This window comes from Gopherus flavomarginatus, chromosome 8, assembly GCF_025201925.1.
Source record: "Gopherus flavomarginatus isolate rGopFla2 chromosome 8, rGopFla2.mat.asm, whole genome shotgun sequence".
Classification (NCBI taxonomy): Eukaryota; Metazoa; Chordata; order Testudines; family Testudinidae; genus Gopherus; species Gopherus flavomarginatus.
Genome location: NC_066624.1, coordinates 111027535 through 111256946, shown reverse-complemented (window position 1 = coordinate 111256946; position 229412 = coordinate 111027535). Strand labels below are relative to the sequence as shown.

Below are 229412 nucleotides of genomic sequence, written 5' to 3'. Positions count from 1 at the left end.
ATTTTTTTGTGTGTGGTGTCTCCCCTTCCAAAGCCATTCGCCATTTGAGGAGTTAGATCTGAATCCTGCTCTGGGAAACGTACAGGCTCCTGGTACGTGGCCTGGATCTGCCCGTGCATTGCTGAGCACAGCCAGGTGGTTGGAATTGTCCTTTAAGAAATCATGTCCGCTGAGCACAAGATGGAATTGCTCTGCCGGGGGGTCCCAGCAAAGTGGTGTGATGAAGAAAAGGACTAAGCCAAGCAGCTTGATTTCCAGCTGTTCCACACTGAGATTGGCATTCTCAGTGATTGCATTTTCCCCATTAACAGCTTGGGGCACAAGAAAGAAACTCTGCCTCTTGCTGTGAAGTTTGGGGTTCCGGGGCAGGAGCTGGTGCCGCTACTGGTGAAATTTCAGGTTAGAATTCCCCAGGCCCATGCAGAACAGTGTCTGACAGTGTCACAGATGTGATGGTGACATGCTACGGGGTGTGCATTTTGCATCTGTTCATGGGCAAGATACTGTAACTACATCATTTCCTGGAGAGTGAGTGCATACCCTGCCCCAGCAAAAACTGTTTATGCTCCTGTCGGTGTTATGTGCTTACTGCATTCTTCACTCAAAGTGTAATGCCCTGAAGGATCTGGCTTCTTCTGCGGGCAGCGGGGGCTGTTTTATTAAGCTCATGAGCTCTGGTAGGCTACTAAGTCCGTATCTTGCTGTGTCGTTGTCTTCTCCACTTGTAGGGTGACTATAACCCTGGGGCCAGGATGGGAGGGTTATAGGATCAGATCCTCAGCTGCTCTAAGTCACTGAAGCCAGTGAGCATCCTGACCCTCAGTGCTGACCCCATGCACAGGGGTGATTCTCACCCCAATCAATCAGCTGCAAAGCAAAGAGCGCCTTGGCAGGCTGGGGACTGTGGGGTGGGGTTCCTAATGATACCGTCCCTTTGCCAAACAGTGCTGCTGGGAGCTTACCCGGTGCTTGGCCCTTGCCCCCCCCCCCCCCCCCCGCCGGCATTTCGAGGGCATTGGGAATCTGACCCCATTCACTTGTTCTCTCTCCTCTATAATGAAGCTAATGCTGAACCTGCCCCAAGTTTTCCTGCTCTGCAGCAGTGCCTTCCTCCTCCCTGCTGCAAGCCCTTCCTCAGGGCTTGTCTGCTTCCAAAGCTGCCACCTCATCAGGAAAGGGAACTGGTGCTCATACACAGAACACGTCTGTCAAAATGCCCAGCAGCTTCATCCCTTAGCACAGGAGCAGAGCCATCTCACTGCGGGCTGCTCCTGGCTGCAGGTCGATTACGTGACCAGCCCCCGCATGGGTCGCAGATACATACTTGCAAGGTGTTGACCACGTGCCCCTCAGCCAGAATTTGCTGCCACCTTCCTGCTGAGGCTGGGAGGGGGCAACTTCCCTCAGCTCACTTGCTGCGTAACCATGCAAACGGCCAGCCTTCACTCTGGCCCTCCTTCCCAGGGGTTCTTGCCCCAGCTCCCAGTCTGGGGGATCAACGTTTTTGGTTCAGCAGTAAGACGGAGTCAGCGTGCAGGTGTGGTAGGTTCCCTCCAACATGCTGCGAGGCTGTTGCAAACCTTCAGCCTGTTTCTTTTCTAATATCCCAGCCTCCCTGTAAAGTCTCTTCCAGACCCAGAGTGCCCTGTTCAAACCGCAGGAGCAGCAGTGCAGGAGGAATGGCATTTACGTCCATACAGGCGAGCTCTGTTAGCTGCTGCCCCACTCTGACCCGTGGTGTCTACTTTATTAAATCAGCAAACGCTGCATCTATGTTGGTCAAGTGGGTTTATGCAGCTTTCCCTCTTCATTAACGCATACCTGACATTAACACTAGCTCCCACCCTGTCTGTGCTGGGATTGGGGGACAATGGCTTACCCTGCCACTGCAAATCCCAGGAGCCCTAAACCACCCCCAGCTCCCCTGGTCTGTACCCACCTGCTGCGCACTCCATTTCTCATTGCCGCCGAGGCCAGCAGGGCCCAGTCCTATCTACACGCATCTCCCTGTGGCGGCCGGCCGGCCGGCTGGCGAGGAAAGGAACAGCACGTCAGCTGCGCTATCGCACTCCCATTGCAGGTTGTGATTTGGCTGATGCTATATTGCTGCTAGCTAGAGAGCTGTGTCTAAACCCAGGGGAATAAACTAAACAGAGGTCACAGCCTTGGCCTCCGGTAATTTATCCAGACAGCGCCATTAACTGCTGGGAGGAGGCCTCCCTGGAGGAAGCAGTGGTTTTTGCACTTGCAGTGGTCACTTGTTCGCACAGCTGTAAGTTAACTGTTGGGTAACACCTCCTTTGCCTCGGGGGCGCAGGACAGTCGTAAGCACAACAACCACTTTCTCAGGTTATTCGAGCTGACCCAGTTTTCTCAGTGACACTGGGTGTGGCCCGTGGGGTTTGGAAAAGGCGTTGAGCACTGTAGCTTGTTAGTTCCTTATTAACTAAGCCAGACCCCGCTTAGTACTGAAAACAGCAGCTGGGACAGGTTTAGCAGAGTCTGAGTTATGTCTGCAAAAGAGCCTAAAGGAATCGTATTATCAGCCAAATGGCCGCAAGAAGGTACAGAGCTGGCTGCCAGGCAGGGTGTTTGTGTCTGGGTGGGGATGCGACAGCTGAAAGACATCGCTGAGCTATATTACTCAGAAGAGTTTGAGTCAAGTGGGATGGTCCTTTTCTTCCCATCGTTTAGCCAGCCCAGGCGTCCCTGCAGCAATCTGCCCGCTCCTGCAGCTGGGGCATGGTGCAGTTCCCCTCTGGGTTTTTGTGTCGCCCAGAGGGATTTATGATGCCTTATCGTATTGCTGGACCTCGGCCATAAGAACCCTTTGCACTGAGTGAGGCTCCTCTGTGAGGGTCTCAGAGCACTTTAGAGACAAGACATTAACCCCCGAGGACACTGGTAAGTAAATGTCTCTCACCTGAGTTGCAGCACAGTGAAGGCCCCCATCATAAGAGCTATGTCGGTACCTAACTCCCTTTGGTTGCCCATTGCACGGACGCAAAGGCAGGACCATCAGGGAAGTGCCACTTGAACTTGTACACTGTAGGGAGTGGGGGGCCTCTCCTTGGCAGGCTTGGAAAAGCCGCCTCTGCTGCTTGGCAACCAGAGATCTATTTACAGCACTGGTTCCCCACATGTCCCCCTGGGCAGAGAAGATGGAAAGGGCCACCAGCAGCAGGGCAGTTGGATGAGAGACGTGAGGGGAGGCTGCAGAAGCCAAGTTGCCCAGCCCCATGGTCACCCCCAGAACAGAGGAGCCGGCCCATCCAGAGGGGCTGATCAGCTTTGCCTTACAGATCCTGGGTGGCTACAACCCACAGCATTGCAAAGCTGGGCTGTGCCTAGGGAAAAAAGTGAGTTTATAGCAGGCGTTGCTAGCACCCCCGTGCTAAACCCCACTTTTGCCCCAGCGCGGATGCGGTGCCAGCCATCAGCCTGATCCCAGCTGCTCATGTTCTGGCAGGAACCTCAACTGCCAGCTGAGGGAGAAACATTTTCTGTCAGTTTTCAATTAAAAAATAAACCTCAAATGGTCATTTTTCAGTGGCAATGTGCTCCAGTACCAATGGCATCAGCCGGGGACAGGCTCCCTTGGCCTGAGACTCGGGGATTGGGAGCAATCCTAGTCACGGCCCTCATCAGCCACCCCTCTACGTCCCAGCATCCTGCCAGCTCCCCAGGCAGAATGGGGAATGGGGACCAACTCAGGTTCTGGGAGCAAGGTGGAGGAAATGGCCTTGCCCCCACATGCCAGCTCTCACCCCTTGCTAGAACCTGGCTCCAGCTCATACATGCCACAGCCCTGGGGCATGTAACCACCGCCCACAGCTACCCCGAGTCCAGTCCCAGCCCAGTGCTGACACCAATCGAGCTGGTGCACAGGGTTTAATCTGGGAAAAGTTGAAACGCAGAAGATCAGTTAGCCGGCCACTCCTCCCGAATAGCCACAATTTAGAGTAAAGGAGTGTGTACGGGGCAGGTGGGGGGGAGCATGTCGCCCTGAAGGATCCCAACCCTACTGATGAGTTAGGGCAGCACTTGTATGGGGCTTGTGTGGTTGCAGTGCAGCGCTGTGAGAGAGCTCTGCCAGGGCTTGAAACCCCCACCCCCCCATGAGGTGCATAGCGCCCAGCGCTGGGAGCAGGACTCGACCCTGCCCGCGCTGGGGCACTGTCTACACTGGCGCTGTTCAGCGCTGAAACGTGCTGCGCTCGGGGGGTGTTTTTTCACACCCCGAGCGAGAAAGTAGCAGTGCTGTAAAGCGCCAGTGTAGACAAGCCCTTAGCCCCAGGGTTGCTCCAGCGGATGCCAGTAGAAAAAGGTCCCCCCACCACAGAGTTCAACAGGAGCCAGACCAGGCGCTTGCTTATGTTTTGGTCCCAGGTGAGGAGAAGAGAAGCAGCATTGCAGCTAGACTGAGGCCTGGTCTACACTTAAACCAAATTTAGCAGCGTTAAACCGATTTAACCCTGCATCTGTCCACACAACGAGGCCTTTAATAGCGATATAAAGGGATCTTTAAACTGGTTTCTGTACTCCTCCCCGACGAGAGGAGTAGCGCTGAAATCAGTATTGCCCTGTCGGATTAGGGTTAGTGTGGCCGCAAAGCGATGGTATTGGCCTCCGGGCGGCAGGGCCGGCTTTAGGAAGTGCAGGGCTCCAGTCGAATAGTTTCGAGGGGGCCCCTGCAGGGATGACTTAAAAAAAAACCAAAACACGTGGGGCTTGTACTCACAGGGCGGTGCTCTGAGTCTTCGGCGGCACTTCGGCAGTGGGTCCTTCACTCGCTCCAGGTCTTCGGCAGCACTGAAGGACCCGCTGCCAAAGTGCCGCTGAAGACCCAACGTGCCTCCAGGTGAGTAAAAATTAAAAAGGCGCCTCTAGCCAGGGAAGGGATTCTCTCTGGGCGCGGGGTCCTCTTAGGAGTGGGGCCCGATTTGGGGGAACTGGTGAAATAGGCCTAAAGCCGGCCCTGCCGGGCAGTATCCCACAGTGCACCACTGTGACCGCTCTGGAAAGCCATCTGAACTCGGATGCAGTGGCCAGGTAGACAGGAAAAGCCCCGCGAACTTCTGAATTTCATTTCCTGCTTGCCCAGCATGGCGCTCTGATCAGCACGGGTGGCCATGCAGTCCCAAATCCAAAAAGAGCTCCAGCATGGACCTCCCGCTCATTTTATCTCACTAACAAGTCAGTGTTTCTTATTCCTGCATGCTTTATTACATCATCACACAAACGGGGGGACCCTGGAACGGTAGCCCAGGAGGGTTGGGGAAGGAGGGAAGCAAAGGATGGGGTTGTTGCAGGGGCACCCCCTAGAATGGCATGCAGCTCATCATTTCTGCGGGATCTGACACGGAGCGGCTGTGCTCTCTGATTCACTGGTTCTCTAGTACAGTTGCCCCATATTCTAGACAGGACTGACTATTTTTAGATAAAACATAAAGGAGGGAATGACCTGAGTCATCATTCCCATTTTTGTCTTTATGCCCCTGGCCAACCTCAGCAAAGGCCAACCAGGAGCATCCATGACAGCAGCAGATGGTACAGAATGACTGATAACCGTCCTCTCATCACCAATTTACAGTGTCATGGCAGACGGTACAAGAGAGATAGTAACCATCTCTGCTACCATGCAAAGGCAAATGAATGCTGCTGTGTAGTGCTGCAGTACCTCCTCTGTCAGCGGCATCCAGTAAACATATGGTGACAGTGACAAAAGGCGAAACGGGCTCCATGGTTGCCATGCTATGGCATCTGCCAGGGCAATCGAGGGGAAAAGGGCACGAAATGATTGTCTGCCGTTGCTTTCAGGGAGGAAGGAATGAGTGACGACATTTACCCAGAATCACCCACAACACTGTTTTTGCACCATCATGCATTGGGATCAAAACCCAGAATTCCAATGGGCAAGGGAGACTGCAGGAACTATGGGATAATTTCCCACAGTGCAACGCTCCAGAAATCGACGCTAGCCTTGGTACATGGATGCACACCACCGAATAATTGTGCTTTGTGTGGCCACGTGCACGTGACTTTATACAATCTGTTTTACAAAACCAGTTTATGTAAAATCGGAATAATCCTGTAGCGTAGACATACCCTGAGTGAATCATGCACATGCTGTCAGCCGGAGGGATGGAAACAAAGTCTGCAGCGCCGCTGTGGATGGGAAGCGCGAGAATCTGCTAATGAGATTTCTGGGGTGGATTCAGAGAATGAGCTCAGCACTCATGGTTATTGCTTGGCTTCAGAAGGTTAGCGCATGGGGTGCTAACGGTGGGCTCACTGTCACCCCATCAGTCTGTTACAGTGTGTGGAAGAAGTGCCAAGCAGCTTCTGTAGCCCATGGGCGTTCACGAGGGCCCTGAGTGCCCCCACACTGTCAGCTTGACATACCTGCTGCTTATTGCTGTCGGCACATCACAGTCTGCGCAGAGGAGATACACGCAACAGGCAGCCACCCACCAGCGCTAGCATGTCTACCATGCTAGTGCAGCACTACGCTCCTCTCCAGGGCCCGGCGTTCCCAGCCTGCCTTCGACTGTGCTCCAGCCACACGCTGAAGCCCGGGGGAGCAATGCAATTACTCACATGCTTAGAGGTCAGGCCATGGTTAAGTGCTTTGCTGGCTTGCAGCCTCCACTCACAGGCTAGAAAATGCGGTCATTCTACTCCACTTTCTGCGGCCATCACAGGACACACACGGGAAAAAGGCCAACCTGTCGCTGATTAATGCCACCCGCAGCCTGGGCAGGGCAGGGGGCAGTGCTGTGAAGGCTGAGGGCCCAGAGTCTCAAAGGGAGTCAGGTGAGTTCATTGGGAGTTGTGTGCCCGTGTGTTGCTGGACCCAGGTTCAGAACTGCAGGTTGAGTGGCCAGGCCAGAGGAGATGTGCGGGCTGAAGCCATAGCCATAAATGGTTTAGCACAAAGCTTATTACTGTTTGTGATTCAGTTGCAGCCCCTCTGGGGCTCAGAGCTCCTTTGTGCTGCATGCTACACATCCATGCACGGCGAGCCAGCCCCGTCCCAAAGAACGGTCACTGTAATGCGCCCAGACAAAGAGTGGGCAGAGACAGAGCAGCACAAAGCGTGGACATGACTCACTAGGTCAGTGCCAGAGCTTGAAAATAAAACTCACGGCTCCTGCCTCCCAGTCCAGTGCTCCAGCCACTAGCTCCCAGGCCTGTAGCCCTGGGCTTCCTGGGCACTTTACACTGGATTGACCCCGCCCATGGGCTGAAGGGTGACTGCTGTTGGGAAGCTGAGGGCCTGGCCCGGCTGCAGTGAGACTGCTGAAGATGGACACAGAGGCGGTGTAACCTCCCCATTTGCACGTGCCAGTTTTGTCCTCCACAGCAAGAGGAGCCAGTCCTAAAGGCTGTTGTAATGAAGGCAGGGTTGTGCCACACTTTGAAGCTACCAGCCAGCCTATCAATGAGTTTGTGCTCAGGAAAGGTTCTGCATTGACACCCCTTGAGACATGCAGCATAACCGACATGGACACTCACAGGTCAAATGTCTCCCACCAATATGCCCCAATCCAGTCCCTCCGTGGTCCTTTCAGTCCTAGGGCAAGTCTATTGAGACCAGCATTAATGAGCCTAGCTATGGTGGTGACTGTTGCTGGATCATGGCCCCCTGATGCGAGCCTCACCAACAACCAGCCTCCAGAGAGTAAGGCGTTGTGTGTGCACAGCTCTGCAGCCCAGTCCCTCAGGGAGGAATCACAGAGCCGATCACATGCACAGCAGAGCTGGTAATAAGAAAACAACCCACCAGTGCCTGAAAACCAGTTCGCCTGAGGCCTCTTTGGGTTGTTTGTTCCTCTTCATTCATTTCGACATCCCCTCCACGGTGCTGTGAGAGGCTGGGAATTGGCATCTCACCGCACCCACTATGCCAGTTGTTTTATTTGATTTACCAGCCAACTTGGGTGGATGGGTGGGGACTGACTTTTCCCTTTGTTTTGGTTTTCAAATCCCTCCTGGCTCTGGGTGCGGCGGGTGGGGCTGGGTGTTTTCACATCTACCTCCTGTGTGACAGTTACGTGCCTTCAGCAGCTGGGTCCCCACTTGGCGTGTGTGTGTGTGTGTAGGCTACAGGGAACATTTCCCAGTCCTCCATATTGACAGCCATGGAAATAAGGCTGGGAAAACGGGGCCCCAGGATTCCAGCCACCAAGAGCTTCCGTCTCAGGCATCATTGGCCTGGATGTTGCTGGAGCAGGGGTCGGGAACCTACTGCACAGGTGCCAAAGGTGACATGCGAGCCGATTTTTGATGGCACGTGGTGCGGGCTGAGCCACTCAGCCTGCCACCGCTCTGGGGTTCCCGCTGCTGGCCCCTTGCCAGCCAGGGTCCCACCACTAGTCCCACTCAGCACCCGCTGTTGACCTGGGAAAAGGAACCCCAGGCAGGCAGCGGGCTGAGACCCCGGCTGGCAGGAGCCGGCAGCTTAAACCCCAGAGTGGCAGCGGGCTGAGACTCTGGCTGGCAGGAGCTGGTGGTCGAAAGCCCAGAGCGGGGCAGTCGCTGCTCTGGGGTTCCGGCTGCTGGCCCCTTGCCAGCCGGGGTCCCCCGCTGTGGCCCCATTCACCTTGCTTCCAGCTGGAGTTCCAGCGCAAGCCCCCTGCCAGACAGGGTCCAGGCCTCCGGCCCTGCTCAGCCCTACCCGCCCCCAGCTCCACTCACCTCAGCTGCTGATCTGGGGTTCCAGCCGGTTAACAACTGATCACTCAGAAGCCGGCGTGCAGCTTAAAGTATCCAAATACGCGCCAGACATTTTAAAGCTCAGCAAGGAAAAGCAAGGGCAAGGATCACACTAAACTGCTAAGATCTGCATTTGAATTTAATTTTAAACAAAGCTTCTGAAACATTTTGAAAACCTTCTTTACTTTACATATAACAGAAGTTTGGTTATATATTATAGACTTATAGAGACTGTCTAAAAACGTTAACATATTACTGGCACACAACGCCTTTAATTAGTGCGTACACATGAAGGCTTGGTACACCACTGCTGGAAGGTTGCCAACCCCTGTGCTAGAGAACATCCCCTTTGCTATTATTTCAGTCACCTCTGCGGGTGAAAGCAAAGTGTGGCCCTTCGTATAGGACCAACACTGTGCCATGCAACAGCCACATGGCACTGGGGCGTACTGACCACCCAGGAGGGAGGGCACAGAACCACAGCTGTTACAGGTGGAAAAGGCCTGCTAGGTCATGCCAGCCAGTCCCACAGCCCCTGCTGGTGAAGTCCCTGGAGAATATCAACCAGTGTTTTGCTTGGCCTAATGTCAAATGACTCCCACCACTTCCCTTAGGAGACAACTCCACAGGTGACAGATTTCACCCTTAGCAAGTGTTTTCCTGCTAGGCTAAGAGCACACTAGCAAATGCACCCCAGGGACCACTCCTGTGCAGCCAGGGAGCTGGCTACAGGACACACAAGAGTGTCTCCATGGCTAGCGTCCAGGGACAAGTTGAGGGGTGTTCGCTCAGTTAGTGTCCACATGCGAGTTTGGTTCTCAAAGGGTGGGATTCAAAGTCACGGGGCTCCGGAGCTCCTAAATCCCCTCATGCCCTGGTGTCGAGATGTGGATTTGAGGAGCTTGGATGCTGGGTTTGAGAGGTGGTGCTGTGCTTTTCATGCTCATTCCCCTTCCCATGTTCCCAGTGGCTCAAATGGGAACAAATGTAACTTTCCCAGCATTCCCGGGGGCGAGGATGGCCACATTGAGGAAGAAAGTTTCCGTGTGTTACCTGAGCCCACAGGGCAGTTCGGTACCGGGCCCCAAGCCCAAGTCTATCAGCAATGCAGTCCCCTATCAAATCCCGCCAACCCAGCAAGAGCTACGCTAACGCGGTTGTCACAGAAAGCGTTAATTTGAAGAAAGTTGGCAAACTCTTGGCAATCTCTTTTAATTAGACACCCTCCCCCCGAGACTGAGTGCCGTTGCAATACCGCTCAGCGATGGGCTGTCCCCCCCTCTGTCTCCAGCTGGGCTAAACTTGACCGGTGCTGTGACCCTGTGCAACAGGCAAGGGAGCCAGGGCCAACTCTCTGGGCCAGGAGCTGCTGGTGAAGGGTGGGCCCGCTCTCCCATGATGCCTCTTTATGTCGGTGCATCTGACGGGCCGTTCACTGAACGTTTTTTGCACTGAACTCACAGCCTTAGCTATAGTTCACACTTGGGCGCTATTGCCATTTGAATGATGCAATTTCCCTTGCCTGGTACTTCCTGCTGGGCTAGGCTGTGGTGGAAGTGACGGCAGAGTTTGTACCCTACACAGTAGCCTGGGAGGAAAACAAAAGTGGCGCTAGGGTGGAACACGCTTTGCATTGGCGACGGGCTGAATGCACACACTGACTCTTTCTTCCTGTCACTGGTCAGGGGCAGTCACAGGCCAGAAAGGCTGTGAGCCCCACTTCATCCATCCCCTGCTGCCAGTGCAAACTTCATGTGCATGTAGCAGAATCGTGATTCACCATTCCAGCACCTGGGCGAGGTACAGAGCAACTTTAACTGGAAGACTCCACCCAGAGTTCTGCACGTTCCCGCCCTTATAGCACAGAGTGCTCAAGCAGCTGGCCTGCCTTTGGCTGGCTGACTTGCGACCATTGTAAGGGACGTGATGGACTTGCAGGACTGGGAGACGGGTGATTTATGATGCCTGTTGAAACTGACACAGTGAACTGATCTGACTCCATAAATCTCATTTAACTTGGGAGTCTGACTAAGCTTAAACTACTTCCCGGGAGGTGAAGGAATCAAGCGTTAGACAAATCAATACGCTGCTCAGGTAGAATTCATACCAAATTACTGCACATGAAACCAACGCAGGGCAAGTCAGCTACCCCTCAGAGACCCCTTTCCACGACTCTGATCCCAATGACTCCCAGGTGAGCTCGGTCAGGGGAAGTGCCTGAAAGTCGGGAAGCTTGTGGGCCGCTGATCAGAGCTCTTCCAGCATCTGGGCTATGCAAATCGGAGCAGGAAGTCTCATCAGCACAGCCTGTCCCACGCAATTTCTGAGCTTTCCTGCTTCCCATTTGAACTGAAAGGCTCCTCCCATGGCTTGTGGGCACCTCTACTTCTGCTGCCACTGCAGAATTTGGCCCTGGAAGTGGGGGAGCCTGGCTCTGTGTGCTTTGGCTCTCAGGGGCTGGAGGTGTGGGATGTCCTTCCGAGCTGAGTTCTGTCTGTGAGAGGTGCTGCAAAAGGCATTTACTTGCACTTTCGGTCCTTCCATCTCTCCCTCCAGAAAGAAGTGGGCTAATTAAAGTGAAATGTGCAATACCAGGAACTTTACCTTATTGCCAGCCATCCACCCAGCAGGATTAACTGGGAGGTCAGGTTTGCATTATTACAGCAGCAGAAGCTGTGCAAGTCCTCCAGTTACTCAACCATCTGTGCCATGGGCCGGGCCGGTGACTGTCCCATGGGACCCAGAGACTGAGGGCTTCAGGCGACCGAAGGTAATGCAGCTCACGGAGCTCGCTGGAAAGTCCATGCTGAAGGCTACAGAAAAGCTGTTCACCCCCCACCCCACTTCCGCATCACCCCCTCAGACCCCGGTCAGAGGCTGCCCATCCTGGCGGCTATGGAATGGGCCAAGCAGGGTGGAGGCAGCGCCCCCTGGTGTTCACTGACACTGCTGTGCGTGCTGAGCTCAGAGGGCCACGCAGTGCAGCCAGCTGTTCCCCAGGGGTTGGTGCCTTCCATCTGAGCACTCCTAGACTCTGGGATGCAAACTAAAGGAAGCGTCCATCTCTTCCTGAGGCAAAGGCTGCAGCCTCCACCCCAGTGCCCTGGGGACTAAGGCACAGCACGCCCACCACACAAAGGACTTGGAGCAATACCCCTAGCACCTGCTGGCCTGTGGGAAAGCAGAACAGGGCCCTTCTCATTCACCCAGGCATTCAGGGCAGTCTCCACTGCTCTCCCTGGCCCAGGGTAGGAGCTCAGAGTCCCTCCCCACTAGCCCTCACGCATAGGAGGCAGCCATACTTTGGGTGACTCTGAGGAGCCCATGCTGGAGGCCCAGAGATGGGGATGTACTGGCAGGGCAGGTCCAGGCCTCCCAACACACACACAGCAGCAGAATGTGAAAGGAGCCTCCATGTTGTCAAATGTGCCAACAGATCCATTGCCGGCTGGACTCCTCCAGTTAGCTCCGGCGGCGCCCCGGCCCTGCTCTCTCACTCCTGTGGGTGCCAATCAGGAGCAGCTCCACTGAAGCCAGTTCAGCTTCCATTGTGTATGGCTGGTACGAGTGAGAGGAGAAACACCACCATTACACAGGCAGGGCTTTCAGCCCTCCCATCTCCTGCACAATGCAGCCACGTGGGGCCTGATTCTAACCTCAGTTCCTCCACCTGGTTACAAATCCAGAGCATAGAAATGTTGGGCTGGAAGGGTCCTCAAGAGGTCACCAAATCCAGCTCCCTGCACTGAGGTAGGACCATGTAAACCTAGACCATCCCTGACAGGAATCTGTCCATCCTGTCCTTAAAAACCTCCAATGAGGGGATTCCACAACCTCCCTTGGAAGCCTGTTCCAGAGCTCAGCTACCCTAGAGTTAGAAAGTTCTGTTTAACAGCTATCCTACATCTCCCTTGCTGCACGTGAAACCCATTTCTTCTTGCCCCACCTCCAACAGAGATCACCATCCTTTTTAGAACAGCCCTTAACATATTTGGAGACGTCTCAGGTCACCCCTCGGCCTTCTCTCCTCTAGACTAAATATGTCAAGTTCTTTCAATGTTTACTCATAGGTCATATTCAGCTCAGTGGAGGTGGGAATCATTTACTGAGCTTGAAACAGCTGCTGCTCCAGGGCTGAACGTAACACACCTGCCTTTAAGGTACCTTCCCCCTGGATCCATGGAAAGGCTCAACAGCTCGGTGGAACACGCCAATCATTCCCTTACTTTGGGGGATGAGTCAACCCCGCACTAGTTATGCAACCCCAGTATGTGGGTGGTTTTGTTGTGCAACTTGCCGCCTCAATTCTTTTCCTTGAGTGTAGAGCTCAGAATGAGTCTGTACGGATCGTTCCTATGCACAGGCTCCAGTTGTTACTGCCAAAGGGACAATATCTAGCTAAACATCATTTAACAAACCGATTAAGCTGTGAGCGGTTGGCAGCAAAACCCATGTGTTTATCTAGCAACTCGTGCAATGGGGCCCTGATGGAGTTCTGCTGCAATAAGAGTAAATGCTTGTGCTACCACGTCACTTCAGATTGTCAAACGGGGGGGTGGGAGGACATTTGAATAGCATTTCCTTTTCGCTCTGTTTGCTTGATTATTTTTCTGCCCTTCGTTTAGCTTAGACGATGAGACCAGGTCATTCAGTTTCACTCTGGCTTTCGAGTTCATTTAATCATTCATTTTTTTCATGCACAGTGGTTGCAAAATGACAGGAGAAGAGGTACACATACCCTCCCAACTCTTGTTTTCATTAACTATACAGACCTGTAGAAATATTTCTATTCCTATTAAGAATATTCCCATCCACAAATTTTGGCATGAACTACTTGACAATGCCCTTGTAATAGTCATGATGTATTTCTCTCACATTTCACCATGCGGCACAGATGATCTCATGCACTCATATACACCTTTAATTCTGACAGAAGGTCATTAATCAAAGATGTTTTCCAATTACTGTAATATTTTTGTTGCACAGCAACTTGGTTATGCGATATTAGGATCTGTTGCAATATTTCTTACCCAATTACAGATGTGTTGGATATGTAGCATTCTGTAGATTTGTGAGGCGGTTGGACCATAGCTGAAGGGACCTTCAGCAATAGCATTATCTCTGGCAGGCGACGCCTTTCCAGTGTAGCAAGACCTGAATCAACCAAATAGCCGCATACATGAATATGGACAAAATCCAGCCACAAAGAAAACATGGGAATGGAAGAAGTCAGTGCATTTGCTGGAAGTGTACCAGAGGCTAAAGAAGATTCAGACAACCTCCTGAAATAGCATCAGTAAAGCTGCTCTAGGACAGTGACAGAAACCTCTTAAGATGTTGTCACCTGCATTCTACCATCCCTTACTGTCTAACAGCCTTGCAGACCTTCTCTGTCAGAGCTTGCCTGGCTTCACGATGCAGCGGCAAGCTGGATACAGAAGGTGGAGACAATAGCACAACTAAAGGGTTGTGATGCCTAATAAATAATAACCATGTTCTGCAATGCCAGAGGAAATGCACTGTGAGAGTGCAAAGCACTTTTCAAATAATATTTGCTCAGCCTCTGACCAGCCTGCAGTCTTGACTGGTCTCATTTTAACCCCTACTAGTCCCCATATTCATAAAGTATGGCCCAGAGCCTCAAAGGCATTTGGGTTCCTAACGCCTGTTATTGCATTAGGAAGTAGGAGCCTAAATACCTTTGGCAAGAGAGCTCAGGCAAGTTGTCTGGCAGTAATGAGAAAATTTCCTGCTCTAACCATACTGCTTCCATCAGAGATGGTTTTTACAAGCAATATAAGCACCATCTTTGTTCTCAGCTGGCCCCAGCGATGTCCATCCCCTTCCGATCCAAACGACAGCTAACAGCAGCCTCTGTACTTGCACCTCCGTAGAGGCGAGTTTTACCAGGTCAGGTCTCAACATGGAATGCTCCCAACTCACTTGCCTGAGAAGCACTTGGAAGTGTCATTTGAGGATGCTGAACCAACCATCAGCGTCACACTCCGTTTCCCAGCACAGGAAAACTGGCAGAGAAATCTGAAGGCTTCAGTGGTAAGATGTGGATTAATGAGCTGCTCCCTCAGCTTGATTGTGACACTAGTGCATGAAATGTACAAAGCCCTCGGCTGGCGGCAGTAACGTGAGAGTGAATGCTGGGGACTAACCAAAACTCAGGGACCCGCAATCCAGACCACAAATCACCTCCAGCTGACCTGCAGTACCCTGGGCATCGCCCCACACGCAGCTCTGCCATTGCACCTCAGGCCTGCTCAGTGCTCCTGGCTGCTAGTCGAGCCCCCCCCGGCTTCAATTGTTTGCAATGCAACGTGTCTTGTGACCTGCGCAGGTGGTGGCATGGCCCATGACCCGCAGCCTCCCTGTGTGACTTAATCCAGCATTTGAACCCTGATGACCCAAAGTAAGCGTTTGGGTCACCACCTCCTTCCCAACCAGAAGCAAGCCTCCGTGGGCTGCTCCTTTCTAGCGAGCATTGTGCAAATGTTTGTGGGTTACTGACAAAATGTCCCTATTTGCCTCCTTCCCATGCCTCCTAATGCTCATTTAATGACATTTTATTTACTCTTCTGAACCCTAAATATTTTGCAGATTTACTGAGGGAGAAAAATGGAAGAGGTTTTAGAGGATCCATTCAGCTTTTATCATTCCGCCAGCCCTGGCTTCTTAGAATGGGATTTGTTGGTTCACAAAGCATCTGAGGTGGGATTAACGCTCTTTTGAGGTGCTAAGCATTATTGGGGAGAGGGTTTAAACTGTTGCAGCTTGACAGTTGTGGTGGATGGTTTTGTCTGAAAATCAAGACTGGTTTGGAGTTCAAAGGTGGGGTTTAAAATAAGGTCTGCTTTGATTTTTTTTTTTTTTTTTTTGGCTTCCTTACTGGCGTTAAAAACTTGAAAGTTTTAACTGGAAAAAAAAAAGTAAATTGCTGGTTTTTTAACATTTAAAAAAAAAAAACAGGTCTCACATCCTGTTTTTCCTGAATGACTCTCCAGAGGACTGGGGAACTCATAACTTGATGACATCACAGAAGCCAATTAAGTGAAAGCGGAGAGGGGAAGGGATTTTCTTTTAGATTAGGCTCTCTGGTTTATTTAGCACCCATTTAAGTCTAATGCCTAACAAACTGTTGGAAGAAAAACTCTTTTTGTGAAAGGTTCCTAGACTGCAGCCTCTCTAGGTCATTGTCTGTGCAGTATGTTGTGTCCAATGTAATGAGGCCTTGATGTAGTTGGCCTCTAGCCTAGTGCTCCTTTAACATAAGATCATAGATTATTAGGGTTGGAAGGGACCTCAGGAGGTCATCTAGTCCAACCCCCTGCTCAAAGCAGGACCAATCCCTAACTAAATCCCCAAATGGCCCCCCTCAAGGATTGAACTCACAACCCTGGGTTTAGCAGGCCAATGCTCAAACCACTGACCTATCCCTCCCTCAATATTCCAAATTCTTCCTGTACTGGAAAATTTTGCGTAGGGTCTGACCAAGGCTCTGCCATCCCATCTAGCTGGAATGGCAACCTTGTTGTGTTTCTAGAACTCTTACGAGGACAGGCTGGTGGCTTCCTGTTCAATTCCACCCTGGAGGGCCAGAGGCAGCTTTTCTTCTGGGTCCTGCCCTCCAACCTTTCCGGCTTGGGTGCCCCTAGCAGCAGTTAGAATTGCCACCCGCGTGCTTTGGAACCCACAAGCCGTCCCACCGCCAAGAGGATGTTGCAGGCACAGGCTTCAGGTGCAGGGGGGATTTGTAGAGCACCTGCCTCAGGACACAGCTATTAGAAAACTCTAGTGGTCTGAACAAAGAACTCGGTGCCAGGGACACCTAACCCTGGCTCTGACATGGGTTCCCTCTGTGCCTCAGTTTCCCTATTTGTAAAATGGGGATATTAATGCTCCCACTGACCTCCCTCTTCACGGGGCTGTTGTGACACACCAGTAAGGTCTGTAAAATGCCTTGATAAGGAATGCTTGCGGCTGTTCTCTATTTACAAGATCATTAAATCCGCTCCTAGCCTAAAGCATAACAAGTAGGCATGCTGCAAAAGCAGCAGCTCTCATAACAGGTAACCCCAGGAGAAGATGGTCTTAAGCTAGAATAAGTAGCTGGTTCATCTCACTGCTCCAGCTTGAGCACTTGTGCCCCTGCGGCAGTTCTTCGGGTTGGAATTTTTATTAGCTGCAGATTTGAGGTGCAAAATTCATAATAGCCAACTCTTGCCCACGCTTCCATTTGAGAGGTGGCTAGCGCTAGCTCTGTAGAGTGCTGCAGCTTGGGGCAGAAACATTGGTACGCGCCTGGCTTTAGTTTGGGTTGGGGAGATCAGACACATAGTAGCATTTCCTGGCTTTATCTGTTCATGCCACAGGCTTACAGGATGCAATGGGTTCTTGCCTGTCCCCTGCACCAGTACGAATTCCACGCGGACGTTGGTGCAGTCCCCTGCTCTGGCAACGCCTCTGTAATGGTACCAGTTACATTAAGATCCCACTTTGACTAGCATAGCCAACAAGTGTCTTTGCTCCAGTTCGCCACCCCCTGCGAAGCAGTTTGCTAAGACCTTTGCACGTGGCATTTGCAGGAGCAAAGTACCCGCACTAGCCGTCTCAAGGCTGCTGTCGCTCCAGCAGAGGGCACTCGCTCCATAGCCTGCAGAAAGGGGTTTGCTAACCAGACATGTACACCTGAGTCACCAGCTCCTGAGGGGGCGGGGGGTACTTCTGTCTTTCTTTGGTCTCAACTGAATAAAACCAGGTGGGGGATAATGTACTGGGAGGTGCCTGGTGTGAGTGGATTCCATTCTCTGGCTGTCTCAATTTCAGGAAGAGATTTTGTTTACACATTGCTGCTAACCCCAAATTGGAGGTGGATTGCAGGTCACTAGCAGGGTGAGCAGCCATCTCTGCTCCCTCCTCCCTAGGAGCACTGGCACTTTGGCCTCTGCACCAGCTTCCAAGACACTCCACTGCAGAACCTCGCCCGTCGTACTGCTACATGCAGTGAGAACATCTGCAGCAGCATGGGCAATAGAAACCATGGGAAATGGGTCCTGTGCCTGGTGTAACGCTTTGCACACAACCCAGCCACTCTCCATGGAGGACTTTGCTTTACGAACCCAGGGGGTCTCAGCCTAAGCTCGAGATTGTGACCCAAACATTTTGGGATGGAAGAAAGCCAAGGGCTCCATCTACTGCAGAGCCAGGGCTAGGTCTCTACAACAGAAGCCAATGCATCAAACTGCTATAGTGCACAGAGCCCAGCACCTCCCATATGCTGAAGGGGATGGCTTAGTCTTATAATCTCTAGAGCTGTGGGTTCAAATCCCAGCAGCACAGGTCCAGTGTTCCTCATTTCACCTGGAGAAGTGGAAAAACGCAAAGTTGAGCGTGCAGGGACTGAAACTTTAAGAGCCATGGGACCTGTGGGCTAGATTCAGAAAGGAACTCATGAAGCTGGGGATTGGTCTTGCTCTGAGCAGGGGGTGGGACTAGATGACCTCCTGAGGTCCCTTTCAACCCTGAGATTCTATGATTCTAAGCAACATGGTGTCCTGCCTAACCCGACAGCTGAAGACTGACATTTCTCAAGAGCTAAACATACATAATCCCACAGCCGAGTGTACAAGGAAATCAAGGCATTTGGCCAAGGGACAGAACAAGATGCTCTCCTCTTGGGGAGTGAGGGCAGGAATGCTTGTGGGAGATGGGCGTGCTGGAACTTCACCTGGATGGGCCAGGCAAGCGAGGCATCACCATACCGACAAAGACAGGCAGAGCATTCAGATGAACAAGAAGCAGTGCACCAGGGAGACGCCAGCTAGACAGGGCGATCTCTTTCCTTGCACCCCCCATCTGTCCATAGCCACCTGTTGTCTCTTGGCTGATACTAGGATTGTAAGATCTTTGGGGCAGGACAGTCTGTTTGTACAGCACCTAGCACAATGGGACTTTGCTCCATGACCGGGGCTCCTACGCACTGTGAGAATACAAATAATTCTGCATAATTAGCCTATGGAGAAGCAACCCACTCTGTAGCGTTCTCGCCTGCTGCAGTTCAGTTTGGATGCAGAGGGCTGAATGGCTCAAGCCTGACGGCGTTTTCCTGAGCACCATGCAAAAGGCCTGTAGACTCACAGGAGAATCTTGGCTCACCTTCCCTGGCAAAGCACCCCCAGGGAAAGTTGCAGAGCCAGTGCTTGCAGTATGCTGGCCCATGGACAGACTGAGGATTAGTTTCCTTACTTACCAATCTCACAGTGTTTCATGGCAGACACACCCAGACATTTAAAGTCCAGGCTCTGCCAACACCCCAGTGCTAATGAATGCTGATGTGCTCAGGAAAACCCTGGAGACCCCACTGCCTGGCAGACAAGCAGAGTCACTATTTGCAGTGCCAAAGTGGATTCCCGACTGAAACAGGGGTAAAGCTGCACCCCAGTAAAATGCAGCCAATAGCAGTCAACCCTGGGGCTTGCACCAGTGGCTGACACAGAGGCAAAACGCCAGCACAGACTCAATCTACATCCAGAGAGGATATGTCCGGCTGGCTTCTCTCCACTTCTGGAGACCACAGATGCACTGGGAGTTCTGGGGACTGGATGGCTCCAGGGATGTGTTCTATACCAGTCACTTGCTCCAAGCCCGGCAGAGTCGCCCCAGACAGCTAACCCTTCAGTGGCCTCTGGAACGAGCTGCTGGATTCCTCTAGCGCCTTGGGCATCAGCCTCAGCAGAAAGGCAAACCTTGAACAAGGCTGCGCTACCCTCAGTCCATCATCAGATTCCCCTGTCCCAGGTCAACGAACCCCTGGGATGGTAGCATGAGAGAACCAGCACCGCTTATAGTGGCTGTGCTGGTTTAGTGATTAACAGGACTTCCTGCATCGTGGCATATTGAACCTGCCCTAAATTCATTCCAGGCAAGTCTCAGTAGGGCCATGGAAGAGCAAGACAAAGACATTTCATTGCATGTTGTGGTGAGTGGCAAGTTTTGTTTTTCAAAGACTTGCACCACCTCACGCCAAACGGCAGAAATAACACGATCCCAGGAGATCAGTGTTCATAGTGTAATAAAAAAACCCACCGCCCACACACAAACAACCAGACAAGAGTTCGTCTCATGTGCAGAAAGAAAATATATACAAGGCACATAAAACACGGCTATCATTCCTTTGAAATGTATGCTCAGTGCTGTGATCATTACAGAAAGCCTGCTGGGTTAGTACCTTTTCTAACATCACAGCACAGACTGTGCAGGCACATGTCACTTCTTTCAAGCAGATATGAGCTGGACTTAAAAAAAATATATGTAAGTGCAGACTGAACAAAAAAGAGTGGAACCGTGCATTGAAAGACCTCATTTGTCCCATAAAACAGACTCATTTTGTGTCTGCCAAGTCATTTGGTGAATTCTTGGCCAAAACATACCAATCTTCTGTTCAATATTGTGGCTGGATTGCAAACGCCAAAGCTTCCTGCTGGGAGACAAATGGATGAGAGAGGTGGGAGGCTGGGAGAGTGGTCATAACAATCTGCTTGCAAGCCCATCGGCAGTCATTGTTCAATTACTCAGCTCCTGTTGCCACCACACTGGATGGGAGGAGGGGGACCCTGGCATGGGAGAGAAGGTGCGAATGGAGGACACAGGGCCCCTGGCATGAGGGAGGGGGTGAGTGTCCTGGAAATAGAGGGGGATGGGGGAATGATACACAGGCAGTTCGGGGTGGGTGGGATGGAGCTCCTAGGTATGCAGTGCTCTCGGCCGACAGAAGCAGCCAACTGTGTAATCCTCCTAGTAAAGATACAGGCCGTCATTCGTGTTCCTGCTTGTTTTGCCAGTGCGGAGAAGTTTGATGTGCAGCATAGATCTGGTGCCCACTCTTGAAAAAGGGCGTTAAAAGATTGGAGAGGGTGCAGCAAAGAGCCACAAAAATGATCTAAGGGCCGCAGAAAACGCCCGACAATGGGAGACTTAAAGAGCTCCTGGAGTTTAGCTTATCCCAAAGTCGAGTGAGTGTAAAGAGAGTTCTTCAGTGCAGCTCTGCAAGAAACCCGCAGGCTGGAAGCTGCAGCCAGACAGGAAATAAGGCCCCTCCAGTTACCAGCGAGAGTACAAACTGTCAAAGGAAGTGGGGGATTCTCCATCCTGGGATATTTTCAAATCCAGCCTTGGTGAGTTATGATTTAGTCACATGAATTATTTGGTTCAATACAGTGGTCACTGGGTGAAATTTTAAGGGCTATGACACACAGGAGGTCAAACTGGTTGGTCCCTTTGGGCATTAAACTCTATGATTCTATGAATATAGAAAGGGTCCCCAGGACTGGGCCGGGCAGCAGTGGTTTCGAAAAGTCATGGAGGTGATCGCCTGGCGTGCCAGGTGAAGGAGGTGCATCGCCACCCAGCATCTCTGGAAAGGCGCAAGGGAAAGACGAAAACGGTCTGGAAATTCAGTCTCATTTTCAATTCAGCTTTTATTTTCCATAGGCTTCAACAGGGTGTTCCAACACACACACAAGCCTCTGGTGTATGCAACACCAGCTTTGCTACAAGCACTGGCAGATCATCAGCTCAATTAACCCATCGGCTTGATCTTGCAAAACAAACAAAACAAAAAAATCACAGCTATTTGGGGGAGGATAAAAGCGACAGCAGTTCAAACTCTCTTGAAGATGCAGGATTATACTGAAGCGGGCTCCACAGTGGTACAGAAAGGAGAGATGCACAGAAGATTTTTTTCACAGCATATATTTACATCTTTAATGATGCTGCAGATGAAGAGCTCAGTCTCTCTGCTGAATTGAAAGACCAGAGCTGCAGGCCCCTCTTTGCACAGAGGCTGAGAAATCTAATTCAGTGTATACTACATTCACTTTATGGTAAGTAGCTTTACAATCAGTAGCTTTTATTGTAATATCCTGAATCAGCTCAGAATATTGCCATGTAAATCACAAAACCACCGAGGTGAAGAGGGACAAATCTACTTCACCCCCATGACTTTGCAAACTAAGCGTGCTTTCCTCCCGTTAACCGTGCACCACCAAATCGATTCTTGCATTGAATGAGGAGCAGAATCATTCCCCTTTTTTGTAGCAAGCTACACAAATGAAGTTTGCATGCTGTGCGCTTTAAGTACTTTGAAATCTAGGACTCTCCTCTTTGAAGTGTTACAAAATAAAATGATCACAGGCTTGAGGCTCCCCCATCTTTCAACTGCATCAAGGTAACAGGAATCTCAGTATGAAAATACAAACAATATCTCTGTCCCATAGCCATCATGTTAGAAAGGTACATTATTATTTTACTGAGAAATGCTTACAATATATAAAAACCAAAAACAAACGAACACCTTACTGTGGTTCTGGAAGACCCGGTAACCCAAGAGGAAGTAAAAATCAGGGAACAAAAATTACACATACAAAAAAAAAAAATCTATACACAGACCTTACTGGGTAACCATCTTGCTTTAGGGTTCCAGAGCTATTCAGAATACATGTGGAGAGCGTGGCAGTGCTTGGGAGTTACTGAGGGGCAGTCACTGAAAGCAGCTTAGACCCGAGCAGATATGCAAGTTACAAAGGTCTGAGCTCTGCTTGGCTTAACCAACGTCTGCAGAACTGGTGCACTGCGTTGAGTTGTGGTATGGCAGGAAAGCGAGCGACTCATTCAGAAGTTGCCTTTGTGGTATTGTGACCTGTCAAAATGGAGGCTTGCCCTAAAAGAAAGCCTGCTTCAATGGAGCTGCGCTGCTCATTTCAAACGTGTGCCTCCGTGTTAGAAACGGACTCTATTCAACTGGCCAATCTGCACGTGAAAACAGCCACTGGATTCAGCTTCTGTTATTTGTAATTAGTTTCCTCGCCTCAAACAACACAACCGCTGCAGGACCAACAGGTCAACAGCTGGGTTTTAACCCTGTAAATGTAAACACAACTTTGTACAGTAGTAACACTCATGGCATCTCACACAGCCTTGCAAATACTTCTTCCAAGGCAATTATTGGCAGTGAAGCCAAGTTTAATCTAGTCTGGGCGTCTCTAGGATGGCTGTGTTTCCAGGGAAGGAAACCATTCTACCCTAACGAAGCTTTAACGAGGCATTGTCTGGGCCTACAGTAGCTTGGCCTGTAGCCTCTAACTTACTCCTTTGCTAATTGGAGGTTTAACATTGTGTCCTCCTCACACCAGCCTGCCAAGCTACAAACCCGTCTAAGCCTTGTTTGTAAGCCTCTTAACAATCAAATGCAAACCGCTAAAGGAAAGACCCCACCAGGAGGGCAGGCTGTCTGTGAGAGTGAAAGGAGCATTCTGGGGAGCACAGAGCTCATATACATTCAGAAGGCAGGAAATGGAGGCAGAGACGTAGCAGGCGTTTTCTCCCACAGGAACAGGGAAGTGGCTGGCAGATGGGATGCTCACCTAAGCACTGAGCCTGCTCAGCAGGGTGCAGGTGCTGCCTCTCTGGAGGACAGAGGAAGCGCTCAGCTCCACAGAAAAGTGCCGTTTAAGTGCAGCATTCTGAGGCTCCCCCTTGATTTTTCTGTTGTATCAATGCACATTTCTCGCATTAAAAAAATAACAATTAGAATGAGTGGATGAGAAATACGAGGTGTGGGTCAGGACGCCCGTGCACGTAGGTTTCAAAAGCCAAAAGACAAACCCCGCTCCCCTCTCCCCAAAGGAAAGCCAACAGCAATGGAGAAAAACACTATCTGCATCCCACCCGTCCTCCTGCCTCGCTCCTCTCTCTCCCTGGCTAAGTGATGGAGGCTGCAAGCCCAGAAATGCGGCTGAGACAGGATTAGGGGCAAGCTAGCTAGAGTAAGGTTCCTCTGCCCTTCTCCTCACGTACAGTTCGAGTGGAGGAAGACATGGGAAGGGTGGAGTAGTTCGTGGGTGGGGTGGGGTGGGGGGGCAGAGCCCTGGCAGCTTCACTCCCCTTCCTCCTTGATGCGCTGCTGCTTGTTGCGCCGAGCGTCCATGTCAAAATTGAAATCGTTCCACTCGTCGCGGGGCGGGAAGGAGATGGTCTGGCGGAGTGTGAAGCGGACCGCGTCGATGACCCGCTCCCCCCGGGTCTCACTGGAGCCCACGCTGACGGTGGAGGCGCCGCTGGGGGTGCGCAGGAGGTGAGGAGGGGAGGAGAAGTCATGGAGCTGCCGGTGGTCCAGGATACCTTTCCAGATGGCATGGCGGAACTGCTCCGGGATCTTGAGGCTCACCAAATCCTGGAAGGCAAGGAGGGCATCTCCTTTAGCAACGGCTCATTGGACCCAGCCATCCCTGAGGTGCAACACACAGACCCTGGCTTCCCAGGACACACAGGGAAATGGCCACCACTCCGGCTGAAATCACTGTGCTAAGGGGTTAGAATACTACCAGATGCAGAGAGCGGGCGGTTCTCTGGGTCGCTCTTTCTGAACGGACATTTGTGAAGGCCACACAAACAACGCTAGGAGACGAGACCAGCTGAGCAGAAACACGTGCTCGGGCACAAGCCACCAAGGCATAAAGGTGCTAAACCCTCTTCAGTCTTGTCTCCCAGAACAACCTCCAGGAGCTCATGGGAGAGGCAGGGAGGTCTCAGCACGTCTGAGAATTTAACCATTTCTCTGTAAGCCGAAGAATGGATTTAGAACCTTCACTTTGGGTTCCAATATTTGAAAAACTCTTGGCCTTGAAAACTGCCTCTGTTAAAGGAGATCAAAGCAGCCTGTCACACTGTCCTGGAGATGGAGAAATCCACCTCCCAGAGAGAAGGCGCTGGTTGTGTACTGGTTTTCAAACAGGAACCAAGCGCTATTCAATGGCTGTCACCATGCAGGACAGCATCCTGGCCATCACCAGAATACACAGCCCTAAATAGAACGGGGGGATTTGAAGGCTCCAGGGCTGTACAGAAACACTGCTCCTCACCCAGGAACAGACAGACCCCACTTCTCCTGTCACCATCCTCCAAACCCAACTCCGGGAATGCTCTGATCTGAGCTCTGCAGCACTTAAGAGTTCAGTTTGGGCTCCACCTGGCCTCTGGGCTAAGATCAGCTCCATTCAGCTGTTCAATTTGCTCTGGGTCCAACCCACCACACAGTTCAGTATAGGCATGTGAATGAGAGGGCCTGGTGTCTGCGGCCATCTCTACCCATCCCGACACTTCTCTTGCTAGCCAACAGCGGGGTGGACTCAGCCCCCCTTTGGTAAGCCGGGCACCAGTTGCTCAATGAGGTAACAATTGTTTTGGTAAGTCAGTGTTGAGTTGGGATCAGCTCTTCTCGCTGCAGCAGTGGGGAGGAAAGAGCAGCCCAGCCTACAAAAGCAACAGCAGCCCAGCCTGGCTGAGCTCTGGGGAGCGACAGAGGGGTGGGCAGCCTGCCAGCAGAGAGCAACAGCATCAGAGAAGAGGAAGCAGCCTGGCAGAAGAAGCCACAGTGGAGGGGCAAGGAGAGATCAGGTGGCACCAGAGGAGAGTTTAGCAGTAAGCGACCTGGCAAGATGATTAGTGTCAGGCTGGGAAACAGAGGCAGGGAAAGGAAAACTGCAGACAACGTATGGGCAGCCACTTATTTTTTTATTTTGTTTTTGAGATCATCAGTTTGCAGGTAAGTCAAGGTATTTCCAGCCCTTATAAATGGAAACCAAGACCTGGAGAATTAATGGGTGTGGGGTTCGGGACTAACCATGAGGCCAAAATAGAGTCAAATACTCTGCGCCAGGCAAAGCAAATACCCGACTGCACTGGGGATGGGTTCGGTCTCTCAGCCTCCTAAAAAGCCTTCTCTGGTTCACAGCAGACTGGATTAAAATTAGCTCCCCTTAAAAAACTCTCTCTCTCTCTAACAAATATGGAGTCTGGATTCCTAACCCGCCCGGCCCCCAGCATGGGGTGGAGAGAGCGAAAAAACAAAAGGGTGACTGTTACTTACATCCATGGAGTAATGCTCAATCTGATAGATGGTGGTCAGCCCCTGGGTCGTGAAATAATCCACGCAGGATGAGCAGCCCAACCTCGCTAAGAAGCTGCAGGGGAGGAGGGAAGGGAAGGAGAGAGAAAAAGGATCACCCTGGCTGCAACAGCCCAACCGTAGCATAACCAAAGACTCGACCACCTTGCAGCAGCTAGACATTGGGAAGCTGAGCTGTTCCCCGGGGGATCACCTCCTCCAGCATGGCTGAGGTCAGTAGACACCAGACATCACTGCCATAGGTTGGCTCTCAGTCCAGTGCCTAGCAGACAGGGGTCCACCTCCCAGGGTGCCATGGTGGCAGGCGGTGACCGGAGCAGAGAGGTAAGGGAGCAGCATAAGCAGTGGAGAGCAAACCCCCACAGGGGGAGTCCTTCCGGGTCCGAGCAGAGGTACTTCACTAAGGGGAGAGCTTGCCCTGCAGACACGCAGTGCGTGGCCAGAGGGCTTCGCTCAGTAGATTCATAGATTCACTGACTTCACGTCAGAAGGGACCATTATGATCGTCTAGTCTGACCTCCTGCACAATGCAGGCCACAGAATCTCACCCACCCACTCCTGTAACAAACCCCTAACCTAGGTCTGAGCTACTGAAGTCCTCAAATCGTGGTTTAAAGACCTCAAGGTGCAGAGACTCCTCCAGCAAGTGACCCATGCTCCACGCTGCAGAGGAAGGCGAAAAACCTCCAGGGCCTCTGCCAATCTGTCCCAGAGAAAAATTCCTTCTCAATGCCAAATATGGCGATCAGTTAAACCCGAGCATGTGGGCAAGACTCACCAGCCAGCACCCAGGAAAGAATTCTCTGTAGTAACTCAGATCCCACCCCATCTAACATCCCATCAGAGACCATTGGGCCTATTTACCTGCTAATAATCAAAGATTAATTAATTGTCAAAATTAGGCTATCCCATCATACCATGCCCTCCATAAACTTATTAAACTTAGTCTTGAAGCCAGATATGTCTTTTGGCCCCACTACTCCCCTTGGGAGGCTGTTCCAGAACTTCACTCCTCTAATAGTCAGAAACCTTCATCTAATTTCAAGTCAAAACTTCTTAGTGTCCAGTTTATATCCATTTGTTCTTGTGTCCACATTGGTACTAAGCTTAAAGGCTAAAATGCATTACACAAACACAGCCGCGCCTCTAAACAACATATCCATGCCTAACTGTCAGTGTTAGGCTAAAGGAAGCATTAGCCAACGTGTTTGGACTCCCAGGAGGAAGCAGGACTTTGTCAGAAGCCCCTGGGTTCTATCCCCAGCCCTGACAGCGACTTATTTTGGGACAATGAGAAAAATCCCCTCAGTCTGATTGATCCCACCAAGCACCTCAACTATTGATGACTCCAAGGGGGGCTGAGGCCACTCATCAGCCTTGTAGGCCCCAGGCTGTATCCTCCGTTTCCCTTGCCGTCTGATGGGGACAATGCTGCTTGCTGAGCCTACCTCCGAGTGGGAGGGGTGTCAGTGTTATTCGACTACTGTTTGAGAAGCACAGAAACGCTGGCGTGAACGGTGCTACTGGTCAGTGTGCCAAGGACCACCCCTTGGATGTGTTCTATTGAAACTGCTCCTCTCATATCCTCCCCAGGGAGGATCAATCTGATAGCCCCAAAGATGGGAAGGAGAGAGTGCCCAGGTGACCGTGTGGCCCATACACTTTACCCCCGATGCGCGAGGCCTTGTTTTCTAAAGTCCTTCTAGCCCCTTGGGTTTGGGTCTCGCCAGGCTGCTCCTGCTCACCTGACAATGCTGCAGTCTGTTGGGTAGGGAGGTGGCGGGGTGCAATGAGACGTCGACGGCATCGAGAGGGAAGGCGGCAGCGCCTGCGTAGGGCTGAGACCGTTCATGTCTCCGGCCATTGCCATGTGGGCGCCCATCATGGGAACTAGATGAAACAAGCAAAGGGAGAGAATTGTTACATAGAAATTCCAGCCCAATGGGCCTTCCCGGGCAGCTCCTTGACTCGGAAATGCTGCGTATTTCAGAGAGAGTCTTAAAGCCACCATAAAGCACCCCAGTGTGCTGTATCATGGGGGTTATCTTGGGTCAGGAGAGCTCTCAAGTCTTCTCTCCTAACTGGGGTAACTGTAGATGATAATCCAGGCAAAGGAGCAGAGGGAACAACTCCACTGACAAATATGCTGGATGGAAACCTAAGCAAACCACAGGCTTCTCAGTTTTCTTTGCAGCAGAACAGTGGACAGGATAAAGCCAGCAGGGCAACCCAATATAAACACTGAACCACCTGGTTTTCAGAGACACAAAGCCCCCTAAGAAAGTCACAGGGTGCCTTGTGTCTCTGAAACCCCAGCCCTAAATTGCATCTGGATTGGCAGAGCTGCCAAGCACCACTCTGTGGTTGGGATTTTGCCCCATACACTGCAATCGGAGGTGCACGCTGCACAGATCTTCTTTGAACTTAGGAAGCGTTTTCATGGACCCAGAGAAAGCTATGCCAAGGAGACAAGTTTGCAACTTCTCTTTAAAAAGGGAACGGGGAGGCAACTGAATGGTAAAAGCAGAAGAGGTTATTGCAGCAGTACGTCAGGCCTGCAACACCTAGCACTTTTTACCGTGATTTCAGACGCGGGACACATATGTCACATATGGGGAAACGGAGACATGGACACGTCATTGAGAGACCGCCAGTCAGCGACAAAGCAGACAGAGGAACCCAGATTTCCGGAAGCCCAGCCCTGTGCACCAGTACTGCCTCGAGGGCAGCAGGATTGGCTCCATGACTCGCAGTGGGTCTACACAGCTGGATCAACAGCCCTAGAGCCTGAAACTTGCTCTCTGCAGAACAGGGTCAGTATAGGCAAGCAGCCGTGCATGCTTTCTCCACCCCACCCCCACAAACATGCCACAAGGAGGTGTGATTTCCAGCTCGCATAGACAGACATGTATTAGCAATGTTCCAGTTAGCGTCACAAAAATAGTGTGATTGCAGCAAGTCAGGTGGTGGGGCAGGATTGGACTCTGTCGATGAGCCCGAGCCGTTGCCTGTGCTGCCAGGACCGTGCTGTTATTTTTACCATGCTACGACGTCAAGAGCTAACACGTCTGTCTGAGCGAGCTGGGAATTACACCTCCCAGAGACAGTATAGATGTACCCCCGCCTGGAAGGAGGACTGAGTGCCCTTCTGAGCGGGAAGATGGTTTCACCTAGGCCTGAAATCCTGGGCCACTGTGCTGTGATTGCCGAACAGGGGCTAACGGAGATGGGTGCTGGGACATGGAGAGAGATCACCTGACCAATTCATCCCACTCCTATCCCCTCGTCAAATACACCAGGAGGGCAATGGGGAGCAAGAACAGAGAAGCATTAGAAACAGCCAGCCCCTTACTGTTGGTTCCCATGCCGTCAGGGATGGCGGTAGGCGTCAGAGCATTGCGCTGCTGGGGGTTGATCAGCTGGCTGACGGAAGGCAGCTTGTTCACGCTGTTCATCTTGCTGAGCGGCGGCGAGTTGGAGCCGTAAGACGACTGCGACTGCATAGAAGTCCTGCAAAGTAATGGAGAGGTTAAGAAAAACAAACTGTTGAGCAATAGTCAACATGGCTTCTGTAAAGGGAAATCGTGTCTTACTAATTGATTAGAGTTCTTTGAAGGGGTCAACAAACATGTGGACAAGGGGGATCCAGTGGACAGAGTGTACTTAGATTTCCAGAAAGCCTTTGACAAGGTCCCTCACCAAAGGCTCTTATGTAAATTAAGCTGTCATGGGATAAAAGGGAAGGTCCTTTCATGGATTGAGAACTGGTTAAAAGACAGGGAACAAAGGGTAGGAATTAATGGTAAATTCTCAGAATGGAGAGGGGTAACTAGTGGTGTTCCCCAAGGGTCAGTCCTAGGACCAATCCTATTCAATTTATTCATAAATGATCTGGAGAAAGGGGTAAACAGTGAGGTGGCAAAGTTTGCAGATAATACTAAACTACTCAAGACAGTTAACACTGAAGCAGATTGTGAAGAATTTCAAAAAGATCTCACAAAACTAAGTGATTGGGCAACAAAATGGCAAATGAAATTTAATGTGGATAAATATAAAGTAATGCACATTGGAAAAAATAACCCCAACTATACATACAATATGATGGGGGCTAATTTAGCTACAACGAGTCAGGAAAAAGATCTTGGTGTCATCGTCGATAGTTCTCTGAAGATGTCCACGCAGTGCGCAGAGGCAGTCAAAAAAGCAAACAGGATGCTAGGAAACATTGAAAAGGAGATAGAGAATAAGACTGAGAATAAGATTGAGAATATATTATTGCCCTTATATAAATCCATGGTACGCCAACATCTCGAATACTGTGTACAGATGTGGTCTCCTCACCTCAAAAAAGATATTCTAGCACTAGAAAAGATTCAGAAAAGGGCAACTAAAATGATTAGGGGTTTGGAGAGGGTCCCATATGAGGAAAGATTAAAGAGGCTAGGACTCTTCAGCTTGGAAAAGAGGAGACTAAGGGGGGATATGATAGAGGTATATAAAATCATGAGTGATGTGGAGAAAGTGGATAAGGAAAAGTTATTTACTTATTCCCATAATACAAGAACTAGGGGTCACCAAATGAAGTTAACAGGTAGCAGGTTTAAAACAAATAAAAGGAAGTTCTTCTTCACACAGCGCACAGTCAACTTGTGGAACTCCTTACCTGAGGAGGTTGTGAAGGTTGGGACTATAACAATGTTTAAAAGGGAACTGGATAAATTCATGGTGGTGAAGTCCATAAATGGCTATTAGCCAGGAAGGGTAAAGAATGGTGTCACTAGCCTATGTTCATCAGAGGATGGAGATGGATGGCAGGAGAGAGATCACTTGATCTTTGCCTGTTAGCTTCACTCCCTCTGGGGCACCTGGCATTGGCCACTGTCGGCAGACAGATACTGGGATAGATGGGCCTTTGGTCTGACCCGGCACGGCCGTTCTTATGTTCTTATGATGTTGAAGCTTAAGGAGTAGATAGGAGCTTGAGCCAAATCTTGTGTGTATCCTGGGAGGAGGGTTATCGGGTCTAGTTTTATATAAATTACAGGTATCACAGGGGTGTCAGTAGGACAGCTTGTTGAAAAATATCTATTTTTCATAGGAAATGTTGAAAAATAATTAAAAAACACAAATTTCCCAAGAAAAAATGTGGGTTTTTTGGGGGGAGGGGGGTGTTGGAAGAACAAACTGAAATGTTTTGAGGGGGGAGTTTGTTTTGTTTTGGTACAAATTCAGTTTTTGGTTTTAAATAAACCCAGAAAATTTCTACCAAAAATGTTCAGAGTTTTTTGTTTTCTTTATTTGTGTTTTATTTATTTTATATACAAATATTCTACTGAGCCAACATTTTTTCAAAAATCCATTTTCATAAAAAAAAGCAGAGATGAAGCGATTTCGACCAGCACTAGTCAATATTGACAGCTGGCTGCAGACATTGGGATAGTTTTCAAGTTAGGGAACAATTATTACATTGGCCTTTTTAAAAACTCTTTGCTGAGGATTCACATAATCAGGCCAACTCTCTATTTCCAGGTGTGAATTACAACCAGAAGTTCCCTGCTGAGGCAGCAGGTGCTTCTGATCTCTATGGAAGCAGAGATTTTAAAAGCAGTTTAGGGGATCTGGATATGCAGCTTCTGTTAGTTTTAATGGGAATTGGATGTCCAAATCCCTTAGGCAGGGCCGGCACTTCCATTTAGGCAACCTAGGCGGTGGCCTAGGGCGCTAGGATTTGAGAGGGCAGCATTTTGCTGCCCTCGGCGGCAATTCAGCGGCGGGGGGTCCGGCCGCGCTCCGGGTCTTCGGCTGCAATTCTGCGGCGGGTCCTTCACTTGCTCCAGGACCCGCTGCCGAAGTGCCCCGAAGACCGGGAGCATGGAAGTACCCCTGCCTAGGGTGCCACAAACCCTGACGCTGCTCCTGCCCTTAGGCTGTTCTGAAAAAATATCACCCTCCAATTACACGTCTCCAAGCCAGACTAAAATCAGCAGCCTCTTCGTGCACCAAAACTAGAAGGTAACCAACCAAACCCTCTCCAAATCCTCCCATGCAAACAGCCTCACTCCAGCCAGTATTAACAGATGCTTCTGTAATAGGCCTGCCCAGGGGGAGCTGCTTGTGAGATCTCTCCCCTCCCCACCCCGGACGGTTTGCAGGGCAGGATTTCATCAGGGAAGGTTCAGAGAGTGCCAGAGCAGAGTGCTCATGAATGGCAGCTCAGTCCCCAGCTTGAGTTACAGCCATGGCATTCCATCAGGAGTTGGGTATTATTTGGAATATGCAGAAAATGATCATTAAGGCCAGTCTAATAGTGCAACTGGCAGTGACAGCATGTCACGCTGTCATAGGAGACTAGCCTCTCCCCCCTGTATGCTGGGCAGAGATCTACCATGCTGAGGGCAAAGGTGCTTGGGAACCGGGCAAGCTTCCCAAATAAAATAATTTCTAACATGGCTTCTTGCCTAGCGGAGCTACAGGGCTTGAGTGATTGCTCTGCTACATTCCAATCAGGAAGTACCTGTGGGGAGGGGGAATTTTCTCCCTGTTATTTCCCATCAGTAAACCCACTCATCTGTTCTCTACCTGATTACACTGGATTCCTGGGAACGGACATTTCTTCTAAGTGAATGATGTCGTGAATGCATGCGTGATCTCATGGACCACTTGAAATTGCAGACTTCACCATAAATTTCCTGCCGATAAAGAATTTTTTTTCTTTTAAACTAAAAGACCCTGATTTCTGGATGACCTACTGAAATCTTTAGCATCCAAGCCCTACCTCCATACAGACAGTCTCCACCAGCCCTATACTTTTTAGGCTTACTACATTGGGTGGTAACAGGATGCAGTATCTGGAGCCTGAGGAAGTGCAGACTAATTACACAGTTATAGGAGTTACAGAAGGGCGTGAAGGGACCGCCTTGTATTCTGGGGGCACAAACGAAGGACAAGATCCAAAATAAACTTTACAGACCCAAGGAAAAGAGACAGCACAAGATGCGTACAATTAACATTAGCGATGGATGCAGCTCCTAAGGGGAAATGATTCCAAATCTTGAAATTCAGAGCCAACTTTTCAGGGCAGGGATGGCAATTTATATCAGAGGTTTCAGTTCAACCATTGTAAAAGTCCAGGCCAGCCACCAAGTTCAGGTCCAGCTTGATGCCTCGTTAAGGTTCAGAAGGGGTTTGGATTTGGAGGTTTAGTGAAGGGACATGTTTGGGTGCTTACGCTAGCCAGACTTGGGATAACATGAGCAACACAAGGCTGAGCAGATGCCTGCTGCAGCCGTTCTCTTGCTTGCAATGCTTATGCAGCCAGAGGCAGGCAAATCACCACGTGACAAGCTCTCACCAGCCTAACTCTTGTCAGGTCAATGGAGTGTCATCAGAAGAGAATTTGGTAAAGCTTGAGAGTGGTTTTACTTTTAAAAAATACAGTGCTCGTAAGATGATTTGGGGGGGGGGTGTGTGCCTGGATCTACTGGGCAGGTGTCTCAAAAGCACTCAGCACTGGATCTAAGGCTTCTCCTGCTCACATTTCAGAGAGCACAGTTCGGCTAATGCTGAATGCTTTTGAAAATACCACCCAGCAGTGTCTCACTCAGAGCTGATCTTTCTCTCGCTTTCTCCAGATTTACCCTGGTCTGATTCCCTGAAGCCAGTGGAGTCACAGGTACAAACCAGGTGTGAGATTACAATCAAGCTCCATATGTTAATGTCCATAAGCACTTCAGCTCAACTATTTTATCATGTAAGAAGATAGCCAGAAAATTAAGAGGCAGACAGAAAAAGAAAGATCCCAAGATAAACCAAGATGCAAAAGTTTATTGAAAATTAACATCACACATCCATGTAGCAACAGCCTCAATAACACAAGAAAGTAGTTCCTGGTATGAAACACACAGTAGACTACCTGGCGTTTGGCGATCTGTTTATAACCAACTGCTTTGTTTCCTCAAATTCCTTTTTTTTCCTTTACACGTATTAAAAATCCTTGTGGATGAAGCTCTTATTTTAAAATGATGTTTAATGAGTCCAAGGAAGATTATAAGTAGGAGCATTAAAATCCATTTGATACCAATGCCGATGAAATGCATTTTAATATCAAGGCATAAGGACTTCAATCATCAGACTATTACGCTTCTTGGAACAGTCTGATGCAAAAGGCACAAAGTCAAATATTGCAACTGATTTTTCTTTTTTTGAAAAGAGACTAGCTAAGCATATGGCCAACAACTTTTGTAGTTATGCAAACTACTGTAAGGGTAATCAACTCTCATATTTCAGGGCATCAACTGATCATCTGGAAGGGCCAGGAAAGAAATGTTTCCACTTGCAATGCCTGGCATGGTTGGCAGGGCTACTTTCAGGCAGGGAAGTATTAGCCCCTATCAAAGGCAGGATATTGGAATTGATGGATCACTGGGCAAATCCTAGAACTTCTAGGGCCTAGATCACAAGACCCTTCTTCACACTGGTGAACATTTCCCCACATGCATAGTTCAACTGAAGTCAATAAGAAACATTCACCAACATGAAAGAATGGCTACTTACCTGACAGTAACCGTGGTTCTTGGACATGTACTTATCAGTGCGGATCCCACTCAAGGCAAGTGCGCAAGATAGAAATTTTTTTGAATAGCTGAGACATGCCTGCACCATGGCATCCTCATGAGGCCCACCCACCAGGCTAAAGGTCTAAGGAGCAGAGAGGCCGCAACCCTCTGTTTCCTCACTAATTCAGAATCCTGAATAGCTAGGACGCCAAGTGGTGGGATCTGGGAACCTCACCGATTTCTGATATGGGGACATACTCGAAGAAGGCAGAGGATGCAGCTTAAGCTCTAGTGGAATGAGCCGTAATATTTGGAGGGAGAGGTACGTCAACCATTTGGCAGCAGATTGATAGGCACAGCACGATCCACTTGGATGGTCTCTGGGAGGAGACTGCTTGACCTTTGAGTGCACCACAGATGGCAATGAAGTAATAAGACAATAGCCAGAAGAGTTTCGTTCTGTCAAGGTAATAGAATAAAGCTCTGGAAACATCCAGAGGTGCTCTCAGAAAGAAAACCGGTACGTGGATGGATTGGTTTAAAATGAAAGCCTGAGACAACCTTCGAAATAAATTTAGGATGAGGTCTCAGCACTGCTGTGTCTCGGATGAATGCTGGGTAAGGAAGATCAACCATGAGAGCTTGGAGATCGCTGACCCTCCTGTCCTATGTGAGGGCAACTAAAGAGTTCATCTCAAGAATGGTGCTGATGCCACTGGTGTCGATGCCAGGCAGCGTTTGTTCAGTGCCGGGCTGGCGGCCAAGCCAGCATCACTCACCTCTGCCTGGGAAGCAGGTTTAGTGGGTCATTCCCAGGAGGGCTGATGTTTCTGCAACTCCCCACAGGAGACCAAGGACCAGTGCTAGAAGCCAGGTCTGTCCTGCCTTGTCTTGTACCATCTTCCAGTGCCAGAACAGACCTCGGTGCCGAGTGCTTGCCTGATACAGATGTTTTCTTGTTCCTGTCACATTCTGGCTGGTGGGTGCAGGAGGATTTAACAGGGGTCAGATCCGTCTTTGAGGTGGCACTTCTCTCCTGTGGTCCAGCAGTTACCCTCACAGATTGCTCTGAGAGGCAGTTTGAGATGGACAACCCTGAATTTCAGAGTCCTCGCCAAGAAGGAATTGCACATGGCTCTTGCCAAGACAGAATAAGGAACAGAGGTGGTCACTGACAAGAAGAATTAAGCCATCACAAGATGGACCTGGCTTAAAGCCTGAAGGCCTTGAGTCGGCCATTAGCGGAGAAAGGTGCTAAGTACCAAAACGGGTCGGCTTTTTGTTTTTGTTTTTTGCTAAAATAACCAGACTGGAAAACAAAGTGCAGAAGAATATTTAGGACTGAAATCTATCGAACAAGTTAAATCTAAGAAGCATTGGGGGGCAGCAAGCGAAGAGCATTAGCTCGGTCTCACCATCATGGCAGTGCGGAGGTAGAGGTTGTGGACACACTTTATGCTCCTGGCTGGCGGGAACAGGAGGAGCTCACTGTGCAGACGCAGCCCAGCGGATACTGCTGCTCAGAAGATTCCTGTCTTGATCATATGAGGCCCTTGCGTACCTAGAGTGGGATCCGCACTGATGTGAGCACCTCAAAGAAGAATCTGGGCTTCACAAGCCAGCGTAGGCTCAGTCCAACCCCCAGTGAAGTCTGTTAACTTCAGAAACCCTTCTGAGTTCAGTGGGAGTTGGATTGGTCCCAGTACGGTTGATACAAAATCAATGAGTCTTTCAAATGACTTCAGCGGTCTGTGGAACAGACCCTTTATGACCATGGAGAGACAATTAATGATTCACGTTGGAGGTCATATTTCTAAGAAAAAAAATCTTGCCTATGCTAATTAATGTGCTTATCACCTCCCTCTGTCCAGCAGTACAAAATATTTTAACTACTTGCATTACTACTGCATGACCAGCATTAAAACAAAGGACTACCTGACCAACGGTCACAATCCCCAGCTGTTTATTCTTAAACATACCCCCGTCCCACCACCCCGATTGAAAACATCTTTAATTTAACAAGACAAGAGGCATTTTACGATTGAGACCTGCTCAGAGAAACTCTCGCGAGTTTCACAAATACAGCAATAGTAACAGAAGAGAGTTTTAACAAACATATTACAAAAAAAAATACATTGAGGAAGGCGCCATTGCAGTTTCAGACCTCCCAATGCTAATGCTATAGCTAAGAGATCTGCAGAACTGTTTATTCTTGCAAAGTTTGAGTCCCTTCAAGAGATTGTTTTCACTATTTTCTCTGTTTCTAACAAGCTGGTTTTTTTGTTTTTATTTGCCAGAGTTCCTAGTCCCAAAAACCCCCAGCTTGGCTCATGGATAGACTGATGGGTTTGGGGGGATGGAATGTTTTAAGATGGCATCGCTCTGTTTGGGAAGCTCTCTCCTGGAGTCCGAGAGTTCACTCCTGAAGCAGGCCGAAAGGAGACTGTAGAGGACGAACCAGAGAAAAGAGAAGATGAAGGCTTAGGACCTTTATAAACAACCCAGAAGAGAAACACCTCCTTTCTACCTTCATGATCACAGTACAGACTAGAAGGAAGAGAAACCCCACGTGACTCGGGGCCTGCATGCAAGGGTCTTGGACAGGAAGGTTCAGCATGCCAGACAGCCCTAGTACGAGTACCCAAGAACGAAGGAAAGTAACAGAAAAAGAGCACCGTGACTAATGGACGCAGAAATTCTATTTCCAAATCACAGGGCACAAATACGTCTTTGATGTTGATTCCAGCGACTGATCAGCAACACACTGATCAAGCATGAGCCATGAGTGGGAAAAAGCTCTCATAACTGGGGGTGGAAAAGCCAGGTCTAACTGTAGACTACCCCCCACTTTGTTTACTTTAAAACAATGGCTGGTACCAGACAGGAGAATAATCCAATTTATTGCAAGAAGATTTCATTGGGTTAATCTGCCAACCACACCAACGCCACCCTTCCAAGGCTGGTTATTCCATGCCACGGGAGTGGAACATAATGCATAGGGTAGCACTGAGATCCACACTATATAAATGTGGTGTATGTGTGTGGGGGGAGGGCTCTACATCATCTGCACAATAAAATATACTACTACTTCCTCCCACTCGGCCCTACCTTTTTGCTCCCTTTCCCTGTGATATTCCTCCAGTCAGACCACCACCCAAATGCCTGGAGCTTACAATGCACACAAGCAATACGAAGCATGCAAGGCAGACCATTAGCGTTCAGACTGTTAACGGTGAGCAACTAGACCAAGGTGTGAACGGAAACTTCACTGATAACATGTTATTTTTCTACTGACTGCAGTGCAATTTCGCAAATTCATGCCTCAGTCTGATCACCACAAGCATTTGGATTGTCCTGCCTCACTGACGCAGACTTGAAAAATGAACTCCCTGGAGCACAGGTAACAAGGAGCTCGCTCACGTAGACTCAAAGCCAGTCAATGATCTGCAAGCTACGGCCATGTTGATACGACAGAGGTACTTTGCTGGGAAACAGTGATAAGATGGCTCCTAATTACAGGAACACTTTGTAAAATTGCTTTAACCAATTTATGGCCAATCCAAATTAAGTGCAGTTTGCACTACCTGAACACTGGGTACCGGAGCGAAACTGAACACCAAAAAACGTTGGCTGAATTGGAGGAAGTGTTCCGGTCACATCCATTACAGACTGAGCAATAACTCATGAGGGAAACAGGAAATCTCATTGCATTTACAGCTAGAATATTGGAAGGTTCTATATGGCAACTGGCAGAAGGGTCTTTCCCATCTCTAAGTTCTAGGATTCCCTGGTAATGCAGCAAGTCTGTGTTTTAAACTGGTGTGGCTGACAGACTGAATGCAAAGTGTCTTCCAAATTAAAGTATGTATTGGTCTTATAAAAATGCACTCAAGGCTTTGTCTGTGGCATATGCAGGATGAAAACTGTTGCCAAACCCCCACCTATGATCATGAAGGTATCTGGCATGCCAGTAAACTAGGGAAAACCATGCATCAAAGAACGAGTAGACAGAATGCAATACGAGACACAGAGAGAGACGGAAGAAGGGAAGGGAAGGGTATCTGTCAGAATGTAATTATAGTGAAATATTTTCTGATTACCTTGTCAAATGCAGCACTTTTTGACCACCATTAGGCTGGTCGTCTCTCTCTCCCAAAATATTAAGACAATTATATTTCCTACCTGCCAACTGCAGTCCGACATTTTTGCATGAAAACCGCAGGCTCTTACAGTATTTTTCCAAGCAGACCCATTTTATTGATTTTTAAACAATTACTATATTGCTGTTGTGGTTTCCCCTTTTGCTTTTTCCAATCCTCAACCACACCCCTTTAAAGATTAAGATGAAACTTTTAATGTGAAGGGGGGGAGGGGAGGGGTTCAGCTCTTAACTATGGTTCTAAAAGGTCATTTGAAATAAACCAGTTTCTCTTTGCTTAGAACTTGATTACAGAGCACAGCCACGCGCACACAGCTACATCTGGGGAATACACAGCCACAGGCAGCACACCAAGGCAATGAGATGCAGGCAAGCCCCAGTGGGATCAGTCAGACACAATCCACATGGCTGACTGCAGGTGTAATTGGTACCTTTGAATCTCCTAACCGTGCATGCAACTCCAGCACACATTTTTGAACGCGTAGCCCTATACACAGAAGTATTTTCCTTTTCTTTAAAAACAGCCTGACAAATGAGTCACCGTTTATCTCGTCCTGATAAACAAGCAGTGACTAAACCTCTCCTACCAGATTAGCAGCATTCACTCATTTTGACCTTACTTCTTAGAAGAGACCATGTCATTGAGTCAGCGTCTCCGGAATTTCCTCTCTTCATTACCCCTTTGCTGAGACCTTGGAAACTCCTTTACCCCCAAGCCGCAGGCGGGTGGTAGCAGACACCAACCCATAGGTTGGTTCTTTATCCCTAAAGGTCTCTGATTCTTGCTTGTTTGTGCTGGGATGAATCCAGCTGACCCGCTGTACGGCTGGTTTGCCGAAGTACTCCAGCCAGAAAGCCAACCAAGCCTAAGCAGCTGATATTTTTAATGCACTTTTCAGTACGGACTAAGGGCACTTTGCAGGAGAGCTCAGCTATTACTGTGCTTGTATTGTGCAAATGCTGAAGGGTAACTTTCCTCCTCCATTCTTTAAAGCTCTTAATCTTTCTCCACAGTATCTGGGCACACTTGGCAGCGGAGAAATGAACACACGACTGGAGCAGCGCCAGGAGACGTGCGGAAAAAAGCTTCATTAAATTAAGTGGATGGACTCACACACAGAGACAGTTTCTAAAGGTAAAAATACCAACTTTGCCTGCCAGGAACCCATCCCATTGATACGGAAAGAGCAAAAACAGTAATTATGGCAAAGCTACACCGTCGGCATTGAGAGGAAGGGTGTCATTTACGTCAATCCTCTTCTGCTTACAAAACCATTTTTATATAGAAATGGGTGTATCAGGGGTATCTTTAAAGCCCCAAAGGTATCTCTGGGTGCAAGCAAGCTGTGTCTACAGCTAGCCTTTATGACACAGACAAACTCACAGTGCAGACTCCTGAAACGTAATGGGAATCTCACCAAGTAGATAGGAAAGCCCCACAAGTGACCAATGTGCTCCATCCATTTCAGCCCAAGCCTTGGCTAACGTCCCTCTAACACTATGGCTGGCACTCATACTGCATCCTCTACACACGGGGTGAAATGTTCCACTGTGCAGAGAGTGCGCACAAGGTCGAGGCACCACGTAAGCCCCAGGACAAGGCTAAGGTACCTATGGGCTCAAGTGAGACTTACGAGGTACTTCGGTTTCATGCTGCCCCTAGTCACAGCGTTACGTGACACCCACAGCCTCCGTGTGAACATACACCAGCAGGAATGAATGCTACTGCATGGGTGGATGCGTACAATACACACTGCTGCTTTCTGCTGACTATTCTCAAGAAAGCAGTGCAAGTCCCAAGACCCGGGCTCTATCCTCAGCTGTGTCACAGACTCAGTACGACTGTGGGCAAGCCAGAGTCTTCGCGATGGCTCAGTTTTCCCCAGCTGCAAACTGAGGAGCATGACAGCTTCTCTCTCTGAAGTTAGAGAAGTAGTGGCAAAATTAATGCTCGTGATTGCGCTGATATCCTTAAACGAGGGGCCTTATGCGTGTGCTAAATATAGCCTTAAACACCCCACGGACACAGCGCTTCTGCCCCTCCCTCTTTTACTTCTGCAATTTTTAACCTACCCTTTTAATTTCCCACTAAGGAATAGCATCTGTCCGTCAAGGATATCAAAGTCATTTATTGAAGGCACAACTGCCCGGTCTAAATGTTCTTTACAATCCCACCTCATTATGCTTTTGGAAGAGTGCTCATAGATAGATTCCAAGGGTGGGTGAGTTGCTGCTGTGGAGTATTTTCTCTTCGCCACATCCCGTATTGCTTAGCTCAGTTGTCAGTGCTCAGTACGTTTCTGTCTGCAGGCAGGTTAATGCAAGTGGCTGGACAAAAAGTACTTCGAGACTCCCGATCCACAGCCTGGGCATTCCAGTTAAGAAGCAAGCATTCCGTTCTTCGCCATGCGTTTCGTACGGTCAAAGGCAAACCGTATGTGATAACCAGGGACTGGACCGAGTGGGAGGGAGGGAGAGAGGGTTCGGTTGCCCTATTACTGAGCTAGGAGAAAGCTGCGGAGTTGGGATCTAGCTCTCAGCTCCTCTAAACTTTTGGATCCAGGGATCTGTTTTGAGTCCATCTCTAGCAATGACTGATTACTCCTGCCACATCTGGCCAACAAGTCACTCTGCTCTGGGCCTTACTATCAGGCAGGATTTTGCCAGAGGGTGGTAACCAGAGTATATTCGGGCATTCCTTAACCACCACATCAATGGCTGAGTGTGTGGGGACAACCGGGAAACCCTCTCTCCTCCTCTCCCACCAACAAACAGTTGGTAAGCATACTCACTGCTTCTGGAGCAGGTGCTGCTGCTGCTGCTGTTGCTGCTGTCTGTATGTCTCAATCGTGTGCTGCGGGAGGTACTGCATGAGCTCCAAGGATTCTTTGATCTTTAGCAGCATTTCATATGTCTCCCGTCCCCGTACCTGAATAGTGGGGATAAGGCAACACTTACAGGGCTTGGATCTAAAGTTACAAAGCCACAGGGTAGGACTTCCAGCCACCTCCATGAGCTTCTGCTAAAACCAAACAAACCACAGCAGAGCAGGATGCAAATACACTGGCTACACATGCTGTAGATGCTGAGTATAAACCTGCCGTTCCATGTTATATACTGTGGGTATAACTGCCGTGCCAGCCTTTCAGAGGAGATAGACTGAAGCTTCACAATCCAGATCTGGATTACGAACACTCGACATCTGGGGGCTGTTTAGATTGAAGCCTTTCATTTGGCTCCATATGAATATACCGGGAAAATTCAGACCCAGCTGTTTAGCACTCTGCGATAATGCAGCGGTAGGTGCTAGAGAAAATCCTACGTTACATTCTCTTGAGATAAGATTTCGATAGGCCTGGATTTAAATATCACATGCCCCAAGAATAGGGGTGCTTGGATCTGAGGGACCAGTTTGGGTCCATCTCTTCCTTTAAGTGAACTGTGCTTTGAGTGCCGGGGCAACATCACTCGCTGAGAAAACCAGTCAATTGGCAATTACAGACATTTTTTGCTCTTCTATTCCTGCCATGTGTTTATTACAGCATATTTCATTTTGATCATTTTCTCTGCAGTGCTGATAATGCTCATAAAAGCCAAAACCCATCCATCTTGGAGAGAAAGAAAAGGGTCCAGTCCATTATTGCTGGAGGAAACTTGAATTTCATAAACTCAGAAATGAGAGGGGAGAAAGATCTATTGGGCCATCCAGTCCACCCACCTGCCACTGCAGACCATTCCCTTTGTACATTCTTGGGTGCTTCGTCCAAGCCATTCTTAAACAATTCAAGGTAAAGCTCACCCCTAAAGCCAATAATCTGTTGATAATTGTGCATCATGGATGTAGTTATTTTACTTAGAACCAAATAAGCAGCTGATTTACCTCAATTCATTTAGCTGATGCCCAAGGAATTAGAGGAACATGGGCAAAAACTAAAACCAGTACAAAGCTTACCGGTAAGTACAGGAGCTCATCATCTGGAGAGCGACGTTTTTTGATAGATGTCATCTGTATCCCATGCGTACTCTGCCGAAAAGCTGCAAGGAAAACCCCACAGTTCCTGAATAGAATTTGGCATGTCTACTGCCACTGGGTTTTCAATGAGGTCTCTGTGCTCAGAACCCATAGGTTTGAAAAGGGTTGCTGGCTAAACAGCATCTGCCAGGGCGTGAATGTGACTTGAGGCATCTGTTTGTGGCTATGAAAGTGCGGTGCTGATTCTCATATCTTTGATAGTGTAGAAATGGTCTTCACAAATGGGAAATGAGTCAACAAGAGAGTGCTGGGCAAACAGAAAATCCACAACGAACTGCACTCAGGACAACAAGCAGGTCTTTCCAGACAATGTAACGAATCTAAGCATCTCAGGGCTGCCTAGCTCTCAATGAATCATCACCATATTTCCCATAACTCTTTAAGAGAATGGGTTGAGTGGCAAAGAAGTAGAATCTATTGATGAGGTAAATCCCTACAGCTTGTTGTTCCAAGCTAAATTCTGGAGCCTGGCTAAGTGGAAACACTGAGTATGCAGGAAACCTGGGCTGTTTGACTGGGTCAATGTCTGGGCTTAATCAGAGTCTTGAGTTCAGTGCCCCTTCAGTGGAAGGGTAGCAGACCAACCCTCAGACCATGTTCCATATTTAGGATATCTGTAACACTATTCACAACAGACAGGATTTCAGCGCTGCGAGGGAATCTACATGCTATCGGTGACAGAAATGCTGGTAGGATAGCAGGCCCAAACCAAAGAGGCAATTTGTTTGAGAGCAATTAATGTTTAGTGGTTTTAATTCACTGCTCAAGCAGAAACCCTCCAAAGAGCCTTTTCTAAGAGAGTGGTGATTGCTCTTCCACCCCACATCCTCCAGCTCAGTCTTCTCCAATCTTGGCTGCTCTGGTACTGAAGCTGGGGTGCTTCCCATGCCCCGACAGCTTAGGCTGCGAGCCCGCCCAGCTGTGCCAGCTACTTACGGCGTTTCGTACCGTCGCCATTCTTTGTATTGTCGGAGACTTGCTGCTTTCTAATGCTGTCCTCGTCCGCTTTGCGGTCCCTCCCCGGACAAGCGCAAATGCGGGCTTCAAAACACCGGCGGCCTAGGACTTGTCCACTAGAGCGAGGAGAAAGAGGAGAGGCATTAATTCAAGCCCAGCGGTGACCAGCAATGCGTTCGCACATTGAAACTTAACACAAGGGGCAAACTTTCCCACTCCCTTCCTGGATCACAACCAGAATGCCCCACATCTGAACGAGAGACTGGCTAGCAGCTACCTGCTTTGTGCTAACCACACAAGTGGATCCACCCGCTGGTCACTGCATCTCAGCTTGTTCTGTGAAGCCCTGAAGTAGTACTGCAGTTGCCAAACGGCTGCTTGCGTTCACGATGCAGCCACCGGGAATTTACACCTTTGAGCATCTCAGAACTAGACACACGTGGAATTATTTCAACTGCTGTCACCAAGCTGCATGGCACAGACAGGGCTTTCCCTCTGTAGATCTCAAAGCAGCTCGCAAAGGCGGGCAAGGGCCACCAAACTCATTTAAGAGATGGGGAAATGGGCCCAGAGAAGCTACATGACACACCAAGATCTCAAAGTGAGTAATGCAAAGTCCATGCTGGAAATAAACACCAGGTCTCCTGAGGCTCAACCTGATGCCCTGATCACTGGATCACCCTGACTTGTAAAAATAGGAGTGAAAATAATTCCCCCCCCCCCCGCCTATTTTTAGGAAATCTACAAAACCTCCTGAAAGTATGGGAGTAGGGAAGTAATGTCATCTGGCAAACATAGGGCAATGCTCTCCCACTCCACCCTCCAGAGCTCCCGATCTGCTGCGTGCTACTCACTCTCTTGTTTCCAGGGTTACGATGATGAGGATCGGGCGGCGGTTCATCCCACCAACACAGCTGCTGTTGCACATGAAGTTGTACAACACCGTCGTGAACTCTGTGCCGACCTGGACACAGAAAAGCCGTGATACAAGGGTGACTGCAGATGGAAGGAGCTGTGTATTCCTTTCCCCCGCTAGCTACACTTTTATCACATCATATCAAAGACGGGCCGCAAACTGCAAGAGTTGGGTCTGGATTTCGGCTTTCTCAGAGCGTGGGGAAGTTCAGACCCTGGCGGGGGTCCTGCTTCAAACCCCTCTGTGAGGAGGAGGAAGATATGAGCGGGCTGAAGAAAGAGTTAAAGTCTCCTTTAACTAAAGCAAAGAGCTTTTCAGAAATCCCCTCCCTTCCGCGAGGGGCAGGCTTTGTCAGAGAGAGCAAGGGAGAGCACCGATCTCACGCTTACCTGCGGTGGTTCATAGGGTACCAGTACACTCTGCCTTCCGGTGATGGGGTCTTCCACGTACTGAGCATGGCTGTTTCCTTCCACCCGGATCAAGTGGCTGGGAGGGGCGATCTGCCCTGCAGACGGAGGGAGGAGGCAGAAGGAAAGTTTCCTGTGAAGGAAGCTCAAGCCCAGGGGAGCGTGATCTTCCTTACTGAGCTGGCTCCCATGGCCACCGATGTGATTATTCTTCTCATTGCACCGCACAGAAGCAGGTCATGCAGGGAGTATGTAGCGGAGCAACGACTTGAACCTGTGTATCCTGAGCCCCAGGCTCACGTACTAACCACTGGATCATCCTTCTCTGGTGCTTGAGATAGGGTGACCAGACAGCAAATGTGAAAAATCGGGACAGGGGTGGGTGGTAATAGGAGCCTATATAAGAAAAAGACCCAAAAATCAGGACATCTGATCACCCTAGCTCGAGAGAAAGCATTGCCATGCCCTTGAGGGCTCCACATCTGGGGCCCTGTTCCAGAAAGCCACTCCATGAAGGTTTTCATCCCATGCCTGGCCTTGAAAAGCCTGTGCACAAAACAACTGGAATCCTTCAAATCTCCACTCCTTTTACTCACTTTCCAATCAATACCCTACATAACACGGCTGCCTCCTGCCACTCTTGCCCTGACAGCGAGACAAGGTACAAGTGAAAAGAAAAGAAAGGGATACAAATTATATCCATAGCAATCTTTGAAAGGCATGCTCCCCCATTGGGCGGTACTCTTAGCTCCCTTCTTCCTGTCCCTAGCCCCCTGGCCAAACTAGAGTCCTGGCTCACTGCATTGCCTTGTCTTGTAGTTTAGGAGATTGTAACCTCCCCAAGAAAGGATCTGTCCACTGCCGTGCACAGCTAGGGTGCTAGATAAACACCACATCTGGGCCCATAACCAGATGCTTTTCGAACCCAGGTGAACTTGGGTAAGAGACAATGCAGCTGTTAAGTTTGGAAAAGTTAAAAACCTGGGACATCTTTAAAATGACTGCTAGCAAATTAGTAATAGCGGGAATAAGTAATAAATTAAGAAACAACGGATTGTTAATTAATTAATCCTGATCAGATAATGCTAAATGAATAGGACGACGGTATGCAGCTCGAAGCTGGCACACGGTGTTACCCTCCTGGAGACAAACATCCCTGCATCTCTGAGACATGGATTAAAGACTCAAGATGATATTGCATCCTGTTACCAGATCCCTTTCCCAGTAGCACGGGAGATCATTCCTGCGTAGAACAGCTGCCTCTTGGAACCAGAGCAAGTCTGGAGAGGTTGTCTGCACCAGCCTGGTGCAGGGTCAGAGGCTGACCCAGCATGGGCAGCCTTGTAGTTTATTTTAACCCTGCCTCCCCAGGGCTGCAGCGCTACATTACTGGGAGGCCTCCAACTACACCAGCGGTGGCCAACCTGAGCCTGAAAAGGAGCCAGACTTTACCAATGTACATTGCCAAAGAGCCACAGTAACACATCAGCAGCCCCCTCCAGCCTCCTGCCCTCCAGAGCCTCCCACCCGCTGGTCAGCGCCTCCGGCCTGCCGCAATCAGGAGGCTCTGTGGGGAAGGAGGAGGAGCGAGGGCACAGCAAGCTCAGGGGAAGGGGCGGAGTGCGGGCAGGGCCTGTGGCAGAGCAGGGGGTTGAGCAGTGAGCGCACACACACCCCTCTGGCACACTGAAAAGTTGGCGTCTGTAGCTTCAGCCCCAGAGTCGGTGCCTATGGAAGGAGCCACATATTAACCTCTGAAGAGATGCATGAGGCTCCAGAGCCACAGCTTGGCCACCTCTGAACTACACAGAAAGGAGGGAGGGTCGTCAGGCCCTCCTGGGTTTGTTACTCAGCAAACCTTTCCTCTAACATTGGACCTAGAATCCCTTCAGGCCACACCATAGCCACACGACCCCAGCGATGCCCACGCACGGGGGATGTGGCTGAGGGCAGGTGCTGGCCCGGCACGTGGCGCTCGCCTTACCCTCGTTGAACTCCCGGCTCAGCTCGTGGTTCGGGCAGCGTTTGACCACCTCGGTGACGTGCTCGGCCTTCTTGTAGACGGGCATGGCGCGGATAATGGCGCCCTGTGGCGGCGGGGTCATCACTTTGACCTGGATGGGACATGTCTTGGCGATCTGGCAATACAGCTTCTTCAGCTCGGTCGAGTACTAGACGGGAAGGGGGACAAGAGAAACATCAGTCCGTATTTGCAGCTAGGGGAGGAGGGCAGAGAGCCAAGGATGCAGAATGATGTGAGCTGTAAAGCCCCGAGCACAGGGGGCTATTCAGTTTGTTACTGTGCACAGGCTGTGGATCCACTCTATTCATTTACTCTCCACGCATTTTACACAAAAGAAGTGTCAAGTCAAAGCTCCCCAGAGACAATGGCTCATTGGGCTGACATGGTTAAGGTACATCAGTTTCACAGTCAACAGTACATGTGACCAGCATCCTGTCCAAACGCCTCTGACCGCCCTCACCCAATGGGTCAGGTACCCATTATACTGCTATGTGAACCAGACCTGGCCTTCGAGTGACAGCTCAAACAAGCCTCGAACCCACAACCTTCAGGACTAATCAAGCATCCCAACCTCTCAGCCACCGCAGCTGACAAAAGAAATGGAGATGGCCCAATTCTAACTATCCTGCATCAGAACAGCTCTGAGCCACAGCAGCATTTGAAAACCAGACCAGCATGCAGATCTGAACTCTCATCACATTTAACAAGTGGGCTTCCTATCTCCCTAGTGGTCTGACATGAAATCATGGACCTAAACACACCTACAACTCGGTGGATATTTGAAAAGGAGATCCCAGTCTGAACTGTGAGAGTGGGGCCCATCCCAAAGTATTTATTTTATGTTATTTATACAATATGCCCTTCTCTCAGGGGCGTGCTAATGGTGACCCTCCGTAGCCCCTCTATGGCAACCTCGCTCTCAGGATCTCAAAGTGCTAACTACCCCTCGCCGCAGAGATGTATGGTGTCTTTTTCCACGTGGGGAGGTCAGGCATAGATAATTGAAGCGACTAGCGCAAAGAGAGAGACAGTCACCAGCACAGCCTGGAACAGAACCCAGAACACAACTTGGGCAGAGACTCTAAGGCAGGGGCCCTCATCAGTAGAGCACAACTCCCTCTCCTGAAAGTAAGATACGTGTGTAAGAAGAACGCATCCAACTCCAGCTGCGTTAGCTACAAATAAAACCATCACAGTTTCCCTTCTGTCGGCGTACCTGCCGCAGTAAGGCCCCAGTTCAGCTCAGCTTCAGTCAGCAAAGCACGCGTGCACCCATGTATTAGCAATGGATTTAAGCAAGTTCTTAAATGTTTCATCAGATCAGAGCCTAAACCCTTTTTCACTGGATTCTCTCCCTGAACCTAGTGTCCAGTCTTCTCTGCTACCTGAAATACTTTCACAGACACCCCCAATCCCCTCCTCCTTGCCATCCCCCTTCCCCGGCAATTTGAATCCACGTGTAAAGAAAATCAGCGGCTCACACACTTGGCTCTGGAGGCCTTTTCTCCTCATGATGCACAGGGATGTTTAGAGCTTGTTTTATTATTATTATTTATGTAAAGAAATGCTCTAGTTCCGACAGGAGTTATTCCAGGGCAGTTCTCCAGCCCGTATTATGCAGGTCAGACTACATGACCACAATAGTTGCTTCCGGCCTTGGAATCTACGAAGCACAGAACTGCCTCCCTAACCACTTGACCCACAGAAATTGCTGGCATTCTCCCACTGACTTCTATTAATTTCTTATAGTGGAATGCAAGCAAAAGCCCCAAAGTGGTTGTTTTCTTTAAAATGTCTTTAACAGCAACAGCTCATCTACCTGCTCCCAATTGTTCAAACAAGGAGGCAACAGGTATGTACAGGTTACCAACGCCAGCTGGCCACCACATCCTGCCGGCACAGGAGAGCCTGGCACACATACGGGTAGGGGGCTGGTCATGTGGCAGCAAAGAGATTAGCGACTGCTATTCGGGGGATTATGTGTGTTTCAAAGGTTACTCACGGCAACATGCAAGAAAACCAGAGTCAGAAGAACTGGGGAGTTAGGGGAAGTGACTCAAGGCCATCTCACTGCCCGGGAGTCTGACACCACTGCAGTCGAAGTGCTGCAAATGTTTTAAGTTTTCAGATTTTCTAAAATGTGAAGACAAAGTTATGCAATCTGTTTTATGTGCCTGCAGGCTACAGATTAAACACACACAGGATTTACTCAGCCTGCGGAAATGGAGAACGTGCCAAACAATTTAAAAAAAAAAAAAAAAAAAGGTTGCGAAACACGAATCTAGACAGTGGGCTTATCAAAGGCTTCTTTTTAACCTGTAATTTTGTATTTATTCTTTTTTTTTTATTAAAAAATAATTCCTTGCCCAGTTAATTCACTGTTATTTCAGTCTGAATGCTACATATCACCAAGAAAGGAAAATTTAAAAAAAAGAGCCAGCCACATTTTCAAATGTCAGGAAGTTAAGCAACAGAATTTTATTCAATGCATTACTGTGGTACCTGTGCGCTGCAGCTCAGAACTTATGGAGCCAAAGGAAGTCACTAAGGTTTGCAAAGCTAACTAACGGGCCAATTAACACTAATGGAAACTAAGTGTCCAAATCCCTTAGGCAGCTTTGAAACCATGCCCAGCCCAGCGTGGTTCAATAAAAAGGACAAAGCATGTGCTCTACGGGACAACAGCGAGACGTCTATAAGTCAGCGGCTCTCTAACATTTTTACTGGGGACCCCTTTCACATAGCAAGCCTCTGGGTGTGACCCCCGCCCTTATAAATTAAACACACTTTTTATATATATATATTTAACACCATAATAAATGCTGGAGGCAAAGCGGGGTTTGGGGTGGAGGTTGTCAGCTCGCGACCTCCCTGAGGGGTCCCAGCCTCCAGTTTGAGAACTCCTGCTATAAGTGTTTGGAGACATAAACAATAAGGAGGAGGAAGAACTTCAGTTGATCCAGAGTAGGTACAAACTAGGTGCAATGGGTAACATTACATTACCAGCAGGATCTTTCAAGTAGGTTCTTTGAGTGACTGCTGTTCTTTTCAAAAGTGAAATCTTAGCTATTTTCACCTAGGAGAGTTCCAGTGTATATACGCACATGGGGATTACTTTGGTCTAACAAATGCAGCCAATTCTGAGGAGAAATGCAGCAGGTTTTTAACACAACGATTTAGGACAAAAACAAAGAATATTGTATCCATATAAAACTGCAGGGGAAATTATTAAGCAGAGAGAATCTACCTTCCCCTAATGAAACTTGGCCAGGTCGCTGGAGATAACATCTTAGCTTGTGCGACAATGCACATTATCTTCCATGATGTCAACTGGAGCATTAGAGCTCATTTAATGGAACGAGTGAGGGAAACTTGGAAACAATTCATTCCTCCCAGGAGAGGAGAGGTCCCCTGTTTAAGCAGCGATACTGAAGATTCTGGGGCCTGGTTTCACAAGGACCCGAGTACTCATCTCTGACAGACACAGGCTGGAGTTCAGCGCATCGCTGGAGCGGGTTGGGCATGACACTTCACACGCCATGTGCAGCTCCCGGCGTATAGTCTAGTACTCTGTTCTTTGTTCAAGGCATCATCAGTGCACCGCAAAAAGGGACTAGGAGCAATATCCACAGCAGAAAGGCAAGCGGGCACTGAAGGGGAGAGGACAGGAAGATTAAACAGCCTTACTGGGCCAGTGATTCATGTCTCATCAGGGCGCACAAGGGATAGGACTCTGGGAATCCCAGCCAAACCACAGCATTCAAAGTCATCTCGGGCAAAATGGCCCTTCAGCCTACAGTCACCCAGAGACCACAGTCATGTAAGCTCAGTGTAAATCTGTCCATAAAGTACCTGCTGTCAGATATTAAATAAAGCCCCTTGGGGCTTTTGTTCCTGCCAAACCCTTCGTGGTCATTTGTAATTTGAGTCCTAACTCTCTATTGGCACAATAGACGGGAACAGCTCGTTCACGGTGACTTCTAATCAGGTCAGTGATATTATCTGTATCTATGTTATAGAGAGATATAAAATACATTTTCAAAGGAGGTTTGTGTCGGTGAAAACCTTGGAGACAGAAGCCCTCTGTGCATACACAGAAGAGGTGTATATTTGGATGAAATGGAAGACCTCTCCAGCAGATTCTTCTTCAAATGTGCATGAACTCCAGTCGAACTGCTTGACTGCCCAGTAACATCCCTGGTACACGAGGCATAAGGCATGGCCGGAACTGACTGAAGCAATGGCCAAGCTGTTTTGAAGCACCTATGCACCAATGCAAGAGCACCACTGCGTGCTCCAATACGGAGGAGAAGAAGTATCACTGAGGCTGCAACATAAACAGTGTACTCAACTCCAGACAGAGATGGGCAATTTGGGGAGAGGTCACAGGCTGTCCTCAAAAGTTAGCAGATAGGTCCTGGGACTACATTATGAGGAAAGAACTAAATATGCCATTCTTGCCTAAGTGACAATGAAAGGGATAGAAGTCTACCAAAGATCATAAACAATTGAGAGAGACGTTATTTTTAAGGGCTACAAAGAGGTGTAACTGAGTAGTGGGCTCTGAAATCAAGAACGGAAATATCTGGACTTTGTTCCAATAGCTGTGTTTGCTAGGGAATAAATATCCCAACGGTAGTGGACCAGTACGTGCCCAGTTATGAACAATTCAGCATGGGCTGAGAGATGGACTAGAAAACCCGATAAGACTTTTCATACTGTAATCTTTTCTTCTAGAACTTGCAGAAGCCAGAAAATTAAGCCAGAGTCAGCACTTCATCCTAAATTGCACTGTTGTTTTTTGGAAGAAATTAATATCATGGTATAAATAAGGGGAAACTGGCGCGTTTGGACCAATTGGGTCGGATACTTTACAAGGTCAATATCCTGGCTCCCGCGGATTATGCAATCAAAATGGCATGATATGCAGTTAGAGTATAAGAATGAAACTGACTGGGAGGAGAATACCCTAAGTTAGTTTTGCTCAATACATCAGCCTGTCATTCTGAAACACAACAACTGTTATTATCCATTAATGGGAACAAGAGCTGAACCAACACCACAGTCCAGGGAGCTAATCCTGAACACGCCAGAGAGAATTTCTATTAGACGTATGGAGCAGACAGTTACTTAAAACAAATGCATTCGGAATACAGCCCAACTATACATTCTCAGCTGAGAGAGAAAGATAAGCTTTGCTTAGCCTTTTCTTTGGGGTTCAAGCAGTGTGTGTCATGTCCAAATAAGCAGACTCAGATTGCTAAAAACAACAGTAAATTCTGCTCTTTGACTAATAATACGTTTTAAAGGAAAAGAAAAAACATTCCAATGACTCCAGCCCTGCCCTCACCACCTGCCTGAGCAGACATACTATATTACACACTCTTGGCATCTCCACTGGTAATTCAGTATCACAATGCGTACACATGCCAGCTCACATCAGCCGACACCTGTCTGATTTCTCAACAAGCCCCCTTCTCCTTAAGGTGGGTAAACAAAAGGTTTAAAGAAAAACCTTTCAGCTCTCAAATGAAGCATTTTCAGCTAGGTAAAGGAAGTGTCTCTTGGAAGGAACTGCTCTATTTGTGCAATACAAGTCGCGTGGGCTTTCCATTGAGTAATGAACTCCCAGGCAGAACTCTGATGCAGCAAAATCCCTGACATGTTGCTTTAATTCACAGATTCCAAGGCCAGAAGGGACTACTAAGATCATCTAGTCTGACCTGCTGCAGAGCACAGGCCAGAGAACCTCACCAAAACATTTCCTCACCCAGATCTTTGAGAAATCATCCCACCTTGATTTAAAAATGGCCAGAGATGGAGACTCCAGGGTGGGTGAGATTCTGTGGCCTGCATTGTGCAGGAGGTCAGACTAGATGACCATAATGGTTCCTTCTGACCTTAAGTCTATGAATCTGTGCATCTTGATAAGTTGTTCCAGTGATTAATTATCCTCATTATTAACCATTTACACCTTATTTCCAGTCTGAACTCATCTAGCTTCAACTTTGCAGCCATTGGATTGTGCTATACCTTTCTCTGATACATTGAAGAACTCATTAGGAAATATTTGTCTCCCATGTAGGTACTTACAGACTGTGATCAAGTCACCCCTTAACCTTCTCTTTGTTAAACTAAGGAGATAGACTCCAGGATCTCAGTAAGTCACGTTTTCTAATCCTTTAATCATTCTCATGGCTCTTCTCTGAACCCTTTGCAATTTATCAACATCCTTCCTGAGCTGTGGGCACCAGAACTGGACACAAGATTCCGGCACAGATCACACCAGTGCCAAATGGGGAGGTGAAATAACCTCTCGACTCCTACTCAAGAGCTCATTTATGCATCCATGGATCCCATTAGCCCTTTTGACCACAGCGTTACATTGGGAGCTCAAGTGTAGCTGATTTTCCACCCCCCAAATCCTTTTCAGTCACTGCTTCCCAGGATAGAGTCCCCAATTCTGTAAGCATGGCCCACATGTGCATATTTACATTTAGCTGCATTAAAACATGTTGTTTGCTTGTGCCCAGCTTACCAAGCGATCCAGATCGCTGTGTGTCAGTGACCTGTCCCCTTCATTATTTACCATTCCCACAATTTTTCAGTCATCTGCAAATTATTGGTGACGATTTTAGGTTTTCTTCCAGGTCACTGATAAAACTGCTAAATAATGTATGGGCAAGAACCCATACCTGCAGGACCCCATTAGAAACACCCCCACTCAGTCATGATTCCACATTTATGTTTACATTTTGAAGACTATCAGTTAGCCAGTTTTTCATCCAGTCAATGTGTGCCAGGTTAATTTTATATCATTCTAGATTTTTAATCAAAACTGTGTGCCAGTCAAATGCCCTACAGAAGTCTAAGTATATTACATCAAACACTATTCCCTTTGTCAATTAAACTTGTGATCTTAAGCACCTCTTTAATGTGCGTCTCAATTTCCAAGCTAGTCAAGTCTCTGTGGCCCAGCGGGCTTCTAAGTAAGAAAGTGGCTTACCCAACACCAGGGGTGCCCATTGTTAATGCCAAATACTTACGAATATGAACAGAATCTAGGATGCCGGCTAGTGAATATAAGATCCTCTATCTTCAAGTCCATTTCACTCAGAACAAGAATCATAGAATCATAGACTATTAGGGTTGGAAGGGACCTCAGGAGGTCATCTAGTCCAACCCCCTGCTCCAAGCAGGACCAATCCCCAGATTTTTACCCCAGTTCCCTTAATGGCCCCCTCAAGGATTGAACTCACAACCCTGGGTTTAGTAGGCCAATGCTCAAACCCCTGAGCTATCCCTCCCTCCCATGGTTAAAAACAACTTACAATCTTCCCCCAGCAACTCACTTTTTAGTAAAGCTCATTTAGTTTGGGATTAATTTTAAATTGCAATTTCACGACCCCGCTTGGTTGCAAATTTTCCACTGCTAAAGTGCAGCTGAGATACTGTCCAAGAAATAGAAAGTCCTCTGTCACCAGAGGGGAAACTGGTCCCTCTGTTCTGCTAGCTGTCAAAACACAGTGCAAAGAGAATTCGGACACATGCGTTTTTGTATTCATTACTGGGTTTCAGTTTGTTTGAGATGAAATTGTTTTTTCTTATTGTTTGTTCATTAGCAACACACTCTGCTAGAAGCTTAATTTCCTATGCGCAAAAGCGTTCCAAGAGCAACGCCAAAGGTTACACAAACAGATTCCTAGGAAACAAACACAAATGGCTTAAGAAAAGCCAATTTAAGTAATTCTGACATCAGAATGGAGTGGAAGGGGAAATCCCTCTCGACCCAAAATAAAATCTACAGATTATCTTAGACCAAAGCCATGTCTGTGCTGATGGTACATGCTTATAACACCTGCCATTCACTGAAGATGTATGAACAAGATGCTTGTGAGCTAGTCTGAATTCAGAGCCTGATCCAATAGAGGCTCGTTCAGGGGGTGGGGGGGAGGGAGGGGTCACATTGGCTTTCCCAGAAGAATTCACACTCAGCATTGCTGCAAGATCAATCCTATAAACGCAGGAAATCCTTGATTTGACTGCCAATGTTGTGGCTGCTTTGGGTACAGAAAGTGCTGTATAAAGCCAGTTCCATTCTCCGGAGAGAGAAAGGAGACCGGGGCTTTCTACTAAATCTGCCCTTCCTACCAACAAAGACGCCGACTGCATTCAAAACACTGAAGCCAAAGTTGCTGCTCAGTGGCCATCTGTCCTGCACACGACACACTTGAGAGCATCCCAGGCTTGGGCTCATCCTGAGTGGACACGGAAACCAGGAAAGCTAATGGGAGCTGAGGGTGCTCATGAGCAGACCCTATGTGAGGAAAAATAAGAGAGTGCTTTTCGAGGTGTGGCTCCACACACGAAGAGAGAGCCAACACTGCCCATCTCTTGCACTCTCCATACCACACTGAAAGAAATCTAACAACATACTTGCAAAGGAGGAACACATCACCCTCGTTTTTGCATATGGGCAAACTGAGGCACAGAGAAGAGACCCTCTTGTGCAATGTCCAGCCAGAAGATCACCCTTTGCCCCTCAAAATGTGCAGGAATAAGACACTGTGCAGTGACTACACACAGCTGCACAGGCAGCTGTGGAGTCTGTGTGAACGTGGAGAAAACCCCACATCCTCGCATTGACACACAGGATGTGAGGGGTGTCTCTGAACCCTGGGGATCTTTTGCAGTTCAGCTTGATTGTAACTCCCTTTATCCAGCACTCTTCCCCTCGCCCCCCACTTCTGTCTCTCCCGCTGCAGACTGCTGGTTGCCAGACATGTACGCATTGCGCTGATGAGCTATTAAAATCCTTCCTCCAAGCGCTTTTCCCCAAGAGCCGGAGCCAAAGGCCGCCTGTTGCCACCTGTCAGTTGTGGGGATTAATTACCTGAACGGGGCTGGGAGCGGCGCATTCTTCCCCCGGCCGCGCCCACCAAGATGTTGACATCAGGCAGGTGGGCCTCATATCTGTGCTGTCTGCAACCGTGAAGGGGGGCTTGGCGTGGGGGCGGGGGAAGAACGCAGCTCCACAGGAGAGAGATGGGGAGCGTTTACACTGCAAACCACAAGAAGAAGGGAGGAATGTGTCACAGTAATTCTTTGTTCCCTCGAGGCACGACAGCACGAAATGCTCTTAACGCTGGACTGGACTCTAATGGCAGCTGCTCCACCTTGGAAGCTTTAATAAAATAAAAAAAAAAAAAAAAGCCGGCCTGCCTAGGTAAACCGGGATGGGAGGGGTGGCTGGGAGGAGTAGGAGAATGGAGAACTGTAGCCTCCAGGCAAGAATTCAGAACTGAGTCGGGTGTGTTGGGTTCCCCCCACTGCATCTGAGGGATCAGCCAACCCTTTCCCCAGTTTTCTGTCTGACACTTTGGAGCTGTTGGGATTTCTTACTAATTATATTTCACCTCGCAGTCACTTGCAGGAGGCAACCAGGGGGAAAGAAAAAAAAAAGCAGGGTGCATCCAGAACAAACAGTGAGATCAAAGTCTCTCAATACTGGAAGACTGCACGTCTGAGTGATACCCAGAATCGCTGGAAAACGTACCAGCAGGCTAGCTGCCATGGGAGAGGGCCACTCTGATCACTGGATGGGGATCCTGACTCCTCTGATTATGTTCGTTTCCAGTCCACAGGTGGTCTCAACCGGGAGACAGCAAACAGCCACCCCCTCTGAAATTCAGTCTCTGAATCCACACAACTAAAGTATCATTATTATTATTATTATTATTAAATACTTTCATCAGGATTCTCTGCTTTCTTCAACTCCAAGAGCGAGAACACTGGAAGATCAATCTGCCACTATACGTCAGAGAGTGGAAGACTTGGCAATACTCAATCCCCCCGAGCTCCCTAAACTGTACGCTACGGTCCTCGGCTTTTGCTCATATAAATTCATTCAAGTAGGACTTGTGCTTGGAGTGAGTGGAAATGGAATACTGGAGCGGCTAGAACAGGGGTCGGCAACCTCTCAGAAGTGCTGTGCCGAGTCTTCATTTACTCTAATTTAAGGTTTCGCGTGCCAGTGATACATTGTAATGTTTTTAGAAGGTCTCTTTCAATAAGTCTATAATATGTAACTAAACTATTGTTGTATGTAAAGTAAATAAGGTTTTTAAAATGTTTAAGAAGCTTCATTTAAAATTAAATTAAAATGCAGAGCCCCCTAGAGCAGTGGCCAGGACCCAGGCAGTGTGAGTGCCACTGAAAATCAGCTTGCGAAGGTGGCACGCGAGCCATAGGTTGCCTACCCGTGGGCTAGACGAAAGCTCTGATTCTGTTCTGCACATCCACTGTTCCAAATAGGGCAAAGAGCAAGGAGATTAACTTCTAGCACTGTGCAAGGCACTCCCTCCCCTCCTGGGCATAGAGAACTGACCCTATTGAACACGCTTATCTGCCACTCCTCCCCACACTGAATACGCGTCCATTCCTAGTCTTCCCATGTACATAATACCTGCTTCCTTAACACAATCCTATTCCTAAACCAACATGGGGTGGTGCTGGAAGCAGAGAGAACACAAGGACTGACTGGGGGACACTGACCCATACACCAGGAGAAAAGCAGAAATGTTTCCAAGCAAACTGAAGTTGATGGGAGCTGCACGGAGCTCCCCATTTTGGGAAAAATCAGGTCACTTCTTTAGGTGTCTATATATGGATTTAGACTCCTAACTTTAAGCTCTTTAAAGTTTTTGAACATTCTGGACACAATATATTGGCTTTAACAGTACTGTACTTGTGTGCTTAGTTGTGATGGTGATAGAAACTGAATTATGTCATTTTACTGTTTAATAAATATTTGCAATCAAATTCAAAAGACTGACATTTGAGATTTTTACATTTCATTTCAATTTTGTGAACAAGGCCGGAATTCACCAAAAGCCTGAGGGAGCTGGCTTGAGAACAGGGTTCATTTTTTAATGAAAGACAGACAAACACTCAAAGGGTTCTATTCTCAAGCAAAAATGCCCAACTTTTGAACATTTTTATTGCAAAATATCATGTTGGTAAAGATCTATTTTCACAGGGAAATGCGTGAACATGTGACCTTTCACAAACTTCAATGCAAAAATCCTGAAACATACGTTACGAATAACTGTGTGAACATTTGCACAACTATGTACAGCCCTACCGTCTTCAATACAGGTCACACTGCCCAAACACACTAATGCAAAGTTATGATTGCTGGGGAAAGCCATAACTTTTCCTTTTTATGATTTACATATTTGAATTCTTTACCTTTTCATTAATGCATTTCTCTCCTCTTTTGGAATTATTTTTTAAAAGTTTTAAAATTAGAATTAAAAAAAACTTCATGCAACCACTCAACTTCCCACAAACAATCTATCTACCCTCATCCCTGTCATTCTACTTGTATGTTGCATCCATTTTCCCTAGCTGGCTCTGTCTTTTTAATTGCAGACTCTTTGGGGTAAGTACTGCATTCTCCTTTGAGTTTGGAAAGAATTTAGTACATTTTGGGCACAATCACTGTCTAACAAACAACATATACGGGATACATCATTTCACATGGGAAAAATTGTGCAGAGGAGGGGGTCCTCAGTGACTTGAAGCTGAAGACAATGGGCCAGTCCTGCAGTCCTCCCTATACAGACAAAATGCCCATTGGCTGCAGTATCTGACCCTGTGTTACTAAATACAGTACAGGAATCTCATTGCACTAAGTAATTTCTATAGTGAGATTTTTTTTTCTTACCCCAAAAGTAAGAAGTACCCCCAATATATTCTTGCATCTATAGTTGCACACAGTATGAACTAAAACACTAACTCCTGGCCCACTCGGGGTAGTGGTATCAAGAGGGCTCAACCACTGGATTCACCTCCAACATACACGGCTTTCTGAAGATTAAACGCTAGCTCAACCACAAGTTATGGGCTGGATTCAGGAATCACAGAGTAAATTTTCCTGGCCCGTATTATTCAGGAAGTCAGATTAGATCATATGGATATACAAGGGTTTTGTTTGTTTGTTTTTTACAGGGTGTATATTAGATCATCCACCTCTCAACTGAAAACGTCCAAAGTCCTTGAATCTGAACAAGGGTCTGCCCAGACAGGACAGAGTGTTAAGTCCCACCAACTTCAGGATACCTCTGCACTGGTCAGCAAGGGTTAGCTTGCATGGATCTGAGTGTGGGACGGCAGCCCTCAGCTGATTTTTCATGTTATCTTACAGACAAGGTCAGGTCAACAGGGAGCCACAAGTCAGGGTCTGTAAGAACAAGTCTTCACAAAGCCTGAGACAACTTTCCAAGCCCCCAGGAATCTCCGGAGCAGCATGACCACGTAAACCTGAAAGGGAAACGGACCGCAGGCCTAAGTGAAACTCTGTCCTCTCAGCTTGCACCACAAAAGCAAGATGCTGCAGCTAAGCAGTGAACACACTGCACCAATAGTGGAAAGTAAAACCTGATCTGACAGCACCCCCTTAGCTGCAAGGCTGCTTTGCACTGAGCCAACTGCAGCCAATAACCACTTCCCTTATTTAGAAATATATTTTACACACACCGGCCCCTCCCACTTAGCGCCTGTGATCGTCCTGTTCAATCGGTGCCACTGCTGCGTAACTGGACAAGTGAAATTAATATTGAACATGCCACAATGTTTCATTCATCATTCCTAATCCAACAGAATTAAAGATGGGCAAATCTCTATACAAAACAGCACGCTGAGCCTATAATTTTCAAAGGAGCAACTCCTATAGGAGTTGGGCCCCAAATCCTACTGAAATAGGAACTAGTGACCTAACATTAATTCCCTTGCAACACCCATCCTTAGGGTTCAACTGAAATGTATAGCAGTTTACACATTCTAAGTTCCAGGCAGCAGTGGCTTCATTAACTCCTCCTGCCAGGTACTATGCTGAGCACCCCTGGATGGCAATACATCATTAATGGCCTTTTGAATTCCCTTCAGGCTACCACATGCACCAGCCTGACTGCACATAATAGGGTAGGCAAAGCACATGGAGCACCAGTGCCTTATCGGAATGATTATCTGGGTTCTTACCCTGCTCCCAGCTCTGTATCAGAGCCCTCCCAGAAACACACTGCTTTGCACGTGAGAGATACCTTCTTTTACATATTCATAGATTCCAAGGCCAGCAGGGACCATTGTGATCATTGGGTCTGACCTCCACAGAATGTGCCCCAAATAGTTTGAAGGCCATATTTAAAAAAACCCAAAACATATCCAATCTTGATTTAAAAACTGCCGGTGACGGAGAATGCACCATGCCCCTGGTAACTTGCTCCAGTGGTTAATTATTCTGACTATTACAAGTGTACATCTTATTTCCAGTGTGAATGCGTCCAGCTTCCACTTCCAGCCACTGGACCGTGTTAGACCCTTCCCTGCTAGAGTGAAGAGCTCATTATTAAATATTTGCTCCCTCATGTAGATACCTACAGATTATAATCAAGTCACCCCTTAACCTTCTCTGTTAAAATGAATAGATTGAGCTCCTGTAGTCTATCAGTAAAAGGCATGTTCTAACAGTTTAATTATTCTCATGGTTCTTCTCTGAACTCTCTCCAATTTACCAATATCCTTTTTGATGTTACTTTAATATACCTGCTCCTTTATTTTAATTTTAGTTTAAAAACAACTCTCACATTAAGGTGACGGACGCAGTGATTTACTGAGCATCCTAAATGTGCAGCATATCCCTACTGAAGGATTATATACTTAAACTGTCAGCTCTTCAGGGCAGAGACCACCATTTTGTGCTGGATTTCTACAGCACTCCAGACGTTGCGGTCCTGATCCAGGATGAGGGCTTTTGGGTGCTACATCAAGACAAATAATAAATAATGACAATGTCACCAACCCTGCCTGCTACTCGATCAAAAGTGAGGTTTTATAATAGTTCGATTTTAGCACAATGCTCTCTGGTTCATTTTAATTATTTTCATCATTTCATTTCCCCCACTACCTCCAAAAACAAAATCAGAAAGATGAATTCCCTGTGAAATAAGTAAATAAAAACTGCGTTCTCTAATGTTTTGGCAGAATGGGCCTGGCACCGTGAGAATTTAATTAAAACATTTAAGAACTGAACCAGCCATTTTCATTATTGAGAGTAAATGAATAGTTCAATTTCATCTGACGATCTGTACATCAAGCTTCAGAACACGTAGCACCTTTTGGAGGGGAACCAGAGGAGCAGGATGGGAGAGTTTTCTTTAAAAGTCTCATCTTATTCGTCTCCCCTTTATACTTCCATCTCCCCCAAAAGATCAATCACTGGTTCAAATCCATCCAATAGAGAGGCAAGGTTGCTGCAGGTAAAACTATATGTATTTCTTTACATTAAAATAGAAACTGTTTTAGTTGCATTGAGAGATCTATCTGCTAATGAGGATACAGACAAGTCACTCAGGTCCTGATTCTGCAGACACTAAGCACATGCTTAACTTGATGCATATGTGAGTTCCTTTGAAGTCAGTGGAGCTACCAATGTGATTACAGTTAAGCATGAGAGTATTTGCAGGATTGGGGCTTTGGTTTAAAAAGGTCTGGATTTGACTCCCATTCAGGGCAACAGGAGTCCTTCAGTGAGAGTGTAATTGGGGCCAAATTCAGAAAAGAGATGCCCAAAACAGCTCACCTGCTCCTTGTAACACACACACACACACACACACACACACACACACACACACACACACACACACACACACGAGCCATTGCTTTCAAAGCTATGCTGCACAGCACAAACGCAGAATGCCAGTTTCTCAAAATACTGAGATCCAAGATTGTTTTGTTCAGGCTCTGCTTTAGCCAGGCACAAGATCACTATTTCAAATTCCCTTCTCACTGAGTGCAGCTGAGAAAGCATAAACATTCCATGATCATCTAAAGCTCAGCTGGAGAGGACAGTGTTTGCTTCCTATTTTTTTCCAGATTTTGGTTGTTTCAGGTTGAGTTGTCCAGACATGCTGAATCATACCAGTCAAGCTCCATAGTCCAACCAGCCTGAAGAAACACTGTCTGAATAACCTGACATCATACTTTGGAACAAGTATTTTTCCCCTCCTTAAAAGTACAAAAGTGGTTGTTAAACCAGGCTGACAAATTGAGAAAGTGAAAAGCAAAGCAACCCAGAATCACTGGGTAAAAGAGGCAGCAAGAAATAAGCAGAAGGAAAACAGCAGCACATACAGTCTTTCCACCGACTGACTATTTCTGTGCACAATTATTCAGGAGAGTGTTCAGAGTAGTGAAGTTAAGGCAAAGTTGAGTGGTCCTGTTGGCCATTGGGTGTTGGGATCATGGAGGTGTGCAAGAATCTGGGGTTAATTTGTGCAGTTCTACTATTCATCTGAGTCTTGACCTTTCAGATCTGAATGTGGGATCAAAGCCAACTCAACACTGCAATGCACAACTTTCCCAGCTCCATCGTGGTTTGTTGGTTTGGGACCAAAACTGGGTAAAAATAGGTTCCATCCTCAAACCACAAATCCACCCTTGTCGACTACTATACGCATATGCAACAGAAAGATTAACTGCTATTTACTGGCACTACTGTAGCGCCTCTGATCCTGGACCAGGACCACACTGTGCTAGGCTCTGTACGACCACATCAATCCACGTGCCTATTTGAAACACTCTGCAGAGAAGACAGCAGTACAGACTGAGTCTTGCAGACCCCGGCAAAACTGGCTTGAGCAATGGGTTTGTACCTGGAGTTGAATCAAGCTCTCTCTGATGTCTCGACACTAAGCCAATGATCTAGTGGGCTTTAAGCAGAAAACAAGACACTAGGAAGCCCACCTTGCTAAGCCGGGCTCTGACACTCACTACAGCTTCCCTATCTGTTGAATGTGTTTACCTACCTCCAAGGGACTTGTGAGGATTAGAGTTCGTAAAGCAACAGGCTGGCCTGGTCTACGCTGGAGGGAAAGGGGGGGGGGCGGATATCGATCTAAGATAGGCAACTTCAGCTATGAGAATAGAGAGAATAGTGTAGCTGAAGTTGACATTCTTAGATCGACTTAGGCCTGGTCCACACTACGGTGTTAAATCGATTTAAACAGCGTTAAATAGATTTAACGCTGTACCCGTCCACACTACAAGGCACTTTAAATCGATTTTAAGGGCTCTTAAAATCGATTTCTGTACTCCTCCCCAACGAGAGGAGTAACCCTAAAATCGATATTACTATATCGATTTAGGGTTAGTGTGGACGGAAATCGAAGTTATTGGTCTCATTCTTTTACTGAGCTACCCAGAGTGCACCGCTCCGGAAATCGATGGTAGCCTAGGACCATGGACGCACACCACTGAATTAATGTGCCCTAGTGTGGACGCGTAAAATCGATTTTATAAAACCAGTTTTATAAAACCGGTTTTAATAATTTCGATTTTATGCTGTAGTGTAGACGTGGCCTTAGAATTACTTACTTCACATCCTTGTGGCGCGGGATTGACAGCCGCCGCTCCCGTGTCAACTCCGCTTCCGCCTCTTGCCCTGGTGGAGTTCCGGAATCGATGGGGAGCGCGTTCGGGGAATCGATGTATCCCGTCTAGAAGAGACGCGATACATCGATCCCCGATAGACGTATCTTAACGTGTTTCCTATTACAGTACTGCTATTATAAAGGGAGACCAGGTTATTAAAAATGGTGAGGCTGCCCCAGTGAGCACTAGATGCCATCTTGTATTGACAAGGATCCCAGGGTATAACAGCCCTGCAAGGGTTCCCCAACGTGGTTCACAGCAATACACTGGAAGGCAGGGCACTCAGATGGGTCGAATGTTACAGCCAAGCTCCCATGTTCTACTGCACATAGTCCCACAGCCGGGTGTCCGTCTTGCAAGGATAAGAACAGCTAAATGCAAAGTCAGGCTACATCCAACAACGGGTGGCAGAAAAGTGCAACACCTGCCCCCACAACCAAAGTGGAGTGAGCAGCGTGGTACCCTGGCACACAGAACAGTGCCAGGCCAAACCCGAGTGGTGCTGTGACCCAGGCCGTAATGCTTGGAGCAGGGAGCCAGGCCCTGCCCCACAGGATGGGAGCTGCTGCTGCAGAGTAAGTGCAGGGCAGGCTCGCTCTGCAACCCGCATCCCCACCTGGGCCTCCGCTCCTGGCTGGGATTGGATTAGCAGTGCCAGGGGTAGAGGATGCTGTTGTGGGTGGTCGCTGCCCCCTTGGCGGGGGGAGGAAAACTTTGGTCTATGATTTTGGAGCTGAGGCAGATCATGAAGAAAAGACAAACTGCAGCTGGTGGGTCACCTCACTAAAAAGTCTGGGAGCCACAGAGCTAAGGGGCGGCAATGAGGGAGCCTGGACCGACAATGCCGGAGGTTAGAAGCAGGCTGGGGGGCTACCTGCATGAACGCTCCCTGGTAGCTGCTTTCCTTGCTGCCCCAGCCCTCTCCCTATGCTCCCTGCCCCTGGGTAGGGGAATTAGATGGACTTAGACTCTCCCTAGATTCGTGGGCCTGATTCCAAGCTGCTGGGGAAGGAACAGGCTGGTTTGACTCACATGTTGGTTATGTGGGTCTAGAGGGAGTCAATGTGGGTGTATTTAACATGCTCTTTGGGTCCCTTTAACAGGCAAGTCAGACTCATTTACACATCCTTGGCCCACAATTTGAATTCTGGGCACATCAGCGCCTCTGTTGTGTTTCGTTTCTTCCCTTCTCCAGTAACTGGTTCAGAGGAGCAGCTTTCAAGCAAGCCTGTTGCAAACCCTCAGCCTAGCCGAATACTACAGGTAGCACAATGCCTTGGCATCACCAGCAATCTGCTAACATGGATTAATCTTATTCAAAAGGTTTCAGAGTAGCAGCCGTGTTAGTCTGTATCAGCACAAAGAACAGGAGTACTTGTGGCACCTTAGAGACTAACAAATTTACTTCAGCATGAGCTTTCGTGAGCTACAGCTCACTTCTTCAGATGCACGGAATGGAACACGCAGACAGGAGATATTTATACATACAGAGAACATGAAAAGGTGGAAGTATGCATACCAACAGGAAGAGTCTAATCAACTGAGATGAGCTATCATCAGCAGGAGAAAAAAAACTTTTGAAGTGATAATTAAGATGACTCATAGAAGGTGTGAGGAGAACTTAACATAGGGAAATAGATTCAATTAGTGTAATGACCCAACCATTCCCAGTCTCTGTTTAGGCCTGAGTTAATTGTATCTAATTTGTATATTAATTCGAGTTCAGCAGTCTCTCTTTGGAGTCTGTTTTTGAAGTTTTTTTGTTCCAAAATTGCTACCTTCAAGTCTGTCACTGAGTGGTTAGAGAGGTTGAAGTGCTCTCCTACTGGTTTTTGAATGTTATGATTCCTGATGTCAGATTTGTGTCCATTTATTCTTTTGCGTAGAGACTGTCCAGTTTGTCCAATGTACACTGCAGAGGGGCATTGCTGGCACATGATAACATATAGCACATTGGTAGATGTGCAGGTGAGCGAGCCCCTGATGGCGTGGCTGATGTGATTAGGTCCTATGGTGGTGTCACTTGAATAGACATGTGGACAGAGATGGCATCGGGCTTTGTTGCAAGGATAGGTTCCTGGGTTAGTGTTTATGTTGTATGGTGTGCGGTATGCGGTGTTGTCATAAACAGATAGCTAAGGGTTAATGTTCTTTTACCTGTAAAGGGTTAACACAGGGAACCAAACACCTGACCAGAGGACCAATCAGGAAACAAGACTTTTTCAAATCTGGGTGGAGGGAAGTTTTGGGTGTGAGTTCTTTGTTCTTTGTCTTGGTTCGGTGACCCTCTCGGCTCTGAGAGTGATCTTTCTATCTCCAGGCTTTCTAATCTTCTGTTTCCAAGTTGTAAGTACAAGGATAGTAAGACAATAGGTTTACATTGTTTTTTTGTATTTACATGTATGTAGTTGCTGGAATGTGTTAAATTGCATTCTTTTTGGATAAGGCTGTTTATTCATTTTTTCCTTTAAGCAATTGACCCTGTATATTGTCACCTTGATACAAAGACCATTTTATGTCCTTTTTCTTTCTTTTTATATAAAGCTTTCTTTTTAAGACCTGTTTGAGTGTTTTTCACTGGTTACGGCTAAGAAACGAAGGGAGGGGGAAAATCTCTGTGTGTTAGATTTACTAAGCCTGACTTTGCATACCCTCTGGGTGAGGGGGGAGAGAGATTAGATCTCTCGGTACTTGTGTTTCAAGGACTTGAAACAGGGAATCTCCCAGAGTACCCAGGGCGGGGAAATCTGGGGGGGAGGTAAAGAGGGTGGAATCCCTTTGTTTAGATTCACGGAGCTTGAATCTGTATCTCTCTCCAGGAACCCAGGGAGGGAACACCTGGAGGGGAAGAGGGAGAAGGGAAGTGGGTTATTTCCCTTTGTGGTGAGACTCAGGGCATCTGAGTCTTGGGGGTTCCCCAGGGAAGGTTTTGGGGAGACCAGAGTGAGCCAGACACTGGAATTTTTCTGGCTGGTGGCAGCGATATCAGATCCAAGCTGGTAATTAAGTTTGGAGGTTTCATGCTAGCTTCTCATGTTCTGAACTCTAAGATTCAGATCTGAGTAGGACAGTTATGACATGGTGGTAGCGGTGGGATCGATTAGAAGAGCTGAGAGGCGGTGGGGTGCTCCGTGCTGCCGCCTAAGCTTTCTGAAGGCTGTCATCTGCTTCCTGCTCAGTCTGGAACTGTTCCCTTGAGGCTGGGGACACCAGTTCTTCCTCAGACTGTGGACTTGGGCTTGGTCCCTCTGGAAGCGATGTAGGTGATGGGGTTGTTTCCGTTGCTGGTGAACCGCTCTCCAGTGGTGCACCTGGGGGTATTTCAGGCTCTGGCTGAGCCTCGTCGGTATGGTTGTCTGTTGCTTCTGCCAGTTCTGGGTCGCTGGTGCCTTCTGGCGGTGAGGTTGAAGATGTGGTTGCGATTGCTGGCGCTGGTGCTGGTTTTGGGGGCTGTTCCAGTTCCGGGCCTGGGACTGTTAAGTTTGGAAGTTTCATGCTAGCTTCTCATGTTCTGAACTCTAAGGTTCAGATCTGAGTAGGACAGTTATGACAGGTGTATGGACACAAATCTGACATCAGGAATCATAACATTCAAAAACCAGGTTTTTGAGTGGGAGAACACTTCAACCTCTCTAACCACTCAGTGACAGACTTGCAGGTGGCAATTATGCAACAAAAAAACTTCAAAAACAGACTCCAAAGAGAGACTGCTGAACTCGAATTAATATGCAAATTAGATACAATTAACTCAGGCCTAAACAGAGACTGGGAATGGTTGGGTCATTACACTAATTGAATCTATTTCCCTATGTTAAGTTCTCCTCACACCTTCTATGAGTCATCTTAATTATCACTTCAAACGTTTTTTTTTCCTCTTGCTGATGATAGCTCATTTCAATTGATTAGACTCTTCCCGTTGGTATGCATGCTTCCACCTTTTCATGTTCTCTGTATGTATAAATATCTCCTGTCTGTGTGTTCCATTCCATGCATCCGAAGAAGTGAGCTGTAGCTCACGAAAGCTTATGCTGAAATAAATTTGTTAGTCTCTAAGGTGCCACAAATACTCCTGTTCTTCTCATTCAAAAGGGGATTCTCAGGCTGCTTGCTGTCCCCAGGGAGCATCAGAGGCTGGTGGAGATTGGTGAGGTAGGATATTCCTTCTTAGGGTGACCAGACAGCAAATGTGAAAAATTGGGATGGGAGTGGGGGATAATAGGAGCCAATATTAGAAAAAGACCCCAGAATTGGTCCTGTCCCTATAAAATCGGGACATCTGGTCACCCTCTTCCCTCTCAAAAACTGACATGAACTCATCTGATCTTGAATTTGTGTGTTTGACAAAACAGAGTAGCTCAGGCCTATCGTCTTTCCCCTAGTTTATCAATCAGGTGGCATCACACCTATGGGTTTCTGTAGAGTCAGAAACCAAGGGATTCTGGCACACACAAACCCAAGCCAGACAAAGACAGAGATGCACCAACCTGCACCACACTGTCTACAGTGTGGTTCTGTTACTTACGCACAGTCACACCCACAACGTACTAGGGGCTTTCTCGACAGAAGAAGGCACAGTCTCTGCCCCTACAAGCTTGCAATCTAAAAAACGTTCAGCAGAATAGGCTGCAGCGAGGACAGAGTTAAGCACCAGGTATTATACTCATAACTCAACGTTACACAGTGAACATGAGTTTCATATTGCCCTCTAGTGGCTGGTCCACTACAGGATTACAGCCTACTATTAACATGACCAGCTAATGGAGTTACACCTTTAGCTCATCGGCAGGGGTCTGTGCTGGGCCGGGGGCTGAAGGCCCCGGGTGCAAACCTTGCTGATGAACCACCAGGGAGCTGTTATGTCCACACAGATAATCACACCAGCCAACGAAACGATTTCATGTTTCATTAGCACCGAAGGATCAAAGTCCCAGAAGGAAAGGTTCTGGGATCCTCCCCGCATCCCCGAGTCACATCCTTGATCCATTTACTTTTCTTTTTTCCCCATTTATTCCACCTGTGGGGAATGTGCAGCCTCCTCTCCAGTTCTGCGCTCTAATAAACTAGAGTATTAATCAAGCACAAAAGAAGAAAAAAAAAATTAAATCCGTCAGGCTTTCAAGGCTGTGGCAGGGCCAGGAAAAGGCATAATTAAGGTGAGTAATTTTCCTGTTCACTTCAAACGCTCCTCCTTACCCCCACCCTCCCGCAAAAACTAAGATGAGGGTAGCTCCCACCAGGCAAAGCTTTGGAGCAACTAGCAGCGTCCTCAATTTCTCCCTAAATGCTGCAGGCCACAGGGCAGAGGCAAGTCCGAACTGAGCTCTCGCCAGTAGTGAAGCTGTACGGCGCCTCTGGTCTTGTCTTGTGCATACCTTACAAGTAGCATCACGTCTTCTATTTCGCTGGCAGCGCACACACGAGCACCTTGTTCCTTTGCTCTGACTGCAGAAACAGCACACCCACCTGCTCTGAGAGCAGCGATTTCCTCCTGTATATCTGAAGCATTCCATAGGGTAGTATTTCAGCACAGATTTATGGGCCTCCTTTGTAGAAAGGGTTAGTCCTTAGCATCTTCTTGCTCGTGACAGAAAAGGTGAGCATGACCCCTCTGCCAGAGGGACGCTGGGTTTTCACTGAATTTCTGAGTTGCACCTTGTTCTCCATTTGAAACCAAGAACAGGTGACAAGTTTTCTCCACATGAACCGCCAGGGACAGTCCCATTTCCTGATACATTATGCACAATTTCCAGGATTATGTCTATGCAAATCCTCTCCTCTTCCTGCTACTTATCGAGTGCTTCATCAATCATTCAACAGGACAGCCAATAACGCTACCCTGGCTAGGATGTATTGAATCCAAGGAGGAAGAGGACTGGCAGCCAGCACTACCAAATCAGTTAAGGAAACTGGGACATGGTTATTTGCTTATCTGTACACCTCGTCTCTGACATGGCATTTGTGAGGCTTAATGCTCCTAACCTGCTCTGAGATCCCCTGAAAAGGGTCCTCTACGGAGGGAGGTCGTTATAATGGAGCAAGAATTTTACTACTCTGGAGGGGGTCCAATTGGATATACGCTCACAGCATCAAAACTGAATATACTCCTTTCTGCCAGGACACCTACATTCCTGGGCCCATTGACCTGACCGATACTGGGCGTTTGTTTAGAATGTGGGGTGGGGGAATCTAACGGGGAGATATCCACAGCTCTCAAAGAGTTCTAGGAAAGCAGCAATTGATTTGGATGCTTTCTCAGCCAAGACCTGATTCAGCCTGGTACGCAAGCAGCTACAGAGCTTCAAGCAAGGGAGCAGCTCCATTGACTTCAAAGGGATTATGCACATGCTTAAAGTTACACACTTGCTTAAGTACCCTGCTGAACTAGGGCCTCAGCTCCCTGGGCACTGTGGGAAACATGACACCTGCCACATCCCTGCAGCTGCTGGGCAGACCACCAAGTCATTCCTTCAAAACCAACTTCCTTCAAATTCCAGTCAGTCAGTGGCACATTCCCCATTTCCTTGTCTCCCTGAGATAATGCATGAAGCCTATCCAGTCCCGGGCCCACTCCACACTGTATAGCCAGGAGAAGCAGGGGAGAACATTGTGACTAGGACACAGAAAGCTACACAGAAGGATGACAAGTGAGATTTAAGGCCCCATATTGTACCAGCTCCCTGGGCAGATTCCTCCATCACCTTACTGAGTGCAATAGGATTCCATAGGGATGAAGGGGGCTGAATGCACGGGTCTATTTGCAGGGAAATCAACTCGGCACATATATCGATTCAGCCAGGGCCTTTGCCTCTGAGCACTGAGAGAGAGATCCCCAAATTCGATCACTCCTTGAAATAATTTACTGAATGATCTGAGAAAACCCATCGATCTGGGCATTGGTTGGAATCAGAACGTTGATTTTTAGCCATTCATGTAGTTTCAGTGGGTCCCATAGATCACATGATGTCTTTCAGTCATTCCCATTGGACAAGGGTTAAACTCTTTGAAGCAGGTTTCTGGTGTAAATCTCCAGGGCTGCAAATCTGAAATTTGCTTTCCAAGAAAAACCACAAGAGGGATGATGGAAACAGCTGCGTAGCTTCTGAGTCCCGGCGGCGCTCCCTGGGCAGATTGCAAGCTCTGGATGGACCAGGGTGTGTATAATTAGGCAGTCAGGGGGCAGGATCGCCCCATTTAAAGCAGCATCACTTTCCCAAATGAGCAGCCCTTGCCACTGAACAACAACAATGGGAGGGGGGAAACTCCCTGGGAAACGACCCATTTAATCACATTTCTCAATTAACCACATCCCAATTAAGGGAGATGTGCTGTAATTGTGGATGGTTATCACATCCCTCCAGCATTTTAATTTCATTTTGTGCTCTCCTCTGGATTCCCAGTAATTTATCCACATCTTTTTGGCACCGAGAGGTCCCACGCTGAGCACAGATAAACAAAGATGACATGAAGTTGCAATACCACCACAAATAATTGGCTCATATCCTTCAGTATCCTACCTTTGGCACGGCTCACACCCGGTGCTTCAAAGGAAGGGGCACAGCCTCCGTGAAACACAGAATGCACAATCATAAGCAATGCTGTACATAAGGGAAAACTGACTCCTGTCTGCCTAAGCAATCAGTCATATCCGAATGCATGAGATCTGAGCATCCCTCTATCTGTCTCTTAAACTTGCATAATTATGAATATCATTGAATGGCAATCCACCTATCAAGCCTTAAAACTCCAGCTAGTTCAGGCCATTGGATCCCCATCATTGGAGGTTTTTAAGAACAGGGTAGACAATCACCTGTCAGGCATGATCTAGGTTTCCTTGGTTTTACCTGAGAGCAGGAGGAATACACTAGGTGACTTCCTGAGGTTCCTTCCAACCTTACATCTCTAAGACTCTATGACTCACAGCTGGGCATTTAATATGCCACAATCCAGAGAACAGACTTTCTGTGGGACAGCCTGTCACAAGGTCTGCCATGATGGTCCATAAACCAATTGGGGACCTGTTAAGTGGGATCCCCCAGCTCCGTCTATCCTCAATCCTGCCCCTGCACTCCACTAGTTTTAAACCTGAGCAGCACCAAGGAGTCAGATGAGATTTGGAGATCTGGAGCTCAGTTTTTCTGAAGAGCTAAACGCAAGGATTGACAAACGGCTGACGTAGGATGAGATGTACACCCGAACCTTGCCGAAACGCACCAGAGGCGCATAAATGCAGCTCTGCTATGCGGTGGAATGGGTTTGGGGTCTCACTCGAACTCAAAGCAGTCCCTGCTCCGAAGGGCTTACAATTTAAAGTACAGACAAGAGACATCCGGTAGGTACAAACGAATGGGAGAAGCACAAGGAAAAAATGAGATGATTACGAAGAGTCTGGTTAGGGGCCACAGTATACCAGCTGCCCAGCATTAGAGGGCTGGAGTTATTCTTGGGGGCCCAGCTAAACTAACACAGTTACCGCATTTTTTATTTAAAACGCAATAAATTTAATCTCCAGTCAGATGCAACCATCAAAGGCTCTCTTCTGTGGCATGCTGACAGTTGGCTCCAAACCCCTGCCTCTTTAATCCTCTAATTAGCATAGAAAAATGTGGTCTTGACTCCCTAAGCTAATTTTCTGCATGGAACATCCACTCCTACAGGTACACTTTGCAGCTGCGCAACATTAGCTGCTCGTGGAGCCAAGATTCCCACATGCGCAGGCACACTCTAGACTAGGGGCTTTGCAGGCAGCCCTGAATGGAATCCTCTTGCAAGGAAAAAAGGGGACTTTTCAAATCGCTAGCATGGATTTGGAGGGGGAATCAAATTATGGCATCTGGAAAAGAAATTAAAGGCCGGAGCTCAAGTAAAACGTGAGGCTTTGGCATGCACTGTAGGTGTGTGGAGGAGGCCTGCGATGGGCAGGGCTTACCCGGGGGGGAAAAAATGAGAACAAAGCCCATAATTTCAGCAAGCGGCAGACGCCTCCCAGGGCTCCACGCTCAAGCCGCCTGTGCTCATTTTTGCAAGGGAGGCTCCAAAAAGCCAACGAACAGGAAGGCCCACACTTTTGGAACCCCCTTTGCGAAAACGTTTTCCCCAGATCTAGGCAGTGCTGTTGCTCAAGGTGCTGGTCCAGCAACATGGCTGTGAAGACCCAAGGCATGAAGGGAGGAAAAGCATTGTAAGGGAGCACAGGAGATGCACAATGGGGAATAGCCTGAGCATCTCTACAGGTAAAGGTGACCCACAGGGACCAAGACCCAGTAACTGATGCTCTCCTCAAGCCATAGCAAGGGCCTCTCTTAAGCCTTTTGGTGGCTTGCAAGAAAATATAAAGCTTCCTGGGGTCTGAGGAAGACCCTTTGCAAGAGGATGCACGGCAGAGGCCAACAAATGCATGGGACTGTGGGTACGCGCTCAAAAGTGCATTAATTCCACCAAAGCACGTGCACTACCGATGAGTCCTGGCCACACTGCCGTAGGAGGGGAGAGGCTCTTACACGCTGCACTTCTTTAACTCACCTGCACATCATGGACTTTGCAGAGCAACCAAGCTTGGCTGAAGAAGCCTTTTTCAGGAGCTACAGGATCCAATGGTAGGAAACCCAAACTCGGGAGGTCAGATTCTCCATTCCAGTATACCCACTCTAGGAGCGGTTGCGAGAGAGGGGAGGAAAGAAACTTTACACCGACAGGGGCACTGTATGTTGGATCTGTTCCTATAGCTGGCTGGTGCAGAACTCAGTATCTGGCCCTTGAGAGGTATGCCCTCTCCTAGGACCAGCGGTAGCATTTCAGAAGCCCCATTTCCACGTCTCTCTCTTGTTCGCAGAAGCTCTCTTGATTTATTCCCCTCAGCTCCGAACACACAAATGTAGCCCCAGTAATGAGGAGGAAGAGGAAGGCCTTAGGGAACATATTTTCCATCCCAACAATGAGCCAGCAGACAGCACGCTGGTCTTTGCGCTGATAGCATTGTTTATGACAAGGCAGAGTTCAGAGGATCAGTTGTCGCAGTCTGCCAGTGACAGGAGATCTTGGAGATCTGGATTCAATTCTGAACTGTACCTTAAGTCAAATAACGGAATATTCGAATAACCGTGGAATATACAACTCCCTGATTTATGTGCACAGTCATGGTAACTACATGTGAGAGTCATGCATTCAACTCCATGTGTATTTTCTGGGCCTGTTTTGTCAATATTCTAAATTGCATGTGAGGGAATCTGCTATAGGCTTTGCTACTGTCTCAGCTGACTGCTCCATGCTACACGGGCAAGAGACGTTTCAAGGACAAAATTATAGGTGGATTAATAAGCTTTCTAAATTGTGGCTGCTGAGCATTCGTTCTGCATTTGGTTCTTGCTGTCCAAACTGGACCATGGTCAGTACCATGTGAGAAAGTGTATTTCACTAGGAGTCCATGTCCTAGAGTTTTGGAGACTTGTCCAATGTTATTCACAAGAATGGCCATACTGGGTTGGACCAATGGTCCATTTAGCCCAGTATCCTGTCCTCCAACAGTGGCGGTGCCCAGACATTTCAGTGGGAGTGAAAAAACACAGCAATTATCGAGTAATCTATCCTCTGTCATCCACTTCCAACCTCTGGCAGTCGGCGGTTTAAGGACACCCAGAACATAGGGCTGCGTCCCTCATCATCTTGGCCAATAGCCATTGATGGACCTATCCTCCAAGAACTTACCTAATGCTTTATTCAGCACAGTTATAGTTTTGACTTTCGTGACATTCCCTGGCAAGGAGTTCCACAGGTTGACTGTGCATTGTGTGAAGAAATACTTCCTTTTGTTTGATTTAAGCCTGCTGCCTATTAGTTTCATCGGGTTGTCCCTGGTTCTAGTGTTATGTGAAGGAGCAAATATTTCCCTACTCACTTTCTCCACACCAGTCATGATTTTACAGATCTCTGTCATATCCTCCCTAGTTGTCTCTTTTCCAAGCTGTGCAATCCCAGTCTTCTTAAGCTCTCCTCTTATGAAAGCTGTTCCATACCCCTAATCATTTTTGTTGTCCTTCTCTGTAATTTTTCCAATTCCAATATTTTTTTTTTTAGATGGGGCAACCAGAACTGCAAACAGGATTCAAGATGTGATTGCACCATTATGATATTTAATGGCATTATGATATTTGTAGGAAAAAAAAAGAGAGCCTGGAGCACTGGGCCTGGTGCAAGATCTGAGGCTTGAATCACAGGCTGTGAACCAAAGTTAGGCTATGTATTAAAGCAGATGTTTACAAGTTCACTATATGACCTTGGCAAAAGTGTTGGTAGTGTGGCTAAAACACAGGCACTCCTAGGAAGCAACAGATATTGGGTATGTGTGAGAACACACTCCAGAAGCTTAGCCTAGGGACATCCTGGCCTACCACCACCCAAGAGGATCTGCTAGAAATAATGAATAGAGATGTTGTACCTTAGACACCTGGAGCATGATACAAGGGATGGTAACTAGTAGCTGTCATGAAACACGTAAGATGGTAAGAGAGTTATTTGTCTGAGTCTATAAATATTGGGGTGCCTTTCTGTAACCCGTTGTGCGGCCTTGGGGACAACAGAAAGTCCTGCTGCTGACTGAGCCATTCCTTGTCACTGGGCACTCATGTGTTAGTGTTCCTATAACCACGGAGCCAGGCGCTTGTACTGTGTCATGAAGGCAATAAACCTGGTCGACTGCCTTTGTTGCCGAACTGTGCCAGTGGTTCCTTCTGGGTAATAGTAGTATCAAGGTCTGCTGAACCAACTATCTGCACAGGGCTGGGACAGCATCCAGGGAGAGCACATGCAGCTAACTGACAACGATATTTACCACTGTACCTATCCTTTTCCTAATGGTTCCTAAGATTGTTAGCATTTTTGACTGCCACACTGAGCAGTTGCTTTTAGGGAATGATCCATGGCTACTCTGAGATCATTTCTTGAGTGCTAACAGCTAATTTAGACCCCATCATTTTGTATGTATAATTGGGATGATGTTTTCAAATGTGCATTACTTTGCATTTATCAACACTGAATTTCATCTGCCATTTTCTTGCCCAGTCTGCCAGGTTTGTGAGGTCCCTTTTAACTCTTCGCAGTCTGTTCCAGACTTAAGTATCTTGAATAATTTTGTATCATCTGCCACCTCTTTTCCAGATCATTTCATGAATGTGTTGAACAGCACTAGTCCCAGTGCAGATCCTTGTGGGACCTCATTACTTACCTCTCTCCACTGTGTAAAGATCATTTATTCCTATCCTTTGTATTTATCTTTTAACCAGTTACTGAACAATGAGAGGATGTTTCCTCTTATCCCATGACTGCTTACTTCGCTTAAAAGCCTTTGGTGTGGGACCTTGTCAAAGGCTTTTGTCAACGTCCAAATACAATGCAGCAACTAGATCACCCTTAACAACATGCTTGTTGACACGCTCAAAGAATTCTAAGAGATTGGTGAGGCATGATTTCCCTTTACAAAAGCAGACTTGACTCTTCCCCAACATATCGTGTTCATCTGTGTCTCTAATATTTTTGTTCTTGACTATAGAGTCAACCATTTTGCCTGGTACTGAAGTTAGGTTAACTGGCCTGTAATTGCCCAGATTGCTTCGTAAGTTCCTTTTAAAAGTCGGCTTTACATTAGCTATCTTCCAGTCATCTTGTTTAGAAGCTGATTTAAGCCATAGGTTACATATCACAAATGAGTTTCATATTGCAATTTCATTTTTGAGTATCTTCAGAACTCTTGGGCGAATACCATCTTGTCTTAGTGACTTATTAATGTTTAATTTCTCAATTTGTTCCAAAACTTCCCCTATTGACACCTCAGTCTGAGACACTTCCTCAGATTTATCACCTAAAAAGAATGGCTCAAGGTGTGGAAATCTCCCTCACATCCTCTGCAGTGAAGACTGATGCAAATATTTAATTTAGCTTCTCTGCAACAGCCTTGTCTTCCTTGAGTGCTCCCTTAGCATCTCTATTGTCCAGTTGTCCCACTGACTGTCTGGTAGACATCCTGTTCCTGATGTACTTTAAGAAAACTTTGCTGTTAGTTTGTGTCTCTTTTGATAGTCGCTCTTCAAATTCTTTTTTGGCCTAATTATACTTCTACACTTGATTTGCCAGAGTTTATGCTCCTTCCTATTTTTCTCAGTAGGATTTGACATCCAGTTTTTAAAGGATGTCTTTTTGCATCTAATGGCCTCTTTTACTCTGTTATTTAGCCATAGTGGCTTTACTGTTTTGGAATTTTTTTTTAAAAAAGACAAGGTATACATTTATTTTGAGCTTCTATTATGGTGTTTTGAATTAGTGTACATGCAGCTTGCAGGCATTTCACTCATGACTGTTCCTTTTAATTCGGTTTTTAACTAGCTTCCTCGTTTTTGTGTAGTTCCCCTTTTTGAAATTAAATGCTACTGTGATGGGTTTCAGCATGTCATGAGAGAGTCAGTAACAAAACCCAAGTATCCTCACTCCCAGTCTCTTTCATCGAGGCACTAGAGAGAGTGTCTCTAATAAAGTCCTCAGAGATAGGTCTTCGTAGATATTAAACTGATAAGAACAGACTTAAAATTTTAGCCAGGCCAGATACTTTCTGGCCACCAATGTGAGCACTTAAAAAAAGAATCAAGCTCTCTTCTATTATGCACTGAAAGTTGCTAATTGAATTAACAACATGTCTAAAAGTTTTACAAAGAAATCACAGCTATTTAGTCAACTTTCAGCTTGATTTCTCTGTCTCTCTGCCGGCCCACCCTCCACAGTGAGTTTAGAAATTTTTGCTGTGCTACATGTTTGAACAGGTACTGAGAAACAAACAAGTCTTGGCCCCATCTCATACAGAATGGATTGGTTGCAGATGTTCTTCTGCAAGCTACATCTTGCCTCCTGCAAGAACATTCATCTCCAAAACACATCGTTTCACCTACTTTGCCTGCGGCCAAAACTCAAAGGTTGTTTAATTTTTTTTTTATTGTTATTAACTCTAACTTACCTGCAGCCGTGCAAGCAAAAACACACCTGGTTATTCAAGATGTGCTAGGATCAGAGCTACTACTGTAGATAAATGTAAGCGAGCGGAGGGTCAGCAGTCAACGTTTTCCCCACTGCAACCCCAACAATGCCAGGGGTCCATACAAATGCTACTGTTATATTTCAGGGCTGCCTAATGACACATTTCACTGGGACAAGTGTGACGTTAGTTCATATAGTGGTAAGTGAGTCAGTGACAAGTCAGGCAAGAGCCTCTCCCTAATGAGGCTGGAGGGATGGACGATCCCTGGAAGGTGTAACTGGGTTGGAATGACCAGTGGATAAAACTGACTGAGCTAACGGTTACGCCCTTGTTTTCCCAGGATGGCCAAGTCCCCGAACATGGCCGCCTACATAGAAGACTGGAGAGGCGCCTTGCCTGAGCAGGGAAGTGAGCAATAAGCAGATTGCCAAATGACAGCCCAGGACAGTCACCGTTCATATACAAGCTAAGCCGTGCGTCTCTAGGAAGCCCACGAGCGCTAGCTCCTCGGAGAGCAGATCACACTAACACCGCTTCACGCAGGAGACAAAAATATAAGCCTAGATTTTCAAGGTGATTTCGAATTGCCAGCTTAAGACACCTCAAAGGATGCTGATTTTTGAGGAGCAGTGACACTTGGTAATCTCTAGTTAGGCACCCCACATCACTACCCAATACGGAAAACCACAATGCACACTAAGTTTAAAAGGGCACAGGAAAACCCTACACAAGAGAGATTCTTTATTAGCCCTATTTTAATACGCTGCCCCCAAATGTAGAACCCCATCCTGCTCCACTTTTAGTAGAAGATGCCTTCATTAGAGAGTACCGTCCTATTGGTAAGTGACTAACAATGGGATCACGGTGTGCCAAGTTTGTGGTCTCTCAACGACTCCACATCAAAGGCACTTACATGGACATGTTTTACTAATGGCCAGGCTTGCAAATGCAACCTGGAATCCACTATCAAGATGGGTTCTTTACTCCTCAGACATCACCAACAGGAAAGGCTCCCAGGGATGGGGGTGGTCTGATTTTGCCTGCAAATGACACCAATGCAATGCCATTTCCTTTACTGGATTTGGCTTATGTAACTGATTGGAATTTAGTGAACAAATTTGCTGATGCTGCACCAGAAGATGGAGAATCCAGGCCTTTCTCCTCTTGGCCCTGATGGGCTAGCAGGAGAGAAGACCAGTAAAAACTTGTTTCTCTCACAGAAGTTGGCATATTTTCACTGTGCTGAGGGGCAATGGTGGGGTAAGAAACTGCCATTTTACACTGTCACTGTCCAGAGGAGAATGTCAGCTTTAAAAGTAATTGGTTTTCGTCAAGTTCCTTGAAGAAAGGTTTCACGATCTTCTACTGTATCGGTTTAATATTCATGAAAATGACACGTGACATATGCCATCTAATTACTATGGACCAGATTTGTAAAGGTCCGTAGGTGCTTAATTCCCATTAATTTCAAAAGTTTAAATGCCTTTAAAAATCTGGCCAGTGCTCCTTCCCCATATGGCCATTCTAGGGACCCAAGGCTCTGTTCTAGGTAGGAGTCTGCAGCAATGATCTTTAGTGAGAGGCCTTTAAACAAGGCAAAATCTGCCTAAGAAGAAATCTATCAATGCCCTGGACTGATGTGCTTCAAGACACTGGGGATAGGACAGCAAGTGGATGACTCAGAATTAATAACCTGAGCAGTCGGCAGCAGGAAGAATGGGAAACAAACTCACCATCACACAACTGATTAATGAACACGTCATTTCATGTTCAGTGTCCGGTGAGCATCTCTTGGGAACTTGTCTCCTCTCTTTCCTATTGGCATGCAGACAGCAAACTCCCAGAAGCCAGCGCCCCAAGGTTCCTTGCTCCTTAATGACTGACCTCCAGACTGGACCCTAGGGCCATCACCACTGGGTATCTTCTGTTCACTCTTGTGCACTTCAACCCACCGCTGGGCTTGGGCTGTTCTTCTGATTCCAACTCTGGAGAGTTGGAGTCCTAGCTCCATGATAGACTAGATCACGCTCCGGGGAAGGACCTGGGCGATGATCAGTTCGAGATTGATGAAATGGTACTGATGGCCATCCAGGTTCAGGGATGCTAGTGCAAGAGTGCTACCAACTCTACATCAGACTGCTCCGCTGGCCCTCGGACTCCCTCTCACTCCAGCCACACAAACGGGAAGAGCGGCTTTCATTCAAGCAGACACTCAAACCATTTCTGCATAAGAATTTTCCTCTGGTGTGCCTTACAGTGTTGACACGCTAGACATAAAGCTGCAGAAGCATTAAATTACCAACTAAGCCAGGGCCAAAACCCAAGCACACTTTGATTTAGAGGTTGGAAACTTCAAAACCAATGTTTCAATTGGCTTGTTTATAAACTTTAAAAATATTTTTAATGAATGTTTATTGCCAGGTAAATGTGATGAGTTAGGGGCCCTGAGAACTGAAGTTCAACCACAAATAAATAATAAAAATACATAATGTCTAGTTCTTCTATAGCACTTTTTGTCATTAGATCTCAAAAGTCCTTTATAAAAAGGTCAGTATCATTGTCCCATTTTACAAATGGGGAAACTGAGTCATTGTGAAGCAAAGTGACTTGCCCAAGGTCACCCAGCAGGCCAGTTGCAGAGCCAAGAATAGAATCCAGGTCTCCTGGGCCCCAGCCCAGAGCTCTATCCACTAGACAACACTGCCAGAAAGCAGAGCCAGCCTGCAGAGCAGCAGAGAACAGAGCTGAAGAGGTAGTTTGGCTCCCATGCCGGATCTGAGGACTCTGGTCAGTCGGTATGGCTAGCAATATGGACAACTGTACCCTGGGCATCACACATTTCATATGGCTCAGGAGAGCAAGGACATTTTGGTCTTCATCAATCCAGACCAAAAGTCATGATTTTTTTATATATATTTTAAAGATATTTTTGATCTTCCTCTTGAAAAAAAAAATTACCGAAATGTGCTTTAAATATTTGAAAGGAACTAAGTCAACAACTTCAGTATTTCCCTCAGAAAGAGAGAGCACATTCAATTTTTAAAAATGCATATTCAGTAGCAGAAAACCTGTAACACAAAACTAGGATGTTCAAACTGAAGCCATATTTAAAAAAAAAAAATCATACTTTGCAAAAGAAAGGTCAGCCATACAACTGCATTTCCTCATTTTTATCTGTGATGCAACTTTGCATCCACCTAAATGTGACATTCTGTATTGCATTAGAAAGTTATAAACTGGTCCTGTGTATCAGACACGTATGGAGCTTCCTAGCTTAGAAAACAAACAGAACTTGGTAATCACAGTATGTATCAGAGAGCAGAACTACTCCTTCCATGTCAATTTCGTTAATTTGGTATATAAAATGTGTTGAATTTTATTTTTAAACGTTTTCCTGTTTGTAATAGGACAGAAAATGCATCCTCATATCAATATGAAGTTTAAAATAAATCAAAAGACACATTGTACAGGTCTAGTTATAGATATGGAAGCTATTTTTGGTAGCTAATATGCTATGTGAAAATATGGACATTGCACATCTTCTTTACGTAGTAAAAACCTTAAGAAAAGCAGTTATTGTGCAATGGAAGTTCATGCTCCCTCTATTTACAAACCATCTCTATCTGGGACAGTCTTTTAAGCAGAATATTTTCCCATATCACAGCCTGCTCTACTAGAACACTCCCTATACCCCAGTGCAGCACAAGGAGCTTAACATGAAGCACACGTAGTCCAACTGACTTCACACACACTTAGGCAGGTGCTTACGTGCATTCTGGACCTGCAGCCCAGTCTGCAGCGTATTAGAAGGAAAACTGGCACTTTATAAATAACCCAAATAGGCAGATACATAATCCAACATGTTCCATCTGAGCTAAAAGAGGGAAATATTCTGCCCAAGCATCCCCCTTTCTACTTTGCAGATATTGGCAGGTGCAACAAGAGTCTATTTTAAGTCCTGTCTTCCCACCCCTAAATATTAAGGTATTAAATTATACAATAATGACATGACCAATATCTTTGTACCTCAAAGCTTTTTAGTTCTGTTTAACGTTATCGATTTATTTATTTTAAAAGCACTCTAAAAATGGAAATAAGGGAGAGGGAAGGAAATGGCAGCTGTACAACGACCCACCACCACCAGGAAAGAGAGACGTTGCTAATATTTACATTTTAAAAAATGTTTCCCGATCCACATGACACAGATGAGTCTGACTGGGAAACAGTCGCTGCGCTGCGCCACCGATTTACCATGGGACCCCAGGCAAGTCTGTATGGCCAACATTTGTGACTGTCCAGTTTGAGATGGCAAGGGGTTCATTTTCAGAAGCGCTGATGGTCCACTGCTGCAGTCAGTGAGCGCTGAGGGCACTAGGCCAACTGAAAATCAGCCCGAAGGCAGACCCCGTGCTGAGCCCCCGAAAAAAAAAAAAAAAAAAAAAAAAAGAAAAAATCAAGGCATCAAAATTCAGTGGCTACATTGGGAAAATCTGGCTCATCAGCTTCTCACTTGCACTCTCTCTAAAAGAGGGATTATAAGCCTGATTTGCCCACTAGGCAGGGGTGTTGCGAGGATTAGTGCTGTGATGTTTGCACAGCACTTTGAAGATTTCAAGCACTACATAAGTGCTAAGTATTGCTATTCGTATGCCAAGTTTTAACCAAGAGTGAACAACAGAAGGAAAAAAAGGGGAGGGAGGGGCTACTATTTTTCCCTGCTCTCACTACTGTTCAGATGCCCACCCAACCACTATCCAGCCAATGTTCTTCTCTGTCAATGTTTTTAACCCTTACTTCACCTAGCTCCCAGACACCACAAGCCCCACATAGATTTGATCTGAAAGATGGCCCCTTTCCAGGTTGTGCCTGGTCCTTGTAAAGTTAATTCCTCTGGCAATAACGCTAGAGGCGCAATGGTAGGTTTGAATCATGTGTTTCTCTTCACACGGTGATTTTTTTTTTAACTCTATGTATATTATAAATATAGCACAAGAACCTAATCCAGGCTTATGATTCTTTTTATTCTTTTCTCATGAAAGGTGGGGCTTTTTAGGTTGCATTGGTGACAATTATTTTTAACTGACACTTTTTCTTTCAGCCCCAGACACAGAGAATTCTTATTAAAAACCAAAAAGCTTTAGTTCTTTTTATTAAAGCTGGCAGAGAATGAGACTTTTGCTGAGTCAGTTTGATAAACTAAAGACAGAAGAAAGCAAAGAATTTCACTTCCACCAAATGGTGGCTCAGCTTTTTCATTCTGTGGATTGCCGTGCAAGAGATACCCCTCCTGCCAATATAGCCCCCTCTGGAACTTGCTTTTTAGCAACATTGGAATGGGAAGGGCTGCGTAGAGCGCTGGTGGTCCACAGTTAAGTCAATGGTGCTCCACCCACACGCACTGCACAACCTGAGACTGTGAACCTTCTGGGGAAGGACCTGTCTAAGCTCTGTATTTTGTTTGGCAACCAAAGTGTTCTTGGTGCTGAGCACTTTATTTGTTATCTGGTGGGCAGTGACTCAACAGACCCAAGTTCTATACCCAGCTCTAACAGCACCCAGCATGTGTGACCGTAGCCAAGTCACTATCTTGTCTATCAGACTGGAAGATCCTTGGGGGAGGGAGTGTCCCTTGGGCAGCTGCTTAATGCAATGGGGCCCTGTTCTCAGGGGAGGCACTACCATAATACAAATACTAAAGGTAATTGTTCAAATTGTGTGATCACACTATCCTTGCAGTATTTGAAAGAGGAAGACAAAACAAATATATAAAGAGAAAGAGAAAGTAAAAAACCCCAAAACCTAAATTAGGCAAAGTTTCTGAAAACCATAGACAGCCACATGGAAAGATACAACTAATCAATACAGAATGTCTCTGGGAACGAGGCCCTGGTTATGATTTTTTTTTATTATTATTATGAATAAGAAACTGGATGTGTTCAGACCTCATTATGGTGCAAAATCCAAAAATAGGTTCTCAGGCCCCTCCTGAACGGTTTTCTACGGGTGAACTAGTTCTTTCCAGATTAGCTAGTACAAAAATGTTTCCTTACTGCGAGGAGGCACCTCCTTCAGAAAATTACATGGAAGGTTTTCCTGTCTTTCTTGTCAAAAATCAGCCCTTCAAAAAGAGACAGGACAAACTGCCTACAGCCTTACTGCCAGGCTCGAACATGCCCTCAAGGAAAACAAATGTAAACACGGCTCCTCAAGTGCTCCCATCTAGAAAGCAGATTCATGGGACCTCCATATACAGGAGTAATCACTACCATTGACACCCATTCCCTATCAGTGCCTGTTTGTTTTTTGCTCATGTTAGAAAATCTTGCCAACGAAGGCCTGTTTCAATGTTCTCCCATGGCCTGAAAGCTCATGCATCATGGGGCATGGCTCCCCTGGTTTGTTGCTCTATTTGAATGTTGAAGAGCAGTTCTCTCCCTGCTGTAGCTGTTACAGCAAGAGCTAAAGGAAGGCTGTCCAAGTGCATGTTGACCATTTAGCTGGCTAGCATACTGGGCTGAGGCAGGTGCCCCGATGCAAGAATGGGGAAGAATTAGCCAGGGTGCCCCCTTAAAGGCGAGCAGATGGAGGACGTGCTGCGATGCACTCTGGGAGTTGTGCAAACCTTCAGACTGAGGGGAGAGAGAAGGAGTTTTTCAATGTGGACCTTCTAACTTGCCTGGGATGAGGCAGATCAGTTCTATGTGCGTAGTTCCGCAGTATGGAACCTACCCAAACAGGTGCCAATGAGTGGTTTGAAGTTTTTCCACCTTGCAAAGTCCCAGAACAAGACCCCCTTCCTCTATTTCCTATCTCTAAAAAAATAAAGGCGATTCCAAGGAAACACTGGAAAACCAGAAACCAAGGAAAAACTCTGTTACTAAAAGGGTGAGTTAGCACATTTGAGCCCGCAAAGAACAAGAAACACCAAAAGTTAAGACTGCATGTGAACTCTTAACGCTGACCTTTTATATACTGTGATATTAGCAAACGTGGAGGTGGATTTTTTCAACCGTAGGTACACGTTTAGCATCATACAACATACGGCATATCTTCAAGAGGGATGACTCCAGGATGTTACGTAATTATGTGTATCTGAGGCGAACGCAGACAAAATGGTACAATGTTTTTGAGATAACTGTGTGATTAAGCAATTAAAGACTATCGCAATGTACACACACTCAAAAGGGCGGGCAGAGTTAAGGCCTTGCATGCATCGTCCACACTGGAGTTTCCGGCCTCTAGCTACTTTACCATAATGTTGACATATAGGTGAATTGGGGGTGGGGGCTGCATAAAATTGGATTTACTATTTTTAATGTGCTGTGCAGAACCCTGATTAGCAAGGGATGGGCAGTGATTTATTTAAAATAAAGAAACCATCGGTCTAGTTAAAGAAGCCACCTTAATATTGCAGGCCTATTTTTTCCATGAGGATTGGAATAGCTATTGCATTGTGTGCTTCAAACAGATCCTTCAAAGGCTGCTTTTTAAAACTGGATGCAGTTCCTGTGACTGTGCACAAACAAGATGAGTAACGGCACTAGCAAACGGTTATTTATATGCATAGATGATCACCTGCATGTGCAGCGCGCAGATTTGTAGGCACAGTTAATGAGCACACAACAGCAGCTTGCAATCCTGCCCCGAACTTGAGAGTCAAAGTTCACAGAGTTCTGGATTCTGCAACAAAATGTTGCAAGGACAAATCTCTGCTAAACCCAATGTACTGGAGGGAAATGTAATTAACTCTGTGTTGCCACACTTGTGGTTTTCCCATGAGTCTTGCAATAGTAGGTGCTTCCCTTGAAGCCCCAGCTTCAGGAATCAAGAGGCTTCATGAAAATCTCAGCTTTCTTTAAAAAAGGGCAGGAAGAAAATGTCTAGCCCTCGTGGTTACAGAAAAAAGCATGAAAACGTGAAGCACGTTTACCTGCAAGACTTGAAATCCAAGGGGAAATAAAACGAACAACCCAAAACATCTCAGGATTTATTAAACCAATCTCATAATTTAAAATGGCCTGGCTCGTGATTTTTGATCGTTTGAGTTTGGCCATACTGTTAACTTTAGTTCACCCTGCTCTCTTGCTTAGATTTTTATTTTCCTACTGCAATCAATCTTTTCCACATGCAACTGGTTCTGCTAGTGACAGCTGATTGCCACATCTTTCACGGGAAAAGTCTGTGTGTTTTTTATCCGAGTGGGTGGGGTCAAATGCATGAGACTCTTCCTTGTGCAGAAAACAATCCCAGGTGTAACTTTTGAAATGTCTTGTTTTCTTCTGCTTCAAAAAATGGGAGGAGACATTCTGAGCCCTGGTATATGGGAATTCACTGAGTGCAAGTATCCCACAATGACTGACACGTCATAAGGCATAGACTTCACTTTAATTGTAAGGGCCCTCTCTCAAGCTTAATGATACACCCTTGACTTCTCATTACAAAATAAAAATAAGATTGTTCCTTTTTTATAGCTTGACTTTCAGTTGATTTTTATTTAACTTAAGCTCTGGGTTCGATATCACTGTTCAAAAAACACCCAACTTCACAGGATTTTAATTTTTGTCCTTTAAAAAGAGAGATTTGCTTGACCTTATTCTTGTATTCTCAAGGAATTCAAAACTCAGAGACTCTTCTGAAGTCCTCCACAATTCAGTCTTAATTTGTAGTTAATTTAATTAATTTAACGCTGCGTACAAATGGAAAAACTAACTTGGTTAGACAATGTGTTTTACTGGAATATCTACTATACGGTCATTAGATAACGCAGAGAGAAAATTCGAAAGCCTCATTGCTTGTCATACATATGAAATAAAACAAAGTTTCACCCAACAGCGACTCCTGCCTCTCTTTGGGATTTGTGGTCAACTTTTGATCAAAAACCCACCACAGAACCTGAAGTGCAAGTCAACCCTCCTGTTACCGTATCCACCGTCCTTTGCATCTTTCATTTCTAGGTCACTGCTTCCAGTCCAGCTGGATCAACAGTGACAAAATGTTAGTTACCATCTGATAGGTGTTCACTGGCCCAGGAAAAATAAATTGGTGGTCTCAGGCCAATGCCTAGTGGCAAAATGTCCATATCTCACAAAGCCACTCCTATGTGGGAAATTAACTGGCAGCCTTCAAGAGCTATGAGCTAAGCCTAGCGTGACTCAGCCATGAACAACCTCAGAGGAGGCTGTTCCTTGATGCACTCTGTCAGCCAGGACAAGATCATCCACTGGCAACAGACACTGGTTTCCAATAGGGCAAGGTGGGTCAGCCCTGCTAAGCCTCTCCCAAGCAGGAGAAAGAGCGTGATACAGTAACCTGGCTTCCTTTCTTAATGTTGTTGCCCTTGGGAACAGCAAGAGAAAGCAAGAAACAGGGCTTTAAACTCTGGGGCTCTTAAGAAGGGTGGGGCCTTCTCATAATTAAGCTTTTAATAGGTCATTGTACTGCAAAAAACTCTTCCAGTCAGGCAAATTCCTAAGCTGTCATTAGAGAGAAAGGAGAGGACAGACATTAATCAAAAGCGCATGAAGTCACATGGGGGGGAGGGGGACAGGAGAAATTAGTTACTCAACAAAGAGTCCAACAAGACTTTAATACCTGTTGAATTTGTCAAGAGGATCGGGCAATCCTCCACCCTCTCTCCTCAGTGTTTGAGTGTGTTTTTATTTCTAAAAGCAGTAGCAACGAAGACAGCTTTCAATCCTCTCCCGCCCACCCCAGCAGTAAAGCAGCCAGATGCATATTACCACCCATTCCAAGGCCCATGTGAAACGAGTTGGTGGATTAATTAGCAACAGGGCAGAGCTGTAAAGATGGAAATAACTGCTCAAGTGCTTAATAGCTGTATTGGTTTTAGGCCATTCCCCAGTGGACATTACAAAGAAAAAGGAAAAAACCTCACCACTAACTAGCACTAATTTCATCGGCATTACCTGGCAGAAAGGCCAAAGCTGAGTGGGCCAGGAAAACTGGGTAGGTCTACACGACAGCCAGCCCGCACAGCTATGGTGCTGCGGCTGTGGTTCTCGTACGTACAAAGAGTATACACTATGGGCTGCAGCTGTGTCGCTGGAGTACAGATACTGTCTACGCTGACAGAAGGTTCTTCCCACTGATTGAATTAATCCACCCCTTCCAGAGGTGGAGGCTGGGTCGATTAAAGGATTCTTACATCAGCCTAGTCATGTCTACACTGGAGCTCAGGTCGACCTAGCTAAGTTGCACAGTGGGCAGTTTTTCACAGTCCTGACTGATGTCACTAGGGAGATCTAATGTTTAGATCTGAGTTACCTTTTCATCTCTCACACAGCCCCTCCCCAGGGAAGCACTGAAGTGTACTGGTGGGGCAAGCCAGCGCGACATCTCCCCATGCTGCTGTGTGGAGAAAGGAATTTGGTCTACAGGCCTGTTCACTTTTCACCAGCATGTACTTCAAATTTCCCCTGCATGGCCCCCTGCACCAGAACTGAACCCAGCATTTATCAGCTACTACCACATTTAGATACACAGATACAGGGCATATGATCTAGAAAGGACTGAAAACATGTGTTTGACTTTGAGCTCACAAGCAGCTCCCTTGATATCCATGGGACAACTCATGTGCTTTGCTGCATTCAGGGCACTAAATGCATTGCAGATCCATCGCATGAAAGCACTTTCCAGAGACAACTAAGGAGAGAGGGTCAAACGTTTTGGTGCTGAATTTTGGTCTTACAAAACCCTGTACCATATGTAATGAAAAATGTCTTTAAAAAATACATAACATATATCCATCCCCACCCCAAATGGTAAACATAACCCAAAATGCAACAGGTGCATTGTGCTGGAGAAATGCAAAGTAAAACTGACCAACACCATTTCCTTAAGATGAAAAAATAAAATTACACAGTATAAAGCGAGAAATCCAGATTTTCATATGTATTTGAACTACGACAGTCTAAGGCATGATTACTCACAGGTAAGGAGGAGATCTTTGGTTTTCTGTATGGCCTCCCTTTCATTGAAAGCACACAACAACAATTTGGTTTTTGAAAGAACACGATTACATTTGTCTTTCAAAATCAATTCAATTTCCTTAAGAAGACTAGACACTCTCTGAAGTGATATTGGCAAACAGAAACCGTTCAAGATATGCAATAATTTCCTGTCCATTATATGTCGATTTCCACAATCTCCCCGTCCCCACAAAACCTTAATTTCTTTTTATTTAGACAATGAGAATAAACTGGTCAGCGTAATTTTTTTTAACTCTCATGCAACAACAGAATGCTGGCCACTATGTTTTAGTTGCAAGCAATGTGGGAGAACCCGTTACAATTCAAAAAAAACCAACGTACGTTTTTACTGCTCTTAGATTTAAAGGTTATTTTATATGACCAAAAAAAATGAATCTTAAAATTTACCCAGTTAGTTTGAGTTTTAAAGATGGGGAGTGTACTTATAAGGTGATTTTGACAAGAGTTAAAAACCAACCACAAAAAAGGTTTAAAGTGAAAGAGATAAAACAGTGAATCTTTTAAACTTGGATGCCTAGGTTTAAAATCATTAGCCTGAAAGAATACATCTAAATATGTGAATATATGAAAGATTCATTTTCTTCCAGAAGGGTAATATAGGATTCAAAGCTTAAATTACAAATTAAAAATATAATTGGACACAAAGAAAGCAAAAGTCTCCTCTCCAAATGGTCCAATGGCCTCTCTTGCACAAAAACATTTAAATACAAATATACGATTCTTTGCAGGCACAGAACTTCCCTAGTGATCCAGTACCGCCAATCCCAAGAATTCAAAAATCATAAGTTAGACCCTCAATATTCACGAGATTAGCTAACCCTCTTTGCGGGGGGGAGGAAATCTCGCATGATCACATGATTCCAAGAGCTGGGGCTTTAAAAAAACCCCACCACCAAATCCATCAGAAAGAATGAAAATTGGCAACACTGGCAGTCAATCCCTGCCTGGAAGATGAGTGTAGGATAAGAAAGAAAGATCCATACCGAGAGTCAGAAAGGAGAGTATTGTTTGCAAATCAGCACTCATGGCATCACTGTTCATTCAACACCACGCTTAGCGCACTAAATCGGATTGTAACATCTTGACTGAGGAAGCCGAGTGGAGATTTAAACCCCTTTTTCTTCCTGTGCTAAAATTCTTATTTTCAATCTGCGGAACTGGATTGCTGTTCTGAATGTCAACCAGCGTTCAGTGCCCAGGCTCCTTATTCTCTGAACTGGAGACTTAGAGAACACATTTTGTGCACCTTGGGTGCACTTCATACCCCCTGGGTTTTCATGGAAACTCTGGGATTTTTATCCCTAATGGACATGGCCCAGATTAAGATCTTGGGAGGACGGGAGCAAAAAATTATACACTGGACATGAGTCACTCCTATCTCCTTATTGCAGTCCCATAGCTTTTTACTAGCCCATCCAGTGGCTTCTAGGCCCATGTCAAGGAGGGCATCCCTCTCTGCAGCCTTACCGTCCATGTTGCTGACTTGGCAGTGCTGGACTGTTGAAATGACACGTCGAAGCTGTGAGGTCCCGGGTAATCTGTGTTCGAGGGGATGGCAGGGGAGGGCGAGAGGGCGTCAAAAGTGGAGCTGGGCTGGGCGTAGGGCGAGGGTGCTGTGACGCTGTTCTGAGCGTGCTCCGTGTTGTAGGGGCTGGTGGAGGAGGAGCCATTTTGAATCTGCTGTTCCATGCTATTTAGGAGCCCCAGGTTTGTGTACTGCGGCTGCAGAGAGAGAATAATAACAGCGTTAGCATACACTTACAAACAGGCGACGCAGGTCAGGCTGCCTTTGCAGGCCAGAAATTGCATTAACATATGTAGCATTTCATTAGCACTTTTCATCGAAGGAGCTGAGGGCGCTTTGCAAACATCTGCTAGTTATGTCCAACACCACCCTGCAAAGCGCTAGCCCATTTTACAGAGGGGGACACTGGGGCAGCAAGAAGAGACTTGCTCCTGGTCACATGGTATATCAACAGCCAGCCTGGGAAGAGAACCTACAGCTAATAGGTTTAACAATGAGAGGGATTAACCATTGGAAAAAACAACCACAGGAAGTGGTGGAGTCTCCCTCTTTTAATGCTTCAAATCAAGACTGGATGGCTTTGTGGAGGAGATGCTTTAGTCCAACCCAAGTTACTGGGCTCAACACGGGGCAACTAGGTGAAATTTAAGGGCCTGTGTTATATAGGCAGTCAGGCTACAGGATCTAACGGTCCCTTCTGACCTCAAAAAAAAAAAATCTATGGATCTCTTAACCCCCAATAATCCTGTACTCTGATCCCTAGACCTTCCCACTCCCTAATTTAGTGGTCACCCTTATTCATTCACTCAGTGAGTAATCCCATTGAAATCAATGGAGTGTCACCAATAAAGGAGCTACTCAGTGTGAACGGGCTACAGTGTGTGGCCCTTGAGACTTTTGCATTGTGTCTCTCATTCCCACCACGGCTAGTCACAGACATCACCCACTGACCAGACAGGGAAGGGCACAAAGGAATTACTGCAGGTGTCTCGCTGAGCACTAGCCCTTGGCTTGCTGGATACAAGTTTCCTTTCAACCCAAGGAACAGCAGTGCACAGGAAGGGGCGAGCAGCTGTATTTGTATAGTGCCTGATATTTAAACAGGCAGACAACACCGGCAAGTTCCTGCCCTGAAGAGCTTCCAGTTGGAAACTAAACATGGCCTGACCAGGAAGGACAAGGACAAGTGCAGGGTCCTGCACGTAGGATGGAAGAATCCCATGCACTGCTACAGACTAGGGACCGAATGGCTAAGCAGCAGTTCTGCAGAAAAGGACCTAGGGGTTACAGTGGATGAGAAGCTGGATATCAGTCAACAGTGTGCCCTTGCTCCCAAGAAGGCTAACGGCATTTTGGGCTGTATAAGTAGGGGCACTGCCAGCAGATCAAGGGATGTGATCATTCCACTCTATTCAGCATTGGTGAGGCCTCATCTGGAGTACTGTGTCCAACTTTGGGCCCCACACTACAAGAAGGATGTGGAAAAATTGGAAAGAGTCCAGCGGAGGGCAACAAAAATGATTAGGGGGCTGGAGCACAAGACTTATGAGGAGAGGCTGAAGGAACTGGGATTGTTTAGTCTGCAGAAGAGAAGAATGAGGGGGGATTTGACAGCTGCTTTCAACTATCTGAAAGTGGGTTCCAAAGAGGATGGATCTAGACTCTTCTCAGTGGTACCTGATGACAGAACAAGGAGCAATGGTCTCAAGTTGCAGTGGGGGAGGTCTAGGTTGGATATTAGGAAAAACTTTTTCACTAGGAGAGTGGTGAAGCACTGGAATGGGTTCCCTAGGGAGGTGGTAGAATCTCCTTCCTTAGAGGTTTTTAAGGTCAGGCTTGACAAAGCCCTGGCTGGGGTGATTTAGTTGGGGTTGGTCCTGCTTTGAGCAGGGGGTGGGACTAGATGACCTCCTGAGGTCCCTTCCAACCTTGATATTCTATGATTCTCCGAAGGACAAGCAGGGAGGCTGGAGATCGGTGGTACGGGAAGAGAACAGCTACAGCAGTGAGAGGTGACAAGAAGATGCTTATCTTTAGGTTGGTGTCTAACAAAAGGTGGGAAGCCCCCCCAAGGGTCTGTATGTGGCACAATCAGAGGGACTTTTCCTGCCTCTCCAAAGCTCCCTGGGGATCACAACACTGGATGGGGAGACAACAGGGAAAGTCCAGGCGGTTCTACAATCAGTCAGTAGGTGGCAGTGGAGGAGACGGGGGCAGAAGCGAATGTTTCCCTCACGCGCTCACATGTCTTGTTTTCCTGAAATGCAGTCATCTCTTCCCCCCCGCACTCCCCGGGGCAAAGGCAGCAAGAGGCAGAGTCTCTTTCCAAACCTACCTCTCCCTCCTTGTATTTAGGCTAAACGCTCCCCACCCTCTCCCTCGTAGAGGTAGCTACGGCCTGACCAAACAGCAGTTGCACGACAACCATAAATTATGCACCAAGTGGCGAAGCCCCTTAAGTCACAGCACTGATTTTAGATAGCGAGGCACATAAATAAAAGCTTCATTGATGAGGAGTATCCACACAGCACTCCCATCCCAGTATGCGGCGGGCTGCAAGGCGACCTGGGATGGATTCACTGAGGGAAGTCTATACTCCACTGGTTCTAAGCTCTTTGTCAGGGTTTGCAGGGCGTCGTCCCTGGACGTTACAACCATACAGAAAAACATATCACAACTCATTTGCTAGGCGGAAGCATCCAACATTTGCAAGGCTTTGGTTCTGTTTCAAGTGTATTCTGCTAGACAGAATCCCCAGCCTCTTGGGTACTCAGCCATCCCCCAAGAGCAGAATATGGTAATGAAAACAAAAAGGCACCAAGTGGTACTCAGCAGATTCATCTGCAAGGTGGCTTGACTCTACCAATATGTTACAGCAGGTTTTCGTTACACTCCCAAGTTGGGCCAACGGTCTTGATTACTTTGAGGGCCCTTATGTAAGGCCGACGTATTCTTCCAGGCTCTCAAGGGTGATCAGCAGGTTGAGGGATGGAGGAGAAGGGGTTGGTAAAGCATGGTCTGGAGAACTGAACACACAAGGTTGGGAGCCAGCATGGTCTAGCATCCTTCCTAGACGTTCAGCGCTGCCTAGCATAACGGGGCCTCCCTTGTGGTTGGGCCTCCAGGGACTACTCTACTACAAACAATAATTATGTTCTAAGTAGTAATCCTGGGTGAACCAAGGACCTCCTGTATAGCCTTGGGCTAGCCATGTATCCTCACTGCCTCAGTTTTCCCATCTGTAAAATGGGAATAAAATGTACATTGCCTACCTTACAGGGTGATTGTGAGATTCAGTCTATGTCAATGTTTGTGCTGAATTCTGAATACATGCAGCACTATGTCAGTGTCAAGTACTGCACTGGTAGTAAGTAGATAGCAATCCAGGCCAGAATTTTTCCAGGCACCTAACAGTTCTTCAATTTCCATGGGAGCTGTACTCCTACCTACTTTAGACTCTTTTGAAAACCCAGCTCCATTTAATCTAACTTTGATATGTGTTTTTCAAAGAAACTGTAAAGGCCCCTAGAGCTCAAAAAAGTAGACTCCTTCCCTTCACGTCTCCTGGAGATTAGCATCTGAGGCACTTCCTAATGAGCAGAAGAGACAGAAGGAACGTTCTTATGAAAAGCGACTGTTGGAGCAGCTCGTCAAATGGAAACAGGGGGTGAGGGGGGGAGAAACTAGTCTTTTAGTCAAACTATTCATAATAATTCCAGGTTGCCTAGCAGGTAATAAGGAAGAGAAGCACCCAAAACAGAGGGAACAACTATACTGGATGGAGTGCAGATGCTGAAGATGCTGGCAAGATGTCAATTAAAGAGCTAAATATCCCATTAAAGTTTAAGAACTCCTTAAGGGAATCGACGGATCCTCATCATTCCATTCAATCCAGGGGCCATCTGTCTAAATGTTAACAGTGGACTATCCATTCCATTACATTTATATATTCACATTCCATAGCTGAATGCCACGTCCCCATCTGCTCTTTAAATAACTATTAATCTCCTTACACTTATCCTAGCGCTGACACGAGCAGCTGTTTGACTCCCCTTCTTTCCCTCTGACTCCTACAAATCCTCCAGCCCTTCCTGCTCACCCCTGGACAGGTGCGGCACAGTCCAGGTGACATGGAAAGAAAAGGCACTGGCATACACCCGACTGCACTAAACCTCTGGTATCTCAGTTGGAGGCCATGCCCCAGGCAAAAGGCTTGAAAAGTTGTTTGCATTCAGGGGTCAGTATCTGAGACACTCACGAGCCCTTTGGTAAGAATCAGATAAGTCTTTCAGAGGCACACGCCTTCTGACAACAGAACAATCAGAGGGGCAACCAGCCGGGAGAAGGAGTACACTGGAATTCAACTGAGCATTAGCTCAGACAGTAATAAAACGCCTCCTTCGCCAGGAAGGAGTTACAGACATTGTGCGCTCAAGAGAACAAAGAAAAAGAGATAATTTGTGCATGCTTGAAAGCCAGCCCTTAATAGAGAAACGATGCAAAGTATATTTTTAAGAGTCAAGGATGTTTTTTTAAGATTTTCTATTAGAATTTAGATACAAATCTTTAAGGCCCTGACCCAGCGAAGAAGTTGAAATCATGCACAAGTTGAAATAAACGAGACGACTCAATGTGTGAAAAGCAAAGCACATGCTCAAAGCTCTCCAGGATCGGGGCCCAGTGCTGCCATTGGTCCATATGCCAATTTCTCGCTAACGGGAGTAAGAATGTTGCTCATGTAGAAAGAGGAAAGAAAGTGACAAAACGTTCAAAGAATAACTTGTCAAGTTTGAGGCATCACATTTTTAGCATCTGTGTTTTCAAAAAGGGTCAGTTCAAATTGTTTGTAGGTCCCTCCCCTCTTTTTAAATTCCTGACTTATATGAACACTTCAGAGCAGATTTTCTGAACTAAAAAGATTTTTAGAAATGTAATTCAGATTTCACCACCTATTCTATTTATTTTTGCACTTCATTTAGGCACAGTGTATTTAGATTGGTCACTTTCATTTTGTTTATATTCAATTTCATTTCAAGGTTCTCCTGCACTTAGACAATGTTATGGTGTTTGGGCTAGCAACACTGCTAGATAAGTTTTAAATTAAGGTATAACTGAATTTAAAAAACAGTTTTAAAAAATGTTTCATTATTAAATCACGACAATCTTTCGCATCTTCAAACACAGAAACACCCAACTTCCGGTTAGAGATTCTGGGCAGTATGATCCAAAAGGTATTTCCTTTACTAAGTAGTACTATAATAAGTACCACACTAGGGGGCATTCAAAACCCTAGGTGCACTGATTAGGGTCAGATTTCAGAGTAGGGGCCGTGTTAGTCTGTATTCACAAAAAGAACAGGAGTACTTGTGGCACCTTAGAGACTAACACATTTATTTGAGCATAAGCTTTCGTGGGCTACAGCCCACTTCATTACACAAATTGAATCTACTTCCCCACGTTAAGTATCCTCACATCATCTTGTCAACTCTCTGAAATGGGCCATCTTGATTATCACTACAAAAGGTTTTTTGTCTCCTGCTGATAATAGTTCATCTTAATTAATTAGCCTCTTAGAGTTGGTTGGGTAACTCCCACCTTTTCATGCTCTCTGTATGTATATATATCTCCTCAATATATGTTCCATTCTATGCATCCAAAGAAGTGGGCTGTAGCCCACGAAAGCTCATGCTGAAATAAATTTGTTAGTCTCTAAGATGCCACAAGTACTCCTGTTCTTTTTGCGAATACAGACTAACAGGGCCACTACTTTGAAACCTGACCCTAATCAGTGCACTTAGTGTTTTGAATGTGTACTTCTGATTAGAGTCACTTAATTTCTGTGCAAGAATAATGCTTCCTTCCTCCCACCATCCCAGTAAAAATGAGGCAGAATTCCAACATGTCAGGGGAGAGTAAAGATGCTCATTCTAACATGGTAACATTTCACTAAATGAAAGCCCACTGCTGAAATATTATTGCATTGTGTCTGATATTTACATCGCAAAGACTTTTTGTAAACCTCTTAAAAACTTCTAAAATAAGTAGTGTAAAAAAAAAAAGTGAGGCAGTCTTTGAGGTGCCTTAAGTAACAATCAGCACATTTTTAGAATGAAGACAGCTTTTAGATTCAATGTGCAAACACTTCTAATAGTCAAAGATCTGCCGGCTTGAACAGAGCTCAGATATAGAGGCTTGTGTGAAATCGCACAAGAGAACAAAACTTTTCAGGAGAATGTCCATGATAAAAAGTGTCTGCAGCCCAGCTCCAGCTCTACCCTAGTTATTGCTTCTTTTCCCACTGGAAATTGTGAATGCTTTGATAAATGGATGGAAGAGTTGACCATTTTCACCTTGGTCTTTGTCAGCACCTGTATCACCTCTGCCAAAAAGCTACTCTGTAACTTTAGAACACTGCCAGTTTTTAGGGAAGTACATTGGATCTCTTTACATCTGACAGCAACAGCACACGATAGGGGATAGGGTGGGCGGCAGTACGGTGGAAATAATTTCTGCCCCATATTGCTTTACCATTAGAATTTTAAGCAGAGCTACTCCCCAAGTACAGTGGAATCCAAAGGACCCGCCCTGGAAATGCAGACCTGGAAGAGCTCCTTGCCACGGAGACATCATGCCTCTCACCGATAGATCAAGAAACTCTATGTGGTTCACACACTCCCTGGCCACCAGGCAAACCTTCAAAAAGGTGTCATCCTTGGTGCCCAATCTAATTGCAAACATGGGCCAGACTGAGAACATGACAGAAAACTCCAGAGACCAGGCAGAATAGTAACCTCTATCCACACCACTGGCCATAAGACAACCTAGCTTCTTAGAAGTTTCGTCTCAGTATAGATCAGTACTCAGATCAGTATTTTACTCAAACCACCACAACTAGTATTACTGGCCAAGAGACTCCAGGCAACACTGAATCCAGAGCCACAGTGAACATAAAGCACTAGGACTAGTAATTCCAGGACTAATGGCAAGCAAACTGGCCCTGGTGTTCTCACTCTGAAGAAGGAATGTATTGTGGAATTTCAAATTCCTCTTCAACAACAGACCTTTATTCGGTTGCTATTTAAATGGTTTCTAAGGCTAGTTATAACTATCCAGATGCCAGGTTTCCCAGATGTGACAGCTTCAAGCAAGATTTAAATTCACACATTCCTGAAGCATCCTATGATTGGGACTCGTTTTTTGGGGACTGGGGAGAGAACGGGGTTTAAAGTACTCTGGTTTACAGAAGATGCTCTACTATCAACATTAATGGAGCTCCTGATGAATGAGAGTCAGGCAGCGTTACCAGTTGGTCAGAGGACAAAACTAAACACAATATTATAAATAGCACATTTTTTAGTACTTGTGCAGGTACTAAAAAATGCATCAGGACACAGAAGACCCCACCCACAGCCCTATACTGAACCCATGTTTCAAACTGACATTGACAGTGTAAAGGGGATGACAAGACGGAATAACCTTACACCACTTGGTTTGTGTCACTGGCCTCTGTTTCCACCAATATCTAGCTGGATAGAAGGGTTTCAATTTGAGTCAGACTAAGACTTTGAAAATAGTACAGAACTACTGTGAAAGTGTGTGATGCTCCTTCTGTGTAACATACATCACTTCCATCACCTCTAGCTAGAAGGAGGAGGGCCTAGTGGTTAGGAGTCTAGAGACCTGGATTCAGGTTTGTGCTCCACCACAGACTTCTTGTGTGACACTGGGCAAGTCACTTAGCCTCTCTGTGCCTCAGTTCCCCACGTGTAAAATGGGCAGAGTGATCCTTCTCTTTCTATTTAGATGATAATCTCTTGGGAGTAGGGATGGTCTCTTACTCGCATGTACAGCACCTCGCATTATGGGGCTCCAATCTCAGTAATACAAATAACTTATGTTTAAAAGAAAAAGTTCATAAAGGGGAAAAAATCTTTTAGCCTTAAGCTGTGGCCATGCCATTGTGATGGGATCCCCGAGGTACAACCTGGAACTGAGTACCACTGTGCCCCCTTAATTTTCCAGCCTGGGCTGTCTCTCACAATGCTTTGCTAATGACAAGCAGCAAACCCCTCCAGGTGCTGCGATCACTCAGCACAACAGCATGGGGAGCCCCACATCCTGCTAGATTTCATGAATGCTCCCTGAACCACTCACAAATCACACAAAGGCACCAGCCAATTCCCCCCAGCTTCCCAGCCTTGCACCCCAAAGTTGTAACGTCTTGCCCTGGTCGGAAGCCTGATCAAGGTAAGTTTATTACCAAGTCCGCCCCTCCCTCCATGTGCAGAGGGGACACACATCAGCCTTTGTAACCTGAGCAAATTTCCCAAGCCCTTCAATCAAAAAACAGTTTTAGGTAAACTATAAAACAGGTTTATTAACTATTCAGAGAGAGATTTTAAGTGATGGCAAGTGGTAGGCACAAAAGGTCAGAAACAGCTGCTACTAAAGAAAAGGTAAGTGCACTGTCTAAATCTTAAACCTTATTATACTAGGCAGTATCTAGATCAAGCAATTTTCTCACCCTACTGGATGTTACAGTTCTTAATACACAGGCTTCTCCCTTAAGCCCAGACCAGTCTCCTCAGTTAAAGTCCTTTCTTCTTGGCGTTCTTGTTGCTTTCAGTGTAGGTGGGGGAAGAGAAAGGCCGAGGCACGATGCCACTGTCCCTTATTTTATAACCTCAGTCCATGTGCCTGGACAACACTTGCCCAGACATGTCCTGGTGGGCTTTACTGAGTCACAGGGTTGAGCAACCCACCCCCCCACCCGGTGCGATCTTGTGCAACTGAATCATAGAGTTAAGCAGTCCCCATTGTGAGGTGCTTTCCCAACTGTCATTGAGTTGTAAACCCTTTGATTACAATTCCCCTATTGATTAAGGGCCATTTAACACCCTCCTATAAGTGGTTTATCACCTAGCAGTAGAGAATCTCAAACTTATCACATATTTCAGTAACAACCACAGACCAAAATCTCATAACTTCATGCACACTAACGCATACATATTTGGACAGGACAATGAGTTTCAGCACATCACGACCTTTCACGGCACACTTTGTATGAAATATCACAACCATTTCTGAACGATGAATATGGGTGTTACAGGATGCTATTTTGAGGTACAGTGTGTCTTAGCCATATAAACATCATCTTGCAAAATACTGCAACATTATCTGGATTGCGCATGCTCATTTATTAGTACATATATGTGGTAGGGGGTCCCTAGACTTCTCATGAGCTTATCCTGGCAAACAAAATTTTGCCTAACTAAAATAAAGAGCTCTTCCTTTAGTTCAGCTACAAAATCTGCCAAAATGTAATTGGGAAGGATACATAAAAACATTGTTATCTGCCTGCTTATCATCTAAGGAAAGTATATTTTGCTACTGTTGTTCAGAATTCTGGCACACTTCTCCACGGCTACACCTCAAGTCTTTGGTGTTGGTTTTAGAGATAGTGGACCAGATTCACTGAGTGAGTAGGCACACATTTGTATTTTAAATTTGTTATGAGTAAACAGCACTCCTGTTACATTGCTATATTTACAGAAGAGAATACTCTTTATGTAAATTTACCATACAGTATTCATGAAAGGCTTTTGAAAAATATACAAGTTTGATCATTTCTCTAGAACTATCTGTTCCACTTTGAAAGCTGGGGGGGAGGGCAGATAGCATTTGGTTTGCATTTTAAAATTCCCACACAGCCTTTTGATTAATCCAAGCCAAACAAATTGAAGGGCCTGATCCCTCAAGTACTTATGCATGGTTCTAACTTTATGCACATGAGCAGTTTGACAGGGCTACTCACGTGAGTAAACATATGCAAACATCTACATAACTGGGGTCTAAGAGAAAGCACCGCATGGTATGATTTTCCAAGGGGATCTAAGTCGACACCTGACACTGAAGATCATAGTTCTTTGGGACTTTAGTTCATTTTCCTTTTTAGCTCAAGTTAAGTTTTGCACCATGGTTAACACTTATCCAGTTGAACTCTGCAAACATTTTTCAGCCAGCCAGACAGCAGTGTGGTGCCATATAACCCAGCACAGCCCAAGGGAGAAACGCTTTTCATTTTTGGTCTTCTACCACCTGCCTCAGGTTCACATAACAGAGCTAGTCTAAAACCAGGATTATCAAACCTGACAGTGTGGCCCATGTTAGGGTATAGATTACATTATCTCCAGAATTAGACAGATCATTTATATCGTTATACAGCTCATATTTTTAATCATCAAATATTTTCAGTAATCACCACAGAAAAACAGTAAGACATTAGTGGAAGCCTTTACAAGAATAAAACATTAGACTCTGATAATGAAAGAGTGCTCCACAAAATACATTATTTAAGTGGGTTCTTGGTCCTTGAAAAGGGGCTTCCTTGGGCAGAAAGAGTTAAGCATTTGGCTTCTGAAAAATCATCTAGAAAGGTGGTTTCATCGGGGCACCTCTTGTCCCCCCAAAACGCAGAGTCACTTCTGAAAACGTAGGCCATTTATTTTTAAAAGCATTGCATCTTGTCTGCTGCACCCCTTCACGCTAAGCCACACACAGATCAAAACAACAATCTATTTACATTTTAGAAATAAATAGCAGAAAACCAAAGTGAACCAAATTTATAAGTCACTTTGCTACTCCTACACACTTCACACAAGTACTCAGGATACTAAATCTTTCAAAGCATCAGGTTCCACAGTTTTAAAGCAGACCAACTAATATCCCTCAACACCAGCAGACTTCAGACAAGGTAATGAAACTGAAATGCACGCCAGACGCTTCTAAAGCTCTCACATTACCGGCTGGACAACAGAATGTCAGTAAATAGATATTCAAAGAGACAAGAAGTAGGGACAGTTTTTCACTTTAAAAAGCAAACAAAAACAAAAACCAAAAAATATCCCACAAACAGATCTAGCCATAACCGAATGCTAAGATCTCAAAACAAGGGTACAATAAAGACAAGCTGCTGGATTTCAATGATCATGCTTTGGGGGCTGGTTTGCAGGCCGAATGCCAGCCAAGGGAACCACAACATAAATCATGGTTTGATATCAGAAAAACTCAGCCTAAGATTTCTAGTGCCAAAAAGTTTGGACAGGAGGAAAAAAATAAATAAAAATAAACTCTTTTCAATGGAAAAACATATTTGAATAGAAGAGGAATTGACTGAACATCAGCCAAGATATTTTCAAAACTGAGTGAGAAGGGAGGGCACATAACCAGGCGTCAAGAGTGTATTTCCTGAGCACAGAGAACAAGGCTGTAAAAGGCGAAACGCTAGTCCATACTAATGGAGTTCATCCCACTTGCTTAACTTATCTCACAGGGATAAAAACGAGTTGTAATTGGCCACATTTTAAAATTATTCCCCCACAGTCACAGTAGCAGTGTGCTACCCAGTCTTCCCAAAACGTTGGGTTTTGAAGAACAAGATGGATGATGGAATATCTTTCATGGGACCAACTTCTGTTGGTGAGAAAACGAGCAGGGTTCTGAGGACACATTTGCTGTGGCCAGCTGAAGTTAGGGGCCTACAAGCATTGTTTCTCTTGGTCAGGCTCACCGAAGCATCTTCCAAGGTTACATGGATGTCAGCAGGCCAAATCTGGACTTAAATTTAAATTTGATAAAACCAGCCTTTTAGAAAACTGAACAGCAGAAATTCCCCAGGATTTTCATTTATTGTTTTAAAAATTCCAGTGGGCACTAAACTAAAAATTCCTGTTTAATATTTGCAACCCAATCAGTGCAATGAGGTACGTGAACTCAGGACTGCTTTAAAAAAGCCAGAAATGTGAATTGCTGTTGCCTAAAGCCACTTGAGAAGCCTAAAAACATAGATACCCAGATTAAAAGTTTTTGGCCACACACACACTTTTATCGCCCAAAATTAAAACCTAGGCATAATTTCTGGTGTTATTTGTAAAACAGAGAAGACTATTTATCATTCAAATACACGGCACAAATTTTCATAGTTGTATGAATGCAATTGCAGTAAACACTTGCCCAAGGGACCTGCAAGGTACCAAGTGGTCATTTGCACCGGAAATTACCATAACTGCGTGCAATTAGAGTACCTGTGCACACAAACCATTTTTGTATAGTTTTGCATAAGCAACTGTATATGCATTATTCAGGAAATTTCAATCTGTACCATGGTCACATTTACATCAGAATCAAACAGAGCAAACTATTAGGATGACCTCAATGGGCTAGTTTCGTGTGTTTGTGTGTGTGTGTGTGTTTAAGTGGCTTCCTTCATGTGAACTAGTGTTTGTGGGGCTGGGTTAGACCTTGTCACTCTAGTGGAAGTGAGTAATGTTTTAGAAATCACACCTAACCAGTATATTTCCTCAATAGGAGACTTCTTACAAAATTCTTTCACATTCATCTGAGCAACTGCCGATTAACCGTCAGACCCCTTGACCACCCTAAGGTGGACACCCAAAATCAGTGATCACTGTAGAGAATCTCATCCCTCGTTTTTTCACCACCATACAACATCTTGCCGTTCTGCACTTCATGCAGTGTGTGAAAATAGTTTGGTCGGTTTCACCAGCCATCATACGAATAAAAGTAGACTATTGAGGAAATATACTAATAATAATATAATAATCTCCAAGTATTATATTATTAGTAGTATATTTCCTCAATAGGAGACTTCTTACAAAATTCTTTCACATTCATCTGCTACCAAAGAAAACCACTCAGTCTACTTACTTTTATTCGTATGATGGCTGGTGAAACTGACCAAACTATTTTCACACACTGCATGAAGTGCAGAACAGCAAGATGTTGTATGGTGGTGAAAAAACGAGGGATGAGATTCTCTACAGTGATCACTGATTTTGGGTGTCCACCTTAGGGTGGTCAAGGGGTCTGACGGTTAATCAGCAATTGCTCAGTATTTTATGAAAAATCAGGCCCTTAAAACAGCCTCTCAAGGTGGAGACCCAAAAATCACTACTCAGTTTTCAAAATCTTAATGACAGCCATTGGTAAGCTGACAACATGGCAAAGAGGTCAGTTCACTTTTTAAATACAACTGACTTGAACTTGTTAACTGGAGCATAGCATACGATAATTTACAGTGCTACGTATTGTATGCAGTGATACACCGCAAGCAAAACTCTCTCTAGCTATTATATTCAGCTCACACGTGCCCCAGAAGCATTAAATGCTGATGTTATCAATTTACAGCAATTTCCCCCCTGCAGCCATCACATACCCATACACTGGGCAGGGGTCTGAGCAGTCCAGTCTGCAGCACGTCACCCCACCCACTCTGCTCAGAGGTACCCTCTGAATTTTTTGCAATGCTTCCTACATGTGGATTAAAACTAAGAGAGGCTTGTACCCACCATGATACAATCCATCCCTTTCCTCCCCACACAGCACTCCATCATGAACTACTTCACATCCCCTCCTAAACTTTCCCCCTTGGAAAGACACTTGACCTCCATCTCTCCCCACCCCAAGCCAATATAAGGCCTGAGGAAGCTAGAAACCTCTCCAGTTTCAGCAGACTCCCAAAGTTCCTGAGGGCCGGGCGGAGTTTAATCAAGAGACAAACTTCAGAACTGGACCCTACACCTGTAATAGCCTCCGCCGAGACCCTAGGGCTGAGCACACTCCAGCCTTGCCGCCTGGGCACATTTCCAAGTGAAATGGAAGTGACATTTGAGCAGAAGCTCAGAAATGTGCCAAACACACCACACTTCAGCCTGCCAATCCTAGCGCTCTCATCTGTGCATTAGCATCACCTCTGTCCTCCCTACACCACTGCTACCCTGGCAAAGCCACAGTGGTGGGAGATTCAGAACTATGCCACTGTTGGGAAAGCCCAAAAGTGTTTGCAGGGGTTGACTGCAGTAACAGCAGTTCTGGGGAGCACTCTCCACACACACACACACACACACACACTCACAAAATGGGGAACACATAAGATAGCAGTGATCACTAGTTTAGAGACAAAAAAACAAAAATCCAGCACATGTTGATTAGGACAGAAAAGTAGCTGAAGTGAAAAAGCAGCTGGCCTTAGACTCCAAGATCTCATTACAGAAGCCTGAAGTTTACCTTGCCAGCAGCAAAAAACAGAAGTTTTCCTGCGACTCCTAGCCTAAACAACAGCTCTCTGTTTCATCATCACTGCTTCACAGCAGTGGTTCTTAAACTTTTGTACTGGTGATCCCTTTCACATGGCAAGTCTATGAGTCCGACCTCCCATATAAATTAAAAACACTATTTAACTCCATTATAAATGCTGGAGGCAAAGCAGGGTTTGGGGTGGAGGCTGACAGCTCGCAACCCCCATGTAATAACCTAATGACCCCCTGAGGCATCCCGACCCCCAGTTTGAGAACCCCTGCTTCACAGCAATAGCCCTTAAGTTGACTTAAATCACATCACCTCTGTATTTGCAGCAACTTGTGTGAAAAGCAAATATGGAGGCAAAATTGGAAAGTGTGACTATTTTTTTTTCAAAAGAAACGTACTCCCCTTTATGGCCTGATGTAGAAACTGGCATATCCTTTCTAGATGACATTGTGATTTAGCTGAAAGGGACAAAGAGGAAAGTCAGGTTCACCACAGTTCACTCTACATACTTTAGCTGTATTTGACTGTTTATTAGAATCTCACCATGCGGTTTGTCCTATTGTAAACAGCGACATAATCCCTCCCAGAGCTGCAATATCTCACGGCAGCTCAATAAAGAAAAGGATGATGGGAAGCCATGCCTGGGAGAGCAATGACTGGAAGGTTTCTCAGAAACCCTTTAATAATATAACTAAAGAAACCAAACAGAAACAGGAAATGTTTTCAAAAGCAGCAGGTTTATTCATCCAGAGAGACCCACCCACATGTCTAAACATGGCTGAGCTTGTGTCACTCGGAAGAGAGCAACCTCGGTGAACAACCACCAGAGGAAAATACGCAGAACCCAGAGCTAAGATGGGAACACAATAATGGTGGCGTATGCAAAATACATACATCTGGTTTTGGACAGTTTATATTTCGGAGAATACTTGAACTGCCACATTCACACCGAATAGTGATTTTTCCCATTTAGATTCTGATTAACAAAAGCGACAAATTGCTTACTCCAGGGCGAGCTGGGTAAAGAAAGAGCTTCTCTCTTTGCTTTTACCCTCGGAAGATGAACTTGAGCATTATCAGCAGCTACTCTCTTGTAGGATGATTCACACAATCCCTGTTGACAAGTTGTCCCACATCTCATTGCAGGGTCTGCACATTCCAACCAAGGTGCTGAGGGTGGGTGCCAGAGGAATAGTGGGCTTAATGGCCTCTATTGGCAACTGCAGACAAATCCATCAGCAGGAGAGCTTCCTTCTGAAGCATTTCCAGAATTTTAGTGGGAATGTTTTGTAAATAAAAAGGTAAGATTTGCCCTTGAGCAACACAACACCGCTCCACTTAATCCAACACAGTAATGAAATATAATTGCATCTTTAGTATAATTGAAGTAATACAGACATGACAAGCCAGAGTACATGGCTTACATAAGATATTTATTCAATCTACATCCACCACTTTCCTCTTGCAGGTCAATTTCCTCCAGATACCCTAGCATTGCTGGTTTTCCCCTATACAATATAATAGTAATCAGAGCCAAAACCCCAAGTAAACACAATCTGAGAGCTGCCGCAAAACAGGCATGTGTGAAAACAGACATGCAATAGACAATACTTGCTTCTTTTGTTTCTCTATACTGGGGCGGGGGAGGGGGGGAAAGCAATTTCGCTTGGCTTAAGACCGTTACTTTATTAGCCTTAAAACAGAAGACCAAAGTAAAATTTAAAAAAACGAAAAACTCTCCTAAGGAAGTTCCATGACAACGTATCTGGGCTTGTCTCCATGGAATCTGAGATCACAGGGGATGGCGAAAGGATGTGGAGGATGGAAACCGTCCAATCCAACTGGATGAAAATAATCACTGGCTCTAGAATAGAGGCAGCTGAAATGGCAAGGTTTTTTTCCATGAAGAATCCTTGCCAGTTTTTGGTCAAAATTTCTAAACTTTAGATGATTTCAACCCGCCCCAAGCTGGAGTGACTTTGCATAACTTCTTACTCACCTTCTTGCCAACAAAAGACTGAAGTCAATTGGGAGTTTGTTCCATTCACCAAAATGCCAAGTTTCTACAGTGGGAACAGCCCCTTTTCCCATTTCTGGAGGAGCCGTTTGCAATATGGCATTTCAACATTCATTGCTTCTCGAAGCAAGCTGCCACTTCGCCAGCAATTCAAAAGATCTTCCAGTTCCCTGACACACTTTTGGGCTCCCTCCGACCATTTTCCTCACTGTTACTAGAATGGTGCTAACAGAATTTTAAAGAAAAGCAAAGATTTTATTCGGATCTTCCACGCATTGGCATGTGTCACCATCTAACATTCCAGAGTCAGCAGCTCTGCACACAAACGATTTTTTGAAAGCTATGTGGTGTTACTATGTGGGAACGGGCGACAGGGGATGGATAACTTGGTGACTGCCTGCTCTGTTTATTCCCTTTGGAGCACCTGGCATTGGCCACTGTCGGCAGACAGGACACTGGGCTAGACGGACCATTGGTCTGACCCACTATGGCCGTTCTTATGTTCACTTGTTTGTGCAAACTCACAAGTTAGTGTTAATATTTAAAAAGCCCAGATGGACAAAACACTGCTCTGTTTCATTTGCACATATTCAAGTGAAAATGTTCAAGTTCATTCTTTCTCCCTGCATTTCTGTGACACATACTTGTTAGCGTATTGCTGTGAAAGACGGCATTTTACACTGCAGACATCTCCACTTGTGACAGAGCACTGGGCCATCTATGACCATGCACTTGAGCTAACTCAGCAACCTCATCCCTTACTTAGAAGATGGGGTACAGTAGGGCATAGGGGGCCACTATTTTTATCTGTATCCTGGTGACACACACAACCTCTGTCATGGACCAAGGTCCCTTGAGTACGGCAGCAACAAAACCCCAAAAAAACTAGCAGACACTGTAAAAGGGTGGCTGGACTTTTAAGATGGATCCAGATCCAGCTCTCACCTGTGCTTGGTTTCCTCCCAGATCATGTGACTAGGCCCCAAGGTCTGTTGGGAAGGGAAGCAGGATATAAATGGCAGGTCCTGTTCCCCCAGACCAATGTAGGGAGGGACAGGGAAAGAGCAGGGGGTGCTTGATCTCCCTCCAGGGAGACCTAGAGGGGGAACAGGGCTAGCTGTTAGGCTTACCCACCCCTCGTGCCTGGGGAGACCTCTGTTCCTCTGCACCAAGGGACAAGCCTCTGTAACTCTGAACCCCTGCTAGCATAGGAAAGGGATGTCCAGCCGTCATAAGGGTTGTGGGGGCCTAACACATGGTGTGGAGCAGATGGACGGATCAAGCTGGAGGAGGCATAGTCACAAGAGGTTTCCTGTGTACATATCGAGAGCTGCTGTGCAGCCATGAACCCCGGGAGGGGGTCGTTAGTCCCAGCAATGCAATTACACCAGGCTGAGTGGATAAATGGAGGCACGGCTAATCCCAGACACCAGATGTGTCACCACCCCACACAATCTGCCCTTGCTGGTGAGCTGCTGATAGCCTGGCATATTAGGGCAATGCCTAGTGATACCTTAGTAAACGCCACTTACGGGCTGACTGTCCCAGTAAATGTAATCCACCCAGGACATTTTAGGAAAACATTTTTTAAACCCACTCACCAGCATCCCCGGCCTTAGAAGCAGAGAATTCAGATCTCGGGCTACGGCCCAGCAAAATCAGAAATGAACCAGCTCTGGGAAAGCTTTATAAAGAGGTGGCTGAGAGGCCATGGAGATGGCTCGTATTGTAGATGGCATCGTGCAGTAAAACTCACTCCACCGCACCTTAGCACAATATGCACCAGGTCCTTGCACCAAGCCTCAAGAAAATGAAAAGAGCAAGGTGACAAAGCGCACTGTGCAGACAGTTATTTCTCCCCAATACCTCCCTCCCGCGCCTCACCAGTATAAAGCATCTCCCGCACTAGTGACCAGGTGGCTTCCTTTGAAGAGAGAGTTTCCTTCCCCGCTCATGCAGTGCTTGGCTAATGGCCAAGGAACCAGGAGAAAAAAGTCTTTGTCGTCTGCACTGAAATCTGCAACCACCATGTCTCAAACCTAGCCTGAAGAAAACAGCTAAGGAAGAGACCTCTTAAGACGACTCCTGGGGCTGTGTCCTTTTGAGGTTCTCCTCACTGTCTTGGCAGAACATTTAAGAGCCAGGGAATGGGATATCAACCTTGACTATGTTTTACTGCATACCAGAATCTCAACCTTAAATTAACCCCACTGCGAACCGACCTTAGAAAAAAGGACATTCTAGATCAAAAGGTGAGCCCATATCACCATCTGGTAGAGTGTCACCATCTCATCCTGTGCTCCCCTACAGCAATATCGCCAGCTGGCCTAGAAGCTGATTAGCTCTGGAGACCCATCCAGCCACTACTAGCTACAGGCAGGTCCCTGATAGACAGCCTTTTCGGGGTAGATAGAGTCACAGAAGGATGGAGTTGGGGGGCGGGAGAACCCTCTTGAAAAGGCAGCCCTTCCCCTGAATCACACACAGCCACTGAGTAGCATTCGGTCTCCAGCCGGTTGTTTTGTTTATTTATATATTTGATTTCTCAAACCTAAGGAAATTACTAGTTTAGCCACAACGAAGGCCATAAACCAGGAGTCTTTGACCATTCGAAATGCTTCGGTCAGGAGTCTGGCTCCCCATTCCCATCCAAAAGCTAAGCTAAGATCTTACAAGAAAGCGATCTCACATATTACAAAGTGAAATATTTCCCTGAACCGCCCCTAAAGGGCAGAAAAATCTTCAGGAATATACAGTGAAAGAGCGATATAAAAATTTGCAAAGATATTTTCACCTTCTCTACGTTTTTTTTTTTTTGCAACGGTTCAATTTGCTTTGACCAAGGAAACTAACGACCGACCAAACAGGTCAGTGTCTTCTCTAGCATTCAGGGTACCTGCACCATGAGCTTTGCACCACTCTGGAAATGGGTCCCCACAACTGGCCTCTTCTGCCTTGATCATCACCTCCTGCTGCCACCACAGCCACAAGGCTAGCAGGAAGGACCCTGAAACTTGGGCTGATCTGTTTTGTGCTACGTACAGTTTGCAAATGGGATCTCAGGGCAGAGAGTTTGACATTCGACAGGCACCCCGCTGCAAAGCGCATATGTTACTGTTCTTTACGGACTCGCAGAGATGTCATTTGCCCGGCCAACTCTTAAAACTGCAATTTGTTCTCCAGTTATATATAGAATGATTCTCATCTCCCTCTTTCAGCATTATGAACGTTACTTCATTTGTCTGTTACAACCACTTCTACCCCTCTCCTCTGCATGCTCCAAGGAAAGAAAACACAATGGATCTGGAGTTGCCAGAATAGATGGACACTGTGACCGATCTTCATTTCATTTTCATTTCCCAACTTAGATAGTTATGATTCACTGACCTGTCACACTCATTTAACAGCTTGTCCTGTCCCTTCCCCTGTCCCCCCCTCCGCAACATTTCCTAACAAGCCTTCACTTGTTTGGGGGAAGTCAGATGGTCTTTTTACAACATTTATAGGAAAGATTGCTCCAAGGCACCCCATGTCTGATTAAGTGATGCTTTCAATTAACAGCCATTACAATGGTCTTTGTACAACACTGCCCTTCATTATGTCTTATGCAACAGTTAGCACTGAAGCTGCAAGGTGGAGTGTACAGCAGACACTGCCAACTCCCTTGTGCTCTGCAGAAGGCAGAAGTAGTTAGCTCCTTGGCAGCACACATGCAGTAAGTGTTGCGACAATGAGTGGAAGAAAGGTTGTGATGAGACATTTTGGGACAGGGAGACAAACCCCATGTCCTTAAAAAGAATAAAAGGAGGGGGGAGACTCACTCCTAATCACAGAGATGTCAAAGACGCAATGGAACAAAAAGTCTCAGTTAGCATATATGGAGATAAACTTCTCTCACAGAACTGGAAGGGGCTCTGAAAGGTCATTGAGTCCAGCTCCCTGCTTTCACTAGCAGGACCAAGTGGCCCCCTCAAGGATTGAACTCACAACTGTGGGTTTAGCAGGCCAAAGCTCAAACCACTGAGCTATCTCTCCTCCCTTAAATGAGTTAAAGACTCTTTAAAAAAAAAAAAAAAAAAACTTTAAACAATGTTGGCCAGTTTTAGCCAAAAATACAACTGGCAGTTCAGTTTTCCATATGCATTCCCCTGGCTTTCCTCTACCTAGTCTCCCCTGGCTCCTTAAAATCTCAACAGTCCCTACAGATTCCTTTTTTTTTCCTCCCCTCCCCAGGAATCACCCAGCAACCTGAATTCTCTACATTTTAAATGGAAATTGTACCTAGTTCAAAGTTTTATAAAAGTCATGTAGAGCGGTGGGGGTTGTACACCACAGAAGCTGAATTTAAAAAATTAAGCAATAATAATAAATCCCCAATTATCTCACACGGATTTATTATTTTCTATTGGAGAAAGAACAAACCCACTGTTTAAAATCCATGGCCATCTCTTTTTACTCCCCACGGCATGAAACATTTCAGTGGAGAAAAATTCATTGCTTTATGCTCAAAGCTAAAAACAGCTGAAGCCTTTAAAACCCTGTGTTGACCACAGCTATGATGAACAGCATTTAAACTGCTCAAGAACAGCAAGCGCATAGCTTCTGACAGATGAGTCCAGCAAGTCAACCGTATGGAGTCTGCAACCCTACCATTGCTATTCAGCGAAAGTTGATCAGATAGTGTTAAGACCCAAACAATGCCCCAATGCCAAGCAAACATGATCTTGGAAAGGTTCTCTCTGCACAGGCAACGAGAGTTTATAATTAACCTAGAAGGAAACACAAAAATATAATCCAATGGGTCAGACAGTCATCTAATGTGTGGAGGAAATGAATAAGAATGTATTAAGCACTGTATGTTTGTCCTCTATTAGAAAGAGCATCACTGAAGACTTTGCAAACTGAATCCAATGCGTTTCCCAAGTCACCTTTTCTTGCCTTGTGCATTTGCACACACAGACTGCGTGAACCCCTGAGTGTACACACAGTGTGTCATTCTTCCTCAACTCTCACCTGGCCTCTCACCCTCTGCCCCGAGACTGGATTTTGTTTTGTTTTTCCAAATGACTGAGCTTCTGTCTGCTGGCAGGTCTAATATCTGAGGCACTCAGCGCCAAACATTTTCATTTGGAACACCCTCCGTAGAGATTTTTCCTCCCTTCCCATTCTGATGAGCGTCAACACAGCTGCTCTCCCCTGTGGAATGTAAGCTAATATTGCTGCAAACCCAGGTAACTTCCTCAAAGCCTCACAGTATGTGGCATTACTTGCCCCCTACACCCTCCGGTTCAGTTAAATATTTAAACAGATTTTATTTTTATGCTTACCTCAACTGCCCAAATGTCACTAATGCCTTTGCTTACGCAAATCAGAATATCTCAATAGGTGACAAGTAAATGCATTCTCGCTACATACACTGTTTACATAGATTCATCATATTGTGTAAACTCGAAGAAAAAATTTTAAGAGCACAAAGTTAAGACAGTTACAAGTGGGGATTCTGGCAAGTTTTCCCATCAGACAGCCTCTGTTTGTTTATGATTTTAAACGGTAACTTCGGATATTTAGAATGCACTTAGGTTTGTTCCCTTAAACATTATCCACTTTTCACAATGAGTGTCAATTTTGGCAATCAAAGAAGAGTGAATAAGTCACTGTTCATACAGCCTCATGAACACAAGTGTGTGTGTACTCAACACAGTATGTCAGCACTGCTTTGCCTTACTTTGCCAGGAAAAGTTAGTTTGCTTATAATAAATCCCCCACTCAATTACTGGTTTTATTGTCCCAAATTTAAGCCTGGACAAATTTCATTTTCATTCCAACGCCTAGCCTTGCAAGTCGCAAGCTTGCCATTCGCTAGAGAAAGAAGATTCAAAATCAAATGCATGCTCCATAGCCAGCCCCAAGATCACCGTAGTGGCCAAGCGATAATACAAGTTTGCCAACAAACCCCCTAAAATCCTTACCTCGCTATACTGGGACTGGGCATTGTTTTCCAGGTACAACATGTTAGCAGTCAGATTCAGCAATGCCGCTGTCCTCTCTTCTGGCTCCAGGATTTTGACAAATGCCCCCCACCCCCTATGAGACCCTAAAAATGTGATTCTACTTGGAAGATAACAGGACTCAGAGTGTGCCTCTCTGCATAATTTAAGTTTCCCTTATATATCCAACTATAAGCAAGGAGCAGGAGGTGGGGCTCTTTTGCTTTACCTGTCCAATCTGTCAAAGTGCCACCTGGAGTCCTCCACTCCAATGGAGAGAGGCCTCTCCCATCTCATTAAGTAGTTAGAATTCCTTATCACCAATCTCTAAAAAGGGAAGGGAGGGGGAAGAAAACACGAGAGAGAAGAAAGGAAACTACAACTTTCTCCTGTCACTTTTATATGAAATTGGAAACTCAAAGAAAGAAAGAAAGAAAGAAAACAACCACCATGGGCGCGTTCAAGAGAAGCTTCTCAGAGCAGCTCTTTTCTTTACTGCTGGGATTTTCAGGGATTTCTTCTCAAACAGATTTCTTCACTCCTGCTCCCAAAACACTCTGGAGGTGCTCTAGATTTTCAGATCTCAAATAGTAACACAGAGAAATGGCCAGGCCTGTGATCACTGTGTTAAAATCCTTCCCCCCAGAAGTACTAAGAAACCTCACAGCGTGTGTTTATGTCTCTCTCTCTCACACACACACACACAGATTACCTAAAAGCATTTGCAGATAACAGAGCGACAGAGTGCATGTAGTGCACCAACAAATGCCATTCCCTTATCTGCGATTGCTTTAGTTCACTCATTTGTACCCAATATTCCCCCTCCCCCCCATCCATACGTGTAATAGGCCATAAAAATACTCCAAACTCAAATATAAAAAACGTTTAAAAGCAGCTAGTCCAAAACGTCTCCTGGTTCTGAGCACTGCCATGGGAGACTCTTCAAATCTGGCTCCTCCGCAGCAGAAAGATATTGTTCCAATAATTTAAAGGGCACCCAAAAGCCAGGAGGCACCTGGATTCTCTGTACAGCAGGATTTATTAAATATTTAAAAACACAAATAGGAGTTTATGGCCTGGTTTGTTACCCTCACTCAGCCCTCCTGGGCCTGTCTGTGCAGCAGGGAGAAGAGATGGACAGAATTACCCTGCTGCCACCCGGCTCAGAAAAAATAATAAATTACCCTGATTTTGTAAGTAACAGGGGACCTAGGGGAACAGCATCCCAGCAAACTTGCACAGATTGGTGCTTCCAAAGTTCCCATTTGTGCATCTCAGCTGGGATTGCCAAACGTGCTCAGCCTTAGCTTGCCTTCATGGGAGCAGAGTTGTGCTCCACATCAGCCTTACTGAAAATGCCACTCTCTGAACACAGGGACTCTGTCACCATGACATCTAGCCATGGCGTGAATGGGCTGTGTGTGGAGAATACACGAAAGGAAACTCATTGGCCTGCTTTTGAAAGAGCAGTTATAAGGTGTGTCAGATGGGAGAAAATAAACACTTTTTACAAGAGTCCAGATGAGACAGAACTGCTTGCCTTTGAAATATAATTACAGTGCGCCTGGATTTTTATGTCTAGGAGTCACTAATAGACCTACTACCAAATGATGACTTCTCTCCAGGCCGCTACTGCTCAAATTGAAGTCAAACCTCATGCTTCAAGGCTTGAGAGAAAGACCAGCAGGACTGTATGCAAGGAGAGTAAGGGATTCCAAACATGGCTGCAAGACTGGCTCCATGGTTACGGAGAGATTGGATCCTTTGTCTGAAGTACCCAGTACTGTTCAGTAACAGATACAGGAGAGCTAACCATTAGGTAAGCACTAAGCGCTTAAGTATTGTCTAGTGGCTGGATTAGGAAACTGTTCCTATTTCCAACTCTGCCACTAATTCTGTGCATCTCCTTGGGAGAATCACCCAGCCTCAGACGCCTCACCAATTCCAATGGGGGGGGGCAGAGGAGGGGACAAGGAGGTGAGACACACTGAAAAGGACTTCATTACTTATATGAATAAGGGTGCAATGGGTCCCCCCCCACACACACACCCATTTGCAGATTAGCAGAATGTGGTATGTTCTCAGAACCTGGCAATACTGAAGAGGGACAAAGTCTTTCTTGGAAGAGAAAGAGTCCAGGAGTAACAGAGGGGTGCAGCAGGCACAGACTGTCACTCTAGACCAGCCTCATTCTAGCCCTGTTGATCCCAAACCATTCTCTCCTTGTTCCCTAATGTTCAGAGCCGTTTATTCAGTGTTCCTGTGCGCTGTTCAACAGCAGCTATGTTCCACCCTACAGACAGCTGCACTTCAGTTGTACATGAAGCTCTAGATTTACCTAGAGGTAATGTACAGTATCCACAGCTACCGACAGTTCTTCTGGGCATACAAAATATGCCACAAATATATGGCGTTGGCTAGTCAGCACTGCGTTCCCCACAGATGCACTGACTCTGACAGCACTGTGGGAGAAATCTCCTCCGCAGGGCAGTCACAAAGGAACAGCTGGATACACCCCTCTCCACTCTGCTTCTGAGGAAGGTAAGAGTCAGCAGGTGACAAAGGCAGACATACACCGCAGCAGCAGGAGGCAATCTGATGCATCACATGGAATGCACAAGTATGACGGTGAGTCAGGGCCTCAAACTGTAACCACGGGACATAAATGCTTAGCTACCTTGGGACAGAACAGCTGCAGTCAGGAAAGTGTTTCACACACACCATGGTGGGGATTTCATGTTTATGGTTTCACTGCTTCAGATCAAACATGCTCAGGTTACAGGATATTTGCCCTGTCGCCCAGCCCCCGCCCTTTTCCTTAAGCTGGCAGCTTGTACCCCCTTCCCCTGCCCCCAGGCAGTGAAAGATCAAGGCTTGATCATTTTGCCTCTTATGTTATCATTAGAAATAAACCTTCTGAGATCTGAATCAAGTGGACCATTCTTACGGCAATGCAGGAGACAGAATGGAATACAGCTTGGCCTCCTGTATCTCCTATTGGCTGTGCAGAACTAACTGGGGGGTGGGGAGGGGGGAGAGAGGAGATTTTGCCTCTAAAATGAGCTCTGATTAGATTCCCAAGCAGCAATATACTTGGCAGCCCCTTTGAAGGAAAGTGAATGCTACCGAGGTGCTTATCTACAGACCACAGCTTTCTAGAGGGATTTCCAAGGGGAGGTGTTCTGTGTGTTAAGGTCAGAATATTCTTGTTCAATACTTTGGGGGTTTACTCCAGTTTAATCTGTTCTTTTGATGGGGGTATGGAAACCCAAAGAGGCTGAGCTAAGCTTTTAGAAGTGATGTGATTTTAGCACTTCAGTTACTGGATGTTCAACTTGACACCTTAAGCGAGACAATTCTCAGAAAGTGACAATCGTCCACCCTCTGAAAGTCAGTACCCTATAAGGAGTCTCAGTCTGGGCATCCCAAAACCCGCACTAGTCACTTTTGAAAGTTCAGCTGGAATACTGACAGCATCATTCCTTGATCTTCCTAGAAAGCATCGGAAGCCATTTTACCTGGATGGACATCATACGCATACTCAGAAGAGACCTTGATTTAACAAGTCATCCAAAGTACACTGCTTCTGGCTTTATAGCACACTGCATAGCTTCATTATTAAAGCCAGAGTCCTGGTACTGCATGTGACTGTATAACCTTCTGCAGCAAGTGTGACATCAGCCAAGTCACACTCTTCATTCAAGTTCTCCTGTTTCCCTGCTGTACAGATAGTGTGGAGTTGATTATAAAACACATTTGTTGTTGTTTAAGAATCAGACTTCACTGTAGCATTATCCCTTCCTGAAGTCTAAAGTGACACTGCTTTCAACCACAATGCCAAGTGTCACAGACATGTCTCAGAAGCCTGATGACAATACAATTAAATGATTATGCAATTCTTGTAGCAAGGGTGTGTGTTTGTGTGTGCGCGCGCGCGCCTATTAGGTGGTTCAGCCTGAACTTCCTGCAGATCAAAGCAAAAACTCCTCACACCTCCCCCACTTAATTTCACAAATCAGCATGTGGATAAGCTGTTCAGGAGAATGGTAAAACCAGCTCAGCTCAGCAGCATTTACAAATGTAGGTTTAGATAAATGAAGGAAAAAAGGAACGACACTGGTTTGTTACCTCCTTTGGATAACTGCTGAATGCTTAATATGAGACACCTTTAAATAGCGGGGGGATGGAGGGATTAAAAAGTTATGAAATATTTTCACGGGTTTTCTTTCTCAGTGAAAATTTTCTTGAAAGTATGTCCCTATCTTACTATACAAATGCAAACTGTGAAGTGAAAGTTACTAGAAACAGAAGCAAAGCCAGACAATTTATTTTCATTGTTCAAGCCAAGTTGAAGAGCAAAAAGTAAAGAAACAGCATAAAGCACATGAGAAGTATCTCCAGCTAAGGCATGGGTTTTCAACCTTTTCTCAGTTGCAGACCCCTAAACAAATTTCAAGAGGTGCAGACCCCTTTGGAAATCTTAGGCATAGTCTACGGACTCCCAGGGGTCCATGGACCACAGGTTGATAACCACTGAGCAAAGGCAATAAGTAACCCAAAGATTTTTTTCTTTAAGTTGTGTTTTGTTTTTTAAAAAGGACCTAATCAACCACAGAAAGATGACACCTTTGGGAGAAAGCACTTTACTCTCTAGTGTTCCTAGTAACGTCTTCTGATCCTGCAACGTCTGGCACATGAGTAGACTCTTTTCAGTAGTGCGACACTTGTGAACGGGCTGCTGGGCCCACACAAGAAGCTGTAGGATCCGGACCTGCAATGGCTACAGTTCAAAGAGATTAGAGGAAGCCACTCCCCATTTTATTCAGTTGGTGCACTTGATAGAATTTGGTGTACAGTCAGTTTCACCATAGTCAATTTTCCTTAAGCATGTCTCTCTCCCCCACAGCAACAGGGGAGAGAACACAACCGGATGACGGGAAAATGGGGTTGGATGGACACAAGAATGGGCAGGGGGACTAAGAGGTTAGGGGTAGGTGTAATAGGCAAGACTGCTTTTAAAGCCTTATGTCCCAGAGTCTTTAAAATTCAAAAAAGTCAGTGCATTTCTTCCTCCCTTCACAAAATCTCAAACTGCACTTTGGCAACATGAAGCACACACAATCGCTTTTGCAAATTGCAGAGGAAAAATTAAGACTCACTGAAGGTAGCAAAGCAGCTCTGCAATCAGTTGACACCCACAGTATATCTCAGCTTTCCCTCCCCAAAGAAGTGCGCCTTCCCCAGTTGGCTATCACAACAGGCTTGCCCTCTGACCCTGGGTAAACATCTGCACACGCAGCCTATTTGAGCTGTTGCAGTCTGGTATCTCCACCGAATGCCTCAAGGGCTAATTAGAGTGTTAATGGGATCATGTCGGGAGATAACACTGCAGAGGGGAAAATTGTGAAACAAAACCAGTTCCTTCACAAGAGATCTGCAATATTGGTTTAGGAAGGGTAGGCACAGCCCCTGAGGAGGCTGCACTACAGGTGTTGAGCCCTTTTTAATCAGGAGCAAGACACTCCTCTAGAATGGCTCAATTACACAGCCAAGATTATGCAAGGTCTTCATTCCTTTTCATTTCCCTGCATGATCAAAAAACCTCCAGCCCCTTTTCTGCAGCGACAAGGCTTGGAAGTGGAGTCTGCTCCCACTGGGACCACCACAGGCCCATGGCAGACGGTGCTAAATAGTAACCATACCTGAGTGACACACAGGCTGTTACCTACAGTACCTACAACCCCGCAACATACGAACTGAAACTGGCGTCATTGGATAGTACCCAGAATTTAATCAACAGAAAGTGTTACTTGTATTCTAGTTCTGACATTCCTATTATTCATTGATTTTTGTGCAAATAAAATCAAGCACTGCCATGCTAAATTCTTTTAAAGCAGTCTCTTATTCAGGGGTGGGAAAACCACAGCCCATGGGCCAGACATGGCTCACCCAACTCCGGCCGGGGCACTGGGTCGGGGGTCAGACCATGTAGCTTGGAACCTGTACCCCCAAGCCTCTCCCCACGTCCCAACCCCCGTCCCATCCCTGATCCCCCTCCTGTTCTCCAAACCCCTCGATCCCGGCCCGGAGCACCCTCCTGAACTCCAAACCTCTCATCCCCAGCCCTACCCCAGAATCCGCACCCCCAGCTGGAACCTGCACCCCTTCCCCAGCCCTGATCCCCCTCCTGCTCTCCAAACCCCTCAATCCCAGCCCAGAGCACCCTCCTGCACCCCAAACCTCTCATCCTCAGCTCCACCCCGGAACCTGCACCCCTAGCTGGAACCTGCACCCCTGCCCCAGCCCTGATCCCCCTCCCACTCTCCAAACCCCTCGATCCCAGCACACAGCACCCTCCTACATCCCAAACTCCTCATCCCCAGCCCCACCCCAAAGCCCACACCCCAACCCCAATTTTGTGAGCATTCATGGCCCACCATACAATTTCTATGCCCTGATGTGGCCCTTGAGCCAAAAAGTTTGCCCACCCCTGCTCTAACTAGTGTATCATAACTGAAAGGATAACAAGTCCTTGGCGAGAGCAAAGATCTTTGCAAGCAAGCTGATCAGAAAATCGTAGCAGGCGTTCACTGCACAGAAAACCCCACAAGACTATGGATCTTTTAAAAAGGCAGCAAGAGCTATCGTGTGGAAAGAAACCCTATTTTTCGCTGAAACAGGCTTTTGGGGCCCAACTCTCTAGCGATTCTGCAGGCAAAGCCTCCATGACATCAGTAGCAGTTTTGCCCCTGTAGTAATCATACTTGGCGCCCAGTCACATCTTTCATCTGAAGATTTCAAAGTGCTCCACAAACATGTAATGCATTAAGTATCCAGCGTTGCTGTAAGCTAGGCAATTATTTTGCAGATGGCGGAGAATGGAAACAGAGAAGCTAATGGACTTGCCCAAGGTCACACATTAAGTCTGTGGCTGATGAGCACGCAGGTCAGCTGATTCCCTGGCCTGCCCTAACCATTAAACCACACTCCTCCTGCAGATATGGAATGACGTGTCAGGCCCTTTGGGAAACAGGGAACAACCCTATGATTGCAAAGTTGCAAGGCTGAGATTTTTCCTATTCAAGCCACACTGCTCACAAGAAGTTATGCCGCGCCAGTGGCTCTCACAAGAGCCTCCCTGATGTACACAAAAGACTGCCGTCACAAATGGTACTGCTATACGCCGTGCCATGAAATGCAGGTTCTTGCGGAGGATAATCTAAACAAAGGAGAAGAAGGAAGAGCGGAGGGTGGTCACGGATTAGAGAAAGTTCTTTGGTTTGGTTTGGTTTATTAAAAATAAAGAGTAACTGTTGACAAGTTCAGGTTTTCTCTTACATAAGCGAGTCAGGAATGGGTGTCACTTATACAAGATAAGGGGAAGCCAGGAGAGTGAGGGCAGGATAAGTCACAGATTACTTACAGGAAATGCACAGCTGATACAAAAGTTCTGGCAATGGATTCATTTTTAAACCAGTGCCTCCTGCTTGGACAACTTTGTCAATCCGATACAAAAAAGAGTCATCGGCTGCAATGATTTTAGTTCTTTCAGGGTATGTCTACACTGCAGCTAGGGATAAGGCGGGTGGGTTTGTACTCAGCCAGCTAACCCAAGCCCCACCCAGGCACCCGGGCTACACAGCTATTTTTAGTGCACTAGCACGAGCGGACCTAGTGCGTCCGTCTACCCAAGCTGGGACGCATGCTCCCAGCTGCAGTGTGCCTTTCTTCTCTGGGTGGCCAGAGGTCGGCAGCTGTTGACCGAGGGCCCAGCTCTGAAGGCAGCAGTGCAGAAGTAAGGGTGGCAATACCATACCATGCCATCCTTCCTTCCGTGCTGCTGCTGGCGGCAGCTCTGCTTTCAGAGCTGGGCTCCAGCCGCCGCTCTCCAGACGCCCAGCTCTGAACGCAGCGCCGCCACCAGCAGCAGTGCAGAAGTATGGGTAGCAGTACTGCAACCCCCCAACAATAACCTTCTGACCCTCCCCCCCCCACAACAACTTTTTGGGTCAGAACCCCTACGATTACAACACCATGAAATTTCACGTTTAAATAGCAGAAATAACGAAAGCTTATGATTTTTAAAATCCTATGACCGTGAAATTGACCGAAATGGACCATAAATTTGGTAGGGCACTAGCAATATGCGAGAGATGCCTGCCAGACACTCAAGGCATCCCTGCACCCCAAGGATTTCACACTCAGGGCAGATGGAAAGGTACATCTAACAGAGATTAAAAGAAAAATACAAGTGAATTAGATTCACTTCTGGCAGAATGGCTGGAGCAGGTTGCTAAGAGAAGCTTAAATGTAGGCAGGGAGGGTGCCTTGCAGAAGTGCTCAGGGAGGTCAAGCCACACACCAGGCACCATGTGGAAAGTGGTACGGGAGCCAAAGCAGGCACAGGTGACAACTGGCAGAGCACAGATGACATGGAACATGAGCTCTAGCCATGTAGGATTCTTGCAATGCAGATACATTTCTCACTCCTGCTTCAACATCTTCAGGGGGCACAAGAAAGATCCTAATGGTTCAAAACAGAGTCTCCATTACAAAGTGGCAAGGAAAAAGCTCTGCCTAGCCCTGGGAGAAAGGAAACAGACAGCACTGTGCGGGGTAGGTTAGAGAGCAGGACAACAGTGGAACAGACTAAAGGGATAAAACACCAACTGCACCATTAACCCATGTACTGGACAGAGGCTGGATGCCCTGTTTCTATTCCCTGACCCAAAGCTAGGAGCCTGATCTCATGCTCTACCCATACTCAGGTCATGCCGATATAGCGTTTTGAACACAAAATCTGATTTGGGCAAGCAGGTTGCGAATTCTAATTCCAGGTTAGCGATGAGGAAGCATTCTGCTCGTCACCCCAGCCCCACGTGAATTTACAAGGATAGTACGAACTAATGAAAACAAACTATAGGAGACACAGGATGGCTGTGGTCCACTTATATTTGTGTACTAATACACTTAGTAGTTTGTCTGAGCTTCACTTGCCTAAGGCCAGCTAAGGTATTTACTGCTTAAGGGCTCTAACTCAGTTAAAATGTTTAAGAGAAATAACAGGAACAATCTTTACAACTGGGAATGAAGCCTACCAATCAGGACAGACAACAGCATATGAAGTTTCTTACATGAACAGTATAAGCTTCCTCTTTGCTAGTTTCCAGACACTGGCAGCAAAAGCACCCAGCGCACCTTGCTTTCAGATCAAGATCACTATAAATGAATGTTCGTGCAGCCCTCTGAAGATGGAAAGTGTTATTGCTTCATAACACATGCAGCATCATGGAAAATTTTGGAGTTATCCTGCTTGCTCACGGAAGATCGGGTTTTTTTGGAGGGCGGTTGCTTCTTTTGTGGTAGGCTATTTGCATAGAAGCAGAATGTTAGGTTCCTTAGAACAGCAACTCCTATCAATTCCTCCAATCCCCACAAACTGGGGATCTGAAGCCAAGTCTCCAGAGAAGACAGTTAGGGCACTCAACTCACCCTTCCAACATTGACCCCAGACTGGCGGAGCTAAATTACCTTGTCCAATCACATCCACCAGGGATGTTTCTGAACCCATCCTACTCAAAGAGGAGGCCTGGGATTGTTTTGACTGCTGTGTTCCCACCATTTTCTCTCCCTTCTCTCTTTGATGTTTAATCCTACTGCATTTTATGAAACTGCATTAGACTCAGCTCCTCAGGGCAGCTACTTTAACTGGGTAAAGCACCGTGAACACCTACGGTGCTCTTGGCTAACGAGTTAGTTTTATTTATGATTGTTTGCACTCCAGAAGCGCACACAGTGTGCTAGGTGCAGTCGGTACACACAAAGACAGTCCCTGTCCCAAAGAGCTTGCAGTCAGACGTAACATTTTTATTGTTCAGCATATTATACTGTACATGCCACACAAGGAATGGATCCATAAAGTCATCCAAAGGAAGGATGGTAAGAATTCCCTAGATCTGAACCCTGTATTATAATTTTAGGTCCAGGTCAAATCCAAAGCCATTCAAGACTGAATAAAACTTTCAGGATAATTTTTTCGATACCAATACGAATTCAGGAAAGTGATAATATTGTTACACTTAAGGAGCACCCTTCGTCCCCAAAGCTCTTTACAAACAGAAATGTAGCTGACTCTAGGCAGCAGCCAGGCAGCTAATACAGCAATGAGAGGAAGGAAAACATATTTTAACAGCAACAACATCAAAAGCACCACGGAAGCTTTGGAGTTCGTGGAAAGAATCTTAGTATCCAATTTATCTGCCTCAGAAGAGGTTTAGTTGACCCCTTCTGGATTTGAACCTGCACTCCCATGGAATATAGGTATTTCAAACCTGGTGAGCAGCAGAGTTTGGAGGTATATATGTTGCAGAAGATAAACACTCAGTAATATTAAAATGCGATGGCTGAATGGGGAGTGCTCACAAATACAACTGAAAACAAGATAGGAGTTGCAGGGGAGGTCACAGGTACTACAGATGAATAAAATAAGTGGAAAAGATTGCTCATTACGGGAATACTTTTGCATAATCTCAACCTTCACTAAACAAATGTATCTGCATGCAGAAAAATAAAAACTTGGCAAGCCTCAGAAACCCTTTCATGAATAAACCCAGACAGTGGTGCAAATAAAAGTTTGATCAAATGTCTGAACAGTCTGCAAGCTTCCCATCTATCCTTCCATGGTCAATCCCGGAATGTTTAGGGATGGAAAAAGATGACCACACAAGCCATCTGGATTCATCTACTCGGCACGCTGGTGTTGCTATATAATGCATTTCTCTTCCAGTGCCCAGCCCTTTTGTGACGAAGCAGCTTCAATTGCTGCCTCTGGAAGCACACATCACATCTGAGTCGACTATTGCAATACAGACATGCCTCCTGATTTTTTTTTTTTTAAGTCCATGCCTCTTAGTTCCAATTGGTGTATGTCTTGTATTAGCCAGCAACCCCTAGAATGCATCCAGCTACCCCAAGAATGCAGCCACCTCCTCTTTGCCCTTCAATCTCACACCTCTGTCAGTTGCCCTCAATCTTCCACTTGCTAAGGTTCTAACCCTGCAAAGCACTTAAAGCAGGAGTCCCCAACGCGGCGCCCATGGGGGCATCTAAGTGCGCTCGCGTCCTGGCCGGCAGTTGAGCATCCGTCGAAATGCCGCCGAAATTCGGCAGATGCTTGACTGCCGCCACAGTCCTTCGTCTGGCAGGTGCCAACAAAAAGGTTGGGGACCGCTGACTTAAAGCATGTGCTTAACTTTAACTAAGATCACTGGGATTGTTCATGTGCTTAAAGTTAAGTATCTGTTGCCTCCAGAGTCCTGCCTGACATGTAGGTCAGAGATTGGCTTCTTTGTTACTTATCTCTACAGCAAGTGTCAAAAGAAGACTCAGGTCCTGGACTGTGGTTCCTATACTGGAATATAAAAGGTACATTTTACCTTGCTTTGATAATCATTATATGAGCGTCTGCAGGCCATGAACTGATCAACAGCTGAGTTCAGAAATCAATCCAGGTTGGGCTGCACCAGTAAGTGACGGTATGTCATACCAGGACTATTCTGGCAGATCTGATTACTACAGGAGTTAGAAGTTAAACACAAAAATCTCAGGTTTCAAGCTTCTTGGGTTCCTAAGGGAACATTCTAAACAAGAACTGATGAAACACGATTTCACTGGGAGGGTGGTGGAACAGAACAAGGAGTAATGGTCTCAAGTTGCAGTGGAGGAGTTTAGGTTGGATATTAGGAAAAACTTTTTCACTAGGAGGGTGGTGAAGCACTAGAATGGATTACCTAGGGAGGTGGTGGAATCTCCATCCTTAGAGGTTTTTAAGGCCCTGCTTGACAAAGTCCTGGCTGGGATGATTTAGTTGCGGTTGATCCTGCTTTGAGCAGGTGTTGGACTAGATGACCTGTTGAGGTCTCTTCCAACCCTCATCTTCTATAAATCTATGATTCTATTGCTGCTTGACAGAGTCTGCAGAGAGGGAAACAATCTTTTGCAGGGGGAGGGGAGTTAACTGCTCTCATTGAGATGAATGGATGTTAACCCTGAAACCTACCAACAACATAAACATCCCCCACCCCTCTTTAATGGCTGCAATCCTACTTATGCAGCATCCACAATCCCACATTGCACCTACAATTAGTTTGCTGATTGCTCTTATACCAGTGATGCAGGATTGCAGTTAGCCAGGAACACAGTCCATATGAATAGGTGGCAAGACTACGGATGGGAAGATGCACGGGCCACTGTGTGAAGACCCTGGATCTGATGGCCTGTTATTATAGGGCAAATCCCAGGAGAGTTTTGCAGCAGTTCTCTTTGAGCTTGTCTAGACAGCGAGTGACTGCACAGCAAGCCCGAGTGTGAATCTACAATGCACCAGCTTCCGCACACCAGCTCACTGTGTGGGCCGTGCCACAGTGCACTGAAAGCCCTGGAGCACAGTTAGCAAGCCACAGTCTGTGACTTCCACTGTCCTGTAGCAATGTCCACGTGGGAGGTTACTGCGCAGGAAGCTGATGCGCTGTGGAGTCCCACCTTGACTTTCCACGCAGTTACTTGCTGCATAGACAAGCCCTTTGTTGCAGGTATGGTAGAATGTACAGCACCAGCACACCTTCGAGGACTACGCTATGCAAGTTACTGAAATTGAGAAAATCTTCTCTGCTGACATGTGCACAAATGCCCAGCAGAGAACATTCAGACAGCAATAAAGCCTGACCTCCACAGAGGCTGAAAGATGGATTTTAAAACAGGGATTTTTTTTTTGAACCTGCTCAGAAAGCTCTGACCAAGGAGACTGCCGGGAGAAAGGCATTCTGCTCAACTGGTTCAGCAAGGGGCCGAGCAGGAGGAAGGCTAGCTTAGGGGCATGCAAGGAAGGTATGTGCACGGAGGGAGAGGGAGTCAAACTCACCTTCCCCAGCTACAGCACTCGTGCTGCCAGTGGCTAGAGCAGAGGTAGGCAACCTATGGCACGCTTACCGAAGGCGGCACACGAGCTGATTTTCAGCAGCACTCTCACTGCCCAGGTCCTGGCCACAGATCCGAGGGGCTCTGCATTTTAATTTAATTTTAAAAGAAGCTCTTAAACATTTTAAAAACCTTATTTACTTTACATACAACAATAGTTTAGTTATATATTATAGACAGAGAAAGAGACCTTCTAAAAACATTAAAATGTATTACTGGCATGTGAAACCTTAAATTAGAGTGAATAAATGAAGACGTGGCACATCACTTCTGAAAGGTTGCTGACCCCTGGCCTAGAGCTTACCAGGGCCCTCAGGAGAGACCCACTCCCTTGCCAATTTCCAGTTCAAGGGCTGGGGTGGAAACAGTAGTTTTCCAGGTTAAGAGGACTTAAACTGGGTACTAGACAGTCCTTGAGGAGTTCTCCAGAGAGAGACCGGTATTACCCAATTGGGTACCAGCCACTGGAGAGCTCCCCAGCAGTCTAGGTCAGTGGTTCTCAACCTGGGGGTACACAGAGCTCTTCCTGGGATACATCAACTCACCCAGGTATTTGCCTAGTTTTACAACAGGCTCCATAAAAAGCACTAGTGAAGGCAGGGCAAACTAAAATTTCATAGACAACGACTATATCTCAATTCATTTATTTTATAATTATGTGGTAAAACTGAGCAAGTCAGCCATTTTTCAGAAACTGTGCTGTGACACCTTTGCATTTGTATGTCTGATTTTGTAAGCAAGTAGTTTTTAAGGGGGATGAAACTCGGGGGTACTCAAGACAAATCACACTCCTGAAAGGGGTAGAGTCGTCTGGAAAGGCTGAGAGCCACTGGTGAGCACCTGTGATGTTGTAGTTCAGAAGCATTTGGGGCGGGGGGAGGGTATGTGTGTGTGTGTGTATGTGTGTGTGTGTCTCTCTCTCTCTCATATATATATGAAGATTCCTAGTTCCTTGCAATGCTGACAAATCAGAGCAAAAGGCCATTGATAACACGCCACTCGCCAATTGCTGGGAGGAGCAACATTACATCCAAGAGACACCATCCTGTAATCAGCACTCTCATTTCCCTGCCAGGTGTGGCCAGGTACAGCCAGGATGAAGGGCTATTGTAATGAGGAGCCCAGAGATCCCAGCTAGGCCTTCAGCACCAAGAGAGACAGGTCTCTAGCACGCAGGCTAGCGGAACGACCCTCTTAGCCATTATCAATAGACTGAGGCAGCCACTGACAGGAGATACCACCAGCACGCCTGCTACGCAAGGTATTATGTAACGACACCAGAGCAGTTCTCTTGGGCTTTGTTCGGATGAAACCCAAGCTACAGCCTCTCCCCTCAGGGGAGGCTTTCAGCGCAGGAGATGGAAGGAGCTTGTGGCTACAGAGTTCTGCTCTACATGAAACACATGCAGGCAACCCACCAGCCAAAGCACCTCCCTGCTTACCCGTCAGCAGAGCCGTCCGTGCCTAACGCCTGGCAGCGTGTGAATCCCCGTCCCCTCATCCCCGCCTGCTCCTACCCTCTTGGGAAGTCGAGCTTTGGCTCCACTGTGTTACAGGTCTCAGAAACGCAGTGGAAAGGAGGACATTCCCTTTGGGGCTTGTAGGGGACCCAGTCACAAGACAGAAGGGGAAAAGGGGAAGGCATGCTGCCTGGGTTATTTCGCACCCAACCTCACAAATCCTGTTCTGCTCCCCTCTCTGCCACCTCCAGCTCCCTTTCATCCGAGCAGAGCCCTGGTCACCAGCCTCGCTGAAAACAGCATGCCAAGGACAAGGCACTTCTACTGTAAAACAGAGCAAGAGAATGGGAGGTCTGGGTCCCATGGGAGAAAATGTTGCTTCCTTTTCAGCCAGCTGCCACTGGGAACAGAGGATTTCCCCCCCCCCCTCTCCATTTTCTATTTCCTTTTTAGATTACAAACGCAACCGACTGACATAAACCAACAGAGGGCTTGCTCCCTGGTTTTCCATTTGCAGACAGGACACAAACACGTCCCAGCTGTGGCAAAGTCCAGGTCAGAATTTTTGCCCCCTCTGTAATTCTGTTCTCTACAGATCTGCTCTGGTTCAGCCACAAGGTGTTGGGCTGGATGCAGGAATCACCGGGGAGGAGACGTCACGTTCAAGCTCAGAAAGATACGAAACACGACATCTCGGCAGGACCTGCGCAACCACCCCCCTTCTCATCTAAATCCCTCCTTAAAACTCCGCATTTCTGGGATGCCCTGGCTATCAAAGGTACTTATTACAGTACTGTTGCCATAGTACCCGAGTGCCTCGCAATCTTGAATGGATTTATCCTCAAAACACCCTGTATGTCAGGAAAGTGTGGCAATCTCCATGTTACACTGCAGAGCTGAGGCCCTGAGAGAGTAGGCAACCTGCCCAGGGTCCCAGAGGAAGTCTACAGCACAGCAGGGAAATGAACCCAGGACTCCAGCCAGCGCCCTAACCACTGAACCATCCTTCTTCTCTGGTGAAACTGTAAGATTTGCTTATTTGTTGAGTAACTGCCCCGAAAAGGTGGCACATGCCTATCCCGAGTCAGCACATGATTGGACTGCAATTCCCCTCACTCCGCCCTCTCTAGCACCCGAACACCTCGTGCCATGTGCATACTTTACGTGGGCAACTCTCTTAGGCAGGGCCTTGTACCTTTCTGCAAAGCCTCCATCTGCTGGGACACAGTGACAGCACAGAAAGCCCTGGGAGCGGACAGTCAGCCTGCAGGTCCATTTAGCAAACACGTCAAGATCAGAGGTGGCATTCGCCTTAAAACAATATCGAAGAGTAATAGTCCCATGCACTAGAAACAGACTACTTTAAAAGAAGCAGAGCTCTGGGCAGCTATTGTACTGTATTTCCCCACCACCACCACCCTCTTTTTGAGCTCCGGGGTTCCTATCCTCTGTTTAAAAACTCCACATTTAATCAATTGGACAGAAAGCCTTAGAGTGAAGGAATGAGATTTTTAATTATTGCAACACCCAAGCCCCCGGTGTTATGATGGTGCGTCTAATTTAGAATTCTAGTTGGAGTCAAAACTAATAAGCTACAGGTACCTGGAAAAAAGAGAGCGAGAAACAGGGCTCCTCTGAAGCTCATGGAAAGTCAACGAAAGATGTTGGCTTTGGATAAGCCCTTATCTATTTAGTTTGCCCTAGTTTAAATCTTAGATGCAGCCAGAAATCTGGCCTTTATCTTTCCATAAGACAATATATTAAAGATCGCTCTGTTTTAAGCTTAGTCTCATATGGCACCTCCGCCACCACCACATTCCTTTGTGTTTATCTGCCCTCTTCAACCCTTTCGCTCATATCAGATGCACACAGCACATCGTGTCTTCAAGTGACATGGCCGAGGTTACGACAGAGACAGGTGCTAAGAGAACTACTGCCCTGCAGCTATCTGCAGGAAGAGAGGAGATACAGGGTTAGAAGGTATTTCAGATTAAACACAACAATGGCAAACACCTGCCCCGAGGCTACACATTCTCTGCCAGCACAAGCTGCAGCCTCCGCGCGCCCCAGAAACAGCAAAGCAAACACCAAGTTCTCTGCAATGCGGCGTTGTCGCCCGTCGAGTGATGTTTGCTAATTTACAGGGGGGGGAAGAGGGAGAAAGAACGTTCCCTATTTTAAAACCAGGCTGTTTGCACAGGTCCGAGATGCATTTTTTCCTTTGTCAAGCCTTTTGTATAGCACTTGATTGAACGAAGGAGTTGTTCTCCTTTACTGGAAGGCTTGGTACATTAATAAATTAACACAGGGGCACACAGCACTTAAAGGGCTTGAACCAACAGCCACGCACCAAGTTACACGGAATTACATTAAGCAGCTTGTCGCCAAAGCTCTATGCTGTGATGTATCCCCGTGACATGCATTAACACTAATGACAAATCACACAACCCAGCCCCGGCGTGCAGCTTGGAAAATATGTGCCCTTAAGGGCGGAGATCAAAGCCACCAAAAGCAAGAAAACCAGATTCTAGCGAAGGCTGCACGGTCACCCTTCTCCTGCCGCACTGCGAACAGCGATTGCAATGCTCTTCAGCCAGCAGGAGCCATCACACAGGAGAGGGAGGCTTGGAACAAGGACTCAAGGCAGTGTCACATTAACGCAGCACCACACCAAGCATTTATAGAAAGCAGAGTTGTGCAGGCTTTGTTACAAAGCCACAAGGAACTCAACCAGTCGGATGTGGGAGGGAAGCTGGCAAAGATACAGCCAATGCTTTTAAGAAATTCCACCAGCTTAGTTCTAACGAATTTTCCCATTTTACAGATGGGGAATCCCCATAGAACAGGGAGAGTCTTTCAGACTGGAGGAACTTTCTAAGGGCACCATTCTACCAGAGCTGTGCAATCTTTCGGGGCTCCTGCAACCTTTCAAGGAAAGGGCCAAACTTTGCCCCCTCGGGGGTGGTGGAGGCACGATCTCCATTCCAGATGGGCTTTGTGACACATACCCTCTCTGACGGGATAATCCCTCTACCTTCCAGCATCGGGACCTGAAGTAGACAAGGCCTGGAAACCCCTGTGGTCATTGACTCATGCCTCTCAACTACAAGCACAACAGTCATTGCCAGGATGCGAATCGGCCACTACGGTGGACTGCTGCAGCACTAGAAACCTGTAAGATTAGCCTAAAAGAGCACTAACGATCTGGTGACTTAACGGTTATGGCTCCTGTGGGCGGAATACAGGGGGTGGGGAACCTGGTTCTGCTGATACTAGCAATAATCATCAGTCCAGGAGGGAAAAGGCCCGAGCGGTAACGTAACAAAAAGGGAACTGCTCATCGGGAAAGTTTGGGCACACAGCGTACTAGTGAAGGAGAAGAGACGGCACTACCGCAGAAGCAGGAGCTGGGCACGTCCAGCAAACTCTACGACCCTCCGCTCCAGCCCGTAAAGCGACACATGGAACCATCAGCCCCCAGAACACTTGCCAAGAGAAAACACCAAAGGCAAATAAACCAACCACCACCAAGGCCTCCTCTGTATGTAACCACGAAATGTGCTGGTGAAACACAGTGGCAGCCAAATCTCATTAGATTTGCCGTTTACTCTTGCCTGAACAGATGGAGAAAGGGGAGGAGCAGTAACCAGGCTAGGGACCCAAATTTTCAGCCTGTGTCTACACTATCCTGCTTGTCCTGTTAAAGAATTCCTACAGTCTGTCGCTCCTTTAGCCTTGCTCCCTTGGTGAAGGCACCGTGGGAGCGTTAGCGTAGTCAGGACACCGGCAGCCACCAGTGTTTAAACCCTCAGCCCACATAAGTGTGCTGTAAGCAGGGAGAAAGCCTTCGGCTGGAGGACCAGAACGAGGGGCTGCAGAGAGCTCCCTCTCCGATCCCTCCAAAACCTTCTTTGCTTGGCCCTTCCTTCCATTTGCACCCCAGACTCTGCCCCCTTCACTCAGCAATGCTCCAAAGCAGACGCACCACAGAACGCAAATGCAAACATCTCCACCCGCAGGGCCACCAGGCAAGGTGCAGAGAGCTGGCTCCTGAGATCAGGGCAGGGGAGCGAGGCCTTTCACAGGCCTGTGGCTAACCCTTGGAGGTGCTCACCCTGTCAGACCACCGTTCAGAACCAGGGCTATTGCCACAGAATAGACAGGGCCCAGTGTAAGCGCTTACACACACTCACCCACATGGGGTCGCTGCCATCCGCATCCTGCATCCGGACGCAATCCATACTAATCTCTATTTTGTTTGTAGGGCCATTGTCTGAGGTATCGTCCATGAAGTTCAAGTTGATTGGCTGAACTGAACATATCGGCCTAAGAGGAAGAAAAGAGCGTCATTAAAAACAGTGGCCAAAATCCTGACTCCACTGAAGTTGACAGCAAAACTCCCATTTGACTTCAGTGGGGCCAGACTTTCACCCAACAGCCAAGCATCTGCCAGCCGGTAGCACCAAGAACCCCTACACTGAGTATGGGGGAAATAAGAGAGCTCATGGTGGTAAATGCCTCAAAGCCAGCAGAAGAGGATCTAAACCTTCCTCTCACAGTGCTACAGCTAACAGTGGGTGTCAAGAAGGGGACACAGTCTTCCCTCGTTCCCCAGAAGCTCCATCCCAATGAAACCCAAGCCCAATCCAAACCTCTCTGGAACATTTCACTAAAACCTCTTCACTTTTCCTCCCCTCCCCTCCAGAGCCAGGTAGGCTCAAAGGATCAATACTTGGGGGAAGGGGCGTTTTCATCATTCCCAACCTGGCTGAGACCAGGAATTCCTTGAAATCTCACTCGTTCTCCCAGACTTTTTCTCCCCTCAACGCAGCGCCTAGGCGTTAGGAGACGCATTGCAGGGAGGAGTCAGAGGGGAGGAGAAGTGGATGTTACCCATGGTCTTACTTTGAGAAATCTAATGGGCAGGGCAGATGAGCAGGGTGGCAGGGCCGGCATTATGGGTGGAAAACCACTAGGGCTGCCAACCCTCCCAGATTGGCTAGAAGTCTACCGGAATCAGCATCAATCTCCCAGTGTCAACTGAAAGCAACCCAGGAGATTTTAATAGGTATAGTACAATTAATGACATTAGGTCATGTTGGGGGGAAAAAAATCTCCCAGAATAGCTTCAATCAGAGTTGGCAACCCTAGCAACTACCCAGGGCGCCGTGGTCAAGAGGCCAGGAACGGGGCAGGCCTAGGGTGCGAGGCTGCAGAAGGGAGCTTGGGGCAATAGGGAGGGGGTAGGCAGCGGGGACCAAGGGGGATGGGGGAAATGAGCATGGGAAACTCGGGGAGGCAGCGGGGCCTGGATGGAAGCCCAGGGGATGCAGCGGGGGAACAGGTTCACCCAGGGCACCACTTTCCCTAAGGCCAGCCCTGCAGGGCAGTTACCCTAAGCCCCAAGTTCTAGGGGCAGCCACATCACCACGCGGCTCAGCTTTCTGGGGGGCCTCTGCCACTTGGGAGGGGGGCACTGAAAACATTTCCCACCCTGGATCAACAAAAACAGCTGAGGCCGCTCCTGCTAGTATTACTCGTCGCCCTGCAAGAACTGAAGTAAGCTCTGCCCAGCAACTGCTCCAAACTTCCCACATCAACCTGTCTCAACCCTGACCTGATGAGACATGCCCACTCTTCTGACGGTGTGCAGTACCCCAGTTCTGTTCTCTCCAGGTTCTTATACTGCACTCAGCACCACAGTGTCCGAGCATCTCCCAGTCGTGCATTAGGGCACATGACTAACATCTGTCCCAGGTTTGTTCTCTCAGCCTCCCCCAGGGGGAAAAGCATGTCCCCATGTCCAGCCAGTCCATAGCCTCTCTACCGAGCCCATCAAGGGTGCCACTTGTGAAACCGACATCTGTCCACTATGAACCAAATTGAGAACCGCTTCAGTGCTCCCAGCGGCCATCCAGTAACCATGAGTGACCGCGGAGTTGGCTAGATCCCTAGTGGTCACCTAGACCTAGGTCACTCTGGAATCTACAATACCAATTTTCTGAGCCACCCTGACAGCCTGTCTCCCAAATGCCTGTCTGCAGCAGTCTCTGTCTGCTGGTACTTACTGTTCCAGGAAGTCCCAGATTTGCTGGAAAACCTCTGGACTCAGGAATTCTCTTGTCTGCGAGCTCTGGGACATGGTGGATCGGTAGTAACTCTCCGTCCAGGAAAAATGGCCTGGAGTTTCCACAAACCTTACAATAAATAAATAGATGGCATTGAGTCCTCAATTAAACTACTCAGAAACCTATAAACAGAAACAATTGTGTGAAAAAGGGAGAGACTAAGTGTCTGAAACATTCATAGCTGTACAGTCTGCATTTCCTGATACTGGGGACATGTTAGAAGGGAGAGACTTAGATCACCTCTCATGTTATGGTAGACATCCCCCACCCACCGTAATTCTGTATTAGATGGAATCTTACAACCAAACTTTATGTCATCCTCACATAAATCACCATAGTATTTTGCACTTAAATCGGGCGGAGTACAGGGCTGGGAACCAGGAGATCTGGGTTCTGTTCCCATCTCCGTCACTGACCTGCAGTGTGACCTTGGACAAGTTAGCTCGCCTCTGTTTCCACTCCTACATCTGTCTGTCCTGTCTATTTACAGCGTAAGCTCTTTGGCACAGGGACTGCCGCTAACAGGTGTCTGCACAAGACCTAGTGTAATGGGGCCCCATAAGCAGTACTGTTATGTAAATAATAAATGATTACACTGCAGCTTTAATCTTGGGCCAAAAGCAGTGATTTTGAGAAAACTTTTGTCCATTTTTTTGGTTTAAAAGCATATGTACTTTTCCTGCTTTAGAACTATTTGCAATTTCAGCTGTAGCATTGTGACTGCACATGCTCAAATTAGATGTAAAGTGGTGTTTTAATCTAATTTTTCTTGTTAAAAAAAAAGAATCCCAAGTAAATTCAATGTTTAAAGATTACATTAATGAATAGCACCCAAAAAGCAAAAAAACACAACACTTTCATATGCAAAAGTACACTCTCTCTCTCTCTGAGTCAAACTCATCACACACTTAAGCAGCCCCCAACTCCATTGAGGACAGCAAAGCTTTCCCACAAGCATAGCTTGAATTGCTAGCAATGGGCTTTCCGTTTAGCAGGAGGCGTTCAAGTGAAGGGCCTATGCACAACTGCTAAGAGAGCTCTGGTAAAAGCCATCACATCCACTAAGCACCATTACTGTGCTTGGGTTACAGCAAAAACCCCTTAGGGGAACAAACGGCTTTAGAAAATGGGCTGCAATCTCTTTTGCTTTACATTTTCGATACAACCTGGCCTCCCATGATCCAAGAGAGGACTGGATGAACCACACAAGCTTTTGAAAAAACTGTCCCTTTATTTAGATTTGTATAAATGCTTAAGAAAATAAAAGCTTGACAGCCACTGTCCAGTATTGAACCAGGGATCTTCAGAGTCAGAGCACAGGTCTCTGCAGCTGGATCTGAAGGACAAGGCTCTGAAGCTGAGGGCTAGAGCAGACCACATGCTCTGTGGGTCAGGTGGAGGAGGAAGAAGACAAGAGCATTTGTGCAAACCTTGGTATAATTTAGCACATGGCACTTTATGACAGTAGGATCCAGAGGCCTCAGGCAAGTGAGGCCCCACTGAGCAGAAACAGGAGTGACAGTCCTCCACTTGCCTGCTTCGCCTGCCCACTCCCTAGCTACCGCTCCAGCGCCTCCTGCCTCTCCTCTCCTGCTCCCCAAGCCCTGCACCAACACCCCATGCTCCTGACGATGCCAAAGAAACCAGGGATGAAAAGCATTAAACCCTGAGCTTTCCTTGCCACAATTCCTGACCCCTTCGTCCCATGGATCAAGGTGCTCAGCAATGCCCAGAGCCCCTGCTCAGGACCTACAGGGAAGCAGAAGAGATCACTCACTTTGCTACATGCAACAGATCCTTCGTAGCCTTGACCTATGGATTCCACAAGCTTCACCGGCCCTTAGACACTGCTCGCAATTGGGGCACCTATCCCTGACCTTGTATCAATGGCAATACACATTATCAACCCACCAATGTCTGCTCTGCCAAGCTCCCTGCATGCACAAACCTGTTTGCCACTGACCCACCACAGAGCCAGGGCCAGCAGCTAACAATCACTGACTTCCAAGAACTCACCCCTTAGGAAGTGACTACCACATCAGCTCAGAGTTACTCACCAAGCCACGCCCCACAGGTCTTCCTCCAATCAAGGACACCTCAGCACCAGAGTCCTCCTGCAAGTTACAACTTGCCCCACACGTGCCCAGCTACCTCAGCCCTAGGCCACATGGCTAGGAAATACCGGACACAGCTTCAGGCACACAGGCACAGGACCTCAGTTACGCTGCATTGGGGAGTTCATTTGCACTGGCTATGGGTTTGTTTTTGTTTTTTTAATTGCGCGGGGGAGGGGGTCAGGGGGAGAAGGGGAAGAAACCTGGGAATTTCCATCCAGTATCAGGCAATTGGGTCCTTTAGATTCTGTATCCCACTTCCACCAGTGGCCAGCACCTAGGAAGGCATATTGATATATATATAGATATACATTGATATATGCCCAGGCAGAGGGTATAATCAGATGAGCTTGGCTGTGAGAATGCAATTCTGTCCACATTCTGTGCAGCCTCAGCCCTCCCTGGCCCTCTTCTAGCGCTATGACTTCCCATGAGCCACATTCATACGACACCACACGTTTCTGTCCTCTCGACCCACACAGGGTGATCCTGGGTGTATTGATTTGCAAAGGGACCCTGTCAGATTATGGGTCCACACTTTTCAAGTGGGGAAATGTAAAAGCTCTTTTTACTTGCACTAGACCAACAGAAATGTACCATTGTTTCTCTCTTTTAAATTCCAATATAAAGCTTTTTAAACAAACAAGCCCTTCTGTACGCTAGTGCTTCTGCCTCAGTTTCCCTATTTGTGCAACAGCAACCCCCCCATCCTCACAGGGAGGCTGTACGGGTTCACTAGCTAACATCTGCACAGATTTAAAGAAGGAAAATGTTACAAGAACAGTCAGTATTGCTCCTTGCTCAGCTGGGACAATGGCAATTGGCAGGTCACTTCCTATTTATTTGCTGAGGCCTTTCCAAAACATCCTGCTTCCAGTGCACTAAAACACCAAGGTTACTGTGCTGCAAGGAAATGGTTACATTTAAAATAAAAGTCAGAGCACATATTAGAGCCAGGGTTCTCAAACTGGGGGTCGGAACCCCTCAGGGGGTCGTGAGGTTATTACATGAGGGTTCGAGAGGTGTCAGCCTCCACCTCAAACCCTGCTTTGCCTCCAGCATTTATAATAGTGTTAAATACATAGAAAGGTGTTTTTAGTGTATAAGGGGGGTCGCACACAGAGACTTGCTGTGTGAAAGGGGTCACCAGTACAAAAGTCTGAGAACCCCTGTGTTTCCTCTCCCCGCACCTCAACAAAACCTAAATCTGGTGCCTAACCTCTCATCACCACCCTTTTTAGCCTGCTAGGCATCAGAGCAGCCTCCATCTACTGAATAGTTTACAGGAATGCATGAATTTGTTTTCCTAAAAAAAACAACAGGGCATTAACTCCATCCATCTGATCTCACTCTACGCATTTAGGCCCCCAGCCTGCATGTTTATGTTTAAGTCACGCAGGTCTCTGTGACTTCAATGAGATTGTGTGTACAGAGTTAACCACACGTAAGCTGGGTTGCTACTTCCAGTCACTAGACTGCGTTACTTTCACGCAGACTCGGCATCCCAAAGTGCATTACATAGTTAGTGTGTGACACTGTAAACACTACCATGTACAGGGCTACTGCTGGGCATTACTACCAGCCTATTGACTTTAATGGGACTGAAGCCTGGTAGCAAGTGTTTGTACAACTGGACCATATACTGACACACAAACTATAAACTGGGTTCACTTCATTGACCACCACAGTGCAGACACCTCTAGGATGAAACACAGCCACTGTTTAAATGGAACATTATATGACGGTAAACAGAAAATTACCAGATCCAATTACAAGAGATCAGGGAATGCAGACAGTCACCAAGTTGTAATTTGGCTTGAACACTGGATCTGACAACTCTACTCTTATAAAAAGCTCCAGCGGATCTTCAGCGATCAAAAGGACCATGTCTCATCTAAGAGGCACTCTCTCTTCACCAGTACAATTCTCCCTAGCCCTTTGCCAGAGCATTGCTTACACACGAACTAGAGTTCAGCCTACTGCATCACCAGGACTGCTTCCAGCATCAGCTACTGTTACTTGTGTGCCTCTCCTCCTAAACACCCACCCAGCCGATCCTATTCACCTCGCAAGACCAGATGGAATCACAGCACGAGGTTCTGTATCACAGTTGCAAGGTCTTTTCACACATGCATAGCCGTCCTCACATATAGTGCCTTATGTGCACTGAATGCTTTTCTCTCTCTGATAATTTTACAAGGATTGCCTGACAGAATTCTGTCAGGCATATCCCTTAGGTGGGAAAACAATATAATTTGCCATGAAGCTGACTGACAGGTCACTTTTAAAACCTGGTTTCAGAGTAGCAGCCCTGTTAGTCTGCATCCACAAAAAGAACAAGCAATACTTGTGGCACCTTAGAGACTAACACATTTATTCGAGCATCAGCTTTTGTGGGCTACAGCCCACTTCATCCGAAAGCTGATGCTCGAATAAATGTGTTAGTCTCTAAGGTGCCATTAATACTGTTTGTTCCTTTTTTAAAACCTGAGCACAGTTTGCAGTTACACAGCACCTGTGCTCTAACTAGCTTCAATGGGCTGTGCAAATATTAACCCTCCTCACAGACAGGAATAAAAAAACCCAAACAAACAAAGATGGTAACGTGAGGCACAGCAGAGTAGCACTTCTGAAAATCAGATACTTAAATGATTGCAGTTCTTATTCACTTCTGCCAGAGCTGCGGATTCGCAGAACGTGTGACAATCAAGCCTTAAGTGACTAGTTTACCACCAGGGCAAGTCATTAGCGGATTCAGGAAGAGACAAGAGAATCTAGAAGCACCAACTCATTCCCCCACAACAATTCTGCCTCTCCTACCCTAGGAGAAGGAGGGCACAATGTTCTCTTACTCAGAAACAACACTTCTGATATCAGAGAAATGATGACAGAAGAGAAAACTGCTGTGGTGACTGTGGCAGGGTTGATATTCCTACCATAGGAGCATTACTCGGTGCATATGTTCTTGTTTACAAATTACTAGTGAAATGGAGCACAAAAGCCTATTTTACTTACACTTCTGAAAGGAGAGAACCCTTCTATGCCCACAGCACCTAGGGAAAGAAGGCCTGTGTTTGAGACCAGACACACCCAGCCTTAGGGCCAGGTGCTTCGTATTCATATAAGGAGAGTGGCTGGGGCAGAGTTAAAGAGACAAAGCTCCATACTTGAGTCCATCTGCCTCTTGAGCATCGGCTCTCAAACTTTTATACTGGTGACCCCTTTCGCACAGCAAGCCTCTAGTGTGACCCCCCCTTACAATTATATTTTTATACCTTTAACACCATGGTGTCAAGTATCAGAGGGGTAGCCGTGTTAGCCTGGATCTGTAAAAGCAGCAAAGAATCCTGTGGCACCTTATAGACTAACAGACATTTTGGAGCATGAGCTTTCGTGGGTGAATACCCACTTCCTCAGATGCATCTGACGAAGTGGGTATTCACCCAAGAATGCTCATGCTCCAAAACGTCTGTTAGTCTATAAGGTGCCACAGGATTCTTTGCTGCTTTAACACCGTTATAAATGCTGGACTCAAAGCAGGGTTTGGAGTGGAGGCTGACAGCGCACAGCCCCCCATGTAATAACCTCACAAGCCCCTGAGGAGCCCCAATCCCCAGTTTGAGGACCCCTGTTCTTGAGAGATGATATTGAAAAGCCAGAAACACCACCCGAACAAGCCATGTGCCTGGGTTTATTTGCTTTTCCCTCTTCAGTACAGGTGTCAGGGATGAGAAGATCTGAACTGCCATCAGGCTAGCTGTAGGGTTTATATAGTACATGAGGAGAACAGATGTGAATAAGAAATCATAGGGAACTCCAAAGCTGTAAGCCTTAATGATCTGTTTTTCAGAGGTGTTGACCTGTAGCATTCACACTGACTCCAGCATCTCTGGAAAATCAGGCCTTCTTGCAGGGGTAGGAATTTTCTCCCTATAACACTAATAGTGTATGAACTCTTGACACGAAATTGCCTTGGCTTATACTCCTTAACTCCATGGCATAGAAGTCTGGAGGAGTCTCATGGGGGGGGGGCTTATAATTCATGCCAAGGATGGACAAACTAGAGCAGATCCCACCCTAAAGCAAACTGTTTTTGAAGACTGGAAAGTTTGGGTTACAGGCTCTTGCTTCCTTCTTCTCTCCCAAGACAAACACTTTTTTTTTCTTCCAGGCCCCGTGGTATTGCTGGGGTCCATTTGGATGGGGCTCACATAACATGAAAAAGGCTGCAGCATCTCAGGGAAAACAAAAGGGCTAGAAAGCTGTTTTCTAAAAAGCCTGCCCCACATTTACAAATCAGGAGCTAAGCTCCAAATAAATGTCTACTGACCCAGCCCCCAGCACCAGAGCAGCTTGCAAACCTTAGATCACATCGTCCTCCCAGCCCTCCTGGGAGGTAGGGTAGCAGTTCCCCCATTTTGCCGGTAGGGCACTGAGGTACAGAGATAGACATTTTCAGAAGTGACCAGTGATTCTGGATGCCTGACTAGAGACACCTTAAAGGGCCCTGATTCTCAGGCAGCGGGTGCCCCGCACTTTCTGAAAAATCAGGCCCTTTTAAGGTGTCACAGGTAGGTACCCACTTCTGCCCATCTTGGCTACAGAGACTGTATAGGGAGCTCACAAGACAAGGATTTGAATCCTAATCCCCTGTGGCTCACTCTAGCGATTTAACCAGATAGGCTGCCCTTCCTGAATAATTAACCCTTTACACTTCACCCAGTCCTTAATACTCTCTAGATGCATGGCCAGGGGGCATAGCTGGTTAAAGCATTTGCCTTTAACAGCCTGAGGGCTGGGGTCAAATAGAGAAGCCGGCCAACAGTGAGAGGAGTCGGTGGTCTCAGGCCTGACAGCCGTGATTCTAACCAAACACTAGCCTCTCCCTGCAAGACCCAAGGAAATCCATTCAAGTACGTGAAGAGGCACAAGATACAACCACAGTAGAATGCAAAAGCAGTCTATATAATTGACCAAATCTTGGTATAGTCATATTTTTAGTTCTTGAAAGGGGTGGGGGCCCTTGTTCTTTCTGAGTGTGCTGCTAAAACTCTAGGAACTTGGCAGCGTTCAGAGAGCTGGAATTCCCCCTGCTCTACATTTTAACACTGCAGTGATTTGTAGACATCGCTATTTAATGAAGCACACAGCTGTGCAAGAAGAGAAGGAGGCGGAGTTGGCAGCCTGGGACAAGTGAGAGCGTCTGGCAAGCGGTGTCATCTGGAATTCCCCTAACTCTGTGGGACAGGCTCATCCCGCCCCCCCCCCCCCCCAATATACAAGCTGGAAGAGCTTGTTAAAGGCCACCAATAACCAAACACAGGCATATTGCATCAGGAATGGGTCCCTGTGTGAGCAGCCCTCCACCCCAATGCCTGGGGAGGCTCAGATCTGAATGTTGCCATCATCCCCCATCTTCAAGACAGGCCAATACAAAACCCTTGGATCCAAACACTTGCATATTCTGTGAAAGCCTGGAGATTCGGACCCTAACTTTAGGTATCAGACGCTTCCTGAATCTCCCTCCCACCCCACCACCAATGCTTCATCGCTTTCTAAACTTCCTGACAGGCCTTGGAACCGAGGCCTAGTGAACCAATGTGAGTGAAACAAAGAACCACCCCAAACTTGGATGACACATTTTTATCCCTTGTTTCCCAGCCTACTGCTGAATATCAGGAGCTTGACTCATGGAACCCCAAGAGAGACTGGTGTCTGGGGATCCCTGGCCCGGCAGCAGTGGGCATTATTGGATGGCACACAATTATTTATTCTTACTTAGGTTTCCAGCCCAGATTTCAGATCCAAGTAGTTTCAATCAGTCGCCAAACTTCAGGGATCTGCTTCAAATACCTTGGGACAATCCTACCACATTCTGGGCCCATGACCTTTATTTTGTAAATGCCTGCAGGTGGAAACAGAGGTAGTCATGGTGTAGGGGGGATGTGACTATGTAGAAGGACAAGCAACCCTCAACAAAATGGAGGTTTTCATAGCAAAAAAAATGCCCACCCAGAGCACACGTATTTCTTGGGTTGCTAGGGCCTGATTCGGTTTTCCCAGATCCTCAGCTACCAGCATCCCAGAAAACACACAAACAGCAAAGAATTTGGGAGGAGGGACTCAAACCAGATGAGACCTGGGGAATCAGGATAAGGACAGGAACTATGGGCTGGGAAACTGACTGTGCCCTAGGGAAGAGCATGAAAGTGCCACAGGACAGGGCTAGGAGTTGTATCATCCGGTAGGAACTCCTTGGCCTCAAGGTGAACCAAGCACTGCCCACACAGAACAAGAGCAGGAGCTGGGAGCGGCAACTGCAGGGGAGAGCCGGAGAGAGGAACTGGGCTCAAGACACACAAGCAAAATATCTGTGTAACACATGAGGCATCTCTACAGAATCAGTCATGCATAGCCCAGGAGAGAAGCTAGAGACCCTTAAAGGGGCACTGATTACTTTTAAATTCTGGTAGAACCATCTTTAACAGCATATCCTGATTTTCTTTTTTAATTCCTTTTTCAGAGGAGAAGGAAAGGAGTGTTTTGTTCTCCTGTGGGTCAGGGTTCTTTCTGCAAAGAAGAAACTGACTGTACAAAAGAAACAGTGAAACTAGCTACAGCCAAAACTGCTGTGGAATGAACACATCCACAAACTGAAAAATTATTGTTATTCACCAGCATCTTTCAGTTACAATCATCCGGGGTGTTACTGTACCCATAAGAAAGTGTTACGCCTCCAGTTCATGTCACCCTCTTAGTGCATATTACCTTGTTACTGACTGCAACCATGTGACAGTAACCTGATCAGAGTAGGCAGCAAGGGTCCCCTCAGAGAGGGATCCACCACAGCTGAGAGCAAGGATTCATCCTCTGCCTTCCAAGGACAGTCACGTCTGCATGTGGAATGGAAAAGCCATAATAAAGGCACCAGCAAACCACAGAGGACTGGGACTTCTGCCCTCCATGCTTCATCATAATCATCCTGACAACTGTCACTCGTGACCTCCTCTCATTAGGGCATTTCTTTAGTTGGTAGAGGTAGTGCTGCCAAGTGGAAACAGCAGTGGCCTATGGATCAGGCAACCAGGGTTCTAACAGCATGTCTGCCCCTGGCCTGCTGGATGATGTTGGGCAAGTCATGTCGCTCTGTGCCTCAGTTTCCCCATTTGTAAAACAATGACAATGATGTTTGTAAAGTGCTTGGATGAAAAGTGCTATATAAGAGCTTGGTCTCAGTACGACCACTCTAGCAATTAAATGTTACAGAGAGAGGGTTTCCAGTTTTTGACTTTAAGAAAAAAACCTACCCATCAGTCTTTTATTTATTAAATAATAAAAATAATTTTTTTTGCAATTTTGAAATTTAAATACACCCTCCACACACACACACTTTTCTCATAGATCCTGTCCCCAAGTGTGTTGTTGAGATGTTTAATAATGCTGTCCAGCTGCAGATGGGGAGAACTTTATTTAACACAGGAAAAGCTCTCATCTGCACAACATTCTTGGGGGGAAAAATCTTCAAGTTAATGGAAAATTCAAATTCAATGCTCTCGAAATAAAATCCGTTGGGTATTTTTTTAACCTTCCTCCTCCTAACAAAAGAAAAAGGCAAAATATTTGGTTTGAAAAGGGTAAAATTTTCATGAACACCTAGGTAGGTGCTGAGGAGTGTATGTTCCATTTTCAGAAGTCACCTGGGCACTTGACTTTCAGTGGAACTTAGTCTCCAAACTACATAGGCGACTCTGAAAATTGGACTTGGACTCCCAAGTTACATAAGTGATTTAAAAAATCCCACCCTACATTTTATCCAAATTCCAGAAAAAAACCAATCAAAACTGGAAAATTGCATTCTATCTGAATCTGTTTATGCCCTAAATTTGCTCACTGAAATATCTGTCCAGTGATACTGGAACTTTGTCATTAGCCTTTTCATCTTTTAAAGCAGTCCCAGCAGCCCAAAATTTTCCTGATCAAATAGGAGGGGAGTGTCCAACAACATCACAAAACCACTGAACTAGAGCTTCAGATCTCTTTTCTGTATAATTATTTATTTATAGGTTTCTAGACCATTCATCACCTTAATACCTGAGCATCTGTGGCTTCAGGGTTTTAGCAGAAATTGATTATACATCTAATATGAACAGAATTCTATGAGGGCCTTGCTTGTGATAGCAGGGGACTGCACTCCCTTCCGCTCTGTGTTCTTGTAAGAGCTGTCTGGATGCTGACCCTGTTTCAAGATACACAGTTTGGAACCCTAGGCTAGTATTTTCAACTGGAGTTCCTAAAAGGGCACTGAAATCCATCATCAAGCATCTAAATAAATGGCCCAAGTTTCAGAGGTGCTAAGAACACACAATTTCCTACATTACTACCTGCCTGAATATAGCACCCAACTTCGAACATTTTGACTATAGTTTTGAAAGCTTTGCCCATAGAACAAAGGGATAAGAACCCCTTTATCAGACATCCTGTGTTACTGCTATTAGTTTTGGGGGCCTGCATTACTCACTAAGGATACAGGTTCCCATGAGTTATGCAAGGTTCCCCAAACAATAGAAGCTTTATAGCCCAGCAGCCATCTTTTTGTTCAGTATCTGTGCCTAGCACAGTGGGGTTTTGATCCACAACCAGGGCTCCTAGAAGCTATGGTCCCACAAATCAAAAAGAACAGAAGCACATTTTGTTTGAGCCACATGTATTTGTCTGTTTTAGTTAGGTTTAGCCTCCACCTATTATTTCCCCATTTGAAGCAATTACAGTGACAATGAACCATTTCCTGAGTTTTACCCAGGTCTTACTCACATATACTCCCATTAAGCCCCTTGGGTGCCCTGGGTTTGGTCCTACATACGCAACGTACCCAGTGATATGGAAGAGCATTAGTAATATCCACAAGTACTGAGTGTACTGCAAACAGTATTGTAAATTAAGTCCAGAGCCGGCACAATGCCACATCATAAATATCAATCAGTCCAGGTAATAAATCCAACAGTTTCTTAGACTGCAACATAACTTCATGTAAGCAAATTCAGCACAGTATGAAATGGACTTACACATGCACACACAGAGCTCACCCCTAAATTAAATCCAAATGCATGAGTTTGCATCACTGTACCTCTCTCCTAAAGCTTCAACCTCCACTTGGCACTGGGTCCCTAAAGGGCTCTAACTCTAATAACATCATGACCATACTCCTGCAGACTGAAAGGAAACACTGCTTGCCACACAAGAGACAAAAGCAAGAAGAATCTAAACTGCAGCAGCCGTTAATGTACCTAAGCTGTGTTCTTAACCATGCAAGGACTCTACCTCCAGCTCTCTGTTTGCCTGGAAATGGCCCAGTGTTGCTTGCTGCAGGCTCAAAGGCCCCCTCCCAGGACGTCCTGCAGTGCTCAGCAGAGCAGGGCAGTTAAACACTGCAGCATGCAGGAACCTCCACCCAGGACCTTGCTCCCCACAGGCCTCTTAGCAGAGCAACGCAGCAGTGTGCACTAGCGCCCCCTAGCCACGCCAAGGCCCGTGACCTGACACCCCCCCCTGGGCTGGATTCTCAGGAGCACAGAGTCAGGTTTTTCAGTGCCCATAACTCACAAAAGGAATCAGATTTTAACATGACCTCAGCGCCTATTTAGGCTCCTTAATAGAGGGCAGATTTTCAGAAGCACCCAGCAGCTCCCATCAAGGCAATCTAGCCCCAATGTGACCAAACACCATGTCTCATTGTTGCCCTGACCAATACAGACTTTTCTCTTTTTTGGTTCTGGAAGCCTGGGATAGGTCAGCCGCTTTCTAGGTAGCCCAACAAGCTGTTACTACACCACAACTCTAAGAATATTAATTACCTGCCTAGTCTCCCCTGGGAAATGGTGAAAGAAGGACGTTAGCAGATGAGGTGGACAATATCTTTTATATCTCACCCATATCCTGGGTCCAAAACAGCTGCAATAACAGTGCAACCTAGTGAGCAAAATGAGCATTTAGACTTGATTGTAGAAGAACTGTTTGTGCTGCAGTCTGGATAGGCAGAGAAGGTTTATGGATACAGAGCTAAGACAAGATGGACTCCCAAGTTATTGCAATTAACATAGTTACCTCATCATGACATTTCTAAATACAGTGGGGCAGCTTCTGGGCTATTTTGCATTTATCCAACATAGGGTGGAATCAATGAAAAATATGGCCATGTGTGGATATTCTTTTTACTGGGACATTACTGCTTAATAAGGAGCTGTCACACATTCATGTTCCTCATAACAATGGCATTCACAACTATTTTACAGCTACAATTAAAATCAAAAGGAATTGTCTTTCGATGCCTCTGGGCTTAACTCAACATCAACAGGCAACCTGCTGATCCCTCTTTAACAATGGATTGCACCAGACAGTTCAATAAGTGCACATAGAAGCAGCCAGCAAGACTTTAAGGAGCCTCAGAGATCTCGACTATGCGGCAGGGTTCTGTGATCACAGAATGGCTTTGACCCAAAATTCATCCATTTACAAAAGAAACATTGTCAAGGAGGCTAGATGTTTTTTTTAAATGCCTAGAACAGTTTAAAAATTACAATAATTGTGTTCCTTATTAAACTAATCGTTGAAGCAACAGGAAATAGTAAAAGTTAAAAAAAAAAACTGCTAGACTTCCTGGGCTATTTTCAAAAGTATAGGGCCATGCCAATAACCGTGAGTACAATTTTATGTCTACTTTGTACAAGCAACCATCACAATTGTCCATTGATTTCAAGAGCTGAGATTTGCAAATCTGACAGGTTTGGATAGGGTCTCGCTAAAAATCCAAACTTTCAGGTGCTTTTCTGAACAGAAGCTCAGCCCTTTTAAAGCTTTCCTGTCATTAGTGTGGACACTTTTTTGTGAGCGCAGCAGTCACCCAATTGGAGCACTTACAGCAGACCACTGAATTCAGCACTCGAGGTGGGTGTACTTTTAACATTTCCAGCCTTCCTTCCAGCAATCAGCTTTCCTCAGTTTTCATTCATCTGTCGGTCTTTCTCTCTCACACACACAGACCACAATGGAGAATAGGAAACTATTTATTGTACTTAGTGTAAAGACAATTCAGCCAGCTGCATCCGATCTTCAGCAAGATAGTCACTTATTTGAAACTGGCTCATAATTAACACTATGCAATTCCATCAGTGGAGACTGGTGGCATTTGAAAGTGGATAGAAAAAGGAGAACTAGACACCTCCAGCTAAATTACAACAGCGTCTGGTTCAAATCAGGATAGGCACAGCCCTGAGGGGCTGCCCACTGGATCTGGGAGGTGATTGTTGTCCTTTTTAAAATATAGGATAATGTGGGTAAAAGGGAGCAATGATCAGTAGGGCCCTACTAAATTCACAGTCCCTTGGGTCGATTTCATGGTTATAGGATTTTTAAAATAGTAAATTTCAAGATTTAAATCTGAAATTTCACCGTGTTGTAATTGTAGGGGTCCTGGAGAGGGAGGGGTGGTGGGTGTGTATCGGGGGGGTGTCACAAGGTTATTGTAGGGGGGTTGCAGTCCTGCTACCCATACTTCGGCACTGCTCTAGGCAATGGGCTGCCTTCAGAGCTGGGCAGCTGGAGAGCGGCGGCTGCTGGCCAGGATCCCAGCTCTGAAGGCAGAGCCATCACCAGCAGCAGCGCAGAAGGAAGGATGGCATGGGATGGTATTGCCACCCTTACTTCTGTGCTGCTGCCTGCAGGGCTGGACCCTCAGTCAGCAGCCACCACTATCCAGCCACCCAGCTCTGAAGACAGCAGTGCAGAAGGAAGGATGGCATGGTGTGGTATTGCCACCCTTTCTTCTGCGCTGCTGCTGGCGGGGCGCTGCCTTCAGAGCTGGGCGCCCAGCCAACAGTCGCCGCTCTTCAGCCGCCTAGCTCTGAAGGCAGTGGAGAAGTAAGGGTGGCAATACCATGAGCTCTCTAAAAGAACCTTGCGATCCCCTGCAACTCCCCTTTGGGACAGGACCCCCAGTTTGAGAAATGCTGGTTCCCCTCATTAAATCAGTATAGTATAGGGTAGGAGCACACAAAAGACCAGACTTCAGGGGTGGGTGTAGACCAAATTTCACAGTCTGTGACATGTTTTTCATGGCTGTGAATGTGGTAGGCCCAAACTATCAGCTATTGTGGACTAAATACCAATGGAATATTCATCCCACAGAATAACAGGGTTTAGGAAGAGGAACTTTATTTGCAATAAAAAACACACCCAGTTAAATAATGGGTGTATTGGGGCAGGGAGAGGCACAGTATACACCAATGTACGTAGTGTAAATGTAACTTCTCAGAAAGCACGATCCGGTCCGAGCAAAGGACTGAGAGCCAGGAATTCTCATGTGATTAACGTGTAGTTTATGTCCTGGGTCTATGGTTAATAGATAGCTTCTAGTTCATCAGGTATTTGTAATCCTCTGCTTAGTGTACACAAACACATACACAGCCTAGACCAGTGGCTCTCAACCTTCCCAGACTCCTGTACCCCTTTCAGGAGTCTGGTTTGTGTTGCATACCCCCAATTTCACCTCACTTAAAAACTACTTGCTTACAAAATCAAACAAAAATACAAAGGTGTCCCAGTGTAATGTTACTGAAAAATTGCTTACTTGCTCATATTTACCATATAATTATAAAATAAATTGATTGGAATATAAATTATTGTGCTTACATTTCAGTGTATAGTATACAGAGCAGTATAAACAAGTCATTGTCTGTATGAAATTTTAGTTTGCTCTGACTTTGCTAGTGCTTTTTATGTAGCCTGATGTAAAACTAGGCAAATCTCTAGATGAATTAATGTACGCCCTTGAAGACCTCTGTGCACCCCCAAGGGTACGCGTACCCTGGTTGAGACCCACTGGTCTATACAGACAAGCTCTGCTGGAATCACTGCACAGTTAAATATTGGACATTCATATGGAATCTTTTGAAGGAAATTCCCAAAGTATTTCACATGCCCTACACAGAGTGTAGCCCATTCCATGCCCAGGCCCCACCCCTCTTACTTTGTATAGTTACTTACAACTCGGGAGGGACCTGCCAAGACACTGAAGCCCCTAGAACTACTCAGAGTGCATAAAACTGAGCACTTAGGTGTGTAAGTGTTGTGCGAGCTGAGCTGGCCTGCAGGGAGGTGGGTACTTTGCAGAGGACCACGCCTAGTTCCTGACCTACAAGTGCTTAGTCACAGCTAGAGTGACCAGATGTCCTGATTTTATAGGGACAATCCCGATTTTTGGGTCTTTTTCTTAGATAGTCTCCTATTATATCCGGCCCGATTTTTCACACTTGCTGTTTGGTCACCCTAGTCACACCCTCAGCTCGTATTTCCTCTGGAGGCCCTGTGGGAGACGCGTATACTGCTACTGCCTATGTACCGGTGCATTTGCCAAGTAAGATCAGCCTCCAGGTCCCTCTGGTCAGGCCCTTTCACAAGCAGTAAACTCATACAAAAGCCTGAAGGGAAACATTTTGGACGCTGAGCTATAGCCACAAAGCTCCTTTCTGCCTCCTTATCCTGTTGTATACTGTAGCACTCTCTTCTGCCCAGGTGATGGGAACGCCACTTGTCAGGGAACACAGTGTGGGCTCAGCGGATTGCTCCTGCAGTGTATTCAGCATGTCTAGCTCTCCCAGGTCCTGTCCCAGCCAACATTGAGCTCAATACAAAACCCAGACTGGATTATCTGAAGGCAGCCTCTTCCCTGTTTGTCCAAGGAGACTGTTGGTGTCACTAGATATAACCCTAGGTAACTCGGGAGGGTGGAAGATCATGAGTGCCGATGAAGCCCTCCTGCTCAGGCCTCAATGAACCAATGTTCCTCCATGTTAAACACTTTGTGTAACCTAGTGTAACCTAATGTACTAATAGCTGCAAAAATGTAGTGTTAACAGTTAGTTTTTGGTTGTAACAGCCAGTTCTCTGCTGTAATACATTGAAGCTAGGCTAAAGCATGCTCAAGGCCGTTTCAAGATACAGTATACATGTCTCAGCAGCGGAGAGGGGGGAGGAAAGGGAAAGACAAAAGAGTGAGTGAGAAAAGATACTGCAGTTGGATGGGAAGGGAGGGGGGAGTGAGAGATCAGCTAGTCAGCAAGAAAAGGTTCTCAAAAAGCAACTGGGATATAAAAGGAGGAAACTGCTTGTGTTCGGTGTGCATGATTTGAGGCGTCAGTCTCCCTGCACCGCTTTGAGATCTCAATTAAACTTGGTTTGCTTCTCCAGCCTGGTGTGTTTATTGGCGCGGCACACCAGGCAACGGACCCCCCCGCTGTTGCTTGGCCTTGGGTACTATCTGTGCCGGCAACAAGACGTTCTCTAGGCAAGTGTTTCTCAACCTTTTTGATACAAGGGTCTGGTTTGCTGCCTTCCTAAACTGTGTCTGGGAGACCTCAGGGCCTGGTGCTGGTCCATGGACCGGTCGTGGAGAACCCTGCCCCAGGTGACTTACACAGTCCACCCAGCGTGGAACGTTTTTATTTTCCTGCGACTAGGACCTTTCTGAAGTGTGATGGAATCAGGTTATCCTAAAAGTCCTCCCAAACAAATCTCAGGCTTTGTTTACACAAGTGCTTGAAGTTCTGCAGATTGTACGCTGGTGAGAACATGAGACACTGGAGCACGCTGGACAGCAGGTGCTGAGTTGTTGTTATCCCAGGTCACGCAAGACAGACATTCTCTAAATTCAGGGGCATTGAGAAGGCCAGAGAGACAGGCTGGAGAGATGACATCATGCCCTAGTATAAAGAGGGGACCCATGCCATGAAGGAAGCATGGCAGGTGAAATCATGCTGGCTTCGTTTGGTTCTTGGCACTGTCACATTATATACGGCCTCTGGGCATTCAGCCTCATACATATAATCTTAGGAGAAGGGGACAGAGTCCCCAGACACAGAACATCACCTATACAGCTTATACCGTCCCCTGCTCACAGCTTTCTGACATTGTAAACTCAGCCAGGTAAGACTTTGGCTCCCATAAGCACCTACTTTTCAGAACGTAGCCATGGCTTTCATCACACAAATTTCTGGCTCCATAAATTGTTCTGGAGGTTTATTTAACTTCCTCTCTCATATTTGCCTGATCACACTGAATTGCTATGAAAAAAATCATCATCATGCTGAAAATTCCCATCTCTCAGTATAAGAGGGAAGTTGTAAAACATAGCTTCTTGTCTCCTGGTGCATCATTATTAAAACGCAAAACAAACACCAGCAAAGCAGATGGACATGCAAGGTCTTGATTCTGTTTCTTGTCATTTTATTCTGTGCAGGGGAGCTGGCTTCTTCCGCTTAGCTGACTTCCCTCCCCACCCCCAATGAGCTGAAATCCAGTGTGCTTCGGAGGATAAAAACAAACCAACCAAAATAAAATTATTCCCATTAGTTGGTAGATGACAACAGAAAATAAGATGTTCTGCTACATTTGGTGAAGGCTTTTGAAGGACAAAAATATAAAAAAGGAGTAAAAGCAGGCAGGTTTTCAGGAACTAATTAGCAAGCTACCTGCTACAAACTCTGTCAGTTTACTGCTATATGCTACCTGAAGTGCTTCCGATTCCTTCACCGCTGCAACTATGCCTGGTAGTATATGTTTGTAGGACTGGACCCCTCTATCACAATGAACCTGTAGACACCTGTAGTATTGCCAACTCTCACAATTTTATGGTGAGTTTCATGATATTTGGTGCTTTTTTAAAGCACTAGCTCCTGGGATCATGTGAATACACCAGAATCTCAGCTTTGATTTTAAAAAATGTTAGTTTCTTGCCTCATGGAGGTGGAGAAAAGCTTGCAAAAGTGAACCCAAAAGGCTCAAAAGTTAAAAGGCAAATGCAAAGAACATCACTTTTGTTTTTAATCTTATGATTTGTAAACTGATCCCATGACTTAAGTGCTTGACTCATGATTTGGGAATGCTTATGGCTGGCAGTTCTGCAACTAAGACTTCCTGGTGGTCACTAAGCTATGCACCACTCAGCAGGGGTGGGACCCAGATCCTCCTGCTACAAAAGTACAGGGATGGGATCCAGATCCTCCTGCTACAAAAGCACAGGAACATCCTTCCTACACTACAGAAGAATCGCCATTAGCTGTCTAGGTTCTATGACACATAGCTGAGCATTTCAAACGTGTGATGTTTATATCAGCTGCACGTTGCCAACTTCTATTTTGTGCAGTTCTTCAACATGCTTGTGACTAGTGCCAGGGAATCTATTGCTTTATCCCAATGGAAGATGGAGCCTTCCCACAGAGAAGGGTTGTTTTGGTTTTTTAAATTTTAAAATATTCTTATTTTGCTGTCTAAAATAAGAATATTTAGTTCAGAGTTTTTCCCTAGAGGCAGCTGCTCCTCATATGCAGAGGGACCTAACCGAATCCACCTACTAACCATGAATCAGCAATAGTTATAGCACCTAACAACAGAGGAGCCCTACATCTCTGTGCAAGGAGCTGGAGTCTGTTCAGAAGTCATAGCAAGAAGGCCAGCGATACAATCAGGTATTTAGAATATACATGAAGTTATATAGGTATATGATGTAAACAGAAAAAAGATGAGTATTAACAACGCTTTATCACTGGAGCTGGGGAAAAATGAATTTTTTTCTTCCTCATTTTTCAGATGTGTTGATGTGTACCATAGCTGATAAAGAACACCCCAAAACAGGTGCAATTATTATTATAATTGGTATATCAAAAATATTTTCATTTGCATCAGAATTTTTTAGGGGCTTTTTCTGTCAACATTTTAATTTAAACAAACGAATTCATTAAAAAAAAATCTAAATGGGAAAAGCGTTGCCCAGCTGTCATTGTCAGACAGGAAGGAGGAAGTCACGCCAGTATTTGGTGCCGGCAATCAATCTGGGCTGAATTCTGCCCCAGGGTGTGGAGTACCTTCCTCCACAAGTACTGCCCACTAATACTTGCCGAGTAAGGTACTGCTAACACAGAGTAAGGGAGGCAGCAACAGGCACTTTCTACACAAGCGGCATGCAGACCACACACGAGCCAGTCATTCGACACCCTGCCTGGTGTGGCATCGTTACACCTGACGATGTTCTGAAGTGACTTGGCCCATCGATGTTCTATTTCCCTGGAAAGCCAGATTCATTTAGTACTTGTATTTTAGTCTGAGTCCAAGGTCACATGCCTGCTGGTTTTCTTCTATGATACGTCACAGGCCCAGCTTTCTTCTCCTGGCTTTGGCAAATTCAGGCAGTAATTTGGGCCATGTCTCGTATTTCTTCTAGCCTGAAGAGCCACATGTTAAAGGAAAGATTCCCTTTCGGGATCCCCATTGTAGCAGTGGTGCATTCCCCAGCAGCTCCTGTTAAAATTCTAAGCACACGGGACCAGATGTAGAGAGGTATTTGGGCATTTAAAAATGCAGATAGAAGCCTAGTAGGATTTACAAAACTGTTAAGCAAGTTAGGCACTTAACTCTCATTGGCTTTCAATGGGATATAGGCACCTAAGTGACACTGGCACTTTTGTAAATGGCACCAGGTGCCCATTCGCCTCCTTCGGTGCCTAAATACATTTGTAAATCTGGCCTGTTCTGTTCTGAAGGGACTGAGAGGGTATTTCCAAGAATATTAATATAACTGAGCACAGGGAAGGTGTGGGTGGGGGGCCAGGAGAAGAACCATTGTAAAACCTAATATGCATAGAAATGTTTACAGAGCAGGATTTGGGTGGATTCCCCACCTTGCTCCAAAGTGCACACAGTGGTCATCCTACAAATCCAGCCCAAACCTTGGCCTTTTCTTTTATTTGCAGCTAAAAAAGACTGATCCGGGGCTGTAAATCATTGTGGCTGCAGAAAAAAGACATGGCAAGTTAACTATTAGCAGGGTGGGACCCTGCAAATAAATGGGAGATTATATTCATGGCCTTTACCATGAACATCGTGAGCACATCTAAACAGATGAGCCATTAGGTGTCTGGTTCATTAATTTTTTCAGCCTTGATGGAGGTGGAAAGGTCGGGAAGGATCCCGTGAATCAAGGATTCTGTCCCCAGACCAAAAAGGACCACACCGAAGACTTTATAAATTCTCCATCCATCCCCTTTTAGAGCCAGAAAAAACAGAGACAACAGACCATTCACTTCCACTTCAATCCCTTGAGGAACACAAAAGAGATCTCCAAGCTGACTGGCACCTTCTTACTACATTCTCGGCAGTTTGCGTGAAGTTTTAAGGCAAAAACTTTAAGCACTTTGGCAATGACTATGAAAAGTATGTGGTATCCGCCACACAAAAATGTCTCTCTAACAAAGAGAGAAGAGGTCCAGAAAAGAGCAACACAAACCCAGGGTGGGTGGACGGGAAGAGAGTGAGGGGTTTCTATAAACAGAGAAATGTAAAAGTACCAAGATTATTTAAATGTTTATTCTTCTCAAGAGAAGGAAGGCTCGCAATAATGTCTGGTACAGAGAAGACCTATCCTGTGTTCTGTTGCACTTTCACAATACAGGAAGAAGGGCGTAACTCAATGAACAGACGTCAATATTTAAAAAACAATAGTGAAACCTATGCAAGAAAAGATTGACATCAGGAGCCTAAAGTTGTCCTCTCACTCATTTGAGTTCCCCCTTTGTTAGGGCATCTCAGCAACACACTGATTTTTGTCAGTTATTAGAGTGGCCAATTGAAACAGGTTTTGCTGGACTCTTTATGCAGTGTACAGTTAACCTGTGGAACTCTCTGCTACAGGGTGTTATCAAGGCAAATAATTTACTGGTATAAGGGTCTAAAAAGAGTTAGGACCTGATTTCAAACATTTTCACCACCCAGCAGCTCCTGTTGTGACACCTATGGCCAAATTTTCACCCGAGTGTAACATACTAAGAACGAACTCTCATGCAAATCTGAGTGCAATGGTGGGTGATGTGCCCTGCGAATGTCTGGCCACTCATTAAAGACTCCTACCAAGGGGAACAGCTCCCACAGTTACAGTGGCTAGAATACAAACGACAAGGGCTCATAAGTCTTCAGACTCAAGCAATTCCCATGGTGGGTAGGGGGGAAGGGTTAGGAAAACCAGCTCTCCTGCACCCCTCATCTAGGTGGAGCAAGCTCAGTCCAGGTCTGATTGAAGTCACTGGCAGTTTTGGCCAGGGGCTTAAGCAGTAGGGTGACCATATAGCAAGTGTGAAAAATTAGGACACTTTTTTCGGGCGCGGGAGGGATACAGTTGCATATATAAGACAAAGCCTCTAATATTGGGACGTCTGATCACCCTAGTCACCAGGAGCAGGCACCATCCTCCTTATGTGCTTGGAAAGCACCTAGTGCCTAGCAGGGGCTGTCAGATATACATTAATAACAAGTCACATGTTTTTTTTTTCATTTGGGTTTGGTGCTTTCAGTTCAAGCAGGATGTCAGACTGGTTAGATGATTGTTCTGCCCTGGCATAGTAGTATGTATGCTAAGGTGAGCAGTAAGGAGTACAACTGTCTACAAGCAAGAAATCTGTGGCACCAGATTAGCCCTGTCTGCCAGAGTGAGGTATTGATTTTGTTTTCAGATACTATTTTTTAAATATTATTCTGACAAGAGTTCATCATCATATCACCCAGCTTGTCTTAAATAGAAATATGAGCAACTTGTGCCAGAATTACTACAGGCAGGGCCAGATTTAGGGGCAGGTGGCTTGGGGGGCGCTGGGCTAGGAGTGCTGTTTTTGTTGTTTGCAAATTTATCGTCTCATATGACAGGGATAAATCATTCATGCAAATCGTGCATCAAAGTCATGAAACAGGCTACAAATGCAATACAAAATAAGATATTCAAAAGTTTAACAAATTGAGGGGAAGGGCACTGAAGACGCTTCTTGCCTGGGGCATCATTTGGTCTAGGGCCGGCCCTGACTATTGGTCCACTGAATGAGTAACTTTCCTTTTGATTCACAGCTGGACAAGGGACACAGCACACATCTTTGTGCTGTGCATAACTCTCAGCTGTCCCTGATTACAAGATGGGGCCTGCATTTTTGACCCAAATGGGCCTCCTTCCTACACAGACATAGAAATCTCTGTTTTATTACCCAAGGTGAATAATAATGAGCACTTACATATAGGGCTTTTCACTTGCCAAGTACCTTATAAGCATTAACTTTCACAACACTTCTATTTGGCAAACAAGTATAGGAACATTGTTTTCTTATTCCACGCGAGAGGGAGTTACGGCAGAGAAGTTAAGCTACTTGCCCACGCACACACATGATGTAATGATTAGAATTAAATAAAGTTTGCAGATGACACAAAAATTGGGGGCGTAGTAAATAATGAAGAGGACAGGTCACTGATTTGGAGTGATCTGGATTTCTTGATAAACTGGGGGCAGGCAAACAATATGCGGTTTAATATGGCTAAATGTAAATATGTACATCTGGGAACAAAGAATGTAGGCCATGCTTACAGGACTCTATCCTGGGAGACAGAGACTCTGTAAAAGATTTGTGGGTCGTGGTGGATAATCAGCTGAACATGAGATTCCTGTGTGATGCTGTGGCCAAAAGAACTAATGCGATCCTTGGATGCATAAACTCAAATAGGAGCAGAGAGGTTAGTTCACCTCTGTATTTGGCACTGGCGCAAAAGTGGCTGGAACACTGTGTTCAGTTCTGATGCCCAGAATTCAAGAAGGATGTTGATAAATTGCAGAGGGTTCAGAGAAGAGCCACAAGAATGATTAAAGGATTAGAAAACCTGCCACAAGGAGTTCAATCTAGTTAGCTTAATAAAGAGAAGGTTAATGAGTGCCTTGATCACAGTCTATAAGCACCTACATGGGGCACAAATATTTAATAATGGGCTCCTCAGTCTAGCAGAGAAAAGTATAACTTGATTCAATGGCTGGAAATTGAAGCTAGACAAACTCCAACTGGAATGAAGGTTCACATTTTTGACAATGAGAGTAATTTAGCATTGGAGCAATTTACCAACGGTTGTGGTGGATTCTCTATCCCCGATCAATTTAAAGATTGGATGTTTTTCTAAAAGCTCTGCCCTAGGAATTATTTTGGGATGTTCTGTGGTCAGTGTTCTACAGAGAGTCAGACTAGATGATCACAACGGACCCTTCTATGAATCTAAGAAACTCAGGCGTTTTGGTTACCGGGCTTATGCTGAGACCACATATCTCCAATAATTGAACCTAAGTCACGGTCACTCATTTAAAAGAAGCTATTAAAACTCTTCTGCCTCATTCTCCCATGCACCCTAACAAATTTCTGGAAGGAGATTTTTCCATTAACCTCTTTTAAAAAAAACTTCAACATTTATCTGTATTTTGGTCAAAGAAGACTGTGACCAAGCCTAAGAAACCATATTTCTGACATAGACTCAACAGGGGTTAGAAGTTATCAGTGAGATTCAAGGACTGTTTCTCAAGCCCAAGCAACTAGTGAGAGTTTTAGAAGGGTGGGCTCTAAGCCAATCAGCAGTGTGATTTATATGGCCTGAAATTAAAGAAGAAAGAGCAGTTTATAGGTGAGTCCATTCAATGGAATTACACCAAGGATGTGTTTGCCCCAGTAAATACCTACGAAACGCCAGCAATTAGAAACTTTGAGACAACATATTTTGCACTCACATGAGTGAAGAGGGAGCCAGATGTGAGGACAGGCAGGATGTTAATTTGTTTCTCCTAACAGGTGTGTCTCTTACAAAGAAAAATGTAATCCAAAGGGAGCAGAGTTTCTAGGTAAAGTCAAGTCTAATGACCATCATTTCCAAAACCATGAGTGACTTATCTGTAAACATCACTCCCCCATCTAGACTTAAGCTGAAAAAAGTGGCTTGGAGAGAAGTACTAATTATATAGCTCCAAGCATTGGGACTTTGATCATAATTACAGTGCCTTCCTGGTTTTACATTAGTAGCTTTCAACTGCAGCTAGGCAGACACTTCTTGAAAGGTGGAACCCCCATCTATTTTAGAGAAGTAGATTATTTGATGACTCACAACTATTGTAGGTTTTCTATAGTACCTGTTACTAGTATATCTAAGGTCCTGATCCAGGAAAGTACTTAAGAATATGTGTAACTTTATGGACAAGTAGTTCCATGGACTACAATGAGTAGATAGATCACTGAGACTAATCGTGCTTAAAGTTATGCATGTGGTTAAGTACCTTGGATCTGGGCCAGAGAGCTGAACTACCTTTAGAACTAATGAATGACTCTTTATAGAGCTTCTCTTGGAATATAACAAACATGGAACCCTTCCTTTTATTTTATTGTTTGAATTAATTGGTTTTGACGTTAACTTGCCATTGGGGTCTTATTCTTTTGAGGAAAAACGTGAAACAACTTAGCCACATGCCTCTTCTGCTCACTGCTCCTTTTGAAGCCTGCTTACATGCTCTACCTTGGACGTCTTCACTATTGCACAGGGACTAGTCCAGTCAAATGGTCCATTTCTTTATCCAGGCCATGAGCTCAGGTCACGGAGCACTGAAGTGCTCATGGCAATATATTCTGCTTCTCAAGGCAGGTCCATATGCTGCAACTAGTCCAGCTCATCTCTGCTATTGTGACCCACGAGTGCTCTCGGTTTCACCTGCCGCATTTAGCAAGTGGTAAATGGCCTCAGAAGTGTTTGAGATGGGTACTTGCCCTGAGCTGGCTGCAAGGACATCAGGAAGGTAGGACAGGAAGCAGAGTGGTCTAGGACAGCCAGCGCTGAACTGGGCAATCAGAGGGCTCGGGGGTCTATTCCAGGCTCTACCACTGACTGTATGACCTTTGGCATATCCCCTCACCAACCATTGCCACAATCGCCCCGCCTTGAGGGTTTAGAAACCTATGGACAACAAGTGCTATATGTAAGTATTATTAATGAAATAACTGTTAATGTTACAGGGCCCCATTCTACTCACCTGCTGTCCCAGGAAACTCCATGGGGCTCATCTCACATCATCGGCCTTTCAGTTTCCCTTGTAATACTGAAGAGGTTTGGGGACAGCATAATGGAAAGACGTGGAGGAAAACTCTAAAAGCCACAGTTCTTAGTGCTCAATGGCAAAGAAAGTGTAAAATCCGCAGAGCACTTTCCCTGCCACTACCCCAGCCTCTGGGAACACATTGGCCAGACACACCAGAATCAGCACAGAATTCCTCTGCTGGAGGGAGCCCATGGACACGTGGCTGAATCACCACCCAGGAACAAGGAGGTCGTGTTTAAGAAAATGCCCTAAATCAAAGTGAGAAACAGCTCTAATTGCAGCAGGATTTGCATACTTAGCACTAAATATGTTTATTAAAAAAGGGGTGTGCATGTGTGGGGGGGTCCATGACGTAGAGCTAGTTGCAACTTGGAACTTCCATTAGGGGGGAAATTCTGACATTTTGAAAGTTCCCCCGGATTTCATTTAGGAAATATCAAAACAATGATACAGATGCATCATCTCATTTCAATGCAGTTAAAATGCTTCCTTCCAACTTTCTCATTTTGGTTTTCTATTGGGTATTATATAAATAATATCATCCTCATATAAAGGTCAAAAAGAAGCATTTTGACTTTATCCAAAGGAAACGTTTAATAACAGATACTTCCTGTGAAACATTTCAATTTCATAAGCAGCATTTTCCAGCAGAAAACTTCCATTGGAAAAATCTCAAACAGCTTCCCTATGAAAGATCCTGTTACATCCTCTTACCCACAGGATCAGCACAGCTCAGGCAGTAGCAAGGATTCACCAAGGGCAAGTCATGCCTGACTAACCTAATTACCTTCATGTTGGGGATTGGTCCTGCTTTGAGCAGAGGGTTGGACTAGATGACCTCTTGAGGTCCCCTCCAACCCTGCTATTCTATGATTCTAAGATAAGTGTGCCCACTCAGAGTTCAGTCAACATGCCTTGCCCCTTGTGGAGGAATGAGAAGGAAAAAGATGCAGACCTTGGCTTCTCCGCCGAGCCTGCCAACACAGGGGCCAATGGTAGGGGTGGCTTTTATAATGCAGACTTGGAACCCTACGAACTGGATTGAACTCACCTCTCATGCCATGCAAATAGCCATGAGATGGTTACGACCTGTGGGCATTACTCACCTGGGCTGGACTTGAGCTGGGGACCTGATATCAAGGGCTGTCAAACATTACCAGTCCCAAATCACCCTGCACCCTCCTCTCACACTATTATACATGTATCTGCAAAAATTCAGTGTGACCATAAGGCGCAAAGCTTGGACCACAAGCTATAGACAAAGGATTTACTTTTAAATAGATTTTTAGGGCCAGAAGAGGCCATTATGACAGACTGACCTCCTGGATACATAGGCCAGAGAACTTCAGTCAGTGAAGCCCTGAATTTCTGCTTGAACTACAGCATGTATCTTAGAAAGAGGTCCGTTCTTGATTTCAAGATTTTCAGAGATGGAGAATTCACCACATCCGTAGGCAAGTTGTTCCAGAGATTAATTACCCTCTTTTAAATATTTGCTCCTGCTTTCTACGCTGAATGTGGTCAGCCTTGCCTTCCAGGCACTAGATCTGCTTCTGCCTTTGTCTGATCGATTAAAGAGCTCTTTGCGATCATCAGAAATCTTCTTCCCATGTAGGTATTCTCACTGTATTTCTTTCACACCAAGCACACCCTCACAGAGGTCAGTTGGATTGCACAGATTTCACGGAGATCAGAATTTGACGGAGTTTGTCTCAAGAGCAATACAACTTCTGTTGTGGAAGGTTTCACAGGGGAAACCAATACCCTCCTGCTAGATTCCACATTCCCCAATGAAGGCAGCGTAGCCAAGGAGTGCTTGCTATTTCTCACCACCAGCCCTCCTCCTTCCCCTAAACCTCAGGCTCTCTCTCTCCCTCTGCCAGTTTTCCACACTGCCCACAGAGCTCATCACATGGGGCAAGCCCTGGGTACGTATCAGCGTGGAGTAGGGGAAGAGAAACACATTATGGCAAATCTTGTTAATGAAAAAGAGATCACAAAGCTTTTATAATCCCCTGGGTTATGTGACAGTAACCAAGCACTTACTTAAACAGACAGCCCTGCAACATAAGCAGCCTTCATTAGGCAAAGTGCTGAAGGATGAGTTAACCCTGGAGTATCTGGCCAACAGGCTCTCATAATCCAGACAGAAGCTATCCTTCAAGGAGTGTCTCCACAAGAGATCACAATGAAAGGACTTCACCTCTCCTCGCTTTATGACTGGAAAAATAGCGTCTGCATGTCATTTGCATGTTCAAATATAGCAAACGCCTGTTAGAAGAAACAAACAATCTGATACACTCAGACCCCATTCTGTGACATGCTTTTTTATCATTTGGAAAGCTATAAAACAGCTTAACAACACTAAAAAGAAGAGTTGTTGTTTAGCCACAATGTTCACTATTAAGCAGCACACAAAAATATTCTTTGGAAATGACTGTATCTCAGCAAGATAGCAAAAAACTTCTACAGTTTGGATCTTCTCCGCAATTTACTTGATTCATCTTTTAAATACCCAGAACTCTAGGTATTCTACTAATGCTTATGTTCTGTCCAGGAGCCTTTTCATTTAAAAAGTACTTTTGACACTTCTCAAAGCACAGTAATAGTCTAACCCCAAGCGCAAGGCTAAAATATTGTTGGCTTTCATATTATTTATCAGATATCTTTTCTGTAGCCAAAGAGGAAAGGGGAGATATTTTAAACGGATGCCTATAATTAAACAATAACCAGTTAGAAAGCCAAAAATAATAATCAGCTTCACCAAGCATGAAGCGAGTGGCACATTTTTCCCCCATGCAGCCCAGCTGCCACTGCATGCTAGCAGAAAAGATAATAATTACACAAGGCACTCGGATCAAATCTGTGATAGGAGAAACTTATGTCACATTCCAACTCACCGCTGCATGCAGGGATCAGGGTAATATTGCAAGGTGGCGTATGGTGCAGGTTCAAAATTCATTTCCTCTGATCCCTCTTCAGGGATAAACAAAACAAAACAAATAAATATATATAAAGCCAGCAGGCTAAACGCAATATGGTCAAGTGATACAAGAGATAGAACTTTAGAGACTTATTTTACACTTGCAAATGGGTGGGGTCTTCCAGGGGCTTGGCCAATGGGATTCATCAAGTGACCTGAGCATCACAGTCACTCCTTACCAGCTGGGCATCTTCTGCAGAGATATTTCCCCCTCCTCTCTACATCCTTAATAATATTTGGTGCACATCGGCCACACTTGTTGTTGGGAACTCATCTCGGGCATCTCTGAACTTCTGAGCTTGCTGGCCATTGGTTGCCTTCCATGGTGACCTCAGAGTTTAATTTTGGCAGCTCTGGGATTTTGCAAACTGCTGTTCTCGTTGGTCAACTTTGCCTCCAAATGGCCAGAGTTTCCTGTGCTGGTGTTGCGCCTGCACTGACTCTGATCTTGCTCTGAGTGCTTTCATGGCCACCTCTGGGGCTAACACATTTACAGAGTTGCCTAGGGGAATTTTCATGTCAGTCTCTCTCTGCAGTTAAACTGTCCGTTGTGGTCACAGTTTCAAAAGCTGAACGACCAAAAACCCAGGGAAATTCCTCAATTATATTTAACTCTGAACTCTTGCTCCTTTACCCCACCAAAAGAAAAATGAAACCAAATTTTCAATTTTTCTCTAGGATACTTTTCCTTTTTTTAAAAAGGAATTTTTAAAATCCCAGTGTGTTTTTATAGTTCTTATAACTCTCCCATGCAGAGTTGCAACATACTTGGATATTTAAAAACAAAAAATAAACAAAAAAAAACTCTCTCAGGAAGGAATTAAAGAATAAATCCATTTATTTTCCAGGCTGTTACAAGCAGCTGGAAACAACAGCAAAGTCAAGTCCACAAGAGGAAATTAGCCTTGATAAGGGAAAAGATAAAAAGCAGGTTAATCCCCATCAAGAAAAACAAAACAAGCTTTTATTTTTCACCACCAGGAAACGTACCAGGGAAACAACCTGCTCTGTTGCCACTGCATCACCCCCTCCGTGTCTCGCTCAAATAGTGCATGCTGTAAACCTATCCTGGTTTTGTGGTTTTGGAGAATGAATGAAATATGAATCAGGAGCTAAATTAAAATGGATTCCAGCAGGAAAAAATAGCGTCCACGTATCTATCCACCAACAGGATTGCATCTTCAAACAGAAGGGGGAGGGGGAGCTGACCCTCAACTCACCTACCCACAATGCACCTGCAAGGTGCTGATGTCAGCGCAAATGCCAACCTCGTGAGCCAAAGCCAGGAGCCCTCTTCAGAGGCAGAGAGCTGGGCTTTTATTTTTCCTCGTAGGAAATTTTGGTTGGAAGCGTGTCATGTGGACACATTTTCTTTGCTGTCTGTGCCAGGGTGGCAGGGAAGCTATTTAAAACTTGACAGTCTCCACCCACACTCAGCCTGATAGTTCCTAACATCTGTGAATTGTGAATCCCGTAAACTTGCAGCCCTGAGCCCTGGCCAAGTTCAGGCAGCTTACATTGCAATATGTGGAGTTCACAGAGAAAGAGGGGATTGGTACTTAATTCTAGAAACTGAAGTCAAGGGCTCTGTCCCTGTCAGACATAAGGCTGTCTACACGACCTGTTCAGAGGATGAGAGTCTGTTACAGTCTCAGCTACAGAGCCTGGCACTTTAGCTGAAGCTGTAGAGACTCATGCTCCTGGTGTTGGCCAAGATAGTGGCCATTCCAGATGGACAGAATGCAAATCAGATATTCCTTAAATTGTAATTTACACAGAAAACATTCCCACTGTTGCAAGATAAATAATTGTAAGAAGTGCGACAAGATCTTAAAAGGTCCAGGAACATGGTTCTGTATCTCATCTGAAAGACAGCAACTAGTGATTGCATCCCTTTAAGAAACTTTCTAGGACCTTTCCTTAGGGATCTGAACTAGTGCTATCCACCTTAGAGCCTGGCCCATGAATGATTCGGAACCCTCATGGCTACAGCCAGGGAGACTCCCAAAGGTTCAGAGTTTTGTGAATTTTGGATCAACATCCAAAATCTGGATGCTTCTTCCAATCTAGCCAAACCTTTTTGCCTACAGAACAGGTCTGGAATAGGTTTGTCCCACGCACTTTGTGTGCTTCTACCTGAGTCCTGGCTGGAAGATGGAAGTGTAGACCACCACTGTGGACGAAGTGATCTGTACCTCGACCACCTGGTGAGATTCTTCATGGCCTTCCCCCTCCTCTGACAACTAATGCTCGTTTCTGAAGGCAGAGCTGCTCAGCTTGTGGAATTCACACAGTGGCTGTTAGATCTCAGGGGTGGAATTTTTTCCCTTGCCACTCAGTTCTATTAGGTGAACCACATGGAGTCCCTCGCTCTGGCTGAACTAGTTACAGGCTCTGTGCTAAGCATCTCTCGGCTGAAAGTCTCTACTCACATATACTCTGCAGTGGAAATCTGAGGTAAAAAGAGAGACTCCCACCCGCTGTGTTGCCAGCACCCTTTCTCATATAGCTGGGAGATTCCCCAGGCTGAATGCCATCCAGCCAACATGCTTATCCTTCCTTGAAGAAAATCTGTTGGGTAGAGGGGGAGAAAAAGGCTCATATTGAGAGCAAAGAATTCAGATGCGGGGCAGCTGCCCATTTTGTGGGTGATAAATTTCACCATGGCAGGCTGGAATTAAAGAGGCAATTGTGACGAGGGTAAAACTCAATGGCAGCACCTCTGGAGGGTAGAAGAGCCTGTGATATCCCAGCTGGTCACAACATCTCAGAGGACGTTGTCACAGAGTCTGGCAATGGGATGATACCTCCCTGCTGGCAGAGTGCACATGCCTTAGAGAAGCGCGAAGGAAGCCAGGGCATTGCAGATCTGTCTGTGGGACGGATTTGCAGTTGGAGTCTCACATTAATTAGGTGGCATAAGGGTATGTGGAGGAGGTATGTGTGTAGGTGGGTTAGAATGCAGGGTGTCACTCCATCATTGTTGTTTTTGAGTCTGGGAGAGAGACAGCTGCAGGGCTCTCCCTCCTCCCACACTCCCCTAGTGCACAGAGATTAAGATGTTTTGTCTAAGTGCACGTGAGGGTTTGGATTGGAATAAAAGCATGTTTCAAGTGAGCATTTCATCCATCAGGGAAGGAGGCTGAATTCTCTGGTGATTACCAAAGAGCGCTGGGTATCAGGTATTCCTGGTTCTGCCCTGATTCACTGAGATGCTCTCTGTGGCTGAGGGGAACCTATTGCAGCTCACGGTGAGGGGGAAGCCAGGTTGGCTTGAAGGCACCCTCCAGATCTGGGGGACCAGTCCACAGTACAGCTGGGTCTGCTAATGTGGAAAATTGTGGGTTCCCTCCTGTCCCACCCATTTTCCTATTTTTCCAATTAAATCCTGGACATATTTTCCAATTTTTCTGAGTTTGGGGGTTTTCCCTCTGCCTTTTCACCACTGAATGAAGGGGAAGGGGGCTCTAGGGCGAGGGACTGAAGACTATTCTCCCCCCAAAAATGCTGATACTTTTCACAAACCATAGTTTCCATTTTCCCACCACCATCAGGCCCCAGTGTCGGCAGAGGGTCAAGGGCTCCCTTCCCTGGGGCCATTTCTTGCAGCTGAAAATAGTGAGAACTCAGCCAAGCCAAGCCCCCTTCTCCATTTCCCTGACCCCAAGGTTGGGGGCTGGCTGGAGATCCAGCACAGAGCCATTCCACCAGCTCTGTGCTGCTGGGAGGTCCCTTATTCTGGATGCATTCCCGACTTCACTCCCTTTTTCTGGTTGCACATCAGCATAAGGGGGGAATGTCCCCCTCATTCCCCAGCTTTAAAGGAACTCTCTGAAAATGACTTGGGCTTGAAACTAGGGTATGCCTTGAGGAATGCTGCAATCTCACCATTAGCATCACTCAGAGGGAGCCTCCAAGCCAGCCTCCCATTGCTAACCTGGGGCCAGACACACAGCACCTCTTAGCAATTACCATAAATGATGCTAGAGAGGTTTATCTCCAGGCATCCCTTCAGCTCTGGAGGATTCTCTGCACCTTAAGGTCTTTAAACCACGATTTGAGGACTTCAGTAGCTCAGACATAGGTTAGAGGTTTGTTACAGGAGTCGGTGGGTGAGATTCTGTGGCCTGCGTTGTGCAGGAGGTCAGATTAGATGATCATAATGGTCCCTTCTGACCTTAAAGTCAATGAGCTCGAAAGAGTGAAGGTTCTGGATTTCCAGGTGTGAAATCGATTTCATAGAGAGGGGACTGAACGAAGCGGCTCAGATCCAGATACGATCCCCTCCAATATTCACAGAGTTTGGGGATCTGGGATTCCAGTTTGGGTCCCTCTCCACATAGCACGTCACAACCATTAACTAATTAACCCCCACACCATCTGCGTATAGCAGGGAAGCATCACTGCCGTAATTTTCCAGGTGGGGAAAATAAGACACAGAAAAGGGAAGTGACTTGACCAAGGTCACAGAGGGTGATAGTGTCAGAGGCCAAGCTCATGAGATGCTGGCTCCCGGTCCATTAGTCAGATCCCTAGAGCAGACCTCACTCTTAAGAGAGAGGGGTCTATCCCTCTAAAGCTTCTGGAGGTGCTGTGGAGTGACTGCAGGCATCTTCAGCTGGTAGTAGGTCAGGGAGCAACTAATTCCACTCTGTGGAGGGAAATTCCCTTTCTTACAGCAGCAATTCTGTTTAAGGACATTTTTGAGCCTTGGTGGGCCCATGGGCCCAGGATAAAAACAGGGGCTGTTGTGCTGGAGGCGAGACGGCCCCACCCATGGCAGGACAGGTGGCAACCCCAGTGAGTGCAGCTCATGTGTATCGTATATCAAAGGAACGGAAGTTGTTGTGTAGGTGGAGGGCATGGCCTCCCTTTCCAGCTGACATTCTGCATGTCTGGCATTCTGGCTGACACCACTCCACAGATATATACAGCATTACTGCGCAGTAGAGTCAGGCCCAGGTTGGAGCTGTCAACCCCACGGGGCACTATCCTCCTTGAAGGCAGCTTCCTTGTATCACCTTGGTACTGTCCCAACAGCAGCAGCCCCAGAAGCTTCGGATGCCGGATGGCTGGGGCAGGAGCACCTGGGGTTTTTCCTGCATTCCTTGTTGTAACACAGCCTCATGCTCAGCCTCTTCTCCTCTGATTGGTCCCAACATCCTTTGCGTCTCTTCCCTCATTCCTGTGACACTTGATAGTAGGCGTCTTGGCAGTCAGTGCAATGGTTTCTGGGATGTTTCTGGCCTCTAAGGTTGCAAGGAGGTGAGCACAGTTGGCTTCAGTGGAAGAACAGTGTCTGGAAATGGGAACGGACCTCCCGGACCACTGCCAGGGAGCTCCTTGTAGGAAGTGTTGTAGCCATGCTGGTCCCAGGATATGAGAGAGAGAGAGAAAGTGGGTGAGGGGATAAATTTTATTGGACCAGCTTTTGTTGGTGAGAGAGACACACTTTTGAGCTTACCCAGAGCAGTGTTACTTGTCTCTCTCGTCAACAGAAGCTGGTCCAATAACAGATTTCTCACCTGCCTTGTCTTTCTAAGGTGCTCCATGGCAGGAGTGGCCCTGAGGCCAGAACTGCTGGAGAAGCAGCCTAGATGAAGCAAGGTGATGAGTCTCCGTGGAAAGAGCTTCACACCCATAAAATCACCATCACAGCCATTGCCTGCTGAGAGCCTCACATGAGGCACCAAAGCCAGAAAGGGCGATAGTAATTCCAGTATCCTTTCAGGGTCCTCAAGGAGCAAGTCCAGGTCAGAGGCGAGGCACACCTTGGCAGGGAACACACCTGTCTCTGCCCATGATGTATCTGCTCTGTTGATAAGCTGAGCCCTGAGCATCCGGGGAAAGCACCTTTCACCAACGCTTACAGAAAGTCACACATGCACGATCGCCAATAGATTCCATGTTTCATAAATACATATTTATAACTAACAGTTCTGCTGGCTGGAGCAGATCAGTTTAGTGTCCACAAGGGATCCCAGGGACCCTACGTTTTCAAAGCGGGATGAGCCAGTACAACTGAGATCCATGACACCCTCCCGGTATTGGGCTTGTGAGGCTTTTCCCGGGTTCTAAGTCTGCTCATGGAAAGACAGGACAATAAGGAGCGTAGACATTAAAGGCAGAACATTGGAGATGCAGGGTAGAGTCCAGTGATTATAAACCATAACTGAATGTGTAGGCCTGAGGCTCATTAACCTGCTGCCACACAAGTTAATAATGCACATGTTAAGGTCGGACTATTAATTATCTCCCCAGTACAAACTTTTCCCTCTTGGCGTGAAAGCTTAGAGGATTGAAGTCACCACCGTGCATGGCTCTTGTGCACGATGGTTCCCTGCATCCTCCAACTCCCTGTACTAATCTGGCCACACACAAGCAAAGTATAAATTACTAGGGCTGGGAACGGATCAACCCTCCAACCACCTATTTTAGCAAAGTTCAGATCTAGATTCTACTTCTGCAATGGGACATGCCAGAAACTCAGATGCAATACACCCTCAGACATGGGGGAAGTTCAAATCCTGATCCAAACTTTGCAACTCTGGCCCTTCTCAAAAAAACTTCTCTCTCTTGCCCTGTGCCCTCAGGAGCAGATACCAAGCTCCTGCAGGTTGGTTTTCTATTGGAGAAGAAATCAGTGACAAAGAATCATGCCTATTTACAACCCTGGAACATAGGTGATCGCAAGTGGCATGCAGGCAATCCCCTCTCGCAGGAATCTCAGCCTGTACACCAACGCCCTGTTCCCAGGGAGCAACTCCGCCCCAAGAACCGACTCTAGTAAGACAGATGAAAGCAGAGAGCAACTCTCCTGCTGTTTGCAACATCTTCCCCCTAGGTCTCTTCATCCAGAAAACAGCAACAGTACAGCATGTCCTCAAAGACGGCACGGCTCTCATGCCACGAAAAAGATTTTATGCCATTATGTGTACAGGACCATCTGGTGACTGCTGCCACAATGGTATAATTAGATATATTTTATAAGTTACACACAGTTCAGTCTCAATTATCCATAACTCTCAGGGGACACCCAAACCCTTTAGCTAACCAGAGTCCCGTCTCTGCAGACTTTAATGGGCAGCTCTTATCCAGTTGCCTCTCAGAGAAGAGGTGGCATGGTAGCACTCCATATGCACCATCTCTCGGATGGTGGCACCAGATCAGATGTGCTATTGATAACCCAAATAGTAGGACCCTGTACTGGAAACGTGAAGTTCCTTCTAGAAAGCGTAGGTATTTCCAACAGCTAAGCCTCTGTGATTGCAGATCTTCATTTCTCTCTACTCCTGTGGTAATTTGTCTGTGATGGCCAACAGCTTATGCTAGTTGATACAATCATAGTGCCTGATAATTGGCAATTCTAAGATGGTCACTAGCAGCTCCGTCCTTTTTCCTGTGAATAAAAAACCCAGGCATTTGGGCTCTTCTTTCGATGTCACTTTAGAGCTTTGCTGTTTCATCCTCTCTTGAGCAGTGGTTAGAAAAAGGGATCCAGTTCTGGGATGAGTGTAAAAGTATCCAGATCCCAAAGATGGCCCCGGTGCCATCTGTCCGTCCTTTCAGACATTGGAGGAATAGATACAGGCATCTGCCATAGGAGCTGTACAGGTTCTCACAGTCTCTCATCTACCGGCAGAGCCAGCCTATCCAGTATATAGTTGTGCAAGATCTCTAGCACATGGGATTTCTCCTGCACTACTGTATTTGGAATCTCAAGATCTCCACTATCCAAAGAAGGAGGTCTTGAAAAGCCCTGTAGTCGCTGGGGTGTGAGAGAGCAGAAGAAACACAGCTTCTTTGGGAGAAAATGGAAGCAAGTCCAGCTGACAGATGGATTTCTTCATGAGAGACTTGCAGTTGTTGAGGACCAGCAATTGCTCCTTGGAGTGGCTGTTGGTGGACCCTGCCGGGGAGGGTAACCTAGGTCTAGAGGAGCATGGGCGGTGGGTGAACCCCGGGCTCAGGGAAGCTAGCCCCCAGCCTGGACCATCCCTTCTGCCCCTCCCACCAGAGCCCAGAGTCCCCCCTGCACGTGGCATGGCAGCCAGCCCCCATTAGCCCCCCCCCCAGGCAGCGTGGCCTCCCTCCCCCAGCCCAGGAGTGCAGCCCCCATTAGCCCCCAGCCTGGGGCCCCGGCCACGGGGGGGAAGCCCCCTGCAGCACAGCCCTGGAAGCAGGAAGGGAAGGGGCCTGGGGACAGAGCATGGGCAGGGCCATACAAGGCTGTTTGGGGAGGCACAGCCTCCTCCTGCCTTCAATACCCATCGCCCATACTGAGGAGGATGGCTTCTAAGCCAGATGGATATGCCTGGTGCCTGCTATGGCCAGGAATCAGAGCTGTAAGCAATGTGAGTTGCCAGAGAAATATCCGCTATCGGTAGTGCTGAGAGTACATTTACTGCAGAGGATAACAGTGGTGTCTCAGCAAAGGCAGACATTGCTAAATTTCCCCGTGCCAGGAAGGCCGTCTGCACCAGGAGCCATCATTTTAAGATGCTTGGTATGCAGAAGACTGTGCTGACAAGGTCTGTACCAAGCACCCTGCCGACAGTGCCATAGAGATAGTAGTGGAGACCATTGGAGGATGCTCTTAGCCTGGACTGGTGTATGGAAAGTTTTCAGACCCCAGAGGGACCTAACTTAGGCCTTGTGAGAGGAAAGCTGAGGTGATCTATGCCTCTTCCTTTCACCAGGTTCCTCAGAGGCAGACCTGTCCTCCTGCTCTTCAGAAAAGCAGTGCGGCACCCTACCCCTCTCTGCTGACAAAGAGGGCTTAGGACTGGAAGCATCACAACAACATTTATCATGAGCTAGGGCCCTAGAGGTGATGAGAGCACTCACAGTCACTGGAGCAATTCTGGTAGAGGACTGTTTGGAACTCAGTGGATCTTGTTTACCGGGACCCGAGGCTGGCTGCATCCACTGGTCCAGCAGATAAAGCTTTAAATGAGTCTCCCCGGTGTAAGGGGTTCTTTCAGAAAAGGACAAATGGAGCACTTGTCAGTGATATGCCTCCCGCCCAGACCAAACAAGCACTAACTATGCCCGTCACCGAGGGTACAGTCACCTTGCGTCAGGCGCAGTATTTAAATCCAGGCAATTTTTTGCTCAGCCATAAGGGGTGAAGCCTGGTAACTAAATGGCAGAAAAAAAGAACTACCCAGAATAGAAACCTAATATAAAAAGCTATTCCAAGCTAACTATTAACCCCCAGTAATAGGGAACTATGCACAGAACTATCTGTTTTAATCGCCAGTGTGAAAGTGACAGGGTCACTGCTCTCAGTTCCATTTCACAGCCACGGAGAAGGAAAAAGGGACAGAAGGTCGGCTGGCCTCACTCTGCCTTTCATGCTCTGAAAAGGGGGATGCCAGGGCACTCAGCAGGCTGTCCTCATGGCCACACCTGGCCAAAAGGCTCCAATATTAATCATGCAGGGTGTGTGTGCACCAAATGTGGAGCATATATGGACAAGCACTCGAAGAACCAGCTTAGATTCTGGCTGGACACATGGTACTGGCGCCTCTGTTCTGCAACTGTCTGAATATACACTAATGACCTTGTTAATGTTTACTTTTCCATTAAAGCACTTGATGTAGGTACTGAGGGATATTAAGTGATGGCAAACAGGAGGGGACCACAGGACAATCTCTCTACAGAGGTATGAAGTGGTCTATAACAATCCATGTCTGAGAATCTCTGCTATCTATAAAACTGGCCAAATGGTAAGAAAAGGCTTTTTGGCAAACAATTTGGGAACAGGCAGAAAAAAGTTAATGAGTTCTTTGCACAGTATAATTCAAGGCTCTCTATCATCAGCCATCCAGGGATTGCCGAGATGGGTTACCTAGGGAGGTGGTGGAATCTCCTTCCTTAGAGGTTTTTAAGGCCTGGCTTGACAAAGCCCTGGTTGGGATGATTTAGTTGGGAATTGGTCCTGCTTTGAGCAGGGAGTTGGACTAGATGACCTGCTGAGGTCCCTTCCAACCCTGATATTCTATGATTCTATGAGATGCTCCCAGATTCTTTGGGGGGGGAGAACCTGACTCTCACACTTCTCTCACTGGCCCTAAAACCACTTCCATGCCAGCCACTGCATTGCACTGCAGCTTCGTGACATGTCACCAAAACACCTCTCTTCATGCTTCACCACCACCACAGGCCACCTCACAGTAACTGTGTTCCAGCTTCCAGGAACTGGAAACCTTTAGAGCCTAATGTCATGGGGTTGCTAATGGCTCAGGGATGACGGCTGTGTTAAGTGATTACTGCCTATAATAAATACTTAGAATAGTTTTATAAATAAAATGTTTCCCCACCTGAATGCTACAAGCACCTAATTAAAAGTCTCTTCTTAAATCATGTCTCCTACAGCATTAGTAATCAGTTCTGAAGCAGCAAGACTGCATCTGTTCTGTCACAGCTTGTAATGTGTTGCTGGTGTGCTGCTAAAGCAATGTGAGCACCCCTTTACTACGGGATTTCAAGTTACTAAAGCAGGTGATACAGCACAATCTAATTTAATACACAATAAGGAAGCATTTGCACACACAACTTTTAATACAGAGTAGGGACCCTGTGAAAATAGTGATGCAACAGAATTCCCCTGCAGTCCCAGTTTCTGCAAGTGAAGCTTAAGCCCAGCAAAGAAGGAATTAAAATTCTTTTGGCACCGGTGAATCACTGGCTGCATTGGGTTATTTTCCTGTGCATTAGATGTTAATTATAACTAAGTGTTAGCCATCTGTTACACACCCTAATTATAGATGCATAACAATATTTCACAATGTCAACCGTTAAAAAGATCTGAGAGATTTCAGTACTTGCTGGCTTCCCTTGGGATCCTTTGCCTTCCCATTTCAAGTGTAAGTCCAGAGGGAAACTGCTTGTTCTACCAGCAGTACATTCCCTACATTGTTATTTTTAAGGTAAATGGGACTGAACATGATAGTCGTTTAACACAGTAACTTTGTATTTCCCCTTCTTTGGAAATGGCAGCAATAGGCTGCGTGCCCGTACACACACACAGACACTAACACACTACTACCCATCCGCGGTCCAGATCCCAGACCCTTTAGCCACAGTGAACATACTCCACCTGGTTCCCATGAAGTGGCATCACACATATGCACTGAGGTGCCCCTGAGCATGAGCAAAGATATCACAATCTGTCCCGAAATGAAAACGGGCCCATTTTAAGTGACAAAAACAGGGATTTTGAAGTTTGAAAGTTCACATTTAAATTTTTACATTATTTCAGCTGGAGAAAAATAACCATTTCACTGAATTTGGCAGACAAGAGAAAAGCAAGAGGGTCAAAGTAACCTGAAACAGCTTCATGCAACTCTCTCTCTCTCTCTCTCTCTCTCTCTCAAAGTTTGCTGATATCACCCAGTTCTATCACCATGCCCAGCAGAGCGAGATGGAAGCCAATGGTTTCAGGTCATAGTGTTGTGAGAGCTCCTCTTTAGGCATCAGTTCATTTGTGGTTCACGCCTCATGTTTTACTCTGAGTGCATTGTTCAAATGAATAAAAAAAACCTCAAAGCAAAACTCAGCTGGCACCACTATACCACACTTAGGTGGAGACCAAAACAATCGTGTCTCATGTGTTTTCCACTTGCAACTACAACTGTCCAGGTTCAGGGGAATCCAGAGTCAGGTTTGCATGTAGTTGAGTTGTGAGCAGGTAAACTGCAGATCCAGGCAGGATATGCTTGGAAGTAGTGCAAAGCGTTAGCAGCACACTGAATACATTGCTGCCTGTGTTTTCTCACTGACTCTTCTAGTGGTCTCAGATATTACACTGAGCAGGAGGGGCTAATGATCTGAACCCCTTTGGGGCAGGGGAACAGTTACCCCCAACTCCCCTCTGGATAATCTCAAAGAGAAGAATGGAGGACGACATTCTATTTAAAGGTGGGATTTGTAAAACCACTAGCCCAGCATTGGACCAACTTTAACCCCTTTGAAATCAATGGTAAAAAACCCTCCCATTGATTTCAATGCAGCAGAGTTAGACCAAAGTTGAGTGCATTTGAAAAATCCACAACCCACTGGCCAAATTCCCACTGCCTTGGGTAAAGCAGGGTAGTCGGTATCTCTGCAAACATACATGGCACCTGCAACTTTATGCTTCTGCCTGGCTTTGTTTTCCCTTGGGTCTTTACATTGAACATTTAGCGCAGTGTAGTCACTGCTCTAAATTGAGAATAAAGATTGGCCCCCAGCTCGCTCCGAGGGATGGCACCAGCATCCGAGGGGAGCTTGGGATGCAAACTGTGGATCGAGAGCTGGATTTCAAGTGCCACAAAACCCAGCATTCTAACAAGACACCATCTGGAGGTGAAACTCTCTCGTCATTAGCAAAGCTCCCGTTGACTTCAATAAGGCCAGGGTTTCACTCCTATGGCTTGGACTCATGCCCCTGTCTAGTCCAGACCACAGGCTATAGCCAGATCTTTTCTGTCCCTATATCTGCCCTGGGGGTGGTATCAATCCATCAGTCAGTCTGGGAAGAGAGTATTGGGAAATAAGCAATGTTCCCAGCACAATATCTTCACAGGCTCAGAGAGCTTGACACAGACACTCTGCAATGTGGGGAAGCTAGATCAGGGAGCTGCACAGGGAGAGTCTAGAATTCAGTGTGGCATCTTTAAAAAGAAACTTAAATGCTAATTATTTTGAAGGAAATCACTTGAATTGAATCTTCATTCCTCGTTGTTTGTCAGATTTCTCTCTTTTCCCACCAAACCAATCTCAGCATCGAATCAGATCAATAATGTAAGTGCCTAGACAGAAGAAGAAAACCAGAAGGAAAGCCATAAGATTACAGGTTGAACTGAAATCATTTGCTTGGAGTCAACACACCAACTCATGCATGTAGTACAAATTCACAATCAAAAGCCAGATCTTCCCCACCCACTACTCTGCATTCACTGAACGCCACCAAGTAATAAATTCAATACATACTGCACGGGGAGATTAAGTTATGCTCCCTACATAGCAAGGACAGCTGCGCCGTGCTCCGGATACATTAACAATGTAGATTGATATTGATTTTGGCTGATCTTAATACTGGTGACCTCAAGTCATGTTATGCTAGATAAATCTGAAGATTAATGGGGGAAGAATTTGAAGAAGGTCTATTACTAGTTTCTATAGACACACTCTTGGCATTTCTGTTTGAGATAGTCACACATGGCCTCACCCCATGAGGTGCTGAGCTCAGAAGGTTCTGCATAGTCTTGGAGATGCTCAGCTTTTTTCAGGATCAGGCCAGGAGACAATGTTTTTAGTGGAATCCCTTGAACTAGTTTGAATAATATTTCCATCAAAGTCTATTCACCCGAGTTTTTTTGCCTCCTCCTCAGTCACTAAATAAATTATTCACTGTTGTTTTTAATTACCTGACCAACCCTAGCTAGCAGGGGTCAAAGCACTGGGCTGGGACTCAGGAGATCTGGCTTCAATTCTCATCTCTTCCACAGATTTTGTGTGATATTGGGCAAATTACTTAATCTTTCTATTCCTCATTTGTCAGATGGAGAGACCAATCCTTTCTTTCTCCCATCTTTTGTCTGCCTTGTCTATTTAGATTATGAACTCTTCAGGGCAGGGATTGTCTCTTACAATGTGTTTGTACAGCACCTAGCACTGTAGGGCCCCAATCTCAATAGGGGCCTCTAGGCACTACCATGATATGCATTGTTATGCTAGGGGCTTGGATGAAACCACATTGAAACTGGTGAGCGTAGCCATTATGCTTCATTTAGGATAAATGCAAGAAACAGTTAAGCCTCTTTCTGGATCCTAACAGCTGAGACAATAGCCACTGCCATCCAAAACACGAGCACCCAGCAAGGCTTGAGTAAAAGCTGAATCATGTGGCCTAACAGAACTCATGGCAAAACACATTGGTTGGAGGAGCTGTTCATGTGAAAGAAGTGGCAGAGAGACACAGAAGGAGCAAAGAAAGCCAAGGAGACAGCCAGAACAAACACTGGCAGTATGACCCTGGAAAGAAGCTTAGAGAACATGCTTTTTGGGTACAGTGCTGGCTGAAAGAGGTTTGGGACTGGGAGCCAAGAAGCTACCTCCTGTTGTTGGATTCCTCTTGCGTTCAAAGAAACAGGACTTTGTACATCCTTTGTAAATAAACAGAGTTGCATCAAAGAAACACCTGCCTGTGACATCAATTTCTCCTCCTAACAACCAACCCACTAGACCCCAAATTGCTCAGGTGAAATAAGGGGAATAGCATAATAATATTCCAGTGCCTATCAGAATTTGCCAATATACTAGGGCCCCAGCATATAGGCGAATGAGGCCATGTCACATAACTTGCATTAAGTATACAAACAGAAGCTAAACAGGAGTAGGGGGTAGGGAGTGATACTTTTTTCTCCCAACTGTACACTTAGGCACTTGGATGGTCTTGCACACCTAGACGTGAATTTCTCCTATTGCAGCCACATGCCTTGCCATGCTTTGTTGCTCCTAAGAAACAAACCAATCAGCATTAGCATGAGGCAGGAAAATTATGGCTTTTAAGCAGATCTTAATTTGTGACTGTAAAACAGACCCCAGAAGTGAAAAGCAAAAGATGAATTTAAATTAAGATTAACACCGACTCTAGATACACCTTCTGATTCAGGATCTTGTCCAATTACTGCCCAATAACAGCACCTTTCATTTGCTTACTGCATGAGGTAACGCATTTGAGGCTGGCAGTATCTAGGGACAAGCATGTGCTTTTGAAGTGTCAATATTTCGGAGAAGAGGCCGGTGATAAGCTCTCAGCTACGTCAGGGTAGGTGGGAGTTGGCTGGGAGGGCACGATTCTTTTTGTACTCTTAAATATCAGTTTTCCTGTAAGGCGAGCTGTCCCACTGTGCTGATCTGAAGAGCACCTACTAAGGAAAGCTTTGTAGACACACATGAACCCAAAGCCAACCCTCCTCCCATACTCTCTCAGGAGAAGGTGTGCAGGGCAAAACCTCCCAATCTGGCCTCATCTTCCCAGTTTTGGATCCACCCATGGTTGAGTCAAGATTTTAGGTTCAGAAGCTGCCATCCTCCAGCACCTGCCTCTCTCTCTCACACCATCTGCCAGGGATGGCAGAAATCTCGCCATAATAGCTGGGGTTTGGCAAGATTCCTGCCATTTCGGGCCATCCATCAGATCCCTCACCACGAAGATCGAATCTATAAGATAATGACCATAATGAGCAGAACCCTGCCCTGGTTCCAAACAACACACCCTCTTACAGTGTACAAGGACCTTCCTGGGGAGGGACCATGGACACTAAAGGGATCTTTAGTCTAGCAGAGACGGACATACTATCTAATAGCCGGAAGTTAAAGCCAGACAAATTCAAATGAGCAATAATGCCCATGTTTTGAACAATGAGGGTGATTAACCATTGGAACAAACTCCCCAGGGAAGCAGTGGATTCTCCTTCTCCAGAAGTCTTCAGATCAAGCTGAAGCCTCTCTTGGGGCTTTCCTACAGGGCCCCATAGTTTGGAGAGAGAGAGAGAGTGTGTGTGTGTGTATGTGTGTTGCAAAGCACACTAACTCCTCCGGGGGACGTGGTGGGTGTGAACTAAAAGATACCTAGTTCATGTTACTTTCATCCCTGTTTAAAGAGGATGACTTTAACGTGAACTAGGTACCTTTTAGCTTGCATCCACATGGAGGACTTACAATGCAGCCCTTTGGAGCACACTGCTGTTCACACCCCCCTAGTCCAAACTGCAGGGCCATGGAGACATAGCCCCAACGAGGTGATTTAGCCACACAAATCATTGAGCTGAGTGCAGGGGTAACTGGGCAGAATCCTATGGCCGGTGTCACACAGAAGGTCAGATTAGTCTAATCTGACCACCTCTCTGCCTATTGACTACCCCTGCTCTACTGTGACCACCTGTAGAACACAAAGCAGAGATCTTCCCCCGCATTATTCCTAGAGCAGAGCTTTTAAGGAAAACATCCCATCTTGATTTACAAATTGCCAGAGATGGAGAATCCACTGCGACCCTGGGTAAATTGTTCCAGTGGTTAATTACTCTCACAGTTAAAAATGTACACCTCATTTCAGTCTGAATTGGTCTAGTTTCAATTTCCAGCCATTGGCTCATATGATACCTTTCTCTGCTAGACTGAAGAAGCCATTATTAAATATCTGTTCCCCTCTGAAATATGCATAGACTGTAATTAATTCACCCCTTAACCTGCTCTGTATTAAGCTAAATAGCTGGAGCTCTTTCAGTCTATCACTACATGGTATGTTTTCTAACCCTTTAATCATTCTCGTGGCTCTTCTCTGAACCCTCTCCAATTTATCAATAATCCTTCTTGAATTCTGGGTACCAGAATTGGACACAGGATTCTAACAGCAGTGCCAAACACAGAGGTAAAATAACCTTTTTGCTCCTATTTGGAAGTCCCCTGGTTATGCATCCCAGGATTGCATTAACTCTTTTGGCTACATCATCACACTTGGAGCTCAGGTTCAGTTGATTATGCACCATGACCCCCCAATCTTTTTCAGAGTCTCTGCTTCCCAGGATAGTTCCCATCCTATAAGAATGACCTTTGTTCCTAGATACATACATTTACATTTGGCCATTTTAAAAAGCTTAGTTTGCTTGTGCTCAGTTTAACCAAGTGATTTAGATCTCTCTGCTTCAGTGATAAAAATGTTAAATAGAGTAGGGCCAAGAACCGATCCCTGCAGGACCCCACTGGAAACAAACCCGCTCAACAATGATTCCCCATTTATGGTGAATTTATGGTTCCGTCTGCCCTTAAAATCTCTGACTCCCATCACGGTTTGTAAATATGCATCCTGAATGCAGCCTTCCCAGCAGGAGAATGCAGTGAGAGAAGCCAGAGTCCAGTACCACAGGGACCTGTTGAAGAAGGTCCCAACCGAAAAGGGAGGAAGTGAAAGTCATTGAGGGGTGAAAGCAGGAGTCTGTAGTCCTCTTCCAATAGCCGCAGAGAGGGCTCCTTTACCACGAGCCCTGAGCCCCATCTGCCATGGTTTGAAGTTGCAGATTACAGTCCGTATAATGAGACTTGGATGGATCAGTAAAACCAGCGCTGCTGACAGGTGGCAATAAGCAGAAGATGCGGTCTCTGGGCAGAGGGGCTGAGACACAGCAGCAACTGTCGATAAAGGAATCCCTCTGCTCCCTCGAGCACCTCCATACGCCAGATGTGCAGGCCCACTAGAGTCCAGACTTGGGCTTTGAATGCCTCAGTGACTCTCTTGGGCTGCCTTTGCTGGCCTGGAAGAGTGTAATCCTATGCACACATACAGCACCCCTGTGACTGCAAGGCAACAGAGTTCCACAGGAATTACAGATACAGCCAATTCCAGTCTGCGTCTCTGAGACCACCTGACACCTCATTCCCTGAAGCTTGTACAGGAAACTGCTAAGCCCACCTTGTTTCAAATCCCTGCTTAACACTTCCCCAGTTATTTCCCCTCCTGCCCCCATACAGGCAAACAGTGAAATTGTGAGCCTCTGTGAGGCCAACCAGTGAACTGTGTCCCTTCCTCAGTCCCCTCTCTGACTTCATGCCACGTTTCTTGCACCCTTTGGTTGCATAGAAAACATTCCTAACTCAGTAATGTGTGAACTGCATAAGCTGAGAGTCAGAACGCAACCCCAACCCTTTCTGTTTAACAACAGATAAGAGGTTTATTTTAAAGACAGAACCACTTTAAATCTTTTCCCCAAAGGTTACCTTTTTAATCGCCTCAAGCCAGCACACATCACAGCGCCTTCCAACGATTCTGAAAACTACACACTGGAACCAAACATCCACGAGAACTCTGCTGCACCAGTGCACAGTGTTTGCTGATTCGTAGTTATTGGGGAACGTTTTCAAGCGCACCTCAGTCCCACTGAAAGTCAATGGGATGTAGGTGCCTAAGTCACGTAGTCACTTTGAAAACTGTACCCACTGTAACAAGTTTCTATCTATCGAATGGTGCAATATTTAAAATTAAGCTACACACCATGGCCACTTGGGCCGAACAGGGAACAGAACTCAGATCCTCTTGCTCCAAATCCACAGGCCTGTATCAATAGATGTGAAGGAGAGTCTCCATTAGCGCTCCGCAGTACAAAGCATGAGACATGCAGTTGGTCAGTTCTCATTCTGTCCAGTGGAGAGCAGTACTACACACACAGGATCACTATAATATTTTGTTGCATCTGAAGAAGTGGGTTTTTTACCCACGAAAGCTTGTGCCCAAATAAATCTGTTAGTCTTTAGGTGCCACTGGCCTCCTCGTTGTTTTTGTGGATACAGACTAACGTGGCTACCCCTCTGATACTATAATATTTAGAAATCTTTAATACAGAGGCAAACTACTAAATATGATGGGGAACACACTGCTGTTCTTATAGAGCAAGATGAGGCTAAAGGCAAGTGTACACAGAGTAATTGACCAGAACAGCTGTTGCAGAGTAACTCCCATGTGGACACACTATTGTGGAATAAAAGACTAATTCGTGCACTTCCAAAGCAGACCAATTAATCTGGAAAAATACGACTTTTATTCTGAATAGCGTGTACACATGGGAGCTATTCTGGAACAGTTTATTATGCAATTGCTTTTCTGGTTGATTACCTCCTGTAGACCAACCTTTAGTTCTTAGACAGAGACTGCATTTTCAAAGGGAGACAAATACACTAGACACAAACAGCAACAAGACAATTAACTCCTCATTCCAAGCATTTTGGAAAAACAAGACATAGATAAGAAAGAAAATCTCCTCTCCAAAGGCGGAGGTGCACAGGCTTTTGTAAACGCCTCGCTTAATTTTTAAGCTTTTTAAGCTTTTTAAAAGCAACAAAGTGCCTTTTGCACCATGGCTCTGAGGTTTAATTAATCTTAGATCTTATTAAATAATGATCCAGTTCAGCTCTAATTAATTCAATTAGATCATCTTAGGTGGTCCGCTGCAGCAAGCTATAGGTAACCAGCTCCTTCTCCTGTGTGAACTTTGACAGAAGTATCAAAAAAGGCAGTGTTCAGGAGCCCAGGTTCTTGCATTTCTCTGCATAGTGGGAATGCCCACAGGTCATGGGTGCAGCATATCACTTCTGAAACCTCCTGGACTTCAGGCTTCCTAATGAGATTGCACCTTCCTGTGCCAGAATTCACACACATAGGAGGCTAATCTCTGGGCAAACAGTACATGCTGTGCACACTGAACAGCATTATTTTATAGGGATGGGCCACAGAGATGATTCATTTCCTGAACATCTGCCATTTTCAGCCATCCTGGCCAGTGTTCATGCTGCTCAGGCGCTTCCCCGAATCCTGCTTGCTGCCAGGAAAACGCCTGGACCCCTGGGCACACGCCCTCCTCAAGGCTTCTGGAAGGCGAGAAAGACCTGCCCCATTCCTCCCCCGGAAGAGGGAAGTGAAGACCCTATCCAGTCCTCACGTTCCCTAGGGTGCAAGGACAGAGACCAGAGAAAACATACTCAGCTGGTGCTTTGCTTCCTGGTCCTTGGAGATGAAAGCAAGGACCATCCACCTCCAAAGAACCCCCCACTCCTTCCCAAACACCCCTTGTATCTCCCTCCCCATATATGTTAGGGCAGCTGGTGAGAGCGAAAGGGTAGCATCCCCTTTAGATACCTTCAGGAGGTGGTTAGCTGCCCCCGTATCTGGATTTGCTAGAGGGTGGCTGGCCGGCCCAACCTCCACCTGGTGCCTTCGGGGTCAGTGCCAGCATTAACAGCTCTCCGACACACACGGGTCTCTTGGGAGGGACTGCTGAGGCACTGCCCATCCCACTCACCCACTTTCTGTGGCACTAGGACCAGCGCCAGGCCCTCTCCTGCTTTTGCAGCTGAGAAAGGCCCTAACCTGACGTACGAGCCAGAGCAAAGAGCAGGAACAGTATCTAGACCCCGGGTCATTCAACTGTGTTCAGTCCCTCGGCTCCAAACCCTGGACACTGCATGCCAGTTCTTTGGAGACCATTTAGGCCCTGATTCAGGAAAGCACTTACTCACATGCATCAGTTCCAGTGGGACTTGCATGTCCTCCTACATAGGGATGCTTTCCTGAACTGTGGCCCCAGACAGTTACTCTAGGACATGACTGGTCTGTGTCACAGGGTGGCTGGCCCTTTAAGGGGAGTTAGGCCTGGTCCCATCTGTAGTTAACCAGCTGCCTTCCAGCTGATGCTTGGTGGCCAGGGATCTGGTCATAACTTGAAGCTCACTTGGTTCTGATTAAAAAAAAACAGCAAGTAGTTGGCCCAGGCAGCCTGATCAAGGGAAACTCCCCATTCAGCTGAAGGCCTGTGGAGTGTAATTCTGCAAGGAGTGGGCTATGGAGGAGATCTGAGTAGTGGGACTCAGATTGACACCAGGCAGACAGCCTGTGGAGGTTGGCCAGCCCCTGAAGAAGGCCTTGGGTCAGGCTGCAAGGCACATGACTGATAGGCTGAACTTGTGTTATTTTGAAGAAATAAGACTGAAGCCATGAAGACAAAGAGGCTGGAATCCCGTGGCTGGAGATAGTTCTGTGGTACATGGGCTGGGGAATTAGCCCACCTACTTACAGACTGTTAGCTGCTATTCTGAGATCAAAAAGTCCATATTTCATGTTGCTTAGGATTGGTGGCCAAATCACTGTGCAGACCCCAAACACTCACAGAAACCAGAGTGTGCAGAGGTCTACACAGTGATTAGCCTCCTCCAATTCCATATTGATGTAGGTAGGTAGGAGTGTGTGTGTGTGTGCGCATGTGCGTGTGCGCTTACACACTCATGGCAGGTTTGTGGTATATTAATACTGATTTGGAAAAACTGACAAAGTCAAGTGACATGCAGCTCATCTTAAAACCATGAGTCCACATAGTTCTGCTAAGAGGTAACTGAGTGGCAGTCCAGGAAAATGAAATCATAGCTGTCCCGCAAACAGCTACATCCCACATCGCTGTCCTATAACAAGCCTCAAACTCTGACCCACACCTATAGGGATGACAGGGGAGTTCAGCCTCCATGGCCGGTTCAATCCTTGACTCCTCTGCTGGGCCTGCCCATGAGGTGGCCAATCCGTGCCAAATGTGGTGGCAGATTTTGTGCTGTGAACACCTATTCCACTGGGAAGCCGAATGAGACACTTTCCAACTCTGGTCACATCCAACCTTCGACTTGGCAGGCTTCAGATCTCGCTTAAGTGCCACAATCAGATCTGTGGAAATTTGAAGTGCTGCAGCAAGTTAAAATTACCTGAGCTCCTGCAATCTGAGATCTCCCAAGTGCCCCAACATTAAGGAGATTATACAAAAATGTGAAGTGCTCTAGTCATTTGAAGGTGTCTTGTGCTGAAAAGCCTCGCAGTTTGGGAGTCAATCAACCCTAGAAGAAGATGCACCGACAGCTCTGAAAATGCTAACAATTGGAGATGGAAATGGACAGAGGACCTGTGCCAAGAAGCAGCGTTCTTGGGGCAGGTGGAATGTCTTCAGCAACTCTATCAGGATTGCTCCTCTCTTATCTGGCAAGGATTTTCCAGACTCATTCAAGGGGTGCTAGTCTTGGGTGGTCTTGGAAGCTGGCGCGTGCTGGGTGCAGTCACCCAAGGTACAGAGGAAAAAATGCTGTGCTAGGAACAAAGTCACATTTTCTCAGGGGGAAAATTTTGTTCCCGTTTCACATGCCTGTCCTCAGCAAAAACAGAGATAGGGAAATTCCTTCAATTGTTATTCTGGCCCTCGGCCCCATCACATCCGAACATCTGAATCTCAAAACAGTGGGGGTGACAGGGATATGGCTAAAGAGTTGGTATGGCAATTCTGAATAAGTTTTCATGAATCTTTAATACGTTTGTTGAACTTGTGAATTTTCCGAATGTCTCCCCAGTGGAAGGGGGCATTGGGAGTGGGAAGAGAGGCTGAGAATGTGCCCCTTTTGTTTGATCCTATCCTTGCATTTACACTGGGGAGAAGTGTTAGGGGAAGTTCCGCACCAGATGAAACAGACTCATCTTTCTCACAAAGGCCAAAGCTAAAGAGTTTGGGGGTTGAATGAAGCAGTGGGTCAGCTTGTGTTACTTCCCACTGGGTCTCACCAAATCAGCTCCTGGGCTGGGCAAACGGGAGGATGGGCAAACACCTCTGGACTGTCCCAGTCAAGATATCTTGCCACGGGTGTCTGGCCCTTCGAGAGGAGCTAGGCCCGGCCTCACCTGTAACAGATCAGCTATCTCCCCACTGAGACCGATCACCTAGGGATCAGATGATCATAAAAGGCACGGGGCCGCTGCCAGGAGCAAGTTGGTTCCTGTGGGAGGACCTGGAGCAGAATATGACTGAAGCGAGCGGCCTCTAGAATGGAAACCTGCAGGGAATAGACAGATCCTGGCAGAACACCCTGGGTTAGGAGAAGGGAGGACTGATGTGCTGTAGTAGTTTGATGTGGAAGAAATATAGCTGAAGCCCTAAGAAGAGGGCCTGACCCAGACTCTGGATATGGGAAGCAGGGACTGGTCAATAATCTACTTATCTATTTTTGCAGGGTGTTCTCATTTATATGCCCACAAGGGCATTGGCTGAATATCATACAGTGCTTCGGGGGTGAGCTTTTAGAAAACCTCTGCAGATAAGCACACACAGCTCCAGTGGGCCTCAGGGAGAACTGCACACTTATGGACCAGAGGGCACGAGCTGGTTGTAAAGAAATAGATCAAATGCCTCCAGAAGAGATAACCAATAGACCCAGGGATTTTATTTGCTCAGCAAATAGTTCCCTGGAGATTTAACCCGCACGAACACTGATACACTCAAACTTGCCAAAAATGATTAGAGCAACCAGGGCTCCAATGACAGATGGCAGGAAGAAAGACGAATATTCGAACTCTCCCCCTGAAGTAGGAATGATTCTCAAGACCAAAACTATGATGCATATGCTGAGCGCTTCAGTGCTTGGAGCGGCCCAGATCTGGAGTGAAATCTTGGACGATGGTAAAACATCCATTGACTTCACTGGGGCCAGGATTCCACCCTTGGGTTTTGACCTGGCCCATTAAAGAAATAGGAGCTCCTCCACTGGGCGAGAAATGTACCAAGGGCATCAAGAATGAGGCAAGGTGCACAGGGAACGAGGCTGGAAGTCCTGCCTCATTCCATGGGTGTGTAGGGTTTGATCCAAAACTCTTTGAAGTCAATGAAAAGGCTCCCAGAACCTACCTTCAATCAGTGACAAGGCCTAAGACAAGGATTCCAGCTATTCCCACTGTACATGGGGGCAGTTTTCAAAGGCTTATAGCTCTCTGCTGGATCAAAACCAATTTTCACTGCAACACTGAAAGCCATTTGCCTGCAGTGAAGACCATTTCCTATGTAAAATGTAGGTTTATATCCACAGCTTCTGCAGCGCTAAGATTGTTTAAAAAGAGTAGTAACAAGAGTTCTGCATTTATCCACCTCCATTTGTTTAGTCTAAAATGGGTATGCCTCTGAGGCTGAAACTTCCCAAGAAAGTTCATATTAGCGCAGAGACCAAATATAGGAAATTTCAGCCAAGTAGCTGAAAGTTTCAAAAAGTTATGAATGACTGGAGATGGGGACTTGGAATGGAAAAGCTCAGACAACCTTAACTACAACTCTCTTCTACAGCACACGGTAACTGATACAGCTTCAGGAATGAGGCTTGGTTTCTTGAATGAGAAATTGTTTCCTAAGTGTATTCCAAAAGCTCAAAAGTCATAGAAGCAGCCCTCCCCACACTCTGGAAACAAAGGCAAGAATCAATCACAGATCGCTCTTGAAAAATTTCAATGAAGCACCCCTCTCTGTTCTTAAAGAGAGAACACCTATTAAGAAAAACAAAGGAACAAATAAATATTTGAATATCCAAAACATGTTTTACAGTATAAAACAATTTCAGCAATACAATTATTTCAAAAGGTACTCACACGATATACAACTAGAATTGAATAAGTATTGCTCTGCTGTGTATCTTAGTCCCTGCACTGCTAGAAGTTAGTGGAGAGTCTGCTTTTGCTCTGCTTTGGCAGCTCTTGATGTGAAGCTCTGAGTGGCCATTGTGCACAACACAGGACCACCGTGAAGATGCTAAGGGTTCAAAGATTTGTATAAAGCCATAACTATCATTTATAATACTATACAGCTTGTGCCAGTTATTGATATATACGAAAGCTAAAGTTTTCTGCTGCACAAATACAGATGCAAAGTCACATCTGATGCACTGGTAGTGCACAGTACAAGTTTCAAGACTCCACAGAGCAACTGTACACCGGGGGACTTGCAGGAATTTCCCACTGTCCATCTGCTCTTGAAATGTCAGGGGGAAATCCCACACACTCTGGGATGAAGGAAGTTCAGTTAAAAACCACCCTTAAAAACTGCAGCTGCAGGTTATTTTGAATGGAACTGAGCTAACTGTGAATTGGATTATTTTAAGGCAGATAAGTACAGCTTTTCTGATTATTTTAAAGGAGGTAACAGCACAGACTCACTCCAGCCCAGTGGGGGATAAAGCTGGAGCTCACTGAGCAGAGGATGAACTATAGGGAAAGGTGGACCAGAAGTTGTTCTGGGTCCAAATTACTAAGGTTCTGATCCTGCCATCAAGCCCAATGGAGTCAATGGGAGCTGCTGGGGCTCAGCATTCCAGCAGGGCAGAGGCACCAGGTCAAGACTAAGGAACATTAGCAGTGAAGGTTGTTCTTGGAGACTAGAGAGGAAGGACGGGCTTGTGGATAAGGCACTGGACTGGGATCCAGGAGATCTGGCTTTGTTTCTCAGCTCTTCCATAGATATCCTGTGTGCCTTGGAGAGTTACTGAGTGCTTCTCTGCCACAGATCCCCCATCTGCAAAATGGAGATGCTGCTTCTTTTCTCCCAACTCTATCCATCTTGTCCGGTTAGGCTGCAATCTTCTGCAAAAGGATGGTCTGTGTGTTTTGCAGCCTTGCACAACAGGCTCCTAATCTCAGCCGGGGCCTAAGGGTATGTCTACATTGCAAAAAAAACCAAACCCTAGGGCAATAAGTCTCAGAGACTGGGTCTACCAACTCAGTCTTGTGTTACGGCGCTAAAAATACCAGTGTAGACGTTCCTGCTTGAGTTCTGAGAACTCCCTTGCCAGGCTCCAGGGCCTGGACTCCAGCCCGACTGGGAACGTCAACAGTACAATTTTTAGTGTGATCCCGAGTCTGTAGCCCCAGGTTCTGAAATCTTGCTTGTGCAGGTGGGATTTTTTGCAGTGAGGACATACACTTATAGATTCAGAGATTCCGAGACCAGAAGGGACCATGGCAGTCATGGTCAGGCCTCCTGTGGAGAACAGGCCATAGAACATTGTCACAGTAATTCCTAGCACAGAGTGATGGGGAATCCACCTGCTACCGCCTTTGCTGTATTTGTTCTGGTGCTAAACTAGGACTTCAGGCCCCAGAACTGTCAGCTGCATGCCTTTCAGCAAGACTTTTGTGCATTCAAACTGGTATCTGCATGCCACATTCCCTAGTTTGCTCAGTAAATACCAAATGCAGGGATGAATAAAGGGCTTTCACAGACACCCTTGATGTGTGTTGAAGCTGGCGGGGCAAATATTTTGAAAACATTTTGATTTTTGCAATTAGTCATTGAAATTGACAAAAATGTTCATCAATATTTAAAAGGTCCAATCTAGATTGGCTGCCAGCAGAACAGTCATGTGTGCAAAAAATCATTATTAAAATTAATACTGCCCCTGGAGCCTGGCTGGGTTAGGAACCTTTTCTCTTTAGACTCTGAGGGCATGTCAGAGCATTGCAAACATTTTTATTAATTTGGTGTAGTTAGACTGGAGCAGATTTTTTATTTTACTCTCAAGTTTTGCAGCGCTACAAACTAGCTTACCCTGGCCTAGGGGACTTTAATCAACACACATTTATAGTGTAACAAAAAGACCAAACACACACCGAGGGCAAAACTTTCTGTACATGATTTCCGTGCTAACATTAAGACGTGCACTGCAGAGTGCATTAGGCTAGAGAAGAGGCTGACCAGAGCTTGGTCACTCTTGCTTGGAAGCAGTGTAAATGCTTAAAGGCATGCACAGCATTTTGCAGTGCAGACAAAAAACAGAGCAAAAGCCATCTAACGCAGCCAGTCTCTGTGCAATTCTACCCTGCTTTCCAACCAGAAAGACTGCCATCAAGAGCGAGGCCAGGCAAGGAGGAACTGAGTGGATGCATTTCCACCAAGACATTTCTTGGTATCTCAAAGTGCCAGTGAAGAGGGACAGGCCTAATTTGGATTGTATGCGCACAGTCTGAATACTTGTACACATGGAATCAAACTAAAATGGCCACCTGCTCATTTCTCCCAGGCCACCACACACCCACAGCTTCCTACCCAGTGGGGCTGGATTTGAACCAGCAACCATAAGATAAGCAGCTGTGTAGCCCAAGCTACTATGCCCCTCAGCCGGTCCATCCCTACACAGATATACAAAGTTAAGTTATAAAGTTAATGGGATAAATAGTAAAATCATTTTTAAGTGAACCAATAAGAGGGTTAACAACCCTTTACTCAGGAATTCCAGTAGAAGCCCTGGATTTCCTGCTTTAAATGCAAACAAATATCTCAACACACTATTAGAAAGATGTCAGAGATTAGGCGTAGGGCTGGGAATTGTGTCCAGGACTCACCACCAAAGGAGCCAGAGGAGGGTATGCACATCGCATGCCAGTGCCCCTTCTTTGGGCACCGATTCGCTATACTGACCAGCAGTGTGCCCTTAGCCACAGGAATGTCCTGTGAGCGTATGCACTGACATAACTGGGCTGAAAGCCGCTGATCACTTTTAACCTTACCATGCCCCTGTAAAACAAACAGACTCTCAGTTTATATTTGAAGAGCTCAAGAAATTCATTGGTTGCTGAAATGTAAACAGATTTGTTGACAAGCTGTTAAGAAATTAGTAATTCCTCTTTGAGTCAACAGTTCGCCAGCCACTTACATCACCTCTTGCAGAGAAATATTGACCCTCTTCCAGTGTCAACAAATCCTGAGCTAGGCAAATGCAGCCACAGATAAAGCATTCACATATAAAACACCGACCTCTGCCAAGAGCAAGGAAGAAAAATACAACCTGGCCAAAGGTTGTGTCCTTTATTAGGAATTGTTACCGTGCCGCAGCGGCTGCAGGAGAATCCCTTTCCTGACCTGTGTTTAATGCCATCTGTGTGTCTATTACATGTCTTCCCAGTGCAATCTGCTCAGAAAAGCAGCGGGAAGTGTGCGTATGGGACCATTGCTTTCTCATGTGTAGACGCATCAAGCGTTTGTCATGCCGTAGTATCTTCAGAAGACACGAGCCATAGTGGTATTACAGCAAATGGGGAATCTATTTTAAATTAAAGGGCAGTTCTATTTTAATAGGTGGCAAATGAAAAGTGGTAACTCCGATCACCAGAAGATGTGTTCAGAGTTGACTTCACTGACTAAAACAAGCCTCTACAACTTTTCATGCCTGTTAGCCTTGTGCAGCCAACATAGATATGGGATTGCTAGCTAGATTCTATTCCTTCAACAGAACTGTGGATTAAGTTCCAATCATCTGTGCAAACCCCTTTGAAGGCAACAGGATGACACCGGTTCCATACCAGTAGAGTGTCATTTGAAGGCATGTGATTGTACAGATATCACTGAGAATCTAGTAGCATCTGCAGACACTTATATCACTAGCAGGGCCGGCTCCAGGCACCAGCTAAAGAAGCAAGTGCTTGGGGCAGCCAATACCAAGGGGTGGCCCTCTGGCCAATATAGGGGCGGTACATCTGGGTCTTTGGCAGCGAGCCCCTCAGTCCCTCTCAGAGTGAAGGACCAACTGCCGAATTGCCGCCGAAGAGTGGAGCAGAGCAGCGCAATTGCGCTGTCGCGGCTTTTTTTTTTTTTTTGCACTGCTTGGGGCGGCAGAAAACCTGGAGCCGGCCCTGATCACTAGTGATGGTGCATATGGAAGAAAGAAGCCAGCTTGACTTTCAGATCCCAGACTGAGACTGTAGGGCCAGCAGTTACTTCTGCTTCTATTTAGAAACAACAAAACACAGAATCCCACAATGGCATTTTTACAGTCATTTTTCAAAGCCAAACCTCATGGCAAGTCCCTATTGTTTTCGGCATAATGGGTCCTGCTTTCTTTCCTCCCGAATGATCAAGAGATCTAGGCAGCCACTGGGAGTAAGGAACCGGCACAGATTTCAATCATCTACTATGAAGCTTCAGAAACTTTGTCACAAGAGTTTGGCTAATAGAAAATGACTAAGAACCAACAGCTTGTCTTGCTAAGTGCACTTTTCCTGACAAAAATCCAGGGTCTTGTTTTTTCTTGTCTTGGCTGTCAGTACAGCGGAGCCATTACGGCAGTGGACGTGAGCCATATTTCATTTAGCATTTTACACCACCAAAATAGCATCTCTATCCCATGTGGTGGTTGGCAGTGGTGCTGGTGACTGAAAGATGAGGTGCTCAGCATGCCTTCCAGCTCTCATGCTGAATGTACGGAGCTAGGTCACCTCACTTTCCCCAGAGTCCCTTGAGCAGCAAGTTATTCTTGGTTCCTTTCCTGACACCAGCTCAGTGCGACTGCTGAGCTCTGCTGCTCAGATCAGGCCAACCTTCCTCCTCATTAATTTTGCAACAAATATTTTTATACTTTTCATTATTCCCTAAAAAGCAGCCGCTATCCTTTGAGCGGGACTGTGCTGCCTACAGGAATCCAGGGCCCCTCTCCTCTACGCTGATTCCAGCTTTTCATCTCTAGGCTGTGGCCTGGGTCAGTAGTGAACAAAAATCACTCCACAGTGATCCACCGTATCTGGATTAGGTTACCCGTCTTAATACAGTTCCCAATAGACGGGTATCTAGAGCTCTGTTAGTCCCCTTGTTGCAGGGCTCAGGACTGCTGGAGATATGAATTCTCTCATTGCCTCTAGAGACAGCCATTCCGAGCATTCCTGGGCATACAGGCAGGCTAGGGAGGAGGATGAGGAAAGCTTAGGAACATCCAGAAGTTCGCCTAATCCAGTATCCATCTCCAGATGTCACAGAAGCAGCATTATAATCTACACAAAGAAAGTTATTCCTCATAAGGGGTTCTTCCTCTCTTAGTCTCTAGTTACGTGTCCACACCCCCGTTTGCCTCTGCCCCCACTGGTAGCCTACGCTCTCCCCCTGGCCTTGCTGGGGTTTAGCCCTCCAGTGGGAGGCCCCTAAATAACAGCTCACCCCACAGCACAGGGCCTGCAGCCCACCAGTGTTATATTGCCCCAGCCTTTTCCTTCTTGCATCACTTTTCCTCAGCATCCTTCTCCATCCGACCTCCCTGCAGACCTTTCCCCACAGCCCCTTCCCTGGATACTTCTCTCCCCCGCAGTGTGTGCACACATCTCCTCCTCCTGCTCTCTTCTCTCCCTGAGCAAAGAGCAGCTCGTTCTATAGCTTGGCCAACATGGGATTTCTGTCTTATGCAGTCAGGGGGCATTCAACTCAGTCACTCTGTGGAGAGTGCATCTCCTAGAAACCCCTCTCCCCTGAAGGGCCTAACCTCCAGAAGAGGTGGACTGGCAGCGCCTCTCTTAAAGGGGCCTCTGCCCTCTGCTACCCTTGGCTATGGGAATGCAGGGTTGGTGAGAGTTAGCGGCTGGGCTTCTGTCCTCAAGCATGAGCACTGATATCTACCCGACTAACATTATAACCTGGCTCCTATAACTGCAGAAAGCGAGTAATCCTGTGTTGATTCCCCATAAACTCTTACACCATTGCTGCCTGGGCTCCTGCTCTTAGGAGAACTATGGGGTTTAAGGTTCCAGGGATGTTGATCCAGCCCCTTTCACCAACCCTAGATTCCCTTTAGAAAAAGCGTATTAGGAGAAGAAAGAGGGGGATTAGCCTTTCATCATAAGCTTGAGTCAGTGGAACAAGGGAGAGAGAGATAAAGGAAGATCCCATGCAGCCTGACCCTTGGTGACGCTAGCTGAATTCCAAGAGAATGGTTCATATCATAACAGGCAAGTACAATAGGCAACCTTCTAGCCCCAGGGCGAACATGAAACCTAGAAGATTCCCTGAGTAGTTGAAGAACACAATGGGAAAGAGGTTATGAAGCCAGTTGCCACTTTGCTGTATAGCTCTGATCCAGGAAGAGCGAGCACCAGAACTGTGCGCAGTGCAATAAGAAAAAAAAATCCCACCCTCTGCTACACTGCAGCCCTTTGCTCCCATTTTGTAGTGTTACCTCAGAGGAGGAATATCCAATTACTCTCTGTCAAAACCACACTCACAGTCAAACCATGTCAAGCGGCTGGACAGTCTCACCACACTCATCCCGTCTGCTCCGATTTTCTAACTCACTGTTGGCAAAACTGAAGGAACAGGTTGGGTTGTGGCCAAGCTTGGCATAAATCTCAGAGACTTGAAGCGCACAGCAGTCCAGGGGCACAACATAAGCTGATGTGCAAATTACTGACTTGGGAGTAGGGCAGCAGTGCATGAACGCAGCAGAGAGTTAACCAAATTTCTCAGACCTTTAACGTGGCTGTTCCAGTGAACATTGAGCTCTAGGTTTGTGAAATGGATGAAAGTCCAGTTTAAATTGAGACATGTCCAAAAAAATGGGCAAAGGTCCAGTTTGGTTCAGGTAGAAGAAGCAACAACCCAGTGTGCCCATCCCTAAAGATGTTACTTAAGGTGTTACCTTTGCTGAGTCCTCACCTGCTGGCTTTTAAGAAGGGCAGAAAGGCTCGGGGAACACTAGCTACACCATGGCTTATAAACCTGCAAAACACGTTTCCTGGCAAGGATGCAGAGTCACTTCTTCAGAGGCCTGGTGGTTTATGCAGGTTCTAGTCCTATGGTGGTGGGAATTGATGTTGTCACTGGGAGAGTATCCTGAACGGAGGAAGCAAAGAAGAAAAAATAAGTCAAGACCAGAACACACCAAAAGGACATTTTGTCAAGCAGACAAAAGCCGCGATGAATGGAAAAAAAAATTATGACTCACTTCTTTCACATGGCTTCTGTCTGCCCCAGATCCGAGGTGGTGGTGGAATAAGTCATTGCTATTGTGCTGAGCCGCTCTCTGTGGGTTGTGTCAGCTGTCACAGTTGTCTGTGTTGATTTAAGTTCTGTTTGTAAGATACAAGCAATGAGTTGAGGGAACTCCAACCACGGACTCGAGCCACTCGGAGAAACAAGGAAGAGGGTTTGGAAGTTGTGGCATTTTGCTTTTATCATTATTCATCCCTAAGATAAACAAACAATCTATAGTTTTTCATAGGTGACGGCCTATTAACCTCTCTCATTCCCTTGCACTTTTCCCTCATGAGACTACTTCGTCAGAACCAGACTGCAATACGTCCTCCACATCCAGTAACACAGCCGCCGGGACACAGCCTAGCTTAGCAACACCATGCAGTGTGAACTCGCTGAGTGACATCATGCCGTGCAATATATTTCTCCAAGCATTGACCCCGGAAATTCATAGGCCACCGTGCATGTGTCTTAGTGACAGATGAACATCGAAAAATTTGGGGATACATTTTAGGCAAGCACCAGAAAATGGGAAGGAAAGAAAAAGGAGAGAGAAAAAGAGGATCTGACAAAGACTCCAGTATGAGAAGCTCACACACCTCTCTAAAGAAGAAGCCACTTGAAAGTTAGTCCAGAAACAAGTCTGTATGTCAGACGTTAATACCATAGCAGCTGCTCTGCAATTCCAGCACATAGGGAGTCTAACTCGTCCCTTTCTAGACTCCAGCAGCCAGTTTTGGGGAGGGGAAGGAGGAGTTCTGAAGGGGAATCACCCACAGCTGTTTGACAGAAAGGGCCAAAGTTTTCCCCACAGACACTAGCCCTCCCCCGCAGCAGGTTATGTTTCTGAAGACAGGGTCACCACATACTGTTTCCCTCCCCGACTCTGAGTCACTTTCAGAGTCTATTTCTGTTGCATTCTCTCCAGCTGGGATGTATTGCAGATGGGACTGGAATTAGATAGGGCACAGGTGCTGCCACCTGCTACGACTTCTGTCATTCTTGTTCGCTGCAGCATTAGCCCTTACTCTTTAGGGACGCTATTTATTCGTAGGGGGCAAGACGGAGAAGGGACAGTGGCTTTTGGATGGTGTAGCGAGGTGGTGGGACGAACCTTTCTCAACCCCGCTGTGGGCAGGGCCACCGGGGCCTGCGCCCGCCCCTCAGAGGTCACGATGCAGACCCAGAAGTACAAAAGCTGACCCACAGAACTCAGTAGGCCCCCAGCTCCCGCAGCGGCCAGAGGCCTGCGGCCCCTGCTCGCCGGCGCTCACGCCTGGCCAGCTGAGCCTGCCTCGCACTCGCTACCCTGAGGAGGACTGGCCGGGACCGCCCCGCTCCAGCTACCCCGAGGACCCGCTGAGCCCACCTGTGAACACTCACCCTGAGGAGCCGATGGTGGTGGGCCCCTCTGCTGACACCATGACGACTCAGGTACTCGATGAGGGGGAGAGTGGAAGTGGCCCGGGGGTAGCTGACCCCAGCCTGGCTGCAACCCTGCCAGAACCAATGTCGGTGTGTTGAGGCCAGTATCCCCACTGATGGCAGCGACTCCACGCCGCTGCTAGGGCCCCGGGCTGGGACGCAGTGGAGTGAGAGAGTCTGCGTCCCCCATGCCACCCCACTCTTGGGTGGCAGGCTCCCCCCTTTCTCCTGCTCTGAGGAGGCCGACAGCCACCTAGTGACTTGCTGTGTTTGCTGCCCCGCCCTGCCTAAGGGCCCGAGCGTAGTGACTCACGTTGGTTGTTGCCCCGCCCTGACCAGGGCCCGGGCTTAAGGCTACTGACAGCGGGGCGGTGGGATATCCCACAGCCCCGCTGCGGGACAAACCGCGGCCGCGCTGTGTCACAGATGGAATCTCCCCTGGCCAAGGGATGAATGAGCCAAAAGAGAACTAGGCTCCCCATCCCCTGATCAGCATAGATACCCCCTGTGCACCCCTAGGGCCATCCACTAACATGCCATTGGAATCGGGGTCACCCTGGGATGTACTCAGCACAACAGAACGGAAACCAGATCAAGTCTCAGAATTTTTCATTTTTGTTTCACATTGACTTTAAACCATTTCATTTTCAGTTAAAAAAAAAACAACACATTGATTGGAAGCAACATTTTTCATTTCAAATCAACATAAAATTTTAGTTTCAAAACATCGAAACATGTACAGTATCTTTCCAGTTTTGCAGGAATATCAGACTTTCCCGGGGACCTCTCAATAAGCTGGGTGCACAGTGGGTGCTGAGCACTTTTGAAATCCTAGTGCTGAGTTCTGACATCATGCATTTCACCTGGAGATCACCAAGTGCCATTACAAAAGGAGCCCGAGGGTCAAGGCCCCATTTTACAGATGGGGAAGTGACCTGGCTAGGCTGACACTGAGAGTGAGCAGCAAAACTGGGAGTAGAAGCAACATTTTCTGATTCCCAGTCTGTGCCCAGGCAAGCCACAGAAACCCTTTCTGTCTCTGACTAGAGCTGTGTGAATCTCTACTAAGCAGGCTCAGAGGGCAAGGATGGGCCAGTGATTAAGGCACGAGCTAGGAGTCCTGAGTTCAAGTCCCTGCTCTACCACAGACTTCCTAGGTGATTTACTCTCTCTGTGGCTCCCGATCTGTAAATTGGGGATAATAGCAGTACTCTGAAGACAAATACACGGAGCAAGGATGCTACAGTGAAGAGGGGCCATATGATAGAATTGATGGGAGTCTTTTCTGGTTTCTCTTTGCTCAGAATCATCTTCTCCTTTCCCTCCGCCCCCAAAACGCTGCTTTAAGTTTCAAACTTAACTAAATCTAAAGTCGGTTGCAATCATCCCGATTCTTGTGCCTCCCTCCTGAATGTACGTGCCGGCTCCTCACTAGAAACTGGGCTTTGATTTGCTCTAAATGCCAGGCCCCCTTTCCTAGGAGCGCAACAGAAACATGGGGGACTGTGCTGTGTGGTTTTGGTCCACTAGGTATTTGGGGCATTGGGCCATTACCCTGTTGCAGCAGCACAAGACATCAATGCAAGGTGCTGAGGGTGCACCCCGGGGCAGGAAGTGCCCTCTGTATGGTGGGGGAGAAGGGGGGGCACACTGTGGGTCTGGTCTCATCTCACTTGTACTCATTTTACACCAGTGCAACCCCTGATGAAGAGTGATTTGGAGTGTCTCTTAGCTTAGCCCTGTGTAAAGGAGATCAGAATCTTAGAGTCCTAGATTCCAAGGCCAGAAGGGACCATCGTGAACCTCGGGTCAGGCCTCCCATAGGGCACAGGCCAGATCATTCCTAGAGCAGATCTTTTAGAAAAGCATCCAGCGAGGCTCCCACGTGAGCTCTGCCAAGAATAGCATTGACAAGGCATTCAAACCTGGAGCAACGATCAATTTAGATCCTGGAAAACCCTGTCCCCTGGCAGAAACTGCTACTCCCGGAGACTTAAACCAGGGATTCGGACAGAACAGACCAACGCCACCCTGGAGAGATTCTGACCCTGTGTGGGAGCTCAAATTCATCTGATCTCTTTACACTGGCCAGGTAAAGATGAATCAAGACAAAAGAGCACACGCATGTTCCCACCTTGAAGCCAGTGGGAGCTTTGCCAATGACTTCCCGAGTATCAGGATCAGACAAAACACAGCAGTCCTGTCTCCTCTGCATCTTGCTGTCTCCACCTCCCCTACCATTCCTTGAATTGACTAGATTTTCCCCAGCCTGGTTTTAAAGATTCCTTTCACCACAGTCTTTTTCTGAAGCCAGGTATCCTGCCCCAGGCTACACGCCGATCTGATTTCCACTCGGTCCTGTCATACGTTACGCAGCACTCCCAGCAGGACCCCCAGCTGCCTGCAGTCAGACACTGATGCAATAAATCTTGGGCTCCCTAGAATTACAGATGCAATCTTCATCAGCTTAGCCAAGAAAGGAGATATATTAACCGTGATTAATACTCAACATTAAGAAGAAAAGTTAGTTATTAAAGTGACCAGATCTCACACACATAGAACAAATCCCTGAATGCTGACTTCCTCTGTGTCACGCCCCAATCCACCCAGGCCTCGCCTCACAAAGGTATTTCTTTTGTCATCCTAGCCTAAAGCAAACACCTACGCTTTCCATGAGCCAATCGAAGGGAGAGCCAATCCTGCTAGCGTGTGGCGCGCACAGTCTCAGGGGAGCACAGGTCTCCATCTTTTCCAGGATGCCCTACAACATCACAGGCTAATGCAACAGAAGGACATGGTGTTAAGCTGAAATATTTGTGGGCAGAGGAGAGAGATGGAACAATAGCTCTGTTGCAGAAGCACTCCGGGGAAACTGGACTGGTGATAGTGAGGGAAGGGGACTCTCCTGAGGCCAGATTCTCAGTGGTTCGGAATGGATGTAGCTCCACTGATTGCTAGACCCCGTCAAAGTGGATGGAGCTCCAGTGATTTAGACCAGCTGAGAATCTGGCCCCGGTGCCTAACTTCCAGCCCCCTGCTGATGGGTTTAGGAAGGACTGAAGAGAGAGGGGCCAGTGGAAATGGTGATGATGGGGTGAGAAATGGAAGTGGCGTGAGAACAGGGAGAGAGGGAGAAAAGTCCCAGTGAAAACAACGAAGCCCAGAATACCCTGCGTGCCATACCCAGCCTAGGGTATTACACTGGCTTAGCACTGGCAATCATGTCTCCCTCTAGTGGCTGCCCCCTCCAAGCCCCCTACGCTGACAGCTGCGTGACTCTTGTTGTTCAGGTGGTAGAGGCTTGTGTTTTTACTGCTGACAGCCCTGGGTTCAAGGATCCCTGCGTCTGCCTGGGTTCATTCCACTAGCTTCTAGCCTCAGAGCATAGTACAGAAATCCCCTTCACGTAGACAAGCTTTGTGAGAGCGGAGTTACCTTGGATTAAAACAAGTGGGTTACATTACAGGAAGAGGGGCCCATGAACTCAGCCCAGCTTGGGGCACCCCAGAATAACCTCATTAACCTTTCACTCCCCTCTTTCATTAGCAGCCTTAAGTGCCTCTGGGATGCAGCTGCTTCTCCCTCACCTGCTTCTCCCACCCTGATGTGTCATGCTGCCTCAGGTTTCTGGCAAGTCACCTGGCTGCCTCTTGTGGTTTTCATCCTGCTTACGCTGCACTATTGCTGCTCTTCTCTGCACCCCTCCACCCCATGGTGGCAGCAGGACCTGGAGTCTGCACCCTCAGCTGGTTACACTCCACCACGCACCTTGCAACCTCTGTCACAGTCCCATGAGCTAGACAGAGTCCACTCCTCTGGGCTCTGCTAGTCTCAGTGAGAGGCTCTCTGTACTCAATGACCCCACAGCCACTATACCAGCTTCAACCCTGATGATGCCTCTCTGGAATCTGCCATGCACATGACCTCACAGGGCACTCAGTGGTTTGGTCCTCCCAACCCAGTCTAGCTGAAGATGGCCTCCAGTGTCCTGGGTGAAGGAGCAGCAGAAGTTGGGCAGATCCTAAATCCTGACTCGCTTCCTTTTATTTAGTTAGGGACAGGCTCTCATCTCAGCTACTGTGTGTAAATCTGGAGTAACCACCTTTAAACCAATGGATTTACACGGATGTAACTAAGGGAAAAGCCTCGGGCTTTGTTTATTTCTGAGACAGGTCTTATTGCTGGAGGTCTTCAGAAATGGTGCCTTAAAAATGGATAGACAGATTAGGTGGATAATGAAGGGATATCCCTCAGCCCTTTCATGTCCTGGAAGGGGACCTAGCAGGACTGTTTCTTCCTTATAAAACATTTGTTAGCTGAACCCAGGAGACTGGAAGTGGTGATAAAGGGGAGGGAAGTACCCCATTGTCAGCACCCCTGGGCTGATGTTCTATTGCTCCCCACTCAGAATTATCACCCATTTCCTACCGTACATGAAGGAAGCTGATGAGCAATATGTTGTATGTTGGTAAATTCCAAAATTTTTGTGACAACTTCCTTTTAAATCACCTGGGCCCCTGTGCAATTGCCCCCTTTGCATCCCCATCAGCGGTCCTGGTGACAGAGATGGAAATAGAATCCAGGAGTTCCAGCTCTCTGCTTTGACCACACTTCCTTTGGGTTTTCCTTTGAGGAATACAGCCCGTGTAAATGCTGATTCTTTCTAGCAAATAGCAATACTGTAGCCTGTTGCCCGTGCTGACCGCTGAGGATTTCCATGTATGCTAGAGATAGCACAATGACTGCCATTGCAAGCACACTTGTTAGAATACAAAGATAAGCAGGTTCAACATCAATCAAAAGGAGTCTCTCTGATCAAGGCAAATTACACACATCCCTTCTCTTCTCATTTAGAAGCTTTAGAGGATTTGGGGTTTGATATTTTGGGTGAAAGGAAATTTCAACTAAAATAACCACACGGAAGTGTTACAATAAGTTGTATTTGGAGAGCAACTTTCATCCAACGGTCCCCGGATAATTCAGAGTACATAAGCACAAAGGAATCACTCATTCCCCATTGAAATGCAGCCACCTCTGGGGTGGAATGTGGCAGCCATTCTGCACACAACACTTTTTAGGAAGGGACATGAACTAATAGCTTCCCCAGCTGAAACCACAGGGTGAATTTAGTAATTATACCAACGTTGACACCTTTCCTTTTCCAAAAGGAGCTAAAGTATCTTTAGTGACCATGAATGGTCAGGATTTTGGTTCTATATATGCTCTGCTCTTCTGAAAAATTGGGCCACTTATATTTAGGCTTCATTGTACGCACCCACCCTTTGAAAATTTCCATCTAAATTTAGGGTCTGATCTACTTGGTATCATCTCCCTAAAAATCAAACACAAAGCAAAGTTTAGGTGAAAGAACCAGTTATTGCCATTCAGCAAGGGAACACTCTGCTGTCCTGCCTTCTACCTTCTGCACAGTGCAACCTTCTGCTAGTGCCGCATGTACCACAGTGAACTTTACCCTCATTTTTGTCTCCACCCTTTTTTCTGATCATATTTAGGAAGAGTCTATTTCTTAGAAAAAGGCAACATGCTCAAACATTCATATTCAGTGAGTCACTTACTAGACTTAGGGAGTCCGGAAAACACTGGGGGTGGACTCGCCCTGGTAGAAGTAATAATGTTTTTCCTAATTCTCACTAACAATTCCTTGGCTTTACGCTCACTAGCTAGGCTCCACCTCAGCGCTTTCTGCTTCAAAAATACATAGAAGTTAAAATCTTCCTTAGGCAATGTCTACACTACGAGCTAGGGGTATGATTCACTAGCTCGCGTACATGTCCTCATGCACTGCAGCAGTGGCAGCATGGGAAAGGACAGAGAAGTCCTGGCTTGGCCATGCCGAGTGGGTCTGTACTCGGCTTGGCTCAGCCAGGCCCTTACTGCTAGTACCCAGATCGCTGCAGCTACATTCTTGATAGTTCGGTGAGAGCTAGCATGAGGATGTGTACACCAGCAAGGGAATCACACCTCTAGCTTGTAGTGTAGACACAGCCGTAGCAGCAGTAGTAAGAGGACTTATAATCTGTATAGGTTGCAGCCACTAGAGGGCAAAAGGTACTCCAATTTGACATTCCATCCAGTAGAGGGCAGTAGGACACCCCCCCCCCCACCAGTACATACAGCATATTAAAATTGCAATTTTGAATGAAAGGCGCTCCCAAATATTTAGTGTGCTGCACCTATAGGCATAGAGTGAACTGCACTTGCAGAAGGTGGGGCAGCTTCGGAGACCCTGAATGCCCTCTGCTATTAACCAAGATGTCTGGCTTCCAGCAGGCCCACTGTCATGGAGGGGATAGCTAGCACATGCATCAGCAACATACAGATGAGCAGGATGCATGGACTAGGTCAGAAAAATATCTGCTTCATGATAAGCATGCAGGTCATACCAGAAAACCGGACACCCCCAAACACTACTAGACCCTAAACTAGTCTGAACTTTGCAGCTCAGGCCCCTCACTTGATCAATTTTGGATCTGAATGTGCCGCAAAGCTTTCCTGTCCTCCCTCTGTGAAGCCTGGGGTTTGGCTTGGGTCCACGCTTCGTTTTATCACTAGTAAAATACGAGCCACTGGGATGTCTTTATTTTAAATTTGCATTACATCAAAACCTTTAAAAAGAAGGTGTCGTTAGGCCAGAGAAGCTGTCTCAGCAACATGCCTCTTAGGTAATAATATCTTTCATATTCTGTAACTTCTGAAATATAGTGATGACATAAACCACCAGAGTCTCCTATTCAGTCACCAAGATACTGCTAGCTCCCGTCCTGCAGCTGCCCTGATTGGGCAGAGAGGGAAGACCCTGTGGCCAACGGCACTCCAGTAGTAAGGAAAGATGCTATGTTCAGAAGCTCAGCTCGGATCCATGTGCTGCCTTCCGTAATGCTAGAAAAGGTACCTTGGCAGCTTGGTCACTAGATACATTATAAAAATATCCCACCTAGTAAATACAGAGCTATGATCCCTGCACAAAGGACACAGAGGGCGGAGTGAAGCACTCATTCTGCTCTGCAGAGGATGTTGGGTCAAAACCGAAGTCAGTACAGCATATGGAAACAGGCCGACGGCGGGGTGGGAGGAAGGACAGAGTAGCCTCAGGTCCCTGCTTTGCTATGGACTTCCTTTGGGACCTCTGGAAAGTCACCTCAGCTCAGCTCCCCACCTTAACATGGAGAGAAATACTCTTCCCTAGCTCAGAGGGACATTGCAAGGGTAAATACATGACGGACTATGTGGTGTTCAGATACAACAGTAAAGGGGAGGTCACCCTAGACACCCCCATAACTGCTGGAACTAGGGATGCTGGGTGTGCAGCCACACCCCCGGCTTGAAGTGGTTTCCGTCATACGCAGGTTTACAGTTTGGTTCAATGGCTCTCAGTGCCCCCACTATACACCTGGTCCCAACACCCGGCACACCACTGCAATAATATTTGTACAAAACATGCCTTGTGAGGTATCACATGAAAGCTAACACGCCCAGGCCATTCTTATCACTGTAAAATGCAGGGGTTAACCTTACTGGTGAAGTTCTGAATTCTCTGTGCATGATGTTACTCGAACTGTGTCTTAAACATGACAGCCTAGCCTAGGTAAAGGGGATCAGTAGGTCTGTCCTAGACAAAGGAATGGAGGGTTACCTCAGTTCACATAAGCAAAGCTATTAAGGGTCATCTTGAGTCTGAACTTGAGAGACAGGGAATTAACATGGCTTCTGCACTGCAGACAGACAGGAGACTGAATCCCCAAGAAGGCCTTTTAGGACAAAGTCAATTCCCTTGGGAATACAGATGGGCAGAGAGAAACTCCATCTTTGTCTTTCTCCTGAGATGACAAGGGAAACCAGCACCTCATACTTCTGTGGAAAGTCCTGACTAAGAGACAGTCATCTGGGCTGCATGAAGACCAATTGGTGGGAGAAACCATCTTAAACCAAGACTGCACCTTGCTAGATTCAGTTTGGGGGTTTGGAGGTGTGTTTTCACTTTTATTTGCTTATAACCATCTCTAACTTTATTTCTTTTACTTGTCATTGCTTATCATATATCCTTTCGTTAACCAACTTTTTAGTTTTATCTAAACCAATCCGGTGCTGTCTTTGAATGGAAGTCACTGTTAACTCCAGTTAATATGGGAAGCTGCTGGGTATCGTCTTTTTAAAGGAGCAAACAAACCTTACGATTTCCCTGCGTGGTCCAGGACACTCCAGGACAGATGATTTGGGGGAAATGCAGGCCTGGGGGTGTGCTGGGGTCACTTGGCCACTAGTAGCCAAGCCTAGTGGAAACCAGAGCGTAGATGCAATGTAACAAGCAGGTTGCTGGGGTCAGAATCGCTGAACGGGGGCTGCTTAACATGCAAACACGCAGTGCAGGTTTGGACACTGGCTTGGAGCATCCAGACAGAGAGCAAACAGCAGCAGAGCATTTTAAGGCACCCAGGGTTACACGACAAGCAGTGACGCAGCCCCTGACTGGTCTGGTTGCACCCCAGAATGTGACAAGAGGCGCAAAAGGATCAGAGAGAGGTAGATGGTCTATTTATTTCCTGAAATGGCCAATACTTCATGATTCGGTCATTAAAAAATAACTATAAGAAAGCAGAGACCACAAGCAAGGTGGTGGGTCTGGACTGGACAGCTATTCCAATTCTAGGAAATGTATGGATGGTACTTACTTTATGCCCGGGCTGAGCCCAGGCACCTCTAGGGTTGGCATGTGAGCAATTAAAGAAAAAATTACTTGAGCACCGGCACCTCTTTCATTCCAAATTAAGCCCACTGTAGAGACCAAACATCCCTGTGTTGGGACATTAAAGCAACCAAAGCAGGCTGGGAAAAGAGTTGCTCTGTTTGATTTTGAAAAGGAAAGTTCCCTTTAGACCCTTTCATCTAGAGACCTTCTGAAAACTGTATCTGGTGAAAGTCTTTTTGAATTACACATACCAGCATCTTTCCCAATAATTCTGGCACTGGGGTTGTAGGTTTAGTGATTAGAGCTCCGAACTGGGAGCCAGACAAGTGGTTTGTTGTAACTCCAGCTGAGCTGCTGACTCCGTGTGTGACCTTGGGCAAAGGAACATGACATCTGGGAAACTGAGTCAAGACTATCTGGAAAGCTAGGTACGTAACCGCAGGCTAGGACATCCAGCTGCAGCTCCTCCCCCAAGTTAATACAGGTAGTTACAACACTAAAGACTCCTTCAAAATTTAAAACCGAGAATGAACAAAATGGAATGATATTTAAAACACAGGCAGCCCCAGGGCAGACCACAAGACAGATCTAGCTGGTCTGAAAATCTGTCTCCTGCTGTGGCAAGTCCTTTGTGTTTCAGAAGAAGAAATCACTGGGAGTTCAGTGCTAACGAAAAAAAAGTAAATCCGACTCGACACTGTTCTGCATTGTTAGGTACCTAAAGAGCTTTGAAATCCTGTCCAAGGTGGAATCGTGCAAAAATAATAAACGGTGAACAATCCGATCGATCAAGCCACAGCTCTGGTGTAACAGTATTCAAGACCCCCAGGCATTTTCTTTGTGTGAGCATTTGGTAAGTGAGTTTTTCTTTTGCAAAACCAGTGGTTGCGGGGAAGAGAGGAAAGATCACAAACACTCATGCCGTGATACATTCATACTGAAAGTGTTTTTGCGGCAATCCTGAAAACTTCATCGACTTAGGTGTCAGCCAGTCAGGGAGCAGAGACAATCCCATGTGAGGTAGGTGACCAGTCATAGACATTCCTAGCAGCAGCTCCCTATTAGTGAACTCTCAAAACTAGAGTTGTGGCGAGCAGTTTATGAGTAACCAGCAGGCTGGGGTTTGCCCAACAAAGGCTTTGATGAATAATTTCAAACAAAACACATTTGTAAAAATCAGTCTGTCACAGGTGATTCGTGAAGAGATAAAGGGGCTAAATTAGACTTTTTTGTTGTTGTTGCTGGGACTAGCTGACCCAACTGGAGAGGAACCCCAGAAACAGGGAGAGATCTCATCTCATGGGTCCAGCAGCCCAGAGTTCTCAGCACGATTTTTCCTGTCCACTTCCAGGACGTGTGGACCACTAGCAGTCCATGGACCACAGAAGAAGCACCGCATGCGTCATCATAGAATCATAGAATATCAAGGTTGGAAGGGACTTCAGGAGGTCATCTAGTCCAACCCCCTGCTCAAAGCAGGACCAATTCCTAACTAAATCATCTCAGTTAGGGCTTTGTCGAGCCTGACCTTAAAAACCTCTAAAGAAGGAGATTCCACCACCTCCCTAGTTAACCCATTCCAGTGCTTCACCACTCTCTGAGTGAAAAAAAGTTTGTCCTAATATCCAACCTACACCTCCCCCACTGCAACTTGAGACCATTACTCCTTGTTCTGTCATCAGGTACCACTGAGAACAGTCTAGATCCATCCTCTGTGGAACTCCTTTCAGATAGTTGAAAGCAGCTATCAAATCCCCCCTCATTCTTCTCTTCTGCAGACTAAACAATCCCAGTTCCCTCAGCCTCTCCTCATAAGTCATGTGCTCCAGCCCCGTAATCATATACAACGGGGCAATGAAATACCACTCAGGATGCTTCAGACTCTGTTGCAGTGTATTGGCTCTGCCACAAAGCAAGGCAAATTTCCCTTTACACAACTTTAGCAGGACATGGGAAATGCATCTTGACCAGATCCAAAGAAGTCCTACGAACTTCATGGAAATTCTGGATCTAGATTCAGATCTCACTCCTTGTCCTAACCCCAGAGGGGGTCAAGGATCCAAATACTCATAAACTCTGTAGCTGACTCTGGATCCAGGCTTTGTGACTCACACCACTATAGCATTACGTGGGTTGTGCAGCTTGATTTAATGCTGTTTGTATTATACGCTATTTGCCTTTTGGTAGCACCTAGGAACATCACTCATGGACCAGGACCCCATTGTGCTAGGCTCTGCACAGACACAGAACAAAAAGATGGTCCCTCCTCAAAAGAGCTGACAATCGATGAATAAGACAAGAGACAGCATAAGGATGCACCAGGCAGATGGAAAGAACGCAGGGAAGCAAGGAGACAGACGAGTTTAGCAGGATCAGCAGTGGCCATTGGAGCAGTTTGTAGAAACATGAGGTGTAAGAAAGGCTAGCTACACAACTCAGACATTGTGCCGTGTGAAATACAAACTCTTAAGCAGGGAAGAACGTTTCCCTGTATCAGGTCTGTCAGTGCTAGTGTGACCCTCATGCTCACACTCGGGGTCAGCAGTAAGGAAGGGCAGCTTTGAGTTCAGTAACCACTGGCAGCTTAATGATTAGTTCATAGTGGTTTGTATTCCCTTCCGTTGGTCTGAATATCACCAGTCTATTTTCCCACTTGTCAGCTTCTGTAAACTCCCCAGGGAGGGATGTTTCCCTTTCACTGTGTTTGGATGTTAGTTGCAATCTCTTAAAGCTCCTTCCAGGTGGTTATTATTGTTGTTTCCTCCCCAGAATTAAAGAATCGGTTTTCATCTTAGACAAAAGCCCCCTCCCAAGCCTGTGGCTGGCGGGGAGGGGTGGCTCCTGCTCTCACACAACAAGGTTTTCCAGCCTTGACATTTAAAAAAAACCCCAAACCTTTTCACAAAGACAATAGATCCAGCTGCTTTATCCTCCTCTGCTGGTTGCCAGAAGAAAAACAATAAGCAAAGAAGTCACTACCTGCACAACTGCATAGTAAACCACAAAAAGACAGCTACAATGGACCTCTATCACTTGTGCCAATGGAGCAACTCCCATTAGCTAGCAGCAATAGTAGGTTGTTGACTTCTATGTGGAGCAACCACTGTGGGGGCACACAAAACATTGGTATTGTGTTACATTCAAAGACATGGAAAGTCCAAGCAAAATCTCACTTACCCGACTGCCTTACCTAGGCTCTGCTGACAAAAGTTAACCCATCTGCAAAACATTACACACCACCAGCTGACAACTACAATCCTCAAGGCTGGGCATTTCTTCTGGGTGAATTCCATTGAACAGCACTGAGTTCCTGTAAGAGAGACACCGTCTCTTTTTGCACATAGGTGGAAATAAACCTCCAGAACTTTATAGCCAAGGAGGTCTCCACAGCCAGTTTAGAATCAGACACAGACAGCAATACAAAAGGTTAACTATCAAAGATTGGTTACGTCTTCCCCTCACCCCACATCACCGTGCACCCCACAATGTAACATACAGAGGTAGGTTTTAAAGAGAAACAAAAACAAGCATTGGACTTGGAACCCAGCTCTGGATTTTGAACAGCTCAGACTTTGGGAGTGTTCGTAACCCAGGGCTCAGGTGGGCCAGATGTAAAACCAGGGGTGGATGGGAGAGAGGGTACTTGCAAAATTTAGATCTGGGCTGGGACATCAAACACCCCTTACCTTCATGATCATTTAGATCCATGGCTTTGGTTTGGGTTAGTCTCTAACAGACACATAATCCAGCCACATCTCAGAGATGAAAAGAGAATGTTACAGAAGACCTGACACAAAAAGACCAAAGTGGAAATAAATCTGTGCACTTCATACAAACTCATAGTCAACCCCCGGAGGCCAGGAGCAGGACCGAAAATCAGAAGCGGCCCTTTGGAGCGGGAACCTTGGCCAAAGGCTGCACTGCCTTTTGGTGACTGCACGCTAACCTGTGCATCTTCTGCTGTTGTTTTATCCCTAACCCTAGAAACCACCAACTCTCTGATCCTGTAACTTTGCCCCCATGAGCCGCAATAGGAGACACGTTACAGCCCTGGAGCGCCTTGCACTGTCACACAGTGAGAGGCCGGATGCGTGGAGAGGCGACCAGCAAACCAGGGCAGCTGCTCACGGCCCTCCAGCCGGTGCTGCAAGCAGAACCATGATACGCCACTAAGCAGCAGCTAAAGGAGCATGCCACCAGCAGGAAACACACACTCCATGCCCCTTCGGCATCCTGGTGTTAATTGCATCAGTATCTTTTACTGTCCAGCAGCCTCTCAACCTCTTTAACGAGCTTGTAAAAAAAAAAAAAAAAAAGACAGTAAATGTAAATTCTCGAGGGAGGCAGGTTTCACCAGGGCCAACATGCCTTTTCGCACCCTGAAGAGTGACTGTAACGGCTTCACTGGCTCTCTTGCCAAGGCTGCTGTTTCCAGGAGGGTCACACAGGGAACACGTGCAGCGACAGCAGGGGGTGAAAGATGAGAGGAAGAGGAGAAGGGTACGTGGAGGTGCCTGGGCAGGATTGCCATCCGTCAGTCAAGGGGAACAGCTGCAGCCCCCCGCCCCAGTGCAAATGAAAGGGAGCCTGGGTAATTCATTTGTGTTGCTCTCACCACATTCCCCGTGCAGGCTGTCATGGGCCTAGGATTGCGGTGCCCTCATCACCGCGGAGTTCGTTCGCCAGCGCGTCCCGAGTCCCTGGACTTTCTCCAATTTGTCCCCGTCTTTCCTGAAATGTGGCGCCCAGAATTGAACACAACACTCCAATTGAGAGGGTTCCACCCTAAAGCTAGATAGATTCCCCAGAGACTTCAGGTCAGCACCATCTGCACAGAGGCCAGCTTGGTGGCTACAGCCATCAGAGATACCCAGGGCCACATTCAGACGGGATGTGCCAGGTGGTCTGAGATGTAGGTGAAAGCAAAGACTCAGAGATACACCCGACAGCTGAGAGGAAGAAAAGGCACAGTGGTCAGGCATGTTTTAATTTGCACCTTATTACACCCTGCCTTCTATGCTTTCCAGGTCCACTTTTCTCCTTGGGCTCGTTGAGTTTTTGGGCCAGTGCTCAGGGCAGATTTCCAAGCGCACAGCACCCACAGCTGGTCACAGACTTTCCAGAGATCTCAACGTGGCGCACTCGGCTGAAATATCTGGCCACTTAGTTACAGGGGCAGCTCTAGGTATTTCGCCACTCCAAGCATGGCAGGCAGGCTGCCTTTGGCAGCATGCCTGCGGGAGGTCCGCAGTCCCACGGATTTGGCGGCATGCCTGCAGGAGGTCCACCGAAGCAGTGGGACCAGCAGACCCTTCGCAGGCATACCGCCAAAGGCAACCTGCCAGCCGCCCTTGCGGCAACTGGCAGAGCGCCCCCCTCGGCTTGCCACCCCAGGCACGCGCTTGGCATGTTGGTGCCTGGAGCCACCTCTGCTCAGTTAGGTGTCTAACGAGCTGAGTCTGGAAAAGTGCGACAGCAGGTCAGATGTTCTCCCTTAGGCCTGCTTACCGCTGGGTGCAAGACCCATCACCTCGGAGTCTGGTACTTATCTGTCAGCGTGGGGGAAGAAAGAGAAATCTCCCCCCTGCCCCTTTAGATGAATCCAGACACATGTACTGCACACTTATCCTTTCTACGCCCAGACTGTGGTCCTTAGTCCCCTCCCATAACCCTTCCTGAAGCCAGGTACCTCAGCAAAGCAGGGAATGCAGCAGGGTTAGGACCTGGAACTGTCAAGCAAGAGAAAATCCGTGTTATGGTCCCTAGAACAAAAACGCTATGAAATTGTCATTCGTCACCATATTCCTCTCCCTGCTCCCTGCCAGGTTCTGCCCACAGACCTCCCACTAACCTCTCCAGGAGCCCCCGAGGTGGGATGGCCCCAGCTTGCAGTCAGTCTAGAGATGGCCCGTGTTTCTTCTTATCTTAGCGCGTAACTGCAGGGGCTATTCTTACAGAAAGCCTACGAACAAGGTTTTCAGAAGAACTTGGTGTCGATCTCCTGGAATAAATGGGGCTTTTATCAGTCATCAATGGGAGAGAGTGAAACCAACACTTAACTCCACCTTAAACAGTTTTCAGCACACTGAGCCATTTGCCTGTGTCCTGCATCAGGCTATATAGTTCCACAGGCTAGTCATACTGGGTCAGATTCTGTACCCTGCCCCACAAGTGGCCCCACTGGCTATTCATGGAATAAAGCCCTATTCGCTGTGAGTCAGTGCATCAGAATCCAGCCCACTGTACACTTCCTTTGAGCTGTGTGAAGTGTGTTGCCTTTCAGTTCACCAAGTAGGCTTTTATTCTTGTATTACACCACTTCCACCCAGACTGATTCCTTGGGCGATACAATAAACAGGAAATGATTTGCGTATGTGGGCAGAGACAGGACAAGACAGACAACCAAGCTGTAGGTGGGAGTTTTCCCATCTATGCCACCGGAGAGCACCAGCCTTCCCATTTCCACCTTCCAGATGCCGAAGCATCGCAGTCTCCGAGCACCTCCGTTCCCCCCAAAGTTACTGATCTCGCCAGCCAGCTGCAGTCTTCAGCATGGAACTTCCAGAGACTGAGAACTGAGAGCTGACAGCACAGTAGGGCTCCTCCTGTTATGACTAGAGCTGGCTGGGAATTTCTCAATGACCCCCTCCTCCCCCCTTAGAAAATGCTGATTCGCCAAAGCAAACTTTTTGCACAAATGTAGCTGTTTTGATTACACTTTTGTCTGGAAGGTTTCTGAGGTCCAGGATGGAATTTCTGGTCAAAACCAGGGATGAGTGGAAAAGAGATATCCCCCCCTCCAGCCAATAGTTTGGCAGCTATACTAATCAGCTGGGATATAGAAAACCCCCATCCTTATGCCTGCTCTGAATCAAGCAGATTAGAATTTGAACTGGGGGCTTCCACAACCCAGCATGTGTCCTACCAGCCAGGCCCTAGAGACAGCCTCTCTCAGCCTCTCCTGTTGGAACTGTTCTGCTTCGTGTGTGTGTGTGTGTGTGTGTGTATATATACACATACACACACACGCACACACACAGTTCTGACTTCCATTCCTCTCCCCTGCCACCTAAAGACATTTTTGGAAGGTGTCATTTTTTGTTCCATTGAGGAGCAAAAACTGATTTTGAAACCTTGAAATTTTTTCCAAACCTGAATTCTTATTTCCCAGCCAGCCCTAGTTGTGGCTGGATTCCAGGAAAACACTGAATTCCCAAGGGGTGCTGTAGTAGTGATGAGTCTATGACACATCCTTTAATTGAATATGGAGATATACCTCTCCCATGGAACTGGAAGGCCATTGAGTCCAGCCCCCTACCTTTGCTAGCAGGAGCAAGTACCATCCCTGACAGATTTTGCCCCAGATCCTGAAATGGTCCCCCTCAAGGATTGAGCTCACAATGCTGGGTTTAGCAGGACAATGCTCAAACCACTGAGCTACCCCAGCCCCCAAAGGCAGAAGCAGAAGCAGGTAAATTACACAGAGGTCCTAAGCTAGGGCAGCTGGTAACCACACTACAGAAGACTGTTTGCTAAATACTGGCTGTGGAAGGGAAAGTAAATGTGAGAAGCTCACAGAATGCAGGATACGGTACACATTGCAAGGTATCATTGACCAGTAACACGTTATGTATTGCATGGCAGTGATGGCATCGGCCACAACAGGCATGTGACTCAGAACCTTACCATGAAAACAGAGAGAACGCACACACACTGCATATGAGAAATAGCCCTGGAAGGCAAGTAAAATAGCTTTTAAAGAGATTTCCCCACTTGTTGGGACTAAATTTGAACTGAACCTTCTAAAATGTGTTGGCTCCATTTCCTCCGCACACCACTTCTGGGTCATGCCAGAAAATATACTTCAATTTAATTCAATTCAGAAGGAAAGAGAGAGAGAAGGGACTGTTCTCATGAGATGGGTCAACCCCACTTTACAAGTTGAGGATGTTTGTCCACATGGAACCAGGAATTTTTGAGTCTGCCCATCATGATGTACCATTACTAGTACTTGTAGTAATAGTTAATAATAAAACCACCACCCAGCTCTTGTGTAGTTCTTTTTATCAGCAGCTCGCAAAATGATTTACAAACAGGATCAGAGGCATTCTCTTCATTTCACAGATGGGGAAACTGAAGCACAGAGAAGGGAAATGACTTGCTCCAAGTCACCCAGAAACTCAGTGGGAGAGCTGGGAATAGAACCCAGGGCTCCTGCAACACAGTTACTAGTATTATTAAGATCCCAGTGGGATCAGGGTCCCATTGTGATAGACACTGGCCTGAGGTAAAATGGACAAAAGTGCCTCAGTGACTTAGGAGTCTAAATATCATTGATTTTCAATGTGACCTAGGCCCCTAAGTCACTTGGGTGCTTTGAAAATTTTACAAGCCCCCTCCCCCCTTTCCATTCCAAAGAATTTACAATCTGAATGGACAAAAGGTGAGAGGAAAAAGAAGTGACCTGGCCAATGTTACACAGTAGGGCAACGGCCAAGCCAGGAAAAGAACCCAGACCTACCAAAATGCTACCTCAGGGTCCCAGCCACTGGCCCACACTCCCTCTCTAAACTCGATGACTTGCATAGAGCAGGGAAAGGCTGTGCCCTTCCTTCCCTCCGTGGCACCCCGCCACTGTACTCCATGCGCTGAGGAGTGCTGCAGAGCCCCACATGCATTTGCAGCCACTAACCCACACGTGGTTGTGACACAAAGTCACCATTTACCCCTGGCGAGTGACTAGTGGGATGGACAGACACACCAGTTGGGTTACAGTGCATGGAAACATCCTGCTGAATTATTTTATATCGGCAGATACCGGCTGCCTGGGCTCACTTGCCCCATCTGAACGGAGACAAGTAGCTGTTGTGAAAACAAGGGAAGGCCTAGAAAGAATACGCTTGGATCCGTGACCCTGGCTAGTTTAGCCTGGCAGATGCTAAGGCTGCCCCTGAAACTCCTGCGCACCCTTGCAGCCCTCTTGTTTGTGGCTGGTCCCTGCTCTGGTGCATGAAGGGGAGAAAGCACATGGAAACTCACCACCCCCCCTCACACGTTGTGCTTCCCCCAGCCCTGCCTGTCCACACTCAGGGGCTCGCCCGAACCGGAGTCTTTGCATTCCCTTGAGTGCAAGGCTACTGCCTAGCTGGCTCTGTCAGTCTTCCAGCTGCAAACACAGACCTCTCTGGGCCTTCTCCACCAGTTCCCCTTACTCCAGAATTGTCCTCCTTGAACTGAGCAGAAAGGCCTTCCCCTCCCTTCTAGCTCTGCCAGGATACCTATGAGAAGCCTGCCAGTTAACCAAGGCTTGAGGGGCAAATGGGGACCGGTGGCACTTACCATACATGTGTATGTGAAATCTGGCTATATTTCAGTGCCTCTCTCTCCCCTACTCCATCACCCTGTGTACCTCACTTGTCTTCTTTGACTGTAAGGTCTTGGGGGCAGGGCGTCAGCCTGGGGGCCCAGCCCAACGGTGGCTCAATCCTGGCACTACCACGATGTCTAACAACAAATGCCCCAACAACAGAGATTATTGGACCCAACCCTGCTTGGGTTCTCCACTGAAGTCAGTGGGAGCTTGGCCAGGATCCAGCCAGAACACAGTACATTTTTCTTTATCCACGCAAGCTCTTCTAAAAAGCATCCTACATGAGGCACCAGGCAGCACACGACAAGCTCACTGTGTCACCTTGTTTGAGATCCGCTAGGCTAATCCTTCTGGAAAGTCCCCTCCAGTCCCCTGAAGTCACTGCAACATATACGTGGGCATGTGTGTGTGTGTGTGTGTGTGTATGTATAAATAAAAAAATGCATCACTGATCTCAGCCACCACATAGGGCCTTATTTGTCAGTGTTCCGTCCCAGCAGCCTTTTCTAGCCTTGACATGGTGGAGAGAGGGAAGGTGTCACCTGCTGGTGCCCTTGACAGACGTAAGTGCAGGCACACGCGGGTGGGAAGAGGGAAGGAGGGGGGAGTTGCTTTTCTGGCAGCGGTGAAGTCTCCCTAAGAGTAGGGTGACCAGAGAACAAGTGTGAAAAATCGGGACAGGGAATGGGGGGGCAGGTAATAGGCGCTTATAAAAGACAAAAGCTCCAAATATCAGGACAGTCCCTATAAAATCGGGACATCTGGTCACTACTTAAGAGCCATCACAACCCCCCTTGACGAAGAGCCTGCCACTGAGCTGGCATTAGACAAAAATAAAGCCGCTTTCGCTAAAAGAGGAATGGAGACATGGGAGGAACTGCGCTGAGTAACAATGCGATGACATCAGTTGTGCGCATAGCTAGTCTCCATGGAAACCTGCTTGTATTAACAGGCACTAGAGCTCGCTGAAATCTCTTCATCAAAGCACAAAGAACAAGGACTTTTTGACCTACCATTTTTTTCCCTTATGGAAAATGCTAAATATTTCAAAGGGACATGTTCCAGGTTTTTAATTTAAAAACAAAACAAAAACATCAAAATCACAAATTCTAACCTCAAACATTTTTGGTTAAAATTTTCAGAGAGATTGAAAATTTCTGTTGAAAATAGTTTGTTTCAATTTTTCTATTGAAAATCTGAAAATTTTCCCACTAGAAATTTTGAATTTTTTTTTAAGGAAAATTCTGGCATGTTTCTATCATCTCTAACATGAACCCAGTTTGCTTCTCCACCATCTAGACCCTTGTCACCCATTTCATCCACTTGTTGTTAGCTTCGATCAGGAACTCCTTAAAGTCGGTGCGGTCTCTTTACCACCTGTGGCATCAAGTTCAAAAAGACCTCAATATGTGCTCTAGACACTGCTGCAATACAAATAAATACTACTACTAAATGTGGTTGAAAATCTGATGCATCCTCTATTCAGGACACCGGACTGGTCTGGCAGGGGGGAGTGAATCTATGAGTTAACACAGAAAATAACTACTATCCTCTAGTTACTGTGATCCTACAACTTCACTTCTCAGGCAGGAACTAATTTTTTTAAGTGCAGTTGAAGGGGAATTGAGATGATATATAAAAATGCGTGCGTGTGTATACACAGTTATTTGCATCGAAGATCTTTCTAACTTATCTACAGAAGAAAAGGAGCTGCCAGAGCTGCTATGATGCCAGAAGTGAGACAGGTTTTCCAGTCTTTGAGGGAGCAGCTTCCAGGATCTGAGATCATAATTTCTGCAGTCAGCTGGGGCAACTTCTGAGGCCAATTCAGAGTCGACAGAAGCTCTCTTTGGAATTTTATGGAGGCTGCTTATGGGCCTTACTGGAACTGCATTTCAGAATTTGAGCTGTGTCACAGTTTGTTGGCATTTTGGCAGCTCTTCCTGCAAAGTGCTACTTCCGAAGAGTTCAAAGGGAGCCCTGAGCACTCAAAAGATTAGTCAATTTTTGTTGGTCATAACCTCAGGGGAAGACTCAAACCACGGTTCTTCTTTGAACAGTGGCTCTGTCACAGTGTTCTGATTCCTGGGGTTTCACATGTTGGTTTCTCAACAGCTTCTGAGTTCTACAGACCAACGAGGTCTCCCACAGTCTTCAAATTATGTCCTCAGTGACACTCCCCTGCCCCATTATGATCAAAGGGATTGCACAGCTGTAACCGGGCCCATGTTCTGTGGATGACGTACAAGGAGGCACAGAATACAATCTGATTCACTCTAGCTCCACTGTCTTAGTAAGGGGGGGGGGAGTGGGGATAGCTTCTATAGAACCTTGGATCTGCCTTGACCCCACTGCTCAGTGGAGGAGCTATCTGCATTGACCAGCCTAAGCTTAAGCAGCCGGCCACTGGTGCAGCTCTGTTTGCGGAGCTGCCTTCTTCCAGCCAGGCACAAAACCTCCCAAAGAAGCATTCAGCAAACAGGTAATGAAGACAAGGAACAATGTATAGATAGGACAGGGCACAGCTATCGGACAGCTTTAGGGCAAAAGGCCTCAGGAAGTTCTACGGTGACACCTGCATTGGCAACTCCTGGCAAACTGGAGAACAGGGACACGAGAAGGGGCTAAATATGGAGGGATGGGGGCCTGGAAGCGGCCACCGCGGGACAGAGAAGAGAAGCATCTATTTCTGCCTCAGAAGCAAGGGGGTGCTCCAAAGCACCTAATACCTTATTATTGACTAGAGCTCTTAGTCAAGTGTGCCTGGTGCGTTTCACAGGGAGCACGCTTGCACAGGAGAGAGTGCTAAGGTATCCCAATACAAGGGACGCCTCTCTCTCTATGTTAGCATGTAGCTGCACTCCTAAGGCCGTATCACAACTGGGGAGGAATCATAACATATTAATGAGGTATGTCTGAGAGTACAGTTTAGCTTTCTCTCTTGCACTGAGGGAGGGGTAAGAGAGGAGGAGGAAGATGACAACAGATGAAAAGAACTTGCCAATTCTCTGTTGCCTGTAGCTACTGCAATGGTCCTGAAAGGAAAGATGCAGTTTAGCAAGTTAACCTGCCTGAAATTGGAAGGTTTCAGTTTAAAGAGGACCCTGCCAACTAGCGTGTTTAAAAAACACCACAGCATTGTGGGAAGTATTTGTTCATCAAAATGTTCAAAAGGAAAAAAAAAGTTTCATCTGGAGATTTTCACCTGGCTTAGAAAACTGAACAAAGAAGCAAATCTGGCCAGTCTAGTTTCACCGTCAAATAATATGCAAACAGACCCTTAAAACGGAACAAATTTAAAAATCTAATTCACCATTCCCCATTATGCAGGAGATCAGATGAGATAAGCACACTGCTCTCTTCTGGCCTTAAAATGCAAGGGGCCATTTCTATGACGTGCTGATCCCCCTCTCTAAATTAAACTTTCTGGAAGATGTGGTGTGTTCTATTTCTTTGCAAAGAAGGTTTTTTTTTGGGGGGGGGGGTGGGGAGAAGGAAGGGGAAGGACAAAAAATATCTGTCAAAAACAAACGTTTTGGCAAAAACTCAACATTATAGACATTTTTTCAGAAAATGTTGATGACGTTTGAAATTAATATTTTTTATTGAAATCATTATCAACATATGTTATTTACCAAAACCTCAGTTTTCAGTGAGAAAACATGGTTTTTAGTAAAGTAAAAATTCTAATAATTTCAACAATTTCAGTTAAAAATTTCACAAATTGTGTTCATTTTGAACCCTCTGACATGGCAACAGCCAGGGCCAGCGCTACCATTTAGGCAGCCTAGGCAATCGCCTAGGGTGCCAGGATTATTCGGGGGGTGGCATTTTGCCAGGGGGGCGGCAGGCAGCTCTGGTTGACCTGCCGCAGGCATGTCATGCGGATGGTCAGCTGCTCCCGCGGCTCCGGTGGACCTCCTGCAGGCATGTCTGCGGCAGCTCCACCGGAGCCATGGACCAATGGACCCTCCGCAGGCATGCCTGCGGCAGCTCCACCGGAGCCGCGGGATCAGCTTGGGGGGCGGCGAAATGGCCGTGCTCCTCGGGCGTGAGAAACCCTGGCGCCAGTCCTGGCAACAGCTTGAAATATTTCACAAAATCTTTCCCCATTTTAAGTGCAGCTCCTATTATATTCTTAACTGCACAGCAAAGCAAACAAACAAACAAACCACACCCAAACCCCCAGAATCATAACAATTACGCAGCAACATACATCATACTAAATTTCTATGGAAACCTGTGTGCCTAGGGCACAAATCCAAAGTTTTAATTATTTACATCTCACCGGTGTCCCTTTTGGAGATTTCTGAATTCCACAATGGGCCCAACTCCCCTTGTAAGTCAACATGAGTTGGGTGATAAATTCTCATTTCTAATGTTGTCAGCATTGTAACTTGAAATATCAGTCACTGCAGCATGTTCTAAGACCAGGCCTGTGTCTGTGTGAGGGTCTACACTGCAGCTGGGAGCTGTAATTCACAGGTCAGATGTACATGTCCTAGCTCTGCTCAAGCTAGGGCGAGTGCTAGAATAGCATCTAGGATCTTGGACAGGGTTGTTCTCCAAAGGCCAGCCCGAGCCACCATGGCCACATTGCTATTTTTAGCTCACAGAGCTAGCACATGCCATTCATCCGCTTTTAAACCGGACAGTCTTTTTTGGAGGGGTTTGTTCACTGTCGGATAACGAGACAAAACGGGACGTGGTTCTGTCTAGTATCAGATGGGGGGGTGGGCATTTTGAAGACCATACTGCTCCACAGTGCAGGCAAGGTGACGCCGGCAGGGACAGAGCAGCGCAATCTTCAATACGGTATCTGCCACGCATGCCAGGTCACACTGGTGGGCCCACACCATTCCCAGAAATAGCTGAGGGCATGCACAATAGCCAGACTGGTGCTGTGGAGCTGCCACAAGATATGGAAAGTATTAGACCAATTCACGCTGGCTTCTGACAGGCTCAGCAGGCGAATCATCTGGCCTTTCCCTTGGGAGGCCTCTGGTTCAAGGCCTCCTGCTGTCCGCAGGGCCAGTGTTTTGTCTGCGATGTTCCTCGGAGCCAACCCCTGCCAACATATCCCTGGCAAGACGCGGTCAGTGTCCTTGCTGAGTAGGCAGAGGAGCAGGGACAGTCAATCAATTGCCTGGTGTCACAAATGAGTTCTAGCTCAATCCAACACAGCCTTTCTTCCAGTGCACTCTCGGTAGCCGGGTCAACAGGAATTCCAGTGCGTTGAGTCAAAGAGAAGGAGTGGGGGATGGTTTTTTTTTAAATAAAGTCTCCTGTTTGGGAAGCATATTAAGATTTACAATTCTGTAGAAATTTGTGAAGGTAAGAACAAGAAATACAGCCCCAGCCAGCCCTCAGGGCAACCAACCAATCAATCTTCACTGCATTGGCTGCTTCTCAATCCCATTTTAGCCTTCAGCAATTTTAAAGATCTAAGCAACACAGCAGCCGTAACTTCCTCCCTGCCTGGCCCATTGATAACCCCAGCTGGAGGGGAAGGCTGAGAACAGTGCCGGATGGGGACCCAGGTGATTCCCTGGGCCTGATTCTCTTCTGACTTAAGGTCTGATCTTCACTGACTCCAGAGGGAGCTGTAGATAAATTATTCAGTCCTCACCAGCCAGTCCCAAAGCACTTTAAAAAGGAGGTCAGCATCATTATCCCCATTTACAGATAGGGAAACTGAGGCACGTAGCAGGGCCATGACTTGCCCAAGGTCAACAAGGCGACTAGTGGCAGAGCTGGGACAAGAACCCAGCCCTCCTGAGCCCCAAGCCAGTGCGCTATACACTAGGTTACACTGCATCTCACCACCATCTTACTTCAGCATAACTCCATGGAGTCACCTGTGATTTACACCAAGCTTCATGAGGACAACCAGGCCCAGTTTTGTTATTAACAACTCCCATTTTAAAATTACAAAATAGAAGTGGGTTCTCTAATAGAGCTGGTCAGGGAAAATGTCTCCTCCATAAAAAATCTTGACACAATTTCAGTGAAACTGACAAATTTAATAGTTTATTAAATACTGAATTTCAGCCAATCAGATGAAAGCTTTCAATTAAAAAAAATTGTTTTTGCCCAGCTACTTCAAATTTTTTTTATTGCCCATTGCCTAAAAATTCTCAAAAATTAAAATTTCAACAAAATAGCCTTTATTTATTACTAAGCTCTGTTGCTTAGTAACTATTAGACTTTAATGTGCTAAGCTGTTCAGTGTATTTAATGAAAAGAAATGGTTTAGGAGAGCTGTGTATTTTTCTAGGACACCTGCAAGCACTCAGCACCTCTGAAAATCTGGAGAAAGCTATTTCAAGTTGGGCACCCCAAAGTAATCTGATCTCAAAAATGGGAGTCCATTTGGAAAATTTTGGCCCAGATCCACTGGATTTTAAGCTTCCGTAACTGTACATGTCACCACAAAGTTGGACTGGCTGCTGAATGGCATATGAAAGAGGAAATATAGATTGCAGCAGGTTCTTCGGAGAAATCAAAGCCAAGTCTTATTGAGCAATTAAGGAAAACACCTATGGTACATTCCATAATGTACATCAGTTAACATATTAAAAAAGAGAAAAAAAGACACACACACTCCGCACAATGTCTCACTTTTCATCCTGAATGAACTTCCCAACTTTCAGAAGATCCCTGAGATGCAGAGTTTGCAGCTTTAACGTCAGTGTATTGGAGGCATTTGAACCGGAGGTTCGGATTCATCTGATCGGCTGGATTCGAAGCAGGCTGGTCTTAATGCTTAAAATGATCAAAGGTGGCTCTCTCCGCCTGCCTGGTAAATGGCCCGTATCTTTGCATATCATTAAAAAGTTTGCTCAGCTAGGCAATCAACTAGCCAAGAAAAGTTCACGAAGCAGCACATGGAGAGTAGACTGGGTGGTGAGGGGGAACCTATTGGAGAGGAGGTGGGTTTGGGTGCACAGAGGACATATGGCTCATGACACAGGTGCTGACGATCCCTAAAGTACAGAGTTGTTTGGCTCTGGGATATTGGGTTGGGCCCGTCTTTAGGCTTTCCCCCTTGCAGGGGTAACTGTACAGGCAATTCCTGTTCAAAAGACAGGACTAAGGATAATAAAAACCTGGGCCCTTGCACCACTAAACACACTGCTGCCAAGTGACCCAGGCTATCAAACGCATGCTTGTCAGCCGCAGGCCTCCCTTTGCTTACGCTGCGGTAGGAGCCAGCTGAGATCTGCGCGTGAACAGCACACACGTCCTACAGCAGCTTGGATAAATGCCCGCATCCAAAGTTTGGCAGTTTGAGCTACACCCAGGAGGAAATTTGCTGCAACACCATCATTGCAGCCAGGGGCTCTGAGCTCTCATTGTTGAACCTGGGAGTTCCTGCGCCTCAAAAGCCCATCCAAAAAGCAGCAAATTCAAATGGATACAAAGGGAAGAGGGTACCCCTAGAGCCTTACATTTAGAGCCTCATGACAGAGCAACAGCCTGCAGCAAAGTAAGGGCCTGATCCTCAGCTGATGTAAACAGGCACAGTTTAATTGTAGTCAATGTATGCCGACCGACACCCACTGAATACCCAGCCCTCTGAATATTTGTCGGAAGCGGCACTACATCGAAGTGTGCTACAGAACAGCCAGTGCTTGGTAACAGGGTCCAGATGGTGTGCGACCGATGAGTGCGCTGTAGATTTGCACCTTGGCTCATTGCCCCCGAAATCTCCGTGCCTGTAGAGCAGGAGTCAGTAACCTTTCAGAAGTGCTGTGCCGAGTCTTCATTTAGTCACTCTGATTTAAGGTTTCGCGTGCCAGTGATATGTTTTAATGTTTTTAGAAGGTTTCTTTCTACAAGTCTATAATATATAACTAAACTATTGTTGTATGTAAAGTAAATAAGGTTTTAAATGTTTAAGAAGCTTCATTTAAAATTAAATTAAAATGCAGAGCCCCCCAGACCGGTGGCCAGGACCCAGGCAGTGCGAGTGCCACTGAAAATCAGCTTGTGTGCCGCCTTTGGCATGTGTGCCATCGGTTGCCTACCCCTGCCGTAGAGGATGAAGTAGGGAACCCGGCAGAACCCCTGCAAAGGGGGCTTTGTTCCACCCCCTCGTTTCAGCACAAAACAGGGAGATCTGAGCCCCCCGGAGCCCATTACAGAGGCAGGGGTCACCGAGATCAAGTGGCTGATCCTGCAGAGTACTAAGCGCCCCTCATGGACATCCAAGGGATGTCACCGGCCTGCAGAATCAGGCCCTGAATTACTTATATTAATTCAAGGGAAACAATTTGATTTAAAATAACTGCCATAGGAAAGAAAACCCATTCAGGAATCTGCCCCTCGTTGGATGCTATCCCTTGTCCTCGGGTCTCTCTGGGAACCTGACAAGAGCAAGCACTGTGGCTGATTCACAGAAGCTATAACTGGAAAGTGATAGCATTGGATTTATTGGTTTTAGAGGAAGCAATCTACCAAGATTTATGGGGAGAGATTTAAAACTGGCTTGGTGTCAGGTTTCTGGTGGGAAAACAAAACAAAGATACTGAGATCTTCAACACACAAGAAAGGAACTCAGAGATGCTACAGAAAGGAGAGCCATATAAATACCTAGAGAGAGAGTGCGAGTGAGAGAATGTGTGTGTGTGTGTGTGTGTGAGCACACACACACACACACACACACACCCCTATTTTCCTCAAAGTTTGGCCCACGAGAGGAATTGCCACATTGCATTAAACCAAATGGTACATCTGGGTCCGACAGTGGCCAGCAACAGCTGCTTCAGAGGAAGGTACAAGGCAGCCACAGAATGATGCCTAATTATGGAATAACCTGCCTAGCAGGGATGAGTGTTCTCAAACTCCCCACCCCCAACAATGCAAGATTGCCTTTTGGCCTGGAGCACAAGGATTGTAACCCTTATGACTCTTAGGGTACATCTACACTACAGTATTATTCCGATTTTACAGAAACCGGTTTTTTAAAAGAGATTGTATAAAATCGAGTGCACACGGCCACACTAAGCACATTAATTCGACGGTGTGCGTCCATGTACTGAGGCTAGCATCGATTTCTGGAGCGTTGCACTGTGGGTAGCTATCCCGTAGCTATCCCATAGTTCCCGCAGTCTCCCCCGCCCACTGGAATTCTGGGTTGAGATCACAATGCATTATGGAGCAAAAACAGTGTCGCGGGTGATTCTGGGTAAATGTTGTCACTCAATCCTTCCTCTGTGAAAGCAACGGCAGACAATCATTTTGAGCCCTTTTTCCCTGGATTGCCCTGGCAGACGCCATAGCATGGCAACCATGGAGCCCGTTTAGCCTTTTTTCACTGTCACCGTATGTGTGCTGGATGCCGCTGACAGACGCGGTACTGCAGTGCTACACAGCAGCATTCATTTGCCTTTGCATGGTAGCAGAGACAGTTACCAGCACTATTGCACCGTCTGCTGCTTTGGAAACTGGCGATGACGGTTACCAGTAATATTGTACTGTCTGCTTCTGTCATGGGTGCTCCTGGCTGGCCTCGCTGAGGTCAGCCAGGGGCGCATGGACAAAAATGGGAATGATTTCCCAGGTCATTCCATTCTTTATGTTTTGTCTAAAAATAGAGTCAGTCCTGCCTAGAATATGGTGCAAGTCTACTAGAGAACCAGAGAGCACAGCCGCTCTGGGTCAGAGCCCCAGATATCCCGCAGAAATGTTGAGCTGCATGCCATTCTAAAGGGTGCCTCTGCAACAACCCCACCCATTGCTTCCCTCCTCCCACACCCCTCCTGGGCTACCGTGGCAGTATCCCTCCATTTATGTGATGAAGTAATAAAGAATTCAGGAATAAGAAACACTGACTTTTTAGTGAGATAAATTGAGGGGGAAGCAATCTCTAGCTGCTATGATATTCCAGGCAGGACATCTCCATTACTCATTAACGGGTGTGGGGGAGAGGAGCACAGCCTCCCGCTGCTATGATAATCCAGAATCTCCATTAGACATGAAGGTGCAGGAGGGAAAGGAGCTCAGCCTTCAGCTGCGATGATGCGGACGGTTACCAGCCCTATTGCACCATCTGCCAGGACTGAATCTCCAGGACACAAAGGTTAAAGAAGGGAATGACAGGGAGTCATTCCCATTTTTACCCAGGGGCCCCTGACCGACCTCACCGAGGCCAGCCAGGAGCACTCACAGGATGATGATGAGAACGGCTCTCAGTAATATTGTACTGTACAGTCTGCCACCGGGGAGAGGAGGGGAGAAGATGCTGCTGTTCAGCGCTGCAGCACCCCATCTACCAGCAGCATCCAGAAGACATACGGTGACATTGAAAAGAGGAGAGAAATGATTTGTTTCCTTTTTCTTTGAGAGGGGGAGGGGAGTAAATTGACGACATATTCTCTGAACCACTGGCAACAATGTTTTTGACCCTTCGGGCATTGGGAGCTCAGCCAAGAATGCAAATACTTTTCGGAGACTGCAGGAACTGGGATAGCTAGAGTCCTCAGTACCCCCTCCCTCCCTCCATGAGCGTCCATTTGATTCTTTGGCTTTCCATTACGCTTATCACACAACACTGTGTTGAGTCCCTGCTGTGGCCTCTGTCTATCATAGCCTGGAGATTTTTTCAAATGCTTTGGCATTTCGTCTTCTGTAACGGAGCTCTGATAGAACAGATTTGTCTCCCCATACAGCGATCAGATCCAGTATCTCCCGTACGGTCCATGCTGGAGCTCTTTTTCGATTTGGGACTGCATGGCCATCCGTGCTGATCAGCGCTCCACGCTGGGCAAACAGGAAATGAAATTTAGAAGTTCCAGGGGATTTTCCTGTCTACCTGGCCAGTGCATCCGAGTTCAGATCACTTTCCAGAGCGGTCACAGTGGTGCACTGTGGGATACCGCCCGGAGGCCAATACCGTCAAATTGCGGCCACACTAGCCCTAATCCAACATGGCAATGCCCATTTCAGCGCTACTCCCCTTGTCAGGGAGAAGTACAGAAATTGGTTTTAAGAGCCCTTTATATCGATATAAAGGGCCTCGTTGTGTGGACGGGTGCAGGGTTAAGTCGGTTTAACACTGCTAATTTCAGTTTAAACGCGTAGCGTAGCCCAGGTCTTATTTGTTGTCAATCCTGCTAAGTTCTTGGCCTTATTAAAATCCTGTGGCCATGAGTTCCATGGGTTAATTGAGACTAAAGAAATCAGGTTTCCTTGGGCAATCAAAGGCAGTTTGAAGATCCTACTATTAGCAGGGTGCAGACCTTCCAAGAGTTATGTTTGTAGAGTTTGGTAAGTCTCAATAGCAGGTATGAGGATTCCTTTCTGCTACCTGTGGCTCTGCCTACATCTGGATAAGAGGAGGATGGAAGATCTCAGATCCTGCTTAGAGTCTTGAATTTAAGGAACATGGGGTTTTGCTCCTGGATCTCCCTTTGGTTGTGTTGATATCATCTTCTTCTACACATTGCAGGACATCCTCCATTAGTGCAATGTCTGTCGCTTGGGAGGCAGGGTGGGCAGCTTGCCCTCTGCTGGGCACGTTCCCTCCATTCTGGTGTGTACATCATTTCCAGCCTCCCCAGTTCAGCTCCTACTGCTCCCCATGTTGCAGAATCACTCTGGCTCTTTTCTCAGGATTTGTTTTGTGCACCCCATTTCTGAGTCCAGTGCTCCTCCTGCAGCATCCTCTGGGACTTCATTGCATGCCACACTTAGGGACTGGGTTGGGTTGTACTGTGCTTTTCAGATTCAGTCTGACAACTCATTTTAGCTGCTGCTTCTCAGAGCCCGAGCTGCATTTCCCATGGGGGCCTTTAATCACACTGGCCCGAAAAAAAAACTCTGTGCATTTTGGCATTGCTTTATTCTCAGCCAAGTAGCCACAGATCCCCTTGTCTCAACCCTTCCCGAGGGCATTGCCATGGAAAGGACCTTGTATATCACAACTCTGCAGGTGCATTTTGCAGCTGCCGTGCACGTTCTCTCCCCCCGCCCCACCAGGCTCTTTGCAGCTTGCCTCTGCCCATGTTATCTTACAGATGGTGCAGGTCTGTAGGGAGAGGGCAGGGACAGCAGAGTCTGCCCTCCAGCAAATAGAAATCTGTAGCTATGAAAACAGAGAAACAAGACTCCAACTCAAAGGCCTTCTGATAGCTGCAGAGAAACCCTGCTGAGTTCACCAGAAGGGGGCGTCGCTCCAAAGTCACACCAGTGAACACAAGTCCCTGGTGAAAACTTAGGGCTTTGCACCCAAACGGTGAGACACACCAGGGTCAATCGCCATTTGAAAGGATGAAGAGACTCAGCAGTTTGGACGGCATTTTGGAGTCCGTTTGAACCACTGACTCCCAGTGCAGCTTGGGTTGTGCCAGCTCAGAGGACGTTTCCTTACATGCCCAGTCAGACTGAGCCGACAGTTTCATATTATTCCGATTAGCCTTTAGGAAGCAGAGAGGAGGCCACAAGCCGGATTTGACCAACTCTGAACTTTATGGGGCTCTCTGCCTTGTGCCCATCCCTATGAAATCACCACCCTCTTTAATTCTTATGATATTAACTAGACCAAGTCAACAACCTGAGGATTCAGTTCCTCCCACTGGCAGCAGGTGTTTCTGATAATTGCCCTAAGACCTCTTCTGTGCTGTAAACATAACCAAGCTTTGGTAACCAGGGCGCACTCTGATCTGAGCAGCTAGCTCACCACAGATACAGGGGAGTTGTGTCCACAAAGCAGCTTTCCTCACAGCGCACTCAGGTTTGCACACCCACACCTATCACCCGGCCTCCCCCACCATTGCATTCTGAGAAAACTCTGGCCAGCAGTCCCACAGTATCCCAGCACAAGACATTCTTGGGGCAGCACAGGCTAAACCTGCAGGATGTGGATCAATGCACTGGGGGATACCCTGTGCAGAGATGGCTGGGGAGGAAGACAACCAACCACCCTACTGCCCCGGACACTCCTCAGGGTTTGTCTTCCCTCTGTAAGAACCTCATTACAGGATCATGCGTTAGTTTAGGTTGCTGGGGAAAGATGGCATGTGGTTAGTTGCCATCATTACTAACTGACTATGTGTGGATACCAGCTAGGTTTTGAGCCAGCCATGCTACCAACTAGTTACACACAGACACAGTGAAAAGGGACCGTGAACAAGCCCTTAGGGCAGCAAATACTAGTTCCAGATCTTTGATACAGGCTGGCAGAGGAAGTGTATGCACCGCCCCACTCTGGTTCTCCTGATCTTATGCCAAGGCATTTGGGAAACTAAAATATTTGCTTATCAGGCAAGTTTGAACAGTAGCCTTTGTGCTCTGGCTTCTTGCGGTAACTGAGTGTCTTTAAGCCACTGACAACGTTTAGATGGAGCTTCTTGAAGTTGCTAAGGGGTTAAAGCTGGGACATCTGGTGAAACACAAGACTCAGCTGTTGTTCAGATGACATCTTCTTGGGTCAAATTTATCTCTTCTTGCCAGTTCATCTGCTCGCAGCTTGTCAAGGGTAAACACTTGAGAGAACACACGGCAGGAAAGGATAGCATCTTAGCGTTTACCTAGATCGTGATAAGAAAGCAAAAACTGCCCCTCCCTCCATAACCCCACCATCCTCTTCCTCCCTCTGTGGATCACAGCTACATTCCACTGCCAGGGTCAGACCAGGGCTAGGAACTCACAGCTACCACTGATGTAGAGAGGTTATGAAGCAGGCCGCCCAAGGGCAAAGCAGCAGGGAGTTATTTGTTCCCTCAGGCAATAAGGAAAAAAAAAAAAACTACCGACACAACTTGCTACTGTACTTGCTCATGTTTCGAATGCCCCGGGGGAGCGGCTCAAACCCTTATTGCCATCTGGTGAATGTCCCTTGCTGAAAGAAATGTCCAAGCTTCAATTCCTGCTCTTTCCTGTCAGTTCTTTCACAGCTGGGATAGCCTGACCCCCTCTCCCGACTAGCACAGAGAGTCCCTGCCCCCAAAGAAGTGACAGCCAAAGAGCTGGGTGTCTAAATGACAGGGAGCTTACAACCTGCCTCTCCGAGGTGCTGAGCACTGGCAGGTGCTGTGCATCCCAGAAAAAACATCATGCAAGGAACGTATTTAACGAGACATTTGCTGAGCAGAAATCCATGTTCCTAGCACACTGGGTATCCCCTGCCTCACCCTTGCAGCTTCTGCAATGAGCTTGCATGACACAAGGAGACTGTTCTCGTGAACTATGTTATCCACCTGATTTGCAGATCCCCTGGGTTTGCAGCCCATGATGGGTAACCTGAGATCAGGTGAGGGCTCTATGCCCTGGCTTCTCTAACCATCTGAAGCAGAGATCCTTTTTCCAATTCTTTATTGGAGGCTCATGGCAAACCAAACACACCGAGCACACAGTCAGGGAAAATCCAGGCTTTCTGGAAACCCACCCGAATGTCTTCTGCAGACTTAGATGTAAAACCTCTTCTATGTGCAACCAGCAAGGCCGCAGGTTCCCCCATGGGCAGTTAGCAAGGGAGGTTTCAGAATTTAAACACCACCCTCTGCTGTTGCCTTTTGTTATCACAGAGGCCAATGTGCTGATAGCCTGTAATTAAAGAGGCCGATTTGAGTTGGCACATTTCTCCAGGAAGACAAATCCCTACCATGTGTCACCAGGGCACTTACACCACCACATTATGGCATTGTACCAGAGCATCATGGAGCATCTTGAGTAACAACTTGATGCTGTTTCAGGGGCTTTCTACGAACAGTCTAGAAGAAAAAAAACCCCTCACACATAACCGATGCTCTGTAAATGCAGTAACAATTCCACCAGCCATCGGAATACGGTAAAAGCATTTGCAAGTATTTGCTTTCTTGCCTCCAGACCAACCCTCACCTCCAGTTAAAATATTTTAGCACAATAAATAAACGCCCCTGCAGCATACTGGTGATTGGCACAACACATGGTGCAAGACATATTTGACGCATGGCTGATTAAAAGATCAGGAGAAAGGAAGGTTCGGCCTGCGCCACACGCACTCATTTCCCTCTTCTACAGCCTGACCCTGACGGCATGGTCAGGGCAGAGCTGAGAACACAGCTGTAGTTTTCGGTGTCAAACATTAAGGTGTTGTCCTGATAGGGATTGTGCTCAGGAGAGGACAGCTCTGGGCTCATATTCGGCTCCAGAAATATGCTTTAAAATCAGAACCTTTGCTTCTTGAGGGACATGGCCCTAGTTTCTCTCCATTCATATACTGGAAGATCAGTAAGACCTTATCATTCACATTCCAAAGTTACTGGCTGCCTGTGTGCATGGCACCCTCTACAAGCTGGCAAAGGCCACGAAAGGAGCGACATGTACGGTAGTATGTTTAACCCGAGAACTCTTGGTTGAATGGATTAATCCAGAAAACAGACAGAGAAAGGGCATTGCATCCTTGGCTACGATGGATTGGGCTGGGGAATAGCTGGAGGACAGAACAGGGATGTGCAATCTATAGACGTCTTCATTTATGAAGTGATGTTAGACTCCATTCTGCAGCCCATGTAGTCAAAATTGGGTCCTTGAGTTTGGGCTCTATATTACGTCGGGGGTTGGGGGGGTGGGCTGGGAAGAACAGGCAACCTATAAAGAATGAACCAGTGAGTGAGCTTGTGAACACTGTCCAGGATCAGGAAAGGCACCATGGTACTCGGGGCATCCAACAGGCAGTCCAAGGGCTGGATGATATTCCCAGCTCTGGCACTGACCGGTTGGGGGGCCTCGAGTAAGTCCCTTCCTCTCTCTGCACCTCTGTTTTCTCACCCAGCCTTTGCCTGCCTCGGCCCGTCAGTCCGGAAGTTCTGGGGGGCAGCGATCGTATGTGACTATCTGTTTGTACAGCGCCCAGAGAACAGGACTCCGATCTCAGCGGGTGCTACCCTGACACAAGTCAATAATTATTATCCTCTCTGCCACTGGAAGGAATCAGATTGGCTCATATTTTTAATTGTGCTGCCCTCTAGTGGCTAACTCTGTTCTATTTCAGTTCAGATACCATCTTCACTGTGCAGTCTTACTGGTGATTTGCCTTTATACTGGTAACAGAGATTGCTACTGCACAAAGCTACTTTAAAATATTAATGTGCATTAGTATGGGGAGCTGAGCAGAAGACTGGGCCACCCAAGGATTAGATGCAACATAGAGAACGCTCCAGCTGTCAGCCTCCAGTTTGATCCCAGCCTAAGCTGGCGTTAACAAAGACATTCCAGGTGTGTGGGTGGCCTGTGTGATCTCAGCCCAATTCCTAGCAGACAGGTGGCCACAAAACCACCCATCGGCAGATCAGCCCCCACGTTTTCATTGGCGTGGGCCAGCGAGCCCACATCCCCCGCTCACCTTAGAGGTTTGCCAGCACTGTCGGTTTAGTCATGGAACCGGAACGCTCTTCCATGTGGCCATAAAAATCGTTAGCATTCAAGGTACATCCAAGTAATGACAGAGATAATTGCTACATTTCAGAACCAAAACGTTACTTCAAAGCACTCAATTATCTTGTGGCCGAGCCAGCATTGGCAGCAACTAATTGCTTAACTAAAGACTTTCTTGTTTCCAACCTGTGCCAGCATGTGAAGGGCAAGCCACTAGTGAGGGGATGGAGCAAGGTATCTTTTACATGAAGAAGGGCCAACTGGCAGCCCATGGCGTTCATGGCACAGCAGGACAGGACAGTTTGATCTAGATGTTGTAAACATGGAGGCTGCTGGGGCCAGGAAGGAGAGAGTTACTTGGACACAGTCATTGCTTCCTGCCTCTGAATGAGAGCCCCAAATAGTTGCATACCATCACCAGTGGCATTGTAACCACTGCCACATTCCCTCCCCAGATTCAGCTGCATTTCAGTGGGGGGTGACGTGACCTGTATATACATATATCTTGTCATTCCGGAAAACACCCGGATGCTGGTAAAAAGGGCATTATACATCAGGAATAACAGTGAATCTGCATCATAAAGAAGAACCACAGAAGTAGAAAATATTTCTTGGGAAATGCCATTCCACAGCAGAATAGTGGTCCCTGTAGTCTAGTACCTCGTCTCTTAAAGTGGCAAGGAACAGCTGCTTCAGAGGAAGATGCAAGACACCCCCGACTGGCCAGTTGTGGAATAATCAGCCTCAAGCAGAAATTTCAGCCTACTTCTAAACCAAGAGATTAGCTTGTGTGAGACAGCAGACGAATTTATGTCCCTTTGTCTCTAAGACTTTATAGTTCTTGCCACAATTATGCTAAGCATCCTCATTACCCAATAAAATGTGTGGGCCTCTTTTATTCCTACTAAAATCTCAGACTCTATGATATCTAGTGGCAGAGAGTTCTGCAAATTAAATATTTTGAATAAAAAAAAAAAGGGAAGAAAAAGGATTCCTTTGACCAGCTTTAAGTAATGTCTTTTTCCCATAAGATGAAGGACAAACAGGAGTACTCTCCCAGCTCCTTCTCTAGACCCCTGATTAGCATTCACACCGTTATTACATCCTTCTCATTTGTCTCTCCATAAGCCAAACTGGCCCAGTCTTTTCAGTTCCCCCTGATACAGAAGTCTTTCCAGGCTTCAAATCATTTCAGCACTTGTCTCTGGCCCCTTTCGATTTCTGATGCATCACTCTATCTCGGGGGCGGGGGCTCAGTATTGCAGACAGGGGCACGCCCTTCATTTCTGTAATGGCATGATGTTGCCACTATATTTTTCTATCCCATTCTTTATTCATACTGACAGGTTGTTGGCTTTCCTGACCACCACACAGCACACATATGCACTGAGCTGGCCCCAGGTCTTTCTCTTGAGTGCCCACGGGTTCTTTAGAAGTGTGTGGGTGGGCAGGGGGTATTTTTTTTCTTTCATCATCCTTTCCACTGTGACCTGCCTTGCATTTGTCAACTCTGAATTTCATCAGCTTGTCATGTGCCCATTAACTAGCTTGGTCAGGTCCCTCCAAGGTCCCTTGCAGTTTTCTGTCACCTCATCTAACTTAAATAACTTATCTGCAAATTCTCCTTCCTCACAGTTTAGCTTTTTTTCAGAGCACTCTTAAATAGCACCAGATCCAGCGCAGAACCCAGTTCACCTCCCAGGCAGCCTGTCGCTTTGTTGAGAACTGTTTATTCTTATTCTTTTCTGTCTCTCCACCAGTTTCAAATGCCTGGCAGCCCTTTACCCCATTTATTCACTATTTTGTTGACATACAAAGAAAACTAGTAGATTGAAGGGGAACAACTTTTCTCTACAGAAGCTCTGTTGGTTTATCCTCCTCACACCAGATTTTTCTCCCTATCACATAAACTAAACTCTCTTGCTTTAGA

General features: G+C 46.7%; 1 protein-coding gene across 2 annotated transcripts; it reads right to left on the bottom strand.

Annotated features, from left to right (window-relative positions):
• Nucleotides 1-21276: 21276 nt before the first annotated feature.
• Nucleotides 21277-160515, bottom strand: TP63 (tumor protein p63). 2 transcript variants are annotated; one of them, XM_050964795.1, is made up of 14 exons: nt 160439-160515; nt 132393-132521; nt 130518-130650; nt 89722-89976; nt 46702-46888; nt 44700-44815; nt 44249-44358; nt 43374-43510; nt 42357-42439; nt 41197-41333; nt 29043-29200; nt 27436-27580; nt 25652-25745; nt 21277-23956 (listed from the first exon to the last, which is right to left on the bottom strand). In XM_050964795.1, the coding sequence occupies exons 1-14, from the start codon at nt 160498-160500 to the stop codon at nt 23660-23662; spliced, it is 2043 nt and encodes a 680-aa protein (XP_050820752.1). In that variant the 5' UTR covers nt 160501-160515; the 3' UTR covers nt 21277-23659. The 2 variants fall into 2 exon arrangements, with proteins under 2 accessions (XP_050820752.1, XP_050820754.1); XM_050964797.1 differs by lacking the exons at nt 130518-130650; nt 132393-132521; nt 160439-160515 and adding an exon at nt 111872-112015.
• Between the last annotated feature and the right edge of the window lie 68897 nt (nt 160516-229412).

Excerpts from the sequence above, each read along its gene's own strand:
- TP63 (XM_050964795.1), bottom strand. The coding sequence starts at position 160,500 with ATGAATTTTGAACCTGCACCATACGCCACCTTGCAATATTACCCTGAT. Across the intron at positions 42,440-43,373 it reads TGGCGACGGTACGAAACGCC|CTTTTCGGCAGAGTACGCAT; the intron begins GTAAGTAGCTGG and ends TTTTCCTTGCAG. Across the intron at positions 29,201-41,196 it reads CAGCACCTGCTCCAGAAGCA|GACTTCTATGCAGTCGCAGT; the intron begins GTGAGTATGCTT and ends ATTACTTTGCAG.